At 51.3% G+C, this 265,993-nt stretch overlaps 1 protein-coding gene across 1 annotated transcript; it reads left to right on the top strand.

Moving 5' to 3' along the window:
• Positions 1 to 71,509: 71,509 nt before the first annotated feature.
• PREX1 (phosphatidylinositol-3,4,5-trisphosphate dependent Rac exchange factor 1) lies at positions 71,510 to 248,204 on the top strand. Its single transcript, XM_047744760.1, is given in 41 exon segments — positions 71,510 to 71,868; positions 146,337 to 146,408; positions 150,370 to 150,492; positions 157,096 to 157,200; positions 162,266 to 162,367; positions 171,265 to 171,426; positions 178,031 to 178,164; positions 185,008 to 185,126; positions 186,955 to 187,104; positions 189,209 to 189,356; positions 197,073 to 197,173; positions 198,523 to 198,626; positions 198,820 to 198,869; positions 201,007 to 201,082; positions 207,318 to 207,390; positions 211,755 to 211,897; positions 213,616 to 213,708; positions 214,074 to 214,222; positions 215,918 to 216,003; positions 218,412 to 218,548; positions 219,259 to 219,352; positions 222,529 to 222,716; positions 223,011 to 223,172; positions 223,646 to 223,856; positions 224,268 to 224,389; positions 224,391 to 224,545; positions 226,917 to 227,123; positions 228,191 to 228,279; positions 229,571 to 229,653; positions 229,807 to 229,897; positions 232,406 to 232,542; positions 234,455 to 234,488; positions 235,589 to 235,809; positions 238,499 to 238,598; positions 240,169 to 240,312; positions 240,409 to 240,523; positions 242,449 to 242,515; positions 243,546 to 243,718; positions 245,240 to 245,342; positions 245,596 to 245,663; positions 246,531 to 248,204. Coding segments are annotated over 41 exon segments (4,947 nt in total). The 5' UTR covers positions 71,510 to 71,655; the 3' UTR covers positions 246,574 to 248,204.
• Positions 248,205 to 265,993: the final 17,789 nt, after the last annotated feature.

Raw genomic sequence — 265,993 nt, 5'->3', positions numbered from 1 at the left:
CGAAGGCCGGAGGAGAAGGGGTATTCATGGACGCTCTCCAGATACAGGGTCTCGCGGTGCCTGTTGGCGGGGCGCACACCTTCCGCGCCCCCTTCCCGTCGCAGCCGTGGAGCCCACGCCCGGCCGTCCAGTTCAGTGAACTGTGCGTCTCGTGCCGCCTCCGTGCACCTCCCTTCGGAGTGTGTCCGTCCACGTTCATAAATCTGTGGTTCTCCTCGGTTCTGTGCACGGGGCAGGGGTGTTAGGAGCGTCTGACTGGAAGAAACGGGGATCAGCAGTGTCACACAGTCTTCAAATGAGTGTAAGGAGACAAAAGTCTGGCCGCAGGGCCCCTTGCCTTCTATCCCACCACCAGTGATGTCACAACACCATTGGTGATGCCCCCTGGAGCCCTTCCTTTCACACCGCATGCATCCCCCACAGGGAGCCTTGGTGCTGAGCAGGGCTCCTGCAAGGACAGTGTCTTTCTTGAAAACCCCAGCAACTTCCCAGGCAGGCATGCTCAAATGCTCTGGTCTCAGTTCAAACATCTCAGGAGGCTCTCCCTGACCGCTGGGTTTACAGGACCCCCCCCCCCCCGCCCCCCCGCATTTGATGTGTTTTTACAACACTTTCTGGCCTTTTGCACTTACCGACTTACATGTTGTCAGACTAGGGTATAGGCCGCAAAGGATCAGCATTCTCCCCAGGGCCTGGTCCAGAGCCAGGTAGAATGCTTCATGGCCATAAATTCCATTGGTGTTGTACAGCTTTGCAGCTCTTCTCATCAGGAAGTGAAGTTTGTTTCTCTACCCCCTTGGAGCCGTTTTGTGACTTGCCTTGACTAATGGAATGTGGTGAAAGTGAGCCTGGGCAGCAAGAGGCCTCAGATGCTCAGAAACGTACTGAAGAAAGAGCACACACAGAGAGAGGTCCTGTCCTTCCACTCGTCCCAGAGCTCCCAGCCCCGCCAACTCACCAGTTGATTGCAGCACCTTGAATAACCCTTTCGAGGCCAGCAGAACTTCAGAGCCAAGCCACAGAATAGCAGAAAGCAACACATTTTTGCTAGGCTGACCCACTATATTTGGGGGTTGTTTGTTACACAGCAGTGCATCACTGAGACACCTCTCAATCCATACGTGTTGAATGAATGAGTGAATGAATGGATGTGTGAGATGCTCCAACAAGGCAGTACAAGCCACAGACTAATATGTTTTGTGCCATCCCCCACAGTGAGGTGAGGCCATGCCACTTCCTGCTGAAAACCCACAGTTACTCTCAATTGCCTTTAGAATGGACTCTAAGTATCTCACCATGCCTGACTTCTCTGCCCTCATCTCTCCTTTCCCTTCTTCCTTCTCAGGACTCCCGTGCCATTCTGGATTCGTTTTTGTTCCTATTAATGGCTTGGCTTACGTGCCTCCTAGTCCATGCTTCTCAATGAAACCAGTACCAACCCGAGGGACCTTTTGAAATTTTATTGTCATGAGTGGGGAGCAGATTGCTTGACAACATCCTCTAGAGAGCTGGACAATCCTATGTAATCTCGTGTGGCTGTAGTAGATATTCTTGGAGGTGAAAAGCCTATTAATTGTCATCTGAACCTAGAACGTACATTTGCTTGACATATAAACACAAAGCATTTTTCATAGCCTGAATATATATCGAATTTTCCGGGAATGCGACTATTACTGTAGTTCAAGAGAAAACTGCATTTTGTCTGGAACTTTACCAAATGTTGCTCTCCATTTCAAAACCACATTACTACCATTTGTGCTGGCTCTGGTATTTGAGTCACCACAACAGCACCTCTGACCAGTCTGCAATGGTCATAATCCAGGGAATTCTACTTTTAGGTTCCGGCATCTGACGGCTTTATTTTATCTCTTAGTGTAATTGTGCCTTGGCATTTATATACTGGAATGAATTTGCAGATTGTACATCTCTTTCTTTTTGTTTTGTCTTTGTTTCTTGTTACTTTTTTAAAAAAGATTTTATTTATTTATTTGAGAGAGAGAGTGAGCAAGAGAGAGAACGCAAGCAGAGGAGGGCCAGAGGGAAAGGGAGAAGCAGGCTGCGTACTGAGCAGACAGCCCAATGCAGGGCTTGATCCCAGGACTCCAGATCAAGACCTGAATCGAAGGCAGATACAACCAACTGAGCCACCCAGGTGTCTCTTTTGTTAACTTTTTAAAATTACGTGTGTAGAAAGAATCTGTTATCTACGAGTTTTGTTTCAGATTTGTGATTATAAAAAAAGGAGTGCAGTGTCTGTTGGAGTTGGAAAGCATATCTGGATGACATCTTCCTGTCATTCTGTTCCCAGTTCCAGGGTCACCCATGTGGGAGGCTTTCACTAACCTCCCACACCACTGGATTCCATGTCATCTTGATTTATTTTCTTTATCACATGAAACTCAATTTGAAATGGGGGTATTTATTTATTTGTGTATTAGTTATTTATTGCTGCATCATTACCTGAGCCTGTAAAACTACCTGAACACTTAATGGCTGAAACTCAAACATTTATTGGAGCGCCTGGGTGACTCAGTCTGTTGGGCATCGAACTCTTGATTTTGGCTCAGGTCATGATCTCAGGGTCATGAGCTCGAGCCCCACATCAGGCTCTGTGCTCAGTGGGGATTCTGCTTAAGATTCTTCCTCCCCTGCCCGTCTCCTCCAGCCTGTTTGCTCTCATTCTCTCTCTAAACAACAACAACAACAACAAACATTAATTGCCTCGTAGTTTCTGTGGAGTTTGAGAGCAGCTTGGGTAGTTCTGGCTCAGGAGCTCCCACGAGTGGTAGTCAAGCAGTCAACTGGGGCTGCGGCCATCTGAAGGCTCGACTAGGGCTGCAGAAGCTGCTTCCAAGGTGGCTTACTCACATGGCTATTGGCTGCAGATCTCAGTTATTCATCTTTGCAAGGAGCTGCTTGAATGTGCTCATGACATGGCACCTCACTGTCCCCCAGCAAGGGATCCAAGAGGAAAAAAAAAAGAGAGAGAGAGAGAGCAGCCCCAGGAAGCTCCAGCGATGGTTCTATGACTTGTGTCTGAGGTGGCTTGCTGTGCAGACTGGTTAAGGTCTATTGGAGACTGGACTGTGGTTGATGTAAATGTCAGTGGTGCAGTTTTGCAATGGGGAATGACATTTGGCAAAGTTCTAGACAAAATACAGTTTTCCCTTGATTTGCATAGAGTTGCTTTAGAAGTGAATGACTAAGTCCAGCCTCCACTGAAGAGGAGAAAAATTAGGCTCCCCCTTTTAAAAGAAAGGTCTGTTTTCACATGAGTTTGTTTGCTTATTATCTCCTCTTTCCCAGGTCGCACATACATCCATATAGAGACATTGTCTGTCTTGCTTACAGCTCTATGCCACAGCACGTAGGAGGTACTCAGTAGCTATTTATGGATGAATGGAAGTGGGTGGTTTGGGGTCCACAGGATTTAATAATTTCATCAGTGACTTCTGTATTTCTATGGTAGGCACAGTAATGGTCCCCCAAAGATAGCCACATCTTAATCTCCTGAACTCTTGAAACTTACAGAGCAAAAGGGAATTTTTTCTGTTTTGTTTTGTTTTTTAAGATTTTATTTTTTTTTGTGAGAGAGAGAGAGAGCGAGAGAGCATGAGCAGGGGGTAGGGGTAGAGAGAGAAGCAGACTCTCTGCTAAGCAAGGAGCCTGACACAGGGCTCAATCCCAGGACCCTGGGATCACGACCTGAGCCAAAGGCAGACACCCAATTGACTGAGCCACCCAGGCACCCTGTTTCTGTTTTTTTTTTTTTTTTTTTTTTTTTTTTTTGACTAATCTCTATGCCCAGCATGGGGCTTGAACTCACAACCCTGAGATCAAGAGTCACATGTTCTGCTGACTGAGCCAGCCAGGCACTGCATGAAGGGAACTTTGAAGGCATGATTAAGTTAAGGGTTTTGAAATGGGGAAATCATCTTAAATTACCTGGCTGGCTTAAAAAATCATAAGAGTCCTTATTAGAGGGACACATGAGGGCCAGTGTCAGAAGAAGCTGAGATGTTGGAAGTGGAGGTGGCGGTGATGTGGGACCACAAGCCGAGGAACACAGGCAGCCTCTAGAAGCTGGAAAAGGTGGAGAAATGCGATCTCTCTTGGTGCCCCCACAAGGAACACCACTCTGCTGGGGCGTCTGGGTGGCTCAGTCGATTAAGTGGTTAAACACCTGTCTTCAGCTCTCATCATGATCCTGGGGTCCTGGGATTGAGCCCTGCATCAAACTCCCTGCTCAGTGGGCAGCATTCTTTTCCCACTCACCCTGCTTGTGCGTGCTCTCTCTCTCTCTCTCAGTCAAATAAATGAATAAAATCTTAAAAAAAAAAAAAAAAAAAGGAAGACAACCCTGCTGATCCATTGTACACCTCTGGCCTCCCAAACTATGAGAGAATAAATTGGTGTTAAGCCACTAAATTTGTGGTAATTTGTCACAGAAGTTAAATTTGAATTTCAGGTAAACCAGGAATACTTTTTTTGAGTGTAAGTATGTCTCGTGCAATAACTGGGACATTGTTATATTTTTTAAAAAATCACCTGAAATTAAAATGCAGTACAATATTTTGTACAATATTACGTATTGTTAATATTAACAATATTAAATTATTAATTTTATAATTAAATAAAATAAATAATAATTATAAAATAGAAAATATATTAAAAATAAATATATAAATAATAAAAATAATTATTAAATTATCAAACAATATTAAAACATTATATATAAATATATAAAATATATAAAAATAAATATATAATATATTAAAAATATATATAATATTAAACAATATTAACATATTGTTATATTTTTTTAAAAATCACCTGAAAAAAAATGCCTGAAATTAAAATATAGCTGGAGGGAATATATACATATATATATACAAAAAAACTAGGGGGGTTCCTGGCTGGGTCATTTGAAAGAGCATGTAACTCTTGATCTTGCGGTCATGAGTTCAGGCCCCACGGTGGGTGTAGAGATTACATAAAAAATAAAATAAATCAGGGCATCTGGTGGCTCAGTCGGTTAAACGTCTGTCTTCGGCTCAGGACATGATCTCAGGGTCCTGGGATAGAGTCTCACATCAGGCTCCCTGCTCAGCAGAGGAGTCTGGTTCTCCCTCTCCCTCTGTGCTCTCTCTTTCTCTCTCACTCTCTATCTCAAATAAATAAATAAAATATTTTTTAAAAAATAAAAGGAAACAATACAATGAAACTGGATATATTGGGTTTTATCTAAGAGTCCCCTCCCATTGTCGCTTTGCCAGAAGCCATATTGGACCCACGAGGCAACGTGAAACAGAAGTTTTCCTCAGCAGAGCAACAAGAGCGAAGGTGCCTGGGTCCCTGACATTCTGGAGAGCCTTGCCTGTTCTGGGGTGCTTACTTATTGGCTTTTACACGAGGTAGACATAAGGACGTTTTATTTTTTAGTTCCCTGTCTCTTGCCTCTGAACTTAGTCCTACTTACTAAAACTGGCAGCCGGCAGAGTGTGTTTTGACTCCTGCTTTCCTCTGAGTAATGTCTCAACTTGGTAGCGTGAGCCAGTCACCTGCGGCCCTGGTGGCTGTGCCTCCAGCTGGCCTTTCCAGCTGCCGGTCTGGTTTCTTCCTGGTACACACAGACTCTTTGTACGCCTCACTGTCCCGGAGGGCTTGCCCCGTGTGTCCCTGTGTGTCCCTGTTCCTTTTGAAACATTTATTTTCCATGTTTGCTTTACGGCAAAACCCAAGCGCAGCCTCCCCTGATTCTGCTTGGGACAGAAGCCCTGTTTGGTGGCAGCTTTCTATTTAGAGGAAGCCTCAGAGGTAGACTTGGAAGACTCCCTCCAAAAGAAGTTATGAATGTGGCAACTGTAGTCTGTTTGTGTACCTGCGTCCAGTCGCACTAAAATAAATAAGTAAGTAAGTAAATAAATAAATAAATGAAGTCAACTTGTTTGGTGTAAATATTTAAGATGCCACCATTATGGGGTTTTGCTGTTTGTTTGTTTGCCTCTGGATCACAGTTTGGACTCCCTGAGAAGAGGACCTTGAGACAAGGATTTGAGTGTGTTTAGGAGGTGATCCCAGGACACAGTCTGGGGGGGTGGAGATGGAGCCAATACAGGCGTGGTATCAAGCCAGTCACCCCCGAGGGTAATCTGGGGTTCCACCCCCCTGGAGAACTCTGGGAGGCAGTACAGAGGGGCCCAGAGAAGAGGAAAGCCAGGACACCCATTCATCTGGTTCCCATCTATTATCGCCTAAGGGCTGCTTCGGGGCTTGGATTCTGCGCCCGAGGCTGACCAAGCCCGCAGCGTCCTCCAGCCAGGAGAGGTGAGTAGCCAGGGCAGATTGCTGGGCCCCCGACACTGCCTGCTATATGCTCTTTGGGTACTTTTTGTTTTTAAATATGCCAGACCCTGGCCTGAGTGCTCTCCTGGGGCATGGAGGTGTGCTCGGCCGAGCACAGGGCAGACCGGAAGTGCCAGTGGGTTGATACTCTTGGGAGAGGCACCTAATGATGACCAGTGAGGTCTGCGGTGTGTTCTCCTATTTCCCAGAGGTCCTCAAGCTCCCTGGCCAGATTGCACACCCCATCGAGGCTTCCTTCCCTTCTGTGTCTCACTTCCCCATTCACCTGCTGGTGCCTCCCAAATATAATATGGACACTCCAATCCTTATTTCAGAATGTGCTGGGGAGCCCAACTGTGGTCTACAGAATGATAGCTGCCCTAGGACACCCAAGTTCTAATCACCAGGACCTGTGAAAATGTGACCTAATGGGCAACGGGATGAAATTAAGGATTTTGAGATGGGAAGATTATTCTGGATTATCTACATGGGCTAACTATAAATCACAAGAGTGCTGATAGGGCGCCTAAGTGGCTCAGTGGGTTAAGCCTCTGCCTTCGGCTCAGGTCATGATCTCAGGGTCCTGGGATCGAGTCCCACATCGGGCTCTCTGCTCAGCAGGGAGCCTGCTTCCCCCTCTCTCTCTGCCTGCCTCTCTGCCTACTTGCGATGTCTGTCTGTCAAATAAATAAAATAATAAAAAAGTAAAATAAAAAAGAGTCCTTATAAGTGAAAGAGGCAGAGAAGGGAGCAGTGATAGAAACAGAAGTCAGAGGGATGCTGTTGCTGGCTTTGAAGAGGGAAGGGGCTGCGAGCCAAAGGACGAAGGGTGCCTCCAGAATTTGGAATAGGCAGGAAAACAGATTCTCCCCTAGAACTTCTAGAAGGGAACACAGCCCTACCAGCACCTTGAATTTGGCCCAGTGAGACCCATTTCAGACTTCTGACTTCTAGAACTGCCAGGTAATAAATTTACAGTATTTTATGCCGCTAGGTTTGTGGCAATTTGTTACAATTTACCCCCAAACTTAGCAGCTTAAGACAACAATTTATTATTTCTCATCATTCTGGGCTTGCCCAGGATCAGCTGGGTGGTTGTTCTTTGGTGGGTGGTGTTGGCTAGATCTGCAGTTGGCAGGGATCACACAGGCCTGGGATATCCAGAATGGTTTGCTAGCACATCTGGCACCTTGTGGGGGACAGCTGAGGTGCTGGGACAGCTGGGGGCGCTGGCCTCTCTCCCCTAGACTCAGGGTCTGTCCCCCGTGTGACCTCACCACGTGGTCTCCCGGCAGGGTATCCAGCCTTCTCATGCATAGGCCGAGGGTTCCTCAAAGTGCAAAAAACGAAGCTACTGGGGCGCCTGGGTGGCTCAGTGGGTTGGGCCTCTGCCTTCGGCTCAGGTCATGGTCTCGGGGTCCTGGGATCGAGCCCCGCATCGGGCTCTCTGCTCAGCGGAGAGCCTGCTTCCCTTCCTCTCTCTCTCTGCCTGCCTCTCTGCCTACTTGTGATCTCTGTCTATCAAATAACTAAATAAAATCTTAAAAACAAAAACAAAAACAAAAACGAAGCTACTAGGCCTTTTTAAAGCTGAGTCTTGGGAAGGCCCAGCATCCTTTCTGTTGCATCCTATGGGGTAAGACAAGGCAGGAGATCAGGCCAGAATGGTTGTTTGAAGAGCCACGCGGGGCAAATGAATACAAAGACATGCTGATGACGATCATTTATGACAACAGCTGCCACATGGCTCTTTCCCAAATACCCGAGGGTCTCCTGGGACTGAAAACAGTGAAGAAATCCCACCCATTTGGGAAATCCCACCCATCTGATGCACTGGTAAAGAGGGCAGATGCCAGATGCACATTGTCTGCGTTTGAATCTTGCCTTTTACTTGTGGGCTGGGTCACCCCGGGGCCAGTTAATCATACTTTCCTGTCTTGGTTCCCTTATCAATGCCTTCATCGTGCAGTGCCTGGCTTGTGGCGTGTCTTGTGAGAATACAAGTCAATGTGTAGCAAGCCCTTCACACAGCACGTGGCCTGTAGCAGGTAGTCCGTGCTGGTTCTTACCCGGAGGGCCAGTTTTTGACTTTATCTGCAGATACCCGCTCGCAGAGCCTGGTCTGCAGTTCGGGAGGGGATACAAAGAGAAAAAGGCAGGGTTTCCAGAATTGTACGCTCTATTATTGTTGGGGGGAGGTGCGCTTAGAAAATAAGACACAATCAAGGTTGAAATGACACAAGAAATAAAGTATGGCCTCGGCAAATCCGTAGATACAGAGAGAGGGTCAGTGGTTTTCAGGCACTAAGGCGGGGGGAATGGGAGTGACTGCCCATGGCAGTTTCTTTTGCAGGCGATGAAGATGTCCTAAAATTAGATGGTGGTCACGGTTTCACGACTCGGAGTATACCGGAAAGCCCTGAATTGTACAGCTTTAAAGGGATAAATTGTATGACACATGAATTCAATCTCAACAAAGCTGTTTAAGATCAAGACAACACAGGGGACAAAAAAACTCCACGACGTGGAAATCTGAGAGCTCAGAGAGGCTCGTTTACCCAGTGCTTCCCACTGCTCAGGACTCTTCTACATGCTTTGCTTCAATGAACTCATCTAATCCTCACAACTACCCCAGGAGATGTGTATGAATATCAGCCCCTTTTACAGAAGAGAAAATTGAGGCTGTCTGAGCCCTCTTGTCCAAGGCCACACCATTTAGGGGAGCCACAGGGCAGGAGCAGGATATGGGCGGTGCTTTGGCCTAACTTGGGTGGAGAGGAGAGGGGCAGACCTTTGCTTCTGTTCCAGCTGCTTATGGTTCTTGTATTCTGTTCTAGATCCTGGGGACCCTGCAGTGAACAAAATGCCCAAGTCCCTACCTTCACTGAACTTAATTTCTACTGTGGAGAAACAGACAATAAACATGTAAACTAATGCGGGGTCTGGTTAAAGCCTTATGGGTGTATTTTAAATTTTTACCGGGAATTAGTTGGGTGGTAGTTTTTTTTTTTTTTTTCTTGTAAAGATTTTATTTATTTACTGGACATAGAGAGAGACAGCAAGAGAGGAAACACAAGTCAGGGGAGGGGCGCCTGGGTGGCTCAGTGGGTTAAAGCCTCTGCCTTCGGCTCAGGTCATGATCTCGGGGTCCTGGGATCGAGCCCCGCATCGGGCTCTCTGCTCGGCGGAGAGCCTGCTTCCTCCTCTCTCTGCCTGCCTCTCTGCCTTCTGCCAACTTGTGGTCTCTGTCTGTCAAATAAATAAATAAAATCTTTAAAAAAAAAAAAAAGAAAGAAAAGAAACACAAGTCAGGGGAGAGGGAGAGGGAGAGGGAGAAGAAGGCTTCCCGCCAAGCAGGGAGCCCAATATGGGACTTAGGACCCCGAGATCATGACTGGAGCTGAAGGCAGATGCTTAACAACTGAGCCACTCAGGCGTCCCTATGGTGGTAGATTTAAAGTATGTCCACAAAGTCCACACTCTGCTTTGAAACTCAGTGGGCTTTTGAGACCCTATCCACTTATAAACTATGGCAGAAGGGGCGCTATGTGGCTTCTGCAGCTGGGTCAGAAAAAAGCGATATAGGGGTGCCTGCAGGGGCTCAGTTGGTTGTGTCTACCTTCAGCTCAGGTCATGATCTCAGGGTCCTGGGACTGAGTCCCATGTCCAGCTCCCTGGTCAGCAGGGAGTCTGCTTGTCTCCCTCTCCCTCTGCTGCTGCTCCCCCTGCTTGTGCTCTCTCACTCGCATGTGCACGCTTTCTCAAATAAATAAATAAATAAATATTTTTAAAATACGGAAATAGTTGCTGGAGAGGGTGGGAGGGATGCGGTGTCTGGGGTGATGGACACTGGGGAGGGTATGTGTTGTGGTGAGCGCTGTGTATTGGGTAAGACTGATGAATCACAGACTTGTACACCTGAAACAAAATACATTATACGTTAATAAAAAAAAAATTGTGGAAAGAACCTAGATGTCCATCAACAGATGAATGGATAAAGAAGATGTGGTATATACACACAATGGAATACTATGCAGCCATCAAAAGAAATGAAATCTTGCCATTTGCGACGACATGGATGGAACTAGAGGGTATCATGCTTAGTGAAATAAGTCAATCGGAGAAAGACAACTATCATATGATCTCCCTGATATGAGGAAGTGGAGATGCAATGTGGGGGGGCTGGGGGGTAGGAAAAGAAAAAATGAAGAAGGTGGGATTGGGAGGGAGACAAACCATAAAAGACTCAATCTCAAAAAACAGACTGAGGGTTGCTGGGGGGAGTGGGGACGGGAGAGGGTAGTGGGGATATGGACATTGGGGAGGGTATGTGCTATGATGAATGCTGTGAAATGTGTAAACCTGGCAATTCACAGACCTGTACCCCTGGGGATAAAAATACATTATATGTTTATTAAAAAATAAATAAATAAATTTAATTAAAAAAATAAAAAAATAAATTGAAACAAAAAACCCCCAAACACACACAAAACAACAACTAACTAACTAACTAACTAACTAAATAAATAAATAAATAAAGTAAATGCCTGAGTAGCTCAGTCAGTGAAACGTCTGCCTTGGGCTCAGGTCATGATCTCAGGGTCCTGGGTTCGACCCCTGCGTCAGGCTCCCTGCTTAGGGGGAGCCTGCTTCTCCCTCTCCCTCTGCCTCTCCCCCCAGCCTGTGTTCACTCTCTCTCTCAAATAAATAAAGAAAATCTTAAATAAATAAATACACAAACAAACAAATAAAAAGGTGATTTCGGCTTCCTTTCTGCCCGTGGACGCCGCCGAGTAAGCATCGTTAAAGTCTCCCCTCCCACCGCCGTCATGTCTAAGTCAGAGTCTCCCAAAGAGCCTGAACAGCTGCGGAAGCTCTTCATCGGAGGTCTGAGCTTTGAAACTACCGATGAGAGTCTGAGGAGCCATTTTGAGCAATGGGGAACACTTACGGACTGTGTGGTAATGAGAGACCCAAACACCAAGCGCTCCAGAGGCTTTGGGTTTGTCACATATGCCACTGTGGAGGAGGTGGATGCAGCCATGAATGCAAGGCCACACAAGGTGGATGGAAGAGTTGTGGAACCAAAGAGGGCTGTCTCAAGAGAAGATTCTCAAAGACCTGGTGCCCACTTAACTGTGAAAAAGATTTTTGTTGGTGGCATTAAAGAAGACACTGAAGAACATCATCTAAGAGATTATTTCGAACAGTATGGGAAAATCGAAGTGATTGAGATCATGACTGACCGAGGCAGTGGCAAAAAGAGGGGTTTTGCTTTTGTAACATTTGATGACCATGATTCTGTAGACAAGATTGTCATTCAAAAATACCATACTGTGAATGGCCACAACTGTGAAGTAAGGAAAGTGCTCTCTAAGCAAGAGATGGCTAGTGCTTCATCCAGCCAAAGAGGTCGAAGTGGTTCTGGAAACTTTGGTGGTGGTCGTGGAGGTGGTTTTGGTGGGAATGACAACTTTGGTCGCGGAGGAAACTTCAGTGGTCGAGGTGGCTTTGGTGGCAGTCGAGGTGGTGGTGGATATGGTGGCAGTGGGGATGGCTATAACGGATTTGGTAATGATGGAAGCAACTTTGGAGGTGGCAGAAGCTATAATGATTTTGGCAATTACAACAATCAATCCTCAAATTTTGGACCCATGAAAGGAGGCAATTTTGGAGGCAGAAGCTCTGGCCCTTATGGTGGTGGAGGCCAATACTTCGCCAAACCACGAAACCAAGGTGGCTATGGTGGTTCCAGCAGCAGCAGCAGCTACGGCAGTGGCAGAAGGTTTTAATTACTGCCAGGAAACAAAGCTTAGCAGGAGAGGAGAGCCAGAGAAGTGACAGGGAAGCTACAGGTTACAACAGATTTGTGAACTCAGCCAAGCACAGTGGTGGCAGGGCCTAGCTGCTACAAAGAAGACATGTTTTAGACAATACTCATGTGTATGGGCAAAAAAACTCGAGGACTGTATTTGTGACTAATTGTATAACAGGTTATTTTAGTTTCTGTTCTGTGGAAAGTGTAAAGCATTCCAACAAAGGGTTTTAATGTAGATTTTTTTTTTTGCACCCATGCTGTTGATTGCTAAATGTAATAGTCTGATCATGACGCTGAATAAATGTGTCTTTAAAAAAAAAAAAAAAAAGGTGATTTCGTTTCCACCTTGTTCATGGAAACATTCATGCCTGAACCCTGGAGTCGCCCTGTAACCAGGCACACTTTGCTGGGGCCAGCACACCATGAGGAAGCCCAGAATAGCCCACGCAGAGAGCCCCCATGGCAAGAGGGAGGTGCTGGGCCGCCCCTCCGCAAAGAAAGAGAAGGATGTTATGAACTCCAGCTCCAAGACTGCACCTTCCAGCCCATACTCCTCACAAGCAAAGTCAGCTTCTCTGAAACCTCTTGGTATATCCACTTGTCTTTCCCCAGAAGGGAAAGGACGACCCTCCAGCCCACGTCCGTCCGCCGCCTCGATGCAATTCGCTTCTCGGCCACAAGAGTGCGACAATGTTCAAGAAGTTCAGAGTAACTCACCACAGGGTCCCGTCTACTCCTCTCCGAAAAGGAGGTGCGGAAAAGGTTTTGGCCTCATCATTTTGCCTGAGACTCATTCTCATGAGCCGCCTGGCACCAGAAGAAAGTCTGATAGCGATGGTACGGGTTCTGGTTTATGGGATCCCTCACCACATTTACCATGAGCCCACCTCTCAAAGGACAGGGACTTTCCTGAATGTATTTTCATTGCCAGCCCTAGGGAAAATCAGCCCTGTTTGATTCTGATACACCCATACTCCTGCCCTGTGACCTTCCCATCACATCTATGACCTCTCTGCTGTCCCCTTTCCTCATTTCTGTGCCTTTCTGCAGTGGGTGCTTACGCCTTCCTCTGTGGGAAAATTTCTTAGCTTGAGTTCATCCACAGCCACCTTTCGTATCTCTTTCCCCGAAATTCTCCAAGGGGATTTAGGAATTTGCAGGGGGCTGGGGGGGACGAATTCTCAGAGCCTCACAGACCTGCTGCCCCAGGTACATTGTCCTTTCGTTCCTTCATGATGGCGCTCAGACCCCATAAACCTCCTGACCTTCTGAGGGCTGCTCCTTCCTTCCCGAATATGCTCGGGTGGCCCGTGCTTATGGGCTAATTTCCAAGCTGGCCTCTGTCAGAGGTGATGGTTCTCAGGGCCTCTGGGCGCAGGAGGAGAGGGGACCAAACCTACCGTCTGTTTTTGTTGATGCCCCAACCTGAAGAGATTTGGCAATAGAACCTCTGTTCCTAAAGGTACGGAGACTCTAGGAATTTCAGACTCTCTCTGGTCTGGTAAAAAGGATCTCCCAGACTTGTGGGCATGTGGAATTCACCTTGGCTTGCTCAGGTCTCTGCCCCCATCTGGTCCTCCCATGGTCAAATTGGGCAAAACCAATTTCCGTCTCTGAGTTCTCTTGTTGTTTGCGCCTCAGTTAAAGCCATTATCTTGCCTCCTCCCCCGAAAAGATTTTATTCATTTATTTGAGAGAAAGAGAGAGAGAGAGAGAACTGAGCGGGAGGGGAGGGGCAGAGGGAGAAGAAGAAGCAGGCTCCCCACCAAGCAGGGAACCCGACATGGGCTCCATCGTAAGACCCCAGGATCATGACCTAAACCAAAGGCCGACGCTTAACTGACTGAGCCACCCAGGCGCCCCCATTATCCTGGTTTTTGTTCTTATCGGAGCCAGAAGCTTCTTAGGGTCAGAACCTCTTTTTACACATCTCAGAATTGTCTAGAGTTAGGGTACCAACATCCCCCTACTTCACACACACACGCGCACACATGGCCTTGCTAGACTGTGAGGAGGTGTGTTATATTATTATCATTTTCTGAACCTGTTCATGGTACTTTGTGGAAAACAACACTGTAGAGAAATCTGCCTAAATTTAAACAACTGCCGTTTATTCTGATATTTTCATCCCTTTCTCTTGTTGGGGGTTGTGATGGCGGTGACAGTTAACATGCTCTTTCTCCTTGAAGTAATGATGAAAATATCTTTTTTTTTTTTTTTTTTTTTAAAGATTTTATTTATCCATTTGACAGAGAGAGATCACAAGCAGGCAGAGAGGCAGGCAGAGAGAGAGAGGGAAGCAGGCTCCCTGCCGAGCAGAGAGCCCGACGCGGGACTCGATCCCAGGACCCTGAGACCATGACCTGAGCTGAAGGCAGCGGCTCAACCCACTGAGCCACCCAGGCGCCCCTGAAAATATCTTTTTGATCTTAAAGTCTTTCCTTGGTGATATAAAAAGTACATCATCTTATGTAGGTTGCCCAATCATTTGTTTCATTTTGGGGAATTTTTACTGGCCTTGAGAAGTCCAAAAGGCTGGGAACTACTGTCCCACCACAGCTGGCACAGTCCCCAGGGCAGAGAACACCCAATTGCCAGATGTCACGGCAATGTCATTCTGCAGTGTGTACCCGAGAGGATTGAAAACAAGTCCACAAACTCTTGTACAAGAATGCTCACGGCAGCACTATTCACAACATCCCACCAGTGAAACAACCCAAGTGTCCATCGACTGACAGATGGATAAAAAAGGTGTTGTGCCTCCAGACAATGGAGTATTATTTGGCCATAAAAATCAATGAAGTATTTGTGCGCACTGCCATGGGGATGAACCCTGAAAATGTCACACTCAGTGAAAGACGCCAGATGTGAAAAGATGGAGGTTGTATGATTCAACTTCTATGGAATGCCTAGAATGAACAAATTCGTAGCGGCGGAGAACAGGTTAGTTTCCCAGGGGTTTGGGAGAGATGGCAACAGGCCGTGATTATTTAATGGGTACGGAGTTTCTTTTTGGAGTGATGAAAAATTTGGACATAGTTGTACAACTTTATGAATGTAATTGAAGCCACTCAACCGTGCACTTAAAAATGACAAATATTAGGGGCGCCTGGGTGGCTCAGTCGGTGAAGTGTCTGCCTTCAGGTCAGGTTGTGTCCTCAGGGTACTGGGATAGAGTCCAGCTTTGGGCTCCTTGCTCAGCGGGGAGTCTGCTTCTCCCTCTCCCTCTGCACCAACCTCCCCCACTTGTGCTCACTCTCTCTCAAATAAATAAATAAAATATTTTTTAAAAAATGACAATTTTTAGGGATGCCTGGTTAAGTCGTTTAGTTGGTTAAGCCGCTGCCTTTGGCTCAGGTCATGATCCCAGGGTCCTGGGATCAAGTCCTGCATCAGGCTCCTTGCTCAGCCAGGAGCCTGCTTCTCTCTCTGCCTCTGCCTGCCACTCTGCCTGCATTCGCGCTGTCTCTATCTCTCTCTCTCTCTGACAAATAAATAAATAAAATCTTTAAAAAATGACAAATTTTATGTTACATATATTTTACCACAGTTTAAAAAAAAGAAAAAATGTGGAAACAATCAAAATGTCCACCAGCTAGTGAGAGGTTAAAAAAAAAATGTGGTATATCCATACACTAGAATGGTATCGGCAGCTAAAAGGAACAAAATACTCATCCATTTACAGCTTGAAGCCTACAATTCCATTGATATGAATATCCAGAAAAGGCAGATGTGCAGACAGAGAAAGGAGATTAGAGTCCCTTGGGGCTGGGGTTAGAGGGCTGGGGAGGGACAGCAAATGGGTCTGAGGGCTCTTCTCAGGGTGATGACGATGTTCTAGACTTGTGGTAATGGCTGCACAATGCTCTACCTTTCACAAACATCAGCAAATTGTAGAGTTAAAATGAGGTGATTTCATGGTATGGACGCTACATTTCAATAAAGCTGTTTTTAAAAAGGAAGAAAATGCCAAGTGTTGGTGAGGATGTGGAGATATTGGAATCCTCGTGCCTTGTTGGTGGGAATGTAAAATGGTGCAGCTGCTAGGAAGACAGCACGGTGGTTCCTCAAAAAAAATTAAACATAGAAACTACCCGATGACCCAGCAGTTCCACTTCTGGGCATCTGCCCCGAAGAACTGAGAGCAGGGACTTGAAGAGACATTTGTACACCCGTGTTCATAGCAACATTATTATTAATTTTATTTTATTAAAAAAATTTTTTTTTGTTTATTTGAGAGAGAGAGTGAGAGAGAGCATGAGAGAGGAGAAGGTCAGAGGGAGAAGCAGACTCCCCATGGAGGTGGGAGTCTGATGTGGGACTCGGTTCCAGGATTCCAGGATCATCACCTGAGCTGAAGGCAGCCGCTTAACCAACTGAGCCACCCAGGCGCCCCGATGTTATTATTAATTTTAAGTTATTTATTTATTTGAGAGGGAGAGAGTACACAAGCAGGAGGGAGAGGGAGATGCAGACTCCCCGCTGAGCAGGGAACCCCACGTGGGGCTTGATCTCAGGACCCAGAGATCATGACCCCAGCCAAAGGCAGATGCTTTACTGACTGAGCCACCCAGGCGCCCCCCATAGCAACATTATTCACAGTGGCCAAAAGGTGAAAGCAACCAAGTGTCTAGTAATAGATAAATGCAAAAACAGGAAGTGTGGTAGGTACCTACAATAGAATATTACTCAGCCTTAAGAAGGAAGGGAATTCTGATACAGGCTACAACATGGATGAAACTTGAAGACATTCTGTTGAGTGCAACAACTCAGATGAGAGCAAATACTATATGATTCCACTTCTAGGAGCTCCGTGGGGGTAGTCAGACCCACTGAGATAGAAAGTGGATTCCTGGGTGTGAAGGGCTGGGAGGGCGTGAGTGTTTCACGGTGACAGTGTTCAGTCTGCAAAGATGAAAATGTTCTGTAGCTGGGTGGTGGTGATGGGTTTGCAACAGAGCGAATGCACTTAATGCCACCGAGCTGTACTCTTAAAAAGGGCTAAAATGGTAAATTTTATGTTCTGTGCATCTTACCACAATTAAAAATAGAAAGGTAGGGAGTAAGCAACTGTGTCACATGCTGCTGAGTGGTCCAAGTTATGGACAGAGAGGTCACCAGGATAGGAAACTACAGACTAATAGCCTTATGAATATAGATGCAAGTATCCTCCACAAAAGCCCAGCAAACTGAATCTAGGAACATATGAAAAGGATTACATGCCGGAAATATACCCCAGGAATGCAAAGTTGACTTAACATTCAAGAATCAATTAATATAATGAACCACATCAACAGACTAATGGATAAAAACCACGTGATCATCCCATAGGTACAGAAAAAGCATTTGACAATATCGAACAGCCTTTTATGATAAAAAAAACGAACAAACCAACCCAAAACGCCAAATGAACTATAAACAGGAGGGACTTCCTCAACCCAATAAAGAACATTTGCAAAAACCCCGCAGCTGACATCCTCCTTAATGATGAAAGAATGGGGGGGTGTCTGGGTGGCTCAGTCGATGAAGCATCTGCCTTCAGTTCAGGACGTGATCCCAGGATCCCGGGATAGATAGACTCCTACATCGGGCTCCCTGCTTGGCAGGGGAGCCTGCTTCTCCTTCTCCCACTCCCTCTCCTTGTGCTCTCTCTCTCTCTGTCAAATAAATAATTTTAAAAATGATGAAAGAACGAACGCTTTCTACCTGAGATCAGGAATAAGACAAGACTATCTGCTCTCACCACACCTAGTAAATACTGTACTGGACATTCTAGCTGGGTCAATCAGGTAAGAAAAAAATAAAAGGCATCTGGATTAGAAAGCAAGAAATAAGACCATTCTACCTGCAAATGACATCACCTTGTATATTATGAATGGTAAGGCATTCATTTAAAAACAATTAGAACTAATAAAGCAATTCAGCAAGTTTGCAGGATATGACTGATGTAAACATCAATTAAATCTCGATAAAATACCAATCAAAACTTTGCAAATGAAATTAAGTAAAAATTCTACTTACATTAGTATCAAAAAGAATAAAGCATTTAGGAATAAATTTATAGAAGAATTACAAAGCTTGTATTTCTTTTTTTTTTTTTAAGATTTTATTTATTTGTTTGATAGAGATCGCAAGTAGGCATAGAGGCAGGCAGAGAGAGGAGGAAGCAGGCTCCCCGCCGAGCAGAGAGCCTGATGCGGGGCTCGATCCCAGGACACTGGGATCACGACCTGATCTGAAGGCAGAGGCTTTAACCTACTGAGCCACCCAGGTGCCCCAAAGATTGTATTTCTGAAAGCTATAAAACGTTGTTGAAAGAAATCAGGGAACACTTTTTTTTTTAAATTTTTATTTTTTTATTTTTTATTTTTTTTTAAGATTTTTATTTATTTATTTGACAGAGAGAGAGCACAAGCAGGCAGAGAGGCAGGCAGAGAGAGAGGAGGAAGCAGGCTCCCTGCTGAGCAGAGAGCCCAATGCGGGGCTCAATCCCAGGACCCTGAGACCACGACCTGAGCCGAAGGCAGAGGCTTTAACCCACTGAGCCACCCAGGCGCCCCGAAATCAGGGAACACTTAAGCAAGTGGAAAGACAGGTGGACTGGAAGACTTACCATTGTTATGGGGTCAATGTTCTCTAAACTGATCTACAGATTCAAAGCAATTCCTATAAAAATCCTAGCTGGCTGCTTTTCAGTTATCCTAAAATTCAGGTGGAAATGCAAGGGATTCACGATAACCAAAACAAGCTTGAAAAAGAACAAAGTTAGAGGGCTCACAATTCCTGAGTTTGAAACTTAGTACAAGTCTATGGTAATCAAGCCAGTGTGGTATTGGTATGAGGGTGAGCATGCCAATCAATGGAATAGATCGAAAGCGTAGAAGTAAATCCTTACGTTTATTAGTTAGTTGGCTTTTTCACAAGGATGCCAAAAACAACTCAGTGGGGAAATACAATCTTTTCTTTTATTTCTTTCTTTTTTTTTTTTTTAAAGATTTTATTTATTTATTTGACAGACAGAGATCACAAGTAGGCAGAGAGGCAGGCAGAGAGAGAGAGAGAGAGGGAAGCAGGCTCCCTGCTGAGCAGAGAGCCCGATGTGGGACTCTGGACCCTGAGATCATGACCTGAGCCGAAGGCTGTGGCTTAACCCATTGAGCCACCCAGGCGCCCCAACTTTTTTTTTTTTTTGAATTTTTATTTATCTATTTATCTTAGAGAGAGAGAGAATACAATCTTTTCAGTAAGAGGTGTTGGGACCACTGGATATCCTCATGCAAAAGAATGAATTTGGACCACTTCCTCATGCCATATGCAAAGAATAACTCAAAATGGACCACAAACACAAAGGTCAGGACTAAAATTATAAAATTCTTAGAAGAAAACATTGAAGCGAATCTTTGTGACCTCAGGGGGTGCAAAGTCTTCATAGTGATGACACCAAGAAAGCACAAATGACTGAAGAAACAAACAGATAAATTGTACTTCATCCAAATTAAAAACTTTTGTGCTTCAGAGAACACCCTCAAGAGAGTGAAAAGACAAGCTGCAGAATGATAGAAAATGTTTGCAAATCAGATAGCGATAAGGGACTTGTATCCAGAATGTGTTAAAAACACCTACAATCCAACAATAAAAGGGCAATAAACCAATGGACGAGTGGGCAAAGGATTTGCATAGACATTTCTCCGAAGAAGATATTCAAATGGCAAGTAAGCATGTTAAAGGATGACCAACATCATTAGCCATCAGGGAAATGCAAATCAAAGGTACAAGGTATCACTTCACATCTGCTCGTATGACTACAATAAAGACAGGGGCACCTGGCTGGCTCGGTTGGAGAGCATGTGACTCTTGACCTCGAGGTTGTAAGATAGAGCCCCACATTGGGGGTAGAGATTACTTGAAAATAAAATCTTGAAAAAAAGAAAAAAATGGCAGACCGTCCTAAGTTTGGTGAAGCTACAGTGAGGTTGGAACCGTTGTACAATCCTGGTGGGAACAGAAAATGGTGCGGCCACTCTGGGAAATGTTCAGCAGTTCCTCAAAATATTAAACATGGGGCGCCTGGGTGCCTCAGGTGGGTAAGCATCTGACTCTTGATGTCAGCTCAGGTCTTGATCTCGGGGTGGTGAGATGGAGCCCCATGTCAGCCTCTGCACTCAGCGTGGCGTCTACTTAAGATTCTTTCTCCCTCTCCCTCTGCCCGCGCCCCCCAACTCGTGCTCACTCTCTCTAAAATGAAATAAATAAATCTTAAAAAAAAAAAAAAAGGGTGGGGCACCTAGGTGGCTCAGTCATGAAGTGTCTGCCTTCCGCTGGGGTCATGGTCCCAGGGTCCTGGGATCCAGCCACACATCGGGCTCCCTGCTGGTCTGGAGGCCTGCTTCTCCCTCTCCCATTCTCCCTGTTTGTATTCCCTTTCTCGCTGTCTCTCTCTCTGTCAATACATGAAAAAAATCTTTAAAAAAATAAAAAATTTTAAAAATTAAAAAAAAAAAGTAAAAAACAGATCACGGGGCTAACATTTAACCCAGCCATTCCACCCCCCAGGTGCATACCCAAGACAACTGAAAACATGTATTCATACAAAAAACTTGTACATGAAGGTTCATATCAGCCTTATCACAGTAGCCAAGAATTGGAAACAACCAAAATGTCCATCATTTGTTGATTGGAGAAACAAAACGTGGTCTATCCATAAAATGGATCGTACAAAGATCGTGGTACTGATATATGCTGCAACACGAATGCACCTCGAATGCAGTACACTGGGCAAAGAATCTGGTCACACACACAAATCATATTGTATGATTCCACTTACGAAATTTACAGAAGGTAAATGCGTAGAATCAGAAAGTAGGTGAGCGGTTGCTTAGGACTGGGGGTAGGGAAAGGGAAGAGAAATGAGGTGTGACTGCTGGTAGGCATGACATTTTTTTTTCTAATTTTATTTAAATTCCATTAATTGACATATAGTGCATTATTCGTTTCAGAGGCAGAGCTCAGGGATGCATCAGTTGCATACAACACCCAGTGTTCATTCCATCACGTGCCTCCTTAAGGCCCATGCCCCAGTTACCCCCTCCCCGTACCTGCTCCTCCCCGCAGCCACCCTCAGTTTGTTTCCGATGATTTCTCTTACGGTTTGTCTCCCTCTCTGATTTCGAGGTATGACGTTTCTTTTGGGGCATGATGAAAGAACTCTAAAAATAAATTGTGGTGATGGTTGTACAACTCTGAGAAACCAGTGAATTGTGCACTTTTAAGAGGGTCAGCTTCATGGCGTGTGAATTACCTCTCAGTAGAGCCATTAAAACATCAGTTAACAACTATAGAAAGTAGATAAAAAGGCCAAAAATGATGAGGAAGTAGTTGTGATAGAAATTGCCTGTCAGTTAAACTTTAAAGCAAGTTTATTAAAGGAACATTTTGAAAAGCAATTGTAGGAAAGGATTTATTGCAGAGTTTAAATTCTTTTTTTTTTTTAGTGAGGAAGAATTTTAAAATACAGAAAAGTAAAGGGAAACATATGAGTACATCCATGTCTCTATCACCTAGTCCAGCAATTATCAACTCATGGGCCATCTGGTTTTAGCTACACTCCTACTCCAGCCCCTTGCCCCTAAGTTTTGAAACAAATCCCAGAATTAATTTGTTCCATTAACGCAGGAATATTATTAAGGATATCGTCCAGGGCGCCTGGGTGGTTCAGTGGGTTAAAGCCTCTGCCTTTGGCTGAGATCATGATCTAGGGTCCTGGGATAGAGCCCCGCATCGGGCTCTCTGCTCAGTGGGGAGCCTGCTTCTTCCTCTCTCTCTCGGCCTGCCTCTCTGCCTACTTGTGACCTCTGTCAAGTAAATAAATAAAATCTTAAAAAAAAAAAAAAGATATTGTCTACCACGTCTCATGTCTTCCTCATGAAGACCTGTGGGTAGATTTTCTTTCTTTCTAACCCTTGTACAGGAGAAGATGAGTAAAGGCGTGGATTCCTTTCTGCTAGCGTCTTTAGGATGCCAGACACCTGAAAAGTCTTTGTGGTAAGCAGTTTTGTGAACCAGATGGACTCCCAGCTTTATTTTCTCACCTGTGGGGGTAACTACTAGTGGCCTATTTGTTATCTATTCTCCCTTCTTTCCGACTAGGAAAAGTACCCGATTTCATTTGGGGTGACACTGTGCAGAGCCAAAAGACAGCATTTCTTGGTCCCCTGTGTAGCTAGGGCTAAATCCTGGCTAATGACTTTTAAATAGAAGTTTGGGGCTAGGAGTTCTAAGAGGCTCTTTAAAGAAAACTGGGATTACAGGGTTTTCTCCCTTCCTTCCTCCTGCTACCTGGAATGTGGCTGCAATTGCTGGAGTTCCCGTAGCCATCTTGCACCATGAAGTGGCCTTGAGGGTGGAAGCCACATTCTCAGGATAATTAAGTGGGATGCTAGAAGGAGCCTCTGTTCTCAATTCTGTGGAGCCGCCACACCAGTTCCAGACTTCCTTCCCCCAGATTTTATTTATGTAAGAGAAAAAGAAACATCTAAGTTGTTGAGGCCACTGTTATTTCTGGTCTCTCTGACCAGGAGCTATGGACAATACTTAATCAGATAGACTGCTCCTTATTTTTTCTTCTCCCTCATCTATTGATTTCATCTTGCACGTATTTTTATAAAACCACTTTAAATCCTTTATGGACTTAGAGTCAAAATAAATAATTTATTAAAGGGCAGCATTACACAATCGAGCACATGGATTCTTATTTCAAAGAGCAACAACAAAAACCATTTGCAGACAAAAAGTTAAACTGTGTCTTGTGATTTGCAAAACTGAAGTTTGAATCAGGAAGGAAATCCGTTGCTTATTACCACAAAGATGGGCACCACATGGAAAACCAATTTCCAACAGAGAGCGTTTTTAAAATTTGAAAAGCTGAACAAAAACGGACCACATGTCCCACCATGGAGGAAGGGCTAGGCCATCCGCAGTGTGTTAAGACAAAGTAATATCAGATTGCCACAGAGAATGACAAATGTGACCGTGATGTGGAAATGAGGGAAGGTGCTCCACGAGGTAACAGGAAGAGAGAAAGACAGGACCTGGCCCTTGCCCGTGCCTGCTTAGTCATCACTGTGCAAAATAATGTCTCTGGTATCTTTAGGCTCAGAGGAGGTTACACAGTTAACAATAATCGGGGATTCGAGGAATGGAGGGTGGGGCTCTTATTTCGTGGAGCTGTTAATAATTCAGTGTTACCATTTAGTGCGTGCATATTGAAGGGTTAATAGACGTACCCAGAAGTGATCTAAAAATTGTGTGGCATGGAGGAAGCCTCAGGCAGAAAAGGTGCAGGACACCCCTGCCAGGCCTGGCAGTCACCCTTTTGGTGCCAGATTGTAGGATGGGCTGGAGGGTCCCAAGAGAGGAGTTGAGTCAATCCTGGAGAGCCAAGGAGTACTTGGGAGATGGGGAGCCCATTGGGGTGCCCATTGCAGAAGCATTTCGGTATTTTAACAACCTGTGTAGGTGCACTGGTACCAAGTAAGTTATCAGCTCCGATTATACAGAAGTTTAAATATTTGTTCCTTAAGTGAAAGTTTTAGAAGATTTAAATATGCTTGTAGAAGATGGAACCATATGCTACTAGTAATAATGTCTGCTTTTTGTGCTAAACACTTTATAATTTACAATTTCATTTAACCTTTGTAACAGCAGCCCTGACATGGGATCTTTTAGTGACAAGTGACTGAAATCCAATTCCAGCTGGCTTGAGCAAAGAAGGGAAGTTACATACCAAAGTATGTAACTAAAAAGTCTAGTGGAATTCAGGCATGGCTGAATCCAGGGGCTCAAAGATATCACCAGAATTCAGTTTTCCTCTCCCTCCATCATTGCTCTACTTTCCCTGCTATTTCTCAAGTAGACTCTCTTTCCACATGGTAGCTCTATTGGTTCAATGCCTAGATTATCCTTCTAATGACATCAGCATAAAGAGAGCTTTTTATTTCTAATAATCCTGATGAAAGTTTTAGGATTGAATCTCAATGACCTGGGTCTCATGCCCATCCCTGAACTAACGACTGTGATTGGTTCTGGAACGCCACTAGAACACTCTGGCCAGTCACAGGTCCATCTCCGGATCTGGGGCATGAAACACATGCAAGTGACCAAGTTGCAAGGAAAAGGGGAAAGCTGGCCAGGCACAGTGTCAGATGTCTACTACAAGTGTCCCCATTTTAGTAACAAGGAAACTGAAGCCTGTGTGTGGATCAGAAGGGACGACAGCCTGGCTAGAACACAGTGAGTGAAGGGAGATCACTGGGAGAGGAGTCAGCAAGGGCAGGGGTCCAGATCATGTAAGGTCTTAAAGCCCGTTGGAAGGACTTGGGCTTTTGTTCTGAGGGGGAAGGAAGGCTCAGAGCAGAGGAGCGAAGTGATCCCATAGCAGTGTTAGAGAGAATCATTCTAGCTGCTCTGGTATTCAAATGTAAAATACTGTATTTCTTTCTCTAGCATTTCCTGTTTATTCATGTAATAAATGTGAAATGGACATGGGACCAGGCACTGCCAATCAGCACATTCCACTTCCCTGGCTAGTGATTGTGTCCAGGAAGGGCACATGACCCACACCGGTCCAGCAAGATCCAGTCCAGGCACCTTCTGCTCTAACTGTTCAAAACACCCATTGTTGCTGGAGATACGAGTTTCGCCACTAAGCACCACCACATAGTAAGATCCCACCTGAGAAAGAGGTCAACACCAAGGACACAGGACAAGTGATGGGGAGGAAGAAAGTCTAACCTCCATGACATTGGCTGGCCCCTAGATCCAGCCCAACCTGATGTCATCCCAGAACTGGATTTCTCAGTTCTGTGAGTCAATATATTCTACTTTCACTGAAGCCATCTTTTTTTTTTTTTTAAGATTTTATTTATTTATTTATCTGTGAGAGAGAGCGCGAGTGAGTGAGCTAACACAAGCAGGCAGAATGGCAGGCAGAGGCAGAGAGAGAAGCAGGCTCCCTGCTGATCAAGGAGCCTGATGTGGGACTTGATCCCAGGACCCTGGAACCACAACCCGAGCCGAAGGCAGTGACTTAACCAACTGAGCCACCCAGGCGTCCCATCACTGAAGCCATCTTGAGCTGGGTTTCTAATACTTACAACTGAAAGAATCCTGAGTGAGAGGACATGTAGACGGATTGAGCCCCACTGTCTGCTTGTTCCAGAGACAACAGTCAGGATGCTTTTGACTAGTGCCTTGCTCCCTAACGAGTTCACAGTTGACTGAAATAGGCTTTACCTGTCTCCATCTAGATCACAGACTCCTGCGCAAGGACAGTCTTAAACGTCACTGCCAGGAGCATTTAGCTCTTTGTAGAGCCTTTTCAGGGCTGCTCCCTAAGTGTGCCCAACAATTTGCTTGAGGATGTGACTCCCAACAATAAAAAATGTCAAAAAGTGAGGGTGGGCTGGGAAATTTGCCTGCCTCCCAGGCTAGATTACCCGTCCCAGAGTCCCCCATAGACCCCTGGCCAGCACCGAACCAGGACGCAAAAGGAGAGTAAACAAGAAAAGCTTTATTCCCTTTCTTTAATTCCAAGGAGGAGTTTACCTGATATGATCAGCACTTGGCCACCTCCTACCATCTTTCATGTCATATCGGGTTTCATTTGTGTCTTCTAAGGGCAGATCCCGCAGTCAGAGCTGTCTCCAGAGGACTCTGGTTGGCTCCCATCCCGTCCACCTGAGGCCAGGTGAATGAGAAAAACAGTTTTCTGTCCTCTGTCTCAGCAGCAGACCAGGGATGAAGCCCGCTGGGGAAAGCGCTTCTTGACCCAGGGACTGGGGATAGGATTTCAGGATCAGTCTCCCCCATCTGCCACCTCGCCCTCCCCAAAAGGTATGTCTTTGTGTGGGGAAGAGGGGGAAGGGCCCCAAATGCCTTGCTCTAGTCCCCTGGGGTGAGAGATCAGGGAGGCGAGCCCAGTATATTATTAGGAGACATGTGATCCTGCTGGTCTCAGTGTCTGTGTCTGGGCAGCTCTGTCCAGCTAAGCTGCCCAGCACTGCCTCCTGCCCCTCTCCTCCAGGAACCTAAGCTCGCATCCTTTCCATCCTTTTCTTGATACCCACTGGGCACTTTGAGAACACCCCGCCTTCTTTGCCTCCCCTGTGCTCTCCACCCGTCCTGTCTTCCCTCCCGTCCTGGCTTAGTGAGCTCCCAATCATTCCTCAGCACCTAGTTCAGGGGGCCCCTGTGATGCCTTCCAAATCCTAATCCCTCTTCCACCTCTTCTGTGCACCCAAACCACAAACACATCAGAATTTGTCTCTTTTGTGAATTGTTTAAACTCCATGGAAAGGGCTTCTCAAGTTTTGCCATCCCAGGTACCCTTTGGAAAACTTGAATTTTTTAGCTACAGACCTGAACAGATTAAATCATATCCAGAGTCATCACACGGTTTACCCAGTAGCTACCCTGGCCCTATCTATTTTCTTTAAAGATTTTATTTATTTATTTGACAGACAGAGATCACAAGTAGGCAGAGGGCCAGGCAGAGAGAGAGGGGGAAGCAGGCTCCCTGCTGAGCAGAGAGCCCGATGCGGGGCTCCATTCCAGGATCCTGGGATCATGACCTGAGCCAAAGGCAGAGGCTTTAACCTACTGAGCCACCCAGGCGCCCCCGACCCTGGCCCTGTCTTTGAGCCACTGGCCGCTCAGGAAGCCACTCTTGTGCTCACATAAATGCACAGCTCTCCTTCGGCACCAGCTCGGCACCTGTACCCCTGGGGCTAATAATATGCCTCTGTCCTCCTGTCCACCTTCCCGGTGCAGTTTAGCACAAGTTCCTGCGTGCCCCGGCCCCTAGTGGTCACCCAGCCTACCTTCTCCCCTCCTTCACTGCCATACTTGACTCTTTGCCTTACCCCCCAGGAGTCCCTCCTCCTTCTCTGATGCCAAGCCCTCTCCTAAGTGCTTCAATCAAGCCATCTCCACTTGCTGTTCCCTTAGCCTTGTCTGATTCCCACTCAGCCTCCAAGTTTCCGCTGGAGTGATACCTGCTCAAGAAGCCTTCTCTGGAGAATGCAAGCTGGTGCAACCACTCTGGAAAACAGCATGGAGGTTCCTCAAAAAGTTGAAAATAGAGCTACCCTATCACCCAGCAATTGCATATTTGGGTATTTACCCTAAAGATTTTTTTTTTTAAAGATTTTATTTATTTATTTGAGAGAGAGACAGTGAGAGAGAGCATGAGCTAGGAGAAGGTCAGAGGGAGAAGCAGACTCCCCATGGAGCTGGGAGCCTGATGTGGGACTCGATCCTGGGACTCCGGGATCATGACCTGAGCCGAAGGCAGTCGTCCAACCAACTGAGCCACCCAGGCGTCCCTACCCTAAAGATTTTTACCCTAAAGATATTTACCCTAAAGATACAAACGTAGTGATCCAAAGGGGCACGTGCACCTGAATGTTTATAGCAGCAATGTCCACAATAGCCAAACTATGGAAAGAACCTAGATGTCCATCAACAGATGAATGGATAAAGAAGATGTGGTACACACACGCACACACACACACACACACACACACACAATGGAATACTATGCAGCCATCAAAAGAAATGAAATCTTGTCATTTGCAACTATGTGGATGGAACTAGAGGGTATTATGCTTAGCAAAATAAGTCAATCAGAGAAAGACAATTGTATGATCTCCCTGATATGAGGAAGTCGAGAAGTAACATGGGGATTTGGGGGTAGGAAAAGAATAAATGAAACAAGATGGGATTGGGAGGGAGACAAATCATAAGAGACTCTTAATCTCAGGAAACAAACTGAGGGTTGTTGGGGGGAGGTGGGTAGGGAGAGGGTGGTGGGGTTATGGACATTGGGGAAGGTATGTGCTATGGTGAGTGCTGTGAAGTGTGTAAACCTGGCGATTCACAGACCTGTACCCCTGGGGCTAATAATACGTTATATGTTAATTAAAAAAAAAAAAGAAATCACCAGAAAAAAAAAAGAAGAAGCTTTCTCTGACCCCCAGTCTTAATTAAGCACCCCTCCCCGTGACACATTCATATAGTACAGGCTCCTGGTCCTGTGGGAAGTGGGACAATATTACCATCTCCAGTTTATGCAAGAGTTCTTTCAACTTTCTCTAAATGCTCCCCGTTTTTGTTTGCCTGTTTGTTTTCTCATGTTGGTGGGTTAAGTCTTGGGTCATCCCCAAAGCTGAGGAGGGATATCAGCCCCTGGCTGATGTCGCATTCACAATTCAGTTTTTGGAAGGACAGATAATAAAACTTCCCAGTGGGTGCCGACACGCAGCTAGGACAGCCTGCCGTGCTGCTAAAGTGTCTTCAGAGACATCTTGTTTCTCTGACTTAATCATAAATGACCCAAAGATGAAGGTCTTTGTCCCTTACAGCATGTCTCCCAAAGCCCGTAATGCAGGTCTGGGCATAGTGAACACTCTTTGTTCCTTTTCCTGAAACTCACCACCCCCAACACACACACACACACACACACACACACCTCTCCCTCTGTGGTCCATGGGGCAGGCGTAGTCCGCTGGTAACCACAACTTTGGTAGGACAACTCAAACCCCCTTTTAGAGAAACAGGCTTAACTATAATTGGAAGAACTTTTGGAAAGTCCTGGGTTCAAATGTTAGTCCACATATTTAAGAGGTGGGTGATGTTGGGTAAACACCTTAACCTCAGTTTCCTCATGTATAAGATAGAAACCCAAAAATGCCTAATCACAGGGTCCATATAATAGTTAGATGATGAGAGACGTGTAACTGTCATGTGAAAATACACGTAGTATGATCTCATTGTGTAAAATGAAAACCTTCTGTGTGTGTGCGGGAACACATGGGAAAGAGTCTGACGGGACTTATCCCGCACTGATGGAGTGGTTATGTCTGGAGAGGTTGGGCTGGGAGGACGGTCAAGTATTTTCCTCCTTTGTCATGGTCTTATACTTTCCTGTTTGAATTTTTCATGAGACCACGTTCACATGTACTATTGGCTGCTGTAGATTAGGTTATTGTTGGGCAAATATTTACTTTCTCCTCCTCCACTTCCATGGAAGGGATGTACTTCTTGGGCTCTCATCTTTGGCCTTGGCCATGTGACTGGTTTTGGTCAGTGGGACATTAGTGGACAGGATATAAGCCAAGGCTGGACACGCACTGGGAGAATGAGGCTTGTCCCCGGTCCCATGGGTGGCCTGCTAGTTCCCCAAAATGAGCAGCTTGTAAGTTACCCTGAACCAGCCCCACTGCCTGGAGGTCCAGCAGAGGTCAGGAGGTTGGTACTGTCTCCCTAGGAAATACACAGAGGCACGAACCACGTGTGAGCATATATTCTGTAGCAAAAACTGCCTGATACACTTGTATTATTTTTACTTTTTATTTATTTTATTTTTAAAAAGATTTTATTTAGGGGCGCTTGGGTGGGATCAGTGGGTTACACCTCTGCCTTCGGCTCAGGCTCAGGTCATGATCTCAGGGCCCTGGGATCGAGCCCCACATCGGGCTCTCTGCTCAGCAGGGAGCCTGCTTCCCCCTCTCTCTCTCTTTGTCTGCCTCTCTGTCTACTTGTGATCTCTGTCTGTCAAATAAATAAATATAAATAAAAAAAATATTGTATTTATTTATTTGACAGAGAGAAAGAGAGAAAGCACAAGTAGGCAGAGCGGCAGGCAGAGGCAGAGGGTGAAGCAGGCTTCCCGCTCAGCAGGGAAGGACCTCCTTCATCCCCTAAGCCTCATTCAAGGGCTGCTTCAGAAGACACCAGGAGTCCTTCAAGCCCCTCGTTTGAATGGGTTGCCCTTCTTTTTTTTTTTTTTTAAAGATTTTTTATTTATTTATTTGACAGAGAGAGATCACAAGTAGACGGAGAGGCAGGCAGAGAGAGAGAGAGAGAGGGAAGCAGGCTTCTTGCTGAGCAGAGAGCCCGATGTGGGACTCGATCCCAGGACCCTGAGATCATGACCTGAGCCGAAGGCAGCGGCCCAACCCACTGAGCCACCCAGGCGCCCCTGGGTTGCCCTTCTTCATGGTACTTTGCACCCACCACTTCTTCTGTCTTACAAAATGTTGAGTTATTCCCATGCCTATCTTGCCCCCTTGCCTTTAAGGAGCTTACAATCTAGTTGCACAAACATGACATAAATACAAAGGAATCTTCTCTTTTCTCATTTAGGCCCACTTCCTCTGAGCCTCTCACAGCTGCCGTGTTTTGGTAAGCGGGGCCAAAGATTCTAATGTTTAAGGTACTTATTTTGTGTCCACTGTGATTACCAAGTACAGTTCAAAGTGGGGTCTATTATTATCCCCGTAGTGTGGTTGAAGAAACAAGAGCTGAAAAGGGACAATGATGCAAAGTCAGAGAGAGCTTGTGAGGGGGATTGGGCCAGAGTTGGGGTTCGGGCTGGGGTCTGGATCCAAAGCTTCATCCTGGGTTCTGGTTGCAGACTCCCTTCTGCAATCAGAGACTTCCTCAAGCATTTAGTGAGGGGTTTTAGGTGAAATGAGCAGACAGAAGAAAGATTTTGTGATTGGTTATTACACATCAAGGGCTGGGTAGTACATCTGAGAGCTGGACACCTGCTGGGTTTGAGGGCAGCTCCCTCCACATTCACTGTCTGCATAGAAACAGGACTTTTTCCACTCATGGAGCTGACAAAGGCTCCAGGTGACTCTGCAGGAGCCCTGGTTTGTTGGCTTGTTTTCTTTCTTTCTTTCAAGACTTATTTATTTCAGAGAGAGAGAGAGAGAGAAACAGCAGGGGGAGGGGCAGAGGGAGAGAGAGAATCTCAAGCAGGCTCCACACTCAGCACAGAGCCTGATGCAGGGGTTGATCTCACGACCCTGAGTTCACCACCCTAGCCGAAGCCAACAGTCCAGCCCTTAACCGACTATACCACCCAGGTGCCCCAGAAGACCCGGTTTCTTCACCGAAGCTGAGCGCTCCCCCAGGCTGGTTGTCAGCCAGGAGGTAGGTCAGGGACAGGCTTAGGCATCAGGCAGTTGAGATTTGAGTTCTGACCCTGCCGTTCATTCGCTGTGCACCTTGAGGCAAGGCAATCCACATTTCTGGGCCTTAGATGGTGGGAGCTAGTAAAATTGGGGCCAGCGTGGCCCACAGGCACTTTTCGTTGGATGGCACATGGTTTTATTTTGATTCATTTTAGGGTATTTGGCAACATTGTGTTTGTGTGGAAAGAGTCACGGACACGTAATTGGCCAGACTGGATCTTGGTGCCATGAAGAGGGGACGATTTGGCAAATTTATTGCATATGAAAAATGCACACACAGAAATTCTACCTTTTGGAATTTGGTCCACAGATACACTTGCACATGCAAAAAATTATATACTTTGGGGGTCACTCAGGTAGCCTTGTTTGTAATGCAAGAGTTTTGAAAAACAGCCCAGTGCCTCCCGACAGGGGATGGTTTAGGTCAGATATGGATCATCTACAGGGTGGAATATTATGCAGCTGGGAAAAAAGCCAAGGGCACCACCTAAGTACTGATATGGAAAGTTCTCTAGGATATACTGTTAAGTAAAAAAGCCAGGTGTAAACCTGTTCTCTTTTGTCTAAGGAAAGAAATACATATGTATATGTTATTGTTTGCTTGTATAATCCTTTTTTATTTTTATTTTTTTATTTTTTTCTTAAATTTATTTATTTATTGACAGAGAGATCACAAGCAGGCAGAGAGGCAGGCAGAGAGAGAGGAGGAAGCAGGCTCCCCGAGAGAGCAGAGAGCCCGATGCGGGGCTTGATCCCAGGACTCCGAGATCATGACCTGAGCCGAAGGCAGCGGCTTAACCCACTGAGCCACCCAGGCGCCCCTGTATAATCCTTTTTTAAAGATTCTATTTATTTATTTGAGAGAGAATGAGAGAGACAGAGCACATGAGAGGGAGGAGGGCCAGAGGGAGAAGCAGACTCCCTGCTGAGGAGGGCACCTGATGTGGGACTCTATCCTGGGACTCCAAGATCATGACCTGAGCTGAAGGCAGTCACTTACTACACTGAGCCACCCAGGGACCCCTGCTTGTATAATTATAAAGAAACCTTAAGTATTCAAGAAAGTTGTCGGCTCAGTTGGCTAAGTGTCTCCCTTCAGGTCATGATCATGGGGTTCTGGGATCGAGTATCGTGTCGGGCTCCCTGCTCAGCGGAAAGCCTGCTTCTCCCTTTCCCCACTGCTTTTGGTCTTTCCTGCTCTCTCTCGCTCTCAAATAAATAAAATCTTTAAAAAATTTTAAAAAAATGTTTAAAAAAGTATACAAGAAAATCAATTAACTGTTACCTTTGGGAGGAGGAGACTGGAGTGGGAGGGAGACTTTTTCTGTTTACCTTTTCAAAATGTTTTGAATTTTGAAAGAAAAAAAAACCCACACACACCACACTTAAAACATCAGATGTTTTCAGATATAGATGATCCAGTAGCCCTGCATGCAAGAGCCGGCTTCAAGCTGGATGGTGAGGATTCCCAGATGGGCTGCATGCTCTCTGGTTTGCCACAGTCCTCACCACTCCTTGTTGTCCTCCTGAACCCAGACCTGGAGTCTGTTGCCATCTGTCCTTTTGCTCGCTGTAGCTTTTCTCAGACAAGAGCTAAGAGAAAAGGGAAACCTTTCTTATACCTGGGTCTCCATCCAAGGCGGCAGGCTCATGGCAGAACAATGTGAATGTATTAAATCATGACACTACATTTACACCCCAAAATGGTGAAGATGGTAGGGGCGCCTGGGTCGCTCAGTGGGTTAAGTGCCCAGCTCTTGATTTCGGCTCAGGTCATGATCTCGGGGTCCTGTGATTGAGTCCCGTGTTGGTCTCTGTGCTCCACGAGGAGTTTGCTGAAGAGAATCTGTCTTTCTCTCCTTCTGTCCCTCCCCTGAGTGCTCATGTGTGCGCATGTGCACACACTTTCTCTCTTTCAAATAAATAAATAAATCTCTAAAAAAATGGTTAAGACGTTAAGTTTTATGTTATGTATATCTTACCACAGTTTTGTTTTGTTTTTTAAAATGTGGTAGGCTCTGTACCTGCAGATAGACGCATAGATGGTTCCTAGCATGAACAGAAGTTCCAGAACCAATTACCATCAGCCCCACTTGGCCCATGTGCTGGTTCTGTGGCCTGTGGGATGGAAAGGCCACTCTGCTTCTCTCACAGACATTGCCTGTGCGGCCCCTTGAGTCTGTAACTCTGGACTAAGTGGTTTCACGTTCTCTCTTGCCTCCATGATTCCTGACATGCTTTTGCCCCTAACTTGCTGTGTGACCTTAGACAAACCACTCCCCCTCTCTGGGCCTCCACTTCTGCACCTGTTAAATGAGAAGCTTGAAGTGGGCTATCTCAGGGGCTCTTCAGCCCTTAGAATCTCCCAGCTGATTTCTCCTTGAGCAATTCTTCTGTCACTGTCTCCAGAGAGATGACGTGGGCTCGGGCAGGGGAGTGGGGAGCAGAGGCCTTCCTTTCATGTTGGGGATGTGTGGGCTGCAGTGGGAGGTTCTCTTTTCTTGCTTGCTTTTTTTTTTTTTTTCTTTTAGCCAGAAAGTTATTTTAAACTGTAAGTGGGGAGCTGCTAAAGGCCACACGCCTCAGATCTTACGTGCTACAACCTGTTCTAAGGGGAGAGAGCAAGCAGAATTCTTAATTCTTACTGTTCTCCCCTCACCCCCTAATCCCAAGGGAGGGGCGACTCCCTCCATTCATCTTTTGCTCTGCTGAGTCACAAAACTGAAAAACACTTGTCTTCTGGACTTCCACGGAAAACCAGTGCTCCTCACCCTTGCACCTGTAGGCGGCTTCTGCGAACTCTTGATCAAATGCAGATTCCGGTTCAGCAGGTCTGGGGTGGGGCCGAGGGTGATGGTTCTAGCAATCTCCCCTGTGATGCCCATGAGCCGAGAGGTCCTGGAGGACGGTGCCTGGGCTGCTGTGAGCTCAGAAAAATCCAGCTGGAAAGTCACCTGGAAACCACTCAGCCACTCCTTCTCATTTTGAATGTGCCCCTCCCCCTTATTTTAAATAATATTCTTCAACCCTGTGATACAGGCATAAGGCAAAAAGAAAAAAACAAATAAATCTAATGCTTCAAGGGGCGCCTGTGTGGCTCAGCAGGTTAAACCTCTGCCTTCAGCTCGGGTCATGATCTCAGGGTCCTGGGATCGAGCCCCGCATTGGGCTCTCTGCTCAGTGGAGGGCCTGCTTCCCCCTCTCTCTGCCTGCCTCTCTGCCTACTTGTGACCTCTCTCTCTGTCAAATAAATAAATAAAATATTAAAAAAAAATCTAATGCTTCAAGAAGGCATACACTGAAAAGTTAGTCACCTTCTATCCTGCCCCCCCCATCATTCCAGTTCCCAGAGGCACCCTTGTTACACGGTGTCATGTATCCACCCTCCCGAGAGATTCTGTGTACAGTGATAATTGGTAGCCTAGCTCTTCTTTATTGGCCAATGCTCATGTCCTTGACACTGAGCAGAGCCCCTTCTGGAGATGGCTTAATTTAAGCTTTCCAAGAAGCCTAGCAATGAGGACCTGATTTTACAGCTGAGGTCCTGGCCCTCTTTCAGGTTTCAACCCCTCTGTAGACCTGCCCCCTACTTTTGTGGCAGCGAAGACACCGTATCATGTTCTGAAACTTGCTTCCCCCCACCCCTTACCAATTTATCTTGGAGGGAGCTCAATCACAGTCCATGGAGACCTGCCTTTTGACCAACAGCATAGAATTTCTTTGCAAGTATGGACTTTATTCATTGAAGTGAGGACCTCTTTGGGGGATGGGAGAAGGATGGGTCATTCCAGTCCCTTCACTACAAACTGGTGTAACATGTAGGTCTGTACATATATCATGCCACACATGTATGAGGATATTTGTAGGATAAACTCTTGGGCCTGGAACGGGCGTGTTAAAGGCCGTGTTCCTTTAAATTTGGGTCATAGACGTTAATGTCAGTTGCGTTCGGAAACACCCAGAGCAACGGGCTCTCCCGCCAGAGCCACACCTACACTGTTTTATAAGCTTTTGGCTTTTTCTGCTGCTGATTTTGAGATGACTTACAAGAAGCAGAGTTGGATGAGGCCACCCTTCCCTGCCTGCTGGTCAGAATCCCCAGCCGAGGTGTGTGGCTTTGAGATCATCTTCCATACCCAGTGACCGTGTTCTCGCGGTCAGGTCAACCTGCTCCACTCTGCAGCAGGTTTGTCATCAGGGATTTAGTGGCTTAAAAATAAATGGCATCGGGTTGCACCCAGGAGCCCTGGGCAGCCTCGAGCCTCTATAACCTTTCCCCCAATCCCCCGGGGCCCACAGCTAAGAGACTAGGGGAAGCTGCACAGAATAATGAAGTTTGGCTTCTCAGTCCCCGCAAAGGCAGAGGGGCCTTGGCACAAAGGTGAAATTTAGAAGCTAAAGGTTGGGGTTCAGCCCACGGTCTGCCACTGCCCCTCCATCTAAATGACCTCCCCTCACTGTAGAGTGGTGGTAAGCCCCAGACTCAGGTGCCCCGAGACCTGGGTCCACATCCTGCTTCCTCCTCGTCTGAGCTATGCTGCATTAAGTTCGTGATGTAACCTTCTGTACCCCAGTTTTCCCATCTGAGAAACTGGGGTAACGATAGATAGCATGGCTGTGAGAATTAACCACCTTCATGTACGTAAAGATTTTGGAACAACATCTGGCACAAAGTAAGTACCCAATAAATATTAGCTGTTCTTTATTCATGTGATTTATTTACTTACTTGATTTTTGTTTGTCTAAAATGTCAACTCCAGGAGGGCAGAGACCTCAACTCCTTATTCCCAGAAATGTCCCGTGTCCCAGCACTGTGCCTGCACATGGTAGGTCCTCTGTCACAGGCACTGGAGGAATGAGTGAATGGACACTTTACTTCCCCTCCTTGAGCCTCAGTTTCCTTCTTTGCAAATGAGAGATTCTTACTTTGCTCTCTATGCTCATCTCTGTTTTCCTAATCTAGGACGATCATGTATCATTGCTTTTTGCAATTGGAAGAAAAAGTCATAAAAAATGGATAAGCCCTTATTTGTAACCGCTGAAACTTGGAAGCAACCAACACATCCTTGGGTAGGTGAGTGGATCGACAAAACTGTGGTACATCCAGACAATGGAATATTATTCTGCACTAAGGAGAAATAAGTAACCAAGCTAGGAAAGGACATGGTAGAATCCTTTTTTTTTTTAATTAAAAAAATTTAGAAAATTCATTTGAGAGAGAGTGAGAGAGAGCAGGTGCAAGGGGGAGGGTCACAGGGACAGGGAGAAGCAGACTCCCCATGGAGCACAGAGTTCGGGACCCTGGGATCACGACCTGAGCTGAAGGCAGACGCTTAACCAACTGAGCCACACAGGTGTCCCGGGACACGATAGAATCTTAAATGCCTATTACTCAGTGAAACAAGCCAGTCTGAAAAAGCTACATAGGCTATGATCCCAACTATATGACATTCTGGAAAAGACAAAACTATGGTGACCATGAAAAGCTCAGTGGTTGCCAAGGGTCTGGGGGAGGGAAGAAGGGATGAACAGGCGGAGAACAGGATTTTAAGGGCAGTGAAACCGTTCTGCATGATTCTGCAATGATAAAATACGTGCTATTACACACATCTGTCCAAACCCCTAGAATATACAACACCGAATGAACTCTGATGTAAACTATGGGCTTAGTTAATAATGATATAGCAATAGGACTCTAATGTTGGCTCTTAGTATGAATAAACAAGCCACGTTAATGCAAGATGTTGGTAATAGGGGGAAATTGGGGGGCAGTGAGCTGGTATAGGGGAATGCTCTGCACTTTCTCTTCATTTTTCTGGAGCCCTAAATTGGCTTTTAAAAAGTCTATTAATTTAAAAAAGTATAGGCTCAGTTTGAAAACTTTGATTTCTGTCAAATAAATAAAAAAAATCTTTAAAAAAAACTATTTAAAGATTTTATTTATTTATTTGACAGACAGAGATCACAAGCAGGCAGAGAAGCAGGCAGAGAGAGAGGAGGAAGCAGGCTCCCTGCTGAGCAGAAAGCCCGATGTGGGACTCGATCCCAGGACCCTGGGATCATGACCTGAGCTGAAAGCAGAGGATTTAACCCACTGAGCCACCCAGGCACCCCGGTTGGTTTGGTTTTATAGCTATTTTACCATCAGAGGTTCTCATCCACACTGGATGAAATTTTTGGACGTGGTGCAGGGCCACAGGCAACCAAAGTACAGAGCTCATTTGATGACTCTTCACCGTGTTGTTACATTTTTTGGACAAGTGCGCATGGATACAGTAGGGGACATTCCTTTTTTCCTCTGGCCTGGGCCAGTGCACACATCTGGAGTTCCCGTCTCTTTTACAACAGATTTCTGGAGATCTTTGAGATTGCAAAGAGCATACTTTTTGAAGACCACTCCTTGGATGTGCTCGTGAGCGCTGATGGCATGTTCTCTGGTCATCGCCTCCTCGAGGGCAGAGTGGCCCTCTTGTTCCCATCCTTCTTTGTGGGAGCCTTTCTGCCTGGCCCATATTGGAAAGGAAAAGCACACGGATTGTTGGTGAACTGGCTACCGAAATCTACCGCAGGTCTGCTCACCCCCAATGTGTGGGCTCTGCCTCTGTTACATCCTCTATAAAATGGGGTTACAGAGCGTCTACCGCCTCCAATTGCTGTGAGATATAAATGAAATAATATGCAAAGTGCTTAGGAGAAAGTCTGGTACATAGTACATGCTCAATTAAAGTAAGCCATTATTAGTATTCATTTGTAGTAAAGAGAAGGAGGAAGAAGAGGAGAGGAGGAGGAGGAGGAGATCAGTTCATATTCCTCCTGCTTGAATTTATCAGGGGAGAATCAGAAGACTTTAATAAGGGCATATTTTGCTTTTATTTTTTTACTTTCTATAAGCTTTGAGATGGAGGGTGGGAGGGAGGTTATTGTCTAAAGACCCCTCGAGCAAGACACACAGTCCACCGTAGGCTTTCTTCCTTTTCTGCTGGGAACCCCAGAAAACCGAGGTTTGAAGTCAAGTGGTGAGATAACAGTGGGGGTCTTCAGACCTTGTTGTGGTGTTCCCCTTCCCCCCCATTAAGGGAACATGTCTGCAGAATGCTGGGTTTAGGAGCTGAGAAACTGGAGGTCAAAGAGACAGCATGTCCCATGATCAGAAACCCCAGAGCTGTGTTTTCAAGGAAATCTCCCCCCAGGAAACTCTAGTGAAGCTGTTCTTGAAGTCAGAGGCCCCTTGGCTATCATCTTGTCCAGGCTTTGCAAACTCAACCAGCTACAGGGCCCTGGCAGGGAAGGTTCAGGACTGGAGCAAACTGGGGAGCCCTAGCTTCTGCCAGGGGTGGTGCCACCTTCAGATGGCAGTGACCACCAAGGACCAGAGCCCCAGGTGGCCAGACACTCTCGATTTTAAATCTTGTGTGGGACAGACAAGACATGTCCGGGGGTCAGATATGGTTCTGGGTGCTTCTGAAGTCCAACTCTTCACTGGGAAAGATGGGAAACTGAGGCCCTAGCAGGTAGAGTGAATTGTTCAAGGTCCCCCAAAGCCAGTAATAGAACTCCATTTCTGTCAATCTCCTTTCACTGCTGTGCTGTTCTGGGACCAAAGGGGGGGATCACTGAGAGCCTGTGATGGCTTCTCTTGGGTCACAGAGGCCTGCCCCAGACTCTTAATGTGCAGAGGGGGCTGGATGGGACCATAGGGCTGCTGGAGGTACAGTCAAGCCCTATCCTTCTTGTTGGAAAATGAGACCTCCTCTCTGGGTCCCAGTGAAGGGGCAGAGGCACCTTTATCATTAAAAAAAAATTTTTTTTAATTGTGGAAAAATACACCTAACATATAGTTTACCATCCTAACCATTTTTAAGCATTCGGTTTAGTGATATTAAGTAACTTCACACTGTTGTGCAAACATCCCCACTGCCCATCTCCAGAACTCTTTTCATCTGGCAGGACCGGAACCCCGTCCCCACTAAACAACAATCCCCCAGTGCCCCCTCTGCCCAGCTCCTGGTGCCCCCACTCTACTTTTTGTCTTCATGAATTTGACTACTCTAGGGACCTCACAGAAGTGGAGTCATACGATATTTGCCCTCATGTGATAAGTTTGTTCCCCTTGTCATGGAGTCTTCAAGAGTCATCCGTGTCATAGCCTGGGTCAGAATTCCCTTCCCTTTTAAGGCTGAATAACGTGGGGTTGTATGAATAGACCATATTTTGCTGATTGATTTACCCATTGATGAACACTTGGGTTGCTTCAGCCTTTTGGCTGTTGTGAATAATGCTGCTGTAAACATGGGTGTGTAAATATCTGCTTGAGTCCCTGTATTTATTCTTTTAGTGAAGATTTTGTTTATTAATTTGAGAGAGAGAGAGTGAGTGTTTGTGCACAGTGAGGGGGAGGGGCAGAGGGCAGGGGAGAAAGAGTCTTAAGCCAACTCTGCACTGAGCCAGGAACCCCATGTGGGGCTCGATCCCAGGACCCTGAGATCATGACCTGACCTGAAACCAAGAGTTGGATGCTTAACCAAATGCACCACCCTAAGTGCCCGAGTCCCTGCTTTTAATTCTTTTGGGTATATACTCAGAAGAGGAATTGCTGGATCATATGGTAATTCTATTTTTAACTTTTTTGAGGAACCACCATTCTTTTTTTCAGAGGCTGCCTCGTTTTGCATTCCACCAGCAAAGCACAAGGGTTCCGATTTCTCCACATCCTCACTGACACTTGCTATATTCTGTTATCTTGATAGTAGTCGTCTTAATGGGTGTTTGGTGAGGCAGGGCATTTCACTTTCTGCCTGGGAGGTCTTCCTGAAGGGCAGTTCCAGAACAATCATGCGGGTCTTCCAGGAGGCATCTCATGGAGTGCCCGGAGGTGGTTCGGTGACCAAATTCGTGCTAAACAGGGGTTGGCAGAACACCCGCGCTGGTTTTATTGTTGTAGTTGGTTTGATTTGGTGGGCCTTTTAAATTTTATAACAATCACCAGCTTTTCTAAGAACCTCTTTATTTCCATAAAACCTAAGTGCTTTTGTGTGGTAAAACTGTAAATAAAATACTTAGTACAGTGCATAGCATACAGTAGGTGCTGGATAAATGCTACCCAGAGGCAGGGGTGGGGGAGGGGATGAAATGGATGAAGGGGGTCCAAAAGTATAGCATTCTGTAGAGAAAATAAGTCCTAGAGATGTGATGGACAGCATGGTCTCTATGGCTGCATATTTGGAAGGCGCTGAGAGAGTAGGTCTTCAAAGTATCAGGAGAAAAAGATTTGTAACTATGTGTGGTGATGGATGTTAACTAGGCTTCTGGTGGTGGTCATTTTGCAACATTTACAAATATTGAATCACTATATTGCATACCAGGAACTAGTATCATGTTAAATGTTAAGTATATCTCAGTTAAAAAAAAAAAAAAAGACAAGACTTGGGCTCTCTACGTCAAGAAAGATCACCCCAAAGAGGGGTTTTGGAGGTTTGCTGACAATTTGGTGGGGGGAGTTAGGACCTCCCAGGGTTCCCCAGAGGCTGTCCCTGCTGCTTGGCTGGTTTGGGCTGTCCTCATTCTGGACCCTGTCTGTCACCTCCCAGCACCAGGAGTTAGGCAAGGCGAGACAGCTCTGGCTTCTGGGAGCCTGTCCCCCAGGACAGGGCTGATAAGCACCCCATGCCAGATCAGGCCTGTGTTCTCTGCCCTTCTATCTAGTCTGCAGGCAGATTCACTCCTGGAGGACTCTTCTGCTCTCTCTGTTTTCTCTCCCCCTCTGTCTCTGTCTCTGTTTCTATCTGTGTTTCTCTTCTCAACTTTAATTCCCGCTTCTGTTGCTGGGGGCAGGGGAGATGCAAATTCCTTTGCTGCTGGGAGGCTCCTAGAGAGTGTGAACTTGAGAAGCGGAGGTGAAGGTCTGCCCTGTGTGTGAGAAAGGCGGTGGGCGCTGAGTGACTTTGTGGGAAATCAGGGCTGAGGAGGGCAAGCTAGAGGCGCACCCTGGGAGTCCAACCGGGAGCTTCCAGAGTCAGGCTGAGGAGGTCATGGGGTATGAGCAAAGCCGAAAGGGGTCATAGAAGAGAGAACCTTGGTTCTGAAGGAGACCTGAGTTTTAAGGCCCAGCTCTGCCACCAACCACAGATCCCTGGATTAGGACTGAATCTGTGTGCCTCACGGTGGCCTGCAAGGGTCGGCCCTCAACCCTCTGATCTCATCGCTCCCGCCCCTCCCCCTGGTCTGCCCACCTTACTGGCCTTTCCCTTCTGTTCTGCCCGCAGCAAACTTGTTCCTACCACAGGGCCTTTGCATTTGCCATCCTTTGGTCTGGAACCCTCTTCTGCCTGGCTCTGAATGTGGCTGGTTGCACCTCAAGCTATAGGCCCCCCCTTCTATGTCACCTCTATTGGGGCTCCTCTTTGACCACCCTAAATTAGTCTTGCCAGATCCTTTGTTTATTTCATCCACAGCACTTGGTATTCTCTGAAATTATCTTGTTCATAACATTCTTTTCTTTCCTTTTTTTAAAGATTTTTTTAAACATTTTTTTAAAGATTTTATTTATTTATTTGACAGACAGAGAACACAAGTGCGCAAAGAGGCAGGCAGAGAGAGAGGAGGAAGCAGGCTCCCTGCCAAGCAGAGAGAGCCCAATGTGGGGTTCGATCCCAGGACCCTGAGATCATGAACTGAGCTGAAGGCAGAGGCTTAACCCACTGAGCCATGCAGGCTCCCTTCTTTTTTAAAAAGATTTAAAAAAAAAATTATTTGAGAGAGAGAGAGAGACCACGAGCAGAGGGGAAGGGCAGAGGGAAGGGAAGGGAAGCAGACTCCCCAATGAGCAGGTGACCCTTAGACCATGGCCTGAGCCGAAGGCAGATGCTTAACCGACTGAGCTCCCCAGGTACCCCCATGGCATTATTTTCTATGTGGCCTGCTCCCTGCCACTTTCCCGGTCCACTATAACATGAATCTGCTGACTGGAAGATAAACCCGCTCTCTAGCCTCCAACGACCTATTTCACTATTTTGGGCCTCGATTTTGAGGAAAAGTAACAAAGAGCCCAGCCTTCTCTAACCCTTGCTCAGCACCAGTTGTGAAAACTTAAGAAAATTAGGGGAATGTTTTGAAAAGCACAAACGAGAAGTCACATGTTGAGAGCAGAGAGACCCGTCTGGGGGAGAAATTGTTCGTTTAACACACTGAATTTGCTTTGCAAAGTGTTACTCCTCACAACCAACCCCCAAGCAAACAGTCTCACCTTCTTCTTCCCCTTGGGGAAGTAACAACTTCTTAAGGAGATAAGAATATTGATTTTATTTACTCTGATCTGCACCTGTGAGTGGGATGTTTCATGATTTGTTGCATTCTTCAGCAAGTCTTGAAAACTGGAGCTCTAGCAGGAACCTGCTGTGTGACCTTGGGCAGGGCTCCTCCCTTCCCTGGGCCCTACCTTTTTTATCCCTTGAATGAGAGAATGGAAATGTTTGAACCTTGGGCTTTCCCAGTGCTGACACTTAGGATAACACAGACTCGCCAGAAGGGAGAAGAGACCGCATTGACCCAAAGTGTCCTTGGCATGGGCCTTGTCCAATGTGTCCATTAGTAAACCTGATTGTCCCTGCTCTCCTCAAAGCACTTTCCCATCCATTAGCTGGGAGGGAGGTGGCAGAGAAAAAAAAGGGGGAGAAAAACAAGTCCTTGCTTGTCTGTCCAAACTCAATTCTACCATTCTTGCCCCTGGTTGTGCCCTCAGGGCCTTTGCACAGGTCATTCAGTCTTCAACCTGGAATATTCTTTCCCCAGCTACCCTCATTTTTTTAGCTCTGAGCTCAGATATCTCCAGGAGGCCTTCTCTGATCACCTTGTTTAAAATAAGAGCCCTCCAAAAGAATAAATAAAATAAATAAAATAAAATAACAGCCCTCCCACACCTATTACTCTCCATTCCCTTACTCTATTTTATTTTTCTTCATGCTATTTTTCAAGACTTGACTTTAGATGATGTCTCCATTTTTTAATTGTCTGTCTCCTCCCCTAGAATGTCAGCTCTGCAAGCTGGGGCTTTCTGTCTGTCTTGTTCAGGGTTGTCTTTCCCAGTCCTCACCGGAACAGTGTGAAAATGTTGAATTGAATTAATCTCCTGGGGACACAGAAGTGGAAGTGACCTTGAAAGAGAAATTTCGTTTGTCCCCTGCCACCATGCTGGACTTGGTGGCTTGTGTGGATGTCTATTCTTGGAGAACCTCTCAGCAGAAACCAAGATTCTTGCTGTCTTTAAGAAAATAAAGTGGTTTAAATCATGACCAAGATCTGCATCCTTTCTTCGCAGGGCCCTACCTACCCTGCTTTCTTACAGATCTTCAGAGAAACAGGAAAAAAGACAAGATATTTAGGTTACGTGCTGCAGATGAATGATATGGGCAAACTGTTAAAAAGAGATTTGGTTCCTTCTTGCATGGGACCCAGGGTTTCTGTGCTCCTTTCTAGAGTGCTGGGTGACAATGAACTTGACGATCGTATTCACTTGATGATCTTTACAAGGCTTAGTATTATGTGCAAGGCTTATGTGCAGGCCTTTCAGTACTTCATCACCAAGCCTCAAAACAGCCCTGAAAGGTGGGGGTTGCTGTGATGATGCTCCTTTTACAGGTGAGGAAAGGCACAAAGCCCAGGGGCCAGGATGCTCATGTAAGTGACACATGAAACTTGATGAAAGTTTCTGAGCTGGAGCTCTAGAGTCAGACTGCCTGCCTCAGTCAGGGACTTGAGGACCTTGGGTGAATTAATTAGCTGCCCTGTACCTCAGTCTCCTCATCTGGAAAATGGGGCTAAGGCTGCTGACACTGGGGTCAATACGGATTCGCTGAGTTTAGTCTGTGATGTGCTTAGAATAGAGAAGGGCACAAGGTCAGTGCTCAGCGTTTGCTAGTTATTTGCATTGTCATTTCCTTGTGCCCTTTTTTCTCATACCCAAATACCTGGTGGGCTTCCTGGAGGAGAAGTTCTGCCGGTCAGCCAGGCAAGCAGCTGAGGTCCAAAACCTAGAGTCAGGCTTGGATCTCCTCTTCTGGCAGGAAATCACCCCCTCACCCCACCCCCCTACCCCCCCTCCCGCAGGGGAGTGACAACCTCCTGCAGCCTTTCCCACCCTCCCCCAACCACCACACTTCTACCAGCCCCCCACACAGGTCATGTGCCTGTCCCTCTGCCCGCCTGTGACTCAGCCTGGCAGCTGGACCAGATGGTGGGAGAGTTGGAGATTAGCACTGCCCGGGGTTGCTCAGAGCAGCTGCCTAACTGCAAAGGTCAAGGTCTTGGGTTTCCCTCTAGCACAGTGCCCTGGGAGGCACAGTCGAGACCCACAGAGGCCAGGCTGGGGGTTGGCTCACCTCTGCTCGCCACCAGGTTTCATGTTGTAATTAGTCTTTACACGTGTACACTTGACAGTTTGTGAGGCATGTCCCCACCATTTGAGTCCCCGTAGCAGCCGGTGTTGTTTTGATCATCCCTATGAAATGGGGCTCATGGAAGCTGAATATCTCGCCCTAGGTCCAGGGGCGAGCAGAACGGGGATCCGACTGAGGTTTACGGGGTTTCAGCCCAGGGTGCTGGCTGTTGGTGTCCTCAGCGCTGTCTGCGAGTGTGTCTGTGTGTGTGTAAGGGCACGCGTGGGTGCGCGCACCTATTTGGTGTGCCGAGAGGGAGTTGCCTCACCCTGGGACGTACCGCTCAGCTTTTCTGATGGTCTGATCTTGTGTGTGAGCATTCCAAGTATGCAGTGGGTCCCTCTGCTTGTGCATCATTATACTTCGAATTCTAAATTTAATTTTTGGACAAGTATTCTATTCACAGAGTTCAAAATCTGTACACATACAGTAAGATGTCACCCTTTCTCCCCTGGATCCCTCCGCTCCGTTCCCCTCTTCGGAAGCACTCAGTTATCACTCTCTCCTGCCAGGCTAGTCCGTGCTTCTGTGAGTCAGTATGAACGTTAATACCCACCCCTCCCCCGAGCGCACTCTATGCAAACGGTTGCACTCTCCACTCACTGTTCCGCTCCTTGCTCTTTTGGGTTTTTCTTTTGTTTGTTTAATAATACGTCCGGGGGATCCTGCCATACCAGCACATACACAGCTGTTTTGATATTTTTCATGACTGTGTAATGCTCCCCTGGGGGGAATTTCCGGCGGGACTGGCCCCCTACTGATGAGCATTTAGGTGATCCCTAAGGACAGACTATGGTACAAAGGATCATTCTGTATGTGCATCACTGGGTGCGTATGGGGAGGGGGCAGTGGAGTACCTCGCTACTGAGAATGTTCCAGATTAGCAGCTGGGCATCAAGTGGCAGCTTCGCCAGAGCTGCAATGTCCTGTGTCCCATCCAGACTTGCTGGGTCAGGACATGCATTTTAAGAAAGTGCCCCGGGGGATTTGTATTTTGCACGTGCTGGTCTGAAGACAGATTCCCCGAAGTGTAATTGCTGGGTCAAGAGATAGGTACATTAATAATTTTGACAGGTACAACCACATTCACATCTGCAGAGCTTGATTCAATACATATTCTCACCTGTAATGCATAAGCCTTTTTGGTAAAATCTTGAAAAAGAATTCCCTATCTAGTGCCACAAACTACGGAGAGTAGGATTCAATGGGCCTGGGGTGGGCCTGAATTTGCATTTCATACGCTCCCTGCTTTATTCTGGTTCAATCACTTTTGAGAACAGTTGGTTTAAATACATTCCTATTTCTATCTTTTTTTTATTTACTCATTTGAGAGAGAGAGAGAGAGTGCGCACAAGTCGGGGAGAGGCAGAGGGCTAGGGAGAAGCAGACTCCTTACTGATCAGGGAGCTTGATACAGGGCTCGATCTTGGAACCCTGGGATCATGACCTGAGCTGAAGGCAGACGCTTAACCATCTGAGCCACCCAGGTGCCCCTCCAGCTCACCATGGCTTTATTGATCTTTAAGTCTCCATTGAAGGATGGCAAACTCAAGGGCCCACAGGAGCCAGATTGTACTTGTGACTGCAGTGGCCTGAGTTAGGTTTACATGACATCAAAGTAAAAGAGAATTAGAAAAAATGCAAACCAGGCAAAACACATGTGACTTGAAATCGGGTTTCTGGTCCATGAGTCTGTGACCTTGGGTGCCCTCGTGATGATTTTTTTTTTTTTTTTGAAATCTGTTTGGGTTAAATAATTTCATATTGCCTGGTGAGAATTCAAGGACCCCTCTTTCATGCAGTGTTGGGGATCTCAGGGATCATGGCTCCCACTGGGCCCAGGGCAGGAAGGGGTGGTCCAGGTTCCCGAAGAAAAGTTGAATCTGTGTTTAGTGACTGTTAGACAGCGTGCTCACTGTGTGGGGATGGGAGCCTGCACAAGAAGACCCAGGTCCTCATGGAGGAGGAGAGGATAGCCCCTAGTCAGCGAGGGGACAGTGAACGAGCAAAGGAGTCGCTCCTGCTTCCAGCGTGGGTCCCAAAACCAGGGACGGTTTCAGAGAGGAGCTAAGGCTGAGAAAGTCGTTGGTGGTTTCTGGTTTTTGTACCGCTCAAAAAGGCATTCAGACTGGGGTCAGCGAACGTTTCCTGTCAAGGCCAGATAGCAAATATTTCAGACTTTACAGGACTCCCAGCCTCTGTCGCAACCACACTGCTGGGCCGGTCCCATAGCAGCCACAGACAACAGGTCAACCGGTGGGTGTGGCTGTGTGCCAGTACGACCTGACTGATGGACGCTCAAATTGGAATTTTATGGAATTTTCACGTGTCACGAAGTTCTTTCGACTCCCCTGCCACCTCCACCTCCCCGGCCACTAAAAATGTAAAAACCATTAGTAGCTATAGCAGGCTATGTGGAAACCAGGTGGTGGGCTGGATCTGGCTGGGTGGATGGGGGGAGTTTGCCGACCCCTGATTTAGAAGATTAGGAGGAGTTTGCCAAGCAGATGGGAGAAGGGCATTCCAGGCACTGAGGGTGGCAGGTGCAGGGAAAGGGAGGTGGCGGGGGGGGGGGGGGGGGGACCATTTAATAGAGAAATTGTGTGTGGGGGGGGGCGCCTGGAGCCTTCGGCTCAGGTCATGATCCTGGAGTCCCAGGATGGAGTCCCGCATCAGGCTCCCTGCTGAGCAAGGAGTCTGCTTCTCTCTCTGACCCTCTCCCCTTGTGCCACGCATTCTCTCTCTCTCAAATAAATAAATAATCCATAAGAAACAAAAACAAAAACAAAAAAACAGAGAAATTGGGATCAGAATGCCAGGCTCCTTGTTCCCAATGTGGTACTGTCACCTGTCCAGCTGGACAACTATGGTCAACAGCACTGGGGTGAGGGTGGGGGTGGTGCCTCCTTTTCTAGCTCCTGCCCAGTGTTGCCATGTTCTTCTGATGGCCCAAGAGAAGCTGGATGCATGCTCATTGCACAAATGCCCTCAAGGGCCCGCTGCGTGCCAGACCTGTGGCAGGCACTGGAGAGTCCAGGTGGGGGGCCGGTGGGGGGGGGGTCAAAGCAGTAAAGACACTGCTTGAAACGGATGTGGGACAGATGTGAACAAAACAGATAGACATGCAGCATGTGTGGCGGTGATAAAGGCTCTTGGCAAAACGGAAGGCAGGACAGGAGGTAGAAGTGTCAGGAGCTGTGCAAACTTTTAGGTTGGGGGGTACGGGGGAACCTCAGCGAGATGGGAACATTTGGGTAAATGTTGGAAAGATTCCCGGGATGAGCTGCGGGGTATACTTTCCCCAGGAGAAGAGCAGTCCAGGCAGAAGGAGAAACAAGTGCAGGGGTCCTAAGGAATGAGACCGCCTGGCATGTTCTAGGAACAGCAAGGGGCCTGTGTGGCTCAAGCAGAGGGCGTGAGGGGGGGCACTAGAAAAACTGAGGGCAGAGAGATAATGTGGACAGACTGAGTAGGACTTTGTAGACCATTGTGAGGAGTTTTGCTCTGAGTAGGTGGGAGCCATGGAGGGTTCTGAGCAGAGGAGGGAGATAATCTGACTTAGGTCCTCAAGAGACTGCTCTGGCTGCATGTGGAGAATGGAAGGTAGGCGAGGGACAGGGGAGGTAGGAAGGAGCCCTGGGACTCTGGATATTTGCGTTATGAAGGTGGAGCCACAGAATTTGCTGATGTGTAGGTTGTGGGGTGTGAGAAAGTGAGATCTTACTGTGTGAAAGCTCCCTATATGTCACTGGCGGCAACCAAGTCAAATTTGAAGTCTTCTCCCTGTGGGCCATGAAAACCTTTCGTAGGCTGCCTGTTTGCAGCCTCTCTCGAGCCAGTCCTGTCTCCTGTGTTTTAACTTTTTCATTATGACTTTATCTTTTTCTTGTTCTTCTGTCCTTTTCCCCAGTAGCCTGGAATCCACCGTGAATGAAGGGCGGGGACTGTGCCTTGTATTTCTTGGTATCTCATGATGACATGAGTGAGTATGGGGTGGGCGGGTGAGGGGCCTTTTCCTTTCCCATGGTTAACCGTTCCATAGACATTTGTAAAACATCTAACTATGGCATGAACGTTCAGAGAGTCAGGCCCTGCGTATCCCAGCTCTGGCTCCCATCTTCTCGGACTCTGTGGTCATGGCTCTTGGAAAAAAAATTTCTCCCTAAACCTTCTTGGATCCGTGATCCTTAAAAAAAGAAAGAAAAGAAAAGGAAAGGAAAGGAAAGGAAAGGAAAGAAAAGAAAAGAAAAGAAAACCACCCCCCCACCCCATTTCAGGTCCAGTCCGGTCTGGCCAGATTCTCTAGAGAGTGCTGACCATCCTGACCAACTCCTCCGTGGTGGTGGGGGGGCGGCTTAGGCACCGCCCCTGTCCTTCCGCAGCTGGCTTCTGCCTCTACGTCCCTCCCAAAGGTTCCCTGCCACAAGTCTCTCCTACCCTTCACTGTCCTCACTTCTGGGGCTCTCGTTCTGCTCAGCGAACGGCTCTTGCTTCTGGAAACTCTGTTCTCTGTTGGTCCTCTAAAGCAGCTCCTTTCTGGGTCTCCTCCCTCTCAGACCTCCTGCTCCTCCCCCATCTCTCCTTTCTCTAAAATACATGCCCTGGGTCATGGAAAAGCCAAAGCCTGGGGCCCTGGGGAGGTCAAGAAAATGATGGAAGTGAGCTGAGTGTGTTCTTCAGACACAAACACACTTGGGTTGTTAACTAAGAATAGTGGATGACACTAACTGAATATTTAGCAACTGCCCATCCCTGCTCTAAACATTTTGCATATGTGTTAATTCTCCTAACAATGGGTTGAGGTGGTTACTATCATTGTTCCTGCTTTCCAGCTGGGGAAGCTGAGGCACAGAGAGGTTGGGTAATTAGCTTGAGGTCATACAGCTTTTCAGTGGCAGAGCCAAAATTTGAACCCAAGTTGTCTGACTCCCCGGTGTCTGGACATAACCACATTCTGCTATAACTTTGATGGTACCTTCCCCCCACCACCCTCCTTTTGCCAAATCATTGAAATTCTATCTGTTTACATCAATCCCCCCAACCTCACCCTGTGCCATGTCTCAAGTGGACAATATATGCATCTCCTTGCTGTATCTGGTGGTAGAAATCCTGTCCCTTCGGCTGATTTTATTAAAATTTACAATGTACAGACCCTCTGTACATCATTCCCTTCTCCTATTGTGGAGAAATACAAGGGGGACAAGGGGGTGTCCAAGGGGGGCAAGCACAGGATGTTCACGGCAGCCATGCTCCTAATAATAAAAAATCGGAAGGAACCTAACTGTCCATCCATAGGGGAATGAAAAAGAATTTGTGCATATTCTGTTTACAGAATACTATGCAGCAGGGTAAAGAAGGCAGCAGAGCTCTAAGTGTTGACATTGAAAGATCTATGACAGTTTACAGAGGGGGAAAAAGCAAGTTGCAGGACAATACATACACTATTCTTGCATTCCACAGAAATTTGTGGACCATTGCTCTATGCCCGACACTGTCCTAGGCATTGGGAATACAGCAGTGAACAAAATACACTCCTTATGCTAGCTGAGCTAATGTCTTACCTGGGGGACGGTGAAGGCAGGGAATAAATGCTGCGTTGGGCATAAGTACAACTGAGAAATATATAATGGGGGATGTTTTCCCATTCTTGTAAAAAGCATCACTACAAAATAATACTCTGTGTGTACTATGGGTATATATTTATGTAGATAAAAGCACAGGAAAAGGTCTGCAAGGAAGCACCTTGAGCAGCTGACCATGTTATTTTGGGGTGGGGGGATGGTAGAAGCCAGATGGTGACCCATATGTTACCTGTGTAATGGAAAGTCTGTGATAATAAGCAGGTGGGATTATAAAATGGTACGACCACCTTGGAAAACTGTTGGCAATTTCCAATCAAAGTTAAACATGTGACTTGGCGGGGTGCCTGGGTGGCTCAGACGGTTAAGTGTCTGCCTTCAGCTCAGGTCATGATCTCAGGGTCCTGGGATCGAGCCCCACATTTGGCTCCTTGCTCTGTCAGGAACCTGCTTCTCCCTTCCCCCTCTACCTGCTGCTCCCCCCTACTTGTTCTCTCTCTGTGTGTCTGATAAATAAAATCTTTAAAAAAAAAAATCTTAAACATGTGACTCGGCAATCCCCCTTCTAAGGTGTTTGCTGAAGAATAAAGAACGCCTGTGCCCACACACAGATTTGTCTGACGATATTTATAATGGCTTCATGCATAACAGTCCCAAAGTGGAGTCCCGGGGTGACCGGGTGAAGGCGCCATCCTTCCACGCCCTAGAACACTACTCAGCAATGAAAAAGCAAGGAACTACTGGTGCGGCACATAGATGAATCCAAAAGCATCTTGCTGACTGAAAGAGACCCAGGCATCAGAGAACACATACCATCTGATTCCAATTCTCTGACAGGCAAATGAAATCTCCGAATCTCCAGGGCTAGGAACAGAAGGATGGTTGCCTGGCGGCGGTGGTTGAGGGGGTGTTGTGGGTTGACTGGAAGGGGACCTGAGGGACTTTTGGGGGATGATGGAAAGGTTCCAGAGCTTGATTGGAGGGGTAAACACATGATGTGGGCATTTGTCAAAATTCACTGAGTCATACGTTTCAGATCTGTGCATTTCACTCTACATATTTCCTGCCTTAATAATAATAAAATAACCACCAGAGCTTGGGGAGGATGCCTCTGACGTGTTAGAAATGCTTATTTCTAAATGGTGGAAATATAGGTGATTTTCATTTTCTCCTATAAGCTCATCTGGGTTTTTCCAAGGTTTTAGCAACGCATATATTCCTTTAGTGATCAGGAAAAAAAAATTTTTAAAAATGACACAGCTTGTGCATTGATTAAAAAAAAACAAAACAAAACAAAAAAAAAACCAGAACAGGGGCGCTTGGATGGCTCAGTAGGTTAAGTGTCTGCCCTCATCTCAGGTCATGATCCCAGGGTCCTGCTCAGCAGGGGGCCTGCTTCTTCCTCTCCCTCTGCCTGCTGCTCCCCTGCTCTCTCTCTCTCTCTCTCTCTGTGTCAATAAATAATAAATAAAATCTTAAAAAAAAAGGCTTCTTTTGAGCAACTTTTGTTTAGTCATTTTGAGGGTTTTTTGTTTATTTTTTTCAGAGAAGGAAAGGTAGAGGGAAGAAGGCGAGGAAAGGAATCCCGTCATTTTGTTTTGTTTTATTTTATTTTACTTTCAACAAATATTAACTGGGAAGCAGCAGTCTTCAGGGCTGAGCCCTATTGAAAATGACAATCATTCCAGGCAACAGAATCTGCAACCAAAAAGCCTACGATTGTGCTGAGATCCTGAGCAATCCTCTCAACCCTTTTAGAGCGCTTGAAAAAGGCCCCCTCCTTTATGAAGCCTTCCCGGATTTCTCCCTCAAACTTCTGCCTCGGTATGCGGAACTCCTCTTACCTCCACCCTGCCCCGGAGGACAGGGTGCTTTCCTTTTCACTGAATCCCCGGAGCCTAACAGTGTGCGTTGCAGGAGGTGAGTTCTCTGCCCAGGCTCTGTGCACTTTTTTTTTTTTAGAAAACCCCAAAGCAGGCCCCCAAGGTGGGGCGTGGGTAGGTCCCTAGTTTTTACACTTTCACCCTACACTGAACACATCCCGGCTAGATGAGGAACCGAGAGGGTGACCTCCCAGCCTCTGGGGGGTGAGAACAGAGACTTAGGGGAGTCCCAGAGGCTTTATAGAAACTCCTGCCTCCTCTTGAAAGGTCAAGCTGGTCATCTCTGGCCGGCCTTCCCCCCTTTTCGGGTTTTCCTGGTCTGGAAAGAGACACGTGCTTGGGTGGGGGTTGCGACCTGCCGCAGGCAGAAATGTCACGCGCACATCTGGCTCTCCTCCGGCCCCTCTGGCGGGCCCGGGAGCTCAGGCACTCCAGCCTCGGGACTGGGCGAGAGTGTGTTTGGCGGCGCAGGGGCTGGCCGGGGAGCAACTGGGCCATTCGCATTGTTTTCTGTCTCGGGCAACACAATAGAAGTTTTGCAGAGCCTCAGGGAGCGTCTACAAAGTGCCCTCCTCCAAGAGCGAGGCGCTGGGCCCCGGCGTGTGGGCTTTTGGTCTTTGGTTCCAGGCGAAGGCGTGGAGCGGCAGGGCACGAGCAGGGTCAGAGACAGTTGTGACAGGGTCGGGCTTTGCTTTTCACGAGGGGTGGTGGTCGGGCGAGACGCACAAGATGCCAGGCTGCAGGATAAGGGGGCGGGGTGGGGGTGGGGAGCACCTCCATTCAGAAAGTGGTTAGGGAGGCCAGGAGGAGCTTCGAACCAGAGCCCGCGTGAAAGTCCCGCCGAAGAGAGGAATCAGACGCCTTAGATGGAATACTGTTCACACCACCAGCAAGACCTTTGTTTTCTATCTGGAAATCGTGTTCCAGATTCAGGCCGTTCTCCATCCGCAGCGGGGCCAGTCAGGACCAAGCCAGGCCCCTCCCTCCCACGTTCCCCGCCCCCCTCACTCCCCGCCTCCCCCGCCCCCATACAGCCTGGCCTCTAGCTAGTCTCCCTGTTTCCTAGAATTCTGGCTCTCTTTCACTTGCTGTGTGACCCTGAGCAAGTCACCTCTGTGCCTCACGTCTATAAAATTGTAATAATTATGGTGGCACCATACTCGTTGTCATTGTTATGAGGATTTAATGAGAAATAGATCCTTGTATTTTTTTTAAGATTATTTTATTCTTATTTGACAGAGAGAGAGAGGTCACAAGTAGGCAGAGAGGCAGGCAGAGAGAGAGAGAAAGAGAGAGAGAGAGGGAAGCAGGCTCCCTGCTGAGCAGAGAGCCCCTGCGGGGCTCGATCCCAGGACCCCGAGATAATGACCGGAGCAGAAGGCTTAGGCTTAACCCACTGAGCTACCCAGGTGCCCCAATCCTTGTATTTCAAATGAAAATATAGAAAGTATTTTTTTTTTAAAGATTTTATTTTTATTATTTATTTGACAGACAGAGATCACAAGTAGGCAGAGAGGCAGGCAGAGAGAGAGGAAGGGAAGCAGGCTCACTGCCGAGCAGAGAGCCCGATGTGGGGCCCGATCCCAGGACCCTGGGATCATGACCCGAGCCGAAGGCAGAGTCCCTCAGCTCAGGCTTTAACCCACTGAGCCACCCAGGCGCCCCGAAAGTATTTTTTTTTAAAGATTATTCATTTTTAGAGAGGGGGGAGGGGCAGAGCAAAAGGGAGAGAGCCCCAAGCAGACTCCCTGCCTAGTGTGAGACCCACGCCTGCCCATCCCACCACCATGAGATCATGACCTGAGCTGAAACCAAGTGTTGGTCTCTTAACCGACTGAGCCACCCCAGGTGCCCGTTTTATTTAATTTTTTTTAAAGTAAGCTCTAAGCTCAATGTAGGGTTTGAACTTACCACCCCCAGATCAAAGAGTCACATGCTTGGGGTGCCTGGGTGGCTCCTTCGTTTAAGTGGCTGCTTTCCCGGCACCTGGGTAGCTCAGTGGGTTAAGCCTCTGCTTTTGGCTCAGGTCATGATTTTAGCGTCCTGGGATTGAGTCCGGTATCTGGCTCTCTGCTAGGCAGGTTCCTCCACTCTCTCCCTCTGCTTTCCTCCCTGCCTACTTGTGATCTCTCTCTGTCAAATAAGTAAAATCTTAGAAAAAAAAGAAGTGGCTACTTTTGGCTCAGGTCATGATCTCAGGGTCATTGGGCTCCCTATTCAGCAGGGAGTCTGCTTCTCTCTCTTCCCCTTCCCCCTCTCCTGCTCTGCCTCCCACTCTCTCAGTCTGATAAATAAATACAATCTTTAAAAAAAAGAAAAAAAGGTTGCATGCTCTATGTCTGAGCCAGCCAGGTGACCCTAAAAATATAGAAAGTTTTTAGAACAGTGTCTGGCACACAGTATCTATTACAAAAGGGTTAGTTATGATCATTTTTCTTATTGAGGGCTGTTCTCCCTCAGGATTGCAACAGGACAATCGTTTAAAAACCAGAATCAGGTCATATCACACCTTTGTTTTACTACCTCTCCCGGCTGCCCACTGCACTTAGCATGAAATCCTTGCATTTACCTGTCTGCACATTACCTTTCTGACTTTTTTTTGTTATAGACTTTACTTGTTTATTTGAGAGAGAGAGGGAATGAGCAGGGGGAGGGGCAGAGGGAGAAGCAAACTCTCCCCACCCATCAGGGAGACTGACATGGGGCTCGATTCCAGGACCCTGAGAGCATGACACTAACTGAACCAAAGGCAGATATCTAACCTTCTGAGCCACACAGGCGCCCCACATTTCTGACCTCTCTTCTTACCCCTGGTTACATTATTCATTTCTCCCACCTCACCATCCTCCTTGCTGCTCCTGGAATGTTCCAAGTTTGGTGTTTGCCTTTTTTTTTTTTATCTCTTCAGAAAGCTCTTCTCATGTTTTGTAGCTGATTCTGGCTCAGCACTGAGATCTTGACTTAATTATTCCCTTCCTAGGAGAGCCATCTTTGATCACCTTATCTAGGGATGTGCCTTCCTGTATTTCTCTCTGAAAACACTTTGTATATTTCTTAGCTGTCATTGGCTATGTGTTTATTTGTCTGTTTACTACCTCTCTCCCCTGAATAGAATATAAGCTTCACAAAAGACGGAACTTTGTCTTATTCACTGTTTTTTCTCCTACATCTAGCATAATGCCTAGTACACCCTAGGTGCTCGGTAAATACAAGTTGGTTAAATGAGTGAAGGAATGAGAAAATCACTCCAGGATTATTCATGAAAGAGACCTTGGATGGTGACATCATCCATCTGGTAGAACGGTGGATAAGGTCTTTTGGGGAATGTGGATATAATTGGTTCAAGTGTGGACTTTTTTCTTTCTTTTTTTTAAATTGAAGATATATAGTGTTATATTAGTTTCAGGTGTACAATATGATTCAATAATTCTATACATTTCTCAGTGCTCAGCAGGGTAAGTGTACTCAATACCCCTTATCTATTTCAACCATCCCCTGACCCTGGGACATGTTTTTAAGGTACCTGTGGGACCGCTTGGAAAAATACCCACTCTGCACCCCACATGGGTCGAAGTCAATTGAGGAGGGAGGCCATAGCAGCACTGTTTCTGGAAATTTCTTTCTTTCTTTTTTTATTTTTTAATTTATTATTTTTTTAAGATTTTATTTACTTATCTGACAGAGAGAGCGAGAGAGCACTAGCAGGGGGGACAATGGGGAGAGAGAGGAAGAAGCAGACTCCCCGCCCAAGCAGGGAGCCAGATGCGGGGCTTGATCCTAGGACCATGGGATCATGACCTGAGTGGAAGGCAGATGCCTAACCCACTGAGCCACCCAGGCGCCCCTTTTCTTTCTTTTAAAAAATATTTTATCTATTTGACAGAGAGGGACGGAGCTAGAGAAGTTTCACAAGCAGGGGGAGTGGGAGAGGAAGAAACAGGCTTCCCGCAAAGCTGGGAGCCCAATGTGGGGCTTGATCCCAGGATCCTGGGATCATGACCTGAGCTGAAGTCCGGCTGCTTAACGACTGAGCCACCCAAGCACCCAAGCACCCCTGTTTCTGGAAGTTTCACCATTCATGCGATAGATTCATCAGGATAATTTTTTCTTTTTCTTTTTAAAAGATTTTATTTATCCATTTGAGAGAGAGAGAGAGAGTGAAAGAAAGCATGAGAAGGGAGAAGGTCAGAGGGAGAAGCAGACTGCCTGGGGAGCTGGGAGCCCAATGCGGGACTTGATCCCAGGACTCCGAAATCATGACCTGAGCCAAAGGCAGCTGCTTAACCAACTGGCACCCAGAATAATTTTTCTCTACAGGTAAATCAAGACCTAACTCCGTATGCTTTAAACAATGGCAGTCACAAGGTTGGTTAATTCAGTGACTCAACAGCAGCATGAGAGATCCAGATTCTTTCCATCTTTCTGTCCGCCTTGATAGCATGGTCTTTCCTCATGGTTCCTAAATGGCTGCCATGGCTCCAGACATTGAGTCTTCATAACATCCATAGGTCAGAAGAACAAGAGATCACTCTCCTTTCTGGTGTCCTATTTTAAGATGGACAAACACTTGAAGCTTCTAGGGGACTTCCATGAATGAAACTTCACGTATGGGCCTCTGGGTGGGCCAAGTGGTTGGGCATTTGCCTTTGTCTCAGGTCATGATCTCTGGGTTCTGGGATCAAGCTCCTTGTTGGGCTTCTTGCTCAGCAAGGAGTCTGCTTCTCTCTCTCTCTCTCTCTCCTTTCTCTGCCCCTCCCCACTGTTTGTTTTCTCTTTCTCAAATAAGTAAAATCTAAAAAAAAAGAAAAGAAAAGAAACTTCACATTTATTGGCTAAAAATGTGTCATATGCCTGTCCCCTATGATTGGCTAGGACTCTTTAGGATTTTCCCATTGGGGATAGAAGGGGCTCATTCTCTTGAGAAGCATATGGTAGCCAAATTTGGAAGTTTGGATAGAGAGAGGGGAAAATGGTTGTTGAGTTTGCAACCAATGGTATCTTCAGTGGGTTTAGAAGACAAAGTCTGAGAAAGCCCCAGGAAGTGGCAGTGGGAGAGAATGAAGAGAATGGCTGGGTGGGGGTAGGGGGGTTGGTAGGAAATTCAGCAGGACACCCCCAGTAATTTCCAGCAAAATAGAAGGAGGGAGAAATTCATTGCGCCGAGTGCTACTGAACAACGGAGTAAAATAAGGATGGAGAAATAGCTGTTACTGTTGGACTTGGAGGTCCGAACTGGTGACCTTGAGGGAGCAGTTTCGGTGGCGTGATGGATGTCTCTGGAACCCATGGCTGCAACCTGACTTTTGCTTCCGAACTCTGTGCCTCACCTTTGCTTTCCTGGATTCTTAGAACAGCTTCCTCACTGATCCCTGGGACCAGGGAAGACCTGTGTCATGTTACAGGATTCTTTCCATGCCGATCAGAGCAAATTATAATTTTATCAGTCAGCAGTGGGGAACACTGGAGGTAACTGAGCAAGGGAATAATTTGACCATAGCTGCTGTTTATGGAGGCTAACATGAGAGAGTGGTACAGGCTGGAGGGGAGGCCGGTGAGACTGGCAGCCACAAGAGCCTCCCCTGTCCTTTGCGTTTGCTGCCAGCATCTAGCGCTAGAGCATCAGTGGTAAAAGCCCCCTCTCCACTTTCAGTCCACAGGGATTGGGAGGAACCCACCTTCCTCTCCTCTCTAGTGGAAGACACCTAACCCAGGCCTGCTTGTTCAGAGTCAGTGAATGGACATATGACCCAATCCTGGCTAATTGCACAGCTTTGCAAAAGAGGCTTTTGGGAAAACAAAAGAAAACAAAACACCAAGACAATCTCTTTCTTGGGGTACCTAGTGAAGCTGGTGGAGACTGTCACATGAGCCAATACCGTCCCTGGCTCACTTGAACTGGTCTGAGTTGGATTTCTGCCACTTGGATCTTAAGAATCCTTGAATAATAAAGTAACCTAGGGATTTGAGAGATGAGAGTTCTGGATATGCACAAAGGGAGATTCAGGGTTGACTTTGGAGAATGGTGGGGCTTCTTGAGATTGGACAAGTATGGGAAACCATTCATTCATTTATTCAACACTCGGGTTGAGTAACCTACCCAGTGCCAGGCTCTTTACTAGACAGTGGAGAATCAGCAGTGAGCAAAATAGATAAAAGCCCTTACCTATTTGGGCAGTGGCTCAGGAAACATGAGCTACGTTCATTCTGTTAGTATGATCAGCAGCGGCATCCCCATTTATAGATGCAGAAACTGAGGTCCCAGGAGGTGAACTCACACAGCCAGTGAGGGGCCAAGTGGAGCTCTGACTTCATCTCTTTATAATTTCCAAATGGGCTCCGTCCACCCCACTAGGCAGGAGAGAGAGAACACACCCACGTGGAAATGACTTCACGCTCCAGAAAGAACGCCACAAATTGGCTGATGGGAGTAGAATAGGAATTTTCTACAGAGAGGCTGCAGGAATCCACTGCAGGGTAGAAATGTGATCAGAAAAGGGTGAGATTTGATTTGCAGATCATAGTGGTTTTAGAGCTGGAAGATGGTCTTTGAGAACAGATGAATCAAGCAGGCTTCTTGAAAGGAGAGGGGCTTGTGGCAGGGTCTGAAGAGAAAGGTATTGGTAGGAGAATGCGTGCGTGGTCTCTGGTCCCCTAGCCACCCCATATGCCACAGCCTCAATTGGATGCTGAATCTATTATTTTTTTCTCTCCTTTTTTTGCTGGAGGCTGATGAGACTGGAGAACGGAGTCCTGGTTAGTGACGACAGCTTTTGTTGCTGCTGCTGAAATCATTAGCCCCCTGCCAACAGCACCCAGACCCTGCAGGTCTGCAGGCTGAAGATATACACACAATGATGCATTAAAAAAATTCTCCAACAGGAGCTGTGACTCATACACATTTCTGCTAGAAGAATAAAAATACTAGGAGTGAAAGATAGATTAGTCACTGGAACACAGTTTGCTTTTGAGAACTGAGTCCCCCACAGTTGCCCTGTTCCTCATTAGCTTCTGAAATTTGGAAACCAAACCCGAAACTGATGCCTACCAGGGATGTGGGATGAAGTCTGGTTAGGTGGGTGTGGGCTTGGGAGGCAGAGGGTAGGCTCGATAGAGCTGGACTGGATCCCCCTGGTATAACAGTTCAGTTGCACAGGCTGTGCACAGCTGGCTTCTGTTCTGACTGGTCTTTGCTGAATTGTTCAGTGGGACCACCTCTAAATTAAAGCCGTACGTTCATTCATTCACCAACTCATTTACTCATTCAGTTGGTCTACTGCAGGCGAGGTAATGTGTGAGGCTCTTTGTGGGACCCCAAAATAGATTGAGAAAAGGAGCTTACCAAAGATCTAACACCAGAAAACATGGCAACAACATCTACATGAAGATTTAGAGAAAGGAGATATCTCTTTCTGTCTAGCTCAGAGATGAGCAAACTGTGGCCCTCAGGCTATTTGTTTTTATGAATAAAGTTTTATTAGCAACCAGCCACACCTATTCACTTATTTATCTGTGTCAGGGCTACAAGACTGTAATTGAATAGTTGCAACAGAGACTGTATAAGTCCTAAAGACTGAAATATATACTATCTGGCCCTTTATAGAAGTTTGCCAACTCCTGGTCTAGCATAAATCAGGGATTTGCAGTAGTAAACAACAGAACCCACTTTAGTAATTTTATTACTGCCTATAGAGGGCTCACAGAATCTCAAGGGTGCCGTGGAAGCCAGTCTTAGAGGTCAATTTTTCATGAACAATGTCCAAACCATTCTGTGGGATGTCTCCTGAGCACAGACATTCCAACTGCCATTGCCAACTCTGGGTAGCTGAATACCAAAGCTTCTGCTGTCACCTCCCCCCAAAGCTGGATGCCTCTGCCATTGCTTCAGTCAGGTAAGCAAAATACATACAAACCCTATAGCCCGGCAATTCCGTTTCTGATAGACAACCTAAAAAACCTTGCTCACAGATGCAAATGAAAATATGTATGAGGTTGTACATCATAGCATTGTTTCATGGAGCTAGGGTAATAGTGCCTAGCACTAGGAAATGGATAAGTAGACTATGGTTTTCTTGGTTAGGGCTAATGATAGCCATTATAATAAACAGACCCTAAAATATGTAAAGTTTCAGACCCAATGGAAATTTTGGTTTTTGTTCATAGGACAGTCCAAAGTGAACGTTACCGGTCAGGGGTCTGGCTCCCCTCCATGCCGGCATTCAGACCCAGGCTGAGGGTGGCTCTGCCACCTAAGGAAATAAACAAGGAGGAGCGGACACAGAGAGATTCGTGGCCAGGATGGGGTAAATGTACACTCACCCGCTGGCATCTATGGCCTGAAGCTCTGCTCTGTGGCTCCTGCAGGGGGCCCTGGGAAATGTAGTCCTTCAGTGTGTCCTGTAAGAAGAGGAAACTGCGTTTGGGGAACAGCCAAGCAGTCTCTATCTAGCACGGTGGTGCGTACACAGTGGAATACTAAGCGGCAGTGGGAAGTAGTGAGTTACATTTACAAACGGCAATAAGGAGCCACCTCGAAAACACGTGCAGTGAAAAAAGGTAAGATAGCATCAGAAGCATAGCTCTATACCATTTATGTAGAAATTTAAAAATAATCATAAATGACACTTTTTCTTGATCTCTTTATATCTTTTTCACTATGTCTATTTGGATACACATATATCCAAACAAACATATGTATGGCAGATGGATAGAAGGAACATACTTCAAATATACCCGAGTGGGTGTCCGTGGGGGAGAGGGAAATAGGAGATGCCGAGAGGGATGGTGAAGGAGAAACGAAGGGAAAATAAAACAAAACAGAGGCCACACTCACGCGCTGCTGATGGTGCGCCATGGCTTGAGGACCATGATCAACTAATTTTCGCATCTGAGGTCCAAATGAAAAGAAGAGGTGGAGGAGGGGCGCCTGGGTGGCTCGGTGGGTTAAGCTTCTGCCTTTGGCTCAGGTCATGATCCCAAGGTCCTGGGATCAAGCCCCACGTCGGGCTCTCAGCTCAGCGGGGAGCCCTGCTTCCCCTCTCTCTGCCTGCCTCTCTGCTTCCTTGTGATTTCCGTCTGTCAAATAAAAAAAAAAAATCTTAAAAAAAAAAAAAGAAGAGGTGGGGGAAAGCAACACATTAAATAGAATAAAAGTAGGGGCTCCTGGGTGGCTCAGTGGGTTAAGCCTCTGCCTGCATCAGGCTCTCTGCTCAGCAGGGAGCCTGCTTCCCCTCTCTCTCTGCCTGTCTCTCTGCCTACTTGTGATCTCTTGCTCTGTCAAATAAATAAATAAAATCTTAAAAAAAAAAAGAGTAAAAGTAGGGGTGCCTGAGTGGCTCTGTCATTAAGCGTCTGCCTTCGGCTCAGGTCATGATCCTGATCCTGGGGTCCTGGGATCGAGCCCCGCATCGGGATCCCTGCTCATCCGGGAGCCTGCTTCTCCCTCTCCATCTGCCTCTCCCCAGCTCATGCTGTCTCTCACTCTCTATCTCTCTCAAATCAATCAATCAGTCTTTTAAAAAATAAAGAATAAAAGTATATGCCACCACTGTAGAAAATTTGGGAAATATAAGTGTAGAGAAAAAAAATACCCACAATTCCACTGCCCTGGTGTATCTACTCTTGTCATTTTTATATATTTCCTTCCTGTCTTTTTTGTATGAGTCTGTAATAAACATTGACAATACTGACATCACAGTCTGCATGTAATTTATATTCTGCTTTTTTCCTCCCTGTTTATCCATGTGCAGTGAACATTTTCCAAGTCCACTGAACATTCTTTGATAGCAGATTTTTTTTTTTAAGTAGGCTCCACACCCAGGTTGAACCCAATGAGGCTCAAATTCATGACCCTGGGATCAAGACCTGAAATGAGATCGAGAGTTGGATGCCCAACCGACTGAGCCTCCGGGCTCCTCTGATAGCAGATTTTTAAATAGTTAATTAATTTTTGAATTGCAAAGACATCATAATATCATTAGCGAGAATTTTGGCCCATTCCAATATGGCATTGAGTGTCACGGCAGTGAACATCTCTGTGCATCAGAATTTGTCTGCGTGTGTGATTGTTTCGTCCTTTAGGTTTCCCTGAAGGAGAATAACTTGGTCAAAGTGTATGGATGTAGGTGTGTCTATTTATTTTGAAGAATTTCGATATATTTTTAAGTTGGGACATAGAGAAAAAGAAATAAGACTTAAATATGGATCAGAATACATTATTATAAGTGAACCTCTGTAAAATCACCACCAGGGGTGGGAAATCGAATGCTGCCAGCTCCCTGAAGCCCCTGTGGGGCTCATCCAAATCCCAGGACCCCTCCTGCCCAACCCCCGGAGGAAACCACTGCCCTGACTTGCATGGTCAATGCTGTGCTGTTTTCCTTATAGCTTTCCCACCCAAGTGTGCGCCCCGGAACGCTGGTTTAACGTTGTGTGCTTTGGAGCCCTGTATCAATACACTCCTACCTCACGTGCTCTTTTCTATTCGGCTTCTTTGGTTCAACGTTATGCTTCAGCAATTCATTCATTTTGCTGTGTGGAGCTATATGTAGTTCTTTCTCTATCGCAACCTCTCTTTTATTTTCTCTGATTGGCGTTTATATATTTTTTCTTTTTTTTTGCTTCGGTTTCACATTTCTGAGCATCTTGCGTTGGGCGGCAGGGGAAGAAATTCCTTTCATTTGTGCAGGACTCTTCATGTTTGCAAGAATTCTGGGGTCTGTAGGGTCTCCCTGTGTGCTCACATTCCCTTGGAGAGCTGGCGGAGGCAGGCTTCTTAGTGTCCCCACTTAACAGATGGGGAAATGGAGGCTCGGGGCCATGAAGGAAATGACTGAACCGAGACTGAGAGCCAGGTCATGGGAGACTCCATCACTGTGTTCAGTCTTCTTAAGGAAGGCAGGGCAACTCCGGAAATTGGAATTGGACTCTCTCCAGTTCTGCTCTGACGTCCACTCACTGGCTGCCCCAGCTCTGATGTCTCTGTGGCCCGGGTCTTGGTCCTCGTCTCTTCTCCCGCCATGTGCCCTCCTTGGGTGATCTTGCCCAATCTCATGGCTTTAATTAATATTATATCCTGACAATGCCTACATTTTTATCTCCAGGCTGGCCTCCCCCTGGCCCCTGGGCTTCTGAATTTGACTGTCCACTCTACATTTGGCTATTGACTTTGACATCTAACACAGCCAAAGCCAGCTTCTCCACCTTCTCCCCAAAACCTGCCCTCCCACAGTCTTCCCCATCTTGTTCAATTCCAACCCCATCCAAGGCCCAAAAACCTTGGAGTTGTGTTTAACTCTCTCTGTCACCCCTAGCACTTGAACAAATCCTGCAGGCTCTAGCTTTAGGATCTGTCCAGAATAGACCATTTCTCCTCCTCTCACTTGGTATCAACCTGGTGCAAGCCATCAACATCTCTTGCCTGGACTGCTGCAGTATCCTCTTTACAGGTCTTACTGCTTCTGATCTCACCCCTTTGCCATCTCCTCTCACAGAGCAATCCTGTTAGAATCCTTCAGATCCTGTGTCTCCTCTGCTCAGAACCTGCCATGGCTCCCACTCATCCAGAGAAAAAGCTGACATCTGCACTGCTTTACCTACGCAGCTCGTCCGATCGCTTCCCAGTCCAGCCTCAGCGTGTCTCCTACAGGTAACTCACATTCCCCTTGCTTTCTCCGCTCCTGGCTCTTCTGGTCTCCAGGCCCTGGCACCTGCTGCTTCCTCAGCCTGGAGCACGTGCGGGGACTGCTCCCTCACCTCCTTCACTCCTTTGCTAAAATGTCACCTCCTTTCTCTCATCCTCTGCAACTGTGCTGGCCCTGCACTCCCTGCCGTGTCCCCATACTGTGTTTACCCTGTAGCCCTTACCGCCCCCTGACAGACTTTGTGGTTGACTTCCTGGGGTCTTTATTCCCCACCTCTTCTGCCACTCTCCTGACAGCTCCCAGAGGGCAAGCACCCTTCCTTGCTTGTTTTGTTCATGGTTCTTAGTGCCTAGAACAGTGCTGGGCACCACAGTGAGCTTTCCCTCAACCTGGAGTCCAAAGAGAGTCCTGGAGGCGTTCATTCATGCACTCGGTTCATATCTAGTACCATTCTGTGGTGGCGGAAATGGGATTCTCACTGTCCACTGGCAACACCTGAGAAGTGGCTTAGTGGGGATGGATTTCAAGTCAGATATGCCCGGGTGGCCACACTCTGGCCCATCAGGTGGGAGTGGAAGTGATGGGTGAAACTGCCCCTTCAGGGTCTTACAAGGACCAGGCATTCCCTTCACTGTCTCTCTTTCTCCTTCCGCTGGTCAAGATGTGGCGCCATCTTGGAACCCTCAGTGAACACATCAGGGATGGTGCCGCCATGAGTCAGAAAGAGCCTGGGCCCCAACACCATGAGGCCTTCATTCCGGCTTTGGGTTCTTCATGCCTGGACTATCACACGAGAGAGATCTAAGCTGTACTTAGACAAATGTATTACTATTAGGGTCTTGTCACAGAGGATCTCTCTATCTGAATTAATACAGTCATCTTGATTGGGTTCCTTACTAGCCTCGGGTTTCTCATCTGTAAAAAAGGGATGATAATGTAATAATAATTACCATGAAGGGCAGTTGTGAGAATTTGCTGCCAAACCTTGCCAATGCCTGGTGGGTGGTGAGAAATGATAATGATTGGCATTAGAACTCCCCTCCTTTCAGCAAGGCTCCAGGAATGGAATTTGCCTAGGAAATTTGGAGGTAGGCTGCAGCATAAATGGCATTTGGAGAGGGTGTGGCTGTTTGTGTCTCTGCAGGCTAAAGCGGAAACCGTCAGCTTTCCATAAAAGTTGCCACTGGGATTGCCAGGTGTCTGGATTTGGACGGGGCAGCCCTATTTTTGAGCTTTCAGGCCAGGAAACAAACTGAAAAAGGAAAAAAAAACCCAGACATATAAATGTGTGTCCAGTATGTCTGTTGAAACCATCTGGCATCCTGGCTGCAGGATTTCAAGATATACCATCCAGGTCAATCTCTGGTCTTGACTAAGTTGTAGAATTTACCTTTTATGCACCGATCTTTTTTTTTTTTTTTAAGATTTTATTTATCCATTTTACAGACAGAGATCACAATAGGCAGAGAGGCAGGCAGAGAGAGAGGGGGAAGCAAGCTCCCTGCTGAGCAGAGGGCCCAATGCGGGGCTCCATCCCAGGACCCTGGGATCATGACCTGAGCCGAAGGCAGAGGTTTTAACCCACTGAGCCACCCAGGCACCCCTGTTTTATTATTTTTAAAGTAGGCTCCATGCCTAGCATGTGGACCTTGAACCCATGACCCTGAGATTAAGACCTGAAGTCGAGAGTCGGAAGCTTAACTCACTGAGCCACCCAGGGACCCTAAAGATTTTATTTTTAAGTAATTTCTGTCCCCAATGAGGGGCTCGAACTCACAACCCAGAGATCAAGAGTCACATGCTCTGCCGGAGCCAGCCAGGCATCCCCTGAACCTTTTTTTCTTTAACTTTTGCCCCCGTTCCAGCCTTCATGTTACAATCCTTAGGTCTCTGCTTCATTGGGAAAACGAGCTGGTGGAGAGCAGCACTTTGTGGGGGATTCTGCATTTTAAGAGAGAACTGGAAAGAGCACAGCGCTTATTTCAAAGGATATGGTGATCATAATCATCCAAAACAGGATGTTATTAATAATTATTTTGGGACAACAGGCACAAACTGGGATTGTCACATGCAAAGTGGGTGTTTAGTCTACCTTCCTTCCTTTCCTTTTATTTATTTATTTATTTATTAAGATTTATTTATTTTAGAGGGAGAGAGCAAGCATGTAGAGGTGGGAGCAGGGGCAGAGGGAGAGAAACCTGAGTAAACTCTGTGCAGAGCACAGAGCTGGACAGGGGGCTTGATCCCATGACCATGAGATCATGGACCTGAGCTGAAATTAAGAGTCAGACCCTCAAACAGCTGAGCCACCCAGGTGTCCCTGGCCTTCCTTTCAGTAGAGGAATCGGTTCATCTAAGTGGGGAGAAGTCTAGGGAAAGGGAGGCATATCAGCTAGGATGCCTTTGGCTGCAAATAAGGAAGCATGACTCACCTGGCTTAAACAATAAGGACATTTTATTGTCTTTTAATACAAGAAGTCCAGAGGCAAAGCAGTTCCATAATTGGTTAATTCTGGGGCTTGATGACATCAAAGATCAAGATTCTTTACTTCTGTCATTTTGTCATCTTTAGCTGGTTAACGATGACCGTCTTCATGGTATCAAGATGGCTGCGGCACTTCCAAACATCACAGCTTCCCCCAGTTCTAGTAACTAACACCGAATTGAGTGTCAGGCGGCATTCTAAGCACTTTGGAACTATTAAGTATTTTAATCCACACAACTCTGTGAGGTAGGACCTCTTATTGACCCCATTTTACAGATAGACACATCAAAGCCTAGAGAGACAAAGTCACTTGCACAAACTCACACAATTAGGAAGCTGACGGGGCTGGGATTTGAACCCAGGCAGCTGGTCCCTAGGGCTACAACAATGTCTGAAGCCTGGAAAAATGAATGCATGTATATCAGTGGCGGAGCTGGGATTCAAACCAAGGGTCCTAAGCATTTCCTTCTTTGTTTCCTCCAGACTCCTTCTAGTGCTTCCTGGCAGGAATCTGATTTGGCAAAGGTCTGGAGCCCTGACTTAATCTGATATCCATTATGTCTGAATCAGATCTTGAGCCAGGATCCTCTGGAGATAGCTGCTTCTAACAGCAAAGCTTCCTTTGGGGAAGTTTTAACTTGGACAGTCAGGGGTGGCTCACATAGGACTATAAGGAAGGGAATATTTTGGTTTGAAGAAATGAATCCTGGCCTGTGCGTCCCACGTTGAGTTCAGTTGTCCAGCTATTCTGGCCAATGCCAAGGGTGGAGATGCCTCTCTTCTTCTCAGAAAGCTGCTCTTGGTGCTCAGAATGAGGAAAAGAGTTTCTGGGCAGCTGGCCTGACTTACTGAAAACTCATCTGCATTTCGGAAATGATTGCAATCCTGGGCAGTCCTTAACTCATTTCTCATTGGTTAGTTCGACTTGGGATGGACAAAAACCACCCCTTGTTTCTCTTTGGTTTATCTTCATTATTTTTTCTTTTGAGCAGAGCTCGGGAAGGCAGCCTTCAAATCCTGAGCCTGCAGAATCTGAGAGGCTCGTCAGGGAATACGGAAATGTCTGATGTTTCCAAACAGCACTAACTTCCCTGCACCTGTGAAATGCACACAGCCGAAATGAAATGGTATTTCCCACTATTTGCAAAGTACATGGCAATAGAAACTCTATAATTGTCCCTGTAGACGAGAATTTCTCTATCATTGTCATTGCTCCCCCGCTCAACTGAAAGATTTTTTTTTTTTCTCTCCTTCTCGGGTCTGTTCTTTTGGTGAATGTTTCCCAGCTATAGCCTATTTAAGGCCCTACCCAGGAGACATACTGGTTCTAAGGGCTCCCCACTGGAGATCCTGGAGTGCGTGGGTGGAGGTGATGGGGAAGAAGGTACGAGAGGTCGGGGCCCAAACAGGGCTAGGGAAAGACGTCTCCCCCGGGTTGTGGTTGCTTAGTCATATTTGGTTCAGTGAGTCGCGCTGTGCCAGGATTAGCTGGGAGGCAGCCAGGCCCTGGACCAAGGGAGTCCCCATTGATCACACTAGTGTGGAGCTCCCTAACTGACTCAGAAGACCTGGGGTAGGCAGCGACCAGAGCAGAGGCCCGCAGGTGCCACCACGCAACTCTGGAGAAGCTGAAAAGATCTCATTTGTTTATTATTATTATTTTTTAAAGATTTTATTTATTTATTTGACAGAGAGAGAGAAAGGGAACACAAGCAGGGAGAATAGCAGGGGGAGAGGGAGACGCAGGCTTCCCGCCGCGCAGGGATCCCCATGTGGGGCTTGATCCCAGGATCCTGGGACCACGACCTGAGCAGAGGCAGATGCTTAATGCCTGAGCCACCCAGGCGCCCCTATTGATTATTAATTTGATTATTTTCTGTCTCCCCCTGCTCTGCACTGGAAACACCAAGAGGGCAGGCACCCTAAATGCTATTACTGCTCCATCCCAGCCTGGGGCATGTAGGCCTTCCAGAAACACTCGATGAATGAATGACAAAACTTGTTGTCTTTCTATGTTTCGTTCATCACTGTCTGTCCCTCCCTGCTGGAGTGATGCCAGCTCTGCCAGGCCTGAAAGTCATCGGTCATGTTCACTTCGTTATTCTTAGCACCTCACTCAAGGCCCAGCACAGGGTAGGTGCTTGTGGCAGACACTTCTTTCTTGACAAGAGAACCCCAAGTTGACCATTTGATGGAGCAGAGCTGCTGTAAATGGACAGTGACAACCCTTCTCTTGGTCAAGGACTAAGTGAGGGTGGTCACATGACCTGTGAAAGGGCAAGAGAAAGCCTGCCTTGGGCTTGGGTTGGCTGGGGATGTTGCCATTGTAACATCCATCTGGAGACTCTGAGGCTCCAAAGCTGGGGAGGGGAGTCACCATAATGAGGAGAGCAGGGTCGAAGGTCCTGGGTCCTTGATGACTGCGAGTCTCCGACCAGCCACATGAACCCATCTCCTCTGGGCCTCTTGTTAAATAAACGAGGTCCTTACATTTGGACCCACCAGTAGCCCATTTTCTTCTCCTTATAGCCAAATGCATCTGAATGGACTCAGCAAACAATCCAAATGAAAGCCTTCACTTGTTGAACGCTTACTATCTGCTCCAAGCCCTTTCCACATCTTAACTCAGGAATCTTTGCGACGACCTTATTATTATTATTTTTAAAGATTTTATTTATTTATTTGACAGAGACACAGCAAGAGAGAAACACAAGCATGGGGAGTGGGAGAGGGAGAAGCAGGCTTCCCCGGGATCATGACCTGAGTGGAAGGCAGATGCTTAATGACTGAGCCACCCAGGTGCCCCACAACAAACTTATGACGTAGGTACAGCTATTGTCCACAGTTCACAGAGGAGGAGAAGGAGGTGCAGAGAAATTAAGTAATTTATTAAAAGTTGTATTGTCTTTCAGTGCGGTGGAAACATCCCAGAGGAATCGGACAGAATGTAGAAGAGATGGAGATGGGCCAGGGGTGGGCTCCATCCACAAGCGAGGAAATGTTTGGAATCCTTTTGGCAGTGCGGACCAACTCTTGGACGAGGCATGGGATCTGTGTGTGCGCGCATGAGATGGATGTCTGAAGCTGACGCTAAGTTTCTGTAGTCACAGCTGGGAAGGGGACTAACATTTGTTGAGCACCTACTATGTGCCAGCTTTCTGTGTCAGCGACTTTCTACCAGTGGTTCTCGACTGGGGGCGATTCTGTCTCTCAGGGGACATTTGGCACTGTCTGGTGACATTTTTGGTCCTCATAGCTGGAGCGGGGAGAGTGTTGCTGGCATCTGGTGGGTGCAGCTTACCGACGAAATGGCTACCGGGCACAGAATGGCACTCCAGAGTGAGGACTTATGTGGCTCTAAATGTCAGTAGCTCTTAGGTTGAGAGACCCTGCGTTACATACACATTCCCCCCAAGACTCCCATTTTAAAGATTAGGCAACTGAGGTTCAGAAATGTTAAGTGTCTTAGCCAAGGTCACTGAGCCAGTTAGAGTTGGAGCTGGGGTGGAAATGCAAACCAGCTTCATTCCATAGCCATAATGTTCCCACTGTTTTCTCCTTGTGGTAGACGGGATTTATTTAAAGATGAGACATCTGAGGCTCAGAAAGGGGCTGTGACTAGTCTAAAGTCACACAGCAGAGCTACTCAGACACCGCCACGTCTTTCAGACATAATCAACTCCCTACCCACACCTGGCAGATTCACCTACCTCACACCCTTTACCACCTGCCCAGAAGAACATCCCTCACTCGAGGCCCAGATCAAACACCAGCTTGTTCACAATCCCAAAGACACATTTCATAGGGGGCAGAAGCCATCCCACTCTCTCCCAGCATCCTGAGGAAACTGCAGTATTTATCCAGGGCAAAAGGAGAACAGTCTTGGGTGTTTGGAACAGAAGATAAATAAGTAGTCATGTTCTTGCCTAAAGGATGATTACAGTCTACAGGGGGGATATTATATGAATCATTTAATCCAGTGCAGAGACAGTACAATCCCTGGGAGGTGAACAGGGGAAGATTAAGGATTTTGTGGACAGTTTGGAGAATGGGGCCAGGCCAAGAGGGCATTCACACATGAATAACAATAATAATAAAGGACAAACATAGAGAACTTTCTAGGTACTGGGCACTGTTCCAAGTATGTCCTGGGGACTAACACAACCCTGTGGAGGATCCTATGATCTAGGTAGCAATATCATTCCCATTGTACTGTTGAGAACACTAAGGCTCTTGAGGCAAAGGAAACCAGCCCAAGGTCACCCACTAGCACGTGAAGGAGATGGGATTCAAACCTGAGCAGCTTACCCTAGGCCCCAGAGCTCGGTCACCTCTCCCTACCTTCCTGTGAGGCAGGTAAGGACATTTGTCAAGCAGTTCCGCTGATGATCAAGGTCACGCAGAGCAGCCTGGAGTAGCAGCCGGTTTCCCAAGGCCTTCTCCCGGGTGGTGGGTGGACGGAGGTGGGGGGAGGCGCGGGCAGAGCAGCTGCTACCTGATTAGTAACCCGAGAGCAGATACTGATTTCTTCTGGGAAAGGTGGAAGGCGCAGGGTCGTCTCCTGGGCGCAAGCAAGTTCAGAAAAGAAAGGGACAGAAACGTTAGGAAGGAAAGGGCATGAGAAAGGGAGGGACAGAGAGCTTGCGCGTCTTCCTTCTCAAGGTCGTGGCAGCGCCCGAGGGCACCCAAAGGGCTCAGTGTCCCCAGAGGCTGGCTGGCCCGGGGTGGGGCCGCCCCCTTTTCTTCGCGGGCCGGGCCGGGCTGGCTCTCGAGCCGCTTCGCCGCGAGCCTTTCCAACCCGGTGTTCGCTCGGCCCGAGAAGCGGCCGCGGCGGCCGAACCTGCGTGCGTGTGCCTGCGCGCGGAGGGTGTCGCGTGTGGTGGGTGGGAGTGGCGTAGCCCGCGGCGGGGGAGGGGGCCACGCGTCCCGGCACGGAGTTGGCGCGCGGGCGGCGGCGCGTGCGCCGCCTCGGGGTCCCCGGCCTCTGCCGGCTCCCCTTCTGGAGGATTCCCGCCCGAGCGCCCCGGCCGCCTCGGCCCTGGCTGCTCGGAGCTTCCGACGTAGCCTCTGAGCTCCGCCGCGCGTCTCCAAGGGGCTCGGTGCGCGCGCGGAGCGCCTCTGCGGCCAGAGAGCGGTGTGGCACTTGGCAGACGCTCCCTTAGCGGCGGGGGCGGTGGCGGCGGCGGCGGAGCCCGCCGTCTGGGAGCCCCGAGGGCCGGCCCCCTCCCGCCCCTAGCCCAGCCTCCGCGCGCTGCCTCCGCCCCCGGCCCGGGCCGTCCGCCCCCAGTCCCGCCCGCCCGCCGCGCCAGGCGCCGGGCCCGCCGCTGAGCCCGGCCCGCCGGCGCGCCCCGTCCGGGATGGGGCGCCTGGACGCCTGAGTCGCCGTTCGGCGCGACCTTCGCGCGGGGGAAGCAGCCGGCGCCGCGCGGCCGCGTTAGAATGGAGGGACCCGGCGGTAGCGATCCCAGCGGCGACGGGGCTGGGGACGGTGCCCACCCGGACCCCCGGGTCCCCAGCGCCGCTGCGCCCAGCTCCGGCCCGTGCGCGGCCGCGCGGGAGTCGGAGCGCCAGCTGCGCCTCCGCCTCTGCGTCCTCAACGAGATCTTGGGCACCGAGAGGGACTACGTGGGCACCTTGCGCTTCTTGCAATCGGTGAGTGTCGCCCGGGGCGCGCGGGGACAGCCTCTGCCCCGGCTGCCCGCCCCGCTGTGGAGCGCGGGGGCCTCCAGCGCGGGGCGGTCCCCACAACCTGTGGCCGCGGTCCCTGGGGGGCGCGAGAGTCGCCTCAGGGGCGCCCTGGCGGGCACACAGAGAGATGGGGGATATCCGGGCTCTTCCAGAGCTGGGCTGTCGCCTCCTTTGCCGGCCATCGGTCCAAGCCCGGACTCGGGGTCTCCCATACTCCTGTTTCCACCCTGCACGCTGCCCTTTTGTCTTTTTCTTTTCCCCTCCCGCCTTTCAAATAGTTTTAAAATTAGTTACATCCGCGAGGCAGGGGCTCTGGGACCCAGGCGCCGGGAGCTTTCGATCCTGCGTTTTTTTGTCCCCCGGGGATTTCTTCGCCACCTAGTGCACCACCGACTATTCAACGGGACGGAGCCTAGACATCCTAGAGTCCAGCGCCCTCAACCCAGAGCCCGGAAGAGGGGCGGAGATCCCACAAAACCACAAAGAGTAGGACCCCTTTCTCCAGTGCACACGCTTTTGCTGGAGCTTGGGGACAGCGGGTTTCGAACTCACGACTTGCCAGTCCAGGTCCCACCCCCATCACTGAGGGGCAAAACCACAGCGTCAGACTCTAAAATAACAGTCGAGCGCTTACTATGTGGCAGGCGGTTACATATGTCATTAGAAGGTTTAGCCTTCCAAGTGGCCCATGAAGTAGGGACGAGTATTGACCCCATTTTTTAGATGGGAGAGTTCAGCACCAGCGGGGTTGAGTAACTTGCCTGGAATCACACAGCTGGTTCATTGGAGCTACGGGTTTGGACCAGGGCCGTCCTATCCGGTGCTCCAAACTCCAATGCGGAGCTTATTTTTTTCTTTTTCTTTTCTTTCTTTCTTTTTTTTTAAATTCCCCCTGTGAGAGGGAGGAAGGGGCCACTTCCCTACTCTCCTAGGAAGTGAGAAAAGTGGCCAGGGGGTGGAGGGGGTGGGCCTGGGGCCAAGCCTCGCTGGAAGTTAGGAGACTCTGAGGGCTTTAATCTCCGTGCCTCCTGCTGGGACCTCATTTACTCCCTTCTCGGCTCTAGGAAGTCTTTTAATCCTGGTTCAGGAAGAGCTGGGGGTGGTGGTTGTTCCTTAGAGATCTCAGAGCCAGGCTTTGCAGCTCCCAGTCTCTGGGGGCACAGAGGGAGTTTCTGGCATCCTCTGGGGTCCCCACTGGCTTGGAGGTCCAGCAGAGGCTGTGTGAGGTCCTAGTTCTAACTCAGGGAGGAGAGAGCCCTTCTCTCTGTGAAAAGAGGTGTGTGTGTGTGGTGGGGGGTTGGGGAGTTGTGTGGTGGCATTGAAAACCATTTGGCTAAAGGACCCTTCTAGAAAGGCCTGTGAGAATAAGGCAGAGTTGGCATTTCTTTCCCATCTCTCCCTCTCTCATCGTTAAAAAAAAAAAAAAAAAAAAAGGAATCTGTTCAGTTTGAAGCTGGCAGTTTCTGATATAAAGAGGTAGACAGCTCTGATATCTATGAGCAATGTCACATTCTCGGGAACTCGTTACTTCTCCTTCTGAGCCACTCCCTGCTCCGCAGTCTGGAAGCGAGAGAGGAAAGACAGACCAATTTTTATATTAGTGGGTAAGAAAATATACCTCTTCCTCCCGCGCCCTCGCCTGGATGGTGTGGTATGTTTCAGAACAGATGCAGATCGTGTCGGAGTTAACTGTGGTTTTAGATTGTCCACTTGTAGAGTCTGAGGTTGTTGGAATAATGGAAATTGATTGGAAGCGACCATTCTTACTATTAAAGAAACAGGAAGGAAAAAAAAAAGATTTCCGTACTTCCACGTGATTGAGTTCATCAGTTTTTGTTAGGATTGACCTGTCAGTTCTGAGATGAGCTGGTTCTTGGACCAGTCCTGCTCCCTGCCCTGGCCTCAGTTTCCCCACCTGTAAACCCAGGGGAGGAGAATCCAGGCTGCTTTTCTGCCTTGCCCTTTTGGGTGTCCCCAGGCTGGTGCCAGCAATGGACTGATTGTGTAACTTGACCAGCCCATACCTTGTCTGTGAGCCACAGGCGGCCTTTCTTGTTTTGCTCCATCAGAAATGGCCCCAAACAACCCAAGACCTTTCAGTTTTGAAAACCCAGGGCTTAGCTTCAGGAACTGCTAATTACCAAGGCTTTACACACAGCGAGGCTGGCAGCCTGCAGGTTGTTCTCTTCTGTCTTCCCACTCTCTTCTCTGAGCCTTTATACTTACTTGGTAAGGGAAGAATGCTTGGTAATCCCTCCACGCTTCCAATTCCATGGGGCAGAGGTGGGTCTTGAAGGGCTGCCCTCCTCTTCCTGTGTCCCTAGTTTTAAGGCCCTGGTGTCAGTAGAAATGACCTACAAATGTGGGAGATGCAGAAAGGCCAGCTCTGGGTTCCTGTCCTCAAGGAGGGGACAATCTAGTTGGTGGCAAAGTGGGTGTTTATAGAAATTACACATATACAAGGCTGGGCTCTGGAGCTAGACTGCTTGGCTTTGAGTCCTTGGGCTGTATGACCTTAGGCAAGTGGCTTAACCTTTCTGAGCCTCACTTTCATCATCTGTAAAATAGGAGATTATAATAGATCTTATCTTACAGGGTTTTTTAAGAGGATAAGTCAGTTGTATAAATATATATAAAGCATTTAGAACAGTGTCTGGCAGGTAATATGGTATAAAAATATGAGTTATCATCATTAATTATTCTTTTATATGATGATGAAATTATACCGATCATTAGGGTTATAGAATTCCAGCTTCCAGTGAGCAGGAGTAATCAGGGAGGGCTTCCTGGAGGAAGTGAGGTGTGAGTCAGCGTGGGAAGGAGGACAGGGACTTTGAGTGAATTTCCTTTTGACTTATCTAAACTCCGGAACTAGTTTTTTTTTTTTTTTTTCCCTCGTTTTGTTTTGATTTTTTGTTGTTGTTGTTGTTGTTCCGGTTCTGGGGCTCTGTGGTTCCTCCAGAATCTCCCCATCTTTCCCTACCGCCTTCAGGAACTGGTTTACACCCCTCCCCACCTCCAAGGGGGACTGATGACTTTGGTGCCATGTTTTGTGTATGTTTATGTAAGAGGCACGGGAAGGCAAGGACAGCCCTCTTGTAGAGACGCTAGATCTTTCTTGGGGGATACCACAGAGATTGTGGGAGAAAATGCCCTGGGTTTTGACTCAGAACCTTGGATTTCAATGTTGAGAAGCTCTGGCTTTGTTGGGTGCTCCCTGTGTGTTCTTGGACAGTGTTATCAATGATGATAATGATTATAGTCATCACCGTGTAGGAACTGACACGGATGCATTATTTACGGTTCTGGGCACTTCACAGGTATCAATTTATTTGATCTTTCCACTACCCCTATGAAGGGAGTGTTGTCATTACCCCACTGACACATGAGGAAGTTGTGGCTCGATAGTTGAAGTGGGCTGCCCTGGGCCATGTAGACAGCAGTGGCAGGATCTGGTCACAGCTCATGTCCCTAGCCACCTCACAGACTGTCTCTGGCTTATAAAGGTCTTGGCCCATGATTTCTTAAGGTGGCAGAACTGGGATTTGAACTGAGGTCTACGCGACCCTGACCCTCTGCCTACGCTTCCTTCGGTTATGTTGCCTCTGTGGCTCCTGTTCTGTCTTCAGCAGAATGGATAGAATGCTAGAAGAATGGAAGTGGCAGGCTGCCAGCTTCGTCCTCTGTGCTCAATGTCTATCCATGACGTGAGGGTTGAGTGTGGGGCTCTGGAGCCAGGCTGCTGGTGTTCACATCTTGGCTTTCCCCTACATTGACCACATGTGGCCATGGGCAGGTCACTAGCCTGCTCGATGCCTCAGTTTCCCCATCTGTACAATGGGAACAGTATAGCACCTGTGTCCTAAGGGTGTTTTCAGGCTTGAATGAGCCTGACCTTGAAGCCATTAGCGCTGTGCTGGGCTCATAGTTGGTGCTCAGTGTGCTATGGTGGCTTTTTCGGGGATGTACTACAGTGGGGGTTAGAGGAGGTTGTCTGTTTGGGGTTCACAATCTCCCCCCACCCCCGCACTTAAAGAGGAGGCTCTTGAACCTTGGGCCCACCTGCCTTTTGGTTGGATTGGTTTGGAGTCCCTTCTTAACAAGTGGGGACCTCCTGGGCAGGTGCCAGTGCATCTTATGATGGGTGTGCCAGCCGGGCTGTGGTGGGAAGGCAGGGAGCCTGGGTGGATGGTAGACCCCTGGGTAAGGGTTGGTCGGTAGGCCCCTGAAGGGTCAGTAGACCCCCAGAGGGTCTGCTCGATCGGCTGTACCAGGGTCCCTAAGGATCTGGTGTGTCAGCAGAAAGCTCCCAGAATGCTTTCTGGTTCTGCTTTTTTTGGGGGTTAGGAGATCAGAGCTTCTCTTATTGGAGCTCTGCTTGCCAAAACAAGAAACTGTGGTTTTGTGTTGTCACTGTTCTTTTTTTTTTTTTTTTTTTTTAAGATTTTTTTTTTTGCTCCTAGTCTCACACTAGAGAAAAATGTCGGGAGGTGGGGGGGTGGCACATTTTAAATTCTGTAGTCGCTGAAACTGAGTAACCTACTCAGTGACTTTGGGGATTTTCATGACAGTGTTGCAAAAGGTACGATGCTGAGAAGTGTATATAACACAATTCTGCTTTGGGAAAGTAAATGATAATCATAACACATACATGTTGGTCGTATGTATGACATTACAGGAGTTAGGGAAAAGGATACAGGGATGTGTATCTTGGAGAGAAAGGCAAGCAGGAAGATATTAAGGGGAGAAATCTCATTTGTAGTGCTGTTTTCCTATGAAATTATGTATATGCATGTGAATATATATGTTACAAACCTCTGACAGAAAGAATTGTATTTCAGCATAATTATTAGGCTAATGTAACAGCAACAATAACAATTGGTTGACACTTATGAAGTACTAAATGTTTGCAGGCCCTGTGTAAAGCATTCTCTGTTATCAGCTCAAAAGTGCTAGGTACTGTGCTTCCCACTTTGCAAATGAGACGAAGGAACAGAGAAGCCAAGTCAGTTTTGCAAGGTCACACAGCCTGACGGAGCTGGGATTCAAACTTAGGGTGTCTGGCTGCATAACCCACATTCTTTACCGCTTTCCTGAACTGCCCAAGGTGATGCTGTGTTCATGACCAAAATTCACAGCCTTTGTGAGACCTCTGGCTGCCCGTGTAGGTAAGAATTAAGCCCAAAGGTCCAAATTATCGGAACTTTAGGATGCTGGAGAGCCTGGGCCAGGATACTTTGTATTGGACCGAACATCATTAGGAAGTCAGGGAAAACCTTCTGATGAGAAAAACCTCGATGTCAGCAGGAGTTGGGGGGGGCATCTTTGTGCAGGGCAAACAGAGCCCCGCCCCCAGGGAAATCCAAGAAGAAATTAGGCTGCTTTTCTCAATGTGCAGGTAGTTTGAGAGCACCTACTGTATAGTCTAGGCAGGTTCTGGGCTAGGGAAGTGCAGCTGCCAGCAGGGCAAACGCGTCTCTTGTCCTGTGGAGAAGGGTGACCCAATAGAGATGCTCCAGTCCATGCATTTGATGAGCGCTTTCTGCAAATAAGCATTCTAGAAGCCCATTCACTATTGGTGGGTGGTTTCCTTCCTAATCATTTATCTGTCACTTAGAGAAGGATGGAGTTGGTGTCCCTGACTTTTGGAGGTTTCAGGGCACCCCTCTCTTACAGGGTGTCCCCCTTTATCAGGCCACTGAGCAGAAGACCTGTTGAGCTTGGGCCACTCCCTCGGATCGAATTGAGAAACCCACATCCTCTTTGCTCTAAAGCGTGCCCCCCCAACCCCTGCCGGCTTCGGAAAGTGGTGTCTCTGCCAGCGGGTCAGGCCCACCGGCAGCAAAGCTTAACCTCTCAGATTTTTGTGATTTCTCTCCTCTAGCTGTCTGCCTGGAATCCTGGCAGGAGGCGAGTAATCGGCTGGTCCTCAAACCAGTGTGCCTTGCTCCCCAGGCACAGGGCATGGCCCCAGCTCGTTCTTGCCCCAAAGTTTAGGAGCCCCTAGAGAGCGAGTGGTAGGGTTGGGTGGGAGGGGAGGAGGGTCTGAAACTCCTTGTTCTGCAGGCGAGGCCCTAGAGGGACCCCCTGCAGAAGTTGTGGCCCCCAGAGGGGGGGGGTGAGCCGTGGTTGAGGGTGGTGGCCCCTGGGGCTGGTCAGGGTTCCATCCTGAGAGTTCTGGAAGAAGAGTTCCCAGGACGTGTGTTTTAGCCTGGCCCAAAGGTCTGTCTTAAAGAGGTTCCACAGCGGGCATTTCAGCCTTAGCTGCGGGGCTGGGGCTAATCCCTCCATCCTTTGACCCTTGGCTCTGCTGAAATATTGGGGCGGGATCACTGTCTGTTGTGGGGGGCTGTCCTGTGCATTGTAGGCCTGGCCTCTACCCGCCAGGTGCGTGTAGCGCCCCCCCCCCCCCCATTTGGCACAATCAAAAAAGGTCTCCAGATAGTGCTACATGTCCTGGCTGTGACCAAGGGGGCTACAACCTCCTTTGCCCACCAGCTCTGCTCTCAGACCATTTTAGGGCATTTACAAGTGTACGCAGAAACATAAGGAATCGCCGTGTGTGAGCGTGTATGTGCTTACCTGAGTGGCGTGTTAGGGCTGCTCTTTTCATCCAGTCTTGTGTCTTGGGTTCATGGTTAGGAGCATGGATTCTAGAAGCCAAAGGGCCTGGGTTTGAATCCTGGCTCTGCCCCCGTGTGACCTTGGGCGAGTCGTTTTGCCTGCCTGAGTCCTGGTCTCCCCACCTGCAAATGGAGATGATCGGAGTCCTTGGGGATTGCCGTAAGGAGCACAGTCATCCGCGGGAAGGACCTTCAGAGCCCAGCACTGAGCCAAGGTCAGGGCTACCCTGGTACCTGCTGCAGGCTCTCCTGTTATCTGAGATGAAGCCCCGAGAAGAAGGGAAGTCGTCCAGCCTCCCAGCCCTGTGTCGATTTTTTAGTTTATTTTTATTTTCTTGGCTCCTTGAGGACCAGGAGGGGAATCTGCCTGCTCCTCTTTTGTCCTGTAGTCGGACACTCAATCTGTATTTACCCGCCTGCTTCCTTCCCCTGGGTGGGACTGACAGACGATCCCTTGTGTCTGGGCCAGGGGAAGCAAGGCTATTTCAGGCTGGTGGGACTAGGGCCACCAAAGTCTGGTGGAAGCAGGTGGCCGCGAGCCACCAGAATCTGGGGGCCTGTATCTTCCCCTTCGCAGGGGGGTGGCAGGCGGCTTTTGGAAGGAGCTGTTCCCAGCCGCAGCAACAGCGAGGCCAGGGCCAGAGAGGGCTGGGGGCAGTCGGTGCTTTCTTTCACTCATTCACTTCTTCATTCAATACATTGACACTGGGCCGGGTCCTGGCACATGGCCAGAACAAGATGGATAAGGCCTCTGCCCTTGCGGACTCTTCAGATAATACAAAGAGAGGTCCCTTGAGAAGGTGGTGACAGATGGAATGATAACATTCACTGAGGACCTACTATGCTTTGTCTGGATTATCTTTTTGAGCCCTTGCAACAACTCTTGTGCTATTTTGCTGCTTGGGCAACTAAGACCCAGAGAGACAGAGTAACTTTCTGAAGTCTACTCAGCTGGGGAGTGGATGCACTGAGAAGGAAATAAAATGAGGATATGTTTGTAATGGGGATGGTGGCATCTACTTGAGACGGGGTGGTCAAGGAAGACCTCTCTGCAGAGGTGGCATCTGAGCTGAGTCCTGGGGTTGAGAAGGAGCCAGATGTAGAGAGACAGTCGAGAAAAGTGTGTTCTAGATAGAGGGGGCAGCATGTGCAAAGGCCCTGAGGCAGGATCAGGCTTGGCTTCTTTGAGGAACAGCAGGAGGTTAGGATGGTGGTGTTGGGGAGATACATTGGTGTGGTATGGGACTCATGCACGGTGAACACTTTGGGTTTTATTCTTAGTGGGGGTGAGGAGCCCCTGGAGGGTTTTCAGCAGGGGTGTGGCATGGTCTAATTGATGACCTGAAAATCATACTGCACGGGGGTCTTCCCAAGATCTCAGCAGCTGCCTCCTGCCACTGGCTTTGACACTTGTCCAGGGAGGAGAACCATACCTTCCCCTTGCCAGGCAGATCCCCAGACCCTGTGGGAAGGCGGCTTTGTGACCCAGGGCTATTTCCACCCTGTCTGGGTCTCAGCCTCCCTGTGAGTACTATGTCAGAGCTGACCACACCCGATGAAGACTTTGGGTTCCTGTTGATGGCCAGGGTGCTGCTGGTGAGAGGGCTGTTTATTTATGATGGGTCTCTGCTTCCTGTGATAGAGGAAGGCACCCCGGGTTTCTGTTCAGGAAACTAATTTGCATGATTAAAAGCTGTTTGGCAGCACCTTTACCTCCACTGGACTCAGAGGCTCCTTAACAACACCTCCCTGCGTGGTGTCAGCTCTCACCTCTGCCCCATGGTGGCGGGGAACATGTTTTTCAAACCCACTTCACAGGTGAGGAAGACTGAGGCACAGAACGCGAAGCGCCTTGCCCAAGGACACACGGTCGAGAAACATCCCGGACTGTTTAGAGTTGTCTGCTCTGCTCTCCCCTGGGCCTGCCTCAGTCTGCCCTCCACACACAGCCAGAGGGGTCCAGTCAGAGCTTGAGTCCGTCCATGCTGCAGCCCTGCTCAGAGCCCTCCTGTGGCTCCCGCCTCCCTCAGAGTAGAAGCGAAGTCTTTGGGATGGCTTGGAGGGTCCTGTCTCCTCTCCTGTTAGTCTCTCTCTTTCTTTCTCGCATAGTTTTTTTTTTTTTAAATCGAGATATGATTCACCTGTCATAAACCTCACCCTTTCAAAGCGAGTGATTACTGAGTTTTGAGTATTTTTGCAAAGTTGCGCAATTTTCACCACTACCTAATTCCAGAATCTTCTTTTGCTCCTACAACCCCCCCCCCCCCCGCCCCAAAGCCACATGTGCCTTTTCTTCTGCTTCACGATCTTCTCACTGGTTCTGCCTGGGATGCTCTTCCCCCACTGTCCCTGTGGCTCACTCCGGCCTGTTCCCAGGGAGGTCTTTTGCTGACCACCTGCTTTTCAGAATTAAACTCCAGCCCCACCTCGCCACTTCCTGTCTCCTTCCCCTTCCCTGCGGGATTGTTCTCCATCACCGGACACACTGGATGACTGACCAACCTAGTGTGGATTGTTAAGTTTCAGCTCTGGGAGGACAGGGCATTTCTGTCTGTTCCCCTCACATCAGGCACCAAGAACAGTGCCTGGCACATAGTAGGTGCTCATTAAATATTCGTCGATGGAAAACATTTGCTTTTCCTCTGAATGCAAGTGTATGTTTTCTTATGTAAAAGGACATAATTGTCTTAATTGCTATAACAGCTAAATACTTTTGTGCAGACTTTTGGGGACCTGGGACTAAGTCTCATGCTCTCAAACGTGAGCAAAGGTGGGTGTGGGCTGAGGGTCCCGGTCTGCTGTGTTTGCTCATCAGTCCCCACCACCCAGCCCTTGTCAGCTTTGGCCAACGGAGTGGATGAGTGAAAAGGGGATGAATGAGGCACAGTCTGGTTCCTGCTACTTTCTTAATGAGTGGCCTTGACTTTGGGGAGTGCAGAGCCCAGTGTGGGGAGTGGCTACAGACTGTCCAGGTGTCCTTGGCCTCCTGCCTTTACCACACCGGAAGGGCAGAGGGAGCTCTGTGTGGTCTTTGCCGCCAGCCGATGGCTGGCCAGACTGTTGCTGGGTGGTTTTGAAGATTGATTTCCCCTTGATCACAAATATAATAAATAAAGTGGCCAGGCAAGTGTCAAAAGCACATTCCCTTCTGTCCATTCAGCCACCATGGAGCCAAGGATGGTAAAATGTTTTGCATATATACCTGGCTATAGGTATTATATATTTCTACATGGGTGCAGAGTCTAGACACAGAACCCTCATATGCCGTGTTTATGGGCAATATCATACATTTTTTTAAAAGTTAATTTTTTGGTAACTTTTTATTTTGACATGTCCAATCCAGAGCCCCCCTGTCTCCCCTTCACCCAGACTCATCAATCCTTAGCTGTTGGCTACATTTGTTTTTAATCCTTCCTTCTCTTTCCCCCTCCCACCTGCCTCCCTCTACCCTATTTGGTGCATACTCATGGCGATGGCGTGTGCACACAGGTACATTGTTACAGTTATTATGAGCTTTTAAAAAAAGGTTTATTTATTTATAAGAAAAAGAGAGAGAGAACATAAGCAGGGGGAGTGGCAGGCAGAAGGGGAGGGAGAAGCAGGCTTCCTGCCAAGCGGGGAGCCTGACATGGGGCTTGATCCCAGGACCCTGACATGATGACCTGAGCCGAAGGCGGATGCTTAACTGACTGAGCCACCCAGGCGCTCCTACAATTATTATAACTTTGATCCATTTGGGAATATTGCAGATGTGATGCCCCTAAGTCATTCTGCGTGTTATCTCTTATGAACACAGATGTTCTCTATGTTCTCATAGCACACTGAGCAAAATCAGGAAATTTAACATCAATAATAACTTATACAATCTACGATCTGTATTCAGATGTTTTCCTAACAGTGTCCTTTATATCTAGCTCCCCTCCCCTGCTGTCCCCATCCCAGGGTCCAGTCCTACCGAGGTCCTGTCCCTTTGGTGATTTTGTGTGTGCTTTTGACCCCTTGTGTGGGAGGCGGAAACTCTTTGCTAAGATGTGAGTCTGTCAGTGCTTGTCTTCGGCCACCACTTCCCAACTCTGGGAGCTGGGGCAGCGAACTCTTGTGGCTCAGCTTACTTAGCTGTCAAATGGGGAAGTTGCTTGTTGTATCTTCACACACATTTTACCGAGCGTTTGCTGCGTGCCCGGGCCAGCTGTAGATGCTGGGGTACTGCTGTCCAGTGCAGACAAGCACGCGGACCCTTGGGGGGCTCCTGCTCCCGTGGTCGGTGAGGAGAAAGGCTTCGCCGGCCATGGCGCTAGCTGTGCTGGCTGGGGGAAGGGGGGCGCCTGCCCCTCTTTGGCCATCTTTGCCCTCATCACACTCACTGTAGAACTGTGGGCAATGAGGACTCTTCCAAACAACCAGTGTCACCTTTTGTTACATTTCGTCCTTGTTCTTTGCATTTGTTTTGGTCTGGGGCAAGCCCACTGCCCACTTGCACAGCTTTCTTCTCTGGCCTCTTCTGGGGGATTTCCTCCCAGGGTTGCCCCAAGCCTTCTTCGTCACCAGGCCCCTGATGGCTTCGTAATGATATGTGGGGGCTTTGTAATGAAACTCGGGCTCCCCACTGCCTAGGTCGGATTCTGGCTCCTTAGTGGCTGTGTCATCGAGGGCCATCTGCTTCACCTGTGTGTGCCTCAGTGTTCTCTCTCCTGAAATAGTGCTGCCTTCTCCATCAGTGGGGGAGTGAGAAGAGGTAAGATCTGTAAAGCTCATGCAACTGCCCGCACGGGGTAGGTGTTTCACGTGTATTAGCTAGAATTCCAGTCATTCTGCTGATACAGTGTGAAATATTACGTGAATACTATTATTATTATTCACACATTCTTCTTCTTCTTCACACATTGTTATTCAAATACTATTATTGTCATTATTATTAAATTATAATTTAATTAAAATAAAAATATTTTATTTATTTGAGGGGGGGCAGACTCCCCCTGAGCACGGAACCTGACGAGGGACTTGATCTCATGACCTGGGATCACAACCAAGAGTCGGAGGCTCAGCTGCCTGAACCTCCCAGGGACCCTTGTTGTTATTATTACTTAAACATTCATCTTAGATTGAGCGCTTACACGGTTTCCAGTTTTCCAAAGTGGTAGGCCACATGCATCATCTTTGTTCAAGCTGCTAGTTCTTGTGCTCATCCAGTAACTGAGGGCTGAACAAGCCTTGGCTCAAACCTTTTGGTTTTTATTAACCCAGAGAAGTCACTGGCAGTTAGTGAAGTCCTAGAATCAGGTTGTAAGAGCTGGAAGAGACCAGACATCATTTCACACATTCATCTCATTTTTCCAGAAGGGGAAACTGAGTCTCAGAGCTGTTCTATGCCTGACTTGGCTCAGGCTCACCAAGTGAGCTCGTGGCTGAGACAGGATTTGAACGCAGGTTTCCTGGCGTTCTGCTCTTGTCCCTTGATTGTTCTGCTTTTGTCCAACAGCTAAGACACCATGGAGGACAGAGGGAGGCTTCAGAGGGAGGCTTATGTCGTGTCCTGATGAGTCAGAGGGCCCCCGTGTGCCCTGGGAAACATCACTCTCAGACTCTTTGACACGAGGACCCCTAAGTGTGAGGTGTATGTGTTGGGGTGGGGGGACCCACGTTCTGTCCCAGGTCCTGTGCTCGCCGCTGAAGACATAGATGTGATGAAAACAGAGCTGCTTACTCTCATTCAACGTCTGTGGGGCCATAGAACCTTGGGTTTCCAGCTGGAGGTCCTCTTGCCACATCAGGCCAATAAATGGAATTTTTTTTTAAATTATTTATTTATTTATTTATTTTTAAAGATTTTATTTATTTGTCAGACAGAGAGAGGGAGAGAGAGCAAGCACAGGCAGACAGAATGGCAGGCAGAGGCAGAGGGAGAAGCAGGCTCCCTGATGAGCAAGGAGCCCGATGTGGGACTCGATCCCAGGATGCTGGGATCATGACCTGAGCCGAAGGCAGCTGCTTAACCAACTGAGCCACCCAGGCGTCCCTAATAAATGGATTTTGTTAGGCCTGTACAGTGTTTGAAAAATTTTTATTAGTTGCCAACATTGAAAAATCAAGACATTTCATACAAAATCTTACTTCTGGCTTTTTAATCAGAAAATCTGTCCACACCAAGTTCACATTTCTACAGGCAGGGCTTGGCTGGAACTGAATGGCAGCAGTTTTCTTCACTTTGCCACACTCCCCATTCTTCCCTAATGTCCCTGAAATTGAAACCAAGTGGTAGTTGCCATTTATCATTACACTTGCACTGCTGGTTTTTTTTTTTTTTTTTTTAAATTTAGAGTTCAGAGGACAATGAAATATTTTTTCTAAACTTTGTATCAGGTGGAAAATCAAAAGCCAAAGAAGGTCATGTGTTTAAAGAAAAGTAGGATGTGGCTGATTTCTCTTTGGAAGAAAGATGTGTTTAATAAGTAAAAATGTATCTGACAAGCAGAAATGTGCTCTTCTGTGAGGAGGCTGCTGCCTTCATTGCTGTCACGAAGGACACCCATCCAGCCCCAGTGCCATACCTGCCGGCTGGCCATACGCAGTTGAGTTTGACACATGTGTTCCGGTTTGTGGGGGGGAGGGTGGTCCCTCGGGCTCGGCTCGGTGAGCAGACCTGGAGAAGGGGGGGCACCCTTTGGGTGATTCCATCACCCCAGCTCCCACCTCCTGGGGTTGCGGGTAAGTCCCTCTTCTTTTTTGCAACCTCAGCTGTTCAACTGGAGATTCCCACATTCGTCTGTCCTACTTCCCGAATCTTGTTCTCAACTTAGACGTTGTTGGGAGGCCGTGGGGTGCCGACCCCAGGGAGGAAGCAGTGGGTTCTGGGAGGGATGTGAGAGGGCCTCCTCTTGGACCAGAGGGCCCTGATGGCACCCCTGGCAGGCTCCCCGTCCTCCTGTGCTGTGCAGCGCAGCAGTGCCCTCTCCCCAGCCCCTGTTCTCCCACATCTCCGTTTTGAGAGAAGAACCGCAAGAGCGCAAACAAGAACAGTGACAGGACGGCTGTTGCCGACGGGAGCGGCACATGCTGATGGTCAGCGGTCCTTGGCTGCAGGTGACCGGAGGCCCACTCAGCTGCCTCAGTGCTGGTGGGAATGGCTTGGCTGGTGTCAGGGAAGGGTCTGGCCTTTGTCCTGGAGTGGACTCGGATTGGCTGCCTTGGGTCATGCGGTCGTCCTTCACCGAGTCAGGGAGACTCAAGAGTGGCCAAGTCTGGGTGAGGGGCCCCCCTGTTCCCCATGGCAGTGAGGGAGCATTAACTTGGTGAAGGAAGACCCCAGACGCTGGGACAGGAAGAAGGGAGGGCGGCCTGCGTGCCAGGTGGGAGCATCTCTCCTCGTCTCTGCTGGTGCCTCCATCCCAGTTTGGAAGCCAAACTGGAAGCCATTGCCTTCTCCTGAGTCGTCGGTTCCTGGTGAAACCTTTTGTCACCTGGCCTGCCTGAAGCGCCTCCCACGGCTTTTCCAATTCCTACCTTCAAAACCCGGTTCATACTCTGCTTCCTTAAGAGCTCTTCCATCTCTGTCCTGGCTCTTTACGTGGATCTAATAATAGTACCAGTGTCTATAGGTATGGGGTGCTGTGCTCAGTGGATGTGTCTCAAGCAGTGTGGCTTCCCGGAACCTGGTGGGAAGGCTGCCTATGTTGCCTAGGTTACCTATTTCATACACGAGGAAACAGAGGTTGAAAAGGTTCAGCAACCTGCCCAGAGTCACACACATCCTTTTGTCTTCTGGCAGACCCTGCTGGATACATTTTGTCTTCTCTGAGGCCCCACAACCTGGGTTTGAATCCAGCCTCTGCCCCTTCTAGGTATTGTCACTCTCGGAAAGTGACTAAACCTCTGTCTCTGGGAGAAGAACATTCCAGGCACAGGGAACAGGAAGTGCAAAGGCCCTGAGGCAGGAACATGTCTCAGGAAGGAGGTCAGCATGGCCCCAGCAGAGTGAGCCAGGTGGAGAGTGAATTGGAGGTGAAGTCAAGGAGGTAGCAGTGGGAGTAAGGAGGCTGGTGGCCAGATCATGCAGGGCCTTGTGGGCCACCGTAAGGATTTTGCATTTCACTTTGAGTGAGGTGGGGGTGCTTGGGACTTTTGAATTGTGGAGGGACAGAATCTGACTTGGTTTTCCCAGGGCCCCTTTGGCTGCCAGCAGAGAATGGACTGTAGAGGGGCAGGGTGGAGGCAGAGGGAGGAGGTTGCCATGGTCGCCAGGGAGAACAACATGGCAGCTGAAGCCTGGGGTGTTCTGTGGGTGGTTAGAAGTTACTTAATTGCCTCTTCTTTGTGCCCCTGTGTTATTTAGTAATTGTGTGACATTGGGTCCTGGCTTTATCTGATTGAGTCTCAGTTTTCTCATCTATAAAATGGGGTTAATGATGTGATCTCTCTTATCAGGCTGTGGGGATCAATTATATGAGGTGATGAATGCACAGTGCTTCCCGGTGTGCCTGGCACATCATACAGCTCAGCAGATATTCGTGGAATGAGCCAGTGAGCGAAGGATGGGGAGGTTGGGGCTGCTCCAGCTCTGCCCAAAGCATCTACACCTAATGTCAGCCCCAGAATGGGAAGCATCCCCCGATTCCACTCTCCTCCTCCCTACACACAGAGATTTGAATGAACAGAACCCAGAATGTTCTGGCAACAGTCACTCCCTCTTTCCTAGTGACAAAGGCATCTTTGTTATGTCTGGGTGTGAAATCCACTTCAGAAGTGAGGATAGTGCGGGTTCAGGAGTCAGCTTGTGAGGACGGGAAGGGGCTTGGGAGGAAGGCATCTTGGGGCCTGGTAGATGGATCATCCTCTGTCCTCATCTGGGTCCAGAATGCTCTTGAATTGGTATTTTGTGGAGTGAGAGCCTTGTGGACGTTTCTGCTGACTAACCCAGCAACATTACCTTTGGTAGTGTTACCACTGGCTGTCTTTGACACACACAAAGTGATAAAACCCAGTGCTGGCAGGGCTGCTGAGACAAAGGCATTTCCATATGATGCTGGTGGGAGTGTTGACGACTGGTATCTTTTGGGACAAATAATCTGGCAGTGTCTTTAGAAATAAAAATAACCCCCCTCCCCATAATATCCTTTAATTCAGTTCATTTGGGAATCTCCCCTATAGAACCAAGACACAAAGCATGCAGAAGCGTAAGTTACAAAGATATTTATTTCAGTTTTGTTTATAAATGGCCAGAGAAAAGGGGGGCAGGGAAGCCACATTAACAGAGAAAATTCTGACTAAGATGGTTGTTTATTCATGTGTTGGGATATGAGGCAGCTGTTGAGAAGAATGGGCTTGATCTCCTCTTGACAGGAAGGGCTGCACGTGCTGTACTGTTCAGCACGGAAGGGTAAGTTGTGAGTCACATGTAGAGTGTGATCCCAATTTTGTAGAAAAGATAGTACAACAACACTAGGACACACACCAGAAATTAACATTGGGGGGGCTCGGGCTGATAATGAAGAGGGGTGCAGAAAAGGTATTTTATTTATCTTTTTTTTTTTTTTTTTCATTGCTTAACCGGTTATAATTAACACATTATTTCTCACATTTCTCAAATTAAGATAAACTAGTAATAAAAAGATAAAGATGATTCCTGGCTTCTCACCCACTGTGAGACCTGTGTATCTGTAATATTGGGTCAAAGACAGACTCCTGTGGTGCTTTGGGAATCAGGATAGTGGGGTGGTTGGGGCCCCTTAGGTTACACCTGGGCCCCGGATTTGAAAGATGAACACAGATCTTTCCCTTTGTGGAGCTGACGTGGTGGTCGGCCTCGAAGCTGTACCTGGGACAGCAGTTTGCAGAGAACGGTTGTTTTCGCCCCCGGCGCCCGTGGGGGACGTTTGTCAGTGTCTGCAGACATTCTTGGCTGTCACAGCTGGGAAGGCAGGGTGCCGCTGGCATCTCGTAGGTGGAAGCCAGGGTTGTCGCTGAATGTCCTGCAGGGCCTGGGACAGCCCCCACAACAGTGACCTGGCCCGAAATGTCAGTGGTGCCACGGTTGAGAGTCTGGGTTCGATCGTTGTCTGGCCCAGTGGGTTCTAGCCAGTCTGCCACACTGATGACATTGGTGTCTCCGTATTGGACACCCATCTGATGGGCAGGGCGGTCAGAGTCCAGAGAGGGACCCCCGCTGAGGTGGAAGCAGGAGGCCCCGTCCCTGGGCTCGGGGCTGATCTGCATGTCCAGGAAGAGGGAAGACCTGACCCTGGGGACACTCTGGGGACCCAGTCCCGAGTGTGGTTTTGGCTGCCTTTCTTGCCTTTCAGCTCGGTGCCTGCGCTGTCCCAGCTGCTTTCACTGGGACACCGTGGGCCAAGACGTGTCCTCCGCCGCTTCCCCACGTGTCGAGCCTTTGTCACACCTTCCATGTGGCAGCTGTGGAAGGGGGGTGGTGGCAGTTGGGGGGGTGGTTTTTTTTATTCTGCCATGAAAAGCCATGTTTCACAGCAGCGTGTCGTGTCTGCAGCCTGGGACCTGTGTCAGGTAGCTCTGCCAGCTGAGGTTGCCCTCAGAGCCCCTTGTATCAGCTTCGTCCCTCTCCGACCCTCAGTTTCTCAGCGGGGTAGTGAAGCACGGTGGGGAGCTAATTCCTACCCTGCTGACCTCTCTCAGGAGCAGGGGGCTGTTGCATGTGGAACTGCCTTGTCCCCAGCAGTTAATTTCAGAAGGAGCTAATGTCATCAGGCCTCTTTGTCACTCTCTTTCCCCAGCTCACAGTCAGGGAGGCTGGCGGGCGCTGGAGCCCAGTGGCAAGGAGATGGGGATGATTCGTTACCTCTCTCCCTTCATCTTTTGTCTTTTCTCATTCTTCTGTGGTTGAGGTCCTCTTGTTCACTCATGATAAATGTCATCCCTTTGCCGATGTTTCCCAAAAGTCTATTTCCCGTGCTGACCTCTGCCCTGACCTCCAGGTATCTATATCCCTATGACAGAGGGCATCTTTGCTTGGGTATCTGGTGGGTATCACAGACTCCGCGTTTTCTCCAGCTCACCCTGTTCAGGGGCCCCTCCTGTCTAGTTAGCGGCCCCTCCGGCCTCCCACTTACTCGGGCACATCGCTGGAGCTATCACCACTCTGCTCTTCCCCTTGTATCCTACATGGGGAAATCCCGTTAGCTCCACCTTCAACAACTCCCCAGAATCCAGCCACTCCTCATACCTCCACAGCAGCCGCCCTGGTTTCTGCCACCATTGTCTCCTGCCGGGACAGGTTCAGTCACCTCCTCCCTGGTCCCCTCTATCATTGCCCCCTGAGAGGTGGTTCTCCAGGGGCGTCTTGTGTAAGTCACATCACATTCCTCTGCTCAAAACCCTCCCATGGCTCCTACCTCACTCAGTATAAAAGTCACAGGCCTAAAGATGACCTAGCTGGCCCTTCAGTATCTGGTCTTTCCACTCCCCATGTTTACCTCTCTGACCTTATCTCCAAACATACCTAACATAGTCCAGCCCCGGGGCCTTTGCACTTGCTGACTGTGTGGTCCAGAGCATTCCTCAGGTATCCATGTGGTTTGTTACCTCTTTAGGTCTCTGCTCAGATATCTCACTTTCTCATTGCAGCCTTCCCTGACCTCCCCATCTAAAAGTTGCATCTCTTCCCCGTGCTCCCTCTCCTTTCTCCATTGCATTTCTATTTTGCTCACTTGTTTGATTATTGTCTATTCCTCACTCACTCGAATTTGAACTCCTGGAGGGCAGGGATTTTTATCTCTCCTGTTCCCTATTGTTCCCAGACCTAAAATAGTACCTGACACCTAGTGGGTACTCAGTAAATATTTGTAAAGGAAGGAAGACCATTCATTTGCTGTCCTTTATCTCCTGAGATTATGTTATATACCCGGGCTTCTGACATAGAATATATGGACACCAGGGACAGAGCTAAATCGAACAGTGGTGTGTGTCCTCAAGGAGTTCCAGTCCAGGGGAGAGAATGGACACATAAGTAATGACGGTTCAGGGTGGTAAGTGCTTTAACAGATACATCGAGATATATCAGGACTCTTTAGATTGTAAATGACAGAACCCCCAATTCAAAGGGTCCCAAGTTTAAAAAAAAAAAGAAGACGCTTATGGGTTCACTTAGGAGTAATGGCTTCAGGTGTAGTTGCATCCAGGTGCTCTCTGGCTTCACTCTTAGGTCATATACCCATCCCTGAACCAAGGATTGCCCATCTAGGAGCCCAGAGCTCTGACTGGTCGGGCCTGGGGTCATATGTTTGTCACTGTAGATGGAGGTGAGGCTCAGCTCCTCCATAACTAAGATTGGGACTCAGGATGGCTTTCAGGAGGTCACATTTCTGGGAGCTGCCGAAAAGGTGGATTTCCCATATATTCTCAGTGATTTGGGGGATATGTGGCCCTGTGTATTGCAGGTGGCTGGGAGCAGAGTGGGAGTGCTGCAGGTTTCCTTGTGACAGGTGGCCCCCTGCCTCTCCCATCACACCCCTCCTTTGCCCCGTAGCCCTGCACTTTATAAATGCTCCTGGCTCTCTGCCTCTCCACCATCCTCCCTTGCCTGTATCACAAAGGGGCTCCAGATGGTGCGGCTCTCGGGGAGTCTGCCATGCAAATCTGCCAGGTTCCTACCCCCCTTCTCCCTCCTCTCCTGCATATGCTGACTGTGGGCTTCTCCCATCCTATTTTGGGCCTGAGGGAGGAAAGATGCTCGGGGTCCCTGGTGGGCCTGGGACTCTTTCTAGCCCATGGTGCTGGGAAGCCATTATTTATCTACTTTGGCCTTTTGGTTCCCAGGATGTCCTGAACCAGGAATGGCCTGCTATTACTCACCCATCTTGGGTCTAAAGCAGGATACCTCAATTTTGCTGTATATTCAAACCACCTGGACACCTAATTAAAGTACAGCTTCTGGGTCAGCAAGTCTGGGGGAGGGGGTTGAGAAGCTGCATTTCAGATGGGCTCCCGGGAGGTGGGGGCCTTTACTGCCGGTCTGGGGGTCTATAGTACCTTCTGAGGAAAGCAGCTCGCCCCCTCCCTGTGCCTGGCTCAGATCCCCCTTTGCTAGCTCTCAGGCCTGCCTGTCTTGAGCCCTTGCCACAGAGGGAATGGGTGATTCACACACCATGTTGGACCTACTTTAAGCTCTAGGAATCTTGTTTTCTGCTGTCTTTGTACCGTCAGCAACTATCATTTAAGGTCTTACTGTTACTCCAGCCAGGTACTGGGGAAGCAGCCGTGAATGAAACAGAAAATCCCTGCTCCCCTAGATCTGACATTTAAGTGGGGAGAGATGGACAATAAATAAGGAAACCCTATAAGTGATAAGCCCTATGAAATGGCCGTACAGGGATAGAATTAGAGTGTTGGGGCTGTTTTTTGGATTTGACGATCAGGACGCAGGCCCATCTGATGTGGTAGGTGACTTGAAATGGGAACCTGAATACTGAGAAGCCAGGCATGGGAAGAAAGGCAGGAGGCACTCTGTTCCAGGCAGAGGGAACCACCCGTGCAAAGGCCCTGAGGCAGGGATGAGTTTGGTGAGTTTCAGGATAAGGCAGGGGCCAGTGTGACTGGGATAGAGTGAGTGAGGGGAGAGTGGGTGGGAGAGGAGATCTGAGCAGCATAGTGGGAGCTGCATCACATAGGGCCAAGGTGAGGGGCTGGGGTTCTGTTGTAAGAACAGTGGAGGGTATCAGGCCAGGAAGGCCAGTGAGTGACTTATCTCTGAGAAGAAAACCCCTGACTGCTGTGAGGAAAGTAGTCTGGTGGTGAGATGGAGAGAGGAGTGGTGGGCTCAGGATAGGAGTAAAAAGCCAGTTTCCATGGAGCTAAAACTGTGGCCTTGGCTCTCACCTACTCAAGGGTCACACTCCATTGGATTCCACTAAAGGATGGTTTAAGGACCCTGCTGGGAGCTGCCTCGTGGCTGGTCTGGGCTTGCTTCTGAGGAAATGGCTGATGCTGGGGGTGCAGGTTGTGGGGACGGGGTCCCCTTCTCAGAGCTTGTCTGCCAGTGGGAGAGCCCGGCTGGCTGGGCTTCTCAGAATGAGGTCTTTGACGTCACTGACCCATACAGAGTTGCTGAAAGAGGGGGTACGCCTTGCCCCGCTTCCAGAGTTTCCACAGAAGACTGCACTGCTCATGATACTAGTAAGTTCTCCACGCTGCTGCTCAGTGAGTCCTTCCTGCGGACGGGCTCAACCTGTGTTCTGAGCTCTGCTCTTGGCGGGGGACCCTCATGGGATGACCGCTATAATCTCTCCAGGGAGTCCTCATTTTCCCTTTGTACAGTCGAGAGACCCGAGGCTCAGAGGGGTGCAGGAACGTTCCCCGAGACCTCTCAGTAAGTGGCCCCTGTTGCCATCTTTTTAGAAATTCCGGAGCCGGTGGCAGCCACAGCAGTCCGCTTGCACGTTGGGTGCGCCATGGGCGTGGGGTTCCTATAGGTGGGTGTTCCAAGGACACAGTGGCTCTTGGGGCCCGGTTTGGGTGCTGAGAGTCCTAGGTTGCGGAGAGCCAGGCCACTTCTGCCATCTGAGTGCCTGGGCTCCCTCTGCCGGGTGCTGACCGTGGGCAGTGGTGACAGCCTCAGTGGTGGTGACAGTCTCTGTGGTGCTGTCCTTGGTTTCCTTGTCTGTGAAGCAGGGGAGGGGAGGAGGAGAGCAAAAGCCCTACTGTGTTCCGTGGCAGTGGGGCAGGCGGTGGGGTTTGCACTGAGCCTGGCTCACCGAATGCCCCGTGATCATGGTCATCGCTGGCTGTCCCTGCTACTCTTGTCCTCGTTATTCTTACTGCCAGGCAGAGGGCTCCGCACAGCCACCAGCTGCCCTGCTTTCTATCAGGACAGTCCTGGTTTCAAAGCAAGAAGTCCCACGTCCCAGGAAATCCCTCGTCCTGGGTAGGCTGGGAGGGGCGCTGGGCCCTCCTATCATGTGCTTCAAAGTCAGAGTAGGTCATGGTGTCAGCTATGCTCGACTGGAATTCCACTCTGCTCCCTGCCACCGTGTGACCCCGAGCAGGTTACTTCCCCTCTCGGTGCCTGGTTTCCCTCTCTGCTCCTTGGGGCGTGATTGTAGTACCTGCCATGGGGGTTTTGGGAAGCTGAATTGAGATGAGTGTAACGCCTGTGCGGCTCAGTGGTTGTATTTAAGTTGTTGGGAGTGAGGGCCCACGTGGACTCTGGGGAGAAGCTGACAGAGGTTCTGAAGGCTGGGCCTGGGGCCTTGTAGGTGCTTCCCTCCCCCACAGCAGGCTTCAGGGTCTGGCTGGCTCCCTCCTCCACCACATCAAAGCTCCCCACCAGCCAGGGCCTTTATAGCAGGGTCTGCCAGTCCCCTGGTGCAGAGGCAGATCACAGAAGATCCTGTCTTGATGCGCGGTGGCTGTGGCAGGGGACCCTCCTTCCAGCAGCTCCAGTGCCTCCCGCACAGCTCGGAGGATGGCTGATGGCCTCGTGGGTTTCCACCTAGCCGGCTCCTCGCTGGTCCTCTTGACGGTGGATAGAAGCCTACATGGCAGTGGGACCCTGAGAGGCTGGCCAGCTTCTCTAAATGGGGCTGCCAGAGCCTCCCCGTGGGGTACATGGGAGAGCCCCCAGCTTGGACGTATGCACAAAATTCACGTAGGACAAACAGATCCCTGGATGATGGTGTTTGAAATCTTTTACTTGGACCCAGCTAGTGCTTTGAACACACACGGGGGTGTATGGAGCTCGCTCTCTTACCTTAGGATGCTGCGGACAGGGTACCCCAGGTGGACACAGCTTCAGAAGGGGATTTCCAGCTCTTCCTCTCTCCATCCCGCTTGCAGTCCTCATGGGGTGGGGGGAGGGCAACTCTTCGGGCAGCGAGCGAGCCCCGACTACCCCCAGCTCGATGCAGGGTTGTCTTCAGAGAATTAAGTGGAAGAAAATATGTGGGCTCTCCAGAAGTGAGTTGTTTCTTTCACATTGAAATTAAATTTTATTTGGTTCTGTCTCCAGACTTAAGTCAGGGTCTTGCACAGCTCTGAAAGATTTCACGTGCTCCCAGAAGGAGGACCAGATACCTCACTCCCCACAATCTAATTTAGTTGGTTGACAGTAACTGTAATAGATACATTTAGTGAGCACGTGCTATGTGCCAGAACCCCGCAGGTCCTTGTGCCTGGCAGGTGTGCTCCTGGGGCCAGCAGCCTTGACCTGGGCTCTTGGGCATTCCCAGATCGGCTGTATCAGGAATCTGGTTTTCTGAGCAGTGTGTGTGGGTCAGTCACAAGCACGCTGCAGTTGAGAAAATGTCAGTGTGGTGGTTATTCACTCCTTCAGTCCCTACAGCACCCCATGAGGTAAGGCTCCTTCTACCAAAGAGGACACTGAGACAGGAGAGGCTCCCATGGTTAATGGAGTCTGTAGAGAGGCGCCTGGTCCCAGAGCCCTGTTCTTGAGCACGTGCTGTGACTGTGCAGGGATGCGCCAGCTGAGAACATGGAAAGGGAGTGGGTGATTCTGATTGCGGTAGGGTCAGCCCCTGTGGCAGCCAGATTTGAGTTGGACCCTTGGAGAAGAGGAAGCTCTTGCCAGCAGAGGAGTGGGCCTGCTCTGTCCCCAGAGTGCTGCTCCATTTGGCCCACACCTCCGGGGAGGCCCTTACTCTCTGCTGCAGCCTTCAGGAGTGGAGTGGGATCCACCCTCCTCGTCCTACTGGGAGCCCAGGGGAAGCAGGGAGGGCTTGGCCGGTAGCCCAAGAGCTGTTCAGTAGCACCTGCTTACTGTAATATAGGATGGGCCAGCGCTGGAATTAGATATAATTCAAGAAGAATAGGAATAATTTTTGATGAATTAATCAAGCCTTTAATCTTATTGAGAAGGGGAGGAAGTTCTGTCTTTGACGGGGGAGCTCAGGAAAGGCCCGATCCAGGAGCAAAGCCATGGATAATGAGCGGGAGCTGGTGTGTGACAGTTTGGGGTAAGGGCTCCGGGGAGGAGAGTGTGGGCAAACCCTGGGAGGTGGGCGAGAACTTGGTGAGTGTGAAGGGCAGTAGGTGCTGGAGTGGAGAGAGGGAAGGCCTGGAGGTGAGGAGGTGGCAACGTGCAGGGTCTGGCAGGTAAAGGTGAGGGGCTGGGACTTCCTCCGAGTTCATCGGGCAGCCATAAGGGGCTGGAAGCAGGGCAGAAGTGGGGTCTGATTTATGTTTTAAGAGGGGCTGCTTAGGTCGGAGTGTGGAGGCTGGGCTATAGGAGCATCGAGGCTGGTTGGGTGGCAGTGGGTGGGAAAGGATGGTGGTGGCCTGGGCCAGGAGGCAGCACCGAGAGAAGATGACAGATTTAGGATGGTGATGGAGCTGGCTCAGACTTGAATTGGTGGAGGAATGTGGGTGGTGCAGCTTTTCAGTGGAGAGGAAAGTCCACTTTGACTGGTATAACCTGGAAGGCTTCCTGGAGGAGGTGGAGACTCTCAGGGTAGGAGGGACAGGCTTGGGGACATTCTGGAGGTAGGGATATCACGAATGAGGGCAAAAGTGAGTTCATGTGAAGGGCAGGAGATCAGCTTATGTAACCTTTTTCCAACCCTTGAAGGTCACGAAATGAGCTCAGTTTTCCCTGGGGTTTTGAAACTAGAGAAAAGGTTGAGGGTCAAAGGTTTGGGCCATCCCCTTGAGTGGTGGGGGGCTGGTGGAAGAAGGCAGCTTAGGGAAAGTCTGGGTATCCAGGCAGAGGAGAATTTTTAGGCTCTTAGCGCTGGCCCTGGCTGGACTGAGGCCCCGACTGTCCTTGGGCCTCAGTTTCCTGAGGCATCAAGTGGGGTCACAGTGAGGTACAGAGTGAGCGTGCCAGTGGCCTGGCACGCTGGAACAGGATGCCATTCCAGGGCCTGATGCCCCTGTGCCACAGCCAAGAGCAGCTTGGTTTGCAAAGCAGCGCTTTCTGGGTGAGAACAGAGCTGTTTGAGGAAGGCGACAAGGAGGGGTGCGGGGGGCTCTTTCTCTTTTCTCTCTGGGGAGATCATTGAGGAGGAGCGGGCACACAGAGGGGCAGTGAACAGAGACAGCGCTGTGGGCCTCTTTTTTGGGGGGTGGGATGGGGAGCGGGAGCTAGGTCAGCTGTATGGGCCACTTAATACCCATGAACTTGTAATTAAATGCGGAAGTGGGAGACAAGGGGGTGGTAAAAGGGGATATTGTTCCCAGCTCCGGCTGGAGCCCTGGGGAAATGGCCAGCCTCCAACATGAATGGGCTTCACTGTCCTGGGGGGGCTGGGGGGAGCAGGGGGCCGTCATTTGGCCCTTTGTCCTGCTCTGCTGGACCCAGCCACAAAGGGCAGCTTGATTCCCATTCGGCTTCTTTTGGGGGGGGGCCGGGAAGGGGGGGCTCAACCCCAGCCTGGCCCCCTCCCAGGACTCAAGCAAAGAGTTCCCTCTGAGAATGGGGGGGATGATAGAATTTGGGGGCTCTCTAGAAATCCCCCTCTTACCATGATTGAACCTTTTTTCCCCCATAAAAATTTTTTAATTAAAAATTTTAAGGTGTATTTTGCATGCGAAATGCACAACATTAGATGCACAACTTGATAAATTTTAACGTATGATTTGTCGGTGTAACCAGTACCCACATTGGGTAGCAAATATTGCTAGCACCCCAGAGAGGGTTCCTCTCTGTCTAGATCCCCTAAAGTATCCACTGTTCTGATTTCTATTATCAAGATTTTGCTTGTTTTTGAACTTGGTGTGAAATGGAGTGATACAGTATATACCTTTTTTGTATCTTTAAATTAAAAATATGATAACTACACCCATATAACCGAGTGTATGTGTGCACAGAAAAGCTGTATATGCTGCTTGAATAATCTCTCTTTTTTTTTTTTTTTTTTTGGATGTGTGTAGTATATGCAATCGTCCCCATGGTCCAAATTAAGAAGGCATAAGTAATGCAGAGTGAAAAGTCCCCAAACTACGGAGACAGTCAAAAGATCAGTGGTTGCCAGGTTCTGGGGGCTGGGATGGGGAGGAGATGCAGAGGAGGATTTTTAGGGCAGTGACAGGACTCTGTGTGATAGTATAATGACGCATGCGTGTCATTCTGCGTCTGTCCAAACCCATGCAATGCCACCACCACCAGGGAGCCCCAGTGTAAACTGTGGATGATGGAGATGGGTCAGCACAGGTTCAGGGATTGTAACAAATGTACCGCTCTGGTGGGGGATGCTGGTAATGGGGGAGACTGTGCCTGTGCGGAGGCTGAGTGTCAAGGGGAAACTTCTGTACCTTCTGTTGTGTTTTGCTGTGAACCTACAACTGCTCTTAAAAAGAAAAATAGTCTTAAAAAAAAAAAAAAGTCAAAGCAACCGTGGGCCCCGGTTTCACATAGGACCTTCTGGTGGTCTAGACTTGGCCCTTTTGTTCCCCAAGCGGTGACTTATTGTACTCACATTTCTGCACTTGGCTTTGGCCCCTTTTCATCCTGTGTCATGGAGGTTGTTCCATAAGAGTATGGAGAATTCCACTGGATGGTTTGGTTGTGTGGTTTTTTTTTCTTTTCTTTCTTATTTTTTTTAAAGCTGGTCCCCTTTTCCTGGACAGAGGTCGCATCCATCTTTCGCCATTACAAATGACGTACGGCAGACACAGGCCACTTCATACCTGTAGGTTAATACATTTTTTTTGGACTGAAATTTTTGGGTTAAAGGGTATATGCACTTCTAATTTTTTTAAAGATTTATTTATATATGGGAGGTGGGGGGAGCGGCAGAGGGAGAGAATCTACAGGCAGACTTTTCGCTGACCATGGAGCTGGCCGAGGGGCTCGATCTCACAACCCTGAGATCATGACCTGAGCTGAAACCAAGAGTCAGACACTTAACCGCCTGTGCCACTCAGGCAACCCTGCACTTACACTTCTTCATTCATCTTAAATTACATGACCGTTATGAATGCGGTCTCTTTGTAGGAAATTAAGCCATTACAGAGGAGGTGACCCTCCCCTTCCTGTTCCTGGTTGCCACCACCACCAGTTTCTCTGGTTACTCGTCTCCTGGGTCGCCTTCCAGGTCTTTCCCTGTGCTCATGTCATTGACATACGTGAACACAGAATGTGGGAATGGCAGGGCGTGATTTTACGTGTGTGCGTTTGTTTGGGGAACAAGCCACAGACCGAGGCGGTGGGCTCTGGAGCCAGGCTCTGGGGTTTGACTTCTGGCTCCAGCCTTCATCTGCTGTCTGCGGGGATCACCGAGCATCCTGTGCCTGGCTTTGTTCCCCCGACGTGTAGGTCCGGGGTACCTTTTTGTGTTGTTTTGCAGGGTGCTGGCTCCTTCCTTCTAACTTCTGCCTACTGTTTTGTAGGGCACGTATGCTGGAGTTTGTGTCTGTTCCCCTCTTGATGGGGGTGTAGGTGGTTCTTGTTCTTCTGTAGCGGGAGTTCTCAGCGCCAGCACTAATGACGGTTTGGGCTGTGTAATTCTCTGGGGAGCCATCCTGGGCAGTATAGGGGGCCTAGCAGCATCGCTGGCCTCTCCTCCCTGCACGCCTGTCGCAGTTGTGACAAGCAAACCCGTCTCCACATGCTGCCAGATGTGGTGCTGAGAAGGCCTACGGGGAGTGTTCTTGTCCAAGCCTCTCGGTGCTCTTGGGGCAGGGTCCTCATTGTTGTATTCCCCTCCCACAGGTAAGGAAAGAGAGGCCCAGAGAGGTCAAGTCACTTGCTTGAGCTCACACAGCACATGTGTGGCAGAGCCAGGGTTAGAGCTCACGCTTCTTCCCATTTGGGGGGCGCCTTCCCAGTGCCGGCCGCAGGGCTGGGCTGAGTCGGGTGCTTAGCGGGTGATGGAGCAGACCTGAGCCCCGGCCCTCATCCATGTAGCGTTTTCGTAGGAGGGACAGATAGACAGCATGCCAGTCATCTAACGGGTACTTGGCATGTCAGGTGGTGGTGAGGGGAAGGAGGAAAAGAATTATCCCAGCAATGCCAGCTGACGTTTGATTTGATATTTTACAGTCATGACTAGTGTGTAGGGAGGGTTTCAGTACGTCAGTTACAGAAACTGAAGAGTTTCACAGGGTTAATTCACTGAGTCCTCCCCTCCCCTCAACTCCCTTTGAGACACCATTCATGTTTTTCCCATATAGGAGGTGGGGAAACCAAGGCATAGAGGGGTGAGGTCCTTTACTAGGAAGTGGCAGAGCCAGTTCTAGAAGCTGGGCTGTTGGAACTCAGAGCTCCTCTGCAGCCCCGGCCTCAGGCCCATGCCAATACCTACTTCCTGGGGGGTTGTGGGGGTCACTGGGCCGACAGCGCAACTCAAGAGTGTGGTTTGTGTGCAGGTAGAGATGGAAACTGTGAGTGAGTGTTTAAACTTTCATAGCAATTGGGCAGAGTACTTTTATGCTACTTTAGGCTGGTACTAAAGTAATTAGGCTTGTAGTTTGTTTTTGTTTTTCAAAGAATTCATTCTTGTTGCATTTTACAAAAGCTGAAGTCCCAAAGGGATTGGAAATTAAAGGAAGAAAAGAGCTCTTCCCAACACAGGTGGAGACAGACTGTGGGAGGACGGGGCCAGGGCTGAGAACACACCCTGGCTCATAGTAGTAAGTCCTTAGTAAGGAGGAGCTTTATTGTTCATCTGTTACTCTCACATTTGGTTCTCTCCATCCAAGCTCCTTGCCCCTGAGAGCTCTAGATCAAGCTGAGGCATCTTCTCCCCATTTGATGGATGAAGAAATCAAGGCCTAGGCGGGTTGAGTACTTAGGATGCTCTGGCGGGGTCTGGATGCTGGGGACCTTCTCTCTACTGACTGTCCTTCTCCAGCTCAGGCAGCTGGATAGGCCCTGACCTGCAGGCTGCCCCTGGAGGTATGGTTGGACCCCTGGCTAAGCAGGTCCTAGAGAGAGGCTGATCTCTGGTGCTGTAGGTGGCTAGGGCCCCTCTTAGGGAACCATCCCGGGCACCCCATCAGCTCCCCTCTTTGTCTCTGTGGCCATGGCAACTTGGCTGGACGCTAGGAACTCCCAGGCCCCCAGCCTGACCGGCCCGCTTCCTCTGCTGAGGCTTCCCTGGCAGCTCCTGCCTGGCCGGGGAAGCCGCCCCCACCTCCCCCCGATGAAGGACCCCCAGATGAAGGCCCCTGCTGGGTCTCCTCTCTTTCTCTCGACCTCTCTGCTTCTGGTTTGAGGCGCTCTTGTTCTCAGTCATCTTTCATTCTTCCTTTCTTTCTTGGCTTTCTTTCCCAGCTCTGCCTCCAGCCTCCTTCTGGGGCTCTTTGTCAACTTGAGTCTGTTCCTGCCCTTCCCTTCTCTCTGTTTTTCTGCCTGTCTTACTCTTTGTGCCTCTGTCTCTCCTGCTCTGTGTCTGGTCTCTAATGCATCATTTGCAGCTTGGTCCTGCCTCGAGAATGGGGCTGGTGCAGAGGCCCCTGCTGCAGGGCCCTCTTGAGGACCTTTCCGTGCTCAGAAAAAGGGCCATGCTTTATAGGGGCTCTTTTGCAGATCAGCTGCAACCCTGGTCCCAGCCCCCAGCAACCCAGTGAGATCCTGCTGCTCTGGGGCAGGGGGAGAGGGGCCCATGAAGGGATCTGCCCATGAGGGTTGGGGTCCTGTTGTCCCGTAGGGGCTCCTTTGGTGAGAGAGGGATTTCTCTAGCCTGGTGAGGTCATCTTCCCATCTGGTCAATAGGAGATCCTCCCGCCGAATGCGATGGTGTCCTGGTCAGACCCTCTTAGGAGGAGGTGGGCTGCTGAGCCCGCTGGCTCTGACATCCGAGCCGTTCATGTGAAGGGCTTGGACATGGAAAACCCAGAATGTTTTCTTCCTGTGTACCTGGGAGAGGGCCGATTCCCACTGGGGGTCGTTAAAGTCATCACTTATTAATGGTCACAGCTGTCCTCATAGATATGAATAAATGATGCTTCACTACAGGCCCTAGACTTGTAGGATCCTTGAGGACCTTGGAAGGATCTAGAGTAAGAGTCATCCCAGCCTGGCCTTTGACTGGAGCTCAGAGAGAGGAAGTGATTAGCCTGGGTGAGGTTGGAAAACCCGGATGCCCACGGCGCTTCAGAGGAAAGCAGTCAGGTGTAAGAACGCTATCACCCTCCCTGCCCGTGTCTTCTCTTTTTTCCACTTTCAGCATTAACGTGGGTATAGAGAAATATTTAGCTTCAATCTCACTAGGCCTTGGTTTCTTCATCTATAAAATGAGGATGATAACGTCTATCCCATAGATGTTTCTTTTTTATTATTTTTTAAAATATTTATTTATTTAAAAAAGATTTTATTTATTTATTTGACAGAGAGATCACAAGTAGGCAGAGAGGCAGGCAGAGAGAGAGGGGGAAGCAGGCTTCCCACTGAGCAGAGAGCCTGACACAGGGCTCGATCCCAGGACCCCGAGATCACAACCTGAGCCGGAGGCAGAGGCTTCAACCCACTGAGCCATCCAGGCGCCCCTATAGATATTTCTTTTTTTTAAAAACATGTAAAGGGGCGCCTGGGTGGCTCAGTTGGTTAAGCCTCTGCCTTCCACTCAGGTCATGGTTCCAGGGTTCTGGGATCTAGCCCTGCATCAGGCTCCCTGCTTAGCGGAGAAAATCCACCCTGTTAAAGTGTCCACGCCAGTGGCTTTTAGTGTATTTGCAAGGTGGTGCGCCATCCCTGTGTTCTCCTTCCAGAACACTGTCATCACCCAGAAAGAAATGCTGAACCATTAGCACTCATGCCCCTTCCTCCCCTCCCTGACCCCCAGCAGCTGCCACTAATCTGCTTTCTGCATCTGTGGGTCTGGACATTTCATATAAATGGAATCCTATAGTATGTGGCCTTTCGTGTCTGGCTTCTTTTACTTTGCATCATGTTTTTAAGATTTATCTCTGTTGTAGTGTCTGTCCGTCCTTCATTCCTTTTTATGGCTGAATAATATTCTGTTTATATGGCTGTCTCACATCTGGTTTATCCATCTGTCCAGTGACAGACGTTGGCCTGTTTCCCCCTGTTTGGCTCTTATGAATAGTGCTGCGAAGAACATTCACGTTCAAGTTTTTAGGTGGACATAGGTTTTCATTTCTCTTGAGTCTATAGCTAGGAGTGGTCTTATGGGCTTTTTGGGAAGATCAGTTAAATCCATAAAAGTACAGCGCTTAGGACGGGGCTGGGCTACAGCAGGTACTAGATGTGGGCTAGCTCTTACTGTTACCAAACAGTGCCTCGAGTCCTTGGCCGTGGTGTTGGGGGGACTGAGTGCTTCCTGGGTGCCAGGCCCTAGTCCTGTGGAGTGGCTTCTCTTTTGCATATGAGGAAACTGAGGCACAGGGGCATTAATTTGTCCAAGATCGCATACTGAGGAGATGGCGGAGTCCAGATGCTAGCAAGCCCCGGTGGACTGGCTCCAGAGCCCATGCCCCTGACCCCCGGCTTCTGGAGAATGGGAGAGCACATGTCCTTGCCCTGAGTCCCAAGTCCCGTGTAAGGGGGTAGCTGCTTCTCAGCCCAGAGCAGTGGTTTCCATCTGGGAACACGAGCCCGGTATGGCCAGATCTCCTGACTTTTTAAGGATGTTTCCCAACAGCCGGAAATGTAGAGTTTTTGGTATGAAATCATTGGATTTTTAAAAGTTGGCAACTCAATCACATTTTTAACAAACACTGTGTTGGCCAAACAAAACACGTCTGTGGGCCAAACCTGTGGGTTGCCAGTTTGTATACTCTGCCCCGAGGGCAATGTCGCTGGGGGGAGGGGGCATATCTGGGCATTGACCGTAATACCCTGGACCCCTGGACCTCTGGACCTCGGGCACCTGCCTTCCTTGGGGGTTTCTGTTTCTCGTCTGGGCCAGTCCTGTTGAAATCTGGTCCCTCACTGGCATGGCAAGTTTGTTGAGGGCCCCAGTGGTGTCTGGTTGTTTTTGGGATCCCGCCCTTTCATCCCCAGGGTCATAAAACCCTGGTGTGCTCATATTGGATGCTGGATGTGTAGATAGCCCTTGCCTCTGACTTTAGGAGTTCACTGTCTTCCTTCAGCTGGAACCCACCTGGTCCCGCAGGGCTTGGGATCCCGTTTCCATCCCTTGTTCAGACTTAGCCCTGCCACTGCTCAGCTGTGACCTCGGGCAAGCTATTTACCCTCTTCGTGCCTCAGTTTTCTCATGTGTACGCCTGCAAAATGGCACCAATATGTTATTTCAAGGATTTAGACCTAAATTGTGATGAGGGGCACGTGGAGCCCGGCATCCCGGTCAGCCAGCTGTGCCGTTGTACTGGTATACAGTGGTGGTCATAGGCTGCAGGCCTGGGAACCCAGCTACCTGGGTTCGAGTCCCAGCTCTGCCACTTTGTGGCAATGTGACCTTGGTGCAAGTGACTTGACCTCTGGGCCTCAGTTTCCTCATCTGTCGAACAGGGGTCTCGGTGACACCTCGGTCATGGGGCTGACGTAGCACGTAGGATGGTAGGACAGCGTCTGGCAGCGGGTAGGGACTCAGTAACGTCAGCTGCCACTATTCTTACATACAAACAAATGCACAGACGCACAGACACACGGTAACCGCCAAGGCTCCGCCATCTGGCAGGAACCGCACGAAGGTGACTGTTCTGCGTGCGTTTCTGCATGTCTACTGCGGGGCGCGACGTTAATGTGTGTGCCTGCACGAATCAGCAGGGTCCTGAGCCAGCTGGCTGGGGTGCTATTTTCTGCATCCACAGCGCCCTGCATTAATGCAGTGTACACATTACGTGTGCATGCGCCCTCTCTGTCTCTCTCTCCGGCACATCCCCAGAAATAAATACACGTTGGGTTCTCCGGCCGTGAGCCCACTCCCTGGAGCAGCCAGTAATGCTCCAGCTGACTTGGGAGGGGGCGGTGGGAGCTGGTGGGGGCCGGTGGGTGCAGGTGACAGGTGCATCGAGGAACCGTGAGGGCCGCTTGGGAGGTCGGAACGTGGCAGGGAGAATGTTGGGGGCATAGAGGGCCGGGCTGGGGCCTTGGGCGTGACCCATGACTGCTGGCCACGGCTGTGGGGAGAGGCTCGGGGATCCCATGTTCCCCCTTCTTTTGTTCAGCACTGGCCTGGGCTCGGTGCCCAGGGGCCCAAGCTTTTCTCCGCTTGTCTTCACCTTTCTTTCTCTCTGTGGGCTACTGGAGGCACTCGTTTAGGCACCCGCTGAGAGAAAAGCTGAGGCACGCAGAAGTGGCGCAACAGAATTTAGCTGTCTGCAGAGGCAGCCGGGGCTACTGCATTTATCTTTTTTTGCTCCTGCCTCATGTTCCTTTCTCCTCCCCCTTCAACTTCTCCGATCATGCTACAGCCCACTGGCCTCCTTTCTCCTTTGAGCCTGTGGGGAGCAGAGCCTTCTCTCCTCTTCTCTCTTGCGTCCCCGGGAAATCTTCTGGGGAGGCCAGTGGAGCTTCGGGGCCGGCTGCTCGCAAAGGAGGGGGGTGGATCGATCTTGGGTCCTCTTCCTGTCCTGGCCCCAGGATGGATTCGCGAAATGGTTTTTCACACTGTCGCCGACGTGGATCAAGCCCTTAGGATTCATCAGACCGTGTCCCGAGCTTTCTGCAGTCACGGACTCACGCGTTCTCCTGACAACCTCAATGGAGGGATTCTTATTGTCTGGTTTTACAGATGGGGAAACTGAGGCACAGGGAGGTTCTGTCATGCGCCCCAGGTCCCCCAGGGAGGAAAGGCCGAAGCAGAATAGGAACCAGCAGCGTGGCTCGGGGCCCAGGCTGTTCACCATGGCCTGTGCTGCTTCTCTTGAGGATGGCTTTAAGGCAGTGCGTTTCCTGAGCACCTACTATGTGCCAGGCCCGTTTTCCCCCTTCCTTCCTCTCCTCCACTTCAGTTCTTTTCTCCCGCTTCTCTCTGTCCATCTGTCCGTCCATCCATCTAGCCAGTTAGTGTTTCCTAAGATCCACGCATCCCGATCGGTCTGCTGATTTCTGCTGTGTTCTTTTACCGGCAGCAACATTATTTCTGTAGTTTTTTTTTAAAGGTTTTATTTATTTATTTGACAGACAGAGATCACAGGTAGACAGAGAGGCAGGCAGAGAGAGAGGAAGCAGGCTCCTCGCTGAGCAGAGAGCCCGTTGTAGGGCTTGATCCCAGGACCCCGAGATCATGACCTGAAACAAAGGCAGAGGCTTTAATCTACTGAGCCACCCAGGTGCCCCTATTTCTGTAGTTTTTAAACTTAATCTGATCCTCCTCCCTTTTTAAAAAACTTTAGTCTTTTTAATTTTTATTTTTTTAGATTATTTATTTATTTGACAGAGAGATCACAAGTAGGCAGAGAGGCAGGCAGAGAGAGAGGGGGAAGCAGGCTCCCTGCCGAGCAGAGAGCCCAATGCAGGGCTCGATCCCAGGACCCTGAAATCATGACCTGAGCTGAAGGCAGAGGCTTTAACCCACCGAGCCCATCTTTTTTTTTTTTTTTATGATTTTTTAAAAATTTATTTGAGAGAAAGATAGTGAGAGAGAAGAGGGTCAGAGGGAGAAGCAGACTCCCCATGGAGCTGGGAGCCCGATGCGGGACTTGATCCCGGGACCCCGGGATCATGACCTGAGCCGAAGGCAGATGCTTAACCAACTGAGCCTCCCAGGTGCCCCTTAAAAACTTTAGTTTTAAGCAATAGTGTTCAGGAGTCATGAATGTGATATGATAGCTATATATAGGTATTAATATCCAAGTGAGAGATATTCGTGCGAACTGCCCCCAGGTTACCTCTGCCCAGTACTGCGGGGAAGACCTGGGGAAACCCATCGTGAAGCAAGCACAGAGGTCACATCTGCACACCAGGCCCAGGCTGGCTGCGGCATCTCAGAGCTGGGTTTTCCGCCAGTAGCTTTGATTGTAATGGGGAAGGTCAGATGAAAACCTCCCAGCGGGCGTGCAGCAGGGAGAGTGCCCAAGCTGTATAGGAGCCCTGTGCTAACTCTGCGAGGGTGCCAAAGGGTCAGGGAGGGGTGACATTTGAACAAGAAGCCAACATCAGATTTTTTTAAAGATTTTATTTGTCAGAGAGAGCGAACACAAGCAGGGGGTGCGGCAGGCCGAGGGAGAAGCAGGCTCCCTACGGAGCAAGGAGCCTGATGCGGGACTCGATTCTAGGACCCTGGATCATGACCCAAGTTGAAGGCAGACGCTTAACCAACTGAGCCACTCAGGTGTCCCCCTGCATCAGATTTTGGTTTTTGATTGTCAAATATATATTTTAAATATTTATTTATTTGAGTAATCTCTACACCCAGCATGGGGCTTGAACTCACTACTCTGACATCAAGAGTTGGGTGCTCTGATGACTGAGCCAGCCAGGTGTGCCTACCCCCCCGACCCCGGCCTTTTTTTAACATTAAAGAAAAAAATTTTTTAAATTTATTTGAGAGAGTGCATATGCGCATGAGCAGGGGGAGGGCCAGAAGCAGAGGGAGAAGCAGACTCCCCGCTGAGCAAGGAGCCTGATGCAGGGCTCCATTCCAGGACCCTGGGATCACGACCTGAACCAAAGGCAGATGCTTAACTGACTGAGCCACCCAGGCACCCCTGGTGTTTTTCTTTTTATTTATTTATTTATTTGGGGGGAGGGGCAGAGGGAGTGGGAGGAGCAGACTCTCCACTGATCAGTGAGCCTGATGTGGAGGTTGATCCCAGGACCCCGAGATTACGACCTGAGCCAAAGGCAGACATTCAACTGACTGAGACACCCAGGTGCCCCTAGCCAGGTGTCCCTTGATTTGTCAAATATGTTTTGAGTTCCTGGTCCGGTTGAGTGCTGGCCATACAGGCTAAATGGGAGAGTTCTTCCCGACCTTGTCGGGCTCACATTCAGAGGTGCTTAGGGTTGCAGACAGACAAACCAGGGCATGAAGCATGGATCCCTTCGACAGTGGGCAGGGCAGGGCAGTGAAGACTGGAAAGGCGGGGTAAGGTCGGAAGCCTGGTAAGGAGGTGATGTTGTCACCGGGTGATGGGAAGGAGCAGCATTTAGAGTTCTTGGAGAGAGTTGTTTGGGCAAAAGGAATGGCATATGCAAAGATCCTGTGGTGCCAGATGGGTATAAGGAGCAGTGAGCAAGTGAGGATGCAGCCAGGGCCAGATCTTCCCTCGTGAGGTGTGGAGCTGGGATTTTTTTCCTAGGTACGTGGGAAGCTGGCCCCTGGAAGGTTAGGGGGCAGGGGAGGAGTACGAGTGGGTTTTATTTTGAAAAGTTTCCTCTGTTGCTGCATGGACTGGGGCAGGAGGCAGGCCAGGGAGGACACACTGGTGTAGTCCAGGTGGAGGCGATGGTGACCCTCACCAGGGAGATGGCAGAGAAGAGAGGTATTTAGAAGGTGGGGCCGATAGGATTTGCTGATGGTTGCCTCTGGGGGGAGAGACGGGAGTCGAGGGGACCCGGGGTGAGGCACAGGAGGTGCTCCTGTCAGGGTTCGACCCCATTCTTGCAGGACCCTGAGGGGGAGCCCTCCTCCCCTGCAGCTGCTCTGACTCCAGGGTTTTAGGCCTGAGCACCTGAGGAGGAGGCTTGGAGAAGGGGAGGAGCTCCTGCGGTGGGAGCTCAGAGAGGGAGGACCCACAGAGCCCTGGCAGTCCTCACGGTGGCCCCAGGATCCCCACCGCCTCTGAGCCATGCTCAAGTGCGTCTTTGTCAGGGGCCGCCTGCCTCACTCCTTGTGGGCTAACGTCGTAGCTCGTTTTCTCTCATGGACAAGAGTTTTCTTACTCTGACTGATCCCCTTGGGAAGGAGGCTGAGGGGTGACAGGTTGGGGGGGGACAGACAGTGAACAAATAAGTAAATCCACAGAGTACCTGTTGGTGACAGACGTCAGGAAGAGAACTAAAGCAGGGGTGGGGATGAGGAGCGCAGGGTGGGAGTGAGTCGCTCTTCTCAGATAGGCTGAGCAAGGTTGGCTTTCCAAGGACAGTTTGAACAGAATCTGTGGGGAGGGCCAGGGCCCGGGCTTAAGGCTTAAGGCTCAGCAGGTTGTCCTGGCAACAAAAGGGCGTGGAGAATTGAGGAAGCACTGTGAGATTGGGTGAAGCTGGATGCCTGTAATTTGCCCTCATCCATGACACCTGAAGGACTTGTTCCATTCTGAACTGGTAGTTATTTGGAAGGGATGGGCATAGCTGGACTTCTAAGCTCCTAGCTAAAGTCAGAGCTTTGTTTAATCCTTGGATGGGGGACTCTTCAAAAACCCAAACCAAACTGACTTAAACAAGAGAGGACATGTAACTCATGAAGCTAAGAGGTTAGCTTCAGTTACTGTTTGATCTAGGGGCTCTACATTCATCTCTCAGTCACCCTTTCCATAGGCTTCATTCTTGTGCCTTGTGTGGCTCGGGTGGAGGGTCGGTCACATCCCTCCAGCTGTACTTGGGTGCTTTACTGCAAAAGGGGGAAATAGAAGCTGGTGGCAGAGGACACAATGTTTGCCATTGCAGCCCAGGCCAGAGCTTACGTCACAGAGGAGAGATTCTTCTTTGAGCAGGGGTCTCAGTCCTGGGTTCTGAAGTGGAGATTTCTGAAGGATGTTTGAGGGCTGCTTCCATGACTCATTCTTGGATGAATTCACTTCACCCAGGTTACATCATATCCCCAGACATCTGCCCTCCATCCTGTGTCCTAGGACACTGCCTGCCTGTTTCTTGGGGGTAGAGAATGGGGTTCCATGACCATCTCAACAGGAAAACGTCCGAGGCTCCCAGAGCTCTTCCCATGGGCTTTTCAAACACACCCAGAGAATTACAAGTTCCTTTTGGGTTTGTGCACATGCTCTCGCGGTCCCCCCTGACGGGATGTCCGGTTTCTGGGTGCGTTCGTCGCGAAGCTTCTGGCAGTCCGCACGTGAAGTCACCACGTGGGCAGTGTTCCTAGCATTTCTTCCCTGGGTACTTGTGACTTCCTTAATTTTTAGGTTTCTTAAAAACAGAGAAAATAAAACAAACCACAGTTGTACTTCCAGACCCCAGCATCTGGCGGCCACTTGTAATTTGGGATGTTTGAGAAAAAAAAAAGTGTTTTGATCATTTTTCAAAATTAGACTTTAAAAATGTATGGTTGGGTGTTTTCTATGTTAAAAGGCTTTTTTTTTTTTTAAACATTTCACAACCTATCTAATTGAGGGGTTGCCTTCGTTCTTCCCCCGCCCTCCAGATCGGCTTATAAAATTCCTTGTAAAAATGGGCTTTTCTTTTTTTGGCAAGAATGGTTTTTGTTTTGCTTTGTTTGTTCTTTGTTGTTTTGTTCTTAATGTAAATCTACAATGTCATGAGCAGCAAAAGAGGAAATGAGCTAGAAAACTGGCTCAGCCTTTGAAACATTCTCTCATGGACCCTGGTTGGCCAGGAGCTGTTGCTTCTTCGAATACTTGTTATGTGTGATGTTTGGGAATCAGACTCTTTTTTTTTTTTTTTTTTTTTTAAATACATAAAGGACCTTTACAGGGCCTTTTAATGGAACTCACTGGACAGTCAGGACCAACTTTTACCTGATTATAAGATCGGTATATTTGGAGGTGTTCTGTGGTCCCATGTCTGGGGTCCTTATTACCAGGTTAATTATCAGGTGTTGTTATTACCAGGTTAATGTCCTTCCTCGGAGAGGGCCCAGGGCTAAGGGGATGGTGTGCAGCCGTGACCCACCAGCCTGGTGGGGAAGGAGGGCATCCCACAGGGCCTGCTGCTCAGCTTTGCCGGACTTGCCGGCCACCAGCGAGGCCCAGGGAGTGAGTCCCCAGAGGGTCATCAACATGTGGTGCCCAGTGGGGCTTCTGAGAGGTTCTCAGAGTGTAGGGTGGGGACCGGGGACTGGGAGGGTCGTAGGTCATTGCAGAGATGCTCTGACCCTTTCCAGTGACCTCTTGCCCTTCAGAACCTTTCAGAAGTCCCATTGAGCACCACATGTTGACGACCCGTGGCCCTTAGTGTCCTATGCTTTTCTTATGGGTGCGCCTTGATGGTGGGGGGCTGGGCTGCCTGCCGCTGGCTGTCCCCCCAGTTGGCCTGTTAGAGGGGTGACAGGCATGATAGAGGCATTTCAAGACTTCTTACAAATATAAGCCTTCCTGTGGTATATATCACATAAAATAAAATGTGCCCATCATGATCTCAGGGTCCTGGGATGGAGCCCCACATCACGCTCTCTGCTTGGCAGGGAGCCAGCTTCCCTCTCTCTCTCTGCCTACTTGTGATCTCTCTCTCTCTGTCAAATAGATAAAATCTTAAAAAAAAAATGTGCCCATTTCACGCCAGCGCCTTCCGGAGATTTCACAAGGGTGGGTCCCCTGAGTGCAGGCAGGGCTGCTGATGGCTGCTTTTGCTGCCTGGCCTGTGAGGCCGCTGTGGGGTCAGTGGGTTCAGGGGAGGCACTGGGCACCCCCCACTGAAGGTGCCACGCCCAGCGGTCCCCTTGGCTTTCTCTTCTGGTGGATTTGCAGTTCCTGTGAGCAAATCAGCTTTTTGCCCCCATCCCCCACCCCCTGAAGAGGTTTCCCTGGGGAAGGCAGGGGTGCCTTTACAGGAGGGTCCAGCGCCCTGCAGATCTGGGACAACCTCTGTCACAAAACGACGAACCAAAGGCGTGCGGCTGAGACCATTGGAAACGGGTCCTAACATAACAGTATTGGGGGTGTTGGTTAGATGAGGACTTCACCTTGGAAAAGAGAATCAGGATGGGGGCGGCTGGGGGGCTCAGTCATTAAGCGTCTGCCTTCGGCTCAGGTGATGATCCCAGGGTCCTGGGATCAAGCCCCGCATTGGGCTTCCTGCTCTGTGGGAAGCCTGCTTCTCCCTCTCCCGCTCCCCCTGCTTGTGTTCCCTCTCTCCCTGTGTCTCTCCGTGTCAAATAAATAAGTAAAATCTTAAGAAAAAAAATCAGGATCTAAAAAGAAGTTGGATTTCCTCCTTTCATGAATTAGGATATAGTATTCAGGACACGGGAGCAACGTAGCATGGATTCTTTGAATTGACAAAGAAGGAATCAGTAGTTGATTTTTTTTTTTTTTCCATTGGGGAATGCATAATTTATTTCATAAAGAGAGATGATTACGTAATATGATGTCATCCATGTAAGGTTGCCCTTTGCGGGGTGATGAGAATGAGTATGAGGAATAGAGCCATTTTGCAAAGACACAGGAGCCCGTTGTCAACTCTCCTGCATATAAGTGTGTTCTTATGTATAAAACGCACAGCCTCTGGTCTACCTGTAATTCTGCCACCTGCTGGCTCTGCAACCTTAGGTAAGTTACTTGACTTCTCTGGGCCTCAGTTTCCTAATCTGTAAAAAGGGGCCAATTACAGGGTTGTGGCGAGGATTTCAGGCAGGAATTTCTGTAAAGCACGTAACTGTAAAGAGTCTGGTATATAATAACTCCTCAATAAATGTTGGGTTGTTATTACCATCATCATTTTTATTTCTAGACTACCCTTATATGTGCGTCTTGAACTTTTTGGGGGCACATTATAATCTTCAGGATTTCCCTTTGCGAAGTCCAGTGCGGATGTGGCCATTCCCATTTTTTAGATGGGGAAACTGAGTCCCTTTGAAGTTCACGGACTTCTTGCAGTTGCAGGGTTCTGTAGCAGAGCAGGGAGTGGAGGGGAGCCCCACCCTGGCCAGGCAGACCACCCATAGGCCGCTCAGTCTTCCGTGGGAGTCTAAGCGGGCTGGGCCTTCCCCCTTTGAAGCTAACCTCAAATTAGAAGGGTCCTGGGAGCTGGGGCTTCCTGGTGAGTGGTAGGGTTTCTGGCATCAGGAGTGTGTGAAGTTGGGGAGAGAGTTCACAGACGTGTGGCTGGGGTATGTGGGTGGGCATGGCCCTGGCAAAGGATGCAGGGTCATTCCAAAAGACCTGCCTGGGGGACAGGAAGGGGGGGGGGGTCCTGTCCTTATAGACAATGGGTTCCCAAGCCCTATGTTCCTCTGGTACCCTCAGAAGCCTTAGGACCAGGTCCCTTTTGCTTTTGAAGGCTTCCTAGGGTCCAGGGTTTGGGAGATTTCTCCAGGATTGACTCCGAACCTCTCTGCCTTTTATTCCTTGGAAGCCAGGCCTCTTAACTCCTTATGTCATTTAGGAAATTAAACTCCTCCATGTAGGCTGTGTGTCCACTGCCCTCCTTTCTCAGCACTGCTCCTTCCTCACTCCTTCCCAGCCTGTGGGCCTTCTTTAGCCCGCTCACAAATACTACTCAACTCCTGCCTCAGGGCCTTTGCACCTGATGTTCCCTCTGCTGGAAGTTCTTCCTTAGATTGTCCCTTGTCTATTTCCTTCTCATCCTTAAGGTTAGAGCCCAAGCGGCACCTCTGCAGGGAGGTCTAAGAGAATGGCCTTGGCTCATCTCTGGATCTTTGCTTCCCCTAAGGGCTAGAAGACCCAGTTGAAGTTACAGAGCAAGTGTGGAAGAAGTGGTGGAATCTGGGAGCAGTAGTTGTACCAGGGTTGTTGTGGTGATTAAATGGACCCTCAAACATGGTTAGCATCCAGTAAGTGTTGGCTATTATTTTGTTGTTCCGTTGTTGTAACAAACTCATTATCCTTTGGGGATTTGGTCTGTGTGATAAGCAGCCTCCAAGATGGTCTCCAAACCCCCATCTCCTATTATTCACACCCTGTATCTTTCTCTTTACTTGGCTGTGGGCTGGACTTAATGACTCACTTCTGATGAATGGAATAAGGAGTAGGAGAAAGTGGCCTAGACTCTCGGTCATAAAAGGATTGTGGTGGGTGCTCTCTTTCTCAGGGATCACTTGCTGTAGGGAAGTTAGCTGCCATGTTGTGAGGCAGCTGTGTGGAGAGGCTCATGTGGTAAGAAGGTAGCTGAGGTCTTCAGCCCAGAACCGTGCTAGTGGATCCTCTGGCACATTCGTCTGCAACCTTATGAGAGACAAGGAGTCAAATTAGCCATATTAGTTATTGTAAAAGTTAATGGCTTAAAATATTAAATGTTCTTGTCTCACAGTTTCTGTGGGTCAGGAGTTTGGGAGCAGCTTAGCTAGGTAATTCTTCAGCTCTGGGTCTCTCCTGAGGTCTCCGGGAAACTGCCAGCCGGGTCTGCAGGCTCATCCGAAGGTTTGACTGGGGCAGAGTCTCTGCTTCAAGATGGTGCCTGCACATGGCTGTTGTCTGGAGGCCTCCTTCCCTCACCATGGCGGCTTCTCTGTAGGTAGACATGAAAGGTGGCTTCCCTCGAGTGTGTGCTCCTGAGAGCCATAGGTAAAAGCCATGAAGCTTTTATGACCTAGTCTTGAAGGTGCCATGCCATCTCTTTTACTGCCCTGTATGTAGGTTCTTGGTCACACCCCTGATGGAGGGTGGGAGGACACTCTCCATGTACCAGGTGTTGTGAGTACCAGGAGGCAGGGTTCACTGGGGCTCCTCTCAGAGGCTGCTGGTCACACAGCTCTCCTGAGCGATGTTGCTGGGAACCTTACTGTGAAGTCTCGTGGTACATATGTGCTGGAGGAGTGGAGGTGCTAGGTCAGGAGGTCCCCCCTTTTATTTTCCTCTGAGTCATGTATCTTTTTTTTTTTTAATTTAAGATTTTATGTATTTATTTGAGAGAGAGAGAGTGCACATGCGTGAGCATGAGCAGGGGGAGGGACACTGGGAGAAGCAGACTCCCCACTCAGTGGGGAGCCCGATGTAGGCCGATCCCAGGACCCTTGAGATCATGACCTAGGCCAAAGACAGATGCTCAACTGACTGAGCCACCCAGGCGCCCCTCTTATTCGTATATCTTATTCTCTACAGTACTCACGGGCTTCCTCATTCTTTTTCACAGCTACATAGTTTTTCATTCCTTGAATGGACCCTAATTTGTTTAGAATTGTTTAAACAGTCCTGCGGTTACTAAACCTTTTTTTTTTTTTAAGATTCTATTTATTTATTTGACAGACAGAGATCACAAGTAAGCAGAGAGGCAGGCAGAGAGAGAGGGAGGGAAGCAGGCTCCCTGCTGAGCAGAGAGCCCGATGTGGGGCTGGATCCCAGGACCCTGGGATCATGACCTGAGCCTAAGGCAGAGGCCTTGACCCACTGAGCCACCCAGGTGCCCCGCCTGCGGTTACTATTCTTTTTTTTTTTTTTTTTTAAAGATTTTATTTATTTGACAGAGAGAGATCACAAGTAGGCAGAGAGGCAGGCAGAGAGGGAGGGAGGGAAGCAGGCTCCCTGCTGAGCAGAGAGCCCGCTGCGGGACTTGATCCCAGGACCCTGAGATCATGACCTGAGCCGAAGGCAGCGGCTTAACCCACTGAGCCACCCAGGCGCCCCTGCGGTTACTATTCTTGTAGCAATGTTTCTGTGCCTGTGTCTGAGGACGTTCTGTGAATTAGGATGTCCTGTATTTGAGGGTGTTGTATGTCTGAGGACGTCCCTAGCAGCGTGCCTTTCCCCATGTGCAGAAGATCATTTTCCTGCCCTGCCTCCTTGCCTCGCAGAGTTCTGGGGCATTGTATAAAGTGGTGTAGACAGAGTGGGGTGCGGCTGTGTTCAACTTGAATTTCCTTCCCTATTCATAAATTGTCTCTGTATTTCAGCCCCTATGCGTTGCTGCAATGAAAAAAATAACACCTAACATGAACTCATTGTTGCTTTCATAGTCACTTCATAGCAAGGCATGCTCATCTGAGCTTTATGATGACCACCTAAAGGTTGACCCTTGCCCAGTTTTCAGAAGAGGGGGAGTCCCTCACCCAGGCTCCCACAGTGAATTTGTAGCAGGGCCTGGGCTCAAACCAAGCTCTCGGTGTCCTTTTAACTGCAGGCACGAGGTGTGGCCATGAAAAGCTGATCAGGAGGGTGGCGCTGGGGGCACCTGACTTTGGGAGGAGTCTTTTATGTACAAGTTCAGAGAGTTTTTTTCCCCTTGGGCCTCCCTGGAGGGAACTGGGGTGCCGGCTGGCTGGGGAGTGGCGTATTAGCCTGACTAGGCCGCTAAAACGAAACATCACAGTCAGGGCAGCTCAACTGGGACTTTGTTTGCTCACAGTCTGGAGTCTGGGAAATCCAAGATCAAGGTGTGGGCAGATTCAGTTCTTGATGAGGACTTCCTTCTTGGTGTGCAGAGTGGTGTCCTCACAGGGCAGAGAGAACCCTCTCCCGCTGTCGCTGTCTGCCGGTTCCTCTTTTTATAAGGGCACTAATCCTCTGCTGGGGACCCCACCCTCTTGATCTCATCGCAACCTAATTATCTCCCAAATACCCCACCTCTAGATACCATCACGCCTGGGGCCAGGGCTGGAGCATAGGAATTTGGGGGAGGGTCACACATTAAGTCTGTAACCACCAGGAGTGTGATCCTTTGGCCCACGGGCCGGTTTGTTGTATAGACAGGTGTTGTTTGACTAGAAGCTGAGTTAGCTCAGCCAGCACAGGGTTTCTGATTTTGAGATAATTTTAGACTTACCGAAAAGCTGCAGATACAGCACGGAGTTCCTGTCCTTCCTTCATCCGGAGTTCCTGTCCTTCCTTCATCCGACTTCCCCTCAAGTTAACATTTTGTAGAAATGTAGTACAACAGCCACAACAAAGGAATTAGTCTGGAGCTAGTGCCATTAACTAAAGTACAGAATTTACTTGAATTGGCTGATTGTCCCACTCTTACCTTTTTTCTTCCCAAGATCCCATCCAGCAGACCACGTTGCCTTTGGGTATCACATCTGCTCAGTCTGTTCTAGTCTTAGTCTTCCCTTCCTTAGTCTTCCCTTGTCTCTCATGACCTTGACACAGGTGAAGAGTACTGGTCAAGTATTTTCTAGGTTGCCCCTCTTTGGGTTGGAGGTTCTGCATTATAGGGAGGGATATAGGTCAGGGGTGATGTGTCTTTCTCTGCACCTTGTATCAGGGAGCCATGGGGTCAGTATTTAGTATAGAGGATGTTAACCACGATCACTGGTCTAAGGTGGCAAAAGCCAGGATTCTCTGTGGTAAAGTAACAATTTTTCTCCCTTTATAATTACTATATTTTGGCCGGGGCTAGGGGGAGAATCTTTGAGACTGTAAAAATATCTTGCTTTTGCTTCCATTTTCTCCCACTAATTTTAGCATCCATGGGTGTATCTTGCCCGTGGCAATTTCTCCTGTGATGTTCTAATGGTGAATTTCTATTTTCTTCATTCCTTCTATTTTTATTAATTGGAACTTTTCTGTAGGGAAGAATTCTCCCCTACTTATTTATTCATTCAGTTATTTATATCAGGATGGACTCATAAATCAGTGTTACCATTATTTATTTTCGTCCAAGTGGTTCTAGCTTTGGCCATTAGGAGCTCTTTCCAGTTGGCCCCTGTGCCCTTCTGATATGCCTCCATGCTTTTTTTAAAAAGAATTTTTTTTTAAATCAAAAAAATTTTAAAAGATTTATTTATTTATTTATTTGCTAGACACACACACACACACACACACACACACACACACACACAGCAAGAGAGGGAATACAAGCAGGGGGAATGGGAGAGGGAGAGGGAGAAGCGGGCTCTCCCCCGAACAGGGAGCTGGAGGCTAGGTGGGACTCAATCCCAGGATACTGGGATCATGTACTGAGCTGAAGGCAGACACTTAACAATTGAGCCACCCAGGCATTCCAAGAATTTTTTTTTTAAGATTTATTTATTTAAGAGAGAGAGAGAACGCAGGCGCGCAGGAGCAGGGGGAGTGGCAGAGGGAGAGGGAGAATCTCAAACAGATTCCCGTCACTGAGCCAGGAGTCCTATGTGGGACTCAATCCCATGACCCTGAGAGCATGACCTGAGCTGAAACCAAGAGTCAGACACTCAGTTGACTGAGCCACGTAGGCAACCCTGCCTCCATCTGTCTAAAAAAATATTTTTCTCTTGCTTTTTTGCACCACAGCAAAATTGCCCAGCCCTGGGATCAGTTAGTTTTCCAAGGAGCTCTAGTTAGTTTTCCATGGAGCTTTTTTTTTTTTTTTTCTTTTTCTTTTTGGAGGATGGTGTTTAGAAACCTCGATCTCTGTGCTACTGCATATAAGTGTTTTTGGGCTCTGGGGGAGAGAGTGAGGGAACAAACGTTTATCTATTAATTCGTGTACGCACACACACCGTAAGTCTGTAGCATTCTCTCTCAATACATTTTTTTTTTAAAGATTTTATTTATTTATTTGACAGAGAGAGACACAGTGAGAGAGGGAACACAAGCAGGGGGAGTGGGAGTGGGAGAAGCTCCCCTGCTCGCTGAGCAGAGCCCGACGTGGGGCTTGATCCTAGGACCCCGGAATCACAACCTGAGCCAAAGGCAGATGCCCAACCAACTGAGTCACCCAGGTGCCCCTCTCAAGTTCGTACTAGTACCCAGTGCGAGATTTTTAAGGATTTAATTTAAAAAATTCATGTACAGGGCATCTGGGTGGCTCAGTAGGTTAAGTGTCTGCCTTTGGCTCAGATCATGGTCCCAGGGTCCTGGGATTGAGTCCTGCATCTAGCTCCCTGCTTAGCGGGAAGCCTGCTTCTCCCTTTTCCTCTGCCTGCCCCTTCCCCCTGCTTGTGGTCTGTGTCTCTGTCAAATAAATAAATAAAATCTTAAAAAAAAAAAGTTCATGTACAATAAAAATGACTTTTTGGGGTGCAGAGTTCTATGAGTTTCAGCACACCTATGGAGTCGCATTCCTGCCCTGCAGCCTGGATATATGCCACCAGAAAGCTCCTTAGTGTGGCCACCGAGAGATCCCACCACGGGTGCAACCCATGCCAACCACTCATCGGGCTTCTGTCCCCGTAGTGTTGCCTTTTCCAGAACATGTATAAGCCACATGAGGGGGATGACAGCGTGTAGCCTTTGAGACGGCCTCCCTTCATTCAGCATGAAACCTCTGAGCCTCACCTGTGTTGTTGTGTGTATCTAGAACGTTCCTTTATACTGAGGAGCCGTGTGCCCTTGTTTGCATAGTCCAGTTGTTTCATCGTTGGCCTGTTGAAGGACATTCTGATTGTTCCCACTTTTTGGCAGTGATAAATGGAATGGCTGTAAGCAGCTGTGTACAGGATTTTGTGTGAACGTTAAGTGTTGATTTCTCTAGAGTAAGTGCCCACTCGTGGGTGTTCAACTTCATGAGAGACTGCCAAACTGTTTTCCAAAGTTGCCGGTCCATGTCGCATTCCCGCCGGCAACATCCGAGACCCTGAGGTTGTCCATCCTCGTCGACACTTGCTATTATCAGGTTTTTTTTTTTTTTTTAAGCCGTTTTCATAGAAGATTAGTGATATCCCTCTGTGGTTTTATTTCATTTCATGTATATTCCTGAATGTCTGATGATGTTGAATATCTTTTCATGTGCTTATTTTCCATCCATATATCCTCTCGGGTGAAGCTAACGTTCGGGTCTTGTATCTTTTTTTTTTTTTAATTGTTTTATTTTCTTCCTGTGGAATTTAGAGCTATACTCTGTAGGCAGGTCTTCCCTCAGCTGTGTCTTTTGCAAATATTTCTCCCAGTCTGTAGCTCTTCTTTTCATTTTCTAGCAGTGTCTTCTGCAGAGCAACTGTTTAAAATTTTAATTTATTGTTTATTTCCTTTCCCCAAGCTTGCTTTTAATACACCGAGAACTTTTTGCTTAAGCTCAGGTCACAAAGATTTTTCTCCTAAGTTTTCTTCTGAGAGTTTTATAGTTTTTACATTGAGATCTGTGATCTGGGATCCGTCTTGAGCTAACTTTTTTATAAAGTGTGTAGTTCAGGTTAAGGGTCATTAATTTGTGCATGATGTCATTGGTTCTGCACCACCCTTTGAGAAGATTGTCCTTTCTCCACTGAAGGGTCTTTGCGTCTTTGTCAGAAGTCAGATGGCTGTATTTGAATGAGTCTGCTTCTGGGCTCTTTGTTCCTTTGATCTGGTGTTTGACCTTTGGCTGGTACCATACCGTCTTGATTACTGTAACTTTGGAGTAATTCTCCAACATCGTCCTTTTCAATATTGTATTGGCTCGTCTAGTTTCTTTGGCTTTCCATATACATTTTTAAGAACGAGCTAGCACAGGGTTTTAAAAATGGGAAAAATCATCACAAAAATCTAGTTCCCCAATTTCTTTTTCTTTTTTTAAAAAAATATTTTATTCATTTATTTGACAGAGAGGGAGAGAGACACAGTGAGAGAGGGGGAACATAAGCAGGGGAAGTGGGAGAGGGAGAAGTAGGCTCCCCACTGAGCAGAGAGCCTGATGCAGGGCTCAATCCCAGGACCCTGGGATCATGATCTGAGCCAAAGGCAGACGCTTAACAACTGAGCCACCCAGGCGCCCCTAGATACCCAGTTTCTCTTCGACCACAGAGACCTCTGGTTGCATTTCTGCCTGCTGACCAGTGATGGGAGTAGAGTGATGGCCAGAGCTTTTAGATGAGCGTCTGCGCTCCTGTGCGCTGTAGTCCTCCCTGTCTCCCCCTTTTGTGCCACCTGCTCAGCTTCTCTCATTCACCCTACCTGTGTGGCTCCTGTGGGCCCTGCTCTGGGATGGGCAGCCCCCGGGGCAGGCTCCTGCGGGCGTGTCTCCGGCTGTGGGATCTGAAATACTGATAATCCCGATGATGGGAAGGTACATGGGGCGGCAGTCCCAGTCAGAGCTGTGTTGTTGGTGCTATTCTGGGCCTTGCTTCTTCTTCTTCTGCTGCTGTTGCTTCTTCTTCTTCTTTTTTCTGTTGGGCGTTGATTCTCATCCACAGCCTTCCCTCAGAGCTTTGCTGCTCCAGGGCACTACTTCATTATGTGCCCATTTTCCAGAGGAGGAAGCCGAGTCTGGGAGAAGTGAAACTGCAGGCCTTCTAGCAGAGTCCACTGGATGCGGTCCTGGCTGCCTGGAGACTCTGGGTGGAGAGCCTGCCAGCATCCAGGTTCTCCCCTGCCCCACGCGGCTCCGTGATGTCAAGGTTTGTTCTCAGATGTTTGTGATGTGGTGTTCAGGAGCCGTTTATTTCCTCACGGGCTGTCTCTTCAGATGACTCCAGGTGGTGGGGGTGGGGTGAACGTCCAGCCCAGTGGCCAGCCTGGAGGAAGACAGGTTAACAGCTTTCTGTGTGGCTCCTTGGGTGGGGGATGGATTCCAGTGACAGCTGGCACACCCTCAGGGGAATGGTGGGGTGTGGCTGGCGGTGGGGTGGGGGGCAGTCCCTGGGCCACAAGCTTGGGGCTGGAGAGTTGAACTGGGGACTTCGTGGCTTTTCCAAAGGCAGCTCCGATTGTGATGATCAGACACTTACTGTGGGCTCCATGTGGGGTGGTGGGTTTTGGTGTGAGCTTTGGTGGTGCAGTTTCAGGACTGGCTTGAGTCCCTTCCAGGCAAGCTGCTCCACCTCCCTTTGCCTCGGTGGCTCCTCTGGAGCAAGGGCTGTTGGTAGCGGCCACCTCACAAGGTCGTGAGGATGAGGGGAGCCCACGCTGCACACTCAGGAGACCTTGGCAGCTCTTGTTACCGCACTTATTAGTACCGGAGGAAGATTTGCTGACTGGACCAACCCCAGGCCCTTTGCACATCAGGGACAGGGTGATGACCTGGTTAAGAGGCCTGGCATGGCGGTCAGCCTCCCTGACTCTACCCCTTGCTACGTGCGATGCTTTACTTCCTAGTGCCTCTGCTTTCTCATCTGAGAAATGGGGTTAGTACCATTAAGTACTCAAGTACTATTAAGCATACACCTTGGGAGAAGTAAATCAGATCATGACACAGAATATAGTGTTCTCTGTAAATGCTCGCTGCTCTTATTTTTGTGTGTTAGTGCTGACTTCTCACGTGCCCCTCTATGGTGGACATAGCCTCCCTTCCAGAGAGGACCTGGAAGGCCCAGAGAAGCCAAGCGAACCACTCAGGGACCCAGTGCAGGGCAGGGCAGGGAGGCCTGGTCCTCCAGTCCTGCAAGCGGTGCCTGCTGGCCTTGCTGAGGGGCCGTGAGTCACGCTGCTTTAGAGAGGAGCCTGGGAGCCCCCTGCCTTGACTCCCCCTCTGGAGCAGTGCCTGGCCTCCGGGGCCCCAGCTGCTGGTTGCCATGGAGCCCGGCTGCCATCCCACCCCACCGTTGCTAGGCAGGCGTCTGGTTGCCAGGCGCCGCCTCCTCAGACACCTTAGCTTTCAGAGAGCCTGTTTCAGGCTGTCTGAAGGGGGCCGGGTCCTTGGGGGCCCAGCTGACGCTGGAACCTGGGGGCTTCAGAGCAGCCTCTCATTTCAGTGTCTCAGCGTGTTCCTCACTGAACCCCCACGGGAGGCTGGGTAGGGCTTGAGTCTCCATTTTATAGATGGGGACAGATGAGCCCCAGGAAGCTGATGGGGGGGTCCAGTGAGAGGGTGTGGGGGTTGGTATCAGGGCTCGGAGCCCTTTGCTCTGCCCTGGGGGAAATGGGACTGCACTCACCTGAGTCCTACCCTAAGGACTCAGATTTTCCCCTGGCTTGTCAGAGCTGCCAAGTGACCTGCTGTGCTTAGATCAGAGTCCCATCTCCCTAGCCTGTATGGTTGGGGTCCCGTGTGCCTTTCGGCCCAGAGTCCATGAAGCCCGCCTCAGGGGTCACGTTGCTGGGTCCTGCCACTCACCTGTTTCCTCTGCTTCAGCCACCTCTAGCAGGTCCCTGCCTCAGGGCCTTTGTACTTGCTTCGGGCTGTGTTCCTCCCCGGTATCCCATGACTCATTCCTTCCTTTCATCTGGATCTCAGGGCCTAGAACAGTGCCTGGCCCTTTGCAAGTGCTAATCTGTACTTTGTTGAGTGAGTGAATGAACGCATTCATAGTTACCGAGGACGCAGAAGCAGTGTGTCCCGAGAGGTGTGAACAAGAAATGGCGTGAGCAAGAGTGTGGTGACTGGCCTGTAGGAACACGGGCCGGCAGACGTCCTTTCTCCCCAAAGTTGAGGAGAAACTGCCTTCTGGTTCCCTGCTGGCCAGACCCCTCTCCTCTTTCCCAAAGCCCCTGCCGCCCCGTGCTGCTGGTGCGGACGAAGTTCGGCCTCACTGTGGAAAAAGAGTCTTGCCCCGCGGCAGACTGGGAGGCTGTGCGTTTTCCTAGTTCCCAATTTGAACAGATGGAAAATCCCAGCAGGGACGGCCAGGGCGGCTGGGGGCAGGAGGCTCGCCCAGAGCGGGTGCTCCAGGCCTGTGGTTTTAGCCCTGCGGGGCCCAGCCGCTCCCAGCCTGGCTTGTTCCAGCCTCTCAGACAAAGCAGCTTTCACTGGGGCTCAGGGGAAGCACGCTGAGTTGGGGGAGGGAGGGGGCAGCGCCCTCTGGGTTTCCAGAGCTTTGCAGCACCCCGGAAAGTTGGCACCCTCACCCCCGTTTTTAGATGAGGAGACTGAGGCATAGAAGGGTGAAGTCACCGGCTGAAGGCCACACAACAAGAAAGAGGTTGTTCTGGGACATCAGCCTCACTCTGACCCCACGGTTCCACCACAGAAGCCACCTGGCCTTCATTCCTGGGCTCTGTCCCGCCAGCTGGAGGGTAAGGTGAGAGCTACTGAGGAAAGTGGGGAACGCACAGCGATACCAGTTTTCCTCACCTCCCTAGCTCTTCTCAAGCTCCTCAGCCTCTTGGCCTCAGCTCTGATGTGCCTCCTCCAGGCAGCCTTCCCTGAACGCCATTGCCCGGGTCCCCTTACCCAGTCCTGCTTCTCAGTGCTCACCACGATTGCGCTTGAATCCACGTTGCGCAATGATTTGCTGACAGTTTCTTCCTTGCCAGACTGGCTCGCATGAAGGCAGAGACTTCAGATGTCCCAAACTGAACTCTTGCTCTATCCCCAACCCCTAAACCACAGGCTTTCCTGTCTCAGGAAAAGTGACCTCTCTCCTGCCAGTGTCTCAGGCCAGATACCGGGGAGTGAGCCTCCACTCCTCTCTCTCACCCCCCACATCCCGTCCATCAGCAAAGTCCAAGGGCTCTGCCTTCAGAATGCATCTAGGATCTGACCTAGATGTGCGAGTCCACCGCCATCTCCCACACGGGCTGTGGCTGGATCCTCCCCGCGGGGCTCCCGGTGTCCATACTCCACATGCAGCCAGATGGGCCTTGTGGCCACTCCCCAACTAAATGTAGGTATCAGCCCATATGCCACCTCCTCGGTAAACACTTGCTGAATGAATGCACAGAAATTCTGTCCCAGGAAAGTTACTTCACCTCGCTGTGCCTGGCATGTGGCTAGTGCCTTGTATAGTTAGTGGCAATCAGGACCGGGGTTAGCGCAGGGCACGTGGAGGCCAGGGGCAGGGCCTCAGCTCCGCCAGAAGAGGCTTTGGCAGGATGTGGGGGCCAGATGCCAGGATGAAAAGCCGGAACTTAATAATCTGTACGGACATTTACGGAGTGCACACTCTGTGCCGTGCCCTGTCCCTGGAGGCCCTCTGTAGATCTTCCCTTATGTAAATCATTGAAGCATCCCTTATGGTAGATACTGTTTTGCCCATTTTCCAGATGCGTAAAACCAAGGCCAGTGACATTAGTGGCTTGCCCATGGATGCGCCGTTGCTGAGTTGACTTGTTTGATTTCTCCAGACAGCTTTTCCCTTGGTCTTCGGGTGCTGCCTTGCGGCCATCCCTTGCTGCATGGCAGTGGGCAGATGAGTCCTAGCCTGGCCCAAGGTGCCACTTCCTCTTTCCTCAGCAGACATGAAATGATTTGTGTCACTGTCACCATTCCTCTTGCCGGATTCTTGACTTCCTTTTCGGCTTCATGTGGTGGGAAGTTCTGCAAAGACAAAAAGGGAACTGGGGCTTCTGTTTGGAGCTGAATAGAGGATTCTGGGTTCGTGTCTTGTGGCTGGTGGCCAGGGGCAAGATTTAGGGCGTTGGGATGCTGTCCTCCTATGGCACATCTCACCCACTGTGTGGCGATGTGTCTGTGGACTCATGAGTTCCTTCAGGCATGAGTCCCCTGCCATATTCCCAGGGGTTCGTCTCCAGCGCTGGACCGTGGGTGAAGGCATCTCTCTAGCAGGCAAGGTTCAGTGGTGACATTGGGCTATGTGTCACTCAGGGCTGGCCCGATTGCCAGGAATGGCTCTGCCTCAGGGTATAGACTTATGACCCCTCTTATCCCATCTTGGGGGTGTGGGCACTCTGCCAGGCCATTCCTGTGCAGGAATGAGAAACTTGGCCCAGCTTTCTGGAACCCTGATTTTGTGCAGGGATGTGGTTGGACACATCTATAGAAAAATCAGACACAGGTAGGAGTGTCATGAAACGTGCTTAGCCGCCCCAGCACCTGGGGTTCTGCTGAGGATCACAATGGTTCATGTTCGTAGAGTACTCAGGACCATGTCCAGGGTGGAGTCAGTTCTCAAAGAGCATCAGCCTTGAATATTTCTGGGCCTCAGTTCCTCTGTGCGCTGCTGGGGCCGCACCCCCATAAGGCTCGACCTTGATGCCTTCTGTGTCGCGTGGCGGCAGTGGCCTTGTGTAAACCTTGTGGTAGATCACTTAGCAGACTTTTTAGCGGGAGCCTCCCAAACACGATGCCTCCTTTGAGCAGTCCTCCGTGACCACCTGCCCTGTACCCGAGTTCCGCAGGCCCTCCAGCCCTTCGGGGTTCTCTGGGAGCTTGTACAAAGGCACAGGTTCCCTGGCTTTCCCCAGACTTCTGGAGCCAGACGAGCACTTCTCCGTGCACCTCCAGGGCAAATGCACTTTTTGAAAAGCTTTTCTGGTAGTTTTTATGCCCAGCCTTTGGACATCAGACCCAGTGACCTAGGGGGGGTTCCCACCTGGCTTTTAAAACCAGATTTCTGGGGCGCCTGGGTGGCTCAGTGGGTTAAAGCCGCTGCCTTCGGCTCAGGTCATGATCCCAGGGTCCTGGGATCGAGCCCCGCATCGGGCTCTCTGCTCAGCAGGGAGCCTGCTTCCCTTCCTCTCTCTCTCTGCCTGCCTCTCTGCCTACTTGTGATCTCTGTCTGTCAAATAAATAAATAAAATCTTAAAAAAAATTATTAAAAAAAAAAAAAACCAGATTTCTGATTGTGCCTTTCCAATTGTAAAAGTTAACATATACTCGTAAGAGAATTGAAACAATGCCCAAAGTACTAGAGTGAATCCTATTATAAGCCTCTGGTTATCTTGGAGCCACAAGTAATTTTATTGAGCACCTGCTATGTGCCAGGTGGCTGGGATGCAGTAAGTGCACAAGACAGACAAAACCCCTCGCGCCTGTTGACTTTATAACAGAGAGACAGTGGAGGTATTAAATAAGAAAAGTTTATAGTGTTAGTGGATGCTAAGTGCTGTGGGAAAAAGAAGCAAGGCAAGGTGTCTTGGGAAGGGTGTGGCAGTCTTAAGTAGGGTGGTCAGGGTGGGCTTCCCTGAGGAGGTGATGTTTGAGTCAGGACCTGAAGGTGGGGGGAGGAATTCAGTTGGGTGGATACCAGAGGACAGATGCAAAGCCCCTGTGGCAGGAGCCTTCTAGGGGTGTTCCTGGAAGGTCAAAGGGGCTATTGTGGGAGCAGAGGAGAGGGAGAAGAGCCAGAGGGGATGATGTCAGGCCTTGAAAGCTGCAGTAAGGAGCGTGGTTTTGTTCCGAGAGTGGTAGCTGCTCTCAGAGTGTTTAAAGCAGGGCGGCGGCGATGGTGGGGTGGCTTGTGACGTACAGGGCATGCCCAGTCCACTCCTGGAGAGACCCCATCCGCTGTAGAGCGGGTGTTTGTGGATGTCCTTGTGCCTGTCTGTGGTGGGTGGGGGACACCCATCAAAGACCCAGATAGGATCTCCTACAGTATTCAAGGTAACATCTCATTCAGGGCCCCTGCGGTGCCTTCCTCTCCCCTACCACCTCTGTCTCTTTGCTTCACAGCCTCAGAGCACACTTCCTGTTCTGGCATCTTCTCGGAAGCTGGGCCGGGGGGGCAGTGGTGGAGGGATGTGTGCTGAGGGCTGGCCCTACAGAAGCCAGGGCCACGTGGGTGGTGTGGGGGCCCATGTCTGCCCTAAGCCAGAGCAGTGTGCTTGCTGTCAGGGCCTGCGAGACCCATGTGTAGTCAAGGGGATAAAACCCTTCCCATCATTTCGTTGAAAATGATTTTTGGAATAATTGTTATCATGGTGTAATTACATACAGTAAGGCATGCGAGTCTTAAGCAGGTGTTGCCGTGAGAGCCTGCCCGCGCGTCACCACCAGGCGAAGACCTAGAAGGTTGACCCCAGGCGCGCATCACCACCAGGTGAAGACCTAGAAGGTTGACCCCAGGGGTCCCCTTGGGCCCCTTGCCAGTCAGTGCCTGGCAAGAAAAAGTAGTGATTTTTGGTTTTGGGGGTTAGAAAAGGAACGACTTTGTAACCTCTTTATCAAAGATACATATTGTCCCTTTCTGGATTCTGTGGAGGGGACCCCGCAGGGTGTACCACATCGCGTCTGGCTGTCTTGGCTCAGGTGGTGGGTTTCGGACCCATCCCCATTGTCACGCGTGTCACCCACTTTTCTTCTGATGACTGAGTTGTATCACATCGGGTGTGTTCAGCCATACTCCTGTGGATGGGCATTTCATCCCGTTCCTTCCCCGTGCTAAGCACTTTATGGTGCACGTAATGTTTTCTTTAACCCTCAAAAGACCCCTCCGAGACAGTCTCTTATTTATCCTGTGTTACAGATGTAGAAGCGGGCTGCTCGGTGGCTTATGTAACGTCCCTCCTTTCTTTTCTCAACAAGTCATTTCTGAGCACGGAGGGAAGGGCAGCTAGTCAATGCACAAAATAACGTATCTATTGTGATGATAGCTGGCAGGGTTGTTGCGCTAGCCAGTGACTGGGTTGGCGTTGAGGGAGGCTGCTGTAGCCACGGTGGTCAGGTATATGCTCTCAGAAGAGGCAACATTTGACCTGTCCTGTGCTGTAAAGAGCTGGAGAAAATGTCTTCCAGGTTGAGGGAGCATCACGTGCAAAGGCCCTGCGGTGGGAACAAGCCTGGCGTGTGTGAGGGGAGGGCAGACCAGCCCATATGACTGGAGTGGCAGGAGACACTCGGTTTCGGGGAAATGTCAGGAACATACAGTGCGGTCTGTATGTTGGGGGTGAGGTTTTCCTTTATCAGGAGGTGCTGACAGATAAAAATAATATCAGTGATGGTAACAGTAAATGCTGACCTCTCATAAGGCCTCATTCTGGTGTGACGCTGAAGTTGAGGTTCATTATCTGTTTGATCTTCTGAGGTAGGTGTTTGAATCTCCGTTTACTGAAGAGGAAACTGAGGTTTACGCTCTGGGGCCTTCCCCAGCGGGCAGGTGGGGGGAGGGCAGAGCCTCCCCCGCCCTCCTGTTCCAGCCCTCCTTGGGGTCCCAGAGCCTTGGTGGAGTCCCTCAGGGAAGGAGCTGTGGAAAGACTCACTTTTAAAGTCTCTGGTGGTCTGCCAGTCTGTGGTGGGGCTGGTGGCTACTGGAAGGTGGTGGGGGCTGGGAGTGGTTAGAATAGGTGGGCCTAACCCCATGAATCCAGCGCTGGGAGCCCTTGGGGCTTCTCTTGTCTGACCCCTGCTACCCTTATTTCACAGAAGGGAAAAGAGAATGGAGCACGGGCGTGGCTTCCCCAGGGCGCACAGTGAGTCAGTGGTAAGGCTGCCTTGGAACCAAGCCAGCAGGTCTTGAGCAGTAGGCGTTGTGTTGTACCCATTGTGCAGAGGGGAAAACTGAGGCCTAGAGAGGAGTCATTCTTCCCAGTAGCCTAGTTAGTGTGCATCCTTTCTTGTAATGCTCATGGTTATCCTTGAAATCGGCGCTACCATTACTACTATTTTACAGATGAGGAAACCGAGCTCCAGGGAAAGGGACATTTCATTCATTCATTCACTTATTCATTCATTCATCAAAAGTGTACTGAATGCCAGGCACTGTGGTGCTAAGGGCTGGGCCTGAAACTATGGCTAAAACAGAGTGAATGAAACAGGAATAAAACTGTGAGTAAGCAAGATCTCTGGGAGCTCTCCCGTTTGGTGAGGAAGACTGCCATTAATTGAATCATCTCAAAATCCAAGTTCACATACAGCTCTGGTGGTGCTAAGAAGGGCGTATGGAGCGGCAGCTGGGTGGCTCAGTCGGTTAAGCATCTTTCTCTTGGTTTTGGCTCAGATCACGATCTCCGGTCTGTGAGGTGGAGCCCCATGTTGGGACATACACTCAGTGGGGAGCCTGCTTCTCTCTCCCTCTTGCCAACCCCTCCACCCCCCATGCTCGCTCACGCTCTCGCTTCCTCTCAAAAAAAAAAAAAAAGGTATATGGGGCTACTGGAGACTGTGTGCTGTGATTTCATTGGCGGAGGGGGGAAATGAATGGTTGTTAACTAGTGAGTGCTGGAAATGAGTGCTGGAGGTAGAGGGAACAGTATGTGCAAAGGCCTGGGGCAGGTGCAAACTTGGTGTGTTTTCAGAACAGCCCGAAGAGCCTAAAGGCTGGGCTGGCTGCAGCATCCTTTACTGGTAGCAATGAGGCTGGGTCCTCGTTGTTGTTTTCAGAGCAGGGGGGAGCCAGTGATGGCCGTGGTGGCATGCATGGAGGGAACTACACGTGCATTCTGCAAAGATCCCCTCTTGACTTGCCTATTGTCACTCCAGCAGGGATTTAAAATGACCTAGGCCTCCCAACTCCTGATCATCCCACCAGGCCACGCTGCTCTCCTACTCAAGTAACTTCACCCAACTTCTGAACTTAAGAGGCAAAATAACCCCATGGGAAAGACTTGATTCTGGAGCCCCATGGCCTGGGCTCAGTCATGGCTCCAGCCTTTCCTCCCTACGTGACCTTGAGGAAATGACTCTACTCCGTGATTGTATTTCCTTGTCTGTAAAACAGGGACAGAGCAGTTACCTCCTCCCAGACCCTTGGTGTTGATATACAGTAAGTACTTAATACATGTTGAAGCTCGTTCTTGTGGCCACACTGCATCAGAAGCATCGTATCATTCAGATAACTTGGTATCCTGAGGGCTCCCTCATCTGATCTTACCCAATGGCTCCTTGCTTTTAAGCTCAGGAACTGAGTATAATTGGATAGTTCAGGATAGTTTATATTATTGTAATTATTGTCATAATCGTCATTATCGGACCATCTGTCCTCATCGAATGCTTGCTAAGAGAGACAGTGATGGATAAAGAAGTCATTTCACAACTTCCTAATTATAAGACTAATACATAATGTCGTGAAATAGGTAGCTATGTCATATGATAATATCTATTGCATATTATAAGAGTTAACAACGAGGTGTTAGGACCATGTCAGCTCTTACTGTAGATGCACGGAGCTTTTGTTTTCTTTCCAGCAGGATGGTCGTATGAGTTTTCTTTTGCTGCTGGCACAAACTGCCACAAAACGGCATGGATTTATTATCCTAGACTTCTGGAAGTCGGATGTCTGAAACGGGCCTCACAGGGCCAATATCGAGCTGTTCGCAGGGCTGTGCTCCCCGCAGAGGCTCTTGGGAAGAATCCACTTCCTTGCATTTCTGGTTTCGAGAGCTGGCCTGCGTTCCTTAGCTCCTGGCCCCTTCCATCCTCACGGCCAGGAGTAAACCAGGGGAGTCTTTTTTTTTTTTTTTTTTAAGATTTTATTTATTTGACAGAGATCACAAGTAGGCAGAGAGTCAGGCAGAGAGAGAGAGGAAGGGAAGCAGGCTCCCTGCTGAGCAGAGAGCCCGATGTGGAGCTCGATCCAGGACCCTGAGATCATGACCTGAGCCGAAGGCAGAGGCTTTAACCCACTGAGCCACCCAGGCACCTCCAGGGGAGTCTTTCTCATGCTGCACCACCCTGGTGCTGTTCTCCTGCCTCCCTCTTTCATTTCCCAGGCCCTCGTGATTCTGTTGGGCCCATCTGGATCTTCCGGGATAACCTTCATTAGCTTAATCATCTCAGGTTCATTAGCTTAATCATCTCTTCAAGGTCCCTTTTACCACGCGAGGCCACATATTTATAGGTTTGGGAAGTAGGATGCTCCTAACACGGGGGTCCTGTTAGGTCGACCACTGGGGTCAAGGGAACGTGGGGCCTCTCTGTTCTGTGGCATCTGCAGGTTCCCTCTGCACGGTCTCCCCCACCTTTCCCTTCCGGGCCCCGAAGGCCAGAGACCGTGCTGGACCATGTGGACAAAGGTGCCTGCCCTCGTGGAGCAGGGTGGGGATGCAGACAGCTTCAGTGAAGCGGCCCCATCATGAGTGGGATGTGGGTGAGTAGCCCTGGAAACCGAGAGCACAAGAGTAGGTCAGAGTGGATGCGGCAGGCCAGTGCTGGACACTGATGGGCCAGAGTTCGGATCCCAGCTCTCTCCACCTGACTGTACGTGGTGGGGCTGGCACTTCATCCACTGGGAACCTCGGTCTCCTTTTCTGTAGACCAGGATGAGGTGGTCTGGGATGAGGCCATGTGCGAGAAGCAGTGGGATCGTAGCCGACACACCCTAAATTTAACCCCCCTCCCCACTGCATCTGAGTTGCAAAACATCTGTGCCCTCCAGGCGGGCACTCTTCCTTTGCCTGAATGCCTTCCCTGGGGTCTGAGCAGGGGGTGGGAAAAATCAAGCGGGGGGGGGGGGGGGGGGACCTCCAGGCAGAGTCCCCGTCCCCCTCCAGGCAGAGTCCCCGTCCCCGGCCATGCCCTGAGTACCGCTGTTTTTACATTCTCTCACTTTTGTGCATTGTTTCCTGACTCTGCAAACACAATCCTTCATAAGCAGCGGGTGGGGGAGTGATGGGGGTGGGGGCCGGTGGGGGGGCTCCCTCACCAGCCCCAGGAACAATTGTTTGGGGAGAAGGAAAAAAAAAAAGGCTGCTCTGAGGAAAAAACAAAACCTCTTGAAAGTCATTGTCTTCAGATGTCAAGTGTCAGCCCCTTGGAGAGGAGACCACATTCCACCCATTGTCCTGCCACAGACGGGCACAGGGACCCCAGGACGTCCCGCCGCCCCGCCCTGCATCCTGGGGCCCCTGAGTGACTCTCGGTGTGCTTTGTCTGGGACATTCCGGCGGGAAATACCACCCAAAGCGGAGCCTGTTCCCAGCCACCACCGTCCTGGTCACTTGAGGCTTTTCCTCGCAGCCTGTCTACCTACCCCCCCGCCTTTAGAGGCCCCCTGATCGGCATGGGCTGCTGCTGACGATAAGGGCTGACGCTCCTTTCTGTGTTTTCGAGCACACTTTATCTTAGCTTATCAAGGTGGGCGCTGTGTGTGTGTGTTGTGTGTGTGTGAACAGCTTAGTGGGGTGTAATTCACATGCCACATGATTCCCGCATCTGAATGTGCAATACGGTGGTTTTTAGTATATTCGCACATGTGTGCAGCCGCCACCACCATCTAATTTAAGGACATTTTCAACACCCCCCAAAAAGAAACTCTACACTCGTCAGTGGTCACTTACTGTGCTTGTGTCCCCATTTGGCAGGGGGAGAAGCTAACACAACGGAGAGGCTGCCCAGGCTCACGTGGCCAGTAAATGACTGAGCCCAGATCGCACCCACATCCTGGCTCTAGAGATGTTTTCTTCACTCTGATGTAATGCAGTGGTTCTTGGCTGGGAGACATTTTGTCCCCCAGGGGAAATTGGGCAATGTTTGGGGGCATTTCTTGTCGTCACAGCCGAGGGCGGGTTTTGTCATGCTGTATAGCGGGCAGAGGCCCGGGATGCTGCTGCATGCCGTACCCTACACAGGACGCCCCCACAACGATGAATTACCTGTTCAAATAGCAGCGGTGCTAAGGTTGAGAAGCCTTGCCATAATCCCACTCTGATGAGCCCATTCTTCAGGAAAAAACACTGAGGGGCGCAAAGGAAGGGGAGAAGTTGGGGTTAGGAAAGGAAGGATCTTAGACCACGTTATAGGTCTAGGGAACAAGAACAAGGGGAGAGAAATTCCCACCTGTGTAGAAAAGACTAGGCAGGAACAAGATCTGTGTTCCATTAGTGATGTCTGCCCTGGGCAAGGGTGTGGGGACAGTGGGCTCTCCCGGCCAGGCTGCATCTAGGACTGGGCTCTCACATGCAGATGTTCCTAGGGCCGAGTAGGAAGATGAGTGTAAGCTGAAGGTTGGGGGGTGGAAAATAGCAGCGACGGCCCTGGGTAAAGGTGGGAGCCATCATGCTCCTGAAGCCAGCTGGGGCTCAGGGTGCTTTTGAGGCCTGTGGTCGGCTTTTCCAGAAGAAGCGAGGGACTGGGATTTTAATGGGAGGTCTGGTATTCAGACCTACGCCTGAATGTTCTCAAAGCCTGCTGCCGATCAGACGAAACATGCCTGTGGGTCACCAGTTTGAGAGTGAGTTTTAGCCTGCTAGCAGGCAGGAGGCTCTGCCTGAGTCATTGTTGGAAGAATGGCAGGTTGTCTGGCCCCAGCCCCGGGGCAGCGGTGCGGGGAGGGGAAGCGGGGCGAGGGTCTGTGTGGGGGAAAAATGCTGGCTTCCCCTCTGTGGCCCCCATCCCCCTATTATTGCATCAGCCTGTGCACAGCAGGTTGTAGCAACATGGTTTTTGCTTCAACGCCAACTTCCTCCATGGTCAGGGATGGAGTGGGGCTGCGTGGGAACTGGACACCTTTTCTCAGGGCCTAGAAATTAGGTTGGGGGGGTGAGTCTTTTCTAGATGAGCGATGATTCATCAACTAGGCATGTACGACCTACCCCCTGGTGGGCCCAATCCTGGGTTCTGGGGATATAGTGGGATACAGTGGGATACCCAGACACACAAACATCATTGCCTTCCTGGAACTGACAGTCTGATGCCCTAGACGAACAACAGGCTGATAAGTGCACATGTGTGATATCCACAGTGACAGGTGCTGTGGGGAGCACAGGACAGGAGTAGGGACAGGTATTTTAGTTAGGATGGTCTGGAAGGACTGAATGTGCCTCAGGACCTTTGCACTAATAGTTCCCTCCATCTCAAATGCCTTTCCTTCAGATATCTGCAAAGTTGCTACCTCACCTCAGTCCCTGAGTGTCTGTCTCTTCAAATGCTATCTCATCAGAGAGGCTCCTCAACCCCATCCCTCTGTGTCCTGATCCAGCTTTATTTTGACTCCTAGCTCTCCTCCCTTAGTGCCATTGCGTTTTAAAATCCATATGTAATTGGTCTTGTGGCTGCTGTACGAGGGCAGAGATTGGGTGGATTTACTCAGTCACCGATTTCTCTTTGGCTTCTAGCACAGGGCCTGCCCGGTATACAGTAGGTGAGTAGTAAGTATTGAGTGAATGGGTGGCCACAGGAAGGAGCGAACATGCCTGTGTCAGGGTCATGTCCTGTGTGTCTCCAGGGCCCACTTCTGTCTCTGGTGCACACAGGCCCTGGGTAGCACCGGTTGGCCGGGAGAAGGCTTGGTGGTGGCTTTCTCCTCTGAGAATAGAATCATCCCCAGGGTCCTGCTTCCTTTGTGGCCCAGCCCCGCTCCCCTGGCCCAGCCCCCTGGCCACATCTTCCAGCTTCTTCCAGGAAGTCTTCGTAGTTGACAGAAATTTTACCTGCATCATCTTGTTTAAAGCTCAGCTGCCTCTTTCTCAGACAAGGACAGAGAGTCAGAGAAGTAAGGTGTGACTCATGAGGCCACATGGTTGGCTGTCAACCGGGGAGGTGTGCCCCTAGTGCTGAGGCTGAGACGGCACACTTCAGTTTCTAAAGCTTTCCCTCTTTCTCATTCCAGGAGACCTGGAAGCAGGCAGGCTGTCACTGAACTGTTTTTATGGAAAAAACAATGATCCTAAGTGAAAATAATGCAGGACAAGTGTGAAAGTCCCTGGTAGATCATAGGAGCTCTAGAAATGGGGTTGACCCAATTCCAGAAGTTTCCTTAGGAAACACAGTGGGTTCATATCTGTCAATGCCAGGGCTTGGGCTCCCAGAAGATACCCTGTAAACTCAAGGCGGGGCTGTGGAGGATATTCCAGCTGATGCTTTACTGAGCACTTACTGGGTCCCAGGCCCCAAAGTGCTTGTTATACTTGTTCGCATCTATAATCCTTACTGTAATCCTCTGGACTCATTTTATCCCCATTTCATAGAGGAGGCAACTGAAGCAGAGAGAGGGTAAGTAATTTGCTCAAGATTGGCAGCCAGAAAGTGGCAGAGCTGAGATTTGAACCAACTGACCTAAGCGCGTCGTATGCACTTAGACTGTATTTCATTTTAGGCTCGTGGGAGCCTATGACGTCAGCGGTTTTATTATTCCCATTTGTGGCACAGGTGAGGCACAGAGAGGTGGAGTCCCAGGTGTGGGTCACACAGCAGTAGGTGGCAAAGGCAGGATCTGAATCAGGCGGTTCTAGCCTCTGGGCACCAGCCACTTTCACAGACCACTGCCCCAGGCGACGCAGGGCCCTTCCCACACTGGAGAAGGGAGAGTTCCAGAGAGCAGAGAGGGCTTTCAGAAGAGGTGGGGGGTGGAGGGCTGAGGAGCCTTCGGGATGCTGCCCTGTCTCGTGGGGGACTGTGTGTAGGTGCCCTGCCACGTGGCAGCTCTGGTAGCAAATCGCTTCCAGGTCTGACGGGGGCTTGTCTGAGTTGCTCAGTCACCTGCTCAGACTTCAGCCCCCGACCCCCTTCAAGGTGTTGCCGATCACCAAAGTAGTTCAGTGTTTCAGCAACTGGGCAGGTGGTCCTGGTGAGGACCCGGGAACGATAGTCCAGCCTGGAGGGGTGTCCATTAACCAGCCAGCGTGCCTGCCTTTTTTTTTTTTTTTTTAAGATTTTTAAAAATTTATTTGACAGAGATCACAAGTAGTCAGAGAGGCAGGCAGAGAAAGAGGAGGAAGCAGGCTCCCTGCTGAGCAGAGAGCCCGATGGCGGGCTCGATCCCAGGACCCTGAGATCATGACCTGAGCCAAAGGCAGAAGCTTTAAACCACTGAGCCACCTAGGTGCCCTGTGTGCCTTCCTTTTTCAGAGGTTTCCCTCCGTCGGACAGGGCCACTCCAGGCGTTTCCTCCTACCCCCAGCAAGGCCCTCCACCCTCTTTCTTTGGAGGCTCCAAGGTGGCCCCCCAGCCAGACTCACCACGCAGAGCTGCAGGGCCCACCGGAAGTGCGGGGGAATGAACACCCCCTCCCTGCTGTCCTCCAGGCAGCACCGGTGTATAAATGCCCCGGCTCCCTTGCAGCCTCCCTGTCTTGGGTCACTCACTGGCTCTCAGGGGGCTTCAGAGGGCTGGTAGCCCTGTCGCCCACCCCGGTCCCTTGTTTGCTCTCATGCCCTGTACTGGCTGCCCTCCCTTCCCCAGGCTCACTCACTTCTCCTGGCCCCGGCCTTTGTTTGCTGGAGCACCTCCCACACTGACTACTTGCCCTCAAATCCTTGTCCCGGCCGGGGTCTGCTTGCTGGGGCCCAGCCTCATAAGACTTGTAGTGCTGGCAACCGGCTCAACTGTGCCGCAGGCCGCGGTCCCCATGCTGTCCACATGCGTGTCTCCGAGCAGAGCTGCTCAGTGCTTGCCGCGGGATGTAAGCTATGCTTTGTAGACATTTATTTATTTATTTATTTTTATTTATTTATTTATTTATTTTTTAAAAAGATTTTATTTATTTATTTGACAGAGAGATCATAAGTAGACAGAGAGGCAGGCAGAGAGAAGAGGAAGCAGGCTTCCCGCTGAGCAGAGAGCCCGATGCGGGGCTCGATCCCAGGACCCTGAGATCATGACCTGAGCCGAAGGCAGAGGCTTTAACCCACTGAGCCACCCAGGCGCCCCTAGGCATTTAAATCAACATTTATTCATTTGACGAAAGTTTTCTTTTTGTATGTAGAGCCAACACTTGGATTTTTTAAGGTCTCCAATGTTTTGTTTTTTTAAAGATTTTATTTATTTACTTGAGAGAGGGAGACAGCATGAGAAAGAGAGAGAGAGTATGAATGTGAGGGGGACGGGGGAAGGGCAGAGGGAGAGGGAGAGGGAGCCCGACGTGGGGCTTGATCCCAGATCCCTGAGATCGTGACCCGAGCCGAAAGCAGACGCTTAACCCACGGAGCCACGTAGGCATCCCAAGTTCTCCAGTGTTTCTGACAGTCCGAGAATCAGTGTCTAGAGGCCAGGGGGAAGGGCCTACTCTTGTTGAATATGGAATTCAAAGTGCCTGCCTCTGCCATGGTCATTTATTGGGCACCTTCTGTGAGCTTGGTGCTGAGTTGGATCCTGGGGGCTCTCAGCATGGGGGGTGGAGGGAGACCTAGAGGCTGACACTTGGTGTTGCATTTAAGCCTTATGTGGGCACCTTGCAAGGTGAGGCCCAGTTACCCAGGCATGGAGCCTGGCCAGCTGACTATAGAGCCCCCTTGTGCTAATTTATGCCCTGGTTTCCTTTTTCCCTAAAGTGGGGATGCTCACAGCACACCTCGTAGGATTGTTCTCAAGGACAAACAAGCTGGTCATCGGTACCCACGAACCCACTTTGACTCCTCTGTGCCAGAACGATTTAGGCTTAGGGGTGAATGCTGTTGAACAAGCCATTTCTTTCCTGGTGTAGACATGGCAGGCAGTAAATGAGTGACAAGCAAGGAAGTAGATATGGGTAGGCGAAGGTGAGTGCTGTAGGGCAGAAAAAGATGGATAAGATACAGTGAATGGAGGGGAAGGATGGGCTTCTGCTGAAAGTGGGGTGGTGAGAGAAGGCCTCTCAGAAGTGACATTTGGTTCTAGATGGGAATGAATTGAGTGAGGAAGGGGCCCTGCAGATATCTGGAGACAATCTTCCAGATAAAAGGAACAGCGAGTGCAAAGGCCCTGAGGTAGGATGGCACTTGGTATGTTCATGGAACAGTATGGAGGCCTCAACTGTAGCTTACAAGAAGATAATTGTCTGCTAAAGATATAGTACCATGTAACAGCACTTGTGCTGTTTTATATAATGAGCTGAATTTTATATACATATGTAGAATTCATAATGAGCTATATGAGATGTGACATAAAGGAATAAGTGTGAAGTTGCAAAAGGAATGGTATTTTCTCTCAGTTCTGTTTCTCCGTGATGGAATATGTAACCTTCCCTGACTGTGACGTCTCAAAACTGAAATTTGGGTATTTTGGGGGAGTTGTTCTGGCCAGTGGCTTTCTGCTGCTGGCACGGGCTCCACAAAAAGGGGTGAGAATGGAGAGCAGGGGGTTTTACTCTCAGCTGGGTGGTGGCGGGGGCTGTAGATGGGGAAGGTCTCTCTCTCCTGGGCTGTGGAAGTGCCAGACCCGCTGGCTGGGGGCTGGCCGAGGGGCACCTTCCTGGGGGTGTCTTGTGGTTTCTAGAGTCAGCATAGAAAAGGAAGGGTGGACAGCTCAGAGGTTCATGGCAGAAGGAAAACCTTTTCATGTCATATTTGCCTGATTCCTGCTCTCTGCCAGCACGGGTGCTGCCCTGTCTGTATGGGGACACACGCCCTTCAGGAGGAGAAGGCAGACTAGCGTCCTCGATGGTGAAGAAGTAATGATCTGGGTGGGTAGGAGGGTCTGGTATTTTTTAGCAACATCTCCTGTCCAAATAAAAAAGAAAGAAAGAAACAAACAAACAAACTACATTTATGTTAGAGAATGACTTGTGATTTGAAAGTGACATGCTCATTTTGGAAGTCTGGACTAAAACAGAAATGAAGAAAGGAAAAGTTAAAATCACTTGTAATTCCACTCTCAGGATTAGGTTTCGTGGCTAGGGATAAAACCCTTCAATGAGATGGAAGTTTTTTTTCTTACTGAATTATAGGCAGCCCTGGGGCAGATGCACCTGCTCCTCTGTCCTTAGGGACGTAAGCTTCTCTGTTGCTGCTCCATCTTCTTCAGTATGGTTTCCACTTCATGGTACAAGGTGGCTGCTTGACTCCAGGCATCGCATCGGTTATCCAATCAGTAGGAAGGAGGAATAGCTGAAAAGAATCCCTGCCTGTTCTTCCCATCCCCAGGGACACGTCCAAAATGTTGTACATCAGATGTGCACTGGTAGCCCCCAGCCCAAACTTAGTCACATGGCCATGGCTAGCTGTAAGGGAAGCCGGGAAATAGTCTTTATTCTAAAATCTTGGATTCTATTTCTAAAGGAAAAGGTGAGACCAGATATCAGGGGACAGCTAGTAATTTTGGCCATAGTCTCACAAAGTTTAGATTCTTTCCTTCCACACTTCTTTTTCTGTGTTTATGTAGAGATGATTTATTTAACCAAAATGAGATTATATTTTATGTATTCTGTAACTTGTTTTTTTCTTTTTTTTCTTCCCCACCGTTAGGGATCTATCAATATTCTTTGTCCATCCCTTTGATTGGACTTCTGAAAAACCGTTTCTAGCATGATCATCCTTTGTGGAGATGGACAGTTTATTTAACGAAACCCCAAGTGATAGAATTAGAAATCAGATTCTGAAGTTAAATCTCGATTTCACATGTGAGATTTATTTTTCGCTGTGGCATAAATGCCCAGCGGTTGAACGGATAGAGCATAGGATTTGGGCATTGGAAGGAGTCAGTGGGCCTTCGAGGGGTCCCCCCCAAACTCTGGCCTCTGTGGGGCTGCTGGGAGCAGGCCACGCAACCCCCACTCTGCTGCTGTTGTTCCCATCTTATTGTTACTTCTTGGACTCGAGGGTCCTGCTGTTCTGTGACACGCTGCTTCCATGGACCCCCGGCCACCCAGACCCTGGCGGGGGATGGGTCCCCCCTTGCCTCTGTCCCTGCTGTAGTCCAGCGCTGCCCTGCTCCCCACCTCCCCTCACTTCTGCCCGGTCCCCTGGCGCTCTCCAGTTTCACCATATGTCTAGTGAGGTCACCCTGGCCACGGCAGGGGTGTCCTTGGGGGCAGCCGAGCCCCCCCACCCCCCCATCAGGGATCACGTCTCAGAGAGCGACTTGGAGGCCTCTTTCTATTCCTTTTTATCTCCAGGGAGAGATTTATCCTCCCCAGGCTGTGGCTGCAGGTCCCAGACAGATGGCAGCTCCCCAGAGGCACCCTGAAGGGCAGCTGCTACCTGTTTTCTGCCCATGTGGTCGGTTGTCTGTAGTTACTCACTGAGGATGTGTGTGTGTGTGTGTGTGGCGGAGGGTGGTAGGCTGGGGGCTCATCACCAGAACAAACTGCCTGGGTTTTAAGTCCAGCTCTGCCACTCGCTAGCTGGGTGGCTTTGGGTAAGCTCTTTACTGCCCCAGGCCTCAGTTCCCTCCTCTGTAAAATGGGCTCAGCAGTAATAGTACCTATCTGCTACAGTTACCTGAGGATTAAAACGCTTGGCGCAGCCCTGGCACAGAGTAGGGCCCCAAGATGTAAGGGATCGTAATAGTAAACAGTAATAAGTGTTTTATTATTACTTTTATTATTATTGTTACTGTTACTATTCTAGTACTCCTAATTCTGTACCGGCTACTTCTGGAGCCTCTTCTGGGCCCCCCTGCCTCAGTTTCCCCCTCCCACCATTCCTCCTCACTTTTGTTGAGCACCTGCTGTGGGCTGAGGATATGGCAGTGAATGAAACCACCCTGGGCCCTGAGACGGCTCCTGCTCTGCGGGGGAGATGCTCCCAGACAGTGAGGTCCCCACGTAACTCTGTCAGTGAGACCATTGCCGACAGTGACCAGTCAATTCTGGGAAGGGTGACAGGGTTCAAATGGCTGTGGGGAGTGTGGCAAGTCTCGCCTTTCTCTGGGTCTAAGAGGAGACCTCTGTGAGCCGGGGAGGGAGGTCTCCCCTGGTGGTTGAACGTCTGGGAAGAAAGCTCCCTTGGGCCCAGAGAGGCCACCACAGAGGTCTGGGTGGGGACAAAAGGAGTGTACACGGGAGGAAAGGAGACCAGCTCCTGTGGCTAAGTGAGGGGTGGGAGCAGCCCTCACCTTGCAGTGTCTTGTCTTTCTAGGTTTTAGAAGAGCCTCTTCTAAGGCAGGGTTACTATCCTTTGGAGCTACTGTTGTTTGGGGCCAGATTCTTCTCTGTGGGGCCCGTCCCGGGCAGTGGTGGATGGTTAGCAGCATCTGTGGTCTCTACCCAGTAGTGCTCACATCCCTAGTCGTGACAACCCCAGGGACCATGGGCATTGTTTTCTCTTCCGGAGGGCACGGTCACCTCTGAGCTGGGAGTCATTGCTCCAAGGCAAGGCAGGGCAGATGGGAGCCTGCCTCAGGAGACCTGGTCTGATCTGTGTTTTCTCATTAACCTTTCTTGACCTCAGGTGAGTGCCTCTCATGCTCCCTGCCTTCCTCCATGCAGCAGGAGCTCTCTGGAGATGGCAAATACATAGCCCTACTCGCCCTGCCATTGCCATAGCTGTGGCAGACATCACTAATCGATCATGTTGTGTCTGGGAGCCCTGGAGACATGTGGGCCCAATGAACAGCCTCTCTGGTCCCCTCCGAGCAGCAAGCAGGAGTTAGACATTCCTGGGCTGGGGTTGGGCTCTGTTGACTTCTGGCTAGATGCCTTCTATTAGGCTTCTTATCTTCTGGGCCTCAGTTTTTCTCACCTGTAGAATGGGACCAAAATACCTACCCCAAAAGCTGGTTGTGGGGTTCGAAATGAGCTAAAGAGGGTACATGGGAGTCTCAGCACGTGTTTATTAAATGAAAGAACGAGAGCACATGGATCTTGTCCTAGGTGTGGAGTTGTGGGGACTGTCATCTGCTGCTGGTCGGAGTGGATGTGTTACGATCATGGCAGAGAGCCGCTTAGTCAAGTTGAACATATCTCTAAACCTGGCCAACTGTCCCACATGTGGGTACACATCTGGGGGAATTTGCACACTTGAACCTCAGGAGCAATCAGTATGCGTTTGGAGGATCTGGAGTGCCTGAGCCCCAAGGACGTACTACCCATCATAGCGCTGCTTGTTGGAAGGACATTTGGAACCACCTAAACTTCTGCCTCATGATACTTCTAAGTACTCAGCAATGAAACAAACAACCGGAGGCCTCACCCTGGGTGGGCTGCCCAGAAGCAGATCCAGAGACTGATTCAAGGGGCACTAGTTTGTTTGGGAGGAAGCAGCTAGAAACCATCCACAGCGAAGCGAGGGATTGAAGTGGGGGATGGAAGGTGGCCACGCAAGGTGCGTCGTCAAGCAGGTCACCACTGTGGGCCTCGGGGGAAGCGCACCTCAGTCTTCTCCCCTGTCTGTCTGGTCTGCCCTGCACGGGGGAGAGGGCCCTCAGGCTCCAAGATGGGGGGGCCCGGCAGCTGGAGGCGTGATGGCGTGCACCCCGGGGGTGAGGACCAAGGGACGTGGGTGGGGTCTGGAGAGCAGGTGCTGCCCAGTGCGCATGACAGCGTGGGTGAATGTGGAAGATGGGATGTCGAGTAAGAAAAGCAAGTTGCTGAAAGTGTGTCATTTACAGAAGCGTCGTAAACCCGCAGAACAGTGTTTTTTATTGCTTGTCCGTTCACATAAGTGCATTAAATGGGCAAAGGGCATGCGTGGGAATGAGGAGTCCCATATCCAGGACGTGGGTGGAGGGGAGGGTGCCTTGCAGGAGGGCAGGTGCACAAGTGCCTCCCCTCTTTCTGCCGTAATTCGTTCCTTCCTGATCCGCATTGAGGTTGATACTCACACGGTATGTGTATGAAGTACACACGGGCGAGGCTTTGGATATGCATTGGCTTGTGGAACCGCCACTCAGATCAAGTAATAGAACATTTCCAGCACCTCCCAGGGCTTCCTTGTGCCCCTTCCCAGTCTGCATCTCCCCCAGATTTGATGAATTTCTTTCAAAAAATGGTGTAAAGCAAATTTGGGATAATGTTAAGGTTTTCTGAAGTGGAGTTTGTGGCCGTTGGTTGGATTTTTCTCTGCGCCTTTCTAAATCCTTCACCTGTTCCATCATCATTGTCAACAAAAGTAGAGGGGGACTTGGGCAGGTGTGGGGACAGGCAGCATGACGGCGCAGACACTGCCTGGACAGAGATGGCGGGGCCAGAGCGGAGTCTCAGGCAGCCCTGGGAATCCTGAGAATGGCCTCATCTCTAAGGGAGGTTCCCAAGACAGAGCGGCTTTTGGCTGAGTGTTCCAGAGCTGTCAAGGCTTGGACCTGGAGTCGCCCCCAAGACTCCCTCTAACCACCTCGCCTGCACGGAGGGCATTAGCAGCGCCTGGAAAAGCCGATCGTGCCTTGGGCAGCGCAAGGGCTGGGCCCAGAGCCCCTGACTAGCCATTCTTTCCGGGTCACGAGCTGCCCATTGTGCCCATCACGCAGGCCTGTTTGCCGCTCCTCTGTGGGTGGCCCGAGCCTCTCATTGTCCCAGCACAATAGCGGTAGCTTTGCTTGCTCGAAGAAACCAGGACAGGAAGCCCCGATCTAGGCCAGCACTCCCAGCTTCCTGCTGTCCCCAGCGGTGCTGGGCCAACGGGCCTTTGTCTCCCTCCAGTCCCAGGAGGCTGGAGGCTGGCCTTCCCAGCAGCACTGCTCCTGCTGAAGCATCCTTAAGGAGTGCCTGTCCCCGGCCCCTGTGACCCTTTAATAGGAGAGGTCAGCAGGCTTCCCGCAGGCTCCTGCTGTGTGTCGGGCACATCCCACCCCTTCCTTTCATTGTTCAGTGCTTTCTGTATGCCAGCATACTGGGGTGCCTGGGGATGCAGCTGGGAACAAGAGAGGCAAGCCCCCTACCCTCGTGGAGCTTCCATTCCCTTTATCCTTTTGCGTTCTGAAAGGTAGGGAGGTATTGCTGTGATCCCCCTATTTGGGAATTACTAAACTGAGACTCAGAGAGGCTAATGCATTTTCCTGAGGTTACACAGCAGGAAAGAGGAGGATCTCTGCTTAAACACAAACTGTCAGTTTCCAAACCTGGTCTTTATTGTTGGATTGGGGTAAAGGTTTCATTCCAGCCATGCTCCCTTCTTAAATTGGCCTTTCCCTTAGGAACTGATGAAGGTTACCTAACCTCACTCTTTAATGGACTTTTTTTTTTTTTTTAAAGATTTTATTTATTTATTTGAGAGAGAGACAGTGAGAGAGAGCATGAGCGAGGAGAAGGTCAGAGGGAGAAGCAGACTCCCCATGGAGCTGGGAGCCCGATGTGGGACTCGATCCCGGGACTCCGGGACCATGACCTGAGCCGAAGGCAGTCGTCCAACCAACTGAGCCACCCAGGCGTCCCTTTAATGGACTTTTAATGCAAGATGGGAAGGTGGGGAGTGTATGAAGAGAAGGAGGGCTTCCTGGAGGAGATGCCATTTGAGCTAAGGTCTGATGGATAAGAAGGAGCTGGCCCATAGTAGAGCTAGGGAAGAATATCCTGCTAGTAAGAGCAGCACGTGCAGATGTCCTGTGTCCTGAGGCAGGAGTGTCTCCTGGGTGCAGATGTCCTGTGTCCTGAGGCAGGAGTGTCTCCTGGCGGGTTGAAGAAATAGAATGATGGTGGGACTGAAGAGCGTTGAGGTGTGGAGTGATAAAGTGCGTGCTGGAAGGTGTGGGGAGAGGTTAACTAGGACAAGGTCATGGGGGCCTTATGGGCTGAGGGAGGATTTGTTTTTTGTTTGTTTTTTTTTTTTTAAGCACAGTAGGAAGCTGTCGAGGATTTTAAGCTGTGGATTGACAGGCTCTGATTTACATATTTAATAAGATTCCTCTGGTTGTGTGTGGAGAAAGGACTTTGGGGACAATGAGGGGGAACAGGGAGGAGGTGATTGCGTTGGTGTAGGCAGGAGAAGGTGGTGCCTTGGACTGAGGCAGGGGTGGCTATGGAGGTGGAGAGAAGAGGTTGGATTTTTTTTTTTTAAGAACTATTTATTTATTTGAGAGAGCTAGAGAAGGTGCACGCACACGCAGGGGGAAGGGCAGAGGGAGAGGGAGACTCTTCAGGCAGATTCCTCACCCAGCATGGAGCCTGACGTGGGGCTCGATCCCACGACCCATGAGATCATGACCTGAGCGGCAACCAGCAGTTGGATGTCCAACCCACTGAGCCACCCAGGCGCCCCCAAGGTTGGATTTTTAATAGCTGTTGAAGGTGAAGCTGGTAGAATTTGCTGATGGATAGAAGTGGGGTGCCAGAGAAAGAGAGGCGTGGAGGGTGACGGGGACAGCTGGAGGTTTTTGGCTGGAGCCCCCGGCAGGCAGCAGCGGCATCAGTCCGGCTGGGAAGAGCTTGGGTGGTTTGGGTTGGGAGGGACGATCAGGAGCTAGGATTTGGATGCCCTCGGCGTCTGGGTGGGATGTGTGGAGTCTTCAGGGGAGAAGTCCAGGCTGGGGACTTAACCGTGGGCTGGGGCGACTGGCGGAGACTGCTCTGCCCCGCTCTGTGTCGTCGACTTTCCTCCATATGACCCTACGTGAGGCCGCAGTGCACCACCCCCAAGAGACCCGAGTCCTTGGCTGGCCGGCACCCCGTGACAGCCACTGACATCCTTGGCTGATGGAAAAGGATCTGACAGCCGTCTGTGGATGGTCAGCCTCCTCTTGGCCTGCCTGCCCCTGCTTTCCTCCGTCCGGGCTGTCCCCCGCCATCTCCCCGCCACTAGGAGATCTTCCCAGACAAGCATGGGCACAGAGACACACTTAATTAACCTGCATCTGGGCTCTGCAGCGGGGACCCCGTGCTGATCCGCATTGCTATAATCAGCTGTGGCAGGGAGGGCCCCCGACGGGCCACCGCAGCTCCTCATGGCCCCGTGGTTGTGACAGGACTGTGATGTCATTTTCACAGGGGATGGCCTATAGCTGATGGCAGGTCAGCCTGGGTCCAAGTCCTCGAGTGGGGACAGGCCAGGCAGAGTTTGCTGTGTGGGCCTCTGTCTCCCTCGGGTACATCTCCCATTCCCCTACCCGAGCCCCCGCGTTCTTCTTAGTAGTTTTTCCATCGCCAGCTCCATCCCTCCCACAGAAGGGCCAGGCCACCGTCATCTGTCTTTTCTCATCAGCACGGCTGCATCCCTCCATTCTGGTGCCCCCCATCCTGCTCGACCCCTAAAATCTGGTTCCTCACAAAAACCACCAGTATTCTGCGGATATTTAAAAACTGGGAGACTTTGTGCAAAAGAAAAAAAAATCTTAATTTCTGGCTTCTGTTGAGAAAAATACCAGAACACCTGGTGGCCCTGGGCCTGCCGCCTTCCCACCTGACCACGCTTGGAAGGAAGACGCGGCCATCCCCCTTCAATGGGACGTGCTGGCCAGCTCCCTGCGGTCCCCTGGCACCCCCTCCCTTCTTTGTCATCTGCCACATCACAGAGGACAGAGATGACCTCTTTTCTGAGCCCCTGAAAAAAGTAGCATAAGAGCTGGGGTCCGTCCATACGCAGGATCCCGGGCAGCAGGAACAGAGAATGCGGGTGCTCCCTACGAAGGATGGGGAGGATCTCTAAGCAGGATTAAGTGGGAAAAGCAGGTGCGGCGTGGCCTGGGTCTGCTGCTGTGTTTTTGGTGTGTAAGAAAGGGTAAAAATAAGAACATGGGTGTGTATGTGTATATAAGTATATATTTTCCGTTTGTTATTTTTCGCATGAAGATTCTCTGGAAGGGGACCCGGGACACGAGCAGCTCTGGTTCCCCTGGGGGGTGGGGAGGGACTAGATGCCCTGGGGCCCGGGGTGCAGGAGAGAGGCTCTTTGTATTTTTGACTCTTTTTATGTTTTTGACTTTTGAAGCATGTGAATGAATATGTTATTATTTGTAAGTTACATTTTTGAAAAAGGAATTTAAAAAAAGAAGGGAAGTGAATTTTAACCTGAGAGAGTAAGGAGCCCATGGGAGTGCGTCTCCCTGAGGGCGGGGCATTGCTGTGCCGTCCCCCCCCACACAGGGCCTGAGGTCACAGGGCCTGAGGTCAGAGATGCTCAATAAACATCTGTTGACTGAATGGGGTGAGGGATACTCCAGTGTGTTTAATGCAGAAGCTGGGTAGGTTTTTCCTTACTCCTTGCCCACGTCCCTGGGCCGTGGTACCTTCCGTGTCCGTTCTCGGTGGCACTGGAACTGTGGTCCTCCTTTCAGGCCATCGCCGGGAGATCAGAGGCCTGGATGCTCACCTCTCCTTGCTTCTCTTCCTCTAGGCCTTCCTGCATCGCATCCGGCAGAACGTGGCGGACTCAGTGGAGAAGGGCCTCACCGAGGAGAACGTCAAGGTGTGTACTGCTGGGCCAGCCCCTTGCAGACGGTCCTGCCATGGTGTGCCTTGCTCCTCTAGGGGCAAAGCTCAGGGGGCAGAGTGGGAGGCCCCCCTCCCTGCTGGCAGCTGGCTTTGCCCTCCCACAGCCTGTGCTCCCTGCGGGCCCTGGGGGCTCTGTGCTTGGTGGGTATCAGGAGGACTCAGCCAACTCGAGACTTTGTCTCCTTGCTCGTCATGGCCATCCTGTCTCCCAGCCTTCTCTGTGCCAGGCCCCCTGGCATGGAGCCAGTGGAAAATCCCTTCCCAAGCGCCCCTGGGAGTCTTGGCACCTCCAGCCGCCCTCTTGGCAGCCCCGGCCTGTGCCCCTGCACTGGGCATTGAGTGGCGAGGCAGAGCGGTTGAGTAATTGGGTCCGGCCTTCATCTTGGCTGCGGCTCTGGGGAGTTTCAGGAGGACATCAATAGGTCCTCTGTGTGCACGGCAGAGGCCCCTGCCCTGCCCGGGCCTGGCTTTCCAGCCTGATCTCACTCTCTGGGAAGTTGCCTTTAGTTCTTGGGGCTCCGGGGTCCCTGGTCCAGGGGGCGAGCGGGGGCAGCGTGGGGCGGGTGTCAGAGGTCCCTGACTTGCATTGTGCACAAAGGGCTTGATCCAGCAGGACATTCCCCCCACATGTCTCGGTTAGTCTGGACAGGAACCTTATGGCAGGTAGTCCTGAGTCCAGCGTCTTGAGTAAGAAAGTTAAGGCTTTAGATGTAAAGAGAGCCGCTCAGGTCTCGCTGCCCGTCTGGTCTCTGACAGCGCTGGCATTTAAGTCTTTTACGCACACACACATTCTTCGTTCAGCAAATATTTACCGGGGACCTGCTGTTTATTATGTGTATTTCTCACAGTTGATTTTTTATTGCAATGTAAAGATTACTAGAATTTTTGAATTGTAACTTAAGACAGTTTTTAAAAAATTACTTTTTTTTTTTTTAAATGAGCTAAGATTCACATACAGGAAAGGGTGCATTGTGAGTGTCAGACGTGATGCAGTGTCACATACGGACATACTTGTGGACACGACCGCAGTGAGGGTGGAGCATTTCCCTCCCCCGTGGGCTGCTCTGTGTCCCCTATTCCCCACCCCATAAATGCCCACTCCTCAAAGTCGAGCCACTGATGAGTTTTGCCTGTTCACGAACTTTATATAAAAGTGAGCTCTTTCACATCTAGTGCCTTTTGCTCACTGGTGTGTGTGTGTGTGACTTTTGCCCGTGTTGTCATGTGTGGGTGTGACTCTGTCTCTTTAATTGCTGGGTCGTAATCCATAGTACAAATGTCCCATGATTTATGGTCCATTCTCCTGTTGACGGATATTTGGGTTACTTCCAATTCTGGGCTTTTATGACCATTCTTATGTATGCCTTTTGGACGATACATGCTCTCGTTTCTTTTGGGAGACAAATATTTATTCTGAAATTTTGCTGCTGTTCCTTGAAGGACGTCTGGCAGTAGGATCTCTGCTGTTTGTCTTTAACAGAAGCTGATTTAACCATGTGAACCAGAAAGGGTGAGAGAGAGAAACAGAAACAGACAGGGCAGGTGACTCCCCCCACCCCCCACCTCCCTGATGAGTGTCCCCCAGGGCGAGGCAGAGGAGGAAGACACTCACTGGCCCTTTCACAGTGCCGCCTTTGCGGAATGGTCTCACCTCTCTGCCTTCCCTGCCCACCCACAGGCCAGCTCCCTCTGCAGACTTTCTGGTGCATTCTGAAGGTTGGTGAGGTTAGTCTTCATTCCTTGAGCTCTTGACTCAGATGTCACCTTCTCAGAGGGACTGTCCCTGGCCCTCCGCCCCTCCCTGGGACTCCCTTCCTGTTTTACTTTTGTCTTTAGTGCTTCTGACTTCCCAGAACATTCTATTTTAACTCTTTGTTTCTTGTCCGTCCCCTTCCATTAGAATGTCACCTCCGTGGAGGCATGCGCTTGTCTGTTCCCTGCTGGATCCCCCAGGGCCCCTAACAGTGCCTGGCACACAGCAGGTGCTCGGTCTGTATTTGCTGAACAAATGATGAAGGAACCCTAGAGGGAACCAGGAACCAGTAGTAACACCGGTTACCCCTGCTGTGAGCCCCAGTGGGATGGCTGGGGTAGGGGGCGGATCTCCTCACTGGATTTGCTGTACTGTGTTTTAGTTTTTGAATCACGTGGGTACCTTCTTCAAAATTAAATAAAAAAAAAAATGCACCTCCTTTTTTAAGAAAAGAGGGGAAAAAAGAATTTATGCATTTAAAAGGACCTTAAGTGAATAACCGAAAGTCTTCCTAGTTCTCTTTCCCAGCGGTCCCTGCAGTTACCAGCTTTACTCTTCATTCAGACGTCTCTGCTTTTGCCAGCCCAGGGAGAGGAATGGCCTTTTAAAAATTTTTTTTGACTTTAGGGCGCCTGGGTGGCTCAGTGGGTTAAGCCGCTGCCTTCGGCTCAGGTCATGACCTCAGGGTCCTGGGATCGAGTCCCACATCGGGCTCTCTGCTCAGCAAGGAGCCTGCTTCCCTCTCTCTCTCTGCCTGCCTCTCCATCTACTTGTGATCTCTCTCTGTCAAATAAATAAATAAAATCTTTAAAAAAAATTTTTTTTTTTTACTTTAAATGTATTTTTTAAAAGATTTTATTTATTTGAGGTTGGGGGAGAGCAGGAGCTGAGGTGGGGCAGAGGGAGAGGGAGAAGCAGACTCCCCACTGAACAGAGAGCCCAATATGGGGCTTGATCCCAGGACCCTGAGATCATGACCTGAGCCAAAGGCAGATCCTTAACAGACTGAGCCACCCAGGCGCCCCTGTCTTTTTTTTTTTTTTTCCCCTAAACGAACACAAATGGGTCCATGCTGGAATCTTGCTTGGCACCATGATCCGCACCCCCACACTTGATAATGTATATTGAAGACCATTCCAGGATTCCATATCTCTATCCACAGAGCTGCAGATTCTTTTTATAGGCTGCATAGCATCTCTGCATATAGAATTTATTTGATTATAACCTGTCCAGTTTATTTAACTGTTTGTTGAGTAGGAGTCCCCCTTTAGACACTTGCCTTTTTCCCAGTTTTTTGCTTTTGCAAATAGGGCTGGAGTATGTCCTTGTCTGTCCACCAGGCTCTTCACTTGGCATTATTAACACGTTGGTCTGGAGAATTCTTTGCTCTGGGGGCTGCCTGTGTATTGTAGGGTGTTTAATAGCATCCCCAGCCTCTACCTAGGAAATCTGTGATTGTGGGGTACACAATTGTCCCTGCTCAGAGACTACTGACTGACAGGTAAATTCTACAATGTAGAATTGCTGGGTCAGATGGTACATGCATTTCAAAATTTGTAGATTCCTAGGGGAGAAAAGGCAATCCGGTATTGTGTGTGCAAGTTTACACAGCATATTTCGGACATCCTTCCCTATCCTCTTTTCTTCTGCCACATCATTTTAGTAGGTGCATGGACATACCCTCATCGTTTTAAAAATCAGCCTTTTGATGGGATGTGCTGGTGGTCTGGCCACGATGAAAACTGTTAAATGTCTTCATATAAAATTCACTGCATGCTGAGTGTGAACCTCGGTTCCGCTGCTTACTGGACTGTGCGACCTTGAGAAAGTTAATTTACTCTGGGTCCCTGCTCTTCATCTGTAAATGGGGAGTGACAGTCGTCTCTACATCGTGGGCCTGCAGCGAGCCCTGGGTGCCATAAATGCCTGTGAAGTTCTTAGCCCAGGATTAGGTATGAATCCTGCAGAATAAACATTGACCATATTTTGGTTTAGCATTATAAAAATAATAAAAATTAGTGGTTAACTGGCTCCAGCCTATTGGAGTGCCTATTGCATCATTATATCCTCGCCTGCACTGGGGGTTATGTTTTTTTTTTTTTTTTCCTGTTTTTGCTTGATTTTGCCCTCCCTCTATGCCTCGATTAACATGGTCCTTGGGCCTCCCTCTCTTCCCTCACAGGTCCTGTTCTCAAACATCGAAGACATCTTAGAAGTTCATAAGGATTTCTTGGCTGCCTTGGAGTACTGTTTACATCCCGAGCCTCAGTCTCAGCATGAACTCGGGAACGTTTTCTTAAAATTCGTGAGTTCAATGGCCCAGCCCCTGTTGTAGGCTGCAGCTTTGGGGAAGTGGGCTTCGTCCCCAGCTTCCTCGGCAGGCCTGTCTGGGAGGTGGGGCGGCAGGTGGCAGGCAGGCCCAGCCTCTGCCCCCCGGGAGCGATGGGAAGCAGTTTGGGCCCAGCAGACTAGGTCTATTCTTACTGGGTTCTCCCTCCCCTCAGTGGCACGTAGTGTGTGGCTCCCATTTCCTTAGGGCTCCCTGCTGAATGCCTGTGTCCTGGGGTTCCCCTGACCTCCTGGTCTGGCAGGGCCCTTCTGCTGCAGCGTAACCAACAGGGGTAGCTGGGGCCAAGAGGGTGGCCTTGGGTCACACAGACCTGAGTGTGAGTCCCAACCTGGCCAGCCCATGACCCACAAGGGTGTCTTAGGGTCCCACTTCAGCTGCCAGTCAGAGAGGCTGAGGCTTTTCATAGGAGCCTCTGTCTTCCTGCAGGATTGCCACGTTGCTTAGAATAGTGAGGGGATGGTTGGAGGAAGGGGGCCGTGGGCACCCTAAAACCCAACCACTAACTACCGAATTGATTGCACACTGACACAGACATCTCTTTGCGCTGGGCGCTGTTTGCAGTGCTTTTATATATTTTCATTCATTCAGGCTTCACAACAGCCTTCAACAGTGTGTACTATCATTGTTCTCACTTTGGACACGGGGGAACCGAGGCCCAGAGAGGGTGAGTCCTAGTGTGACTTACATAGCTCGTGAGAGCTAGAGCCCGGATTTGGAGCCATTGTAATCTGGCCCCAGGCTCATGTTGTCACCATCTTATATGAGAAGTGTCCTGAAATACATACGAAACACTTGCTGTGTCCCCGGCACTGTACTTGGGTCCGAGGTTGCTGCCCTTTATGAGATGAGCTTGTGTTTGCTGCCCTGAGGCTCGTGAGCTGGAGAAATGGAGGAGGCCATTTCAGATGGTGACACGGGCCATGAAGAATATAAAATATGGAGGCGACAAGGGCTGACTCTGCTCGAGGTTGTTTGAGATTGGGAAGTCGGGGACAGGGTTGCTAGACTGAGCAAACAACACCCAGGACATCTAGTACATTTGGTAAATGACATAATTTTTTAGCGTATGTATGTCTCATGCACTATTTGAGATATACTTATACTAAGAAATGATTTGTTTGTTCATCTGAAATTTTGAATTCAGCTCGGTGTCTTGTGTTTAGTCTGGCAACCCTGGTCAGGGCAGGGCTCTGAAATGCAGTGAAATGGGAAGATCTTGGGGAGAGACATTCCAGAGGCTGAGACTAGCAAGGGCAGAGGCCCCAGACTGGGAACAGGCATGTACGCAGGAGGAAGGCAGGCAGCCTGTTGTGGCCGGAGCAGAGTGAGTGATGGAGGGAGGGCAGGGATGCCATGGGGCAGATCCCAGAGGGATCTTATTCTAAGAGTTGTAGGTTTTTAGCAGGGAGGTTACGTGGTCTGTGCATCCCGAGCTGTGTGGATAGGCAGACGAGAAGTTGGGGAAACCTTTGTGAAAGTGAGACTTGGAGCTCAGGCTCTCCTCTGCACTGGAGCAGATGTCTACATGGCCAGCTCCTTCCCTTTTCTGAGTCTCAGGCCTTTTGGGTGTGAAGTGAGTGGTTTGGAGCACATGGTCTCTGTGGAGTATGTGTCACTCTGTGGGTGACTGTGGACAGCGGCCATCACCTCTGACAATCCTTGAGCCCTCCCCTGGGGCTCACCCCTCATCCCCAGATGTCCCCATCTGGCACCTGTCCACGTCTCCTCCTTCACAGCCCAAACCCACAGCCACACGTCCCCCACCCGCCACATCTGTGTGTGCATAACTGTTTGTCCGTTTCCTCTTGGTACAACAATCAAAACCCCATGTGGGGCCTCTAGGGGGAAACTGAACGCTTGGGCTCGTAGCTGTCAAAAGCAGCATTTCCATATCTGCAGGGTCTCAGGCTTGAGACACAGCTGGGATGGGGCTCAGTGAAAGGATGGGGGGGATGGGGCTGGGCATGGTTTGAGGAGGGGGTGTTGCCATTTGCTAAATTTAACCACTCCAAGCCTCAAGCCTTTGGTCGCCTACCCTTTTTTCAAGCTGAAGGAGAGGAGGACACTGCAGAGCACGTCAGAGAAGGGGCTCAGTGGATGAGGAATGACAAACCTGCAGCGACCTTATCACTCCCTTACTCTCCTCTCCTGCAGCCATGGCAGACATTACTAATCAATCACAGCATTCTGCCTCGGGGCTCCCCAGGGCAGTTCCAGAATCCTAACCAGTGTTCCAGCCAGTGCTATTCATCGATTGGGGTTGGCATGTGAGAACAAACAGATTGGCTTCTGCTTTCTGGCCCAACCTTTTCATTGTACAGATGGAGAATGACAGGGAGACCCTGTCACTTTGCTAGACTTGGGTCCAATTTTTCATTTTCCTTCCCCTTTCAGAGTGTGCATTTATTAGGACTGTCTTCATTGGAAGTGACAAAACTACCAATTCAAATAGGTTTAAACAAATGAAAAAGACTTTACAGTGCATACGGCACATACAAATGAAATACTCCAGTGAGTGGGCTTTAGGCATAGCTGGATCCAGGGCCTCATATGGTGTTTTCAGGACTTGGTCTGTATCTTTGGGCCCTAATTTCCTCTGTGTTGGCTTCATTCTTGAGGGCTGTGTTTGGGGGGGAGAGGTGACCCTCATCAGTTTCAGGCTGATACTCTGCCTGCTATAGCAGGGACGGTTCAAAGGGAGCTTCTCTTCACAGTAATTCCGACATGAGTCTTTGACGGTTGTCCTTGCCCAGCTTGGGTCACGTGGCCATGGCAGCCAGGACAGGGAGCTCTCTGGTTGGTTTGACTTGGGTCATATGCTCACTTGTAGTGCCTGGGAGTGGAGTGGGGTCTGTGGGCTCCCGAGTGGAGGAGGTGGATCCCAGGGGAGAAACTGGGGGCCATGACTGGAATAGCGGGGAATGGCTGCTTGGGTAAAAGATAACACACGGTCCCGCAAAGAGCCCGGGGCACAGTCGCTATAGAGCAGGGTCATCTGGAAGAAGCGTGGGGCTGGCTGGAGGCCTGTTGGGCTCCTCTCAGTTCCTCCTCATGCTTTCTTGCTTTCATTCAGGGTGCCTGCAGTCCCCACTGGGGCTCCAGCAGAGACCCAGCAGATGCAAAGCCCGCCCCCATGGAGCTCACAGTGGCCCGGGGCGGGGCGGGGGTGGGGCCGGGTAGAGGGGTGGGAGATGGACAGTGCGCAGCTGAGGAGTAAGATGTCCTGGGGGTCTGGGCCTTCAGCGTTTCCTGGATTCGGCCCTGTCCTTTCCCTGGTGGCCTGTTCTCAACCTGTGAGCCCACTCGGCTCCCTTCCACCCCACTCTGCCCGCCCCTTCTTCCGCCATCAGAACCAACCCGCTCCCTGTTCCACCATGTCATACACCTGTTCACTGTGGGATAATGAACTTGCCGACGTCCTAATAGTGGTAGTAACAACAGCCCCAATAAGAACAGCTAATATTTAGTGAGCCCTCCCTGCGTGCTGTTTTCAGCCTTTATGGTGTAGTCACCTGATAAGTCTCCACCTTATGGTGGAGACACCGTTGTTGTCTGTACCTTCTGGACAAGATTGCAGGGGCTCCGAAACGTGACAGACACAGAGCTGGCAGCCTGGGGAGCCAGACTCTGAATGTGGCTGGAGAACTTGTACTTGGGCTTACAAGGTTGATGCTGATAGAGCCCTGGAGGCTCCGGTGGCTTATCTATGAACAGGACTGATAGCGGGGTCTGTGGCCCCAGGAAAGGTCAGGGTCTTCCGGCTGCGGAGCAGTTTTTTTCTAGAGCTCCTTACATACAGTTGGGACCTCCTGCTGTCATCCCTGTGCCTGCATTCAGAGCCCAGCCCTCGCTGTAAGGCCCTGTAGACCTCTGCAGGAACGGGCTCCAGATAGGCCACCACTTCCTGTCACCTTCACCATGAAAGGCCCCTTTCCCCCTTCTTCGCAGCCCACCTCACCGTGGTCTGCCCCTGGAGGCCTGGCTCCCCGTGTTTCTGGCAGCCTCCTGTCCACAACTTTTTATCCTTGTTTGGGTGAACCCCTGCAGTCCATTCTTGTCTGACCACTCTCCACTGGCCTCAGTGGTCCCCTGGGGTCACTGGAGAGAGTGGAAATGGAAAGAGGTCTGCTTGGGCAGTGTGGGGGATACTGGGGTCCCTTCTTTTCCTTCCCTGTCCTCATGGCTCTGTAGGCACCAGCCGAGGGAGGAGGTCATCAGGGACGTGTGTTTCTGTGTGTGTGCCAACGTGGGTCATGGTGTCTGGAGATGTTGCTTGTAATCTTATGATGTTGTAGAGTGTTTGGCCACTCCTCGGAGTATGTGTCAGGGTGGCTTGTCCTGGATAGTTGTGACATTGTTTGTTTCGGTATTTTTCTCTAATGATTCATGTTTATTGGTTGTGTGTGTAGCCTAGACTTCTAAGGATTTTGAGATGTCCCATAGAGTCCACGTGTCCCCGGCACTGACCTCCTCATTCTCCGTGGATCATTTACCTCACCAACCGCTCCAGTAGTGGGGGGCTGTCATGGTGTGTTTTGTGGATGAGGCAACCGAGGCAGACAGAGGTGAAGCAGCTTGCCCAGGGCTCTCCACTACTCAGGGAGCATGGGGCTGGGCTTCTGACCCAGGGGGTGTAGTTCTAGAGTCACTCTAAGCTTGTCCCCATTATCTCTAGTCCCTCTCTGAGCTTAGTTTGTGGATCTGTGGCTCGAGATTTGTCCGCTTTGGCCTTCCCCTCCCGTCCCCATCTTTTGCCGTGACCCGGAGCTGTGCATCAGCAAGGGGGCTCCAAGGGGTCAAGCCCCGGCGCTCCCGCTTCACCAGGCATGAGCCCTTGGGCCTGTGACTTGGCCTCGGTTTTCCCCTATGATAGTGGGGAGATAGTCATTACCTGTCAGGTCGTGGTGAGGAGTGCCTGAGTGTCCCCGCATTCCAGGAGGGCAGAGTGTGGCAGGGACCAACGGGTTAGCACACACTCCGCCGTGTTGGCCTTTGGCTGTGGCTATAGGTCCTTTGCTAGGGAGCACGTCTGCTCAGGTTGTGCACTCACTGCCCCAAGAGCTGGGTTGGGGCGGGCTGGGGCAGCTGACTGATTCTGAAACCCATCCTCCCTCCTCTTTGGTTTGCTCTTTCCTGCAGCTGCTCCATTGGCAGGATGACGGGGGCTTTGTTTAGAAGCAACATGACTGGCTGGCTTTGCTGGACCACCTCTTCCTTCCTTAGCTTCTTGGGGTCTCCTGCCCAACCCTCAGCCCGAGGTGGAAGCCCTTCAGCCCTTCCTGTCCAGTGGTCTTACCCAGGACATCCTTATTTAGGGTTTGGCAGGTTGGGAGGTGGTGTTCTGTGAGCCTTTTGGAGCTGAGGATGCTCAGTGCAGAGCTTCCTGTGAGTGCGGGAAGCCCTGACTGAGGGTTAGAGACCTGGTGACCCACAGGTGACCTCTAGATTGGACGGAGTCCAGCTTTGGGCTTAGGGGCATTTGGAGGTCAACAGAGCTATCCCCTTGCCTCAAGAGTGTCACTGCTGTGTGGCAGCGACCAGGGCTCTACTCCCCCCAGCTCCCCCAAATTCCTGAGCCTTCTTTAGATTTTTCAGGTTCATATATACAGGGCATTGCACATAGTAGGTGTTTAAAGTCCAGCTGGTTAGCATGTGTTCATTGAGGCCCTACTGTGTGCCAGCCACTGTGCCAGAATCGGAGACTACCTTAGTGAACAAGACAGATGTGGTCACTGCCTTCAGGGAGCTGACTGCTGTGTGGGAATAGACAGATAAACAAATAATCTGAATCATTCCAGATTACACCTGTCTGGCTGCTTTAGCTAGGGTTGCCCAGGTGTTGTTTGAGGAGGTGGAATCTGAGATGGGGAGTAGCCAGGCTTGGGGGGAGAATGTTCTGGGTAGAGGGTATGGCAAGTGCAAAGGCCCTGAGGTAGGAATAGACTGGCAAATTCAAGGAGTAGCTGGAAGCCCAGTGAGATGAGGTCAGAGAAAGGCAGGGTCACATTATCTGGCCCTTGAAATTCATAATCAAGTGTTGGGTTTCTTTCCTAGTGCAGTGGAATAGTCAGCAGGGGTGTGACACAGCCTGACTTGCAGTTTAATGCAAAGGATGGACATTTATGGAAACTTAGCATATGCCAAAGCCTTATGTTTTAACTCATTTAATCTCTCTAACAACCCCATGAATTAACTATGAACAACTCCACCTTCCTGATGAGGAGGTGGAGGCACAGAAAGGCCAGGGAACTTGTCCGAGTTCATACTTAAATGCAGACCCAGGATTGCAAGCCCAGGCTGCTGGCTCTGAGTTTGTGCACTTGACCCTGGGCCGTGCTGCTTCCTGAAAGGTTACTCAGGCTGCTGGGTGCAGACTCAGGGCAGGAGTGGAGGCTGCGAGGCCCACAGTAAGTGGATGGCACCCTACCTGAGGTCCCTCCTGCTCTGTCGTCGCTCAGGGTCCGGGGGTCCTCCCAGGCTGGCCCAGCCATGGGCGCGTATCAGTGTGTCTGCTTTCCTGCCACGGGCTCTCTCACAGACTCTGTCCTTGTCTTGCAGAAGGACAAGTTCTGTGTGTATGAGGAGTACTGCAGCAACCACGAGAAGGCCCTGCGGTTGCTTGTGGAGCTCAACAAGATCCCCACTGTGCGAGCCTTCCTTTTGGTAAGTGTGCTTGTCACCTTCCCTTCCGCTCAGCCCAGGCTTGTGAATCTCTGGGCACAAGAGAGCTTCACGCCGACCCGTATTGTGTTGCCTGGGTCAGCTGGTCATAACAGCTGGGGTAACTCTGGGATCACCAAATGTTTTCTATACAGAGCCAGATTTTTTGTCTTTTTGAATCACGCACTCTCTGTCACAGTGACTCTATTTTGCCTTAGATCATATGCAAAGGAGTGAGCGTGGCTGTGTTCCAGTAAAACCTTATTTACAAAACAGGCAGCGGGCTGGATCCAGCCCTAGGGCCACGTTTGCCAACTCCTGATCTAAAATAACGATCCTAATAAGAGTGGCAGCAAATGGTAGTAATGATTGTATCCTTAGGATTATTTAATTATAAGCGAATGAAAACCCAGTTAAAATTGGCTTATGCCCCCAATTTTTTTTTTAAAGATTTTATTTATTTATTTGACAGACAGAGATCACAAGTAGGCAGAGAGGCAGGCAGAGAGAGAGGGGGAAGCAGGCTCCCCGCTGAGCAGAGAGCCCGAGGTGGGGCTCGATCCCAGGACCCCGAGATCATGACTTGAACCGAAGGCAGAGGCTTAACCCACTGAGCCACCCAGGCGCCCCCCCCAAATTTTTTTTATGGGTTCCCTTTTCTGGGAAGTTTAAGACCCAAGAGGGCTTCAGGCACAGCAGAATCTAGGTGTTCAAATATGTCATCAGGGATGTATTTCTTGGTTCTGCTTTTCTCTGCCTTGGCTCCATTTCCAGGGAGGCTTCCCCACGTGGTGCCAGTGAGGCCTCATAGCAGAGCAACTTTGAGATAAGAAAGCTCCTCTTTCTCTGTAGATAACAGCAGAAATCCTGGGTCTAATGCTCATTGGTTCAGCTTGGCTCAAGACCTTATCCCTGAACCAATTGCTGTAGGTGGAGGGTTTGGTTGTTGCTCTGATTGGCTATTGCTGGAGCTCGGGGGCGGAGTCAACTCCACCCACAGGCCCTAAGGGGGTGGAGCCCTAAAGGACAGTGGGTTTGCACTTGTGCGTGTAAGTTGGGAAGAGATGTTGGTCAGGCCAGACGGCAGACATCCCGGACGGTCTTCTCTACAATTGCAGAGAGCTTCGCTTGTGTAGAAGGGTTCTCATCTGTGATTTCCTTGAAGTTTTACCAGCCACTGTATATTGTGTGTGAGTTAAGATACACATTTGTCTGCTCTGCTGACATCCCAAATAACAGTGGTTTAAACAAGGTACACGTTTATTTCTCTGTTGTGGTAACAGCGTGGATGTAGACAGCCTGAGGCTGGGATGGGAGCCCTAGTGTCTGGGGCTAGTGGCTTGGGCTGGGCACTCACCTCTGTGGTCTAAGTTGACCTCTCACGACTTCCACATTTGGGTAGTGGGGTGCAGGAAGGGGGTGGAAGGAGGGCCTGCCCTTCTCCTTTTAAGGGCACACAGGAAGCTGCCCATATCTCTTATACTCATGTCCAGGACCTCACCACATAGATACACCCGGCTGCAGGGGAGGATGGGGCACGCACCTGGGTGCCTAGATGAAAATTCTCTTGCCGTGGAAGAATACAGTAGGGGACACCGCGTGGCCCTTGCCAGCAGGTGATTTTGAGAACTCTAAAATTTGGAGTGACTTCCCAAAGTGAGCGTCTTGGGTTCGAATCCTGATCTCTCACTTCTAGATCCCCAGCTCATTCCGTCAAAGACCAACACCGCCACCCCCAAGCTCGGTTTTATTTCCCAGCAGCGCATAGAAAATAAAGCACAACAAGTAGAACAGCTATCTGACCCAGCACAAGGAGTGTTAGGCGTGTGTCCAGGGGGCCACACTGCACAATGAAATTCTTACCTGCACATCTCCCTCATGCACAGTCTCCAACAAAGAATTTCCAGAATTTGGATTCAGAATGTGTGTTTCCTTCACTAGTGCGTTCGTGTTGCTTGGTCCATTCCTGGGGAGCACCTGAGGAAGGGCAGATGGGTCTTGAGTGTCTTCACGTTCGGGACTGATGCTGTTGGCCACTCTTACCTGTGTCCTCGCCGTTCCAGTTTTGTACTTACATTCGTCAAAGAGTCAGGGCCAAAAGCAAGGATAAAGTCCTGTAGCAGGGACCACGCACGGCCGTGCTTCTGTGATTGACCTGCTGATTCGAGTCCTGGAGTCCCTGCTGCCCAGGCTCTAGGCTCCTGGCTCAGGGCCCCTCTTCCTGGGGGTGTCCCCTTGGGCTCCTCTGGGTCTTGAAAAGCAGGAAATGCCGGGATGGTGTGAGCAGGGGTGTGGGAAGGGAAGGGCCCCACTTCCTCTTTCCTTCCTTCTTCTCTCTCCTGCGGTCTTTGGGTGGGCCCGGCTGCCATCTTCCTAGCAGCAGCTGAAAGGGGCCGGATCGGGCAGGGGAAGGACACGGGTGGTGCCAGCCCATGCATCATCTTTCTCCCTCCCTGCTGGTGTCTCCAGCTTTTGGCCGCCGACAGAAGAGCTGTCTCGAGTCTTCCATGGGCTGTTAAGGCGTTGGGAACAGACGGGATCTGGCTTTCCAGTCAGGATATGTTGTGTGCTCGCTGAGAGATAGGATGGGGACCTCCTCATTCTGTGACTTAGTTTTCTTGTCTGTAAAATGGGGTAATTTATTCATTTATTTATTCATTCATTCATTCTAAGTCTTGGGGTACAACAGTGACCGAGGCAAGAAAAGGCCTTGCTCTCATGGAGCAGCCATTTTAGTGGGAGAAACTTACCTGCCGTGTCTTAGGGTGTTACATCCTGTGGAGGAAATACAGTAAGTTAAGGATGGCAGGATGTTTGGAGGGATTTAGGGTGGTGGCTGCTATTTGAGATTGGTCTGTGGGAAAATCGTGTCTTACATGATATTTAAGCAGAGACTTTGGTAAAGTAAGAGAGAGAGGCAAGGAATATTGGGAGGAAATCATTCCAGGGAGAGGAATTGGACGTCCCAAGGCCCTGAGGTAGGAGAGTGTTTGATGAATAGCAAGAAAGCCGGGGTAGTTGGATTGGAGAGTCTGAGAGGAAAGTGGGAGGAAGTGAGATCAGAAGAGAGAAGCCAGATAATGGAAGGAACCTTTAGGCAGTGGAAGGGATCTGAGATTCTCAAAAGGCTTTTCTTATAGCGGGATGTAGCGACAGACACTGAATGCACTCATCGTGTGATCGCTCCCGTGATCAGTCCTGTGAAGGAGCAGCATTTAAAGAGAGAATTTTCAAAGTTGTTCCCATCGTACCCGGAGCGTCATCTTGCTAGAACAGTGAATGGCAGCTCTGTGTGTGTTTGCTTTTTGGCCCCCCCGCCATGAAAACAAAGTAAAACAAGAATTTGGAGTGTCTGGGGAGAAGTGTGGTTGGCAGCTTTGACACTTATGTGAAAACCCCTTGATCCTGGACAAAGAGCCAGACCCTTCTCCCGCCGGGTCCTCGGGGCTTCTGGAAAGTGCTCCCCTACCCCCAGGCTCCCCTCTCTCTGCCCGAAGCTGACATCACCAGGGCAGCTTGTGGTGAGCCCTGGCTCGGAGGACAAAGGCCTGAGTGTGAGCAGTGTGGGGCCTGGCATCTCCCAGCTGCTGCAGCTCTGATCCCCACTCTGTGCCCGGGGGAGGTGCGGGGCTCGGGGGCCGTGCAGCTCCTGCCAGAGCAGGGACCTGGGCTCCCCGGGGTTCTGCTTCTCCAAGGAGAGGGCCCACCAAGCTCCCTGCAAGGCAGTAGCTCTGGGTCTCGGACCCGTCCTTTTGCTTCTGTGTACCACTTTCCCATCTGGAAGAGGGAGATAATGTCCCTGTGTATCCTGGGGTGGTGAAGATGAACTTTACATGGTGGAGCACAAGGTACAGAGCCTGGCACGTGGTAGGCACAGGGCAAATGTTCTCTGGGCTTGTTTTCACTTGAGTATAAGCAAGGAATGTGTCTGCCTTGTTGGGCAGGTACCCCAGTGTTTGGAACCGTGCCCAGCCCATAGTCCGCACACAGTATATATTCACAGAACAAATGAATGAGGGAGTGAACGAGTGATAGGATGAGAATTCTTTGCTGTGGGAGTTTCTGTTTCATTAGCAGTCTGCCTGCGTGGTGTAGGGAGGAAGACGGGGAATGTGGGCTGGGCCGGCAGGTTGCTCATTCCTTAGTGTGTCCCTTCTTCCTTCCTGCGTGCATGTGAGCACGCACGCGTGTCGTGGGCACATAATAAGCCTGGGACAGGACGGCAAGGAGGTCACGGTTGCGGGGGGACTCAGTTCACTTTCCAAATCCTGTTACCCTCCCTCTCCAGAGGTAACCAGCCCCTGTTAGAATTTGGTTTATTTTTCTTCCATCCGTGTCTTTGTATTTGATGACAGATGTGTTCCCCACAAACAATGCCTAGTTTGGTTTTGTGTGTTTTTAAAAGCTTTGTATGAATGGGTTCATAGCAGCCATATCCTTTAGTCTATGTTGCTCCGAGTGGTGCCCGACCCCCTGTTTCCCACACCATGGACTGTGGCACCATCTCGCCCGACAGGCATGTTTTTCCATCCTTCATTTGGTGGCTGTTTAGGTTGCTTTCCATTTTGTGCTGTCCCACACAAGGCAGGTCTGAATGTCCCTGTTCCTGTCTCCTGGTGTGTCTCTGGAAGTTCCTGTAGTTCCTACAGACCAGGACTTAGCACACTTTTTTATAAAAAGCCAGATAGTGGTGGACAGTTCAGGTGTTGGGACCAGAGGCTGTCTGTTAAACCGCTCATCTGTGCCACACTTGCTCAGAAGCAAGCACGTGCAGGTACGTAAACAAAGAATGTGGCCATGTTCTAGTGAGACCCTGCTTGCTGGAACAGGGAGCGGTGGGATTTGGCCCCGGAGGTGGGGGGAGGGGGCGGGACAGGTTGCTAGGCCCTGATCTAGGCTTTGTGCTGGGTGACAGATGATGCATATTTCCATCTCCTCTTGGTGTTGCTAAATTACCTCCAAGGTCTGCGGTTGTGTTTTGAGAGTGCTTCCCCTGCGTATTTGAAGGTAGCCAAATGCCTCTGCTGTCCCTGGTGGGTTGTAATGAAGGTCCTCTGTCCCTTTGCAGAGCTGCATGCTCCTGGGAGGCCGGAAGACCACGGACATCCCTCTGGAGGGCTACCTGCTGTCTCCGATTCAGAGGATCTGCAAATACCCGCTCCTTCTCAAGGTGAGACAGTCACCCGGCTCCTTTCCCTGGGTTTGAGGGACTGAGAGCCCAGCTCTGACTGGCTTACGCAAAAAGCAAAATTTGTTAGTTAAGCAACTGAGACGTGCAGGGACCATGTTGGGTTTGGGCCGGGCTGGAGCCTACCAGGACCCTGCCTCTTTGGGTTCAGTTCTGCTTTATATTCGTATATGGTAGCAGATGGCTGCGGTCCTCTGGCCGCACACCTCGTCAGGTTCAAGGGCAGCGGGAAAACCTGAACCTCTCTTCTAGTAGCTCCCACTCAAGGCCCGAGAGTCACTCAGGCTTCGGCTGTCTGTGGCCAGAAGAATGTGATGTTCTGAATAGTTTGGGCCTGAGTCACGTGGTTGAATTTGGACCAATTACATGAAGCCTTTGCTTGTGCCATTTACCCATGTCCCATGTGCTTAGACTCACACTTAACCCCAGAGGCGAGGCACTGGGCAGTGCGGGGCTCTGATCGGTTGAGACGTGGTCTAGGGCGGTGCGCTGGGTGGTGTTATGTTCTAATGGGCTGATACCAGGATCAAGTGCTCCCTGCGTGATCCAATTGCACTGAGCAGATGAGCTCTAAATGGTGCTGACTTACAGCATGAGCTCTGACCTCCAAGCCTCACATGATCCACAGGCCCGTGGGTGGGGGATGCAGGACCTCCCCATCACAGTCCCAGCTGTTTGTGGAAGAGGCTGGGGGCTGCTGAGGGGGCCCAGTGCAAATAACCAGCCACCTGCTATCTTTATCTTTGATTTGGTCTCGGTGGGACAGACTGGGGGAAGGTTTGCTGCTTGTGTGGCAGCCCAAGAAGTCATAGTTCTCAGCTTTGGAGTCAGCGCCTGGGCAGATAGATCCTCTGCTGGGGGTATGGCTCTGCCACCAGCTGCTGTTCTCTGCCCAGGGTTTTTGGTGCTTGGAAATGGCGTCTTATTGGCCCAAGCATCCCCTGGCTCCATCCCGAAGGCCTTGCATCTGACAGCTGTTCCTTGGGGTCCCCGCTGGGGGATTAATGTGGCTGGTGGCGCCTCATTCATGCACCTGTCACTCATGCATGGGGCCACATGCATCCTTGCTCCATGAACTGGAAGGCAGAGGGGAGGGGAGGATTACTAGGGCACTCTTGAACTTGACTTTCTGCTGGACAAGGTGGGTGATCCTTGAGTCTGTGAGCTGGACCAGACCCTCTCTGGGGCTATCAGCCCTGTCCATGACCACAGGCCTGTAATGTGTGCAGCCACGGTTGGTGGGACGAAGTTCTCTCTGGCCCTCCTCTAGCCTGCTGCTGTTTGTCTGTCCCCGGGATCTCAAGAGGACCGTCTGTGGTGGTTCTCGTAGTTGCTTTGACCCCAAATGTTTGAAATGGTGTGTGTAGCTGGCTCTTCACTTTGGTACAGGAAAAGCTCCTAGAACTTTCAAGTTGCTAGCCTGTGGATTGAATTGGACCTAAAATCTGCTTTGTTTGATCCGTTCAGTGTGTTCTCCAAACTCGAGTCGGTTGCCAGCCTTTAAGAGGTAGTACTCTGTGGTGGTTTAGGGCAGGGGTTGGCAAAGTGGTGGCCCGTGAGCCAGATCTAGCCCGTGGCCTGTTTTTGTACAACACATGAGCTGAGAATGATGTTTACATTTTTTAAAGCCTTGTTTAAAAAGAAAAGAAAACCCAAAAAACAAAGAAGAGTATGTGACAGAGACCGGATGTAGCCAACAAAGCCTAAAATATTTACTATTTGGCCGTTTACAGAAAAAGTCTATTGACCCCTGGATTAGTGTCAGGCTTTGTAGCGGAGGCTGCTTGAGTTTGAATTCTAGCTCCGCCATTTACTAGCCGCCTGACCTTGGGCGAGTCACCTTCCTCGGCCTCAGTTACTCAGCTGTGGTACAGGGTTTGTGTTGGTACAGACAGGGCTGTTAGGATGGTTGAGCATTTCCCCCTTAATTCTGAGAACGATGTGATGAGGGAGGCATTGTGATTAGCCCCACTGGAGAGACTGAGGCACAGAGGAAGGGGCCTCTTCATGGTGAAGTAGTAGGAGCTGTGATTTGAGCCCATTCTAGAGGCCCGCCCTCTGACCACTAGGCCGTGCTGCTGGTTGAGCACTTTGGGGAGTCAGGCTGCCAAAGTCCTTGGGTTTTGGGAACGCTGACCCTCTCCATTCTCTAGGTGGGGGTCTGGGACGGTCGGTGGCCTTGTGTTTTGTGGCTTAGTGGCTGTTCCGTTCTTTTCTTCCCGGGGTTTCAAACCTAGAACCTCTGACCCATTAGAAGAAATGCCAGCTCCAGCCCCAGGGCCCAACCAAGGCCCCCTAGGTGTTAACCCTTTGGTTTCTGGATCTCAGAAAAGTTCAGGGTCTCAGCAGGTGCTTGGAGTGGTAGTTCCCATGACGTATTTTAACAACCAGCAGAGCTGGACCTGTGTGTGTGTGTGTGTGTGTGTGTGTGTGTGTGTAGACTCGGAGCTCACCACGGCAGGCTCAGGCATTTCTGAGGCCCGCTTAGGCCCAGGGGCTTCCGTTCTGCCTGGTGGGATTCATAGGCTCTGGATTCCCGGGAGAGCAGACAGGGAGGAACGGTACCGGCTGGCAACCCGCGGGGGAGTGACTGCCCACAGGAAACGATGATGAAGCCAGGCTGTGGCCTTGCTCTCCTGACCAAATGGCTGTTTACTCGCCCCGTTTCCTCAGTCTCCAGCTGTGTTTATCTGGAGCTCCGATAGCACCGGGGGGACCCGCCAGCAGGGCCTCTGAGTCCTCTGGGGACGTGCCATGCTCCCCGCCTGATGGGCTTGCTCAGTGTCCTGGCCTTTGGCACCCACAGCTGGAACATTCGCATCAGAACACAGCTTGGACTGAGTGCAGTTCTTTATGCTCCTCCTGAGTTCCTCCTTCCTGTCACGTTTTCCAGAGGATTCTAAAAGACGATACCATGTGCCCAGTCCCTCAAGTGTCTCCACCTCTGGCCTCCGCATCTCTGACGCCCTTGCAGATGTTCCCGTGGCCCTCTGAGCCCCCTTGTTTGAGCTGAACTCCAAATCCAGCAGGCGATCGGGATTAGGGAGCCTGGGTGGGAAGAGAGAAGAGGCCGGAATGAAAGCCTCATTGGGAACAGCCCCAAAAAGCTGAACTTGAACATTGCCTAAGAATAGCCAGAACATTCTATCTCAGCCTCCAGCCCAGGCTCAGGATAGACAGTTGGCGTTTTTAGGCTTTGTTGAGTTTTCCGTCGACGTTTCCAGGGAAATGATTCAGGCTTGAGGTCATGCTCCTGGTGCTCAAATGACAGGTGCCTAAAGGGAGGCTGACTGTCACTGTCCCTTTGGGTTTCCTGGTGATGCACAGATCTCATCGGGCCACTCACTGTGCCCCAGCTCGTGGTGCGGCTCAGGACTCACATTGGCGCCCGGGATAGCCTCTGTCCTCCAGGCTCCAGGCAGACGGGGCCCCACGAGGGCCTGGTACCTAATGGAAGCCCGTTGAGGCAGGTGGAGGCAAACTGATTGGGCACATCTGTCCAGAGGGGGCAGCTGCCACCCCAGCCCCTCTCTTCTCCTTTGCTTCCTGCACCTGTGGCCACTTCCCTGCTGTCTCCTTTGCTGCCTCCACACCTTCTGGGCCTCTAAGCACAGGTGGACCCAGGGCTTAGTTCTGGGGCCTTTTGTCTCTAGACTTGCTCCCAGAGTGGACTCAGCTGCCTTGTGACCTTTAAAAAAATAAATGTGTGTGTGTGTGTGTGTGTGTGTGTGTCTGTATATTCAGAAGTTGTGCAACCCTCATCATAATAATTTTAGAATATCTTCATCACCATCACTGCTTGACCCATCAGCAGTTCCCGGGCTTTTCCCTCCTGCCCCAGCCCCTGGTAGTTACTCATCCACTTCCTGTCCCTGGGGCTCAGGACCTTCTACACAGACGGGATCATCTAAGATGTAACCTTCAGTGTCTGGCTTCTTTCGTCTAGCGAAGAGTTTTCCAGGCTCATCCACATGGTAGCCCAGATCAGAGCTTCATTCCTTTTTATGGCTGCATAATATTCCATTGTATGGAACCACATTTTGTTTATCCGTTCATTCCTTGACGAATGTTTGGGTTCTTTCCACTTTCTGGCTATTAGGAACAATGCTGCTATGAACAGCCGTGTGCCAGCTTCTTGTGGACACTCCCGTGGCTTTAAGCCGTGTCTCTGTGTCCGACCTGCAGCCTGGACCTGTCTCCCAAGCTCCAGGCTTGTTCTCCTGCCCACTCAGCTTCCCCACTTGGATGTCAGACAGGCATCTCCTGCTTAACAGGTCCAAAACCGAATGCTTGGCTCTCCTCTTTCCCCAGACCGGGCTCCCCTCCCTGTCACCCCCTTGTCCCCATTTCCATACATGGCCTTTCCTTTCTGATGGCTCAGGCCAAACTTGAGCTGTCTTTGGCTCAGCCTACATCTAGTCTCTTAGGAGGTCCTGTTGGCTCTGGCTTCGGTTCTATCTTGAGTCTAGACTTTCTAGCTTCTTCTCTTCATCATGCTGCCAGGCCCTTGCTACAGCCCCCACTGGGTCTTCCTGCCTCTGCCCTTGTCCTCCACAGTCTCTTCTCAGCCCAGCAGCTAAGCCCAAGCCAGTTCATGTCACTTCCTCACTCAAGACTGTCCAGCGGCTCCCTGTCACTCAGATTGAAATCCAGATTCCCCATCATTGTCACCTGTAAGGTGCTGCACATTGAAGTTATATTTTATTTTCTGCCCTCCCCTGCTTCTTCTCCTACACCCCTGGCTCTCCTCCAGCCATACTTGTCCCCTTGCCATTCTCTGAACACAACAAACATGTTCCTGCCCTAGGGCCTTTGCACTTGCTCCTTCTTCTGGGACATCATTACAACAGATACCCTGAGGCTTACTCTCTAATATTCTCAGGCCTCTGTTGCTCAGTTGTCCCCTCCTCAGAGAGGCCTTGCCTGACCACCCAGCTGTAGCACAAGTGCCTCTGCCATTCTCTGTCCCCCACCCTGTTTTTATTTTTTCTTCACTGTCACATTCTGTTTTCTAACTCATGGTGCACAGATTGATTTTCTGAATCCTCATTAGGCTGTCAGCTCAGCCAGGGCCAAGGTCTGGGCCTGTTCTGCTTGTTGCTATTCACCTAGAATGAGCCTGGCACATCGTAGGTCCCCCCCCGCCATTGACTCACTGAATGACTGTGGAAAATGCCACCCTAGTGTGACCCACCATTCCAAAATCCAGAAATTGGGACTTTCAGGTCCCCGATAGCACCTGATTTCCAAATGTCAGCTTGGTTCAAAACTTGCCAAGCGTTGCTGGGGCAAAACAGGGCGTGTCCTGGAAGCCGTCTGCTGGGGACAGCTACTTGAGGGGGCTTGTGGCAGGGGCGCTGTCTGCAGAGTGGCTGCTCAAGGTATAGCCTTGGGGCCCCACAGGGACTCCTTGTCTTGCACTTCCCACATCTGTCAGCGGGTGATGCAGCTGTCACCCTTGCTAGCATGGACACCTTGCCAATCAGTTGTTCTCTCTGTCTCCCTGGCCACTGGGGCTGTGGCACCCTGGGGGATGGACCATGGTCCATCACCGGGGAGGTGTTGGCATCAAGTGTTTGTGGAAAAGGATGGCTGGGGAGTGGCATGTTCCCCGGAGTGGGGACATGGACCACTCGGAGCCCTCCAGAAGGTGTTAGGTGGCCCATGGAAACCTTTCCGTGCGGTAAGTGGTGGGGGAGGGAGCCCTGGAAAGCGGTGCATCCTGTAGTGAGGTGTTCTTTTCTTAGCCAGTGCCTGTGTGTCTTCCTGAGTCCCTCCAGCAGAGTTATGGTCGGTGCCACAGGGTCAGGCGTTTGGGAGGCCGCTTTATTTACTCATCAAGGATTGTCGAGTAACTGTTATGTTTAAGGCATGGTCCCAGGTGCTGGAGATAAAAAGTGAACAAAATGGGCCAGAGCCTTGCCTCTGTGGGACTGGCATTCTGCTGGGGTAGATAGCAGAGGGATGGATAGGAAATGAATATACTTGCAGAGCTAGCAAGGGTGCTGTGGGGGAAAATATCTCAGAAGAAGAGGGTTGGTAAGGGCCAGGAGTGAGGGATTAAGAGGGTGACATTTGAGCAAACACCTGGAGGAGGTGAGGAAGGGGGCCTATAGGTACCTGGAGGAAAAGTCTGAGGGAATGGCCAGTGCAAAGGCCCTTTGGCAGGAGTGTGTCTGAGGAACAGTGAGGTGGCCAGAGGACGATCTGAGGGAGTGGGGGAGTGAGGCCAGAGAGGTGGTGAGGCCAGATTAGGCAGGTCCTTGTGAGCCACTGTGGGCTGTTTGTCTTCTCTGAGTGTTGTAAGTGCCTCAGGAGGGTTCTAAGCAGGGGAGGGACAGGGTCTCACCTCATTCTGACAGGATCCCTCTGGCTGTGTGTGGAGAATGGACTGGGAGTCGGGAGTGGGGGTGGGGTCCAGGGAGGTGACTTCAGGGGTCCCGGTGGCAGCTGGCTGGACCAGGGGAGCAGGGGTGGGTTCGTGTTGATTTGCCCCTTCACATTGTTTGCCATTTCCATTGAATACTTTGGGTCATGCCTCTGGAGTTCTTCTCTAACTCCGCTGTTATGAAATGAGCTCCTTATCTGCCAGGGATCTGGCATTCATTGTCACCAGCTTGCTGTGAAGGCACAGGAAGTCAGCATTCTCACTGTGGCCCTGGCCGCAGTGCCCACCCTCCCTCCTGCCTCTCGGGCTGAGCGCTGACACCTTGCCCACAGCTGCTCTGACACCCAGTGCCAGCTCAGGCTCTTTCCTGTGTGGAGAGCAGCGGTGGCCTCGGACGCTTCTGCAGGATGGGGTACCTGCTCTCACCTCTGTTTTTTTTTCCAACTCTTCAGGTCACACTCTCCTTCCCCTTCCTCTGAGGGAATGCCTCCTTTGTCGGAGGGAGGGCTCCATCTCCCCCTTCCTTGCTTCCCCTTTGCTGTGGCCCCAGAACGTGGCAGGTGCTCAGTAAACCCTCAGGGGCCTGACATCGCAGAACGTCTGGTCCGCGGGACCGTTAGGACTTGTCCTCCAGAAAAGAGGCTGTTGGTTTCCAGGCGGGGCAGAAATTACGTGAATGGGGAAGGGACGTTCTAGAGTTGGTTTTCTGCTCCGAGTGCTCTGAACAACGAACTGGCAGATGGCCCGGCGGCTGTCCCAGCTAGCACGTGTTGTCAGACGACAGACTGAGGATGGCTGGCATAGACCAGGTGCTTACCAGGTCCGTAGTTGACCGCAGAGGTCCTTTTCCTGGAGGATCGGATTCACCGTGCCCGTGAACAGAACCAGACCGTCAGGCTCACATCCAGCTGTGCCTCCATTTACTTTCTGGGGGCCTTGGGCTATTCTGCCTTAATCTCCGTCACTGTTAAAGGGGATGATAATGGACCCTACCTCGTAAGCACAGAGTAAAGGCTGAGTGGGCTATAACTGCTACCGCCCTCCTCCTCCTCCTGGTGGCCCTCCTCCTCCTCCCTGTAGCCCTCCTTCTCCCCTCTGCCCTCCTCCTCCTCTCACAGTGGCCCTCCTTGTCAGTGCTTTTCATCATGGAGGGCAACTGGCCCAAGGTCACTCGGCTACAGAGGGGCAGAGCCAGCCCTGGCACCCACGTGTGACCCGTCAGAGCGCCACGTCTGTGATTTTCAAGGGAGCAGAGAGGTGGGGAGATACTGGAACCGTTGGGCACGTCTAGGTCAGATGGTTAAGGAGGCCTGTCTCTGCCAGCGTGGCTCTGTCCGTTGAGTGATTCAGCTGGAAAATCTTCCCTACATCTTGAGGTCCTGCCAGCGTCTCCCTCTTCTCTCTCTCTCATCTCATGTAGCATGTGGCTGATGCCCTTTGATGACGAACCTGGCCTTCAGCACGGTTCAGGCCTGCCCTTGTGTCAGGGGTGGGAGGTGGCAGGGGGAGGGCCATGGAATAGGGCCCACCAGGAATGGCCAGTTGACAGGGTCTGTCCTGGTCCCTGTGAGGTAGGGTGTTTTTATACCTGCTCTCCCAATGAAAAGACTGCACTTGGTTGGGCTCCGTATCTGTGGCCTCCTCTCTGACCTCCTGATGTCTGTCTTGTCTCTCTTTTCCTTTTTGTCTTTCTCATTTACTCCTCTCCAGTCGCACTGTCTCCTTGCTGTTCCTCCTTCTAGCCCATCAACGCTTCCACATCAGGTCTTTTGCATTTGCTCTGCACTCTGCCCGGCACAGTCTTCCCCAAGATTTTTGCAGAACTCCTTCCCCTGCTTTATCCAGAGTCTCTGTTTAAATGTCACCTCCTCCGAGAGGCCTCCCCTGACCTCTCCATTTGAAAGAGCCCCTCCCGGGACCCCTGGGTGGCTCAGCTGGTGAAGCGTCTGCCTTCAGCTCAGGTCATGATCTTGGGGTCCTGGGATTGAGCACCACGTTGGACTTCCTCCTCAGTGGGGAGGCTGCTTCTCCCTCTGCCTATCCTCTGGCTTGTGCTCTCTCTCTCAAATAAAATAAAATAAAGAACAGCTCCCTTCCCAAAACCTTCTAGCCTGTCACTCTGATTTGTTTTCATAGTATTTATCACTGTCTGATATTATACTGTGCACCCGATTTTTCTTTATTTTGGCCCATCTCCTTTACTAGACTATAATACCCACCAGGTGAGGAATTTTTCTCTGTTTCATAGACAGATTTGTCTCCAGGCCCTAGAATACTGCTCCACCATGAAGAAGGTGCTCAGGGGACATTTACTGAATGAATGAGTGAGTGAATGAGTGACTGAGTCCGTGATGCTCCCCCCCTCCCCCGCCAGAACATCCTGTCTGTACAGAGCAGAGCTGAGATCTGGCATGGGGCCAGGTGACCTGGATGCCGTGTCTGGGGCCCTCGGAGTGGACGTTTCTCATTCCTGTCCTCCCCGGTCCCCTAGGAGCTGGCCAAGAGGACCCCTGGCAAGCACCCGGACCACCCCGCGGTCCAGAGCGCCCTGCAGGCCATGAAGACCGTGTGCTCCAACATCAACGAGACCAAGCGGCAGATGGAGAAGCTGGAGGCGTTGGAGCAGCTGCAGTCCCACATCGAGGGCTGGGAGGTGCGGCGGGGCAGGAGGAGCGGGGCCCCGGGCGTGCGCGGCTGCAGCTCTGTGCTGCGGTCTGGGCCCCAGGCTTCAGGCCTGCCTGGTGCATTTGGTTCGGCCTCCAGGGTGTTTGGGGAAAAAAAAAATTATTTAGTTATTTTTCACTGGAGCCCACATGAAAGTCTAGAGTTCAAGTTTCTTTAGAAAAATCAGTAGCTCTGGGCCCTCACTTTCCACGACCACAGCCACGAGAACTTCCGGTATTCCTCAGTCCCGGGCACCTCCCGTTCCTTCCGTCTCTCTCTTTCACGTGTTGCCTCACCTGCCTGGTGTCCATAGACCCTGGCGCTTTTGACGCCGAGGTCCACCGTAGTGCTTATGGGTCTGGGCCAGGACAGAATTCTGGCTCTGATGCCCCCTTGCTGGGTGACTCGAGGCAGATGTCTTAACTTCTCTGAACCTCCCGTTTCCTCTCTTCCTGGCACACGGTAGGTACTCAATAAATGGTAAGGTTTGCTATTATATTACTATCATCATGCTTACGGGGCTCTGGGATTCTTGAAATCTTCTCATGGTGCATGCGTTTAAACCTCCTTCCTTAGATTATCAGAGATTTCCTACAAATCTGTGGAAGGAAATGGGGAAATCTGAATAAATAAAAAAAAACCAATATCAGAGTTAGTGCAGCTGGAATGGGAGATCAAAAGCAAAGATGAAAGACTCTTAGATTACTCTCTGAATCATCTGCCTTTGGGTTTTCTGGCGCTTGCTACTTTTGGGATTTCCACTTGTCTTCCCGGCGTTCCGGAATCCTGAAGGTGACTCCGTCTCACTGCAGAGGTTGAGAGTCTGGCTGCTGTGGGGGCGGGGGGAGCTGCTTGTAGTGGGGAGGCGGGCAGTGTGGGTTAGCGCTGGCCACATACCCATCCTCTTCCTGCGGGGCCTTCGCGTCCTGCCGAAGCTGGGGAATGGAGAGCCGCATTTCTTGGTCCCCCCAGTAGTTCAGGTTTGGGATGTGATTGGCCAAAATCAGATCCAGCTGCTGGGGATTTGGCTGATGGGGTGGGATATAGAGCATAGCCGTGGTCGTGTTTGGCTCTCTGCGGTAGCATCAGCAGAGGGACCGGGCTCCAGCTTCCTGGGTGTTCGGGGGGCACGGGACATTTGCTTGTTGTGGATGGCATGTGTCGTGCTGGCAGGGGATGGCTCTGTAGCTGACCTGCAGATGACCTGCAGCAGCTGCCTCGGGCCTGGTTACGGCCTGGGTCGTGTTTTCCTGGCGTATCCGCTCGGGCCCGTGTGTGTGACGCTTTCTTTTCCCAGATGGGGCTGAGGCAGTGGCTCTGTGGGGGGTGGGCCAGGTAGACAGTGTTGGTGGTTTTCTGGGAGCCGCGGTTTGGATTCCGGGCTCCCCTGGACCATCCGATAATTAAGTAAACCCCTTATTTCTTTCTGCTTAAAATACATGTAGCTTGGTTTCTGTTTCCTGTGACTGCAAATTGCTGAATGTCAGTTGTGTTGGCTAGGGTGTGTTGTCTCAGGACTCATGTCAGCCCCAGGATGTCAGAGCTCCCCCTTTGTCTCTCGAGGTCCTCTTGGCCTCCCCCACCCGGTCCCATGAGAGCAGGAGCTCCAGGCATCACTTTGTGTTCCAGAATAGCCGGAGACAGAGGCGTGGCCAGGGCATGCGAGGGAGCTCTTCTCCTCACTGGAGGAAAACCTTACCCAGAAGCCTTGAAGACTTCCCCTTTCATCTCACTGACCAGTGGGTCACACGGCCACTTTCAGCCACGCTTACCTAAAGAGCAAACAGAATGAAGGATGTGTTTAAGCCTGTTTGGGCTTTGAGCTTCCTGGCAGCCAAAGTGAAGAGAGCAGGAGACATAAGTTACTCAATATTTATTTTCAAAAAAGGAAGACGGAGCAGTTCTTCTGGGAGACACAGAGTTTCCTGGAAACCAGCTGAGAAAGAAATCTCTCCCATGGGCCCCTGTGGAGAAAAGGATTGAGCAAGCCCTTTGGCAGCTGAAGCAGAAGTGTTTTCTAGATGCCTACTTCTGGGAAGGGCCTCGGGAAATAAGAACTAAGGATCTTTGGGGGCCCTTTTAGACCCTGAAAAACCTACAGTTGGAGAGTGACCCTGATTTCGGTCACTGTCCTGGGTGCTGTAGGAGGTACACTGTGCCAGAATAAGAATTGCTGGCAATGATTGAGCCCCTGTTACATGTCTCCAGGACAAAGGAGCGGGTGCTCTTATGATCCCCATTGGACAGCTGAGGAAGCTGAGGCACAGGGACTTGGTCTGGAGGTCCAGCCCTGTAACTGACAGTCAGCCCTGCCTCAGGCAAATTTGTCCCGCTCTCTTGGCCTCCATTTGCCTTGGTTTTCTATTCTGAGTAATAATATCTCTTGAAGGTATCTCCTAAAGCTATTCTTTTTTTTTTTTTTTAAGATTTTATTTTATTTATTTGTCAGAGAGAGAAAGAATGCACAAGCAGGGGGAGTGGCAGAGGGAGAAGTAGGCTCTCTGCTGAGCAAGGAGCCCCATGTGGGACTCGATCCCAGGACCCTGGGATCATGACCTGAGCTGAAGACAGATGCTTCACTGACGGAGCCACCCAGGTGTCCCTGTCCTGGTGTCATTCTGAGGATAAAGTAAAAACTGGAGTATGAATGCTTGTTGGAAAAAGTAAAATGGTTTTCTCTGCAGTAGATAGGTTTCTTCTGAAAGTGTATTTATTGAAGTCATCTCTACTCCCCGTGTGGGGCTTGAACTCATAGCCCCGAGATCAGGAGTCACACGCTCCTCTGAGCCAGCCGGGTGCCCCTGGAGAAAGGTTTTTAAATGCAGTTTGATCCTTAAGGCGAGTTGTAAAAATAATGTGTCATAGCTAGAAACAATCCCGGGTGACAGTGAAGCTACTTGTAGTGTCTCCTGTTCCCTGTAGTTACAACCTTGGGGGACAGTGTGACTTGCATGTAGTTTGTGGTGAATGGCGGTGGTTACAGATCCTTGCTTCTGATAATCTTCCTAGTAATTACTGATCTTGCCATCTGACCTCTCGCCAGTCTGTTTAGATGGTGCCATCTAGCTCTTGGAATATGGCTGGCAAGGGACTCATTGCGGGAGGAGAGAGGGTCTCTTCTTTGGCTGCTTAGTGGCTGTGGGCTTGGGCTTGCATCAGGAGTCTGATCTCCGATCGCTGCCTCCTCCCCCGCCCCCATCCTTCCTAAACCTCGTGTCCTTTTGAGTCTGGAGACTGGTTTACTTAAAACCAGATAAGTGAAGCCATAAATCCACTTTATCGAAGGGGAGGAAATGGCAGAATGTCGCAATACTGTGGAAGTGAGTGAACGAGCCAGCTCCCTTTGCGGGGAGGGGTTCTTCGTCCTCAGTTTCCCTATCTGAAAAGACTGGGTGGTCGCAGCCCTCCTTCTTGGGTCCCTTGAGGATTTGGGAGGGAACGCACGCTCCGTGCTCGGAACCAGGCTGCCTCCCTGGCTTGGAATAAATGCTCTGTAAACTCCGAGAGGAGCTGTGGCCGCGGAGCAGGGTTTCACTCTTACTTTTTTTTTTTTTTTTTTAGATGAAAAAGCATCATGCAGCTCTAGCTACAGCTCATACCCAGTGTGGGCTGACCCTCCTGCAGAGGGACACTCAGGAAGCAAGCTCCATAGACTTCTGTGTGAAGCTCACAGTAATAAAAAAAAAATACATGTTCTTAATAAGAATGAAATGGGGCATACTCATCTCGCTGGCTCTGGAAATGCTGGTTTGAGAGATCGTCAGTTGCCCACTCACCCACGAGGGGACAGAAAGAAATAGGAGCGAGGAAGCATAAAATTGTTATTAAAAAAAGAGAGAGAGAGAGAAGTTGTGATAGGCCCTTCCACCCTTCCTGGGACGCCTTGTGCTCCAGGGGGCTGTGGTCTCTCCCCTTTGGAGACCCCTGCTCTAGACAAGTTGGCTCATTAAAAAGCTCTTCAGGTTGTCAGGTTACCTTCTAAGGGGCAGCCGTCTCTCCGCTGCCCCCGGGTGGGAGAGTGGTGCCATCCTGTCTGGGTTCACATCCCAGCTCACTCACTAACCAGCTGTGTGACCTTGAACAAGTCTCTTCTCTGCTCTGTGCTTCAGTTTCTTTGTCTGTAAAATGAGAGCCGTTGTCAGGATGAACTGGATTTGTATAAAATACTTAGAACCGTGCGGGCGTGTGGTAAGCTTTTCCTGTCCCCTCTCCATGTTAATGCTCTAGTTCGAGTGAGTCTATGCTGTCCGCAAGTCTCTAGCCCTGGCTGGTGGACACCGCGGTACTCAGCCTCTGATCCTAGATTACCCCGGACCCAAGTTCAAGGATTCTGGGGAGACTGAGCCAGCTGGGCTTCTCAGCAGGGCTGGGTGGACGGGGCATCCCCCTGCCATGTCCTTGGCAGTTCACGTGTATTTGCTAGGTGGTCTTTGGCCAAGGCAGGAGGGGCAGCTTCCCAGGCTGGGTTCACTGATCTCTGTGGTCCCTGGACATTGACAGAGAGGTCAGGTGTAGTCCAATGTGACGTCAGGGTTTGGGGCCCTGCAGCCAGGCCACGTGCCAGATCCACGTATAAATGGCTAAAATCCCCCTTTGGAGGCTAGAAGACTGGAGCGGTGGGCATGAGTGAGGTGAGGGGACCAGGTGAGGAAGCAGGCGGCCTCTAGGAGCTGCTGAATGGCTTCTGCCCCAAGCCGGCCCATGGGCCATGGTTAGAGCCTCATCACCCCAAGAGTCACGCTCACCCTGCTGGCGAGGATACTGGGGGTCCATGGGGCTCCTTGTCACAAGAGCCCCGAGCCCTGGTGCAGCGGGCTCACTCCCTGGCTGGTGGCTGTGTGTGGAGTCTGGTCCCTGTCCGCAGCGTATGGGCGTCTATGCTGTGATTTCTTTTAATGGGCACAGGCTCCTGCCTGAGGCTGCTAGCCCTTGACCACAAAGAGCGGGTTTCCTGGGACCCCAGCTGGGCCCCAGAGGCATCTCTGGCATTTTTGGGTAATGAGTTTGCTGTGTTCAGGGGACACAGCCTGAAACAGGGGAGACTGCAGTGGGTAGTTAGCAGAAAGCCCGATTTCTGCATTTCTAGAACCAGTTCCCCTTCCTGGGTCTCAGAAATAACTGAGTCAGCGTCCGTCATCGGGGTATGAACTCCTCTTTGGTTCTGGGTGTGTCGTGTTTGGGGAAAGAGACTCTGTACACACTTCTCCCTCCCTCTCTCAAGTTAATTTCACGTGTCATTCTTCCTCCTCTGTCATCTGCAGGTCAAACGAGCTTCCCTGAACCCCTCTTTTGTGGAGTGTCCCTGGGGCCTAAATGTCAGAGACACCTCATTGTCCGCCTGTTGCTGGGCCTGGTGCTAATCCTGATGTGTGGCTTTGAGTACATGGTTGGCTGCTAAAGAGAGAGAGGATGGCATGAATGAGGGAGAAGTTGATTTCTCAGCAGCAGAACAGGCTGGGAGGGAGGGCGTGGTGGCTCCCTCCAGCCCCAGGTTCCTTCCAGCTTCTTGTTCCTCTGTCGGCTACAATGTATGCCACCACTCCAGCTGGCGTCCAGCCTGTGACAAGAGGGAAGGGAGGGAGAGGAAAGGAAGCCGTTTTCTTTCAAGGAAATAGTGTAGAAATGGGGCGCATGGGCCGTATGTCAATCACGTGACCACATGGGCACAAGGGATGCTGGGAAATGGAGTCTCTGGTTGGACGGCTGAGAGCCAGCTGAACTCCGCTCCCGCCACAGGGCAGGAGCCTGCCCTGCTGGCATCCAGGGCCCTCCTCGGTGTGTTTCCAGCCTCCTCTCCTGTAGCACTTGGAGAGCTCTGCACCCCACCTTGGTCCTCCCTGAGCTCCAGACAGACCTTCAGGAGCCTTTTCTGACCCCCTCAGTGGGAACATCACCAAGGTGCAGATAACTCCACGCCCGGCGAGCATCCTGGCCACCCCCGTCACTTAGCACGGATGGCCCCCTGGAGTTTGAGAACTGTTTCCATCTGTGTTCATGGCTGTAGCTAGAGGAGCTGCTCCAAGAATCCTGCCCTGATGGTGTGCACACTGTGTTTATCTCCTGCTCTACAGGCATTTACTGAGCACCTGCTGTGTGCTCTAGAGGGTGACAGGTGCTGGGGAGACCGTGGCAAATGCTTGATCATGTTCCATAACGCTTCCTGTGCTTATGGAAGTGGCATTCTAGTGGTGGTGACACCTTCACAAGTCAAGACATAAATGAGGAAGGGTAGGCAAAAACAAAACAAACATGAAAAACCCCAAATCCCAAGCAAGAACCAAACCAAAATAAAACCGGATGCCAGCTCGGGCTGGGTGGGTCATTTCCCCTCCCCGAGCCCAGCTTTCTCTTCTATGAAATGGGCTTCCCCTTGTGCTCCTCCTGGCATGGTTCCGGCGTGCTCAACGGGCAGAAGCCCCTGATGAGATTGTTGGGATTTTTCTGTCTGCTGACAGATTTCCTGCAGTGGCACGTTTAGGTTTTGGGAGGCAAGTGAGGCAGTGGTAGGTTCTGTGTCTGGGAAGGAAGGGGATATCCCCGAGTGCTCTCCTGGATTTGCCAGCTCATTCCCTCTCCCCTCGTCACTCTCCCAGGGCTCCAACCTCACAGACATCTGCACCCAGCTCCTCCTGCAAGGGACTTTGTTAAAAATCTCCGCTGGCAACATCCAGGAGAGGGCCTTCTTCCTCTTTGACAACCTCCTTGTCTACTGCAAGCGGAAATCCAGGTGAGTTGCTGGGGCTGGGGCTGCCCAGGTGGGCCTGGAGGCAGGGATTCCGTGGGACCTTGACTGTCTCTCACAGTGACACCTTAGGCTTGTCACTTCCCTCTCTTGGCCTTCCTTTTCTCTTCTGAGTTGAGGGGTTCAGGGGATCAACACTGCCTAATAGAAATATAATGCGAGCCTCACGTGTTATTTAACATTTTCTAGCAGCCACATTAAAAGAAATAAAAAAGAAACAGTCAAAGTGAATTTCAATAATGTATTTTATTTTTTCCAATGTATCTGTAAATGTTATTTAATGTCAACAACCAATGTACAATCGATTTTTTGAAAATCATTAGGAAGGTATTTTACGTTTTCTTTGTACACGAAGCTTCAAGATCTGGTGCCTATCTTACACTTTTAGCACATCTCATGTCATCCTAGCCCCGTTTTAAGTTCTCAGCAGCCACAGCAGCTGTATTGGACAGTGTGGATCTAGATGGTCATAGAAATTAGGGGATTCTTTGTGACACTAACATCCTCTGATTCTAAGATCCAAAGGTGGGGGATTGAAGGGCATAGGGCTTTTTGACTGTTAAGCTTTTTGAGGGACAGGAGAGTATCTTTGTCACCTTTGTATTTTTCCCTGGAACTTCCTACACTTTGTAGAGTCAAGGAAGTGGATGGATAGGTGGGCGAGTGGTAGACACGTACAGACACGTGCCTGACTGTGAGTGTGCATGTTGGGATGTCTGGGCAGATGGGAGGAGGGATGGGTGCATAGGTGGGGCTCGGAGGGTGAGTGGTTGGTGGATGAAAAGGGGCGGGGACGATTGTGGATGGATGTGTGAACTGATTTGCCGATGGACGAGTGAGTAGATGAAGGAGCAAGTGGGTGGGTGGTTGGGGGTGTAGGAGATGGCTGGATGGAGGGATGGACAGAAAATTGGGCGAATGTCTGGGTGTTTGGTAGTTGGAGAAGTGGATAAGGACGTGATGAGCTGGCAGAGGTGTGTTCAGATGTCATGGTGAGTTGGGGCCTTCTTGTATGATATTTAAATGAATGGGTGGGGGGAGGGATGGTCATAAAATGGTCATAAAATAGTAGATAGAAGATCAGTTGGGTGGATGGATGGATAGATGGTTGATTGGTGGTTGTTGGGGTGATTGGATTCTGGGATGGAGGGTTGGGTATTGAATGACCAAGTGGGTGGATGGGTGGGTGGATGGTTGGAGAGAGGGAGACTTTCGAGACAGAGGCTTAGGGGAACCAGTGGCGGCTGGCTGGTTTGGCTAGGTGGATAGTGGACTGAGAGATCCCTGTCTTTCAGTTTTCTGAAGAAGCCCGTTTGAATCCTCTTTCCTGTTACCTTATTTTAGGGCTGAAACAGTGACTTTCCAGAGACTTCTTTACTCCTTTATCTAGGAAAAGCTAAGGGTGAGGGGAGGTCCAGACCCTGGGGCCTACTGTCAGCATTGCTTCCACCTTCCTCTGGGCTCTCAACTTACTGTCTTACTTACTGTCCCTGAGCCTCCTTTTCCTTGTCTGTTTCTGCTGGGCTCTTCAGGTTGTCGTGAGGAACCTTTTCACGGGATGAATGATGGCGTTCCTTGTGTGTGTGTGTGTGTGGGGAGCTTTTCTTTCTCTTCCAGCCTGACCTCTCTGAGCCTCAGTTTTCTCTTCTGTAGAATAGGGATGACAAACCCCTTCTTACAGTAGAGTTTGATGAACAGCCAAGCTCCTTACAGTTCAGTCCCTGGTCGCACTTCTCTAGCTCTGACTTTGCCTTTCTTTTCTCCGTTCCCTTCTGTGCAGAGTCAGGCGATCATACGCCTCTCAGAGCGATTATGGGGAGCAGAGGTGTTAGGCGCACCCGGTTTGTAGTTAAAGCTCACAAAGTCAGGGTTAGCTGCTATCCCCTTACTGCTAACTTGCCTCCATCTGTATTGGGTTCCTGTTCACGCATAGGTGCAGCCCCAGGCACGCAGTAGGCGCAGGTGCAGCCCCAGGCACGCAGTAGGCGCTTCAGCCATGGGCCCCTTCCCCTCTGCCCTTCTTCCCTGTTCTGGGTTTGGTCCTTCTGGTTGAAGACCTTGGCCTCCCTCTTCTCCCATCTCCCAGAGCGTGTCTTCCTTATTTGATGCTTTATTCCTGCCCACTCGGTTTGGTCTCTCTGCGTCTGTCTCGTGTCCCCTCCAGCCCCACCCCTGAACACCCCGTTTTTCCTTCCTCCTTGCTTTCTGCCTGTTCTCGCTGGGCGCATCCTGGGAGTCCTCTGCCCCCACTGCCAGCCGCCCTGAGCTGTCTGAAGCAGGCACTTTTCTCAGAACACCAGGGGCTGTAGAAAACAGAATGTCCCTTCAGGCGTGTGTGAGCGGCTCCAGCTCTGGCTGGCTTTGCTCATCTGCCGGCCGCCGGCCCTTCCTCTGTCAGTGTGGTCGCACCTGTTGGAGCAATAGCGGCCAGGGATGCTGTCGCTGCTGGATTTCATGTGGGCCTTTTGGAGCTGGCCCTGGGGCTGCCGTGAGCTCTTTGAAGGCCGTTCTCCGCGCCAGTTCTGTGCGTGAGCCAGGCTGGCTGGAGGGAAAGGGCACATCTGTCTCCTGAGAGAACGTGGCTGGCAGCCAGCGTTCCCATCTTGGGATGGGGATCCAGGGGGCCGGCCTCCAAGACGGGACGTCCCAGAGGGATTGGGCAGGGGTGGATGGGGCTGCCGGCCTGACTGATGTGGTCACAGGAAATGCCTGTCACTGCTAGGTGTCTGCCGACTAACGGTTTATCTTTGCTTGAGTCACGTGGGGCACCGCCTGTCCGGGACACGGGTCAGGGAAGGTCTCTGACTCAGAGTGTTTCTGGCCCAATTTGAAAGTAGAGGCTCCTTGGATATCAGAAGCGGAAGGAGTGTTCTAGGAGCCCACCTCCCCATTCTTCAGAATGGGAAACCGAGGCCCCCAAGAAGAGAATCCATGAAAAGCTCCGTCTCTAATACCTCGACTGCTTGTTTGTGTCTTAGAGATCGAAGTACTTAGGGACACCAAGACCCTGCCACTCACTGGCCATGCGGCCTCGGGCAAGTTACATCAGCTTTTTGTGTCTCTGTTTTCTTGTCTGTTCAATGGGGATAAAAGTAGTCCCCATCCGAAAGGATAGTTCTTATAGATGAAGTACGATAAAGCATGGAAATCAGTTAGAAGAAGGCCTGGGACGTGTACGGAAAGGAGAAGAATTACCACTCTCTGTCTCCCTCTGGGGGCTCTCGCATCCCACTCACACTTCACTCGGGCCTAAAGCTAGACTCGTCATTTTCCTCACAACTCCTGTCCCAGACCTTTTCCTCGGAGTCTTCCTCATTCAGAGTGAAGGGCACCTTGGTTGACCTTGATGCTGACCTGCCTCACCCCACACCCACTTCTTCGGCAAGTCCTTTCCATTCCATCCCCAAACTTTGGCCAAAACTTAAGTGTCATTCCAATAAGAACTCCAGGAGGGAGTTTTCATGTATGTATGTGTCAGTGGTTGTAAAATTTACCTGGAAACATGAACATGGCCTCCACCATTTTGAAAAAGGGCAAAGCTGGGGACCTCGTGCTGCCAGAAGTCCGGCTTACTCGCAGCCGAAGTGATTAAGACAACGTCGTATTGGTGCCGAACCAAAGAGTTTAGTGGACTAGAAGAGCTAGTTCAGCAGTAGACCCCCGTGAACGTGATCATTTGAATTTCAACGGAGGTGCCAATGCGTTCAATAAATGATGCTTGGTTCATTTGGTATCCCATGGGGGAAAATGAGTCTTGACTGTTAGCTCATACGATGCATAAAAAGCCAACTTCAGATGGATCATAGATTTAAATGTGCGGGGTAAAGCCATCAGGTTTCCAGGAGAAGGCATAGGAGACTATCTTCACGATCTGGCGGTAAGCAAAGATTTCTTAAATAGGACAAAAAATGCCATTCTAAAGGAAAAATGGATTCATCAGATTATGTTAAAATTGAGAACTGCTCATCAAGAGACACTGTGACAAGAGTAAAAAGTCAGCTATGGACTAGGGATCTTTGTGATCCATATAACTGATAGGGGATTCACATCCAGAATGTATCAAGAAGTTCTAGAAGCCAAATTTGGCACTCTGTCTCTTTTTATAAATAAAGATTTATTGGCACACGGCATGCCCATTTGTTTTGGTGTTGTCCGTGGATGCTTTCCTGCATCAAGGGCAGAGTAGAGTAGTTGACACAGAGACATGGAGCCCCCAAAACTGAAAATGTTTACTCTCTATGTGGCCCTCTTCAGAAAACATTTGCTAACTCTTGCTAGAAATCATTAAGAAAAAGATAACCCAACAGAAAAATGCTCTAGGGGCAGTCCTTTCACAAAAGCCCATGGCCCACAGGACTAAATGGCCACTACACATGAAAAGGTGCTCAGCCTCGTTACTCACCAGGGACATGCAAATGGAATGTTTAATGAGTCACTGCTCTGTGCCCACCAGAATGGCCAACACGGAAATTAGCTACAGAGGATGGGGAGCCACTGGAACGTTGCTACTCTTACCAGGGACGGGGAGAATTGGTGCAACTCCTTTGGGAAACAGCTTGGCATTCTCCAGGAAAGGCAGTCACGTGCATCCCTTGTAACTCAGCAGTTCAGCCCCTAGGTAGATCCCCTGCAGAGATGTGCACGTGTGTTCTTCATAAGACACATGCAAAGACAGTCACGGCTGCGCCAAACAGGAAGCAACCGACATACCCTTCACCATCACCCGTGGTCATTCCATGTATGTGAAGTTCCAGAACAGGCAGAGCGAAGCCGTGGGGTCATAGGTCAGGAGAGCTGTGACCGTTGTCAGGGGCGGGGAGGGACAGGGCAGGGGGTTAGTGACTGGGAAGGGGACACAGTGGGGGGCTTTCGGGGTGTTTACAGTGATAATAGAAGTGTGCTCACTCTTTGAAAGTTAAATGAGCCACATCTTTCTTTGGGTATTTTTTTCCCTGTATGGATTTTATACTTTCATGAAAAGTTCATGGAAGCTTGTATACACATGTACCCGAGTAGGTAGGCCTGGGTAGGCGAGCCCAAACCATGGCTCTGCTCAGTGGCTTCTAGTTCCCCCTGCTTTCTGCTGGTCCCGCCTGCGGTCCCTTCTCCGCCACAGGGAGTCCTTTATAATCTAGATCAGATCGTGTTCTTCCGCTGCTCAGACCCTCTGCGGCCCCCACCTCACACTGGCAGGAGGAGTCCATCTTTACCACGGTGCATAGGTCCCCGCAGGATCTGGGCCGTGTGGCTGCTCCGACCCCTTGCCCATACTCGCCCTCGCCCACTCACCTTCAGCCGCCAGCCAGCTCGCGGCTCCTTGCAGCATGGCATGGGGCTCGTGTCCTCTGCCTGGAATGCTCCTCCTCAGATACCCTCCTAGGTTCCTCCCTCACCTTTCCAGCGTCTTTGCTCCAAAGCCACCTCTTCAGGGAGGCCTCCCCTGACCAACTCTTCCTCCCCTGTCCCAGTTAAAATCATGTCTCCACCCTCCCTAACCATCACCTTGCTTTATTACAATTGTTTTTACAAACTTTCAATATTTTAATTAAAAGCATATACATTGCATTTTTAAAACATTCTTTTCATCAAGAGCCGAGGTCTCTTCTTTGAGGATAAGTTCACCCTTTTTTTAAAAAAATCTTTTTATTTTTTATTTTTAGTATGTATGTATGTATGTATGTATGTATGTATGTATGTATTTATTTATTTATTTATTTATGAGAGGCAGAGAGAGAGAGAGGCCGAGGCAGAGGGAGAAGCAGGCTCTGGGAGCCCCACACGGGACTTGATCCCAGGAACCTGAGCAGAAGGCAGACGCTTAACCGACTGAGCCACCCAGGCACCCAAGAATAAATTCACTCTGAACACAAAAGCAACTTACCTTTATCAACTTTATCAAGTCTTTCCAGAATAGTCACTTAATTTTCAGAGAGACAGCTCTTTCCAACATTCGTATGTCCTCACATACAGTACACAGTTTGCCAGTTTCAGTGACAGGTGCACATCAGGCAAACAGATCTGAGAACATGACCCACTTGGCTGAGCAGATGGGCCTGCGCCTACCCCAGAGTGGCCTTCAAGCCCTCAGACTTCATTCTCTGCTTTATTTTAACCACACATTTAGCAATCCTGATGTAACTTGGCTTTGACTTCTCTGCTTAGCGTCTGTCTCTGTGCCCCCTGCCCCCTTGGATTGGACGATGAGTTCTCAGAGACTGTTTTTGTTCACTGTTGCAGACCCAGTGCCTAGTGCAGTGCCTGGCACTCAGTGGGTGTTCTCGGAAGTGCTTGTTGAATGCATGGACGTGTGACTCCTCTTGGCCCCAACTTGGCATCCTCTCTGCAGGAAGGACTGGTCAGATATTTGTTGAGTGACTGAGTGAGTGGTTGATTGACTTGGGTGAGGGCATGAATGGTGGGCAGGGGGATGTGGATGGTTGTGTGGACAGCCTACTCTGGGCACACTTCTTCTCTGGTCTGATTTGAGGCAGGACCCTCTGTTAGACACTCTGAGAGCCTCTACCGACCTTATTGCCAAGAGGAATGAATTTCTGCTGCTTTTGGTTAGTTTCTCATCAATGTCAACTGTTAGCTGTGGCTCTGTGAGGTCAGCAAGGCCTATTTTCCAGATGGAGGAACTGCATCTTGGAATGGGGAAGAGACTTGTTCAAGTCACCCAGCCACCAGCCGAAAACCCATGCTCCTGAGCCCAGTGCAGTGCTCCTGCCATCTCCGGGCACCCTTCCAGATTACCGCTCTGCTTCCCTTTGCTCTTGCGAGCCCTCTTAGGTGAGACATAGGGGTTGTTGATGTCCCCCTATCTTTCAGGGTCACCGGGAGCAAGAAATCCACCAAGAGGACCAAGTCCATCAATGGCTCCCTCTACATCTTCAGGGGTCGAATCAACACTGAGGTCATGGAGGTGGAGAATGTGGAAGACGGGACAGGTAGGCCCTTGCCCAAGGCCCACCTGACCCCAGCCCCACCTGCTCCGTGGCACAGTCTCTGTTTCAGTTTTTTCTTTACTCTTCTTTTCTGTTTTAGAGGTTGGGAGGGGCACAGGGAGAGGGAGAGAGACAATCGTAACAGGCTTACGTGCTGGGCTTGGAGCCCCATGTGGGGCTTGATCTCACGACACTGAGATCATAACCTGAGCTGAAATCTAGAGTCCGGTGTTTAACTGACTGAGCCACCCAGGCGCCTCTTGGTTTTTTCTTTTATTTGAAATGTAACCTCCCTAAGAAAAGTATCTAAAACATATGCACATCGAGTGAACACCTGGGTTGTCACCATTCAATCAAGTCAGTAAGTAGAACACTGCGTGCACCCTGAGAGCTCCTCACATACCCCTCTTGGGCCACAGCACCTCCTGCCCCCCAGAATTAACTGTCCAAATTGTGTGATGACCATTTTCTTGCTTTTTTTAAAAACATTTTTATTTTCCAAGTATGCATTAGTAAACATCTTTTTTTTAAAGATTTTATTTATTTATTTGTCAGAGAGAGAGAGAGGGAGAGAGAGTGAGCACAGGCAGACAGAATGGCAGGCAGAGGCAGAGGGAGAAGCAGGCTCCCTGATGAGCAGAGAGCCCGATGTGGGACTCGATCCCAGGACGCCGGGATCATGACCTGAGCCGAAGGCAGCTGCTTAACCAACTGAGCCACCCAGGCGTCCCGTAAACATCTTTTTTTTAAAGATTTATTTATTTATTTGACAGACAGAGATCACAAGTAGGCAGAGAGGCAGGCAGAGATGGGGAAGCAGGCTCCTACCAAGCAGAGAGCAGGATGTGGGGCTCGATCCTAGGACCCCGAGATCACGACCTGAGCGGAAGGCAGAGGCCTAACTCACTGAGCCACTCAGGTGCCCCTGCATTAGTAAACATCCTAATGAAAATTTGTTTCAAAACTTTCTTTAAATAGGTATATTATATGCGTACTAAGTGGGTCTAAATAGGTACATGTAGTTACATAGATATTGTCTTATGTATCTATTTAAAGGGTTGTAAGATACTGTGTGTTCTTTTGCGTCTCACTTTGCGCTTCTGCCTGGAGGGGTCTGCGGGGTGTTGGTTCCCTCTGCTGTGTAATGCTCTTATTCCTGCCTTTGGTGATAGACATTTGGGTCCTTTCTGCTGTTGGCTATTATGAACAGTGAGGCAGTGAGCAGTCTTGTGTGAACCTCTTTGTGTATGTGCCCTTGAGTTTGGCGAGGGCAGAAGTTCCTAACTGGTTTTGAGACACAGACTTCTTTGGCAGTGTCACAAAACCTGTGGACCCCTCCTTGGATTTAGGGTATGGACAGCTTCCACTTTCCTGGAAAACGACAGCCCATTTTCAAAGAGTCCCCATCCCAGCCAGCAGTGTGTAGGGGCCCCGAACTTGGCATTGTTGGCCTTGCACTAGGTGTTAAGTAGCCCCAGTGTCCGGATGAGATGGACAGGGAGGCTGGGATGTATTCCCAGGCTCCAGGACTCCTGCATTTGTACCCAGACTGTGGGGTCTTGAAGCCCCTGTAATTGGTGTGTGTGTGTGGGGGGGTGTCTTTGTTTGCAGGTCTTCTGTTCTTTGCAGAGAATAGAGAGGAGAGGGAGTGAGTGTTTGAAGAGTTGCGAGTTCAGCTCTCAGACCCTGATCCTGCTGATGCCCCTGCCCCCTGTTTTTCTGGAGTGAGATGTGCTGGTCCCATGACCTTACTTTCAAGCGAGTAGCGGGGAATGTTCAGAGTTTTAGGCTGAGTCTGGGCTGACCCACCTTTGCCTTCTGCCCCTGCCAGCGGATTACCACAGCAACGGCTACACTGTCACCAACGGCTGGAAGATTCACAACACGGCGAAAAACAAGTGGTTCGTCTGCATGGCCAAGACCGCAGAGGAGAAGCAGAAGTGGCTGGACGCCATCATCCGTGAGCGGGAGCAGCGCGAGAGTGAGTACGCCCTCTCCTGGGCCTCCAGCTCTGGGGGGCTGTCCTGGGATCCTGGCGTGTATATGGCTTCCGTTAGCCTGGTCACTTCTGCCGAGGGAGGACTGTGTCCAGGGAAGGGGCCTAGGCTACAGGACGCGGGTCACTGAAGGGACAGAGAGCTCCAGGACTGTCTTAGAACTTGGTGGTATCTTGGGTCACCTGAGGGCATCTGGTAGTGCCCATTCAACAGATGGGGAGACTGAGACCCAGTGGAAGGGACTTGCCCAAGGGTCAGGGGTCATATGGTTGGTCACCCTGATTCTTGGTACCCTTCACCCTTGTGGGCTGGTAGCTGAGACATTCTCTCCATGCCTCTCTCTCCCCCACCGGGTCTGTTACCTTCAGCTGTGCTTCTTTTTGCTTAAGACTCAGATTCTGCCTCTGGGAGGAGGCTCCTTGGGGGTTGCTTACTAACTGTGGTCCCAGGTCTCTCTGGGCCCAGGCTCCCTGGAGGCCCTTGCATAAGTCGTGCGGGGCTGGGTATGGTAGGGACCTGGGTTGTTGTGCAGAGATCTGGGAAAAGGGAGCTGTGCTATGTCTGGGGGCAAATTACTTTAGTCTCCCAGATCTCAGTGATGCCGTCTGATAAGTGGGGATAAAAGTTCCTACTGCACAGGGTTGTAATGGTGCTAAATGCAGTTTGGATTTGACCATCCTTGGGAAATTTGACACGTGATCCTAAAAACCCTGCCTACCTACCCCCCCCACCTTTGCAAAGGAGGAAACTGAGGCACAGTTATCTCTGTATCTGCAACCTTCTACTTGGGTGTGTCATAGGTCCCTCACACTTTCCCTGTATAACCAGAACTTCTAATTTCCACCATCTCCCCCGCCAAAGCTGGAGGTTCCCCATCTTAGTACCTGGTTCCTCCCTTTGCCTGATGCCTCAGTTTGCGACTCTTGGTCCCAACCCTGATTTCTGCCCACTCCCCAGATTCAGTATATGGAGTCCCTTTACTTCCACCAAATCTGCCCACTTCCCTTTCCCCGCTACTTCCATCCATGAGCAAGTTACCGCCATCTCTCAGGAATATTGGCCCCACAGGGCTGGATCCCTTGTTTTTCCTTTTCCCTAGAGAAGCTAGATTTTAAGTTTTCAGGTGATATTTCTTGATTTTAAATTTTGTATGAAAAATTATGCAGGTGACTTTAAACCAAGCTACTGAAACTGGCCCCTGGTTGGCAAGCTTGTGAGCTCTGAAACTGGGCGGGGCTGGGTGTGTGCTCAGGACGGGGGTGGGGTTCAGGGGTGAGGACTGGCCTGGGTGTGGCTGATCCGTGTATTTGTGGTTAGAACGGGGGCCTGTGGTCTGTGCAGGGTATATGTGGTCACGAGTAAGGTGTGGCCTCAGTGGGCCTCAGTCCTTAGAATCGGGTGTTGTCCAAACTGTGACCTCAGGGCTGGGTTTCCAAGGGTGGTGCGTGGATCATGAGCACAGATGTGGAGCCAAACTTTCTGGGTTGAAATCCTGGTTCTGCCACTTCTAGTTGGGTGAACTTAGACAGATAGCTTCATTCCTCTGGGCCTCCATTTCTTTATTTGTGAAGGGGGGATAACTTGGCCTTACAGGTTTCTTGAGGATTAAGGGGCACATAGTAGGCGCTTCCAGCATTTTCTCTTGTTATTTTTCATTGCTGTTGTCAGGAGTGGACAGGGTCCAAGCAGAAAATGTAGACAGGGATCTGGTCAGGGTTCTCTGTATGTTGTCTAAAGAAATGGGCAAATTTTTATCCCTGGTTGGAAGGAAGAACTCAGTAGGCTTTCTGATAACCTCTGAATTTGGAAACCCATGCTCACGTTGAAGGGTTGAATGAGCTTGACTGTCTGTTACCCTGGAACTTAACCTCTCCGGACCTCGGCTTTGCCGTCTGTGAAATGGGGGAGATCAGCCAGCCGCTCCTACAAGGTTATGTGGGGAGTCACTGGCAGGTGCCTGGAGCAGGGGCTGGCACTCTATGAGGGCTCTGTACGTGACCCTGGTGGGGGCTTCCAGGAGCTGCGGGCCTGCCCTCCTCTGCTCCCCAGGGCTGGTGCTCGCCTGGGTGCTGACTGCCCCCTCTGTAGGCCTGAAGCTCGGCATGGAGCGGGACGCCTACGTCATGATTGCAGAGAAGGGAGAGAAGCTTTACCACATGATGATGAACAAGAAGGTGAACCTGATCAAGGACCGTCGGAGAAAACTGAGCACCGTCCCCAAGTGCTTCCTCGGCAAGTGAGTGGTCCCAGCTGGGCCTCCGTGGGGCTCCCGCGCTGGTCCCAGGCAGCTGGTGCGCCAGAGTGTGCCTGCCTGGCTCTTCCCCAGGAGCCCGGGGGGCGGAGCCACTAAAGCACTCCGTGTCCTCGGTTAACAGACCTCAGGAGCCAAGAAGAATTAGTGGGGGCCCCATATCGGGTCTTTCAAATGTTTCCTTCCAAACTCGCCACAGAATGTACATTTTATGTTGTCACGGTGCACACATCCCTGTAACATATGACTGAAACCAGTTTCACAGAACTTACCGTGCTGGGCACGCTCTGAAAGTATTTGTGTCTTTTCTGTTCTGTTTTCTATTCTGCCTTGTCCTTTGCATGTTATTCATTTCTTCTAAGAAATGATGTGAAGCCAGACGGTGGCATTGATTTCACACACTCCTGATGGGTGGCCCGTCATGGATTAGGACGCTGCCCCCACACTCACAACTGGACCCACTATACAACACAAGCAAAGAGGTTCTGAACACAGGGAGGGCACGTGGGAGTTGCCGGAAGCACCGCAGAGCAGACGTGGGTCTTGGCATCAGTCCGCATGGGCTGCTGTCACCACGCATTGCACACTGAGCAGCCCAGCAGAAACTAACTGCCTCGCAGGCCTGGAGACTGGAAGTCTGAGACCAGGGCGTGAGCAGGGCTGATGTCCCGTGAGACCGTCCTGCCTGGGTGTGAGGGCAAAGTGGGGAGGCACCTGGAAGCTTTCAGGATTTGAGGGCCTCTGACATCTCTGGGAAATACATTCCTTCCCAATAAGAAAACATTTTACCCCCGCCCCCATTTTATAACCAAGGATCAAAGGGGTCAGAGCCCTGGTGTGTCTTAAACCCAGAGGCAGATTCACAGTCCCACCAAAATTGCCAGGCTCTGTGCCGCCCTGCCTTGAGCTCGACACGGTGGTGGACGCAGAGGGTGCCAACCTCACGGAGCCTGTGGAGCCTGTGGTTCTGCCGGGGAGAAGGAAGTTGGCCTGGGAGGCAGGGACTTTATTTGGAACGTATTGACTAATAACCCATCCACTTCCCAAAAGCTTTGAAGAGCCTTTGGATATAAGCGTGTGTGTTCTGATCTTGACTCAGTCCAGAGGAGAGGTGATTTAGACAAAGGCAGTCCCCATGGTAAAAGTGGGGGAAGTGGTTGCATTCTGGATCATTTTGAAAGTGACCGCATTTGCTGGTTGGGTGAGAAAAGAGTTGAGGATTGTAAGCCCTTGGAGGGCTGGAGTTGCCACTGCTGTGAAGGGGAAGGAGACGGATGGAGGAGCAGGTTTTGGGGGGTGGCTCCTCTAGGATGGGTGCCCTTGGGACTCTTAGACACCCGGATGGAGAGGTTGACTTGTTAGCTGGTTATAGATCTTGACTTGGGGAGAGAAGACTGGGTTAGAGAAGTAATTGCGGGGCATATATGCATTTTAATTTTTTTTTTAAGATTTTACTTATTTGACACAGAGAGAGAGATCACAAGTAGGCAGAGGGGCAGGCAGAGAGAGGGGGGAAGTAGGCTCCCCGCTGAGCAGAGAGCCCGATGTGGGGCTTGATCCCAGGACCCTGAGATCATGATCTGAACCGAAGGCAGAGGCTTAACCTACTAAGCTACCCAGGCACCCCTATTTTTTTTAAGGCTTTATTCATTTATTTGAGAGACAGCACAAGCTGAGGGGAAAGACAGAGGGAGAGGGAGAAGCAGACTCCCTGCTGAATAGGGAGCCTGATGTGGGACTCGATCCCAGGACCCCAAGATCATCGTGACCTGAGCTGAAGGCAGATGCTTCACCGACTGAACCACCCAGGTGCCATCAGAACATTTTGATGGTTTTTAAAGCCATAAGACTGAAATCTGCAAGGGGACATGTGGGGAGAGCTGAGGCAGGTACTGGACCTTGGGGCTGGCATCGGGAGGAAGGAGCCTAAGAGGGAGCAAGCAGAGAGGCAGGAGGCACCCGGGGCGAGTGTGGCGTCCTGGAAGCTAGGCAAAGATGCAGACACAGGGCCCAGCGGCAGCCAGTTTTGGACAGCGGAGGTGGAAATGCCCGGAGGACGTTCAAGGGCCAGTGTTGACCTGCCTCTTCGGAGACCAGGTGTGGAGCCAGGGCTGAGCTCCTTGGTCACAGCCCGAGTCTTATGGTGGAAGGGGCAGCAGGCAGGAGATTTTGTGGGGTGGCTGGGCTCCTAAGCAGTGGCTGGGGGCTGCCCTGGATCGGGGGTGCCCTGTTACCACCCCAGCTCGAGCTCCAGGAGGGTGTTTGGAGAGAAGTCTGGGCCCCAGACCTGCGGGAAGCGGGGCAGGGGCGGCTTGGCTCGTCTCCACCAGCTGGTCTTTAATCCCTGGGCAGAAAGGAGGTTTTTCTCTCTGGAGGGGGCTTACTTCCAGGCCCCTGGGTCAGACGACCTCTCCGCCTCCTGCCAAGCCCCTTGGGGAGCTCAGTGCGGCCGGATGGGATAACCTGCCCATGATTAGAGTTTCAGCGGAGTGTTCTGTCTCCTCAGGAAGGATTAGGGAGATTTCTTTTACCGCCTCTTTGAAACAGGGCCAGGATTGAAGCTTGTTTTATAATCATCGGGGCCCTAAGGACCAGCTTCCTACAAAAGATTGTTCTAATAAAGCTCTTCTCTCCGCTTAGCTCTTTGCCCAGCCCCAGGGCCCGTGACCTTCCTCCTTCCCCGCCAGGGCTCAGCTCCCAAGTCTCCTGCAGGAGCATCCTTGGTCCCTTTGGGTGGAAGAGACCTGTAGCCACCAAGACATAATTATCCACCTCTCCCCCACTCCAGACACTGGCAGGCGGCTATGCCTTTTAACCCACATACAATAGTGTGGGGCAGGTCACTGCCATTATCCCCACTGTAAGGGTAAGAGAATTGAGGCAGAGAGAGGGAAGAGGTCCTGTACAAGGTCACACGGCCACAAGTGGGGGCTCGGGATTTGAATCCAGGACTCTCTCCCACCACACTCTGCTGCATGTATCCATTTATATTTCTGTTTGGCACATTTTGTTTTTCCTTGGTAGTTCCTTTCTCCTTATCCATCTGCATTACTAGAAGGGGAATCCACGAATACAAAACATGTCTTATTTATCTTTATAACTTCCGAGGGTTGGGCTTGGGGTTGGGCTTGGACACAAGCCCTGGTTCCCCCACCTTCAAGCTGTGTGACTGTGGGCAAGTTTCTTTTTTTTTTTTTTTAAAGATTTTATTTATTTATTTGACAGAGAGAGATCACAAGTAGATGGAGAGGCAGGCAGAGAGAGAGAGAGAGGGAAGCAGGATCTCTGCCGAGCAGAGAACCCGATGCGGGACTCGATCCCAGGACCCTGAGATCATGACCTGAGCCGAAGGCAGCGGCTTAACCCACTGAGCCACCCAGGCGCCCTGTGGGCAAGTTTCTTAACCTCTCTGAGCTTCAGTAAAGGACCAGTTAATGGGAAATAGTTAAATATGCCTCACAGGATTATCAGAGGCTTCAGTGAGAAAAATGCATGTGACATGCTGGGCACAGTGCTGGCCAGAGTGACGGGAATGTGTGTCGGGGTGGCCTGTTTCTGCCCTGCTCAGAGACAGAGCTCACGAAGAAGATCAAGGAATAAAATCTGGGTGTTTGTGTGGAGGCATCATGGGAGGGACAAGGCGTTGGGCAGACAGCATTGATTCATTCCTGCATCTATGCGTTTCATTCAGTGTTTCTTGAGCCCTTATGGTGTGCCAGCAGGAACAGGACAGACGAGCCCCCTTCCCTGTGGAGATGACTGTTTGGGGGGAACCAGAAAACACACAAGGAGACAAACAACAGCACAGAGGGGATTTTCGCCAGCCGGCAGATGTTGTAAGAAGTGAGTTAGGTTGATGTTAAGGAGGTGAGGAAACGGGGTGCTGTTTCAGCCAGGATGGTCAGGGAGAGCTTCTCAGGGGAGGTGACGTTTTAACCAAGCCCTAGTTGATAAGCAGGAGCTGATCATGAGAAGATCTGGGGGAACAGCATTCCTGGCAGAGGGAACAGCAGGTGCAAGAGCCCCACAGATGGAACAAGCTTTGAGTAATTAAGAAACAGCCAGGCCAGTGTGGCTAGAGCGAGGGCATGGCCAAGGGTCTCTATCAGGCAGGTAAGGGAGGTGGGGGGGCTTGGGTTTTTTTTCTGGGTGCTCTGGGAAGCTGTTCAGAGTCTAAGCAGAAGGGTGGGAGGAGGATGAGCTCATCACACCGGCTCTGGGTGGAGGAACTGGCAGAGGTATGAGAACTCAGGGGATAAGTGTAATGGTGTGACTGGCAGGGACAGTCAGGGAAGGCTTCCGGGAAGAAGAATGCCTTTGGCTTCCACCTTGTCCGAGGTTAGATGTCATTCATTGATTGGTGTCTGCTGTTACAGACGCTCTGAGGTGGGAGGGGCCTCCTGTCTCACCCACCTGCGTGCTCAGGTGCAGGGTGTCCGTGGGTAAGAGCTGATCAGTCATGATTTGTCAGACATGGCTTCAGGAAGCTTCTACAGGAGTTTTCAGGAAGCAACTTTAGGCAGTGGAGTTACAGGGACAGGCAGAAAACCTCCAGTCCTGCCCTCATGGAGGAGACAGGTGAGAACAAGGGAACTGCCGGTGGTCAGTGGCACATTGGGCCTCAGCTCCGGGAACTGTCCTGGGGCGACGGCAAAGACACCCGTGTATCCCCTGTGCCTAGCGTTGGGCCTGACCCGTGGTAGTGATTCTGGGGGTCAGGAAGGAAGGAGGGCTGACGTTGGGCACATGCAAACTCAGCCAGTGCCCCCTTGCCTGAGTCCCAGACTCCCCACCAGCCTCAGCTGACCATCTCTCTCTCTCTGTGTCTCCAGCCCAGTGCTCCGAGTGACATCTCTGAAAGGCTGGATCTTGCCGCTCTTTGTACCCAGCGTCCTAGTTGGGTAGATTACAGATTGCTGGTTTCCTGACCTTTTTTCTCACTCAGGGCCTTTGTATGTGCTGAGCCCCCTTCCTAGAACACCCTTCTTTGCGCCTCAGCAGAGGCAGACGGTGCCCCACTGACCTCGTGCAGGTCATGCATGTGTTTTATGGAGGCTACACGGGGCTTTCAGGACATTTTGGACTATATATCAACACTGAGCAATTGGGAGATTTCCCAGGAAGTGCTGAATTTCCATCTTCTCTTGGAAAGTAGGATGTTTTAGTCTTCCCAGCTGTATGTTGGGGTGGCTGGCATCTTCAGGAGTGCCCCTGGCTAGTGCCACAGAGTCTCAACCTGGCCCCGCCTCCTCCTTTTTTTTTTTTTTTTTTTAAAGAGAGAGAGTGAGAGGGGGAAGGGAGGGGTAAAGGGAGAGGGAGAATCTTTTTTCTTTTCTTTTTTTTTTTTTTTTTATGGGAGAGGGAGAATCTTAAGCAGGTCCATGCCCCGCGTACATCCCGTCCCGGGGCTCGATCTCACAGCCCTGAGATCATGACCGGAGCCGCAATCAAGAGTTGGACGCTTCACCAACTGAGCCACTCTGGTGCCTCCAACCTGACCCTTCTGTTCCTTTACAAGAGCTCGAGGGCCCTGCGTTACAGATGAGTTTTATCTGGTTTTGCACACTGGGTCCCTGCTTGAGATTTCATATGATGTGAAGGTTTACCTGCCGAATCCAGAAGGCCCCTGAGTGAACCACTTGTCAGAACGGCCATACTGAGGCCCAGAGACGAACGGGGTCTTGCCCAAATTTGCCCAGCAAGCTGCGAACCTTCCTTGTTGATCTAAAAGGGGTTAAGACTCAGCTTGGGGCCGAAACTTGGGGTCACAGTTGCTGTTCTGTGGGGCTGCCTTCCTCCGACCCTAGCAGAAGACACCGGGACACTGCCGGCCCCCCATCTGGCCTCGGGGGCTGCCGGTCGGTGCCAGAGGCGGCCCCCGATGGGACAGCTGGTGGGCAGCCGGAGGCCCAGCGTCCAGCTTCCGAGAGTGGGCGCTCAACATCTGTTCGCCTCCCTCCGCTGCTGGCAGCTTTCCCCTGTCTCTGATTTTGGGGACTTTGAGAATGAAATTGAGGGGGGTGGAGGACCTAGAACAATCTCTTCCCCACCTGGGGCTCCCTCGCGCCCTCCCACCCCCGCTTGGGCTGCACCCGGGGCTCTCTCAATGCCTCAGCTCACCCACTACCTCCACACGGGCAGGCTTTGCTCCGCCAAACACCGGGAAGCTAAAAATAGTCTTGCCCCCTCTGGCCATGTAATTGGAGGCGGGACAGCTGGTTTCGATAAGCAGGAGAGCTCTGTGCTCTGGCCAGCTGCCACCTGCTTTCATTGAACACAGATTGCCTCCGTGGAAACAGCCCGGTTGCCGGCTCTCCCTTTTCCTGCTGACTTTGAGTGGGCTGAGCTCTGCACTGAGCCCGAGTGCGCCTCCAGGAGCAGGGCGGCGGGGTCTGGCTGAGTCTCTACCCCACCAGGTAGTCACGTTGGATCTGCCTGATTTCATCGGGCTCGTGAGCCTTTCTTTCTCCCAGAGACATTCCTGCCGACCCTAGAACATTCCTTCTTGTTTGATGGTTTATTCTTTCATGTGTTCAAGAAGTGATTGTCGAGGTCTACTGCGCTTTAGGCCTCCTCTAGGTCTGGGGATAGGGCTGTGAATCAGACCGACAAAAGTCCATGTCAGCGTGGAGATTACTTTCTGGTGGGGCAGACGGCTGATAAACACGTACAGAAATCTGTAACAGTACAATTTCAGACAAGGATAAGTGCTCAAAAGAAAGCACAACTGAGAGATGTACGGATTGTGTGGGGTGCTTGGTGAAAAGGAAAAACTTAACATGAAGGGCTGGGGGAGAGGTTTTCCAGGCAGAGGGAACAGCAAGTGCAAAGGCCCCGTGGTAGGTAGGAGTCTGATCTTTTTGAAGAAGCAGAAGACGGTGGGTATGTCTAGTATATGTGCTGCCGAAGCGAGCACTGACGGTGGGTATGTCTAAAACATAAGTGAAAGGAGAGGAGAGGAGATTGGTAAGGATGGCAGTTCACGTGGGGCATTGCCATTGTGAAAGCAGAGTTTGGATCTTTTTCTGAGAGTAAGGGGAAACTCCCACTGGAGAGTTTGACTAGGAGAATGACATGATCTGATCACCATGAGCTCCCTTGACTCTTCACAGTCATCTTTTTTGGCTCTTATTTCTTCTTGCCTGTTTTATTTTTTCTTTCCTTCTGCTCATCCCTTCATGTTGCCATCCATCATCTGTCCCCCCACTCATCTGCCCGGGTCTCTCTCCAATCAGTGTCTACCCATCCCCCCTATTCTCCCCTCCACCCACGTGCCCACTGGTCTTTCCAACTACCTACTCATTTGTCTATCAGGTCATCCATTCATCTACCTTCCTGTTCACTTACCTCCCCACTCATGGGTCCATCCACCCATCCTCCCTTACTAGCTCTTCCCTCCCTCCCATTCATCCGTTGACCCTTCTTCCTTCCCTCTTATCCATCCATCCATCCATGCACCCATTCAGGGCACCTGAGTCAGGGCTGGGGGTCTGGTCACACCCATCCCTCTGCCACTGTTCCTAGGGAAAAGCACAGGGTCTCAGCACAACCCCCAGGGCTGTGGGCTCCCAAGCCTTGCTTTCCTGTGGGACATTTCAGTGCTCCCTCGCAGGAGTGGGTAGGGCCAAGCTGGTTCCAGGCTGGTCTCTGTGTTCCCAAGCCTGGCAAGTTTTTCTCAACTGCGTCTCATGTTCCTGGCAGTGAGTTTGTTGCCTGGCTTCTGGAAATTGGTGAAATCAGCAAGACTGAAGAAGGCGTGAACTTGGGCCAGGCCTTGTTGGAGAACGGTATAATCCACCATGGTGAGTGGGGGCTGGGCCCAGGTGGGCCGGGGAGGGGTGTGGGGTTGGGGGGTGGAGGGAGGCACAGGTCAGACCGCAGCAGTGCTGCGCTACCCCTAACTCAGGGGCTGTGGCTACCTGTCTCTGTATCTGCCCCGTTCCCCCGGGCACAGTGTAGCCTTGGGACGCAGATGCCCTTCTAAATCTGTTTACGGGGCTGGAGAGCCCTGTACTCACCTGGAACACCGGCAAAGCAGGGACACCACAAGAAGTTCCTTCAAAAAAGAGCAAGAGCCATTTATGTTTTTGTCATTCAGTCAGTATTTACTGACTCCTACATGCCAGGCACTGTGCACACAGCAGAGAACAGGCCAGAAGAAAATGTCTTTGTGGGGCCGATGTTCTAGTCAGAGGGGGTAGGTGGTAAAGAAAAGAAGTAAAAGCTGTGTATGCAGATGGCACTCAGTGCTGCACGAGGGGGGGTGGGAAGAGAAAGCAAGGGGGTGGTTGGACTCTGAGAAGGTCTCTCTGAGAAGGTGCCCGAGAGGTCGAGGAAACGGAGAGCACTGGGGCTCTAGGCCGAGGGTCCAGCAGGTGCAGAGGGCCCCCCCCGCCGCCCCAGGAGAGGAAGCCTGTGTCCTGGGACCTGCCAGGTGGCCGGTGCTGCCACGGGAGGGGGCGTGGGTGCTGCTAGGAGATGTGGGCGGGTACGGGGCTGGGCATTGTGTGGAAGGGGTGAGGTTCGGGACCGCCGAGGGACCGTGGGGTCTTCGGCTTTTGCTCGGAGCGCAGTCGGAAGCTGCTGCTGAGTGCCGAGGTGAGGGAGCCGTGCTGAGGCTCTGACCTGTGCGGGGTCCCTCTGGCCGCCACGTCCGCAGGGGCCTCTTGTACCAGGGACAGCAGTGGGGGGCCTGGCGGGGGGGCTGTGATGTTCCAGACGGGAGATGACCCGATGGCTTGGAGCAGGGTGGGACGCAGAGTCAGACTGTTAATGTTTTGGAGGCAGAACCTCCAGGATCTGCCAGTGGATCCACGGTGGGGAGGGCCAGAAAGAAGCACCAGGGGCGCCCGAGGCCTTCGTATAGAGAAGGTATCAGAAATCCCCACTGTGTGGTCTCACACCCCAGCACCCACGGTCCCAACACATGCTTTGGCGACCAAGCACCAAGGAGGTGCTGGGCCAGGTGGGTCCTAACGCAGGCTGGGTCAGGGCATTTCTGGGCCTCTCGGGAGACCTGGTTTCTGCAGAGGAGCGAGGGAGGAGGGGTTCAGCGAAATCGTATGTGGCACAGAGCCTGGCCGAGTGCAGGGCGATGAAGGGCGGGGGTGGGCGGTGGGCCCAGCCTCACTGGCCCCCTGGGTCTCTCCAGTGTCTGACAAGCACCAGTTCAAGAACGAGCAGGTGATGTACCGCTTCCGTTATGACGACGGCACCTACAAGGCCCGGAGTGAGTTGGAGGACATCATGTCCAAGGTAGGGAAGCTGCCCGACCCCACAGCCCTGACCCCACGATCACTGCAGAGCAGGCCTGCACCCCAGTGGCCTGTGCTCTTCCTCCTCCCCCACCCGCCTGCTCTGTGCTGGGAGCCGTCTCTCCCAGTAGCCCAGACTTGGAGGCTCCTGAAGGATGTGGCCTGATCCCAGACCCTGCCTTGTTCTCTTTCAGGGCGTGAGGCTTTACTGCCGCCTTCACAGCCTCTACACCCCCGTAATCAAGTAAGTTACTCTCCCGGGTCCAGTTTCACTTCTGCTTCTTCTCAGCTGTGTGGCCTTGGGCTAGTCACTGAACCTCTCTGAGCCTCAGTCTCCTCCATCGTCGCATCTACCCTCCATATTTGTCCTTAGGGCTGAGTGAGTCACTCTGTGGGAGACGTTGCAGCGTGGTGGTGAAGGGTGTCCGTTCTGGGGCCAGTTTGAGCCTCAGCTGCTGGTGACCAGCTGTGTGACTTTGGGCAGAGTTACTAAGCCTCCTGGTGCCTCAACATTTTGCTCTGTGGAATGGGGATGATAACAAGATCCACTTCAGGGCCTTTGCACTTGCTGTTCCCTCTGCCTGGAATGCTTTTCCGGTATCAATCTGCATATTTACAACCTCACTTCCTTCAAATGTCTCCAAATCTAAGGGGCCTCCCCTGCTCACTTCTCAAAGCCTCCGTGTCTGGTGTGCACTGTCCTCCTTACTTCACTTTGGCCTTTCTTCTTGAAACTTGATAGTGGTTGACGTGTTATGTATTTATTCCTTATTTGCTGTCTTTCTTCCGCACTGGACTGTACACTCACCAAGGGCAGGAAGTCTGCTCGCTGCTGTGTCCCCAGACCTTTGGCCAGCCCCTAGAGCGCTGCTGTCCTATAGCCCTTTCCACAGTGGTAACCAGGCCCCGTGTCTGTGGGGTCCAGTACAGTAGCTGTGAGTCATGTGTGGCTTTCAAACCCTTGAGATGGAGGAACGTGATTTTAGGTCTGATTTAATATTCACTGATGGATAAATGGGTACATATTGGAGAGTGCAGAGTAGCCCTCCGTGCATGTTTGTTGCGTGAATGTTGAGAGGTAATTAACCTCTTTGGTCTCTGATTCTACCTCTGTGAAATGGGTATAATAATAGCTCACGCCTGGGCACCCGGGGGCTCAGTCAGTTGAGCCTCTGCCTTCGGCTCAGGTCATGATCCCGGGGTCCTGCGATGGAGCCCCACGTCGGGCTCCCTGCTCAGCGGGGAGCTGGCTTCTCCTTCTCCCTCTGCCTGAGTCTTTACCTACTTGTGCTCTCTTTCTCTGTCAAATTAAATAAATAAAATCACAAAAAAAAGAAAAAAAAAAAGAATAGCTCACCCTCTTGGGTTGCTATGAGGATTAAATTTGAGTGATGCCTGGCACATTGTGCGGGCTGTATAAATGCCAGCCATTGGTTCTTTTTTTTTATTATGAAGCTTATGGTTGTGGGTGAAGGGACGGAGAGTGTGACCTCATTCTTTTTTTTTTTTTTTAAGATTTTATTTATTTATTTGACAGAGATCACAAGTAGGCAGAGAGGCAAGCAGAGAGAGAGGGGGAAGCAGGCTCCCCACTGAGCAGAGAGCCCCATGCGGGGCTCAATCCCAGGACCCTGAGACCATGACCTGAGCCGAAGGCAGAGGCTTAACCCACTGAGCTGCCCAGGCGCCCCGCAACCTCATTCTTACCAGCTGCGGTTTCTTCCCCCTGAGTCTTGACGGCTCTTGTCCACTCTTAGAGGAACGGAGGGGATTCCAGCATTTGCTAGCCTTGTCGGGGGTCAGGCCCTGGGAGCTCCTCACATCTGTAGACCAGCCCCTGCCTTCTCTGTGCCCTTGCGAGAAGGGCCTCTTGATCAGCCCCTAGAGAAGGAAGTGGCAGGGCCAGCACTTACTGGCACGCTGCCTGCCCGGCTCCCCAGTTCCTAAAGTCTAGAGAAACTCCCCAGCCAGACTTGGTCATCAGCCTGTGTGTGGCTGGCCACATAGACTCCTGTTTGCCAGCCTCAAGCCCCAGAAACGGTCAACTCACTGCAAGGTTAGCACGACCCTTTGTTCCAGGACTGGGGCGGGGGAGGTTTAAGATTTTATTTATTCATTTGACAGAGAGAGATCACAAGTAGGCAGAGAGGCAGGCAGAGAGAGGAGGAAGCAGGCTCCCCACTAAGCAGAGAGCCTGACGTGGGGCTCAATCCCAGGACCCCGGGACCATGACCCGAGCCGAAGGCAGAGGCTTTAACCCACTGAGCCACCCAGGAGCCCCGGGGGGAAATTTAGATGCCACACATCAGAGCATGTGCCTGGGGAGAGCCCCAGGGACCTGTGCTCCCCGGTGCGCTCACATGTGTTCCCTTCTCCCGCAGAGACCGTGATTACCACCTGAAGACGTACAAGTCCGTGCTGCCTGGGAGCAAGCTCGTGGACTGGCTGCTGGCTCAGGTGAGCTGTCCCCCAGCCCATGGGAGCTGTTCCCCAACCTGTGGGATCTGTCCCCCCCGACCCACGGGAGCAGCCTGCTCACTCTGCCCAGCACCGAGGAGCTGACCGGGCTGCCGGCCTTGAAGTTGCTTTAAACAGTTTTTTCTCTAGTTTTCACTCGTGTAAAATACACATCACACTTAACTGTCATAACCGTGGTTCAGCGTGCTGTTTGTGACCCGACGTCCGACGTCCCCTCACATCGCTGGGAGCCATTCCCACCCTCCCTCTCCAGAGCTCTTTCATCTTGCAGAACTAAAAACCCTGTCCCAGGTCAACACCAGCTCCCCTCTCGCCCCTCCCCGCGGCCCCTGGCAACCTCGCTTCTGCTTTCTGTCTCCAGGTGCTTGGCCACACTGGGTACCCCCGTGAGCAGGGTCACGCAGCCTTTGTCCTTCTGTGACTGGCAGACGGCACTCAGCGTCATGCCCTCAGGGCCATCCACATGGTGGCCTGGGTCAGAATTGCCTTCCTTTGCGAAGCTGATTAATATTCCATCGCACAGATCGCCCACATTTGATTTATCTGTCATTGATTATTATCCGTCTATTAGTGTCTGCTTAACGGACGGTTGGTTGCTGCCACTGGAGGCTTCCAGTTAAAACTGGGACAGTCCCGGCTGAGCTGGGACAAGTCAGTCTCATGCTGAGGCACCAGACGGGAGCCTCCACGGGGAGCTTGCCAAGTTACCCCTTTCGCGGAAGTTGCCCAGGGGGCAAGGGCTGGGCAGCACCTTGGTTTTGCTGCAACTTCCTGAAGGCTTTTGCTCCCCTGAGATGCTGCAGACATTTCTGTCTGCCGGCCCATGGCTCCTGCTCCCGGGGCGCTTCCTCTGGCTGGGTTTTGTGCATTACCTCGTGGAGTCCTCCAGCCCATTTATAGACAGGGGCACTGGGACCCAGAGAGGCTGAGCACTTGGTTCAAGGGTACACAGCCCCTTAGCGGCAGAGCTGGGATTGGGATGGGCCTGCCTCACCCTGCTTGTACCTCGGTTCTTCGAACTTTTCAGGGAGCTTGCGAGAGTGTTCATCTGTAAATCTGTAAAGAGAGCGTATTGGCTCCAAAGACGAGGAGACAACTGTGAAATCAAAACGGATAAGTGTTTAAATGTTTACAGAATGCAGCTTTATGTCAGCCTCCTTAATTGTTAAATTTAGCTTTCATAAAAACCTCATTCCATTTGAAAACAATTTGCTGGCGGGATTTTCTCATGTCACACAATTCCTGATGATTGCCTAGAAATCGTAGCCAATCTGTAAAGTAAATGTTTCTTGGTGCCAAATGACTTCAAAAGCAGGTTTAGAAAAATCCTTGAAAAATTATTTTCAGGCCCAAACAGCATATTTAATGTAGGATGTGGGTGTATTTTAATGTGTTTGCTGTGGTGTGGGATGCTAGGACCCGGGAGGTCTTAAAACAGCCCTGGAACTGGAATTCAGTTTTGCACATCTGGCAGGCGCAGAGTGCTAACCACTGTGCGGCAATGCCCTCCCCTTCCGGCTCCCGAAACCAGCTCCCAGCATGCGCCTGATTTCTAGTAGCCAGGCTGGCCTGGGTCAGATCCCAGCTCTGCGTCTTCCTAGCGGAGTGCTCTTGGACAAGCCTCTTAGCCTCTCTGTGCCTCACTTTCCACACCTGCAAAATAAAGCTAAAAACAATACCTTCCCTGTTAGATTATTTTGAGGATTCAATGAGTTAATCACATAAAGTGCTTAGACTGGCACCTGGCACAGAGGAATTGCTCAGTAAATGCGATGGTTGTTATAATTCCTTATCTCCCACACGAGGGATTCAAGGTGGCTCCAAATTACATGTGGTACCGAAGGCTGGAGAATATGGAAGGCTGGAGAACCTGCAGGAGGTTTGGGGGCGCAGGGACAGTGAGATCAGGAAACAACCAGCAGGGGGTCGGGGGTAGGGTAGGGGGCAGGGTGGGGGGGGCGAATCCATGGAGTCCCGCCTCTGGAGTGTTCCGTTCCAGGTGAGGGTGACACGGGGTGATTTCCTTTGTGGTTTAGGTTCTTTGCTTGGAGCCTAGACCTGCCTGGGTCCGGGCTCTCGGAAACGGCTGCTTCTCCCCAGCTCGGCCCTTTCTGTGGCCTTAAGCCACACTCCCAAGCTCCACTGGTGCTCACAGCTGTGTGTGGGTTCTGAAGCGTGATGTGGGCTCTGCCCTAAGTGGTGAGTCCCCGGCCTGAGTTGGGAGTGAGATGGGTCCCCGAGATGCTGAGATGTCAGTGGGTCTGAGAAATGCCTGGAGATGGGGTGCACGGGGTGTGCTGCTATGGAGCAGGATAGGAGGCAAGGATGTGTCCTGGGGCTTTGATGCGCTGGGAGGCGGGAGGTACACTTTACGGGGATTGGGAGACTGGGGGAGGAGTCCCCAGTTGCCTGGGAAGATCAAGAATTCTCCTCTGATGCGGGAAGGCACTGTCTTTGGGGTGACCACTGGACTCCCCCATGGGTGGGTGGAGGGCGGGGCAGGATTGGCATGCCAGACACTCCGTTCCTGGTCAGCTTTGGCAGTATTTAAAATGAGCAGTCAGGGGAGGGTGTGGAGCAAGTCAACAAGAGGGCTAATTAGCTTCTCCCTTTCTTTGAGCACCTACTGTGTACTGGGCACTGGTTCAGGTTCTGGGGACGCAGCGGGCTGGTGGCTCGAGGCACCGGCAGAGGAAAGAAAGCATCCATGGGCACATGTCCGGAGCCCTGGCCCCAACGATGTGCAACTAACTTGTCCTCTTGGAGCCTCTGTTTCCATAACATGGTGGTGGGGAGAAGGGCCTGGCCCCGAAAGAATTCCTTTCTCACGGTGTAACCTAGGGCAAGTGCAAGCCCGTCTGTGCCCCAGGCTCTTCATCTGTTAAATGGGATTAAGGGGAGTGACCGCCTCTGGGTTGACCCTCAAGACGAGGAGGGAGATGGTGCAGCACCTGGTATGCTGCGGGTCAATAAGAGGCATCTGTGGACATTGTCCTGGGGCTTCCCAAGTCATGGGCAGGGAGCCTCCCACAGCCCTGGGTCCATTACCCGCCCCCCCGGAGTGTTCTGTCACCCGGCCTAGCTCTGCCTTTGCCACTGGCATCCCAGGTGGTTCTGGGTAGAGATGTTTTGTGGCTCCCTGAGTGCTGAGTGCCATTGGGGAGGTGGGTCACCTTGATGGGCATCACTGCGGCCCACTGATGTTCTAGTGAGGGACAGACGTTAAACCACACCCACTTATCAGGAGGGACCCCAAGGACCAGGAATCCTTGGTGCTGATTCTCCTGAGAGCGGTGGCGGGAAGGGAGGAGTTTGTTTCAGACTGTGGCAAGTGCAGCACTGGTATCATGCAAGGTCATGGGAGTAGAAATGGATGAACATTGGTTGAGAGGATGCGTGGGGGTGGGGAGTGGGGGCTGGGGGGCTACCTTAGGTTGTCCTCTGAGGAGCTGACTCGGGCACTGAGACTTAACAAAGCCAGGACAGGGCCTTCCAGGGGGAGGAAGGAGCAAGTGCAAAGGCCCTGAGGTGGGGGCACGTAGTTTGTGAAAGGACTAGCAAGGCGGCCAGCATGGCTGGAGCACCAGCACGGGGGCTAGTGGGCGGGTGGCGGAGGTGAGGGGAGCGTGGCGGCGCAGCGGGACAGGGCTGTGTGTGCCTGTGCCTTCCTCCGGGAGGGGAGAAAATGGTGATTTGAGGTTTTCCCACAACTTGGTGGGATGTGGGGTAGGGGACTTACTTTTCAGGTGTCCAGGGTCAGCGTATTCCATGGTTAACTTGAGAATCCTGTTCTTGTTCTAACTTTAGGAGCCTCCCTGTGGGTCCTCCCTGTGGGAAGGGGGACAGGGATGGCTGGCAGCCCAGACTGTGAGTGCCTCAGAAAGCCAGGTGGGCCCCAGACGCCTGCCGGGGGCCTCCCACGCTGCGGAGCGGGCGCCTGCTCGCCACCTGGGCCCCGGCTGTGCCTCCCCTGCTGGCCCCGTGCAGCTGGGGGCGGCCGCTCCGGATGCCGCCTCTCGCATGGACAGCCGCCTGCCCTGGCTGGGCTCTGTGCACACAGCCTTCCGGCTGCTGGCCTGGGGTCCCACGGGAGAGATTTTTCTTCCTCGAGTCGGCCAAGGCGTGACATCCGGAGGCCAATGGCTCCCTCAGGCCCCGTGCTCTGAGTCCTGCAGCCCCTGGCATTTGTTTCTCCTTTAGCTGGGCAGGTGTCTCCCTGGCCCCTCGGTGGCTGGCAGAGTAGGTGAGGGACAGTCGAGGCGATGGCTTCTTGAAACCCCTTCTTGCTTCGGGAGTCCGTTCCATGAGCGGTTGCCAGGCCCCGTGGCCATCTGAGTGTAGCTGAAGCTCACTGATTGTGGCCACAAGCTCCTACATGATTTGGCCCCTGCTGACAGCAACTTTATTGAATCGCCAGATATTTATTGAGCACCTCCTGTATGCCAGGCCTGAATTCTAAGCCATTGGGATTCCGCAGGGAACACAGCAGATTAAACGCCTTGTCCTAATGGAGCGCATTCACCCCCTCCCTGGTGGCGAGGCTGCCTTTTGTGACGCAGGCTTTGTCTCACCCCTGGACCTTTGTCCATGCTGTTTTCTCTGTCTGCGACCCAGCTGTTCCGCCCATCCCCCGCATCCCCTACTGTGCCACACAACTCACATGGTTTCCCTGATGAACTGAGATTGTGGGGTTTGCACGGACCAGAAACAGATTCTGGCTAGCTAAAGGAAAGGGGGAAGAAAAGAGAAGATGGGAAAGGGTAAAGAGCACCCACAGAGTTAGGGGAGACCCAGGACCCAGCCTCAGAAAGCACTGGCACCAGGAAGTGCCCAGCGTTTTGGGAGCGGGTGCCAAGGGCCCCTTCTTTGGGGCACTGTGGGGAGAACCACACCAGCTGTTCCCTGTCCTTGGGTTCCTCCTCCAGTTGCGTTCCTGGGGCAGAGGGCATCACCATAGTTCGGCATGGACCGTGTGTCCTCAATCCTGGCCTGGGTTGATGGTGGTGGGGCAGTTGTGTGAGAAAAACTGAGGAGCTCTCCCACCAAGACGACATTCCACGTGGGAGAGTCAGCCCCAAAGACGGGCCCTAGGGGCCATGACCATCCATAACTTCAGTTTTGGGTTGGACGTCACTTCCTTGGAAAAGCCCTGAGAGGTGAAGCGGACTTCAGCTGTACTGGTTAGGAGTGTGTTCCTTTGCAACAACAGAAAACCCAACTAAATGGTTGCCTGAGCAGATAATTGTGCCCCATACCAGTCATGCCACATGTCAAGAACCTTCTGTCCTTCACTCTGCTGTCCACAGCATCGTCTGCCACCTTGGTCACTGGATAGCCCCTTAGACCTACATATATCAGTCACTTCCTCATGCGACTTTGTCCCCAGTAGGGGATGTGGTACTGTTTTCCTCTTTTTTCAGGGAGGAAGGTATTTTCCAGAATCCCCTGGTAGCCTTCCCCAGGTATCTCGCTGGCTATAGCTAGGTCAGTTAGGACTTGGACTTCATTGCTAGCATCAAAGATCCTAGCTACAGAGGCTGATATAAATTAGGAGTTGATTTTCCTTTGCTGTGAGAGAAGCCTAGAGGTGGGTGGGCTAGAGCTGCTAGGGCAGCCTCAGGAGACCTTCGGGTCTGTCTCTCTTCCTGCTCTGCCATCCTTAGCATATTTTGGTCCTTGGTATTGTGGTCTAGGATGACTGCAGGAGCTCCAGCCATCACATCTTTGTTCCAAGGAGGAGGAGGAAGAAAAAAGAAGGACCAGGGACAACAGGTTTTTCCAGAGCTCCCTACCAGTGATTTCTGCTTATATCTCATTGGCCACCTCTCACTGCAAGGGAGCTGGGCTTTGTGAACCCCTAGATGGATATGTTGCTGGCTTCAATAGTGACAGCTTCATTGCTAGTGTGGTATTGGTGAAAGGGTTATTCCTAGGCAGCCAACAATATCTGCCACATCAGATCTTCATTTCTCCTTTGTGGTATTTATGGCACGATACACAGTGGCTTTATCTCAGCTGCTATTGATTTTCTTGTGTGGGGTTTATTCCTAATAGTCATAGACGTGTTTGGTCAGTACCGCGGTATGCAAAACAGACACAGATCCCTGCCCCTGTGGCGCCTCCATTCTCAGGGTGATGGTGGGCTTTTCGCAGCCTCGCTCAGCCCTTCCAGTGTCAGTGCACCTAACACCTTCCCCTTCTTGTTCCGTTCCAGGGTGACTGCCAGACGCGGGAGGAGGCGGTGGCGCTTGGCGTGGGCCTGTGTAACAATGGCTTCATGCACCACGGTAATTTGCCCCTTCCCTTCAGCCCAGCCTCCCGGGTTGGGGGCGGTTTGCCCTGGAACACAAAAGCTAGTAGGGACCCTGGTCCCTGGGGCATTTCATGGGGGCCCAGAGGCCCCGAGAGAGCAAGTGGTGGGCTGGAGGTGCTCAGCCTGCCCACGGAGGAGCCCAGGCTAGATGCCGGCTCTGTGGGCCTGTAGACCGAGGGGGGCTTGGGGTGGCTCAGGAAGCCCACCCCACGCCCCTCCCTCTTCTGCCCTGATGGTGACATCCCCTCAGGGCTTCAGTAGGGACCAAGATGACTGGTAATGGTTGGCTGAGAAAATGGACTTGCTTTGAGGTCAAATCTATGGGCTTCCTGGGCCCTTCTCCTGGATGGGACATGACCTCCGGGTGGGCAGTGAGGTTAGATCATGCGGGGCTGGCCCACGGGCTTCCACATGGAGGAGAAGAGAGGGGTCTGTGGGGACAGAGCGCAGGCAGGTTGTAAGTGAGAGAGGAAGGGAGCCGGGCAGGGACGTTCACACCGCTTTTCCGGGCCTGACCCCTTAGATAAGTCTCTCTCCTTCTCACCAGAGAAGCACGGAGGAGGGGTAGAGAGGTGGGCAGTCCTGAGATGATCCTGAGGTGGGAACGTGGGCAGGAGGGAGGAATGGGTTCCAGTGCCACCATTTCAAATTAACACAGCAGTTGATATGCCGTGTGTCTGGCCCCCTCCTGAGCACTCCCCATGTGTTCGTTAGTTTAATCCCGAATTGAGCCTTTGATGTTGGTATTAATATCATCCTTATTTATAATCGAGGAAATGGAAGCCCAGATAAGACAGCGGCTCAAGTTCACACAGCAAGTAGGAGCTGGGATTTGAACCCAGGCTGGCCGGCTTCACGGGCCGCACACTCCATCACTGAGCTCTGTGACCTTCCCACTTGCTGGCCCTGGGGGAGCCCTGAGGCTCCTACCCTTTCAGCAGGGCGGGTAGACTTAACTCCGAGCAACCAGCCTTTCTTCTCCTTCTAGAACACTCCCCGGGGCCTTGGCTCTTGCATTTTCCCTGGCCTGGGGTACCCTACCTGCCTCACACCCCCGACTTACTCGGTGTTTCTGTTTGGTTCGCACCTCCCGAGGCCTCCCCCAGCACCAGGGCCGCACAGCTCCTCTCCGTCCTCTCTCCACGCTTGGCCCAGATTCACGCTTCTTCACGGCGCTGTTCTCTCCCTGTCAGACTAATGCCGTGCTTCCCTCGTGTCGTCGTTCCTGCTGCTCACCCCCAGCCCTTGCCTTCCCAGGGCGGGCACCGTGCTAGGCTCCCGGGACAGAGCAGTGAGCAGGGCAGACCGGAGTCCCGTCCTCGGGAGCTCACGGCCTCGTGTGTGCGCACCAAGCACTGAGATCAGCCTGTGTTCCGGGGCAGTGTGGGCGTGTGAGGAGGACTTTGGCTTTCACTCCAGTGCGCTGGGAGTCCCGGCAGGGTTCTGAGCAGAGGAGGGCCATGGAGCGTGTCTGTGGGGCTGAGGGTGGAAGTCGAGAGGCCAGTGCAGAAGCCATTCTGACCCCAGGGGAGGGTTGCCGTGGCTTGGGCCCTGGTGGTGGCAGCAGAGGGGTGAGATTCTAGAAGGTCTCTTGGTCATTCCTTCTCCCAGCTTCCGCTTTGTGCTCCAGCTCAGAGGTTAGCAAACCCTCCCTGCGAAGGACCAGATATTAAATATTTCAGGCTTTGTAGCCCACGGGGTCGGTCACAGCTCAACTCAGCCATCACAGCATTGAAGCTGCTACAGGCAGTACTTCAATAAGTGGGCATGGCTGTGTGCCAGTAAAACTTTATTTAGAAACACAGGCAGTGGGCCGTAGTTTTCCACCCCTAGTCTCGCTGTGGGTTTGCTGTCCCTTCAACAGGATGCGAGGTGTGCCAGCGTATCCCCTGCCTTGTTCCAGCCCTGACTCAGCTGACTCCCAGTAAACCTCTGTGCCTCTCTGGGCCTCTGTTTCCTCATCTTGCCACTGGATCCCCTCTTCCTCTGAGCTCAGCGTGCCCATGCCTCTGTGGGGTTAGGCATTAGGACGCACTCCCAGCTGCCCGTTTCGCCAGCGAAGATGGGCAGGTCAGGCCCAGCCAGAGTCATTCCTGTCCATCAGCTCCTGTCACCAAAGTCCTTCATTCCCAGAAGCCGCTCTGTTCCCTGCGGGGCCCTCTGACAGCTCCATCCTTCCCGCCGATCAGCTGGGCAGAACCTCTCATTTGTGGGTGAAAGTAATTAGGGGTCCACCCCTGCCGCTATTCTGGGAAGGCTGCTGGCTGAGGACGTTCTGCGGGTCGGGGTGTGGGGGAGGGTGACTCCCAGGCAGTGCCAACACCCTCGGGGCCCCTCAGGGACAGAAACTGCAGGGCGTAGCCCCTACTCCCCCGTTCCCTGCCACGAACTCAGAAATAAGCCAAAATAGAAAAGGGCCAAATCCCAGGGTTGTGGCTGCTGCAAAATACAGGTTAGGGGGCAGAGCAGAGGGTGGCGGTGGGGCCCGGGTGGGCCCTCCCCGGCGTCTGACCTGAGCTCCCGGGCCCTGAAGTGTCTTTAAGCACATATGGGGAAGCTGAAGCTACTGTCTCATCCCCCATCCCTCTGGAAGTTGGTGCTGCCGGGGTCCCCCCAGATGAACACGTGGAGGCTCGGAGAGGCCCAGAGGATCTGAGGGGTCTGAGCCCTGCCGGTGGCCTTGAGGGAAACCTGCATCAGTGGGTGGTGGGACCTCACCTGGCTGTGGTTCTGGACTGGGGGATTCCAGCTCTTTCCCCAGACAGACATTTCAGCCAAGACGCAACATGGTACTTCCTCCTCCCACTCTCAGAGTCTGTCCGCCTCGTGTTTATAGTGGATGTGAAGCCAGCCGGCCCCTGGGGCCTGGCTCCCCTGTTCTGGGCAAAAACAGCAATTTACGTGTCTGTTTTCTCCAAAGAGGTAGTGGGGGTGATGGGAGGAAGACGCAAACAGCTCAAGGTCCTGGGAAGGAAGGAGAAAGAAAGGATCGCCTCCTGCTTTTCATGTAGTCACCAAATCTGTAGACAGCCTCCGTCTTCAGGGATGGTGGGGACATTTCGAACCTTAGGCAGCTGACACTGCCTTTCCCCCACCGAGCCTAGATTTCCCCCTTGCCGCAATTCTCCCCTGCCCCTGTCCTGCCCGCTCTGTGACCATGCACAGTTCTTTTAGCTTCTCTGGGCCTTAGTCTCCCTACCTATAAAAGGGGTACAGCCAGTCCATCCTCGTAACCTAAGCCTGCATCCCCACCGTGCCCAGCACTGGAAGAGACTTAGTTAAATTCTAACCCACAGGGCCCAGACCACATGCTGGTTGTGACTGGTTTTTTGTATCCATTTTCCCGCCTTCTAGAACAGAGGTCAGAAAACTTCTGTTTTCTCCTATTTTGGGCCTGTCAAGGCCCAAATAGTAAATATTGTAGGCTTTGTGGGCCATACAGCCTTTCACAGTCATCTCTGTCAGTCACTGTGGAATGAAAGCAGCTCCAGACAATAAGTAAATAAATAGATGTGGTTGTGTTTTAATAAAACTTTATTTATAAAAAGAGGCAGTGGGCGGGCTCTGGCTTATAGGGCGTGAGCTTGCTAATCCTCCTTCTGAAGTGTCTCATTGTGGTTTCCCAGCTGCCTCTGGTGGATTTGTTGGTGTTTGTTTTATGTTCAAGATATTTATTCCTTGTTAGCTTTAGACATTTTGAATCTGCCATTTGCCTATGGTCTTGTCATTGAACTGAAGTCCTTAATTTCATGATACTGCTTTTTGGGGGGGGTTCATGTATGAAATCTTTTTCTGCCCTAGGCAAAGATATTTTGCATTTTGTTTGGTGAGTGTTATTTTCCCTGTTCATATTTAGGTCTTTAATCCATCAGGAATTTATTGTGATACATGGTTTGAGGTAGGGATCCAATTTTATTTTTCTCCCCGCAGTGAGTCAGTTTTTCCCGACATGCTCTGCAGTCCTCCCTGTGATCATCATCATCATAGGCTAAGTTCCCATAAATACACGGTCCTCTTATGTGATTTCCGTTTTCTTCCCCTGGCTCTTTATCTGTTTCTGCCATAATTCCACACTGTTTTTGTTCCTGCGGCTTTGTAATATGTGTTTTATAGCAGGTGGGGCGAGTTCAGACTTTTCAAGAGAAGTCAGAAAGCCAGACATCTGTGCGAAGTATCCTCACCCGTTAGCGTTGGCACATGATTCCCTTTAATAAAACACCATGCTTGCCAAAGCAAACTTGTCTCGGGGTTGGCTCCGGCCTGTGGTTGCCAGCTGGCAAATGCTGCTGAGCCTTCTCTCCGAGCCTGACCGTGTGCTGCATGTCTGTGGCTTTGCAGTGCTGGAGAAGAGTGAGTTCAAGGATGAGTCCCAGTACTTCCGCTTCCACGCAGACGAGGAGATGGAGGGAACCAGCAGCAAGAACAAACAGCTTCGCAACGACTTCAAGCTGGTGGAGAACATCCTGGCCAAGCGCCTGCTGGTAGGAGCAGAGGGCAAGGGCTACCCCTGCCTCCCTGGGCCTGGCTGCAGCTCGGGAGCCAGGCAACCTGCCGATAACGGCTAGAGAAGTTGGGCTCGACTTGGAGCACCTGAGGATGGGGCTTCTACACTTCATGGGCCAAGACTACCTTCTTTATGGAGAGATCAGGCTTGCTGGCTCCCTTTCTTTTCCTTTCCTTCTTCCCCCATCTGCCCCTCCATCCACCCCACGTCCCAGTTTAGTGTCGTGCAGAGATGTTGGCCCCTGAAATGACTCATCCCAGATCCTTTGCAAAGCCTTAGGTCTGCCGGCGGCGCCCTGTCCATGTACAGTTGCTGTAAATACCCTTACAGCTGAGGGGAACGTTTACCAGCCCGCCCAGTTATCTGCCCAGCCTAGCCCTCCAAGTCCTGTTTCTCTGCCTTCTGGTGACTAGCAGCCTCTGCCTTCATGCATGGTCCACAGGAGGTGGCGAAAGGAAGGCTCAGCAGCTTAGATCTCCTGCCACAGCCAGAGTTGGGGCTGATGTCCGACTCATAGGAAGACCGCACCATTAACTTCTCTCATGTGATGCTTATAGGGATCCCATAAATATGGGGATTCCCATTTCTCCCACTATAAAGCCCACCCGTGCTCCCTATCACACTTGGGATGAAATCCAGTCTCTCATCATGGTCTATAAAACTCTCCCTATCTCTCCAGCTTTACCTCCTGTGTTTTCCCTTCCTTCACCCAACCCCAGCCACTCTAATCTCCTGTCTTATCCTCGAGTACTATGGGCCTGACCAGGGCCTTTGCACGTTCTGTGCCCTCTGCCTGGAACACTTTTTCCAGTTTCATAAAGTTCTCTTCCTCATTTCATTCAGGTCTTAGCTAACTCCTCCTCTGGGACCCCTGCCACACCAGTCTGTCCCTTTAAGAGCTTTATTTGAACTCAGACTCTTTATAGTTGCCAAAACCCTCCAGGTTAGGAGAATCCTACAATGCCTGGAGGCCACACCTATGTAGATACATTTCCTGCATCACGTTCTGTATTTCCTTACTCATTTGTCTGTAGTCTGGCTTCCCCACTAGATGGTCGGCCGCAGCAGGGCAGGAACTCTGTGTCTTATCCAGCACTGTTTCCGGTGCCGCATGAAGCACCTGGCTCGCATCACAGGCAGCAGCTCAGCAAATATTTGTTGAACAAATAAATGCATTTCCCTGGCATTCCCCCTGCCCAGAGAACCCCCAGACTTCCCAACCTGCCTGCCACCCTGCAGTGGGAAGGACTGTTCCTCCCTAAACATCTTTCATGTCCCCAAGTTCTTGGTGGCCGGACATTGTTGGATCTGTTTTATTCATAAAGCCAGTGGATTGTTACTGAGCATGTACAGTTTGCCTGCCGATGGGGGTCAGTGGTGGTATAATGGAGCAGACTTGGTGCTCGTGTTGGGAGGAGAAAGGGGGGACAGGAGTGAAAAGTAAAAAGGACATGATTAGCACCAGGCTGAGGTGTGAGCTAGGTGGTGTGTCCTCCCTGGACAGGTATATATTGAGCACCTACTGTGTACTGGGTGCTCTTTGTATTTAAGTTCATGCTGTCATGCACCCCTAGTCACTGGAGGGCTGGGGCACGCGGAGCTGGTAGGATCACGGTCTCGTGGGGACCGAGGGGGGCACTGGCTGCCGGTCACCCCTCAGCATCTCACCAGGTCTCTCCTGCCTTGGGCCCTCAGATCCTGCCCCAGGAGGAGGACTATGGCTTTGACATCGAGGAGAAGAACAAAGCCGTGGTGGTGAAGTCAGTCCAGCGGGGCTCGCTGGCTGAGGTGAGACCTCCAGGGGGCCACCCGCAGTGTCCGTGGTTCCTCCCTGCTGGTGGTCCTATGGGCACGCTCAGGCCAGGGCGGGCTCCCCTGCGCTCTCTCGGGGGAGCCGCGAGTGAGCCCCCTGCTCGGGCTGCTCTCCCAGCCTGTACTCCACCGGCTCCCCTCGTTGCCCTGTGGGGAGGCGCAGGACAAAAGCTGGTTTCTTAACTGCTCACCACAGCGGGGAGCGGGGTTGCCCTGGGGGACTCACTCGGGGCGTGCTTGGTCCCTGGGCTGGCTGTGTGCTGCCAGAATGCAGCCAGGGCTCCGAGGTGAGGAGGAAGGGAGGCTAGTGACGTATGCGTGTCTCCTCCATCTCCGCCAAGATGGCCGGCCTGCAGGTGGGGAGGAAGATCTACTCCATCAACGAGGATCTGGTGTTCCTGAGGCCCTTTGCGGAGGTGGAGTCCATCCTCAACCAGTCTTTTTGCTCCCGCCGCCCACTGCGCCTCCTGGTAGCCATCAAGGCCAAAGAGTGAGTGTCACCATGATGGGGTGTCCGGCCCGTCTTCCTCTTGGCCTAAGGAGTTGCCTGAGCGCCAGGAGTGGTGGTGGGGGCCCGAGCTGTCCTGGTTCCCTGTGGATGGGGCCCATTCTAGGGCATGTGACACGAGGCTGCTACTTTCATCCATTCAGGAGATGTTTACTGAACACCTACTATGTGCTGACTGGCGTTCCAGGCCCTGGGGATGCAGGCATGTCTGGATGGACACATTCCTACCCTTCATACCTCTCAGTCTAGGTGGAGGTGGGGCAGGAGACACACAAAAAAACAAAACAGAGACGTGAGAGACATAGTGAACCAGGTGGTAGTAAGCCTGGGCCAGTCTCTCCAGCTGGGAAATAAGAGAGCCTATGTGGAGGGATGGCAGCCAGGGAGATGCTGTGGTGAACTGAGGTGAAAACCGAGAAGGGAAGGGAGAGAGTCAAGGGGAGGAAGAGTGTTCCTGGCAGAGGAGACAGCCAGTGCAAAGGTCCTGGGGTGGAACCGTGGCTTGTATCTTTGAGGAACAGTGAAGAGGCTGATGGGGTGGAGCAGAGTGAGGGAGAGGGAAGGGCAGGTGATGAGGTCGACCAGACAAGGGAGGCCAGGCCTTGTAGGACTTCGTGCCCACGGTAAGGACCATGGAGCCGCCGGAAGGTTCTGAGCAGAGGCAAGACATAATGTGACACAGCTTCTGGGAAGAGTCCCCCGGCTGCAGGTGGAGACTAGCTAGTCAGGGGCAAAGGTGGAAGTGGGGGAGTGGCGAGGAGGCTATGTGGCGGCCGTGGAGGTGGTGAGAAGTGGTCGATGCCAGATATAGGTGCGGGGAGAAGCATTTTCTATTTTAGACATTGTGCATTTGGGTTTTATTTCTCTCTTCTATTTAAGGCAAAGGCTCCTGGTTTTCTATTGAGGGGAGTGATTGAAAGTTTTAACTGTGATTCGTTCAGAGAGAAAGGCGAGCCAATTTAGGGAAGATGATTGATAGTTTCGTATGTGGAAGTGGCAGAAATCACCCAGGGGAATGTGCCTGCGTCAAGTTCTGGAAGTGCCTCAGGTTCGAGAACAGGCTCCCGAGATGGTTTTATCTGGCAGGTGGGGATGGGAGGATGATCCAGAGCCCCACCGTGGGGTGCACTCCCTTGACGGGGAAGCACATAGCTGCATGGAAGCCACTGGGACAGTGTCAGCCACCGCACAGCCTCGGGCGGGTGCTGCTCACTCTGCTCTGGCCTCCCACTTGCGGAATGGCCCAGACCTGGCCTTTCAAATTGTGTTCTCTAGGGGACACTCGGCATTTTTCTGGAGTCAGCACCAAGGTGTTCTGGGTCACTTCTCACCCTCCCATCTGTGATTGTTGAACAAAATATTTGCTGCCCGAGGAGCTGGTTTGAACACCCGGGGGCCCCCTCTCACTGAGAGGGTGACAGAGAAGGCATTAGGAGGGTGACCTGGGATTTCTGTGTGTGGATTCAGTCTCCAAGGGCAGGACGGGTGGTTCTGAGTCATTAAAGATCCTGGGAGGTATGGGCTCCGGTTAAATGAGGTTTGTCTGTCTCTTTGGGAACCCAGAGTCTGGCATTGCTACACCTTTGGGCTGGATTTCCCCAAAGTCTGGGAGACAGGGGCTCCTGGGCTCCTAGGTAAAATGCTGCTTTCTCTTACTGCTGCTTCTACCTGGCGCAGGATCATCAAAGTTCCCGACCATCCAGAGGCTTTGTGCTTCCAGATCCGTGGAGCTGCCCCGCCGTGCGTCTATGCTGTGGGCAGAGGTGAGCCCAGCAGACAGAGAGGGGCTCAGATAGCTGAGGGGAACACATAGGGAATGGTGGGGACTATGGCAAGGTGAGAAAAGACACGCTCACTTTCAAAGGGGTTCATTTTTCCTTCAGCTCAAGCTCATTATGACCAGGTAGGAATGAGTTTTTAAAGGAAGCCAGAAGTGAGAATTTTGGCCAAACTTCTGGGGTCTGATCCAGCCAGAGGGCCAACAGTCAGCCTGTTCTCATGCTGCCTCCCCCTTGCATGCTGGTTAGAGGGCCACTCCCTCTGGGAGACAAGACCACATAGGTCTGAAGTTCTAGGCTCCGAACCCTCTTCGTATTTGACGTCTGCACTTTTATTTTATTTTATTCTTTTAGATTTTATTTATTTGACAGAGAGAGTGATCGCAAGTAGGCAAAGAGGCACGCAGAGAGAGAGGGTGAAGCAGGCTCCCCACTGGGCAGAGAGCCCGATATGGGGCTCAATCCCAGGACCCAAGCCGAAGGCAGAGAGGCTTAACCCACTGAGCCACCCAGGCGCCTTTGAGGGCCGCACTTTTGAAGTTGAAACATGAACTGTCCACTTTCATGGTCATAGTTGTACTTGTAACACGAGTTGATGAAAGAAAATGCATATCATGGCAGAAAGCTACCAAGAGTCTGTTAACTATTTTATTTTATTTTATATTTTAAAAGATTTTATTTATTTATTTGACAGAAAGAGACATAGTGCGAGAGGGAACACAAGCAGGGGGAGCTGCAGAGGGAGAGGGAGAAGCAGGTTTCCTGCTGAGCAGGGAGCCCAATGCGGGGCTCTACCCCAGGCAAATGCTTAATGACTGAGCCACCCAGGCGCCCCTCTGTTAACTATCTTATTTATTTATTTATTTATTTTTAATTTTTATTTTTAAAAAATATTATTTATTTATTTATTTGACACAGGGAGAGAGAGAGAGATCACAAGTAGGCAGGCAGAGAGAGAGGGGGAAGCAGGCTCCCTGCTGAGCAGAGAGCCTGATGCGGGACTCGATCCCAGGACTCTGGGATCAGGACCTGAGCCGAAGGCAGAGGCTTAACCCACTGAGCCACTCAGGTGCCCCTATTTTATTTTATTTTTTATATTTTATTTATTTGACAGACAGAGATCACAAGTAGACAGAGAGGCAGGCAGAGAGAGAGGGGGAAGCAGGTTCCCCACTGAGCAGAGAGCCCGATGCGGTGCGGAAGGCAGAGGCTCTAACCCACTGAGCCACCCAGGCGCCCCACTGTTAAGTATTTTAAAGGGTTTTTATTTTTTCTTTAAAGCAACAGTTCTGGACCACGGGGCAGTTTCACCCTGCAGGGGGCGCCTGGTGCTCTCAGAAGACTCTTTGGTTGTCAGAACAAGGGGTTGGGGTCCTGCTGGGCTCTCACAAGTAGAGACCAGGGAGGCTGGCATCCGGAGCCTGCATGGATGGGGAGGCAGGATGGGAGAGCACAGAAGAGACTCACCTGGCCCCAAACGTTGGCCTTGCAGCCGCAAGAGAAGAACAGGTGTTTGTGGGTGAACCAGGCTAAAACCGTAAAACAGCTAATATTTTTTGAGCACTTACTAAGAGCCGGGCCTGGAGCTAAATGCTTTACACTTTTAACTCCCCGAGTATCTCGAGAACCCGATGAGTACATATTATTAGCGTCCTCCTTTGACAGATGAGGAAACCAAGGCACAGAGAGGTTGGGGAGCGTGCCAGAGCTTACACAGCTGGTCATTGGCAGAGCCAGGTTTTGAATGCCAGCCCCTGGGTCCAGGCCGATAGTTGTCACCATCACACCAAATAGGCCCGATCTTCTCCCAGGCACGGATGGAGCTTGGTATTCATTTGTATTTCCAGACTCTTCGTATTAACCACATAAAGCCCTGGGGGCCAAGACCTGTAGTTTGGGAGTTGTGGTATGGCTGGAAAAGCATGCACTTGAAGTCTGGTTGACCTGGGTTTGGATCTGGCTTCTCTTCATCAAGTGACCTTGAGAGTCACTTTTCCTCTCTACACCTTTGTTTCCCTGTCTACAAAATGGGGCTGATCCGGTCACGGTATCACAGGTTGTCGAGGGATTTTAAAGGCGATGAACCCTGAGAGTGGAGTGTACCAGGTTCATATCCAGCTTTCCTTGCTATGTTGACCTTGGCCTCGCTGCTACTTCTCTGAGCCTCAGTTCCCTCTTCTGCGAAATGGGAATGCCAGTCCCTGTCCTGCCTCTTGGAGTGGGTTGGAGAGTGGCTTGAGGGCAGGAGGGATGGGGTGGAATGTCTGGGGTGTGTTTGGGGGGTTGGGGCAGTGCGTGGGGTGGGGGACAGCATTCATCTGGTTACTTGCCCTTGCCTGCCACTGCCCCATGCGCTCTGCCTTGCATCCACCCTCACACTCCTGTCCCCTTAGGCTCCGAGGCTGCTGCCGCAGGGCTCTGTGCCGGCCAGTGCATCCTCAAGGTCAATGGCAACAACGTGGTGAGCGATGGCGCACAGGAGGTCCTAGAGCACTTCCAGGCATTCCGGAACCACCAAGAAGAGGCCCTGGTGAGCCAGCCAGCAGCCGAGGGGATCAGGGAAGCCCTGCTCTGTGGGACAGGGAGCTGAGGGCCACCTCCTTCCTTGCGGAGAAGCCTGAAGGCACCACAGTGTTTGGGGTGGGTCGGGTGGGGCTGCCTACCATGCAGAGCTGAGCTGGGCTCGGGGTCTTGCCCGCTCTGTCTCCCTGAGCTGGAGGAGCTGGGCCGTGATACCTCACGGTCTCGATGGTCACAGCTGTGACATGGGTGTGATAAGACCCTCCTCTCTTACCGCATAGGCACATTCGGCAGAGAGTTGATGGTAAAAGTTGATGTTCTAGTTGGGGTGGGGGCCGGGGTCCTGGGGAGGGGGGCAGGCCTTCACTGTTTCATCTAGTAAGCGTTAATTGAATGCCTGCTATGTGCCTGGCATGTCTGTGGGCCCTGAGTCTGCAGGAGAGAGGAGGGGTTCTGCTACCATGGGTCTCACCTCTGTTTTCAGAGGCTCTCCCCGCCCTGGCTTCTCTGAGGAGCATAGACTCGAGGGTGAGGGCTGAGCATGACTGGAGGTCCCTCAGGAAGGTTCCAGAGTAAAATCTTGGAGGACTCTCAAAGGTGGTGTCACTAGCAGGCTAGAAGCCTGGGCTGTGGAGTCAGGGAACGGCTTGCCCCGCAGCCCTATCCTTTCCTCCCGGGGCTCCTGGGGTCGCAGCGCCCTCTTACTCTGCCCTCTGGTAGGGTCTGTACCAGTGGGTCTACCACACCCATGAGGATGCCCAGGAGGCCCGAGCCAGCCAGGAGGCCCCCGGTGAGGACCCGCAGTCCGACTCAGGTAATGGGACAGGTGGGCCATGTGGCCAAGACTCCAGCGGGGACTGTCCTCTTCTGTGTCCATGCTTCCCCCCGCTCCTGGCCAGGCTGTGGTGGTGCTGTCAGCTCTGTGTTCCTGTCTGCTCGTCGCTGTAACACTGAGCCACACACACACATTCATAATCCCACAGCACTGGAGGCCAGACGTCGACACTGAGTCTTGCTGGGCCATCCGCCAGGTCTCCACGGAGCTCTGTTCCTTTCTGGGGCTTGAGGGGAGACTCCGTGTACTTTCCTGTTACAGCTTCTAGAAGCTGCCTGCATTCCTGGGCACATAGTCCCTTCTTCCATCTTCAGAGCTAGTGGCGTTGGCCTGAGTCCCCCTCATACTGCTCTCTCTAATTCTGACTCTCCTGCCTCCACCTTCCCCATGGAAGGACCATATGGTCGCGTTGGGCTCATCTGGATAACCCAGGATAATCTCTTTAGTATAAAACCAGTCGTTTAATAAACTTAGTTCCATCTGCAACTGTAATCTGCCCTCCGCCGCCATGGAACAGCATACTTACGGGGTCCAGGGCTTGGGGCACAGTCGTCTGTCAGAAGCCAGTGTTCTGTCCACCACGAGCTCCCATCTTTATCCCTAGCCCAGCCTCAGCCCTGGGCTCCAGACCATCTTTCGACCTGCCAGCCCTGGGATGTCCATTAGGCACAGCACACTTAGCATGGCCCAAATTGAAATCCTAACCTCCCCCTGAAACCCCGTCCTCCTCTAAGTGTCCCTGGTCCATCCTTCCCAGATTCTCAGGCCCCAAACCTCAGGTGTGTCTTGACTGTTCTCTCTCTCCTCTCGCCCTCCACCTTAATCCCAGCAGCACACCTGTTGCCCTACCTTCCTCCTGCATCCAGAATCTGACCACTTCCCACCCCCTCCATCACTGCCTGGCCTAAGCCACCATCATTTCTTTCTTTCTTTCTTTCTTTTTTTAGGATTTTATTTATTTATTTGACAGATCACAAGTAGGCAGAGAGGCAGGCAGAGAGAGGGGGGGAAGTAGGCTCCCCACTGAACAGAGAGCCTGACGCGGGACTTGATCCCAGGACCCTGAGATCATGACCCGAGCTGAAGGCAGAGGCTTTAATCCACTGAGCCACCCAGGCACCCCACCACCATCATTTCTTACCAGGACCCCTGCACTAGCCTGCTCACTGTTTTCCCTGTCCTGCCTTACTTTTTCTTCCTATAGGCTTTTCTCAAAAAACAGAACAGAATCTTCCAGTGGCTCCCACCCTACTCCAGGCAAAGACCGAGTCCTCCTCTTTATGGTCTTCCAGCCCCAGCTGGGCTCTCCAGCCATATCTCCCAGCACTTTTTGTCTTGTGCTCTCTGCTCTATCCACTCCAGTCTCTTGCTCTCAAATACCAAGTGTATTCCTGCCCCAGGGCCTTTGCACTTGCAGTCCCGCCTGCCTCAAATACTCTCCTCCAGAGTACTTCTTACCTCATGCTCTTCATCTCACTCAGCTCTCTGCTCAAATGTCACCTCGTCAGGGAGGCCCCCTGAGCACCCTGGTTAAGCCCTTTCTTTTCCTCAGTGTCTCCTCATCCTATTTTATTTTCTTCACTGTAAGTATTGTTAACATATCATACAGCTGTTTGTCATTTGTTTTCCCCACTAGTGCATAAAATCCACGAGGGCAGGGTTTTGTTTGCTTTCTTCCTTGCTGGAACCTGAGCCCAGAACTGTGCCTGGCACATAGTAGGCACTCAGTGATTGTGTCATTTGAACAGTAGCCCGTTTTTGCCGATTGCTTCTCTGGATTCTGCCCTGTATTTCCACTGGGCTTGAGGTGGAGGCAGAGGCTGTGGGAAGACTAGGCGCTCTGGCTGCCTCTGCATCTGACATCTGTGGGCTCCTTGCTGGTACATTCAGGGTCAGTGAAGAATGGGGTTTAGGGGGTTGTTTGGGGAGCCATCCCCTTCCTGCTGAAGCACACAGCCTGGCAGAGGGGTCCTGAAGGGGACAGGCTGTTGGGGGAAGGAGAGGCTGAGCCTGCTTTATGCCCTCTGAGAGGCAAGGGCTGTGGGGCTTCTTCCCCAGCACATGGGGGACCCTGATAATGACGGTCAAGTATGCTGAGAGGAGCTGGCTGTTTCTAGTCTTCTGTTCAGCAAGGAGAAGCACCTGCTGTATGCCAGGCCCTGTTCTAGGAGCTGGGGGTCCATAAAAATATTGGTTTCTCTTTCACGTGCTATGTTCTGCCGGTGGGTCTAGTGACGTGGAATCTGCGTTGAAAAAGAGTCTGTCTCCTCCTCGTAGATACAACGGAAGTCCCAGACTTGACTCTCACTGGCCTGGCTCAGGTCACATGCTTGTTCCTTCAGTCTGGCTCCAAGGTGGACAGGGTTTCTGTCTTCGTGGCGCTGACATGAGGGGGAACAGACTGGGAACAGAAAAGCTGGCAGGCAGCGACACAGTATGGATGTGAGGGGGGACGGCCATCCTGGTGGGTGTGTTGAGAGGTGCTCTTTGGAGCAGGTATAAGGGAAAGCAGTTCAGTAAAGTGCCCGCTTCATTTTCTAGCTATGTCACTACCTAGCCGTGTGGCCTCTGAGGAATCACTTAGACTCTGTGGGCCCACGTTAATCAGGACTGAAACTGGGCTACATAAAAACAGTGGCTCAGCCAACTAAACATTGAGTAGGGTCAAGCCAGCTTCAGGTCTGGCTCCCTCCAGTTCTACATACAGTCTCGGGAAAAGTCTCTCTTTTGGTCCAGTTCTTGCCTGTGCTCCTTCTGTGTGTTCTGCATGCGGTGGTTCCAGCGGCTTGGAATCCCACTGAAAAAGGGAATGTCCGGTTCTCTTTGTAGATCCAGTGGAAGTCCCAGACTTGACTCTCATTGGCCTGGCTCGGGTCACATGCTTGTTCCTGAACCAATCGCCATGACTGAAGGGTGTGGTTAGGGCTTCCTTCTTCTGAGCCACAGAGACTGGGAATGGGGCACAAAGGTGGATTCCTAGAAGGAAAATCAAGGACAAGGGGTGAGCGAGAGTGGGCTGGCCAGAATGGGCAGAGCTGTAGCACAGGCTTCTCCCCACGTGTCCCATGTGAGCCACTGCGGTGCTGGTTTGGGGGGGTGGGCTAGCTGGGGGGTGGTGCCCCCTCCTCAGGGCTGTCTGTCCCTTCGGCTTCCAGCCTTCCCCCTGATGTCCCTGGGGCCCCAGCTGAGCCTGCATGAAGACAGCCCTGTGGTCACCTTGACTGTGGACAACGTACACTTGGAGCATGGCGTGGTGTATGAGTATGTCAGCACCGCAGGCGTCAAGTGCCACGTGCTGGAGAAGATCGTGGAGCCCCGTGGCTGCTTCGGCCTCGCTGCCAAGGTCTCGCTGGGCGCTGCCCTGCCCTGGGGGGTGGGGCACCTCATTCTCATTTCCTACAACTTAGCCTGGAGCCCTGACGTCTAGTTGCCGCCCCACCACTTGGCAGTTTGGGGATTTGGGACAGTTGCTTTTTCCCCCTTTCCTCTTTTCTCTTTAGGCTCAGCTTATTTATCTGCCGGTAGCAGACCCCATCTCACGGGGCTATTACAAGCCTACAGGGATCACCATAGAGAAACTGCTTAAGACCCTCCTTGGTGCACAGTGTGTGCTCAGTGGTGGTTCGTATTTCTACAGATCCTCAAGGCCTTTGCTGCCGATGACAGTGTCTTTGTGCAGAACTGTGGGCGGCTCATGGCCCTGAACAACAACATCAAAACCATGTCCCACTACGAGTTCCGCAACATCTGTGACACCAAGCTGGAGAGCATCGGCCAGAGGATTGCCTGCTACCAGGAGGTACTTGCACCCCAGAGGGTCTCAGCCTGGGCTGTTTTGGTTGTAAATGTTAAAATTCAACCCAACATAGGTTAAACAAACAGGAGTATTTATTGGTTTATGTTACTAAAAAGTCCAGAGGTGAACTTCAGGCATGGTTGTATCCAGGTGCTCAGCTATCACGCCATCACAAGAAGGTGGCCTCTCTCCTCACGCTTTTAGGGAGAGATGGTTCCTCAAGGATAGCTCAGAGCAGCTGAGGTGAAGAAATGAATGTGGGTGGGTAGTTGGAGGCCTCAGATTTCCCCATACCTTCCTTGAAATCTGGATGCAGTGAAAGGCAAATGTAGGGGAATTCACTTTTCTATTTGAAGCTATTGGCATTTTGTCTAGTTTTGGAATGTCTGGCCTAGACTAGGGTGAAGTGGGTGCTGGAAGTGGGCCGGAATTCCCAGACCCCTGAATCATGACCCCATATCCCCCACCTTTCTCAGTTTGCAGCCCAGTTGAAGAGCAGGGTCAGCCCACCCTTCAAACAAGCATCCCCGGAACCCCATCCGCTGTGTGGCCTGGACTTCTGCCCCACCAATTGCCACGTCAACCTCATGGAAGTGTCCTACCCCAAGACCACTCCCTCAGTTGGCAGGTCCTTCAGTATCCGTTTTGGTCGTAAACCCTCCCTCATCGGCCTTGACCCCGAGCAAGGTAACTGCGTGTGTCTGTTAGATGTTGTGTTCAGGTCTGTGGAAACATGTCCAGAGACCAGTAGTCCAGTACTAGAATGGTGGCTCCCCAGTTAGCCATCAGGGATCCAGGTTCCTTCTAGCCCACCATCTCTAGAGGTGGCTTCCTTCCTGAAGGATGCCTTATGATGTAAAACGGCTGCTGGAGTACCAGCCATCATGTCTGTGTTCCAGTCAGGAAAAGTTTCATGGTGGTTAAAAGCATCTCAAACTGAAACTTTCCTCTCCAAGTTATCTAGTCAATTAAAAGAATATTTAATAGAAAGTTTTTCTCATTCATTGGGATCCATGGAATAGGTTTGTATATTTCTAAAGGGTTTATGGGTGTCTGGAGGCTGTTTCCAAATGAGCTCCCCCTCTCCCCCCGCTGTAGGCCACCTGAACCCCATGTCCTACACCCAGCATTGTATCACCACCATGGCTGCCCCATCCTGGAAGTGCCTGCCTGCTGCGGACGGGGACCTCCAACAGCAGGTCCTCAACGACAGCGGCTTTGGGGTCTGCCAGTGAAACAGCTAGCCAGGAGGACCGGGGCCTGAGCTTCCTACTCAAACAGGAGGACCGTGAGATCCAGGGAGCCTACCGGCAACTCTTCACCAAACTGGACGTGGCCTTGAAGGAGATGAAGCAGTATGTCACCCAGATCAACAGGTGCGCCCGGCCCCAGAGGGAACGGGGGAGGGAGTGGGAAGGTCGGCATTTGCAAGCCTCAGCAATGTCAATGTTTTGGGTAGAATAACCCTTTGTATTGGGGGGGGGGTGCTGTGGGGTTACCTCATAGGTGACTTAGTGATGCCCCTGGTCTCTATCCTCGAGATGCTATGGCTCCCCTGGTCCAAGGTTGTGACAGCCGGAAATGTCCTCAGACATTGCCAGATGCTCCCTGCGGGGGGTGGTGGGGGGTGGGTAGAGTACCCCCCCAACCCTGATGGAGAACCACTGCTCTGATGAAATAATGGATGTGGACAGCAGTCACTAGGAGATGCTGATGCTATTTGGAGAAAGGTTTGGAGGGAACTTTCTTTGCAGAAGGAGAGACAGCTGGACATGTCCTTCTTGGTGTCATGCCACAGGACACACAGTGGAAATGTGCATCCTCTGGCCAGAGTCTGGGTCTAACTACTCAGCGACGGGATGTGGGGGATAGAGGATGCTGAAGTGGCACTCTGGGAAGGCAGGTGGCCAAATCCATAGGGTGGGTGATTCTAGAAGACAAGTGACCCAGTCTCTTTAACACACAAGTGGGGGTGGGTGGGGGGCAGCAGGTACAGGGAGGAAGAAGAGAGACTTGACACACACATCAGCCACATACGACATCTGGACCTGGTCAAGATTGTGTTTTCAACACACCATCTGTGAAAAGACACCTTCAAGACTGTCAGGGACATTTGAATGTGGGTGGGCATACGAGATGGTATTGGGGAATTACTGCTTTTGTTAGGTGTGGTGATAGCAGTCTGGTTATGTTTGCAAGACGGTTTCTCGGCCTTGACACTACTGGCATTTTGGGCTGAGTCGTTCTCTGCTGTGGGGCCGTCCTGTGTGCTGTGAGACCTTTAGTGGCCCTGTGGGCCTCTACTCACCAGAGCCCAGAAGTGCCCCCCTCCTCCCCCACGTCAGTTGTGACAAATAGAAATGTTTCTGGGCATTGCTAAATGTTTGCCTCGCAGGAAATGTGCTAAATTGCTAAACGTTTCTGGGGAGTGGGGGTGGGGTGACAGTTGCTTTAAAAGAAAGTCCTTACATGCTAGAGACGCACGTGGAAGTCGTTATGGGGGAAATTACACGATATCTTAGAATCATCTTAAATACTCCAGCGGAGGTAAAAGCAGTGGAAACAAGTGAGGAGACAGAGGTGGGCCCTGAGTTGCCAGGGCTGCAGTGGCCTGCTGGGTCCCTGGGGCTTCTCATGCTGTTCCTTCTACTTTTGTGGGAGTTGGAAATTGTCCACGATAAAGGAAAAATAATGTAGGCTCTGGCGGCGAGAGTCGTGTGACTGAGGCGCTTTGCCTGTCTGAGCCTCACCTGCAGGAGCCCACTGAGGGGAGGTGGGGTAGGTCAGCCGGGGTCTGATGGCCACCTGCAAGGCACCAAATGCTTTTCTGAACATTGTACGTTTTACATTTTAAGTCCCTTAATCTTTTTTTTTTTTAAAGATTTTATTTCTTTGACAGATCACGAGAGGCAGGCGGTGGGCGTGGCGGGGTGGGGGGATGCAGGCTCCCTGCCGAGCAGAGACCCCGATGCAGGGCTCGATGCGGGGCTCGATCCCAGGACCCCGGGATGATGACCTGAGCCGAAGGCAGAGGCTTAACCCACTGAGCCACCCAGGCGTCCCTTAGTCCCTTAATCTTGAAGCTGCCTAGGACACAGTTACTGGTATGACTCCATTTTGCAGCTAAAGAGACTGAGCCTCAGAGAGGTTAAATAGTTGCTTTAGGTCTCTAAGCTAGGAAATGGTAGCATTGTGATTTGAATCTGGGGCCTGTCTTAAAACCCTATGTGCTTAACCGTTGTATTCTGGGCCAGGGACTGACGAACTATGACCTGTGGCCCAAATCCAGCTCAGCCCACTGCTTTTTTTTTTTTTTAAATAAAGTTTTATTGGAACGTAGCCATGCCCACTTGTTTATATCTTGTCTGTGATGCTTTCCCACCACAGCAGTAGCATGGAGGAGTTGAGTAGTAGCAGACTGCAAGGGCCTGCAGAGCTGAAGAGATTTGCTCTCTGGGCCTTTTATGTGGAGTTTCCTAGTTGTGTTCTGTGCTTTTGAGCCTCCTGTGGCTTCGCGTGAAATAAACCTCCTGCCCCCTACGTCATGCCCTCTACAGGAGGGATGGTGTACGTGTATCTGCAGAGTTGCTGGCTGGATTTTCAGGGAAGGGATAGGAAACATTTGATGGCTCCCTGTGTTTTGGGTCAGAGGCCAGGCCCGAGGTCAGGGCCTTATCTGAGACCTTCCTGGAGAAGAATGAAGCTGGGGGGCCTGCGCCTTTAAGCTGACACTCTTTGGTCCCACAGGTTGCTATCCACCATCACGGAGCCCACCTCCGGTGGGTCCTGTGATCCCCCCTTGGCCGAGGAGGCCTCATCCCCCCCGCTGGTCAGTGACGAGAGCGAGATGGACAGGGCCGACCATGGAGGCATCAAGAAGGTGTGTTTCAAGGTGTCTGAGGAGGAACAGGAGGACTCGGGCCATGACACCATGAGCTACCGTGACTCCTACAGGTGAGGTCATCACGTGCGGATCATGTGGGGTTGGATGTGGATGGCGGGGGAGAGTTGAGGACACTGGTCCATTGGAAGTCGGAATCAGTGGGACATTTCCTAGAAAACAGTGGGATGGAGCAGTGTTTTAAACCAGTTGGTTCTGGGAGATTCTCTGAGCCCCCCAGAGCACATCCCAGATGCCCCCTTTGGCTCTCCTGCCCTGAGGCCAGCATTGCCAGGGCCTGGTCCCTTGTGGTCCCCTGTGGCCCCCATCTGCCTGTTTGGCCACAGTTCCGCTCTGCACTTGTTCATGGAATGTGGGCAAAGAAAAGGCCAAGGTCTGTGGTGTGTTTTAAAACTCAACATAAGACATATGGTTCCTACAATGAACACCAGTTATTTTTACTTGATGCAGGGAGGAAAAGAGTGTTTTTTCCCCCTTCTAACTCTGAGAGATTCTGAATTGTTTTCTTGCTGGTTATGTTAATTATAACCAGATCAGCAAAGTCCTAATTAGTGGGTTAAATAACACTAAAAACTCAGTTTCCCATCGTAAACTATATAGCGGGTAAATCGAATTTCTTGCCTCGAGTAAACAAGCCTGTGGTCTCCAGTGAAAGGTTATGTAATGTTCGACCATCGTAAATAAAATAGAATCTTACAGGGTGCGTCAGAAAACACAGAACTGGCCACATGGGACGAGAAAACCCTTCGCCCCAGTCCAGCCTTTTTAATTTTCTTTCTGTCTTCACAGGAGCCACTGGTCAGTGTTTCTGGCTTGGTGTTAACACATTGGGATGCTCTGGCTAACTGGGCGCTCTGTGTCCTTGGGGCCTCCTGTCCATAGTCCAAGAGTTCCATTCTTACATTTTGGGGTCCTGCGATTTTTCCCTTAATTGTCAAAAAGGTGAAGGGAAGAACTGTGAGATTTGGTCCCCTGTCCTTTCTGAGCTTACCCACCTGGACAGCCCTCCCTGTTTCTGCCACTGGGGGTCAAGGGGCCAGGAGAATGTGGGATCTGGGAGCTGGGACCCGAAGGTGTGCCCCGGAGGGTGACGCATCCCTTCCTCTCTGCCCCTTTGCAGCGAGTGTAACAGTAACCGGGACTCGGTCCTGTCCTACACCAGCGTGAGAAGTAACAGCTCCTACCTGGGCAGTGACGAGATGGGGTCTGGTGAGTGCAGTGGCTAGTGCTCCTGGAGAGCCACCTCCCCGCACCGGGATTCTGTTTTGCTATTTCGCTTTTATTCTATTACTTCGTGTAGAGTGGTGGCCTATTCCCTTTCAATCACGTAGTCAGCAGCTGTTTTTTGAGCACCCACTGTGTGCTGGGACCTCAGCCGTGAAGGGAAAGATGAAGGTCCTGGCGCTCGTGGGGCCCATGTTCTCCATGAACGTCACAGACCCGGAACAGTAGAGACATACGTGATGCCCTGACGGACGGGGGTGTCGGACAGTGATGTCACTCGAGTAGGGTGACCTGACGCTCTCTGTAAAAATGACGCATGCTCAAACCAACATTTCTGATGACCCAGAAAAGTGCAGAAGAAGTACACAAAAGTAAGTCAGAGTCTCACCCCGTCCCCCAGAAGTGACCGGGGGTGGTATTTGGAGATGACTGGTGAGCGCGTATTTCTGCACAGATGGATGTGTGGGTGGATGGCCAGCTGGACACACAGACAGAAACAATCATTTATAAATGAGACTAGACTGCACTTGCAGCTTTCCCTGAAGGGCTGAAATTTGTTTTTATTTTAGTTTCATTGATTACGGCCTTTAAAAAAATCTGTTTTGGGCTTAGGTCATATATCCACACGGTTCCCATTTCAGAAGGCACGAGAGGGTGGGCGATGACAAGCCTCTCTCTCGCCCTGGTCACCCGGCCGCGGGTTCCCCAGCTCCCACTGTCCCTGCTGCCTTCTGGCCTCTTCCCGAGCTAGTCCGTGCCTACACATTTCATTGTAATTATACTTCAGTCCGAGAGAAGAAAAAGAAGCTGGAGTATAATTGACGATATTGCTAAACTTCAGATAAATGTTTCATCACGTAAGATGTTTAGCCACATAAAGTGTCCCTGGGGAGGTTTTAGGCAGGAGCTTATGTGTGGGAGGTGATTTAACTCAAACAGCTGGGAGATGAATCTGGAGACTTGACATCCAGCTCCTTTTTCTCTGGCCCTCTGGCTCCTCATTTGCAGAATGGAGTAATGACAATGACTTGCCATTGTGTAATGCTTTAGTTCCTGGTGTCTGTTTTGTCTGTTTTGCGGATGAAGAAATTGAGGCTCAGAGAGGGCAGGTGATCTGCCCAGTGTCACACAGCCAGGATCTGAGTCTGCCGACTCCAGATATGCCTGGGGTTTTGGAACTCTGTTGCTATACCGCCTTCTTGGCAAAGAGGTTGGGAAGGTGTGGATGAATGGGACAGGGATAGTTGGTGGCCATGGCTTCTTCCTAATCTTCCAGGGGATGAGCTGCCCTGTGACATGCGGATCCCGTCAGACAAGCAGGACAAGCTTCACGGTTGCCTGGAGCATCTCTTTAACCAGGTAGGACCTTTGTCCCTGCCCCCGGCCTGACCTCGGGGTCCTCCCATCACCCCTGGTGAGAACAGAAGAGCCAGGAGCTGGGGTAGGGGCTGTGGGTCACGTCCCCTGGAGGGCTGAAGGGGCCAGACTAACTCGGAGCTTCCTGCTGCCCAGGTGGACTCCATCCACGCACTCCTCAAGGGGCCAGTCATGAGCAGGGCTTTTGAAGAGACCAAGCATTTCCCCATGGACCACAGCCTGCAAGGTGAGCAGACAGGAGTCCCAAGGCTGGGAATGGCGTCTCGCCCCCAGCAGGGAGACAGCCTGCCATGGGGAATGCGTGCCGGATGGGGCAGGACACCTGGGTCATAATCCCAGCTTTGTCCCTCTCTTGCCCCCTGGCTGTGGGCTAGTCCTGGGGTCAGCAAGTTCAAGTTCAGCTCCTGGGCAATATCCACCTGTAGCTTATTTTATTCTCAGGAGCTGAGAGTGATTTTTTTTTTTATGAAGAGTTGTAAAAATAAAGACGGAAACTATTTGTAATAGACCACATGCCTGCAGAGCCTAAAACAGTTCCTATGAGGCTCTTTCCAAAAAAGTTTGCAGACCCCTGGACTGGTCCTGAGCCTTTCTGGGGCCTTTGTCTGTGTGTTTGTAACATGAAGGGAAGGACCAGAGCAGCTTGCTAAATTCCCACATCCCCTCCTTCGTCATTTTAGCTGCACTCACAGATCCTACCTACATCTTCATGTTTTTTAAAACCATATTCATTTGCTGTCTTTGTTAGCATTGACATAACTTTTCGTGAAAATATTTCCCTTTTAAAAATTTAATCTTGAAAAGAGCTTCTTTAACTTCCCTGTGTATGAGGAAAACCAGCATAACATACTATGAAGTCATGATTACCATGATGCTAAATCCACTGGAAGCATCAACAAAAAAAAGGTCATTATACTGTCATTAGGTATGCCGTGGCCCGCCCAGAGCTCTTCGTGCTTTCCTGAGAGGGATCAATGAGTTAAAGAAGCATTCAGGATTTACTGGAACCAAATCGACACTTTATTCTTGAGAATAAAGAATAAATGATTGAGAGAAAGAGATTTGACATTTGTGTCCTCCCACCAGCCTTTTCTCCCATTTGCCCAACCACCTATCATCTGTGTACTTGCCCACCCACTCGTCCACATACCATACATCAATCACCCATCCACTGTCCATCCATCCACTGACTCATCAACATGCCCCCATCGACCCACGCATCCACCTACCATCCATCCACCTACCCACCATCCACCCACTCGTACTTTCTTATCCACATACTAACCCACCCACTTACCACCTATCCACTGTCCCTTCATTCGTCCGTCCATCCACTGACTTATCTGCATGCCCGCCCAACCACCCACGTACCCACCCACCCACCATCCATCTACCAACTCATCCATGTGCCTATCCACCCACTCACGCGCCATGCGTCCATCCATCTACCTACCTGTATACACACCCACCCACCCACCACTCATCCACATGCCTACCCATCACCCACCACCCATCCACTGTCCATCCATTCATCTGTCCATCCACCCACTCATTTACATGCCCACCTGCCTACCATCTACCATCCATCCGTCCACCCACTTGTCTAAACACCTACCCATCCCCACCCATCCACTGTCCGTCCATCCATCCATCCATCCATCCACCCACTCATCCACACACCCACTCACCAACCCACAATCCATCCATCCATCCATGCATCTATCCATCCAGTAATTCCAAGGAACCAGCTCATGCCAGGCCTTGTGCTGGGTGCTTGGGACCCTGAGATGGATGTGATACTGCCCTGACCTCAAGGAGCTCTTGGTTGAGTGCTAGAGTTGCTCCTTAAATAAGGGTGGGAAGTGGTGAGGCGTGGGAGTGTCGTAGGTCCTCTGTCCCTCCTGCTGTCTCATGATCATCTCTCCCAGGGATGGGCCTCAATAAGCAGAAATGTCAAACTCAGAAAAACCACAGATATCTCAGAAACCTGAGACCTCATAGGAAGAAAGAGGAAAAGGATAGGGGCCTGGCCTTTGAATGGTCCTGCTGGGGCCAGGTTCAAATCCCATCTCTGTCATTACCCAGCTGTGTGACTTTAGGCAAGTTTCTGTGCCAAGACTTCCCTCTCTACATAGGGAAAATGTTATAACTCATGTGCCAGCTTGATTGTGGCTGTGAGGAGGTAGTACCTGAGAATTTTTCCATGACCACGTCCGGGCTTGGGAGAAAAGTATGTGGTGATTGATTTGTGATGTCTGCATTGGATTGGTTATAACTGTGAGAAGCTGCAAGCTCAGACTAGAGGGAAGGAATGTGGAGATTGATTAGTGATGTCTGCCACGAGTGCGGTACTATGAATCAATAGCATACTTCCCATGGATTTGCCCTCCATGGACCAGTTAATTCTAAGGAGTCCTGCCAGCATCCCTTTTTTTTTTTTTTTTAAAGATATTCATTTATTTGACAGAGAGAGATCACAAGTAGGCAGAGAGGCAGGCAGAGAGAGAGAGGGGGAAGCAGGCTCACTGCTGAGCAGAGAGCCTGATGCAGGGCTCTATCCCAGGACCCTGAGATCATGACGTGAGCCAAAGGCAGAGGCTTAACCCACTGAGCCACCCTGGCACCCCCTGCCAGTATCCTTGATCTAGGATCCTGAGCTTTGGAATCTGGTGATGGGCTAGAGGCATTTGTGCCATCATTCTTCAAAGCTACCTCTCTCACTTTCCTGCCCCAGAGTTCAAACAGAAAGAAGAGTGTACAGTCCGTGGCCGCAGCTTGATCCAGATCAGCATCCAGGAGGACCCTTGGAACCTTCCCAACTCCATCAAGACCCTGGTGGACAACATTCAGAGATACGTGGAAGGTGAGTTGGTCAGGGAAGGATGTTTTGTGGCCTTCGGTTCTTAACGTGGGATGTAGAAAGATCAGGAATGGGTCTGTCTTATGTCCCATGTCTGTCCATGCCCAGGGGAACAAGGAGAGCAGGTGCCCCTTTCTCAGCTGAGTGTCCTGCCCTGGGCATGGCCCTGGGCCTTGTATGACCTGGGACTGCTGATCCTGGGTGCCTGGGGCTTCCTTGCGGGCAGGAGGCTGAGAAGGCTGAACTGGTTTTTCCTTCTCTGGCTCCGAAATGATGGGTTTAATTCAATTCCTTTTATTTGTTATTAAGGTCATAAGCTGGGGGCCCACAGGTAGGTTTGGATAATGTAGCATTAAATGTGAATCCACTGCCAGTATTTATAATCCAAGAAGTCACATAAAAATCTAGATTTCTAGGGGTGCCTGGGTGACTTAGTCAGTTAAGCATCTGGCTCTTGGCTTCGGCTCAGGTCGTGATCTCAGGGTCATGAGATTGAGTCCTGCATAGGGCTCCCTGCTGCACAGAGCCTGCTTGGGATTCTCTCTCTCCCCGCTCCCAACCACTCACATGCTCTCTCTCTTTCTCAAAAAAAAAAAAAAAAAAAAATGTAGCTTTCTGACTGCTCTCGAACAGTCAGAAGATCTGGCAGGTAATAGGCCTGAAGTCCCACATTCACATTCAGCTAGAGAGGGGGGCCGAGGGTGCCGTCCGGATCCCCCCACTCCCCGGTCCTCCCTGTCACCTGCTGTGTGCCTCAGACTTCTGACGTGACCTCTCGGGTCCTTGGTGGTGTTTGAGTCTGGGCCTCCTGGGTTGGAGAAACCCCAGGCCAGCAGGATGTGTGCTAGGCCTCACTGCCGCCCGCCCCAGGAAGAGCAGCCTCTGAGTTGGAAGTCTGCGTTGGCCCCGAGCTGTCCCATTTTCCAAACTACAGTCAGTTGAGAGCACGGATTCTGCAGCCGGATCGCCGAGTCTCCGCTCTCCCACGCCCTCTCCACCTGCTTGATTTCGGCAGGTTCTTTGATCTCTCTCTGCCTCCGCGCCTTCACGTGTAAAATGGGCTCATCGCACCGCCTCGCTCCCATGTTCCACGACGGTGTGGCACATGGGAAGCCGTCAGGAAGTGGGTGCCCCGCGGTAGTAACAGTGGCTGTTACTCCCACGCCAGCCTGCGCTTCGGGTCTCTCCAGGATAGCAAGGCTCCAAGAGGCTGACTCCGAAGGCCTGAGTTTCTTTGTGAGCCCCTTCTGGGCCCAAGAGCCTCTTTCTGCAGGAAAGAGAGGATGTGAGGCCCATCTCTGGAAGGTCTGGGCTTTGTCCACGGCTGTGCCAGGCCGTGGCTGCGTAGGATGTGTACAAGGACCCGAGGACACGCCTGTGCATATGTCCACGTGCGAGTGTGCACCCACGCGAGTGTGCGCCCATGCCTGGGCTCTGGCCCACAAGTCGGAGGGGCCGGATTCAGTCTCTTTTTGGTGGGCACATGGAAACAGATGTGGCTAGCACTTGGGGTTCCGTTGCCTGGACGTCTGGGGTTCCTAGAATTCATCCGGTATTCAATGGAAGCTTCCTTAGCACAGCAGGTGTGTGCTGGGGGAAGGAGGCGCTTTGCTGTGGGGGGTTCCGAGCGCCTGGGCCATGGGGAGCGCCCAGCTACATGGTACCTTTTTTTTTTTTTTTAAAGATTCTATTTATTTATTAGAGACAGAGAGAGACCACAGCTGGGGAGGAGGGGCAGAGAGAGAAGCAGACTCTCCACTGAGCAGGGAGCTTGACATGGGGCTGGTTCCCAGGACCCCAAGATCATGACCTGAGCTGAAGGCTGATGCTCAACCGACTGAGCCACCCAGGAGTTCCTGCATTGCACCTTCTGCTGACTCCTCTCAGCCTGTCTTTTCTCTGCCTTCTCCTTCCAGATGGAAGAACCAGCTGCTCCTGGCCTTGCTGAAATGCACAGGTGAGGCCTTTGATGGGGCAGTATCTGTGATTGGCACATACCAGCGTGTCCAGGAGAGGCTGTCCTGGCCGGGGCTTTCTTGATTGCAGTCCAGGGAGACCTCTTCTGCCGGCCAAGGTCAACTTTCCCATGGTCATTGGGGCCCGCATGGGGAAGGTAACATCACGACCTCTGGACCCTCTAAGAACCGTTTAGACCTCATTTCTTCCTCTTGTCTCCAGGGACAAGTCTCAGGGCCCTGGCGCCAGGAGCCCTGGCTCTTGCCATCTCCTGGGCCTGGGTGGATCTTGATGGAGGCTCAGGATAGAGGGTGATGAGGAGGGAGGCTCCTTGCCTGTGGTGTCTTCAGCTCCAACCTGGGACTCCCTGCCCAGCAGACAGGGGGAAGAAGAAAGGGCGGATGGTGGGCTGGAGGAGGGGAGGGGGGTTGGAGGTGTTCTCTGTCCCTCCCGTCTTTCCTTAGCCAGGGGGCAGCTAAAACAGGATCTAGTTCAAAATCAGACGCTGAAAACCAGTTGGCAGAAGCCAGTATCAAAAGTAATCTTTCCCAGAAGATTGGGACCGTGTACAATGGATTGATTGAAATTGGCCAGTTCTGCAAACCACGTCTAGAGCAGGGCTGGGGAAGTTGGTGGGGTGTGGGGGGTGGCAGGGGGCAGGAAGGATGAAGGTCGACTTCTCAGAAACAGAGAAAATGGTAGAGTGCATGGAGCTTGGCAGACATGCTTGGTGTCCTTGTCATCCCCCATCAAGGCCAAGAAATCCCGTAACACATGGAGAAACAGCTGAGGGGAAGGGTTTTTGGGAAAGCCTTAGGAGAATGAAAAAGTTTTTGTTGTTGTTTTTTGAATAGGCAGATGGATCATTGAGAGAATTAAGTCTGTTGGCAAATTGGCTTGTTTTCAGAGAATTGGATTTTGTGAACTTGGCTTTGGTTGGCTGGGCTTAATTAACTTCTGGCCAGCCGGCCCCCAAGGGTCTGGTGGGAGGTTGGTTTTGGGGGCCCTGGGCTTTAGGGTCTCCGGGCTTTGGGACGGGGGAGCCCGCGGCTGGCACCAGAGCACCCAGCCCAGCAGGGCCTGTCCCCGGCCTCTCTCCAGACACCGAGCTGCAGCTGCGGCGGGACGCCGTCTTCTGCCAGGCCCTGGTGGCCGCAGTGTGCACCTTCTCCGAGCAGCTGCTGGCGGCCCTCAGCTTCCGCTACAACAACAACGGCGAGTATGAGGACAGCAGCCGGGATGCCAGCCGCAAGTGGCTGGAGCAGGTGGCGGCCACCGGCGTCCTTCTGCACTGCCAGTCCCTGCTGTCGCCAGCTGCCGTGGTGAGTGAGGTGGCCAGGAGGCGCCTCCCCGGGACAGGGTACGGGATGGCCTGTGGTTGCTCGCTTAGGCTCACACACACCTCGTCATTCAGTCAGCATTTATTGAGCACTGACTGTATGCCATCATTACAGGCACGGGGATCCCATGGTGAACAGACCAGTGTGCTTGTAGTCAGGAATCTTCTATCCGTGTGTGTGTGTGTGTGTGTGTGTGTAGGGGGAGGGACAGGTGTAAATAAGGAAAATCGATGGTATAGACCAGTGGTTCTCTGCCAGGGCAGTTTTGTCTCTGAGGAGACACGTCTTGATGTCTGGATGTATTTGAGATGGTCACAGCTGAGGGCAGAGGTGGATGCTGCTGGTGGTCGGTGTATGAGGTTGAGGTTGCTGCTAACATACTACAGGGTCCAGGGTGCCCTTCCCCAACAGATCATTCTCTGGCCCCAAATGTCAACAGCGCCCCTTTTGAGGAACCCTCATATATAGTGAGGAAGGTTAAGGAGGGAAGCAGGTGGGAGTGTCTAAAGTGGCAGCCATTGAAAGTTTTGATAAGGTGGCCAACGAAGCCCTCACTGAGAAGTTGACATCTGACTGAAGAACCGAAGCAAGGGAGGGAGGGAGCCATGAGAATATTGGGGAAGAACCTTCCAGGCAGAAAGCACAGCAGGTGCAAAGGCCCTGAGGCAGGAGCCTGCATGTGTGAGAAACAAGGTGCCCCATGTGGCTGGAGCAGAGTGAACCAGGGGAGGGTGGGGGAAGTGAGTCCTAATAAGAATTCTCTGCCTCACATTGTGCAGGGTCTTGCAGGCTGTGGTAGGGGCGTTGGCTGTTACTCTGTGTGGTGGTAAGCCCTGGGACGGTTTGGAGTAGAGGAGGGAACAGGGTCTGACTTCTCCACTGAACCAGTCACCCGTGTTGCTGGGTGGGGATGAGACTACTGAAGAGCAAGAGGGCGCTGGGAGGTTGGAGAGCAGACTTCGGCAGTAATCAGGCAAATAGCATCTCATTTAATCCTCGCAGTAGCCCTGAGATGGTCCTTTCCAGCCCACATTTTAAGGATGAGAACCCTGAGGCCCTGGGACTCAGGTTGGAACCCTGGGAGTCTGACTCTCCCTGGGTAACCCCTGGGTGCCCTGCTTTCTCTGCATGTCCTCTTTTATCTCTGACTGCCCTGTCCATCCACTCTCAGGGCTCAGAATCGGGTGGGTTCCTCTGTCAGCCCCAGGGAGGCAGAGCCAAGGCCTCAGCTGTTGGGGGCACTGGTGCCCAGAGCTGACGTCCCCCAGAAGTGCAGCACACAGTGGACCTTGCTCTGTGCTCTTTGTTCGTCCATATCCACCCCGTGTGCCTGTTGCCGGAGCTCCCCCCACCTCTGCAGCTCCGAGCCTCCTAGACATTGTCCCAGGCCAAGCTGGAAGCCCCAGGCTGCTGGCCAGATGGGGAAGTGTGGCCGTGGCGCGCCCTCTGCTGGCCAGTGTTGACTGTGGATGTCTGCCAGGTGGGAGATCTGCGCTCATTTGGTTTCTGGGAAAGACCGCTGGAACACCCCGCTCTCACTGTGCTCTTCCCAGATAAGGACGTGGGGCCTGGTGCATCATTTCATCAGCCGCCACGGTGTGCCAGGCTTTGAGCTGGGAGCTGTGGGTCTGAAGCTCACTTTCTAGCAGGGGTTGGGAGTGGGGAGAAGAAGCGGCCTGAGCACAGGGGATAGGGGAAGGAGTGGGGATGGAAAGAAGGGGAGTTCTGCAGAAGATGGAATGGGGTTGAGTTTCTCCGGGTTCAGTGGTCAGAGCCCACTTCTCTGAGGAGGGGACATTTGAACTAAAACCTGGGTAGCACACAGCTGGTGTGGTGAATGGTCTGAGGAAGAGTGTGCTGGGCAGAGGGAACAGCATGTGCAAAGGCTCTGAGCAGAGGCCAGTGTGGCCAGAGGCTAGCAGGCTGGGGGGATTTGGGGGATCAGGTTAGCCACGTCTGTAGGGCTTGGGACTGTTCTAGAAACGGGAAGGACTCAGAGGCTTTGAGGCAGGTGGGAGATAGAGTTCAAATTAAGTTTTTGGAAGATAACTTTTAGAAGATAACTTTTGGAAGATACAGGGGAACCTAGGCCTGGTAAACACTCAGCTTCCCTGCTCTCCCTGCATCTCCAGGGTTGTCCCTGTCTGCCCTTTGCTCAGGGCAAGGGTGGCAGAAGGAGACCCGCAGAGAGGCAGGTGTGGTCCTTATAGTTGGGGAGCTGAGGAGGATGGGGGAAGTGGGTGGGTCAGGGGAAGGTTTTGGTGGCTGGGCCAGCAGGACCTGGTGATGGTCTGTACAAGGTGAGGGGACGGAGATGCTGAGGAGTCCTTAAAGGTTTATGTCTTGGGCACCTGGGCCAGTGCTGGTGCGCTTTGCTGGTGGAGGTGGGTGAGAGGGGAAATGGGGACTTTTGTTGGGTGTTTTAGGTTTGAAATGGCTAAGAAGGGTCAGTGCACATTGGAACAGAGATGGGTTCTGACCTTGGGAGGCACAACATGATCCAGGAGCAAATGTGATTTCACATCCAGCCTTGGACAGCCCAGCACAGGACCTTGTGCCTGCTAGGCCCACAGCCTGGTGTGTTACCTGGGGTCGAATCACAGCATCTTTAAGTGAAATCCCTGAGTAGGGATGGCATCTGAGACTCTTCCACCTTGTCTCCCTCCTGCAGAAGGAGGAACGGACCATGCTGGAGGACATCTGGGTGACCCTGTCAGAGCTGGACAATGTCACCTTTTCCTTTAAGCAGCTGGATGAGAACTACGTGGCCAGTGAGTGACTCTTACCTCCCCGAGCATGAGAGGTGGTGTTCTGGGATGGAGGGGACTTGCTTTGGGGCCACCCTGCCACGAGGGTGTCCAAGGTTAAATTGGGATCTAGCGCTTTCAGACTTCTTGCTCCCAACATGAGTCTCAAGGCTGAACCTTGGAGCAAGTATGGAAAAGAGGGATTCTTTTTGTATAAACCCAGCCATCTCCAACAACTCTTAGAAGGCAATAAGAGCCAATACCCAATTCTTACTAAAATTCTATGAGAAGCCCTTCTTTGGAGTGAAGACTTGAGAAGACTTCCTAAGGATTTATACCATAATTTTCTTCCTTTCCCCCTCCCTCCCCTCCCACCTACTCTTTCACCTATCCAACCCCCCATCCATCTATCCATCCATTCCTCCATCCGTCCATCCATCCTGTCTACTTATCTATTCATCCATCCATCCATCCATCCATCTGTTCATCTCATCTACTTCTCCATCTATCCATCCGTCTATCTGTCTATCCACCCATCCATCCATCCATCCACCCACCTGTCCACCAGTCCATCTGTTTGCCTGTCCGCCCATCCGTCCGTCCGTCCATCCATCCATCCATCCCATCTACCTATCCATCCACCCACTTGTCCATCAGTCCATCTGTCTGTCCATCCATCCATCCATCCCATCCACCTGTCCATCTATCTGTCAGTCTGTCCATCCATCCATCCATCCATCCATCCATCCATCCCATCTACCTATCCATCCACCCACCTGTCCACTAGTCCATCCGTCCGTCCATCCATCCATCCATCCATCCATTCGTCCGACCGTCCTTGCATCCATCCATCCCATCTACTTATCCATCCATCCATCCATCCATGAACCAATGTCTACCTCCTTACGGGTAATATCATCCGTTCAGAAGGCACGGACTAGAGTCTAGAGGGACAACAGGTGTGTTCTCGGGTACCAGCTGGACCCAGCCGGCAGCGGCTGCCTGGCTGTAGACAGATTTGGGCTCCGGGGCACTGGTTAGTGGTTTTTGCTGTGGGTGTAGGGCGGGGCGTGCGTGTCGCAATTCTGCCACCCCTGCCGCAGGCTCTCCCTTACGGCTGTAAATAAGCCGCGGGTCCTATTCGAGGCCAGATTTTGCCAGGTAGAGGCCCTGGGCTACCAGGTGAGGGGTACAAGGAACGTGGCGATGCTCTGAAGCCACGACTGCCCAGTGGGGCAGAATCGGCGCCGGGTCCAAGAACGAAGTAGTGGAAACTAGGACCTACGGAAGGAGGTGAAAAGTCAGAGGCTGCCCTGAGTGCGGGAGGACGGGGCTGTCCGAGGCTAGCCCTGGCGGGCGGGAGGACAGGGGTGGCTGACCAGTGCTCTGGGGTGGGTGGACAGGGAAGTCCTGGGATGCCTCTCTGAAGGTAGGAGGGGATTCTGAGGCTACTCCTTTGAGGGGGTGAGAACAGGGAGGCTCCGGGACGCCATCTGGGGGTCAGAAGGTAGGGAGAAGCTGCCCGGGTAACGGGGGGCAGGGCTCCCTTCTGGCCTAGGTGGTGAGCCCCCCGCCCTGCCGTGTCCTCCCGCAGACACCAGCGTCGTCTACCACGTTGAGGGCAGTCGGCAGGCGCTGAAGGTCGTCTTCTACCTCGACAGCTACCACTTCTCCAAGCTGCCCTCCCGCCTGGAGGGCGGAGCCAGCCTGAGGCTGCACACCGTGCTCTTCACCAGAGGTGAGCTGGGGGGTGCCCAGTGGGGCCCACCGGGATGGCCAAGGCCTCTGAGCACACTGGGACCCAACACCTGCCTTCTCCCTTCTTCCCTCACAGCGCTGGAGAATGTGGAGGGCCCGCCTCCTCCAGGCAGCCAGGCTGCGGAAGATTTGCAGCAGGAGATCAACGCCCAGTCTCTGGAGAAGGTTCAGCAGTATTACCGCAAACTCAGGTAGCTGCCTGGGCTACGTGTTGGGGATGGGAGTGTGGACACGGCCATGGCAGGGTGGACGTTAGCATGTGTGGGAGTGGCCTTTCCTTAAGCACCTGCTCTGTGCCAGCCCCTCTGTGTACATGGCCTCTTCACATCCTTCCAGTGGTCGCAGGAGGCCATTCTGACCCACTTGACAGATGAGAAAACTGAGGCCCCCAGGGCATACCCAGCTGGCCCAGGGTCCCACAGGGAGACGGTGGCTGAGCTGAGCTTTGAACTGGCTCTGTTTGGCTTCAAAGCAGATTTTTCTAATCGAGAGGAGCTGCCTGTTTGGTTCAGTGTTGAGGAGGGACCTGGGGCAGGGGCCCTGGGATTCTTGATCCTGGGGGGTAGGGGAGGAACGGGGGGTGGTTCCCAGGGCCTTGGCCCTGCTCAGAAGAGGACTTCCAGAGAGAAGTGGAGAGTAGGGACCACCTCTGCCAGAAGGAAGCTTCAGGCCCAGGAAGGCAGCTCCCACTCCCCGCCCTCAGCCCAGCTCCTTCCTACCCCTGCCCCACCTTCTTGCCCCGTGCAGAAGGGAGGCTGTGACTCAGATCAGGGTTTTGGGGTGTGTAAGGGCTTTACTGTTTGGGGGCCTGGCTTTACCATTTGGAAATGGGAGAATGGTGCCTTCATTAGTTTGGAAAATATTCATTATTTGGAAAATATCCAAATATTTTGGATATTTTGGAAAATATCCAGCTGTATTTTTAAAACTGGTGTCTCCCTGAATTGATCAATGCCATCAATCCGTCCTGTGCCCTTTGTGGAATGTTTTGATTTTTTTTTAAAGATTTTATTTATTTACGGCAGAGAGATAGTGAAAGAGGGAACACAGCAGGGGAAAGCAGTAGGCAGAGGGAGAAGCAGATATCCCGCTGAGCAAGGAGCCCGATATGGAACTCGATCCCAGGACGCTGGGATCATGACCTGAGCTGAAGGCAGATGCTTAACGACTGAGCCACCCAGGCGCCCCAATTGTGGAATATTTTAAATGTTGCCTCTGAGAGCGTTCCCTCATCCATCCTTCTTTATACAGCACACGCTAAATGAGAGCTTTTGTGGGCCAGGCTCTGTTCTGGATGCTTGCCCCGGAGTCAGCAGTGGCCAAGCAGAGCCTCTCTTTCGTGGGATGCAGATCCAGAGTGGCAGTTGCCCTGCTTTGTCAATAAAGTTTTATTAGCACTGAGCCATGTTTGCTTGCATATGTACCGATAGCAGCAGCTGAGAGCATCTTGATAGAGACTGTCTGGTCCATTAAATATTTACTGTTCTACCCTTTACAGAAAAAATTGAGCTGAGCCCTATTTTCAGAGGAGGGGAATGAGCAATAAGCCAGTAGACAAAGAGCACTGTAACGTGTCCAGTGGTGACAAGTGCTCAGAGGAAAGATCCACTAGGACAAGGGGACAGACAGTGGGGAGGTTGGGTGCTGATTCTGATGACAGGCAGGGAGAGGTGGCATTTGAGGAGTGCCTGGAGGGTAACCCAGGAGTCCCCTTGTCCTCCCCTTCCCCCCTCCTACTGTTGGAGGACTAGGGACCCTCACACTGTTGGAGGCCTAGAGGACGCCTCCCCTCTTCCACTGTTGGAGGACTAAGGGACCCCCTCACCCCTCCTGCTGTTGGAGGACTAGGGACCCCCACACTGTTGGAGGCCTAGAGGACGCCTCCCCTCTTCCACTGTTGGAGGACTAAGGGACCCCCTCACCCCTCCTGCTGTTGGAGGACTAGGGGACCCCCTCCCCCAAACTGTTGGAGGACCAGGGGACCCCCTTCCCCCTGCCGCTGTTGGGGGACTAGGGGCTGTGGACAGGGAGAGCAGTGCGAGGCGCCCTCAGGGAGAATCGCTGGAGGAGCAGAGGGCACCGGCCACCACACCCTCACCCCGTCTTTCTCTTCCAGGGCATTTTACCTGGAACGGTCCAACCTGCCCACGGACGCCAGCACTACGGCGGTGAAGATAGACCAGGTGTGCCCCACCTTCCCTCACCCCGCTCGCCGCAGAGCTGGGGCAGAGCTGGTGGATGTCGGGGTCCAGATGCAGCCAGTGGGGCCCGGGGTCCCTCCCCAGCCAGAATCCTGGCAGAGAATCCCCTGAGGCCTGTGAAGTCCCTCCTCCAGGAATATCCCTCCTGGGAGAACCCCTTCTCCGTCAGGAATTCTAGCTTCTTCCCCACCGGCTTTGGAATTCCTGCCATGGTTTCCCCCCAGCCAGTGCCCACGCACCTGAGCCTTCCCACTCCCCACCATTCATCCAAGCCTACCTCCGAAGCAGCAGTCTACGCCAGATGTGGCCACAATGCTTTTTGTTTGATCGGGATTTGTTGCCAACATTTGAAAATCAAAAGGTTTCCAATGAAATGGGGGCTTCTCGCTTTATTGGAGAAGCGGAGGGATCCGGCTGTTCTGGGCCCTCGTCCCCATGTGGCACAGGTGGCTTTCCAGGCGTGTGTGCTCCAGGCCTTCCACCCTTTCCCAGGCTCAGGCAGGTCTCGAATTTGACGGTGCTCTGGGGGTACTGGCCTCGGGACTAGAGGCTGGGGCTCCCAGAGAAGCGGTGGGCACAGCCTCTGAAAGTTTGTAGTCTCCCTGGCAGAATCCTCAGATGACAAAGAATTGGCCGGCCACCATGTAATGCCTGCACAGGGGATTGAGGAAAGCTGAAGGCCCGGGTTGGGGGTGGGTATAAGGTGGGTGGTTCTTCCCGGGAAAGTCCTGTTTGGAGAGGACAGGAGGGGACACCTCTCTCAGGCTTCGCTGGGTGCACTCTGGGCAGGTGGAAGGTTAGGTCTGAGATGCGGCATAAACACTGGATACCAGCTTGCGGGCCAGTGGGGAGCCACAGATGGTCCTTGGGCGGAGGTCATGGAAGGTTGACTGGGCTGTAGCCCCGGGAGAGGTGAGCCAGGAGGACAGCTACAACAACTCTGCTGGATGGGGGAGGAAGGCTGGGTGGGGGCCTCCGCCGAATGTCCGGTGTGTGCGCTCCCCCCTTGCAGCTGATACGCCCCATCAACGCCCTGGACGAGCTCTGCCGCCTCATGAAGTCCTTCGTCCACCCCAAGCCTGGTGCCAGCGGGAGCTTGGGCGCCGGCCTCATCCCCATCTCCTCTGAGCTCTGCTACCGCCTGGGCGCTTGCCAGATCGCCATGTGTGGCACGGGCATGCAGAGGTGAGCTGCTGTGACATTGGGCCAGGACGGGGCTGGACAGGCTCCTGGGAGCTTTGGGGCCCAGGACAGGGAGGCAGGAGTCTGGGTTTGAATCCTGGTTCTGGCACTGCCGACTAAGCCCAGTCGTGGCCTTGGCCCTCCCTCGGCCTCCATTTGGGAAGTGGGACTGTGGGAGTAGGGGGTCCCATGAGGCCTGTGGAACTGCCTGGCTCCCTGACTCTGGGGTTGATGTCAGTGAGAGTCTGTGCGGTATGATTCTGCTTGACTCTCTGGTCAGCATGAGCTCACTCCTCTCCACTGGGGCAGGACTCCACTGGGGCCTCTGTGTCCCACTGGACACCCTCCCACTCTCTGCCCTTTGTCCCCGCTGCTGATCCCCTGGTGGAGGGTCAGCCTTCTCCGACTGGCCTTTCCTGACTTCCTGACTCAGCACCACACCCTCTCCGCACCCCACCCAGCCGCCCTACTCGTTTCCTTGGCAGCCGCCCGGCCACCCCACAAAGGAAGCACTTGGCTCATGTGTTCATTTATTCCCAGTAACTCCCCCCCACCAGTGTCGGCCAGCTCTGTGAGCCTAGGGACTCGCTCTCTTTCTCTGCCCTACCCTGGCATTGAACAGAAACTTAGCACACAGTAGGTGCTCAATAAATGCTTGTTGAGAATGCTTACTGTGCACGAGGCACTGTTGTTTAGGGATTGACTCATCTCTTCATAGCAAGCCAGTCAGTGTGTGTGGGCTTTTCCAGGCGCTTCCGTGCAGGGCCATTTTGGCCCCCCAGGGGACCCTGGGCAATGTCTGGAGGTATTTCTGATGGTTGCAATGAGGAGAGGAGGGTCCTGTTGGCATCTAGTGGTCAGAGGGCAGAGACGCTGCTAGAACATCCTACCAAACACAGGACAGGCCCCCACCCTTCCCCCACCCCAGTCAGTAGTGCTCTAGGAATGGTCTACCCCTGTCTCATGGTCAAGGAGACCAAGGCTGCTGACATCCCAAGGGTCACAGAGTCATTCTGTGGCTGAGACTTGAAACCAAGAGGTCTGGCTGCAGAGCCCATGTTCTAGAATTGTTAGAACAGATGGGAGGGTTGACTGGATGGGTCCGTGTCAAGCCTTGCCAGCAAGCTAGCAGGCATTAGGGTGGTCACTTCATTTATTCCTTCAGCAAAAATACTTACCCAGCACCTCTCCCGAGCTGTCCCACTGGGAATATCAGAACAAAACAGGCGAAGGAAAGCTCCTGCCGCGTGGTGCTGACGTATCAGGGGGTGCCCAGAGTAAAGCAGTAAAATGCCTACTGTGTGCAGGGTGCTGGCTGCTGGGAGGAAGGACGGGCAGGTGTGGGGTGTAGACAAGAGGGAAAGGGGTGGTGCGGGGGGCTCTGAGAGAGAAGCCGGGGAGGGGGCAGCACATCCAGCATTTACCCGGGGGCAGGAGAGGCCGTTCTTGGGGCCTAGGGTGGCGGGAGAGGGCAGGGCATGAGGCCCCCCAGCAGCAATGGTCCCTCCTGCCCTGCCCCCGCAGGAGCACCTTGAGTGTCTCCCTGGAGCAGGCGGCCATCTTGGCTCGGAGCCACGGGTTGCTGCCCAAATGCATCATGCAGGCCACGGACATCATGCGGAAGCAGGTGAGGCAGCCCCCCTTCCGGGGACTCTCCGGGGCCTTGTGGGTTGGGGGCACAGGGGGTTCTGAGCGCCATGTGGGTGGTCTGGGTGGTCACCAGTCCCAGACTTGCACCTTCTCCTGATCTGCTGGGGTCCCGGGTTTCAGCTTCTGGGGCCTCTGGTTACTCCCTGTGCCCCCACCCACCTGCACCTACATGTTTGCCCTTGAACTCCGTGTAGAAGCAGGTTCTGGGTCTCATGGTTCTTTCTCCCCAGGGCCCCAGGGTGGAGATTCTGGCCAAAAACCTCCGGGTCAAGGATCAGATGCCCCAGGGTGCACCGCGGTGAGTGGCTCTTCTCCCCCAGAGCCCCGCAAAAGGCCAGGACCTGGGCTTGGTATGAAAGTCCCGGCCTCACGCCGGGCAGCCCCTGTGGTGTTCCTGTGGGGCTTCACCTCTCATTTATGGGGCCCACTGTGGGGAGTGACAAGTACCACTCCAGACACCGTTCTTACTTCTTTACCAAACAACCCTGTGAGCCTTCTCTCCAGGTGGCTGGTGGGGACACTGAAGCACAGAGAGGTTAAGTATTTTGTCCCAGGTCATACAGCTAGTAGATGGCAGAGCTGGGATCCTGGCAGACTGTGGAGCCCAGGGGCCGAGCTCCCGACCACTGGGCTGCCTTGCTTCTCTGTTCTGCCCCTGTCCCCGCGGCAGCCTCCTAGCTGGTCTCCCTGCCATCCTTCTCCTGAGAGCAGAGCTGCCAAGTCTCTCCTGAGAACCATGAGTGGCTCTGTCTTCCTTGCAGAAGAAGCTCAGTACCTTACCACTGTAGATATTAGGGAAACTGGGGCTGTCCGTGGGGTGCTGGAGAGGTCCCCAAGATCTCTGTTAAGTGAAAAAACTCCAGGGGCTGAGCACTGGGTCTGGCCTGCCTTTAAGTGTGGAAGACTGCAGCCCCCTGTCGTGTACCCATGCCCCCTCCCCCATGTATCTGAACGCCCAAACATGCTCGTGCAGGTGTGTCTGTGTTTGCAAACCCAGCTCCAGGCTGGAGCGGGCCAGACCACCGGGGGAAGGCGTGCGCAGCCTGGATGCATTTCACGTACATCTTCTTATACTTTTTTGGGTTTTGTTTTCTGGACGGGGATTATATGTTCAAAACAACGGCCTGCCCGGCTGTGCCTCATCCTCTTCCCTTCTGTCCGTCAGGCTCTACCGCCTCTGCCAGCCGCCGGTGGATGGAGACCTCTGAACGGGCTGATACAGCTGCCTGGTGCTCGGCTGCGCCCTCTGGAGCCGGGGCTTCAGAAGGCCCAGGGGGCCGCGCTGCCCTCCAGAGCTGGCCGAGGCTTCTTCCTGCTCTGGGACCCGCCAGCCTTCTCCATCCCCTCCTGTGAGGACAAGCGGTGCCCCCACTCTTGGAGGAGGCGGTTGACTGGCTCTGGGCTGGCCCATTCCCCGTGCTTCTGCCAGAAGCCTGAGGGGTGCTGGGGACCCACAGAGCTAGCTGATGGGTGCGGCCAGGACCTGGGCTCCTACCCACAAGTCCCCGAGACACAGGGGAGAAGTCATGGGCGCTGGAGCTGGAGGCCTGCGGACCCAGCTGCCTCAGGATGGCTCAACCTGCACTTTTGAAACCCCTGGTTTCCTTCTAAGTCCACATTCCAGGCGACACACGTGTCTCCTCCTCCTCTCACCTTAGCTTCCCATTCACCCCTAACCCTGTACTAACCCGCTTGGTGGACTCGGGAAAGCCAGGCCTCTGCCGGGAAAGACCGAGGGACAGGGCACAGCCCCTGGCACCAAGAGGAAACTCGAAAGCCACACCAGCTTCCCACATGACCGCCATGGAACTCGAGCCATCATCCCCGGGTGCGAGATTTGCTCCGACTTTATTTATATGGCGTGAAATCTCTGGTTTATTTTGGGGTTTTTATGTTGTTGGTGTTGTTGAGATTTTTTTTTCCCCCCACTCCGGGTTGTGTGATTATATATTTGACATTTTAAATTTCAAAGAAAGGTATATTGTCTAACAGGGGACCAACATAAGGTAGTGTTGACGACTTCCCATTTCTACTAAAAAAGAGAGAAAAACTAAATTATTGAAAATACAAAAAATGTATTTCATCTTTTTTTAATATTAGGGTCTTACAGTATCACTTATAGGTATTGACTACGATTCCTTTTCCCACCCACCTCCATTCCCCAGCAGTTGGTCAGTGTCCGCATGAATGACTTTGTTCTCTTTGGACTTCGGGCTGCAAGGATTGGAGCCTGGAGGGGGTTGAACCGCCCACCTGAGATGCTGTCCTGCACAGGTGTCTATCCTGCAGGGAGGAGGACCACTGGGAAACACGGGGTGGTGGCTTCTGTAACTTATTGTTTTGATGTTAGCCCAGTGCAGGGCATTTGGGACTTCTCAGCTGGCCAGAGAAACAAACAGGAAGCCAGCCTGGTCACCACCTGGGCATGGGGACCCACACTGGGATCTCCTTAGCAGTTTGTCCCCTCTAGCTTCTGTGTGCCAGCAGGGAAGCATCCTAGCTGAGGTAGCAGGGGAAAGGGGAGGGTTTCTACACTTGTCTGGTGGCTGAGGTCGGGAATGGGTTCCCCACTGCCCTGGAGGCTTGAAGCCCCACCAGCATCTTGGCCCCCTGGGCCTCCCTCTCTTGCCACTGTGGCCTAGGTTGCAAGAGATGGGCTTGTTGCTGGACACAGGTGACACGGATACAAACGAAGACTTGCTTTAGCCCACTGGTGGGAGATGGAGAGGAGCCCCCAAGAGCGAGGACCTTGTGCACTGGTTTACTTTAAAATGTACAGATATCATTAAATTCATGATAGATTTTTTTTTTTTAATTAAAAGTCCGTTTATAATACAAAGATCCTGATCTGTGGAGGGTTCCTTTGGGGGCTGCCCCCGGTGGGCCGGGGCGCCAGCGACACGGGTGCAGTGAGCGCCTCCTCTGAAGGCCGCAGGAGGACAGGGACGGTTCCCATCCATATTGCCCTAGTCCCTGAGCCAGCGATGCTCGCAGTGATGTCACCGCTCGGAACCTGCCTCTTCTTCCAAAATGGGGGCAGTATATGTGTCCTCCTGTAGGGGAAGATGGGTGAGGACTCCCTGAGGTCGCACCGTGGGCTCGTGGCTCTCGCGTGCGGGAAAAGAATGGTCTTTCTATTGCATTCTCCTTTGCACTCCTTTCTGAGCTCCCCTTTCACCGCAATGGTGGGACATGGGACTATTTTCCCAGGCATTCCTGGGCTGCTCCTGGGTGTCGTGCCAGGGGTCCCAGTCATACTTGTACCCAGGGGCCAGGGTAGGACAGAGCGATGCCACCGAACTACCCTCCGCTCCAGCCTGCAAGGCCCACCGGGGTCTGGGATGGGGCTGGAGAGGAGTTCCGCTCAGCACGTGGGCTGGTTCCCGGCCAATCAGAATGCAGGCTGCCGCAAGCGGGCCAATCAGAGTAGACGCGAGCGCAGACTCTGCGCATGCGCGCCTGGATCTGTCACCTGCCTGGGCCGGGGCCGCCTACCCAGCCAGAGAAATCTCATTCCCGGGGCGGGTTTGGAGCTGCAGCCCAGTCTTGCTGGGCTTGTTCTGGTCCTGCCTCTCTGCCTTCTTCCTACCTCCCCCCAACCTCCTTTTCTCTTCCCTCCTTCCTGTCTTTCCCTCTTCCCACGCTCTGGAAGAGGCTGACATGGATGAAACCCCCTGGGGGTGCCCTCCTCCTGAAGCCTGCCACCCCTGGGAACGCCCTGAGCCGTGAGGTCTCCACCCAGTCCGGCGTTTCAAACCAGCGCTTCTTTTAGTTTCTTCTTCTTCCAAGCTAACCTGCCCCAGAGCGCATTCTCTCAAGGGCCGCATTGGGTCCTTCCCAGAGAGATGCCCTCGTGCCTTTCAGCGACAGGTTTCAAAGCCTCCATCTTGTAATAGTTGGGAATGGGTCCTAGTGGGATCTGAGGCACAGTGACGGGCTGATTGTTCGGAATTATCTGCGCCCGTGTTTGGATCCAGGGAAGAACCCTCTGAGGGGAGGGCTGGGACCTCAGTCTCTATTTGGGGTCAACACGGGCGATCCGATGCCTTCTTCAGGCAGGCGCTTGTATTCTGCCTGTTCGATGCCCGAGGACCAGAACCGAGAAGAGCGAAATCTCAGGCAGTGATAGGGACAGCTTTGGTTTGGAGCAGAGAGGTAGGGTCTCTGTGGCCTTGAGCAAGTCACATCCCTTCTCAGATACAGAGCTTTGTCTGCAAACTGTGTGTGTGTGTGTGTGGGGGGTGTGTGGTGGGGGACAGGACCTGGTTTTGTCTCAGGAAGGCCTTTTTCTTTTCTTTCTTTCTCTCTTTTTTTTCTTTTAAGATTTTATTTATTTATTTGACAGAGAGAGAGAGAGAGATCACAAGTAGGCAGAGAGGCAGGCAGAGAGAGAGGAGAAAGCAGGCTCCCCGCTGAGCAGAGAGCCCGATGCGGGGCTCGATTCCAGGACCCCGGGATCATGACCTGAGCCGAAGGCAGAGGCTTTAACCCACTGAGCCACCCAGGTGCCCCAGAAAGGCCTTTTTCACTGTACAAAATGGAGCACCATGCACTGCCCAGAGCAAGGGGGCATTTTATGGGAGATCTCCAGCTGGTGGCCCGCGGGTTGAAACTTGGAAATAGATGTGGGTTTTGTTTTGGGGTTTTCATAATTTTGAATTAGACCCTTGAGAATCAGCAGATTTCATTTCCAAATTCTGATGTTTTGTTTCTTGTGAAAATTCAGAAGTTCTGGTCCCACTGGCCCACATTTCTGCCCGGCCATGTGTGGCGGTGGCTGAGGAGGGCCACTAACTTTGGGCAAGGTGCCAGCTCTCCCGTCCCCCGCAGCCCCACCTGGCCCAGCACACTCCTTTACCTGAACTTCTCGGCTCTGGGCTGGCCTTGCTCAGGCAAGCCTGGCCAGTGTCTGCCTCATAACTGTCCAGCTTCTCAGCTCTGGAGTCACCATGGTGATGTGGGCCGAGGAAGGACCAGGTGACCGGGGTGGGTGGGCCGGTCAATGGATCATCAAGGGGAGGGCAAAACCCTGTAGCTGACGAGTCTCTTGAACCTCCCAGCTGGCTTCCAGAATCCCTGTGAGCCTCAGTTTCTTCCAACTGTCAAATGGAATGGACTCTGAAATGGCCCCTTGGTGTGGATGGTGTCAGGGGCCACTCAGGGAGCCAAAGGTGGGATGGGCTGTGCTGGCCACTTTATGATTTTATCTAAATGTAAATGTCTGCATATTTCCCACGTTCCTTTCCCACCTTTTCTTTCTCAAGAACAGGAGCCATATCCCTTCTGCATGCTGTGTCCCCAGTGTCCAGCCCAGTGCTGGGCATCAGTGAACCACGGCTAAATAAGAGAAGGATCACGACTATCAGAGCCAGGATCCCATGCCACAGCTGCCTGCGGCCAAAGGTCGTGTCTCTAACCGTGTGCTCTGCGCCTGGCTTTGTTCTGGGGCCAGAATGGATTGTGGAGGGCTGTGAGGATTGGCCGGAGACCTTTGAAGTCGAATAACTTCAGCCTTCCTCCTGGATCTAGGTCTTCTGTGCTTGCTGAATGCCCTCTCCTGAGAGGTCACCACCTCTCTTGGAGCCTCAGTTTCCTTCTCTGAGAAACGGAGAGGTTTACCCACCTGTGTTGTTGGGAGACCAACGGTCTCCAGGGTTCCCAAATTTGACTTCCAGGGTATAAATGTGGTTCTCCATTCTTCCAGCAGGTGGCGCCAGAGACCAGGCAGTGACCGGAGGTATTGGTTACCTGGGCTCCTGTCCTGCCAGGTCCTGCCTACCAGCTTCCAGCACACAACGCCCGTTGCTGGGTGCCCACATTTGGGCCAGAGGTGGCCTGGAGGCATGCGCTGGGACTGTCTGCATGATGGGCACCGGCCCCTGCCCTTCTGGCCTGGGCTTGGCCTTATGTGGTGTGGATATTTTCTTTTTATTTTTCTATTTTTCATTATTTCTCTTCCTTTAAAAATTTTTTTAAATTTAATTTTTATTTATTTTTAAATTTTAATGAATTAAAGAATTTATTTTATTTTATTTTTTTACATTGTTCCTCTTTCTTATTTCTGTCACTTTCCCTTCCATTTCTTTCTTTCCTAGATTTTCTATTTTCTCTTTGTCCCAAAACATACCTGTGAGCTAGACTCTATATTCTTTCTTTTTTTTTTTTAAATTTTGTGCGTTTCCTCCTCCCTCTTCTTTCATCCCTTGCAATTAGATGTATGAGAAGGATGTGAAAGACCCTTGTACACTGTAAAATGAAATGCTCATGAGAGCTGTGGCTAGGAACCCGCCAATTACTAACAGGCACCCCACCCTGGCCTGGAACAAGGACCTTCCTGGAGGCTCTGACCACCAGGTGGTGCTGTGGGCCAGGTTGTCCTGGCTGAGACTACCAGAGCACCTGGGGAGGGGGGTGGTGTGGAGGGGAGCTCTTGCTGTAAATTTCTGGAGTTCGGGGCTTTGTGGGGAGGTGAGTCAGAAAGCCGAGCCCAAAGTGGCCCTCTCTGCGCACTTAGTAACGTCTCCTGGAGGGTCAGGAGAGAGCTGTAGGGCAGCAGAGCCCAAGACGTCCTTCTGTGTGCCTCAGTTTCCCTACCTATGATAAGAGTGGGTACAACTCAATTTCTCAAAAAGGACTTATCTTCTGACCAACCTGGCCTTCCTCAGACTTCTCTGAAGAGTTAATAGCAGCGTTCAGAATCTCTCACTTGTTTTGAGCTCTCAGTGTCTGTGGGGCACTGGGCTGGGCAGCTTAACAGCATCACTTGGCATGATCCTCTTACCAGCCCTTTAAGGAGGAGATGGGCTCAGATCATTTTCAGTGACTTACCCAGGGTCACACAGCTCAGAAATACTGGGTCCTGATGTAGTGCCAGGGCTGTGGTAGCAACATTACATTTAAAAAATGAGAAACACAGTGGCCAGTGGATTTCTTGGACGCTGCCCAGGTGTACCATGGGAGAATCTGACTTTGATCCCACAACCTGGCGGAAATGGGGACAGAGGAGCGGAAGGGTTGAGGAGGTCACCTGATTACGGAAAGTTCTGCAGGCTGTCATAGGAAAACAGAAGGGCACTTCGCTGCCTTCTTGCCATGGGTGCTGCCTCAGGGCCTTTGCACATGTTCCCATAGCCTGGAGCGAGTGCTCTTCCCTCCATTGGCCTCAGGCTTTGCTCCCTCATTTTACTCATGTCTGCTCAAATGTCACCTTCTCTTCCATTCTTTCCTATGACCTTCTCTCCTCTCACCCTGTTTCATTCTCCTGTGTGCCGTTTACTACCATGTAGCCGAAGTGATCATTGGTTCACCTCCTGCCTCTTGCACTACAGGTCAGTTCCACAAGGGCATGGATTCTTGTTTGTCTCACTTATTAGAGACTCACAGTTCATCAGAATGCGGTGGGAAAGGCCTTAACAACAGAGTAGCCTCCTGGGTCCCCGGCGGTGGGACCTGGGGGCTAAGGGGACAGGTAGAAGCCTAGAGACTTCAGGGCTGAGACCCACACTGGCTCTGGGCTGCCTCTGCCATGTGTCCAGATGACATGCATGTAGGCAAGGCAGAGGGCGAGGAAGCCCACTGGAGGCCTGGTGGGCCCAGAGGCGTAGGAAGGTGCTCACTGTGGGGTCAGGCTCACCACACACACTGACAGCAGTGCGCATCTTGAGCACCTACTGTGTGCCTGGGGCCATAGCAGGCGTGTTAGTACAGTACCCAGTCAGCATGCTGGAGGCGACCCTTATCTGCGGGTTGTAATGGCCAGAGTTTGTCCCAGTAGGTTCTTTGGATTTTGTGCAGGTGTTCAGCCAATACTAGTTGACTTTAGTGGACAGAATCAGGGAACGAGGGGTGCGGCACAAGGGCAGCATCCCCGCTGGTGAGGATTCTGATCACTAATCCTCCCCAGGTCTCATAGCACCTGTGAGAAGACACAGCTATTAGTCCCATTTTACAGATGAGAAAATGGGCGGTAAGTGGGATGTGACCTGCCTGAGGTCACGAAGCCTTGGGGCTGGGACTGAGCACATCAGACTCCAGCTCCCTGGGTGTTTGAACACCTCCGGGGGTGGGGGGCAGAACAGCCAGCGCTGAGGACGGTGCCCCATCCAGCCTGTGCAGTCTCCCCCGAACCCTGCCTCTCTGGCCCACTATCCTTCGGGATCACTAATCTCATTCTTTGGTCCCACCTCGGGGACTTTCCTGCTGTTTTCTGTGCCTAGAACCCTCTTGCTGGCTGCCTCTCCGTGGCTGGCTCCTTTCCGTTCATTATTCAGGTCTCAGTGGCAATGCCACCTCCTCCAGAGAGGCCTCCCAGATTGAGTAAAGATACCATCCCATGTTGACTCTCACAGAGCATGCTCTTTCCTTCTGCCAAAGATCCAGTCTTGGTTTAGCTCCCTTTTGCATCTCTTAACTCACATTTGTGGCCTCCTCCAAGTGGACTGTGGGTTTGCTGAGGCCAGGCCTGCCTTGCTCACAACTGTGTCCCGGTTCCTAGCGCAGTGACATAGTAGGTGCTCAGGCAGTTCTTGTTGACTGTGGTTGAGTGAGTCAGTGAAGGAGGGGCCGGAGCAGGGAGGATTTGGATCCGTGTGCAGCTGCCCCCATGAGATATTTATGCTACCTTCATCTTCCGGTTTAGAAAGCCCACGATTGAGTCTCCCTTCCTTCGCTGGGTGTGATAGTTCTGTCCTGACCCGCTTTGCTTGAAGCCCTCTGCTTCACCCAGGCCTAAGAGCCCTTGCGGAGGCCAGGACAGAGCTGAATGTCCCCACGAGTATGTTCTTCCATCAGGCTGGATCTGAGTCACTGGCTGCTGGGTCTGATTTGCAGCTGGGGCTGCAAAGCCACCCTACCCAGAATGTGTCCCCATCCGACACTCAGCACACAAGAGGTCTGCAGAAACCCACGTGTGACTCTGGGTCTGCTCAGCGACCCCTTGGGCCCACCTCGGGCCCTTGCTGGCATCACTTATCAGATGTTTACTGAGGGCCTACTGGATGCCAGGCCCTGTTCTAGGCCCAAAGTCACATCAGCGAAGTGTTCGTGGAGTGTATTTTCTGCTGGAAGAGGCGGACAAAACCCATAAACACACAGGTGTGGAATATGTCAGGTGTTAATGCCAGTAAGATCAGTCCAGCAGGTGAGAGGTCAGGGACAGATGTGCGAGCGACTTTAATAAATGGTCAGAGGAGGCCTCTTGGGGGCCGACCCTTGAATGGAGAACCAAGGAGAAGAGACTGCGGAGATAACAGATTCCACACAGCAGAAACCTCCAGTGCAAAGGCCCGGAGGTGGAAAGTCTCCTGGTGAGTCGGAGGAGGAGTGACAAGACCACTGCTGCTAGGGCAGTGGAGGTGGGGTGTGGGGGTGTGGGGGGTGTGGAAGGGTGTGACATCAGAGCGGACACGGGGCCAGGGCACATGGGTGACTGGCAGGCTTTGGAGTTCATGTCTGGAATCGGGAAGCCACTGGTGGGTTTGGAGAAAAAACCAGTTTTCTCATCTGTCAAACAGAGCAATTACAGCTCTAGGTCCCCCAGCCCTGCCCATTGGAGCACTTTCAAAAGGCAGCTGAGAGGACTCTGCAGAGCGAAAGTGGTATTGTACCATTTTATTTCTATAAGCTGTTGCATTTTTCCTATTGTGTTTTATGAAATGTGTAGTATTACCATGATGCACAATTATATTTCTGACTAGTCTGTGGACAGCCTTCTCTGATGAAGGCTGAAGCAGGGTGAGGGTTCTCCTGGAGACAAGGCACCTGACCAGTGGGGGAGTGGTGGGCACCCAGATTGCTGGGGCCGTGGGCCAGAGAAACCCTCCTGGAGTCAGGAGGGGGGAGGGGCGGTTACAACCCTGTGACACCAGAAGGCTGGAAAGGAGGTGGATCTGGCCTCCAGAGGTGAGGAGCATAGGAAACACTGTCCTCGGCACTTGGCGGGTGTCACCCTCATCCTCCCAGCAACTCCCAGGGCCACTATTCCCATGACCGGGACCAGCAAAGCTAGGCACGTGATGCATGTACCCCGAATCTCATGCCACTGAGGCTGGGGTCCACACTGGGGTCTGTCCCCACTGCCCACACCCTCCCTCCTGTCGGCTGACCGGGTGGCCCTGTGCTCAGCCCCGGGGATGAGTCATGAGGACATGGCTGCCTTCATGGGCACAGCACACAGTGCTCAGAAGGGCCCTATGAGGGGTGCCTGGGTGGCTCAGTGGGTTAAAGCCTCTGCCTTCGGCTCAGGTCATGATCTCAGGTCATGATCTCAGGGTCCTGGGATCGAGCCCCGAATCGGGCTCTCTGCTCAGCGGGGAGCCTGCTTCCTCCCTCTCTCTCTCTCTGCCTGCCTCTCTGCCTGCTTGTGATCTCTCCCTGTCAAATAAATAAATAAAATATTAAAAAAAAAAAAGAAGGGCCCTGTGATTAGCCCAAGGCTCTGATGTTGCTGTCGTGAATTTCTTTTGAAATAATTTTCTTTTTTTTTTAAGTAGGCTCACTGCCCACCACAGAGCTAATCATAGCCCGAAGCCAATCACAGCCCGAATTCATAACCCCGAGATCAGGACCTGAGCTGAGACCAAAAGTCAGATGCTCAACCGACTGAACCACCCCGGTGTTTCACAGTCTTGAAATTCTTAGTAATCTTCGAGCAAGGGCTCTGTATTTTTGTTTTGCTCTGGGCCCCAGACATGGTGAGGGTGGCCTTCATGAGGCTGTAAACTGATCCTGGGGTCCTGCCCTTTGCCTGGCATTGGTTGGACATTGACCCACTTCTGACCAGTGAGGTACAAGGGCCTTGGGCTGGTGGTTTCTGGAAAAATCTTTCTCTCTGAAATGAGAGGGCTCATGAGGAACATTTCTTTTCTCCCCATTCCCCTTCCTTCCTGCTTTGGATATCAGACACCTGGAATCTGTCCACATCTGCTGCTGCCACCCTGATCCAAACCATCATCTTTGCCTAGAATGTTCTGGTGTTCTCACTGGTCTCCCTGCGCTGAGCCTCACCTCTCTGCATGCAGCCTCTGGCTTTTCTGCCTTTCTGCCCAGAAGTTCTGAGAGCTTCAACAGAGGGGCCCAGTCCCCCAGGCCAGCCGTTTCCTGGGCAGGCCTTAACCAGCCTCCGCCCAGCAGCAGGGGAGGGCCCAGCTCTGTCCTCCTGCCGTCCTCCCCGCTGTTTCCCTTCCAGCACTTTCCATGCCTATGTCCCCAGTGCAGGGCTGTCCCAGCATCCCCACATGCAGCCGGTCCCTGGTGCCTGGGGTTCAGCCTCCAGATCTTTCCAGATCCTTCCTGCCCATTCACCTTCTCTCCATCAAAGCCTACACATCCTGTGTCCCCCTCCCTCTGTCTCTGCTCCCCGCTGAGGGACACGTGGCTCACAGTGCCATGGGGAGTAATGGGGAGACCTCCCTTAGTTCCCTAGTTCCCTATTTGTGCTTTGCCAGGACCTCCCTAGAGCTGGGGGCTTTTCAACACCATGATAATGAAGGGGGAACGCACTGTTCCAGGGACCGGAACGCGGCAGGCCCACAGGCTGGAGGAGGGCAGTCCTGCAGGGGCCACACAGACTTGCCACTCTCTTTTCTGGCTTTTGGTTCAAACGGCGCTTTGGAAAAGAACACGCGAATGGCCCTGGCAGGTGGGATTTGTTTCCATGGTGTGTGGCCAACCTTCAAGGACAATGGAGCCTTGGGCTGCTGGGAAGCCCGTCAGAGGCCAAGGAGCCCTGGGTCAGAGGCCAAGGAGCCCTGGGTGTGGGTACGGAGCTGCGCCTCCATCCATCATAGCACCTGCTGGCAGGGGTCACGGGCAATGTTGCGGGGGCGGGGGGAAGCACTGCCATGTCTGTGTCCCAGCAGGACCAAGCCACACTGGGATCCTGTTTGCAGAGACTTAGTGACAGAATGGGGGCCAGGAACACTCTCTGTCCCCTTTACCTCCAACCGCTCTTCGGTTTCACCTTCTCTGACCTGCTGGAGGCAGCTTAGAAAGTCTGACTCTGCCTAACAGTGGAGCCCGGAAAGTCTGCCCGCCTGCCCCTGCCTGAGGGGCATAAAAGGAAATCTAGCCTCCCTCCTCCAAATGGACCGACGAAGGGGATCCCAGTGCCTGTGATGTGTAGGGTTAATTGAACACCTGCTATGGGCCGGGCCCAGTGTTCACGTGAACATGTCCCTTATTGGATTCCTACAACAGCCCTGTGAGGGGCACCACATGCACCCCCTCCCCTGTAGAGAGGAAGGAGGCAAAGAGCTGGAGGGGCTCACCCAGGGTCACGTGGTTGAGGGGTGTCAGAGCTGGGATTTGAGAACACGATGCCTGGGACGGGCGCTCACTCCCCACCTTCAGGCCTGCCAGCTGCTCCCGGAAGGGGAGGTGTCTCCGCGGAGGGCAGGGTCTGTCAGAGAGGGGAGCCCAGGAGGCTTCCCCCGTGGGGGCACTTCTGGCATCCCGAAACCGGGACCTGCTGACAGGGTCATGGGCGGGCTGAAATGTCGAAGTGGACTAAGGCTTTATTACAGGGCTGTGCAGAAAACAAGAACGGCACTGATTTATAAGAAAGATGCTGATGCCAGGTGCTCTCAGGCATGAGGACAGGGACGCAGGGACGGGTGGAGACGGAGGAGGGGCTCTCATGATCAAGTGAGGAGCTTTGTGGCTGGACTTCCTGGGTTCCAGTTGATTGTCCCGTGCCTCAGTTTCCCATCCATAGCAGGGGCTCCCAGCAGCATGTTCCTTCCAGGGCTGGACTGGGGCTGGCTGGGGGAGCGCAGGCAAAGCGTCTGCTGGGTGTGGGGCCGTGGGGGAGCGCTGGGGAGGCCTCTCTGGCTGACGGGGCACACACCCCGGGGTGTCTCTCCCACTGGCCAGGGGCCTCATTCGGAGAGAGCTCCAGAAGCCTGAGAGGTGAGCCTTTTGTGAAAGTGAGGCCCAGGGCCTGTGATAGCCCAGGGCCCTGGGGACGAATTGCTTCCATTCTACAAAGCGGTGTGTTTATCTGCATTTCCACCTGAATGCTCCCGGGAAACGTTCATTTGTGAGGATGCTGCCCCCAAAATAAACCGGTGATTTCATCTGAGGGGCTAATTAGGCAGAATCAATGTGCTTTACTCTAAAGAGGGTCCATTTCAGACAGGGAGGCGTGGTGATGGAGGTGATGGGCTGAATGCAGAGCTGGGAAGGGTTTCTTGGATGACCCAGAACCTTCCCTGGGGAATCTCACCCGGGTCACCAGGAGCTGCAGGATCAGAGCCCGGGCCCCCTGCACTAGTGCTCCTGGCTAGTGCCCTTGGGGCAGAGGTGGCCCCTGTGCCCCATGTCCCGCCCCACCCCTCGGGGTCACCACCAATGGCCTAGGGGGACTTCAGCATGAACCCCAAATCAGGAGCTGGATGGGCGTTGGTTCAAACGTGGGCTCTGCCATTGACTGGCTGAGTGGGTCGAGGTTCATGCAGGACCGCGCTGAGCCTCAGTGTCCTCATCTGTCAAATGGGAATAGATAACACACTTCCTTCCCAGGGGAATCGTGAGGCTCCAAAAAGTTACCTTAAGGAGTTTGGCAAATGCCCAACGCGTTTGGAGTGCGCAGGGACGCTCGAGGTGATTGTTACACTTGCTCCTTGGCTAAGTGGACAATAATACTCAGCACGCGTACATTCGTCACAGAGGTTATGGTCTCTACACGGAGGAGCACAGTGCCCGGCACCTGCGGGGACTCAGGAACAGAGCGGTTCTTCTCTGGGGGTGCACCGATCGAAGCCCCGATGCACACTCCGGATAGGCCGGGAGAGGCTGCACTGCGGACGGCTCCCCAAGAAGAAGCCCTGCCCCAGATGGCGGATTTCTTGTTCAAGTGCAGGTGCACGGAGGGGCGGCTGGGAGCTGTGCTCAGGAGGCTTCTCACTTGCGACCCAGGTGGTGGGGCAGCCCCGTCACTGCATCCCCAGATCTGGGCACAAAGAAGCCAGGTTGGCAGGGGGGACCTCGCCCTGGCAGTAGAGCGCCCAGCCTGGGGGCAGGCAGTCACTGGGCTCGCGGCTCATTGGCCGGAACAGGTCACGTGCCCACCCTCTCCCCGTCCGGGACTGGGCCCTGCAGGGGTGTGTGCTGGCAGAGGGGACTTGCCCTGACTTCCAGATCCACGTGGAGGGTGGATCCTGCGCGTGCGAGCACGTGGCCAGGGAGGCTGGGCCACTCTTGTCCCCGCTCAGGAGCCGGCTTCAACTGCAGCCCGTCGGTGGGGAGCCGCGGGGCTTGCAGCTGAGGCGCGCTGGGATCTCCTTCCCCGGGCGGCCCTTCCAGGTGGCACCGGAGCTCGCAGGAGGCGCACGCGGGGCTGTTTGATTCTGCGGTGGCGTCTGTCTGTACATTTCGGGTCCCAGAGAGACGCGTTTGCTGCAGAAGGGCCTCCGCCTGATCGCAATTCTTAAAGAACATCTCACTTGTGGATTGTGTGTCGTGTGACATATGTGTACGTGTGTATATGTGTATGAGTGTGTATATGTGTATATATGTGTAAGTGTGTATGTACATGCATGCATGTATGTGTATGTATATGTGTGAGTGTGTACGTGTGGATATGTGTGTGTCATGTGTATGTGTAAATGTGCAGATGAGAGATTTTCTGTAGCCTCCGGGCTCACACAGAGCTCCCACGGTGTCCCGGCTCTCAGAGGCCCGGTTGCACACATGCGGGCTCTCTCAACAGTGGCAGTGTTAAAGGAGCCGGCGTAGACGCTGTCTCTCCACTCCGCAGGAAATGGCAGCTCGGCATGGAAAATTCCAGGACATGGATGGTTGAGCCTGGCTCTGAGCTACCCTGAGCTCCCACCGGGTCTCATGGTGCACCCACATTCCCCAGCCCCCTGAGAAGTGTGGAAGAGAGGTTGGTCTCTACCTCCTCCTTTTTCGCCTGCTCCCCTGCAACCTGTGGTCACGGGGTCCTCACCCTGGGCTTCCCAGGCTCCAGGGCCCTGCTCAGAGGCTGGAATTGCTGTGGGAGGGGGGCCGGTGCCCTTAGCTGGCCCCCTGGAGGCCTCCCTGATTGCTCTGTGTCCTCCAAAGTCACTTCCCATCCCAGAACGCCTGACTTCTTTCTTCGTATTGTTTCTCAGTCCTCTGATGATCTGGCTCGTGTGATTGTCGACTGTCCCCCTCAAGGAGGCCAGGTCTGTGAGCACAGGAATTGGGGACAGCCCAGGGCCATGGCTCGAGAACCCCGCGCTGCGTGGGGCACAGTGGGTGCTCTTTGCCAGTGTTCACTGTGGGCATGAGTGCAGGGACGAAGGAATGGAAGCTCACCCTGGTATCATGAACAGACTTGCTCAAGCCTCACCTGTCCCATGTCCCATATCCTTCAAAGCCTGCCACATCCGAGGACTAATGAAGAACTTACTTGTGTTAATGAATATGTATTAGTTCTTTCAAGATGAGATATTCATATTTAATAAGGAATGTCTAGAGACTCAGGTTTTTAATTCGAGGAAGTCACCCCGATAATGAGAATGTAAAATGGTAGTGATGAGAGAGTGTGGGTATTTAGGGCACAGAGGCCTGGGGGAGCTGTGGATCCCAGACCACAGGCCTCCTGGATGCAGCACGGGGGGGGGGGGTGTCAGGTACAGCTCTGCGGGGGGCATCTGGCCAGAACCCGGGCCTAGTCCCAGCTCTGCTTCCCTCGGTGCATCTGACCCTGGACAAGCCGCTCCTCTTCTTGGCCTCAGTGTCGTTGTCTGTAAATGGGGATCCTAACCCACCCCTCACAGGGGGTCTGGTTCAAACGCCGTGAACGTAGTTCCGGTGTTTTGGAAATTACTGTTTGCTCACTAAATAGAAGGGATTATAGTAATGAGAAAAAGTGTCCCTCCACCTGTCACAGATGGGATATTTTTGGCTTCAAAAACCAGAATTCCCAAACATGTAGCTAAATAATAAGGACTATTTATTACTTCGTCAACCAAGGAATCCAGACGTTATTTCAGGCAGCTCTGGGTCTGGCTGGCTCAGAAGCCCTGGCTTCTCAGGGACCTGGTTCCTTCCAGCTTCTTGCTGTGCTGTCGTCCCCTCCTTGGCCTTTGCTCTGATGGTCACAGGAAGGTTCCGCAGTTCCAGGTTTTATGTCCTAAGGAAACCATGCCCAGAGGCAGGAAGAGAGAAACATATGTTTTTTCCTATTGCTTCTTTATAAGACCTGGGAGACCTTTTCCAGAAGCCTTCTGCATATTTTCTCTCATGCTATTTTGGCCTAAATGGCTTCCCAGGCTTATTTCTAGACTAGTTGCTGGTAGAGCAAAGGTACTGGTCATGACTGGTCACTATGTTGTTCCTACCAGAGAGGTCTGCTCCCTGGGGACATGTTGGAAAAAGGGGGTGTTTTGTTTTATCTTAATGATTGTTGATACTGCTGGCCTTTACAGAGTGGGGGTAGGTATCGGGGGTGTCCTCCAATGTGCAAGACAGTCCAAACGAGATAAACGTCGTCCCCATGCATAAAGAGCCATTTTAATTTAAGAATGTGAAGAGCGTCATTTAATCATAGAACCTATGTCAAATTTATATCAAAACAAAATATTTTTGCGAGATTGTAATGTATATGGAATGTACTATTGATATTCAAGTATCTCTTGCATTTTCCCGCCCTTCTGTTGTGAGGCGACTCCTGGTCTTAGTTCTCTTACCCACAAACTTATTCTCTGGATATCGGGGAGGATCTGACTATCCATCATGTCTCCTCGTGCGTCCGCCTGCTCATTTACATACCGAAATGTGATTTATTTTATTACAAGTTATTTTCCCTTTATTTCTTTTTTATAATCCACTTAAGAGCATTATAATGGGTTTTTAAGTATGTGTGATATTATAGGTTAATTATTCATGACTTCCATTTCAGGGCAGTAGAGAGGTTATTGAATACATTTCTTCTTTGCAGAGGTCATTGGGTCTGCCAGATTTGAGAACCACTGGCCTGAATCCATCACGATTTACATCCTGGGATGCGAGGAGAGCCCGAGTTCTGAAACTTGTGGCTTCCTGGGACCTGAACCACATCAGACTTGAGCTGAGCGTGAAGACCAGAAATGGCTGTTGGCTCAGCAGCCATGATGTCCGGTTGCCCAGGCAATCGCCCCCTTTGCGACCACTGAGTCCCAGTAGAGGTCCAGGAAAGAGCTCCACAGACCTCCATAGAGAAGCATGAAGGTGCCATGAGGGCTACTGAGGCAGGGCTGGGTTTGCATTTAGCCCTGAGACCTGACAGCCGAAAGTCACCCTACCCATGGCCTGCCAGGTGTTGGTCATACAACTGTATCAATTTACCTCTGGGAGAGAATTTGCTGGTGGGAATGAAAGATTGGTTTATCTCCTTGAGCACAATCTGAAGAATACAGAGGGCAGGTAAGGCGTGACCAATGCCCAGCTAAGGCGGATGGTTCTGGAAGAGGTCTCTGAAGGCAATACCCTCCATTCATTCATTCGGCCATCCAGCTAAAACTCACTGAGTACCTACTGGATACCAAGACTCATGCTCCCAGATATGAAGGTTTGGGAGGCATCAGACCTGAGCCTGCCCTTTAAGGGAGGCCAGCACTAGCCAGAGATAGGGCTAAGGAGGACCCGGACAGTTGGGGGTTTTGTTCAAGTGAGGCTTACCTAGAGGAAAAGGCTCAATTTTGACAGCCAATTTCTTACAAATTAAAAAATGAAATAGAATTTCAAATGCTTGGCCCTTACCCTTGAAATGTTTTTGCTAATCCATCCAAAAACATTTATTGTGTGCCTACTGAGTGCTTGCCCTCTGAGTGGGCACTGGAAATCACACAAACATAGAAAAAAGGAACAGGAACTCCTGTAGAGCCAAGGAGAAACAGGCTCCTTCTTAGGTCTCCCCAGAAGGTAATTAGAAGATTTCCTTGCAAGGAACTACCTATGCCCCTCGAGCCTCACCGGAATCACTCTTGTTGCTGCTAAACTCAGGTCAGGTGCCAGCGTGTTCCAGAGGGAGAAGCGCAAAGTCTGACTGGGAGGAAATAGCACGCACCCGAAAGCGATTTTGGGATGTTGCTGATTTACTTTAGCAGAAACCTGGGGAGTATGTGTAGGAATAGATTTTGGAAGAGTGTTAGGCTAAAGAGGACAGCATATAACATTGGGTCAAAGTAGATGTATAGATGTGGGTGCACTTACTGAGGATTCTGAGTTCAAGGGTTTGCACTTAAAGCTGGAGGTGGCCTCTGTGAACTTGGTTGCTGACTGTCCTTGGCCTCCGTGGTGGCCCTCATTTAATCAGGTTGGGATAACAGATCATTCCTTGTATAACGTAAGGGAAGAAATCTAATGGCTTAGGGATATTAGGACGTGGGAGTGACTTTGTCATGAATGATATGGACAACCACTCCTCCTGACCCCCTTCCATGCCCTCTAAGGGTCTGGCAGATGCTGTCTCAGGAGTGCATCGCGGCATACGTTACAGAGAGAACACCTGCATCCTTGCAGCTCTGGTGGCTGCTCTCAGTGGGCCACATGCAGTGGTGGAGGTGGCAGAGGGAGACACCAGATGGCAGCTATCAGTGGGGATGAGGACAAGTGACAGCATTTATCCCTCTAAGACAAGGATAGGCCTAGTTACCATATTTTCCAGAGGAAAAGAAGCGGTGATCTGAATGTCTCCGGAAATCTTTTGCATGCTTATGCATCATGGTGTCCTTAGAAATGAAATAGATGGGCAGCGTATCAAAATGTGATTGGATCTCTATAACAGAAAAAGATCTGGTGGCCAGAAACCACCACATGACCCTCCATGGCCTCTTGTCTAATGATTCAAAAACAGAGATCAGGTAAGACATGGAATTTTGACTCAAGTTCAAATCACAGCGGACCCAGTAGGTCAGCAGATCCTGAGCTCCTCAGCAACGTGGAGGACTTCTGGTGTAAAATCCATAACAGAGGTAAGACTCGAGTGAAACCCTCTAGTAATTTCTGTCCTAACTAGGGTAGCATTTTTGGTGAATTACAGAGATAAGTGTCACCCTGGAAGAGTTGAAAGATGTGGGGGTGGGGAATCCACCTCCGTTTAACTTGCCTGTTTGGCCCCTGTGGGGACAGATGGTTCTTGGAGAATGACCGTGGATTACTAGAAACCTATTCAGGGGGTGACTTCGATTACAGCTGCTGTTCTAGACATAGGATCTTTGCTTGAGCCCATCAACAGCCCCCTGACACCACATATGCAGTTATTAACCTATTGCTTTGTTTTTTCTAGAGCAATCCGCGGGGACTATAAGAGGCATCTTGCTTTTACTGCTCAGAGCCAATAGTACATGTTCACAGTCTTGCCCCAAGACTATGCCAACACTCCCGCTTTTTGCCACAGTATAGTCTTCTGAGGTTCTTGGTCATCTTTTCATTGTATGAAGCATCACAGTGGTCCACAATGGTGTTGACGTTTGGCTGTTTGGACCCAATGAACAAAACGTAGCAAGTACATTAAATGTTTTGTTTAGCAAGTCAAAGCTGAATCCTAATCTTGGTTCTAATTTCTGTATGAGTAAGAGTCCAGGCAGGAGACAGAAATCATGCCAGTTATTTTAACAATGAAATTATATATATATATATATAACCATATATATATGGTTCTACAGGAGTTCCTGTTCCTTTTTTCTGTTTGTGTAATTTCCAGTGCCCACTCAGAGGGCAGGCACTCAGTAGGCACACACTATATATATAATATAATATATTATATTATATATTATAAAATATAATATATAAATAATATACATATAATAAATAAATAAATAAATAATTGTTAACTAGGTACTGAGGGATTGAAATGCAAAGAGAGAACACTCAGGCAGGGATGGCAAACTGCTGTTCATAAGCAAGCTATCTGCCTTTGTAAATAAAGTTTATTGGCACACAGCCATGTGCGTTTGACCACGTGTTGTCTATGGCTTCTTTCACACTACAAGGGCTGAGCCGAGTGGTTGCAACAGAGAGCACAGAGCTTGCATGCCTGAAGTATTTACTATGTGGCCCTTGAAGAAAAAATTCGCCCCCTCCTGCTCTATGATGTCACGGAGGTGGCAACTGTAGGAATCAGCTCCCACCTTAGGACTGGGGAATTAGGTTATAAGGATGAAAACAGAAGCTTGGAAGAGGGACCTTGCAGAACTGAAACTGTGGGCCTGAAAATCATCTAGCACGGGCTGCTTGATGCTGGTATGCCTGAAGGCACTCGGGTGACATTGATAGGACAGTAAAACAGACCAAAAGAAGCAGCAAAGTAGCAGACAGGAAGCAGAAGGAAGTAGCATCACCCTTCTTCCTCGTCCAGTGTTGATGTCGCTCTCTAGCGCCCCCTCTTGGCAAATCCCGACCGGGATCACTAGCAGAGCTAACCTGTGGTTTGCAGGGCGGGCCCCAGTGTGGCAAAGCAGCACACAGAAGGGTAGGTTTCAGATGAGAGTCAGTAGTTCAAGAACCGGTACAAGGATCCAGGCTTTCCTTTCCTATTCATCTCCGGGCAAATGAATTTAGATGGAAGACAGGGTACATATCAAAGAGTCAATTTCTATGGTTAAGATTTGGTTTCCTCATCTGTAAATGGTAATGAAAAATACAGGAATTATAATACAC

Source organism: Lutra lutra, chromosome 9 (genome assembly GCF_902655055.1).
Source record: "Lutra lutra chromosome 9, mLutLut1.2, whole genome shotgun sequence".
In the NCBI taxonomy this organism is placed as follows: Eukaryota; Metazoa; Chordata; class Mammalia; order Carnivora; family Mustelidae; genus Lutra; species Lutra lutra.
This window is presented reverse-complemented; position numbering and strand designations above follow the sequence as displayed.